Source organism: Rhinolophus sinicus, linkage group LG03 (genome assembly GCF_036562045.2).
Source record: "Rhinolophus sinicus isolate RSC01 linkage group LG03, ASM3656204v1, whole genome shotgun sequence".
Taxonomy (NCBI): domain Eukaryota; kingdom Metazoa; phylum Chordata; class Mammalia; order Chiroptera; family Rhinolophidae; genus Rhinolophus; species Rhinolophus sinicus.
Window position 1 is genome coordinate 154562682 of NC_133753.1, and position 288358 is coordinate 154851039.

Below are 288358 nucleotides of genomic sequence, written 5' to 3' on the forward strand. Positions count from 1 at the left end.
TATCTTCCTCTCAATTTTGCTGTAAACCTAAAACTGCTCTAAAAAAATCGTGTTTAAGTCAAAAAACAAAACATAACTTGGGCACTTTCTGGGGTATGGAAAATTTTCTTAAATAAGAGACAATGTATCTAGGGCCAGCCCAGTGGCTCAGGTGGTTGGAGCTCCATGCTCCTAATGCTGAAGGCTGACAGTTCAATTACCACATGGGCCAGTGGGATCTCAACCACAAGGTTGCCAGTTCGATTCCTCGACTCCTGCAAGGAATGGTGGGCTCCACCCCCTGCAACTAACAACAGCAACTGGACTTGGAACTGAGCTGCGCCCTCCACAATTAAGATTGAAAGAACAACTTGACTTGGAAAAAGTCCTGGAAGTACACACTGTTCCCCAATAAAGTCCTGTTCCCCTTCCCCAATAAAAAAATCTTTAAAAAAGACAAATGTTACCGTAATTTAAAAAAAAGAGACAATGTATCTAAATAATAAAAATATTTACATTAAAGAGGTGGGGAGGATGACTAATTAATTGTTAGGATAGCATAGAGCTTCTTATTGAACAGCAGCCCTAAAGAAAAAAAACGCATTAGCACTCTTGGGGGGGGCGGGGGACACACTCAATAGATTCTGACATCAGAACCCCATCATGTATGCCAATGGAGCCCTGACTCTGGGCCAGGCGCTGAGCAAAGCACCTGACAGGCATCTCTCATTTAAACCGAGAATGAGGAATTATTCTCCCCTTTTCACATTCAGAAAGCTCAGAGAGGTTAAGTAGTCACACAGCTTGTAAGTGGTGAGTCTGAGCCCTTTGCCAGATGGCTCCATCAGTTCTTCCTGACATCATCTCTGTGCTTTTGCACTAAAAGGTCAACAAGAAAGCCAGAAATCCATCATCCACTGTCATGTTGTCCTCCCCCTGCTTCCGTATAGGTCACCACATCATTAGCTGCCCTCGGCCGGTGGCTCTTAAGGCTGATACCTTGAAATAGAACCTGTAGGAGCCATGAAGAGAACAAAGAGCATAAGGGCAAAAGTCTCACGACATTGACTTGCCACCTACTCACAGTGCCCCAGTCACCCACATCCACAGCCTCCGTCACACAGGACACCGATGACTTGGCTTTGAAACATTAATAGTACCCTGCATTAGTCACCACAATTTTACTAAACCTGAAAACGATGCACTTTTTAAAAGCTACTGTTTTTCAAAGCTCTATAGACAGAGCTGAATTTAATGGGTGCCCTTCAAATATAACCTAGCATAGATAGGATAGCAATAACAGTAATAATACTAATAAATTGCTACTGTGTACTGAAGATCTACTATGTGCCAGATACTTTACACAGATAATTCTCTTCAATAGCTGGATCAGGAATAACATACACTAAATGAACACTTTAATAGCGATTAATTTGGTAGTTATTCATAGTATCTTAGTAGTATGAATACACTAGTAAAGTATTTTATTTATCCACTTTAAATCATTTGTAAAAATAACCATTTCATTCTTTCAGACTTTTATAGCAATTACTGTCCCACAGTTAGACAAGTGGTAGAAGCAGGATTGAAGCAGATCTGATCCAAAGCCCACACGCTTTCTTCTCACTACACTGCCTTTCTGGAAGAATATGCTGAGAAAGGATTTCAGTTCTGTTTTCCTATTAAACCTGGAATTTATGTTAAAAGCTATTAATCAAGGGAGGATAAACACACCTAACACTCATACAGTATAACTTACTTGTCACTCTTTGCTCTATTAGTTTTCTATCCTTCATAAATTTCGTATCTCCAGGGTTTTTTTATAAATCATATTGATTATCATTAAAAGGATTGTCTATTTCATTGATTGGTTTTAGTGTGAAATTCTGTGAAGTGTGCTATAAGCTTGGATTCACACTTTGCAGTATTTCTTTTTAGTTTATCATAGACTCTCCCTTTCTCCCTTGTTTTCTAAATGGTTTATTTTAAACCAAAATACATAGCAGTAGAAACCAAGGGGTTTTGTGGGAAACGTATCTGTGGATACTGTTATTAATTTATTGTTTATTCATTGTCTATTCATTGTTAATTCATTGAAATCATGAACCTTACTCCAGGATTCTGGATAAAACATGGCCTACAAAGCAGGCAGGGGAGGGAGGAGGAAAATGGTTAGACATCATCGCAGTTGGGTCACAGACAAAACAAACTGCGTTCCTTCCTTAAAATGCTTTATTTAAAAGCACAATTTGTTTTTCTTTGCCTTTTACCACATTTTGAGGCGAGTTCTAGCCTCCCTTTTGCTTCAGTTGGCTGGCTAACCCTGAGGTCATTCACGATCACTTCCCTGATGTCAGACGCAGACGGAGCAGAAAAGGATAATGGCTGTAAGGTTAGAGACTCAGGCCGCTCCTCCCTAGAACTGACCTACCTGGAGCGGGGAGTCTGGCTGCCCCAGCCCCCCACTAACTCGAAGGAGCAAGGGACCACTTGGAGGGAAGGCCTGCTCTATTCTCTGTTGTCTGTGTGTCTCTCTCTCTCTCAAACTACTTCAGAGCTTAGGACCAGGGATTGGACTGAGCCAAAGCAACGCCCTGAATATTCACAGGCTGAGACTATCCCCCTTCTTCCTCTGCAATCGCACTGAAGTGCTCTTCTTGGGTCCCAAAGAACCATAATGGCGGAGCATTTTCTGGACACTGTGCTGAGCCTCACCTACATTACTCGGTACCTCTAGGGAGTGAGTGCTGATTTGCACCGTTGCCCAGATGAGGAAAAGGAGGCCCAGGCTGGGACTACAAAGCCAGGCACGCTGCCTCCAGAGCCCACTACCAAGGATGCAGCTCTGCCAGTAGAGCACCCCAGGACCCCAGCAGGGATCGGGGCGCATTGGGTAGGATAATGGAGAGTAAGAAGGCCAGGAGGCCCAGAGCAGGGGAAGGAAGACCATGGCAAAGGCTCACAATCTGTACCTGTCCTCTACCCTCCGGGTCTCAAGAGGCAAACATAAGCTCCAGACCCACCTGCAGGGCTGCAATCTGGGTCCTCAGAGGAAATGAACTTTCAAATTGCTTTCTGGGCCTGCCGTAAGCTAAGAAAATTCTGCTTGAGGGCAATGACAGAGTCTGGCCCTGGACACGGACCTTACGGGGAAAGAACAGACAGGCCTCTCTCCTGGGTATTACACTTGCTTCCACCAAACCAGGATGTTCTGCTGATGCCCCAGCCCCACCAGCACGGAAGTCCTCTCTCCTCTTCTCCTGTCTGCCCCTTTCTTTCTCCTTCCCTGAAAGTCTTCACTAATTGGACATTTTGAAATATTCCACCACTTGTCTAAAACTTAGTCACACCATCCAGTAATTCCTTGAGCTCCTTCATATACAGACAATTAAATAGTTCTTGGCTCAGTAATAAGATTTACTCTGTCAGACTGAAAAAAAAAAAAAAGGTCTCAAAATGGCTTGTCCCCACAAATCACTCCTCTTTCAAGCCCGAAACAAATGTCTACAATTAAGTGTCCATTGAATAAATAAAATGTAATTTTTTTTTCTCTAATAAACCCTAATTCTTGGAGCAATAAAAACAGTTCATGTTGACAACACCCTTGTAAATCTTTTCTGTTTTTTCCTATTGGTCTTACACGTATCACATTCAGCTAAATGCTCACAGTGAATTCAGTGATGGAGTGAGGAGACTTTCAATGTGTCCCCAGACAGGCCCCCTGGATGACTGCTGCCTCCCAAAGACAATGTTCATCTCTGGGGAACTTTTCCATTAGCTACGGGTCATCACCATTCTCAGAATTTATTATGTTTGTCTCTACACATGACTCTGTAAGTCAGGGAAGCATAACGCAGTGCTTTGGCATTAAGCAGCCCTGGGTTCTATTCCAACCCAGCACTTCTATCCTCCCACGTGCGCATAACGAGCCATGGACGTGGATAAATAATACAGCATTGTTTTTAATAGGAAAACATAGGAAACAACCTAAATGTCCATTCCCAAGGAAATTCATTGATATGATATAATATTATACAAGAGTTAAATGAAGTGATCTGGATAAACACAATAGCTCCCATTTAAGTGCTTACAATGGAATGAATGGACAAATTTCTGTTCTATAGCTAATAATTTCAAGTCCAGCCCCATGCAGCAATCTTGGGAATGCTTGAGGCACAAGAGGAATTCAGTGGAAATCTGTATCACCCAAAGAAATAAACAATTCAACATCTTTGTCTTAGAGAGGACCAGCCGGTGGCATCTGTAACAACAGCAACAACACAAATAGCAGTTACTGAGCACTTCCTGCGTCAGGTGTTGTTCTAAGTGCTTCACATGTTTCAACCATACAACAACCCAATAAAGTAAAGACTATCTACTAGAGCTCACATTTCACAGATAAAGAAATTAGGACACAGAGAAGACTGGAAATTTGCCAAAGTCACCTAACTAATAATGGCAGGACTGGAATTCAACCCAGGCAGTCTGATTCCAGGTCCTGTAATCCAAACCTCTTAGCTCTGTTTCTCTACAGGAATCAAAATGGATAGATGCCAAAATAAAATCTGAGTGGGAAGGAAAGCAGGACGCAGAACTTTATGTAAGATATAATTTATGGAAACTTTACGAGCACATGTATATTCTAATAATACTATGTATTAGCTACTAATATATAAATGTATTATGTAAAGTTTTTTTAAGTGGACTGGAAGAAGCTACACCTAGTTCCTGAGAATGGTTCATTAGGGAAATAGGGGGAAACAAGACATGGGGAGGGAGAAATGAGAGAAGATTGAATATCTCTAATATTTTAGCTCTTTAAAAAGATGTCCTAAACTTCAATGTACATGAAGTCAATATACTACCTTTTTTAGCTTTCCCAAGACTTTAACAAAATGTACCCATATTTTCCCTTCTACCTCCCCATTTATACTTGCAAAGCCCAGAATCATGTTCCAATTTTAATCCTATCAGTTAACATTTGCCTTATTAGGAGAGTGATGAAATGACATTTACTTTTAAGCAAAGTTTATTAAGCTACGCATTTTAATAGTGTGGAAAGATAGAAGGAAAAAACCAAATAGGTTAAAACAAACAAATTTTACTTCGTTATAAAAGTGATGCAGGTTCATCTTAGAAACTTTAGAAAATTCCAATATGCAAACAGAAGACACTTCACCAGTATGCTACTGTTTATATTCCCATGTATATTATTCCAGGTTTTTTTTTATGATTAAATATACATATATAATTTTATACAAATATTTATATATTATACTGTATATCTATCTCTATAAACTGCTATTTTCCACTAAATATACAGCAAATGCCTTTAAATGTATTTTTGCATTATTTTAAACAGTTGCATATATTTCATTCTATCGATGTACATATTGTTACTTCCCCACACATAATACACATACAAAAAGAAAGTTTTCCATTTTCAGAAAAAGGAAAGCTGGGAGGATAGTGTAGCAGACCTACACTGCAAAAACAATGTTAAAGGAAGTTCTTATGACTCAAGGAAAATCAAACTACACAAAGAAACGAAGATCATCGGATGGTAAATATGTGGACAAATTTTTTGTTGCTTTTTAACATTTCTATAAAAGATAGTTTACAATTTAGAGCAAAAATGAATAACAATGTATTGTGAGTTTTATAAAATGTAAAATTAAAAGGTATGACAATAATAGCACAAATGATGGCGGGGGAAATGAAAGCAAACTGTTGCAAGGTTCTTACACTATTCACGAAGTGGTGTAATATTATTTGAAAGAAAATATGTTAAGATACACATTGTAAACCCTAGAGCAACCACTACATAATTAAAACAAAAGATGAAATAAGACAGTAAACACATGATTCAAACCAACGACTGGTATTTAAAGAAAGGAAGGATGCTTCACTGAGAGATGCAGGCCAACTTCTCCACTATTTTCACTTGCTGCATTCCAGAAATAAAAGTGTCCTCTAACAATTGGACTCTGGTCTAATTCCTTAGTCCCACCTATCAACTCAAAATTTGGAGGCAACTAAATCCACCTGAGCAAACTGCGAAGGAAACTGGATATAAATAGCCAGAGGGGTCCACAGAGAGAATTAAACTAGATGAACTCCAAGCACCCTTGTCATAAGCCAGAGAAGCTTGGGATCTGAAGCCTTGACATTAATCACCCGGATTTCAGTTTTAACAACATTATCAACCAAAGTGGAACTGTGCCGGCATGCTCAATATCGAGGGATCAGTTCTTCTAAGGTTCGGTTCCTTTTTGCATCCACGTGCCCACAGAGACAAAAACACAGTGACTTGGGCTTGAATGAGCCCTCGAGGGAACATTCAGCTTTTGATGCCAAATGCATATCAGAGCTCTGGTGACGGAATCAACCAGACTTTCTGAATCATCCTCTCCTGCTGCCTGGATCCAGGCATAGCTCTGAGCGTCTGAGGGGCAGTGAGGGCCAGCCAGAGGCTGCAGGGCTCTCGCAGCCGGGGGTTTAAATGGTCTGTGAATCTCAAAACTTGTATTTATCACTCCAGACCCATCCTAGACCTCCTTTGTGGCTTTGGGCAAGCCACCTCACCTCCGAAAATCTTGCATTAGTCACCTGGTAATTATTATATTAATATTATCTAACACTTAGGGCTTAGTATTTGCCCTCTATGGACTTTAAGTGATTATACATATATAATCACATATATAATCATATATATACACATATATGTGTCATATACATGTATATATGTATTAATTATACATATGTACAATTATATATAATTATATATGTATAATTGTATAATGTATACACACATATGTATAATTATTCATATATATGTATAATTATTCATATATACATATATGCAAATACAACAATATAATAAATAATATAAATAAATAACATATATTCACTTAATCTTCACAGCAGATAATGAAACTGGGGCAGAGAGAATTTGAGTAACTTGTCCCCAAATTACAACTAACAAGTAATGGGAGCAGCCGGATGGCTCAGTTGGTTAGGGCGCGAGCTCTTAAAAAGGTTTCAAGTTCAATTCCCACATGGGATGGTGGGCTGTACCCCCTGAAACTAAACACTGAAAACAGCAACTGGACTTGGAGCTGAGCTGCGCCCTCCACAACTGGATTGAAGGACGACGACTTGGAGCTGACGGGTCCTGGAGAAACACACCGTTCCCCAATATTCCCCAATAAAATCTTTAAAACAAAAACAAAACTAACAAGTGTGGAGCTACTGGGACTTCAAACCCAAGACTCGGCTCCAAGTTTCCACCTCCATACTCTGGTTAAAAAAATGAATGGTGAGAGATAGACATCACGCAATCAACTCCTAGCAACAATTTCAAGAGGACAATAGACAAACACTTGGACAGAACACAGTAACCTCACTTCTCGCTCATGTCCCTACCAATCTGCTGTCCCCACAGCCTCACCTTGACTGTCCCAAGTGTTCATCTTATGAGCATTTCCCCAAAGGGTGGTTGGGGATAGACAGCTCCCCCAGTCACTCTGGAGAGGCCAATCTGTGCAGCAGATCCTGTTCTAGGTGTTGACTCATTGAGCTAAGCTGCTGTTCGTACCTTTAAGGAAGGCATTTATTTGTACAGTCAACAATTCTTACAGCACCTGCGAGGTGGCAGGCCAGGCAGTGTGCTAAGGACAGTGCTCAGGAAACAGCTATAGTCCTGAGCCTTGCAGACATACACTCAAGTAACGGAGACAGAGAGTGAACTCACTATTATAACTGCGGAAGAAGGAGGGTCAAATTAGGGACAATGTGATAGAAGAGCAAAGGTTTAAGCAGAAATTTGAGGAAAATGTGGGAGTTTGTCAGTCAGACCAGGAGAATAAACTTCCAGGCAGAGAGCAAGCACATGCAAAAATGTGAAAGGAAAAAACAGATTTAAGGGTTCCGTGACTGCTGGATTGTGGACAAATGATGATAAAATACGTAGGAAGTCAGGGGAAAGAGATCAGGCAGGCTTTGACTGAGGAAAGCCAAATAAGCAAGATGTGTCTCCTCACCCTCTTTACACACCAATACAATGAAAGAAAGGAGCACAAAGGGAATAAGCTGGCAACGGAGATATAGACAGGAGGTTATCAGTGGATATAAAAAAGAATTCATCGAGGTCAAAAGCTCTGGAGAGGGTATCGACTCATGAAGCAGAGTAAAGGAAACCACACTATGCAGAGAGTGGCTGCAACCAAGTTCAGAGCTCTTGACAGATGTCTAAATTTGGGGTTTCCCAAAAGTAGACCCTCAGACAAAGACTTAGATACAGGTAGTTTGCTTGGGAGGTGATCAAGCAGCCAGATCCTTTCAGCAGCTCTGTTACCCTCTGTCAGCTTCATCCTCCTACAGCAAGAAGCGCCACAGATCCCCGAGTTACACCTCCACACAACAAGATACAGAAGAAGAAAGAGATCAAATTTTCTGGCCTTTCCTTGGAGCAAACAATAGATATTCTACTACCAGAAGCAAGGGCATCAATTCATTAGAAATGCAGACTCTCAAACCCTACTCCAAACCTACTAGATCAGAATCTGCATGATACTAAGATCCCCAGGTGATTCATATTCACATTCAAGTTTGAGGTATTGCCCTGCAGCATCCTGATATCCGGGCTTCTCTTTAATCTTTCCTGGGACAGGCTAATCCATAACCACACAGCTCGCATTATTAGGAAATTCTTACTAAAGCTTCCCTAATCATTCCACACTTCCCCTCATTCTGCCACCTCAACTTACAAACGACAACCCATCAGATCTTGGAGACACCTATTATATCTACCCATAGTCCTGTCTCTTTAAGCGAAATATCCACTCCCTTCAAAATTTTCCATGTTGTTCATGTCCTCCGTATCAGATGTGCATTAGAATCACTGAAAATATCCAGGGGTGCATCCCAGAAACCTGTGTTTTTTGCATAGTCCCTAAGTATAGCCGTGGCCCACTTCCCGAGCCTTAGAACCACCACCCTGCATGCCCTGCTCTAGTTTGTCAATATTCTTCATGGAATATAGCTTATAGCACTGAAGATGAGAGTCAGCCTAAAAGTATAGGCATTATTATGGCCCATGATCAGGGCATTTTTAAAATTAGTGCAGCCTAGAATGTTATAAGGAGTCTCACCACATTGTTAACCTGTATAGACGTTGTTAATAACCAAAATTCCAGTTTGTTTGTTTTTTTATGTAAACTGCTGCAAAGTCAGGTTTCCCTAATTCTGTACATAAGTATTTATTTTCCTGAATTTAGATTAGGACTTTGTATTTATTACTCTTAAATTTCCTCTTGTTGTTTTGAACCCTTGATTTCACCTCCAAGAGTTCTGAATCTTTATTCCATCCTTACTGGATGGATGTGAGTGCCCTGGGAAAAGTTGGGCTCTAGAATCAGATGTACTTGGGTAAAATCAGATTTATTTGAGACAAATGGCTGCGCAGAAGACTGTAACTTAAGAGGCCAGCTTAGGGCCTGACAAGAAGTGTTTGTGCAATATAACATTTGCTGGATGAGTTAATGAAATAATGACTGATGGCAGTGATAACCAGGGACGTGGGTTAGGAGTCTCTAACACTGATCCAAGTGAGAATAGAGAGCAGTCTGATTGAGGCTAGTTCAGGGATTAAATAAAAAAGGATTTAGGGAGGCATGTGAGAGGTAGAATCAATAAGGTTTGTTGAACAACTGAACGTCAGGGTGAGGAAGAGGAAAGAATCACAGCGACATCCATGCTTCTGGACTGAGCAGCTAGGAAGCTGCGGCTGCTGAGAGCAGGCCTGATGCATACAACCTCCGCCCATCCCAAGGCCGCCTAAAGGCTCCGGGGATAGGAGTGTCTCTGTCACCTGTGTGTTTGTTTAACTGCAATAACATCGACACCTTTATGGACCTAGTTCAAGTGTGACATGGATACATTTGATAAAAAAAAAAAAAAAATCTCTGGATGAAACTTGAAGACATCATGCTAAGTGAAATAAGCCAGACACAAAAAGAACAAATACTGTATGATTCCCTTATACACACAGAATAGGCGAATTCATAGAAAGTAGAATAGGGGTTGGGGAAAGGAAAAAATGGGGAGTTACTGTTTAATGAATACAGAGCTTCAGTTGGGGGTGAGGAAAAAGCTCTAGATGGATGGAGGTGACACTGCCCAACAATGTGAATGTCGCTAATGCCACTGAACTGCACACTTAAAATGGTTAAAATGATACATTTTGTGTTATGTGTATTTTGCCATAATAAAAACGTTTTAAACGTAATTTCCAGTTATCAAGCATCCGTGTTGATGAATATTCTTGTTTTATCTAGTCACGGTTGGTTGGCAGTGAGGAACTGGTAGAGGTCCTCGGAGACTCACGTCCTCATTTTAATCCACTGAGCTGTTGCAACAAAGGCACCAGGGCGTAAAGAAATGACTCAGAGAACAATTCTGTACAAGCGAAATGTCCACTGCCGTTATGCCCCATTATGTAAAAGACTTCTCCTGTTTTTGCTTGTTTTCTTTTTGCTCTGATCTTATTTCTTTCCATCCCCTTGGATAAACCTCATTAGCAACTTTCAGCTATTGGTAACAACTTTTGGTAGTTATCCTGAAATGAGGTACATATAGAAGTCAAAACAAGGCAAACTTTTATCTAGGCTGTTAGTTACACCTAAAAAATGCACACACAATTTAAGATTTTAAATTCATGGAAGTGTCTTGAAATGAGCTCCATTAATTTCAGCTGCTCCATTCTGACATCACCCGATCTGGCCTTACCCAGAGAAGTGCCTCTCAGCTTTGGCTGCACATTGCAATCTTTTGAGGGAGCTTTAAAAACTGATTCCTGCATCTTAACCTGAATCTGATTAAGTTGCATGGAGTCCGGCCTGGGCATCAGGATATTTCATAAGCAAAGTTCCTCAGGTGAATCTAGGGATCAGTGAGGCTGTGAATCACTGACCAAGAAGTTAAGACCAATTCACCCCACGTTGAAAATGGGGAGGAAGGGAAATGTACAGTGACCTAACCCAAACTACACAAGAGTGATAGTATCACCAAGGCAGAAACTGATCTTGGAATCCTAAAATTATAGAGCTAGGAAGGAGCTTCAAGATCACCTGGAGCAGTCAGGGTTTCCCAAAGTGATCCCAGACCGGTAGTATCAGCTGGAAATGTGTTAGAAATGTAGATTCTGGGGCCCACGCCAGACCAACAGTGTCAGAATCTGGGCTGGAGCCCAGCAATCTGTGTTTTAAAAAACCCTCCAGGCAATTCTGAAGCCATCTGAATTTCGAGAATCATTGTTCTAAAGCAGTTATGGGGAACTCTAAAAATATCCCATCACTCCCCGCAAAGATTCTGATTCCAGCGGGGATTGTTTTAAAAACTCAGCTGATTCTAATTTGAAACCAGAGGGAAAAACCACTAATCTAGCCCCACTCCCTTATAAAGAGATAAGGAAAGACTAACCCAAGATAAGACAGCTAGTTATTACCACCATCTAGACAAGAACCAAGTTCTTGATTTAAAACTGAGCTCTCTGTCCAGCAAGTAATTCTCCATCTCTTACCCAGAATGCTAGATCCATTCTGGTATAGATTTAAATTATGCCCCAGTTCAGACTCCATTGTTCCTTTACGTATAGTGTTCAGCTCTAGAAACGTGATCCTTTAGTTACCTTTTCTATAACACTTGTGGTGGAAAGAGGTTAGAAGATAGGCCACACAAAAATCAAGACAAAGTGAAAATAAAAGACACCAATAGCTCCAAAATAAGAACAGGAGCCTCACAAATACTTGCAAACATTCATGTAAAAAAGTGTTCACATGTCAAAAGAGATTATAGACAATCTGTTTACCATTCTTAAAAGACCAGTACTGTGGACTACGGCTCCCCAAAAGGTCCCTTGAGGCTACCTAAGAAGTCACGTAGTTCTACCTTCTGTCTCTTGGTATGGCTGTCTTTAAATTATCCCCAGTGAGAGACTGTCAGATATGTTAGCCAGATTTCCAATTAAGAGTAACTTAAAATCTTGCTCAATGACATATTTCAATGATCATAAAGGTTGCAATAAATCGAGTTTCTCTTGTGGCAGTTTAAACACCCGATCCCTCCTCACTACTGATGGTACTGGGATGGCACATCCTCCTTTGAATGCTCTGTGTATCTGAAGGGCCAATATCCTCAGTTTACTCTTCTGTCTCCATTATCTTTTCAACTTAGTTTCAATGTTCCAGTGGTTTCATTTCTAAAAAGATTTTTTTTAAATGCAGGCACTGAAGCTTTCACCAAGTTTGAAAATATAGAGGAACTTATTTTAACCTTTGACTTGTAGGGCATGCTACCAGTTAGTGTTTGTTGCTACAAGCACAGGAGCCTGACTCCGGCAAAAAAATTTTTTAAAGGATTATTGGAAAAATACAGGATGCCAGGATACCTCAGGCTCACAGAGTCTCAGTAACTAGAGTGCCAGGGAGCCCAGAGCAAGAATGAACAAACAGCCTCTAACAGTCCCCTGGAACAACTCAGGGCCAGTCAGCTTCCATCTTTGTACCTCTGCTCAAGAATCAGACGCTGGAGAAAGTCAGCCTGGCTAAGGCTCAGTGAGGTGTCCAGCTCTCAGCTGGGGACCAGGGCTCTTTGCTTGACACTCCCCTAAACTGCACAAAACAGGAGAGGGATAGCTCCCAAAGGAGAATGAGGGTGAAGTTACCAAAAGCTAGAGGGGTCCTGAGCAGGTGAAAATACTCTCAGCTCACCTGATTCACTGCTGCACGAGGTTAGGCACCAGGTCCTTATCTCTGTATCCCACCTCAAAGCCAGCCACATAGTAGGCTTTCAGTAGATGTTAGTTCATTTGACAAATGAACTTAAACACTGACAAAACTGAAGAAGGCATTATCCTGGTAAACAGTCTCCACCATCAGTCTCACCAAGCCATCTGATACACTATGTGTAGAATTAAAAAAGCTCTTATCACACCCTACTTTTTTTTTTTCTAGCTTCTGACAAGTAATTCTGTCATGTTTTCTCTTCAGTAAGTTTTCTATTAAATCCTCACCTTCTAAAACCCTCCCATTCCTCCAATTCTCAGCCGACTTTCCTCAGTCCTGGTAGAAAGAAACAGGATCCCAGGAAGTGGAAAAAGAAACATGGACATCTGAAAAGAGAAGGAAACAACTGCTAGGTCAGAGAGGCTGATTTTTCCCTTCCCATCTTCCTCAAGTTCACACAACTTTTTAGTAGCAGAAGTAGGGCTGACCTGTTCTTCTCCCAGTCTAGGTTTCTTTCCATGACCATGATGCCTCCCACACATTTGTGCTGGGTCTGCACAATTTGTTATGAATGTGACATTATCATCTAGATACAATATTTAAAAATTAAAGGAAACACTGTTTCCTAAACAATTTAATTCCACTGGAAGTTATTTCAGTATAGGAAAGAACCAGGGTCATCATTATATCCAGCAATAATTGTAGCATAAATGTACATTAATAGAGCAGAATTTAGCAATATGCCTTAAAAAGTCTACATACACTTTGATCAAAAAATTCCACTTCTAGGAATTTGTACTAACAAAATAATCACAGCTATGTAAAGAAACTACAGGATGTTTACTGTAGCATTATTTTGTAATAGTGGGAAACCAGAAATAACCTAAGTGTCCAACAATAGGGGAGTGGCTAAATCAAACTGGGCAACGATACAATGTAATATCATGCAAAACCAAAATTATTGTAGAGGAAATGTTACATAACATGTAAACATGTCTATACATTTACACTACATTGCAGATTATAACTTTTTTGCAAAAAAAAAATTCTTATAGAGAAAAGGGAATAGTACACAACAAAATATTAATAGCAGCTGTTATTTCTGAGTGGTGGGATTATGTAGAATTTTTACTTTATTTTCTTTACTCTCTAATTTTTCTACAAATAACCTTGTTGGGTTTTAAATTATAATTTTAAAACAAGTTAATTATCTTATAGCTATAGAAATGTGATGAATAAAGCTGTGGTTGAAAAATGTCAAACACGGTTTCTACAGAACCCTCTCGATATTAGTTTGAGTACAGTAAGTCCTCATTTAACGTCATTGATAGGTTCTTGGAAACTGTGACTTGAAGGAAATGAAACATCACTAAACTTATAAATTAAAGACCCAAAACACTTGTGAAGTAAATGTGAACTAGACATACATTTAAGAAAGATTAATAAAAACAAGTAAGATAATTATTTTCTTACCTGCTTGTTCCAGTTCAGGGTCACAGGTCACCGGAGCCTATCTTGGCAGCTCAGGGCGTGGGCAAGGGCACATACACACACACATTCTTTCTTTCTATCTATTTATCCATCTATCTATCTATCATTTATCTATCTCTCAGACTGGGACAATTGAGACAACCCAATTCACCTCACCTCACATGCACATCTTTCAGATGTGGGAAGAAACTGGAGTCCTGGGAGAAAACCCATGCAGGCAGTGGCCCTGGCCAGGAATCCATTTTATTTCCCCATCAACGCTGTAACAAAACGACTTCAAACAAAATGATGAACGAAAAGACATGAAATGATATTACTCGAGGAACTGGTGTACTCCAAAATTCTATTTGTTCACTTTTTACAATTAACACTGAACTGCACATTAAAAATATCTTTTTTTTCCAGTTTACTCCTAAGAAGTAGTTCTGGTCACATTTTCTCTTCAGTAAGTTCTCTATTAAATCCCCGTCTTCTAAGACTTTATTCTCCCTCAGACACTTCTCTTCCATAACATAAGGAGCTGCACAAACCTGTGACTTGGGCCAACTTTATGAAAGAAAAAACTGCCAGACATACTGAAATGCTGGGTGCTACAGAAAATAAAATTGCTCCTGCACTATGGTAAACGCTTTTCTTGAGTCAATTAAATGGCTCTTTAGAATGCTAATACATATTATATGTTTGCTATCATACTGAAATCTATAAAAATTACAAAGCAGGCAGGAGGCTTCTAGAAGCTGAAAAATGAATTTTTCCCTTCAAAGCTTCCAGAAGGAATGCAACCCTGCTGATTGAAATGAAAACATTTCATATTCTCTTGATGACCTCCTCCTGCATCCTTCTAAAAATGCAAGTTACCTCTGAATTGAGATCATCTATTAGCACCCAACTCAAAAAACTAAATTAACTTCTAATACACAAATGTAACCTAAATTGAACATCACACAGAAATGTCTGAAATACTAATTTATTAGAAAAGCATTTGATAGTTGTATTAGCTCATATAACCAATCACTTAATTTTAAAATGGCGTGGCCTCAGGATATCAATTAAAATATGGATTTTTTTCATTAATTCAACAAATATTCGAGCACCTACAAGTGCCAAGCACTGGAGATACAGGCTAAACAGGAAGATCCTTGCTCTCATGGAGCTTACATTCTAGCAGGAGGGTAATATTAAAGAAATGTTTATATTTCTTATAAACATGTAAGACAGAGAAGTGACAGGAAGTGGATGGTGCTTTACAAGAGCATAATGTGGGTGACTAACTCAGCCCAGGGAAGTCAGAGACAGAAAGATAAGTGTGTAAGGGAGACTAGAAGAGTTCAGGCAGCAGGGACCTTGCAGACGCTGAGGTGGGAAGGACTTTGTAGGTTCAAGGAACTAGAAAAAGTCTAGAACGGCTGACGCACCAAAGCGTGAAAAGAAGAGTCAAGGAGATGAGACTCGGTGATGATCAAGATCACAGAGGGCACTGGGGGTCTGGCAATCCTACAGGAACCCGTGAAAGCTTTAAGTAAGGGGGTAACATGACCAGATGTGCATGTAGAATGGCCATCCTAATTACAGAGCGATGGAGAGAGTAGACTAGGTAAGGCTGAATGCAGGTAGACCACTTCTAAGACTCAAGTAACTGGGGGAATTTAAGTGAGAGTTAGGAGGCAAAATCAACAGAGCTTGTTGACAATCTGCAGTTCCTCTAAGATAATCAATGCAGATACCCAGGTCTGAAGCTCAGGGGAGAACTGTGTTATGAACTGTCGATGCGGGAATCATCTGCATTTATATGGCAACTGAAGCCATAAGAAGGGTTGAAATGGCCCAGCAAAAGTAAATCAAGCCATGAGAAATACATATGTTTAAGAATAAGATGTGCCAGGGGCTGGGGGGCGGGGGGGGGGCGGAATGAGGAGTTAGTGTTTAATAACAACATTTCAGTTGGGGATGATGAAAAGTTCTAGAGCTGGATGGTGGTGATGGCTGCACAACAGAGTGAATGTACTTAATGCCACAGAACTGTACCCTTACAAGATGATAAAATGGTAAATGTTACGTCATGTATATTTTCCACAATTTAAAAAAGAATGAGGAGATACTTCCGTGTTATTTGTATCTTTCAAAGTAAGACTGTGTCCGTTATTAGTAGTGAAAAATCAGGACAAATGGGTGAAGGGGTGTCAGAATCAGCAAAGGAAGAGTGGCCTGCGAAGCGAACTAAACGAGAATGGCCAAAGAGTTTGGTAGAAAACCTAGAGTGTTAGGAAATGGAAGCCCAGGATAGCATTTCCAGGAGGAAGTATTCAACAGATTTGAATGCTGCACAGAATTAAATCCAATAAAGGCAGAAAAGAACCCACTAGCTTCAGCAACATGGAGCTCAATGGTGGCCTTTGAGAGGGCTGCTGGCCGTGGAGCCAGCGAGGGGTAGTGTGAGGAGAAAATGGGCACAAAACAGTCTCAAGTGCAGTCAGCAAGAAATCTGATTATTATGAGAAGGAGTAGGATAGTGGCAGGAGGAAAAAGTAATAGATGCTTTTAAAAAATAAATGTATTAAAATATCATGCATAATCATAACCAGCAAAGTAATCATTTCGGTGGGAATACAACTTTATATTAATAGTCTCGATAATACCTGGAATTTATAGCTTATAGGACTTTTCATACTACTTGTGCGTTAGAAGAGATAACTGTAAATTAGTCTTTTCATTTTATGGGTGATAAAGCTGAGCCACTGAAAAATCTCTCCAAGAAAATTTACAGGGAATTGAGGTTCATCAAATAAATACCTTCACTGATTTTTTTAAGGTAGAAAAGTACAGTGCACTGTGTTACGAAAACAATTTTACTGTAACAGTCACATGCTGAAAAAGTCTAAAATTTTAATGCTATGAATGTATTAATTTTTGGTACGTGGCCAATAGAAGATGCTTCATATTCCAGTTACATCCTCAAGGTGCCAAAGTCAGTCTTCTGGATCGGTGCATTGAGGGCTGCACTAAGACTGAGACCCAGGACCAGTCTGGTGTCCGCTGGATCAATAATCCCATCATCCCACAGCCTGACAAAAGAACAAAACATGAGTGATTAGGAATCCACCACCAAACTACCACTTACATACTCCCTACCCAGAAATGGCAAGGAGGTTTTTCTTCAGGTAATATATATGGATCTACTGATTCGATCCTGTGAACTCTAATCTCACTGCTGAAACCATGTTTAAGAGAGAGGGAAAAGAGAGAAAGAAAAATGAAATGGCTTTCATCCCACGCCCCCACAGAATGTCAAATCAAGCTTATGGCTTTAGGAACAGCTTGCTACAAGAAACTACAAAATAATCCCTGGTCTAAAAACATTTTTACTTATTTCAGGGAAAACTTTCCTGTCCCTCTTTGGTCCACACAAACATACAAATCAAGGTGATGTATTCCTGTTAATATGAAGAGCCACACAAACCCAGGTAAAGTCTCTACTGGAAAAGGTGTATTCCCCAAAACTCCTCCTTCAGAAACTATGAACATTACTGAACAGACTTCAGTATATTTTATTAATAAAACAATACCTGCATATGTAGTTCTTTATTTTTTGCTATGATAGGAAGAACAAGAAATAGCTTTAAATTGCTTTCAGAAGAAACTTTTAAGTAGAAATTTTAGTTTGCTTTTCAATGACAACCTCAAATTTATAAGAAAATTGAATGAGAAATATTGCTTTTTTTAAAGGTCATTAGTAGGTGGCAGTTTTGCTTTCGTTAAACAAACTGCCTTCAGTATCTGGACATAACATCAATTATTAAACCATACTTACATTGACAGATCATGAATCAAATCTCTGCTTATAAAACATTCATAATAGGGACCCTGCAGTATCAATAGCCAATTTAAAAAAGGCCACTCATGTAATTTGTAAGCAGGTCAATTGATTACACTCCCTCCTGAAGCCTACAGCAGAGTGATGTAGCACGTGATGAGGGGTGGGGTGGGATGGGGGCACTGCTTCATGATGGTCATTAAAAAAACCGCTCCAGATAAGAGGCCTTAGTCAAATGCCTGAAAAGTCAAATGCCTGATTATAAAAACAACTGAGCAGAATAGAACTGGCATGCATGCTGCATATGTAACATGTAAGGATTAAGAAAAACACAGGAGGTTATAGTAGTAGATGAAAAGACAGATGGAGCCATGTGAAAGCCTAAACCTGAGATTTATTAAACCCAAGGAAGGTGCCATAAACTGGCTTGAAAATCCTTTCATCTTTGAAAGAGAGTTGCTGTCTCCATGCCACCAAATGTTTCAACAGAAGGGTTAAACATCTACAAAGTAACAGAAAAACCTACTATCTTTCAATATTTCTTTCCAAAGATAAGTCTATCTGGGCTATTTGTTCTCCTGCCTTGAATATAATCCATTAAAAAAATAATAACGTAAGTATGACAGTAATAAAGGATTTAATCTTTCTCAAAAGATGGCTTAGTCAGGGCTGAAAACAAAGTAATGGCTCACACCAAATATGCTATTTTTCAAAGTTTAATATTTCAACTGTCCTTGTGAATTTCAGTTAAAATCTTAAGCTAAAAAAACTGTAGGTGTGTCTACAATATGTATTTTCTCTTAAACCTTTTATATGGTTTTCTATTTCCTCTTTGCTTCTACTGGCTACGGTATAAAGCAGAACATGTTTAGTTCTCAAATCAAAGACTATAAAACAGTTTGTTCCTAATTCCAAGAATCAGTGACCCACCCCAACAAAATGTACCTGTAAAATTGCTTATAAAATAGGTGTTAACAAAAAGAGAAACAGGCTTTTAAAAAATCCCAAATGGTATTATTTGAAGTCTGAAACTAATTATGCTCTTAAAATAAGTATGTTCAGTCTTTGAACATACATTCAAATGATTGAAATGGATTCTAATTTTTTCTTTTCTTTTCTCCCTCCTCTCCAGTTTCCCTTCACCAGTAAATGGCATAAATCACAGCATAACCTAATTTCAAAAGATACAAATTGTTATTTTCTTTTTTCCATCTGCCCAAGGGATAAAAGGAACCCATGAAGCTTCCTCTTCAGAATGCAAAACATTAGAGTTGTTGGAAAAGCGGTCTGAAAGCATATGCCAGCAAGTCTCCAGCTGGGACAGGCCGTGATAATTTACTACCTTATTAGCTGGGATAAGAACCAAACAGAAAACTAAGAGCTACATAGGTGTATGAGGTAATTATTTGATGCTGACACATGGACCCTGGCTGTGACTGACTAATCACTTTCTGAATACACTGGTTAATAAGTGACAAAAAGTATTCACTCTTGTGCTTAAAATGAGGTAAAAACAAAATAATCAAAGAGAGGGAGGATGATAGAAATCCATGAGTTTAGCAAACATTATAACAGAACTAATTTCTGAAAACGACACAGCCAGGATTATAACTTGACTCCCCAGCCCCAGCGTGGCCCACCTCTGGCTGCACGCACCTGAGCGTCACTCAGATCCCAGACAGCTCAAGGAGAGATGGGATAAAGGAAGAGGAGTGAAGCGTGGCAGCGACAGACCAACAGTGGGAGAGGGGCTGCGTTTCAGCAGGACACATTCCCAGGACAGGGACGACGTACAAAATTGTGTCTAAACATTTTTTGGTTCCCACAAAGGATGGACCATCCCGACTGCCCAAATCTCCAGAAAGCTGCAGCCCTAACTGTCAACATGTGCCTATCAGAGTTAGTTATTCTCTGGCTCCCACCTTGCACTGGAATAGTAAGGGTTTCCTTCCTCTTCGAACCTCTTCAAGATGGGCTCTTTTAAAGCTGCTTCCTCAGCACTGGAGAACTGAAAGCAAAGGAACCACGAGTAAGTCTGCTGTCGTAGAACAGATCCACTCAAGAGACCCTCAAGAGAAAAGGATGACTGTCGTGAATGTTGTTACAACCAACATCTGCACAGTGACGTACGGATTACAAGTGATGCCTTAACATACAGAATCTGAGACATGAGTATCAAATTAACGCACTGCAATAGCTATATACGATGTCAGAGGGGTAGTAGATTGGGGGGCGGGGGGCCGGGGTTTGTCACTTTGTGAGGGGATAATTGTCTAACGTTGCTTTGTACACCTGAAACTAATAAAAAAAAAAATTTAATGCACCATCATATCCCCCTTATGAGAGACAACATCCTGAGGCTGGCTGTTCAATCTAAGGTCAAAACCAAGGTTATCACACAGTCCAGCAGGGCACAACAACGGATGTGAATCATACACTATAACAAAAGGGTTACATTACATTTAGCAGCTTCTGTTTAAGAAGGTGAAGCAGGGAATTTTCATTCAAAATAACCAAAATTTTAAACATTTTAAAGCTTAAACCTTTTCAGTTTCCCAGATAGCTGAGAGATATTTTTCTCTAATTAAAAATTTAGAAACAAGGGATAATTAATTCAGATGTAAAAGTATTTATGCAGATTAATTCTGAAACGCTGAAAAGTAGTTTCAACTTAAAAAGTATTCCACACCAGAAACAAATGACTTATTTCAAATAAATCTAACCTTCTTTTATGTACTTCCATCGTTTAATATCATTTATCGGTCAAGAATTCAGAGGGAGAACCACTAAAATCCTGTACTTTCTTTTCATATATAAAAATAGATGAAGTCATGCATCGGTATATCAAATTAATCAAAGAACAATAATTTAATAAGAGATCACCATGCTGAGCTAGAATTTAAGACTTATCTTCAAAATACTGGAACCTTCACACACACACACACACATAAAGCTTTCCTTTTGCTTGGACACGCGTCGGTGTTAATCTGAAACCTCAGTTTAAGTCTGCAAAGTGCCTGCTGCTTAGAAAACACAACTGGGGATGTGAGGCACAGGTGGGGTGTATCCAGGGAGGCAGGGACCACCCTCCGGCTCTGTTATTATTCCCGTCCCACACACAGACTAGGCGACGGACCAGATGCTTCCCACACGGCAGGACTGAAACAACGCACCTCGCAATTTCAGGAACATGCATTTCAAGGCATGATGCTTATACAAAATAGTTAAAAGCTAAGACTAATAAAAATGAGTGCAAAATTTCAGAAGAATCTCTAACGAAGATACAAACAAAGGAGTTCATTTATCTGCTTCTCATGAAGCTTCCAGTGTCCTTTCCATTTTTCCTCATTTATACTCTCACAGTATAAGAATGTTAATCAACTCTCATTAGATGACTGAGTACTCCCACTCAAGGTATCCTTCATGACAATTAAAAGTAAAATAGAAAAAAACAAAATTCTGCTGCTTTAGGTCATAAAATCCAAGAAGTAAATCAGATTTATTTAAAGCTCACTAACTGCGAATGACGCAGATTCAAAATCTTTACGCCTCAGGCACTCGCAGGCAGTTTCTTGAAGTGTGTTCTTGAGATTCTGAAAAATTTGTAAATTACCACAAGAAGGTACCTCAAATGAAATGGCTCTACAAAGAGAGACAGAGAATGTGTAAGTCCAAACTCCTGAAACAACTTCCACGTCAGCGTCTTCTTAAAAGCTGAACATCGCTGCGCGTTGGACCCCAGATCCACAAACAGGAGGGCGTCTGAGGGCACTGCTGCCTGGCCTCAGAGTGTTCACTGGCGAAAGCCAAACTCTGAGATGGAGGACAAATGGCATTTACCTCTTTCCCTTCCCGTGCTCTTTGGTCTCTTGCTATTGTTGCCAACACGTTGGCTGCCTGCTCTCCTCCCATCACTGAGATACGAGCATTTGGCCACAGGTAAAGAAATCTTGGGCTATGGGGGGAAAAAAGAATGATCAAATTAGTTCACTGTTTAACAGATATTTTCAGAAGTCCATGTTTACCTTTCAAATGAGTGGTTCTTCATTCTAGCTGCACATTACAATCATCTGCGGATTAAAAAATATTACAGCGCCTGGAACCACCTCACACTAACCTCCAGAGGTGGTGCCTGGACCTGGTTAGGACTTGAAGTTTTCCAGGTGATTCTGATATCTGTTAGATAAACTGTATTTTTCCATTTCATGTAAATTTATTTGACATAAAAGTATTCAAAATATCCTCTTCTTATCTATGGTTTTACCTATTTTCCATTCCTGATATTGAGCATATGTGCCTTCTCACTTTATTTTTTAGTGAAAAGTTGGTTAAGCTTTCAAACAAAGCAACTCTGGGCTTTCCTGATTCTTCTGTCTTGTGTTTGTTCTTTACTATGTCCTGTTTCCTATTTTCGTTTTGTTTAAAATGCTGTTCTTCTTTGAACTTCTTGAGCTGGCTACTTGGCTCACTGATTTTCAGCCTTACTTCTTTTCTATAACATACAAGTATATAGAAGTCTACACACCTTTCTCAAAACAAGATGTAGCCACATCACACAAGTTATGTTATATAATATATTCATAATCAGCCATTTCAAAATATTTCTTGATTCCCATTGTGCATTTCTTCCAAGGAGTACTTTTAGCACTAGATTTCATTTCACCCCTCCAGATGATACAAATTATGCTAAAACTGATCAAGATTTGTGAATGCCATTCTATATTTCAAATAAACCTGACCACTTATACTTGAAGTGTGATTCTTTCAGAGAAAATCAAGACAATCACCTACCTATATGCTCTGCCACACATCCCATAGTTTCCAGCCCCATAGGATCCCCCGATGATGAGAGTTATCTTAGGAACATTGGCACAGGCTACAGTGGCCACCATCTTGGCACCATCCTTGGCAATTCCTTCAGCTTCATAGTCTCTACCAACCATAAATCCTAAGAGAAAGAACAGAAAGAGCCTCTGGGTGACAGGATTAATGTGCAGAAGTCAATTCCATCAAGGTATCGGAAGGACAACTTGTCAAATCACATTTCACTACAGTCCTCTCACCCTAACAAAATATGTATATGTGAAATACACCCCCCAAAAAAGTTTGCTTTAAAAGATAAAATAAAATTTTCTCTAATCACTTTAAAACTTTTCTTTGAATGGTTCATTTGGATGCACACAGAGATCTTCGAAAAAGACAAAGATGTAATTTATCTTCAACACATCTCAAAACAGTAGCTTGGTGATGAAAGAGCGACATGGCAAGCTAAGGAAAACGGACTGTGGCCAGCTGAACTGTGAAGAGTGGTAGTATTCACTGACCTGGTTTAAAAAAACAGACTGATCCTTCTGAAATGCTGCTTTAAAACTTGGATGAAATAAAAAGGAATGTTTCAGAGATGTTACAAGTCTCTGTCAGGGACTCGATAGCATTATCATCACACGACCCTTCTACTTGTTCAAGCTCCCAGCTCTGTTGGATGCTCAGAGCTGCACTGGGCCTTCCGGGCCTTGGGCTCCTTCCTCTTCACCTAAGAAACACCCAATCAGGCTTCCTGTGTCTCCCTCCGGACCATACACTCGTTAGCCTACTGGATTGTCACTGCTCTTGCTTTGCACATCTCCAGCATCAGGTCATCCAACTGAATTCAACCAGTTCTTATGGAGCACCTGTACCTGCTGCAGATACAAAAGTGGTGACAGGACAGCCCTGGCCCTCACCAGGCACCACCTATTTCCTCTGCCCATCTGAGCTGGGCCATCAGAATAACTCAGAACTCCTTTATTTACCTTATCTTGACTCCCTGTAATATTCCCACAATAGCTATCTCAAATATCAACTCACCTCCACCCCCACCCACCACCCTGCTGCCCCTCTAAGTCCCTGTAGATAATTTTGCCTTCAGAAATCAAAACCAAAAAAAGATTGAGGCCATCTCACTTGGCTTTTTCTAATCCTTCTCCTTCCCACCTTGAAAAACAGTATAATTATACTCCATTTCTTCTTAGTGTCATCTCTGTGGAAGAAATTAGAGTGACTCCCAGATTGTCCCTCTTCTCTTCCTAGGGTATTCTTATCTCTTCCCACAGCCTTAAATACCATCTCCATATTCTGATGGTACCTACACTTTCACCTTCAGCTCACACACCTCTTCTGTGTTCAAGATTTTTCAATGGCCTATTATATATCTCCAGATGGATGTCACACAGGTCCCTCGAATGCAATGTTATGAAACCAAACTCAGCCTCTGCTCTCTGCCCCCAACCCAGCTAAATTAAATAAATAAATGAATAATATATTTTTTAAATGTAGGAATCTCCCCAGCACACGGTTTAACTTAATGGTGGTTAATAAACTATGCATCATTATTAGAAACAAGGCTGTTGCACTAGTGACACTTCAGAATACTTTATATCTGCCTTTTTATGAGGTTTGACACATAGGGCCCTCTCAGGCTGCCATCTGGATAGAATTCCTCTCAAAACCCATCTAACCAAGTATCTTAAACTTAAATCAATACTATTGAAAGCCTTGTGCCTGTCAAGAGCCAACTTCCTCTTCTCATGAAGGTTTGCCTGATCCCAACAACTGGTTAAGAGCCCCTCCTTCCTTTAAACCTGAGATAACCATGGGTGATTTACACTGAGTCAAAAAAGAAGTTTTCAGCTAGCCTACATATTTAAGTGCCTCCTATATGTCAGGAACCATACAACATACAAAACAAGTATAAATAAGAGAATCATGGAATTCTAGGAAAAAGAATTCTAGAACCATAAGATAAGAGACCTTAGAAAATCATTTCATCCACCATGTTAAGATCATCTATGGAACATGAAATCCAGAGAGTTGACATTGGTCACACCATTCTTTGGAGTCAAAACTCAAATCCCCAGACTGCGGTTCAGGATGTGCATGTACATTTTAAAAAGATGTCGCCTGAGGTAGAATTAACTGCATAATAAAAGATGAGGAAAAGTGAGGACCATAGCAGGTGCTTGAAATCCTTTAAGGGGAACAAAGTACTGAGAAAGGGACTACGGGCCAGACAACATCCTCAGGCAGTGGTGAGAGAGGGTCAAGAAAAAGCTCTGCTGCTCTCTGGGTGTGCGGGTGTGTTCGTGCAGGAGCAAGGGGAGGCCACTCAAATGCCTGCATTACCGTAACTCAGAAACTGCCTCACTTAAAAATGTGGATAAACCCCCCCAAAATATTTAAGATTCATGAGACATTAACCTTTAAAGAGACTCTAGGAAGAGTTTATCCAATAGACCTTTCTGCTTTGATGGAAGTGTTCTATGTCTGCTCTGTCCAATACATGAGCCATCCTGGACAGTGCAGCTCTAGAATCAATGCAGCCAAAATGATTACACTATTTCCTTACCAGTAATGTTCTGAAGGAAGAGCAGAGGGATATTCCTTTGGCAGCATAACTGGATGAAGTGAGCCCCCTATAAGCAAGTAAGATAAAAATCTTTATAAAGGGGGTGAACAAATCTGTAATCATCTTGCAGCCTACAAATACCACACTTGGGTCAAAGAAAAGACCCAAGATTAGCCTTTGCTTGGCTAATCTGACCGTAGAGTAACAGTAACAACAGAACTACCGTGCAGCCCCATTATCAATGGGACATGTGGCTGTGGTTTGTACTGCACGTGTTGGCACAGTCACGTGTGTGACCACTGGCACACGGCTGGAGGACACGTGCTGTATCAGGGATCAAGTCAATCACAAACATTCCGAACAGCAAGTGAAACCCCAATAACACAGAAGAAAGGACTGCTTATCAGTGAGGATTTCTGAGCCTCACTACAATTCCCTAGTTCAACACTTTAAAAAAGATAGAACATAATCTCTTTAGGGAGATCTATGATGACATTTATGTTTTCATGATCATCTGAAATTCTTTCATGCACCAAGATTAGAGTAATATCTTTCTTACCAACACACCCCCAAATAAATGGGATTTTAGATGAGTGCTAGAGACCTTCTAACCTTGAGTTTAGGAAATAAATTATTTAATAACACAAAAATATAACTATTCCTTTCCCTATCTTCTAAAGATTATTTGAGTAAGAAAACCTTTATAAACCATTTCCTTTATATTTTACTCTCTATCTGCAGATCCATTTAACTTTGCAGGAAATGCCCTGGCAAGTACAAAATTGCAAAGGAATTGCTCAACCTCAATACAAGAATAAGGAAATCACACAGACTTTTAGGGCTTACTTCTATAAATGAAAAATCAGATTGAAGCCAAACATAACTACTCCCCAGTTTATTTGTACCAAGCCACCAAACCAAACTAGGTGGATTTTCTTGGCCTCAGTCTGACATTTCCTCTATTGAAATAAGTATATTATATATTCATTAAAAGAGATTATTTCAGGAATATTTAACATTTTAGAAACACTTTATATATTATTAAATGAAAACAAGCAAAACCTCTATATACAGCTGACCCTCTATACCACGGGTTCTACATCCATAGATTCAATCAACAACCATGGATCCAAAATATTTAAAAAAATTTTTTTTTCACTTTGTTGCTGAAGTGTACTATGTAGTTAGGCCTATGGTGGTAGAGTCTGTACTGAATATGTACACTTTTTTCTTGTCATTATTCCTTAAACAATACAGTATAACAACTATCTACAGAGCATTTGTATTCTATTAGGTATTGTAAGTAATGTAGAGGTGATTTAAAGTAATGGGAGGATGTGCACAGATTATATGCAAATACTACGCCATGCTACACAAGGGACTTGAGCAACCAAAGATTTAGGTACCCGTGGGGGAGCGGGGGTTTGTGGAACCAATCCCCTGCAGATACTGAGGGACAACTGCATACGGCAACACCAATTTTGTTTTTAAAAAGGTAGGAGAGAGATAGGAAAAACTAAGGAACCATAATAAAATGTTACTCAAGATTATTTCTGGTATGAGTGTAGGTGATTTTTATTTTCCCTATTTTCACTTGTTTTTGTTTTATAATCACAGTGGGGAAACAATAACCGATAGCAGGATGAAGAAACTGACTTCACTGGTAAAACAAAGACAAATTCTTTGTTTTACCGTAAAACAAATACAAATTCTTCCTCAATTAGGGTCTGAAAGAGCTTAACTGCCTGTTACCTGCATCAATAAGAGACCCTTAACCTTGTTATTTACTCTGTCATTTGAAGAGGAAACACAAGGCTTAACTTTTTTTTTTCCTGAAGAAAACACTACCAAGTAAGTACATGAATTACATTTATTTAAGTTAATTATTTAAGTTTAGGTAAATCTGAGACAATGATGTATGAAACAGAATACTAAACCAAAAGATATTCATGAATTCCCTCATTTAAAACCAGAGCTTCAGTAAGAAGACCCACTATCTTTCCTTTTGCAAAAAGTGAAAACAGTATCAAATTAAAGTGATGATGGGATAGAATAAACAGATCATGTCTCAGAACCATCTGGAAAGTATCTTTGAATCCCTCAAGTACATGAAGCACTAGAGAGTAAAACACTTTCAAGACAAGTATTCCAGCATTCTTAGAATATGTATATATCGCCCACAAAAGTTATAATTCAAGTAGCTTATAAGAACTTTCCCCCCCAAAATTTAAATTTTAACAATGCTCAAGATGGTTCAGCACATTCATGTAAACCTCCACAAAAACTGTTTCAAACACTCCCGTGTTTCCCTGAAAATAAGACTTAGCCAGACAATCAGCTCTAATGTGTCTTCTGGAGCAAAAAGTAATATGACACCCCGTATTATCTTACTATAATATAAGACCGAGTGATATGATATGATATGATATAATATAATATAATACCGGGTCTCATATTAATTTTTGCTCCAAAAGATGCATTAGAGCTGATTGTCTGGCTAGGTCTTATTTGCAGGGAAACGTGGTAACACACGTGCACACACATACATGCTGACTTGCACACACAGTGTTCTTTTTGCTAAGGCATCTGGTTAAATATCTTAAAGCTTTTATGCAATAAATTTTCATGCATTACTTGATCTTGAAAGTTCATTATGTTTTAAAACAGACAATCTTGAAGCATGTTTAACAGTACTTACCTTTTTTGCAGATTCAGAAAAGAGAACTCCGTTATTTCCAATGATACCAACTGGGTATCCAAATATTCTAGCAAATCCTCAAAAGAAAATTGAAAAAAAGATTTATGTATTTCAGAGGACTTTTAATTCACCGCAAACAGATATATTTAACATTCTGTACTTCCAAGTCAAAGTTTAAAATAGAGATTTTGTCTATGGTACGAAACAGCTCATGTCACACTTTGTTTCTAAGGTACTAGAGTCTGGGTGTTTTGCTTTCTTGGAAGGGGTGGGTTATGTATATAGTTATCCACTTGTCTGGCTGGTTGGATTACTGGGTTAGTGTGTCATCCATTCATTCATGTAACATGTATCTGAGTGCCCACTATGCAACAGACATGAAGGATATTCTGAAATAGAACAAATCAAAGATGCAGAGCCTTTTAAAGCTCAACGTTCAGAGCTGTTGGCCAGTTTCAGGTGACTTGCTTGCCTGAAAAAAGCCTGTGATAATGACTGGCCTTTCAAATACTGAGGATACATTCAGCAACGGCAATTTTTAAAAAAGGGAAAAAAAAGCAGGAACACCATCAAGCCTGGTGGTGACCAAGTTTTAAATAAGAAATCCAGTTGAAGCTTAGAAGAATGAATCACTCCACCTTCATCTTCTCTGGGTCTGCATCTTTTTTTCTTTCTCCCTTCCACAAGTTTCACTTATATCTCATCACCACTTCTACTACCACTCCACACACACACAGGTGATTTCAGGAGGCTAATTATTTTGTGAACCTGAAGAACTTCACTAGAGAGACCTTCCCAAGAATGATTTTCAACAAGCCCACTTATGACTATATATAGATGTCAAATACTTGGAACGCAGAATCAACGAGCTGTGCTAGTTAAAGTGGGTCAGAGAAAGCACGCTACCAAACTGGAACCAGACTCTGTCTCCAAGCTTAAGCCGGACAGGCTGCTGCTGAGATACCCACAGAGCGATGCTAAACACACAGCAGGTGCTCAAAAAATTAATGGATAAGAGAATGTCAACCTGTTGATAAGCCAGAATGCTGAATTTTTAAAGATTTGTTTTTAACTTTGGTCTTGTCATGATTTATTTTTTAATTGGTGTGTTTATTTAATGTGGTAAAATGAAACACTGATTTGATGGTCACCCAGATTTCTTTTCATCTTTCAGGCCTAAAGTCTATGCTGCACACCCTAAGTGCAATGCCACTTACAGAGGCAATGCAGAGAGGTGAACTTCCCAGAAGGCCTAGCGATCAACTTAGAGTCCTGCCCCACCCACCAAAGGAGCTGGGAATCTCACCTATCTCTCAGCAGTAAGGTGCTACAGTGAAGGTATACTGCCCTCTAACTGCCCTCGTAGCTATTTAGACTTTCAACCCACCCCTAGCCCTGCCTGAGATCTCCAGGCACAGGACCTGCTGAGTAGGGTGCTATACTAGGCACCCCCATGGAAGAAACACCTTCACCAGCTTCCCATGGACCAAACAGGAAAGCAAAATGTCCAAGAAACTACTAGAGCCAACATATGGCAAGTGTAAACCCCTAAGAGCTGCCAGGGACACCTGATCCTCAGAAAAATCTGTTCTTCCCCCTCCTCATTCGCTCCCCCCCTTATAGCTCCCTCCTCTCATACCCCCCTAATCCTCATCCCCTCTCCCCCTCTCATCCCCTGACCCTCTCATCCCCCAATCCTCATCCCCCTCCCCTTATCTCCGTCCCTCTCTTCCCCCTCATCCCCCCACGCTCTTATCACCCTCCACACCCTCACCTTCCCATCACCCCTCACCCTCTCATCCCCCTCATCCTCATTCCCCTCCCCTTACCTCCCTCCCCTCTCATTCCCCCTTACCCTCTCATCACCCTCCACACCCCCTCACCTTCTCATCCCCCCTCACCCTCTCATCCCTCCTCACCCTCATTTCCCCCACTCTCTCATTGTCCCCTCACACTTTCATCACCCACCTCACCCTCTCAATGCTCCTGCACCCTCTCATTTTCCTCCCTCACCCTCTCACTCCCCTCTTCTTCTCACTCCCCTCCCCTTTCCCCAACCTTATTTGAATTCCAGTACAGTCAAGAAGAGATAGAGGAAACTGGATATATCCCTAGTGTTCCAGTGAGCAAAGGTGCCACAAGACTTTTAGCAAATACAGGACACACACATCAAAATAGATGACAAAGACAGCCATCCATCTGTGAGAAAGCAGCAGTAACAGCTCTGACTTGCTTTAAACTGCTGCACAATGAGGGTTCCATCCTGAACTATTTAGTGACAAATCCTGTCTATATATCAGACAAAAAGCCCTTAATCACTTAAACACCGAAATACAACAACATAAATTCCACTCTCAGTGTGAACCCTTCTCTTGCTCCTAAATCAGACCAGGAGAAAGTGCTGTGACTTATCCTTAAGCCTCAAAGTATGTTTGCAATTTGGAATTTGGCAGTTAGTTGTTTCTTCTACCCTGATATGTTGTCTTCAGACTAACAGCTATATTTTCGAGCTTTTATAAGACCAAATAAAATGCCCACATTTGTTTTGCCATTTGTCCAAAATAGATTATTACGGGTCTAGCATCTATGTTTCAAATATTTTTCTTCAAAGGCCTACAAATTTAACACTTCAGATGAATGAATGAACTTTTATAAACATCCTTATTTTGTTTTTTCAGGCGTGGTATTCTGTCCTGTATTCTTAATCTAGTGTTTGCATAAATCAGCATAAAACCTACACAGAGGCCTGTCAGAAGGCTTAACTCAGGCTACATCCTTTGGAGAAGACTTAAATAGCGTATGAAACTTGCCAGGTAAATTGGAGACTAAAGAATAAAGTAAACAGTGCTCAAATTTTCAAAATAAATACATTTATCCAGAGAAACAAAAAGAGCTACAAACATTTCTGCTCATTTTGCTATGATAAGAAACTTTTTATACAGCTAATGCCACAGAGTCAAAGATAAGGGCCTACACCACAGCATCTAAACATCATCATTTTAAACTCTCTGGATCCATGAAGCTGTTCAGCTACAAATTATCTTTATAAATCAGCTCCTTTGAACACTGACTCACACATTTGTACTGCTCTAAATAACAAAGCTCACGTCAAGTGCATTAAAGCTTTGAGACAAGACATCACTTATTTTCCAAGCATCAGAAAATGTTCACATTTTCAGTTCATCTTTATACCTGTAACTAATGTGTCTCCATATAAGGCTTTGAACTCATTGAATCTGCTTCCATCCACGATTCTAGCAATGACCTAAGAGGAAAAATAACAATGTCCCTGAGAAATTATATTACAAAAGAATTGTTGCATTAAAGTTATTTATAAGGAAAACAAATTCAGAGTGAAGTTGTTACTTTCACAAAATTTCACCCCACACAGAAAATCTCGCTAGTATTTCACTCTGTATGCATGGTTAATGCCCCAAAGTCATTCTGGGCTCAGATTTTACACTTCACCATAAAAGCAACAGCACCATGTTGCATACCAGAGAAGCAGAGAGACTCTGTGGGCTGGTTGCTAGTCGCAAAGCCTCAGTGGCTGTTCAAATGTCTTGGGTGAGGGTCAGGGATTCTATCAGAAAGCAAGGTATGGAGCTTAGACTCAGAAGACTAAAGCTCCAACCTAAGGTAGCGCATGTGATTTGTGTGTCCTGGAGTAAGTCATCTAACCCCTCTGAGTCTCAGCTGTCACTTCTGCAAAGATGGGACAAAGTTGTGAAGTTGTGATGACCTAGTAGTAAAGGAACCGAAGAAACTAATGCTGAGATGAAGAACCATCTCGGACTCCCAGATCTAGCACTGAGAAACAAGACTCACAGGCTGGTTACCTAAAATCCTCTCAGCCTCAGCTTCCTCATCTGTTGCTGTTGTTGTTGTTTTAAATAATAATACTTAAAAAGTGCTAACTACAGCACACTTCCTGGCTGCTACTAAAAGGTAGCTGTTATTATCAAGCCTTTGTAGAGGTTCAGAACAGGCCTACCTGAGATGTCCTACTGTGGCACGCGGATTACTTTGAGCTGAAGGCAACTAAGACCCTGTGGGCTCACGAGAAACTTTTACCTCTCCCTTAAAGAATGTAAATTTGGGGCCTTGCCCATAATAAGAGTCATCACCAGAAATAACTTTTTATGACCGATCTATAAGACAGGGCAAACTTCTAATTACTGAACATATGTTCTTACTGTCCTGCAAATGACCTTCCTCTCCCATGAAGCTCCAAGACACCTTACCTCATTCTTAGCTCAAAATGCCATATATACCTCATTTTGTTTTTTATCCCTGAACCGGTCTCTGATTCTCTCATGTATGTTGGGTTCTCCTACATAATATACAGAAGGTGTCAAAAAAATGTATACACATTTAAGAAAGTAAAAAACTATTAAAATTGTAATACTCAATATATACCGATAACAAAAGATGAATGCAAGTCACGTTTGACTTCTGCAATTACCAGAGGCGCTCAAAGTGGTTACCATCAGCATCCAGACACTTCTGATTATGGCAAACTACTGCTTGAGCAACGTTGACCAAAGTGTCCACTTGTATACATTTTCTGGCACCCCCGTCAGTATAATTAAATTTGGTTATTTTTCTCTTTTTGAATCTCATCTGCCCCATGTAGATTTAATTCTTAGATCAGCCAGAAGAACCTTAATGGGTAGAGGAAAGTTTCTTCCTCTCTCACACCTTCAATAAAAGTTCATTGATTGTGAATCTGATATAACCGAATGATCAACCCACATATACCAGGGTGCCAAAAAAATGTACACACATGACTTGTATTCATCTTTTGTTATTGGTATATATTGAGTACTACAATTTTAATACAGTGTTTTCCTTTCTTAAAATGTATATACATTTTTTTGGCACCCTCTGTATATAACTAATCTAAAAGGAGTAGAAATTACTAAATAATTTATCCTTGGGGTTCATCATTATGCATCAGAGCTATTTCAAAGAGTTCCAAACATAAAGCATATTCCAAATTTCTTCAGAAACTATTTTAGATGATACACGTCATTTTTCTATCTAATTTGAACTTCCTTTTTCCTATTTACCACATCACTCTAATTTGCAAGATGCAAAGGCTGAAAAATGAGTGACTGCTTCCCAGTATCTTTCTTTCCAAAAAGCAAAAGTTTCTTTGAACTATTTTTTAGTTATTTTCCTAAAAGGTCCAATTATATAATGGAAATATTAACAGTTATCTGTTCTAAGTGCTATGTGCCACCAAAATTGCATCTTTTAAAAAACAATCAACACATAACCACCATTCTTCCTGGCAAAGATAAAGCGGCTCAAAGGGCACAGCAACCTAGCACCACGTAGTGTGAAACTACTTTCTAATTGCTTTATGATGAACACCACTCAGCCATATAAAACATAGTAACTCATCTTCACAAAGACTCAAACTTCAGAAAGTAGACACAGTACATATTAGTAGCACAACTATTCCTATATGTAAAAGCTGAAACTGATGCTCAGGGTTTCCATCCCAGTACCACTGACTAGGGAGACGAGGACTGGCGTCTGGGCTTTCTGACTCCTATTCCAGTTCTACCCCACAGATCAATATACTAGAAAGACTTCCATACAAAGCTAATTTGCTATTACAGAAAAATGTAATAAATTGTCATTACAAGGATGCACATGAGCTAGCAGAAGGTGAAAGTCCAGGATACTATTTAAAAAGGCAAGAGACTATCTTTATAAGAAGATCTCCATTAAAATGAAATGGAACTACTTTGAAGGCATGGATTTGCATCTGTTTTTTTGCTCATTTCTGTGCCCCAGGTACATGAAATAATACCTTCATAGAAAAAGTACTTAATAAATACTGTTGAATAAATGAAAAAAAGTGTTTATGCTTAAGAGGATGAATTCTTAGCTATCTAGAAAATTCGGCTATCTGGAACTACTCATTTTTCAGGCACATCAGATTGTAAGTACCATTTTTTTTGTGCCTGTAATCAGTTGGAAAGTCAAACTAAAATCCTAATTCTAAAACTTACAGTTAACTAAGTCATCTTGCCAAACTGAAGCTGCATAAAAATCCAGGATTTAAGACCCTCTAACAATAGTAAGGTATTGCCTAAAATAAGTAACTCTATATATCTGTAAATGGGATATTATAGCTATCAGTTCATTCGAAAAAATATTTACTGAGTGCCTACCATGTTGCCAGGTACTATCATAGGAATTAGGACATAGGCATGGAAAATGTTTCATGAAAAACTTTTAAATAATGGGCAAATATTTATAATTTAAATTGGGAAAAGCAGAATTCATTTATGTGTATACATATATATATATACATATATATATATAATCTCAACTACATAAAAATGTATACACATAAGCCAAAATACCAAAATATTACCAGCGTTCTCTGGATTGTAGAATTATAAGTAATTTTATGTTTTTCTATATTATCTACATTTTTTACAATTAGTACAATAATAGTTTCATTATTGAAAAAGTAACAAAATATGAAGGCAGAATCTGATATTATGGTAATTTTCTAATTTAAAAAATATTCTCCCAGCTCTGGATACTGAACAAAATGAAAGACTACATGCTATTATATATGCAAACACTAAAAATTGTCAATCTAGGCTAGAAAAGACTAGGTCAACTATCTGTAACCATAGCAACATCCACTGGAATCAAAAGTCTAATCTTTGCTAATACAATTATTGATCTAAAAGGATATGTTTATCTTTCAACAACTTACTGACATTTCATCTATTTCCTGAAATAAGAACATTGAAAAGAAATGTTAATAGCGGAAGTTGCCCTCCATCATTCCTAATGTTCACAGGTATTATTTAGGAATAAACCAAGCTGTCATTGTTCAATGAAAACTTCCCAATAATTAAGAATCCCCCCCCCCACTTCATGTGTATCAATGATACCTACACTATAGAAAGATACCTTTCCCTTAAATGTCACTCCTGACCGAATCCACCACAGTTCCTGGGCATGAATATATCTAAACAACCTTTAGTTTTAAAAATGGATACACACATAAAGAGACTGACAGAAAGGTTTACAGCTCAAAGTTTACATGCCTCTCGGACATCAAAGTTCCTCTTAAGGTTAGCACCAACTATTCCGTACAATTCATCAGCAGGAAATAAAGGATCCTCAGAAGGCTCAATGGTAACCTGCAGAAAATAGAAAAATCATATTAACAAATTTAAGACATTATTTCAAGACAACTTAAGCCAAAATGCTTTTCAGGAAAATAAAAGATAAAAGAACATATCCTACTCACATCCAATTTCTTCTGATAATTTAGATTCCTCACAATCTTCCTAGTTAAGTGAAGGGCGTGATTATCATCCAAAGCATAGTAGTCAGTGACTCCAGACTTTCTACAGAGTAAAACACACTAAATAATCAGAAAAGGAAAAGGAAAATAATTAAATATCTTAAACCCCAAATAGCTTCTCTCATCTAAGGATGACATTAATTTTTACTTCCAAAACACTTCAACAAATGTTACCTAATTTGATCTTCATAATGTCCCTGGCAAACATGGTGATGTCCCTGGTGTTATCCTTATTTCACAAACAGGAAAAACTAGGTACGCATAAGAACCTTGCCCTAGGACCACCAGTAGCTGCAGAAGAACCCACGCCTTCTATGTCTCAGTCTTGATCTCCTTCTACTAGACCATGGCCTTGCTGACGAGGACTCCTATTTAATGCTCATGCCAGGCAACTCAAATACAACTCTATGTGACAAAGTTCAACCACAGATGGCGCAACGTTGTGATGCTGTTGTTAACAAAACGTGTTTTTTCCTAACTGAGCTCCTAATGAAGATGCCAGCTATGGCCTCTCGTTTCTGAGAAACTGCTGAGCCCCCTCCTTACAAAGTGATACCCAGTTTTAAGCTGCAGCAGGGTAACAAACACAAAGGCTTCAAAACATTATCCCTCACACCATGGCTAAAAATGCGTATTAATAAAGTGCTTCTGTGATAAAGGGCCATGGACGTTCCAGTTCAATTTCAAATTCAGTGTGAATGAAGCTTGCTCTGGTTATTAGTTCTGTTCTGATTACATGGCTTGTTATTTCAGATGTAGATATGACATGACTTTCTAATAAAGTATAAGAAAACCATAAAGTCGGGCAAAAATAGATACTGAAAAAAATAGAATTTGGCTCATTTTATGAATAAGGACTAAGCAGCTGTGATCTAAATTTTGATGTCTTGGCTAGGGAAAATGCTAAATCCTTGGGAGACATTTCTTAAAATTGGGCTCTCATAGTGGTTTAATGTTACTCTCCACCTCTGAATAAGAGCAGAGACCATATTTACTCCTCATTATGGCCCTCCAATGGCTTTGCAAATGGCAGCCCCTTCCGTTTCTGTAATACAACATTTACAATTGACCACATCTTTTAAATGCTACATACGCAATGCTAGCTACAATTGCTGACTTTTGGCTACACTAGTAATCCAGAATGCAAATAAAAGCAGAAAAAACTGCTTCCAAATCAGTAAGTGTTTAAAATAAAATGCTTTCTTTTAAAAACTGCCTAGTATGAGGCAGCTGGATGGTTCAGTGGGTTAGAGTACGAGTTCTGAACAACAGGGTTGCTGGTTCGATTCTCATATGGACCAGTGAGCTGCACCCTCTACAACTAGATTGAAGACAATGAGCTGCCTTGAGCTGCAGGAGGGGCGGCTGGATGGCTCAGTTGGTTAGAGTGCGAGCTCTCAACAACAAGGTTGCTGGTTCAATTCTGGGATGGTGGGCTGCACCCCCTGCAACTAAGATTGAAAATGGTGACTGGACTTGGAGCTGAGCTGCAACCTCCACAACTAGATTGAAGGACAAGGACTTGGAGCTGATGGGCCCTGGAGAAACACACTGTTCCCCAATGTTTCCCAATTAAAAAGAAGTAAAATTGAAATTAAAAAAATAAAAACTGCCTAGTATTAGGTCACAAAATAAGCCTCAATAAATTAAAAAAGACTGAAATTATATCAAGCATATTTTCTGATCACAATGGCATGAAATTAGAAATGAACTGCAGGAAAAAAAACTGGAGATTAAGCACCAGGCTTCTGAACAACCATTGGATCACAGAGGCAATCAAACAGGAAATCAAAAACTACCTTGAGAAAATGAAAATGAAAACACAACCTTACAAAATCCATGGGATGCAACAAAAGCAGTTTAAGAGGAACGTTTATAGTTATACAGGTCTATCTCAAGAAATAGGAAAACAACACCAAATAAACAATCTAAACTTACACCTAAAGAAACAAGAAAAAGAGGAACAAACAAAACCCAAAGTAAGCAGAAGGAAGGAAATAATAAAGATCAGAGCAGAGATAAATGAAATAGAAAAATAGAAAACATTAATGAACCTAAGATCTGCTTCTTTGAGAGGATAAATAAAACTGACAGGCCTCTAGCAAGACTCATCAAGAAGAGAGATAAAACAAATCAATAAAATCAGAAATGAAAAAGGAGAGATTACAACCGACACCACAGAAATACAAAGGATCATTAAAGAATACTATGAACAATTATATGCCATCAAATTTGACAGTCTAGAAGAAATGGATAAATTCTTAGAAACATACAACCTTTCAAAAATAAAGGAAGAAACAGAGAATCTGAACAGGCCAATTACTAGCGATGAAATTGAAGCAGTAACCAAAACACTCCCAACAAACAAAAACCCAGGACCAGATGGCTTCACAGGTGAATTCTACCAAACATTTAAAGAAAAGTTAGTACCTATCCTTCTCAAACTATTCCAAAAAATTGTAGAGGAAGGAACACTTCCAAACTCATTCTACGAGGCCAGCATCACCCTGATACCAAAACCACACAAAGACTCCACAAAGAAATAATTATAGGCCAATATCCCTGATGAACCCACATGGAAAATTCTCAATAAAATACTAGCAAACGGAATTCAACAGTATAGTAAAAAGATTATACACCATGATCAAATGGGATTTATGAGGGATGTAAGGATGGTTCAAAGTCTGCAAAACAATTAATGTGATTCATCACATCAACAAAACCGAGGATAAAAATCCTATGATTATCTCAATAGATGCAGAAAAACCATTTGACAAAATTCAACACCCATTTATGATTAAAATAAAACTCTCAACAACATGGGTATAGAAGAATCTTACCTCACCTTGTTAAAGGCTATGCTATGTATGACAAACCCACAGCTAACATCATACTCAATGGTGAAAAGCTTTCAGTTCTAAGATCAGTGGCCAACAAACATATGAAAAGATGCACAACATCACTAATCATCAGGGAAATGCAAATCAAAACCACAGTGAGATACCACCTCACACCAGGCAGAATGGCTATTATCAAAAAGTCAACAGATAACAAGTGTTGGTGAGGATGTAGAGAAAAGGGAATCCTTGTGCACTGCTGGTGTTACTGCAAAATGGTGCAGCCCCTATGGAAAACAGTATAGATACACTGTTTTCAAAAAACTAAAAACAAATATGCCCTATGACTCAGCAATTCCACTTCTAGGTATTTATCCCCAAAAAACAAGAACAGTAGTTTGAGAAGATATGTGCATGTCTATGTGCTCTGCAGCATTATTTACAACAGCCAAGATATGGAAGCAACCTAGATGCCCACCGACAGATGAATGGATAAAGAAGATGTGGCATATATACTGTATTTTGCTGTGTATAATGCGCACTTTTATGCCCAAATTTATGAGGAAAAACTAAGGATGTACATTATACATGGGTAGTACTGATTCCATATCTGAATAAATGTTTTTAACTCTTTTATACAGATATGCACAAATGTTTTTAACTCTTTTATTTATGCTTATGAGTTAAAAGTGTAACTTTAGAAATCAATAATGATATCCATGTGCAAAATAATACTCTGGAATACGATAATTGGTTTTGTTGAACTTACGATAAACTTGGAACAATGAAGAGTTCTTGCCCTTCTATGATGCATAAATATCATAAATTTGTTACCGGTACCTAAAATTTCTTATACCTTGTATCTGTTGTTGTGTTTTGTAATTATTTGTTACATAAAATTTCTTGTACCATAACATGTTAGAAAATAATTGCTAAAATTCCTTTATAATACAAAAAACAAGTATCTAAATGTAAACAAATAAAAATTTGAATTAAAAAATTAAAAGAAAAGTTTTTCCCTAAAAGTTTGGGCCAAAAATATGGGTGCAAATTATACACAGGATCACATTATATATGGCAAAATACAGTGTGTGTGTGTGTGTGTACACATATATACATTACATATATGTACACATATATGTATATACAGATGCATATATGTGTATATGCACACATATGTATATACATGTATACATATATGTACATATATGTATATACACACAAACACAATGGAATATTATGTAGCAATAAAAAAAGAATAAAACTTTGCCATTTGCAACAACGTGGATGGATCTAGTGGGTATTATGCTAAGTGAAATAAGTCAGAGAAAGACAAATACTGTATGGTTTCACTTATATGTGGAATCCGAAAACAAAACAAACAAACAAAACAAAAACAGATTCATGGAAACAGAGACCAAAGGGATGGTTACCACAAGGGAGGGGGTGGGGGGATGGGTGAAAAGGGGAAGGGGAATACAGTCAGTAATGTGATTAAGTTCACATGATGACAAATGATTACTAGAATTAGTGGGGTGATCACATTGTAAGGTATAAAAATGTCAAATCAGTATACTATACATGTGAAACTAATATAACCAATGTAAGATTATATACCAACTATACTTAAATAAAAAAATAAAATAAAAATGAAAAAAATGTATTTATTTATTTGGAAAGAAAGAAAGAAAAAGAAAGAAAGAAAAGAAAGAAAGAAAGAAAGAAAGAAAGAAAGAAAGAAAGAAAGAAAGAAAGAAAGAAAGAAAGAAAGAAAGAAAGAAAGAAACTGCCTAGTAGTTAGCAATAGAACAAGAAAGAGAAAGCTTTGATGAGCCACTATATTATGCCTTTGTGTCCAATTAACTCCTACGGATGACTAATCTGAGTTATAAATATGTATTTATAAAGACAGAGAGAACTCAAAGCAATTTGTGACTAGTAAATTGTATGACACTATTCCCCCAAAAAGAGCCACCACCACGTAATCTTTGTCCCATGATTTTAATATTAATAGAGTGTTTAGTATGCACCAGACACTGTGCTATGAGGTAGGAACTATTCCTATCTTCATTTAACACATGAGGAAATAAAACTCAGCAAGGTTAAGCAGTTTGTCTGGTCACAGGGGTAATAAGTGAAGTAAATGAAAGATGAATTCTAGAACCTACACCCTAAATTGATACACTGCCTACAGCTTTCATGGGCACAGATTACTTTTTTTAAACATTCAAAATTTTTAAAAAAAATTAATGCTCCTCAAACATTATCTTTATCTACTTTCCCTGATTAAGCACCTACAAACAATGGCAGTCCACTCTGTCCTGCACCCCACTCACCCTATTCTACCTGTGTCCCCTTTCTGTCCAGGTGAAAACATCCACTCCACTATCTCCCTGTAGCAGTCAGTAAATGACCAGATAAGAGAGTATCACTGCATCTCCACTCACACAGTTGTGCTCACCTAAATGAACAAGTATTCTGTTCAGACTCAGGTAGAAACTCAAGCTCTCCCTCTAAGCTTTTCTGTCTACCTCACCTCCACTCCAGTCATTCCCTTACTCGTTGCTCCTTTTGCCTCCAGTTGTGAAACTAGATCAGTAGTGATCAGTTGTCTCCCCTGCCTCCTAGCACCTGTATGCCTTATGCATCCCTTAGATAAGACCCCCATGGGACTTACCAAAACCCCACTCATTTGGTTTGAACTGACCAATATCTGGCCCTAGCCCAGGGACCCCAAAGCACTCCAACCTGGGACCCTATTAGAAACGTGTGCCCCAGGCTCCCTCTCCCTCTCCCTCTTCCCATGCTGCCTTGACCTTCCTGTGTGACCACTCGAGGCATGCCATGTACTTCCTCCAGGACCTGTGAATAATAAACTTCTCTATTTCAACTTCTCTTGTGGTCTGTTGTAGCACTGTGGCTCCCGATCCAGCACCCTGTGCTCCACTTAACAAATGCTAATTTAACAAAATCATAACAGCTACACACCGCTGGGCCTGATCAACCTTCCATATGCTCTCCCTACATTTCTCCTTAGTAAGCCGTTTCTCATACACACATTTATATAGTTTTTTGGTAATTATTTGTTTATTGCCCACCTTCCTGACTAGAATGCAAACTCCTTAAGGTCAAAGACAATGCATATCTTCTCTCAAATATCTAAAACAGTGCCTGACACATGACAGGTGGTTGAGGGATGTTTGTTAAGTAAGAAACCTACCTCCCCAGTCTTTGTACAATGAAAAAGCTGATGTTCTAGCATAAAAATGCAACTCTACAGTTCAAAGAACTGAACACTAAAACAGCAGATCAACAACAAATAAAAGTGTGGTTTGTCTGGCAAGTTTGACACTTGGAAAAATACTTTAAAGTGTTTTAAAACAAGTGAAAATCAATCCTGGAAAGAAACAACTGCTTCCGTTTCACCTGCAGTGAAGATCAGCACCTCCGAGATCCTCCGCTGACACCTCTTCTCCAGTTGCTGCTTTAACCTACGGCAAGGAGAACAGTCAATGGTGAGTCAGCCCATCCGAGACATAAAAATGCTTTCCTAACATGCACCACCCAACCTGACTATACCTACAACTTTCTTTCACAGAGCTGAAGAACATTTTGTTTTCTAATTCCACCCACCTAGCAAACCTAGATCATATTTTCTCTAGTCTACAGATGAAAAATCTGAACCCAGAGTCACTGAGGAAGTTGCCCCCAGCTCCTGAGCACGTGACGGAATTTGATCTGAACCCAGGCACTTCTGGCCAGAAAGCCTGCCCTCTCCCCTACGTTAGGCTGCCTCCGTGCACGGCACAGCCTTCTTGTCTGGGCACGTGCTGCTGCCACTGCCTAGGCTCCCTTCTCCCTCTCGTTCACCTGGTGAATCCCTGCTTATCCTTCAAGCCCCACCTGCTCTGTGGCTTTCCCTGACCCACCCAGACCTTTTCATCATTAATGATACTGCACAGTATTAATACAGCAATGCTTGTTTATCCATCGTCCAAGAGTATTCCGCTTACACCTCCAACATGGCACTTGCCAGACTGTATCAGTAATTCGCATGTGTCTCTGTCATCTCTATACTGCGAGTTCCTTGGTGGCAGGAACTGTGATTTATTCATCTTTGAACACTCAATAAATGTACTGAAGTAATGACTTTATTTCACCTATGCTGAAAAACTCGTCTTAAAACAAAGTCTTAAAGGTGTAATATCTTTAAGATGGGAAAAAATATCTAAGATTACTCATATCTAAGATTCAGCAGAATATGACCAAAAAGAAAGAAACCTCAAGTAATAAATTAAGAATGACTTAATTACAGCCTGAGAAATTCTAACAGGTAAAAGAAAGAGAAATCATTTAGTTCTAAATGCCAATGTGATCCTGTAGGAATTGCTTATTGATTTCTACTTCTTTGAGTTGATTGATTTGTTTCTTTTTCTTCAAACAGGAAAAACTTTAATTAGAATAATGAACATTAAAATACAGCATAGAAATGACTTATTCACTACATCGAAAGCTCTGTCTTAAATAAAAAATTATTCCATGGGGAGAGGAAATTAAAATTTTTATCTCCAATAATTCCATATGCAGACCTAAATTTCTGGTTCTCTGCTTCCCAAAAAAATTCAGTGTAAAATAGCATTCAGACCAGACAATAACTAATTATAAGAGGTGTCTGGATATTTAAAATTGTTAAAGGAATAAACAACCAATATACTATGTTTATTTTCAGGGATGTGACTAAGAAAATAAAAATTTGTCATTGGTTAATATTTGTTGAACACCCACAACATTTGATACAGTGATAGGTGCAAAAAGAAAATTAAAATAGCTCATTCTATTAAATAACAAGTTCAGAAGATAAACAAAAGACAGGAAAACAAAAAGCTCCTTCAAAAACTTGTCTTATAACTATGCATTTTTTCAATCATTTTAAGCTACTGAAAACTATAGCAACTCAACCCCACATTGTGTGTGAAACCTACAAAGCCTTTTCTCAATTTTCAGTAAAGGCAGTGTCAAAATTTAGAATTCTCAAGAAGATGAGGCTGCTGCTGCTTGACTTACTACCTGCAAACAAGTCTTTTGATGGTAGACTACTGAACAAAGTTCAGTTCTGTGACAGAACTGCAGACTTCTCTGGCTGCTAAGTTGCTTCTTTCTAAGGTACAAGTTAAACCTGAATCCACTGATAATTGCTGACTTTTAGACAAAATCTCTGGGGAAAAATTAGCATTATTCTATGATGCTGCTGCCTATATTCCCAAAAAGATGTTTCAAGTTTTACTCATATCTTTATTCATTCTCTAATAAAAAATAAACAAGAACTACTCATGAAAGTTTGTACCCTTTACCATACAAAGGTAAATTTTCAGTGGCTCTTCCTGTCATTAACTAATGATAGCTATCACATAAAGCTAGAGAAGTATTAAAGAATAATAAACACCACAGGCTTTTTGAATTATGCCTTGAGACTTTTACCACATTTGAAATGGCAGCTCTTCACACTTACTTGATCCTCAAAAGTTATTAAAAATTAACAGGATCATTTGGAAAATACACTTATTTCACATCAAACCATAATCTCTTTTTAACATTCTTTTTAATAAGTGTGTGTTAATATTCCAAAACCAAAGATTCTTTGACAGACTTTTGAAGCAATAAACTTACTTTCTGAGATAGAATTCACATACTGTAAAGCTCACCATTTAAAGTATACAGTTCAGTGCTTTTCAGTATATTCACAAACTGTGCAACCATCACCACTACCCAACTCCAGAACATCTCCTCACTCTGGAAAGACACCCCGTACTCATGAGCAGTCACTCCCCACTCCACCCTCCTCCCAGGACCTCGCAACTACTACGTAATATACTTTCTGTCTCTATGAATGTGCCTATTCTAAATATTTCATACAAGTAGAACTATACAGTATTTGTCACTTTGTTGTCTGGCATAATGTTTTCAAGGTTCATCCATGTTGTACCATGTGTCAGAACTTCATTTCCTTTTATGGATGAATCATACCCCATTGTCTATAGATTGTCTATTATTATAAATAATATTATTATCTATAGTTTATAGTTTTATAATGTGACATTTTTCTTTTTACTGATTTAATATTCTTGGATTTTACTTATATAATGGGACATTTTGTCGTAAGGTGCAGTGATGACCTGTGTCTTCACCTACCCTCTATCCCTTTGAACTCTAAGATCATATTGTGATATAAACACAGCAGAGTGATGACTGCGGAAAATCACTGGAATGGAGCTGACCAAAGGAGAGGTGAGGGAGAGCCAGGATGATATAATCCAGTCTAGTCCTGCATCACAGGCCCGTGACCAGTGAGGTTGCACAGGGTCCCCTCTCGAAAGGGTCCTGTGCTTGGAGTTTAACGCTCAGTAGTCGTCCTACTGAAATTCTAATTTATCTTTGAATTTGTGTTGTGTAAGTGAAGTCTGACAGGGCAATGGGGCATATGTGTTGGGGTTTAGAGCCTCAGCCCTTGGTCAGTCTGCCTCCTATCATCTCCCGGGGATGGGGTCTTGGCTCCCTGCTAACTGATGCCTGCTCTACCTTCTCCTCCCCACCCCTGCCTAGCAACTGTTACATCTGCCCCCAGGGAAGGCCTGGCACGGCGTGGGATCAGGGGTCAGGCATGCACCCCACGGTGTCACAGGGTGGACGACAGCACGTCATCACTGTTCTGGGCTGGCAGTGCTGAGTTATGTTCTCCAGCAGATGACTCGGTGCGGGTATGAGCTAAGGGCTAGCCTTTCACCCATTCCCCATCTAGGTACTAAGCAAATCCTGGCATGGAGGCTGCCTACCCTTGGGGGGTCACGTGTCCACTGGGAGTTGGGATAGTGGGCCCACTGAAAGCAGAGATAACCTGAGAGGGAAAAGATGAGAAAGCTCTGGAGATGGATGATGGTGATGGTTGCACAACAAAGTAAATATACTCAATGCCACAGAAATGTACACTTAAAAACGGTTAAAATGGTAAACTTTATATTATGTATATTTTTATTCAATCAACTGAGATTATGTTCTTACCAAGGGGGGTCCTCCCAAGAAAATGGTACCCTGCTTGCGTATAATGACATTTTCATCAGCCATTGCAGGCACATAGGCACCACCTGCTGTACAGGAACCCATGACCACCGCTATCTGGAATCCAAGCATACAAGAAACCCATGAGGTACAGCTCAAACAGCGAATTATACAGTTTCTGGATCTATAGTCCCATAACCATTGCAGTATCAAGGGATATTGCTAACTGGTCTCTGTACTTCATTTTAAAAATGGAGTCCACTAAACATTTGGAAAAGTTTCTTAACTTATTGTATCAAAGTATTTTGAAGGGCTTATGTCATACCTTCACAAAGTTTATGGACAATCTCCCTGTGAGGAAGAAGACTGGCAAGGTAGACCATTAGCCTAAGCAACTAATGGAGAGAAGAAACTCACAACCTACCCACAGATGAGCAAAACTGTATTAAACGGATAATTTTTAAATCAAATAATAGTAAGTCCTGTAAAAAAATGCCACTTAGTCACAGGAATACTGAAATTTTCCAAACGAGTGTTGTTAATACTTTGTGTTATCCTGAATATGATATAAAAGCTTAAAAAATATTCTTACTTAGAGATTAGTATGACACAAAGAACAACAAATATGGGTTTGACAGATTACCCCTAGATAGGAATAAATAATATCACAAAGAAAATTAAGCGAAGTACGTAATGGATGTTTTCTTAAATTATCATATGAAAGCAGTTTTTGTTACTAATTCCAATATTCCATCATTTTCCCTTATGGTCATACAAATATCTGTTTTGAAAACAAAAGACCACACTAGTATTAATCCAAAAATGGTAGGCAGCACAAGTTCATATTTTTATGTCTAAATGGCTATCACAAGAGCATTTTTTCTTATTTAATGTATGTTATTAAAAAATGGCTGTAATATTTGTCAACATGCTACAGAAATATTTATCACTTATTGTTTCTGCTTATCAATCACCCAGAAGTTTGTTTTCAAAATAGCGATGGCTAGAAAAACTCTTGCCAATGAGCACAAAAAAACATTCATCACAGGAGTGTTCATAACAGAGAAAATATGCAAATAACCAACATGTCCATCGATACAATATTTTGAATGTGTAAATGAATTATTGATAAATTCTTTAAAAATTGGAGGCAAAAATAACAAATAAAATGTTAACACTTCATAAATCCAAGCGGAGGGTACATGACTGCTCTGTTCTATAAGTCTCTGTACTTTCTACATGTCTGAAATATTTTATGGGCTTTTTCTTTAAGATTCTATCAGGAACAAAGGACACGATTTCACCTTCTCAGCTTGTTCTCTCAAAACTACTTCAGTACTAAAAAAAAAAAAAAAAAAAAAAAAAAAATGTCAAGGGAAGTAGAGAACAGTCACAATTAAGTAAGAATCTAGAAGGGGACAATTTTCAAAAGTAAGAAGTAAACAGGCATAGCAGGGTTCCAAGAAAACAACCAGAGAACAAAAGGAAAGAAGAGAACAGCCCTGTCAGCAAGTATTCCGAGACCAAGGATGGGCGTGGAGGTGGGGGGAGATGGAGGAGACCAACAAAGAGGAATCAGTCTGTCAAAATGTAGTAAGACAAAAATAAGGAAGATGTATGTCAACTCTATAGCAATAAAAAAATTTTTAAATGAGAGAAATGAAACTGAATGCCATCATGCCATCTGGGGATGGGGTAAGATATACCAGTTTAGTAGAAAAGTCTCACAAATGAATAGCTGACAAATTATTAGTACATGTATGACAGAGTTTTATCATATTCCAAAGGGCACTTCAGATGCATTTTCTCCACAGTACTTCCGAAACCAAAGAAATCAACAATCTACTTCTCTGCCACCAGCTAATAATGGCCCCCGATAATCCCTGACTCTGGGTATTCAAGTCCCGTGTGCTCTCGTCCCCTTGAGTGTGTGGAAGACATGGTGATGTGCTTCTATCCAATGGCAGTGCTACTTCTGCAATCAAGTTATGAGACTGCTTCTTCCATCCTCCTGGCCCTCTCTCTTACCCACTTGCTTGCTTGCTCCGATACAGCCAGCTGACATGGCAGGTGAGATGCTCTATGGAGAAACCCACATGGGAAGGAACCTGGTGAGGCCTCCAGCTAACAGCTCCTAAGAAACTGAGTGAGGCCTGCAAAGATCTAAATCCCGCCAACAACCACTTGAGCGAGTGAGGAAGAGAATCCTTCCCAGTCAAGCCTTGAGGTGACTGCAGCCATGGGAGAGACCCAGAGCTAGAAGACCCAGCTAGAAGAGTGCTCAGACTCCTGACCCATAGAAACTGCGAGATAATAAATGCTGTTGTTTTAAACTGCTCGATTTTGGGGTAATTTGTTCTGCAGCAATAGATAACTAATACAGAGATCAAAACCGTCTACTTTAAGTGATTGCAATTGAAGCACATCCGAAAACTTGGGACAGTCCGTTTACAGTACTTGGTTGTTGTTGCTCTTCAATGTATCTATCTATAAACCAGGTCCTGTATTCCAGATGGGAGACTGGCCATAGATAGAATTCTGTGCCATCCCAGACAGTGATGAAAACCAAGAGAAGGATATAGGTAAATCTTGAAACCGGTCACAAAAGACCACACATTGTATGATTCCATTATATAAAATGTCCAGAATAGGCAAGTGTATAGAGACAGAAAGTGGATTGGTGGTTGCCAGGGGCTGGAGAGACTAGACAGAAATGGGGAACAGCTACTAATGAATAAGGCATTTCCTTTTGGGGTGATAAAAATGTTCTAAAATTGATGCAACTCTGTGAATATCCTAAAAACCATTAAATTGTATATATTAAATAGGTAAATTGTCTGATATGTGAATTATATCTTAAAAGTTGTTACAATTTTTTTAAAAAAAGCAAAAGCTAGAGTTACTAAGTATACCAAGATCAAAATTCTCAAATTTACCATCAATACGAAAGGCTATTCCACTCAGACATACCTAACAAGAACAAAATTTAATATTGCTAAAGCAAATTCTGATACTAGGAATAAAAATTAAATAAAAGAGCACTGATAAGTCGCCATTTGTCATCATTTCATTCTGAGCCATTAGCTCACTCACAAAATAAAGTGAATGAGGTGTCCCAAGAGCTCTGCCACTGCGTCTGCTGCTGCTTCTCACAAAGCACAGGGACCCCATGGCCAAAACAGCACCGACGACTTCCCAAGTCCCAAAGCATCAGTCTGTGGTACAACAAAGATCTTACACTGGGCCATGCTGGACAAATGATCTGGAACCTCAGGAAGGAAATTCTGTTGTTTCCTCCACTAAAAGGATATAAGATGCTTGACTATAAACTATTACGACGACACTCAGAGGCGTGTGGGGGACACAACACAGCCACTGTACCAGGAGAGACCCTCCCCTGCATCAGGTCAACGGAGAACTCCCAACACCTGGACTAAGAGGCTACAATCCACCCCGTCACCAGTGAGGGGGGTCTGCTCTGTGACACGGACAAACCAAGAGATCCCGCTTGCAGGCTGAGGAAGGCCCTGGTGATTCCATAACTTGAATCAAGAAGACTAAGAATGATGTATACCTGACAGTAACAATATTTGTCATAACCACCACAGAAAGCACAAGCAGAATTTTTGAATAAATGAGATGCTACAAAACAGAGGTAAAAGTCTTTCAAAAACTTTAGACAAAATTTCATTACCCTCCAGGTCTTGTCTGAACAAATAGAGACTGGGTCTCATTGCACCCAAACCAAATTACAAAATGTTTGTCAGCAGTCTGCCCTATGGAAAGGGTCTCTGAAAGGGAGTCAAGAGGTTTTATACCGAATTCTAAAAACTGTGTGAACTCTAAACCTCCATCCTTCCCCTGAAAAATTGCAGAAGACCATCCAGTTCAAAGGCACACAGTGATATAAATGTATTATAACTTGGAGAGGGGGAAAGTCCCAGTTTGTTACTTGATGGAAAAGCCATTAAAAATATAACAATGTTTTTTAAATCTCTCATCTTCTTTTTCAATTCCAAGTAATTGTGGAAAGCAAATACTGCCTGTATCACATTTTTTTTCCTTCCTGTACTTGAAGAGCCGCCGTTAAAAAATAAAAGCCACAAAATACACATGTCCATTCTAGAGCTATCCAGTATTTAAGAACATTATCAACTATAGAGACTGCTCACACCACTGATTCTAGAATGCTCATGCTAATCTGTACTAACTGGATAGGCCGAAATGTACACGGAAAACAAAAAGTCCATCTTACCCAAAACATTGTGTTTCTTCCTCAATCTTTCTATCAGAGACTCAAAGCAATCAAACAGGCCCTATCTGGCTTCATGAACAGGTTGAAATGCATTTTTAAAGTAATATAATATACAGTGCCTGTCCTGACTAACCCCCAACAATCACCAATGTCTGAAGCAAAGAAAATAAATTTCAAAAACAATGAGCTAATGGGGGTGGCCGGTTAGCTCAGTTGGTTAGAGCGTGGTGCTAATAACACCAAGGTTGCCGGTTCCATCCCTGCGTGGGCCACTGTGAGCTGCGCCCTCCTTAAAAAAAAAAAGTGCTAAGCCAAGATGGGGAAGAGGGAAAGGATAAGGAAAGAGGAAAGGAGGAACACCTGAGAATAATTTTAAGTACATCTCCAAAAAGAGAATAGGCAGAAACACAAAGAAAAACAAGCGAAAGGCCTGAGGAGCTGCAACTAAACATGGCTCAGTGAATAATGCCTGTTTCAGAAGAAATAAACTATTAGTAAAAACAAAAACACATTGTTGCTGGTGTAGTAAGGATTACACTGAAACAAGGAAGAGAACTGATGCATCGGAACAAAAATCACTCTAGACTGGACTACCACTAGATCATAAAAATTAACGGTAATGTGAAACCTAAAAAAAATAAATACAAAGATCCCACTTTGGAAGACAAGTGTCTCACATTTAAAAAGCCAGCAACATGGAAACAATCAGGAAAACAGAAGAAGTGTATTTCCAAGGTCATCAGGCATGGATGGATCTGGGGAAGGCCCAGGAAAGGTATCCTCAGGACGTGAGAACCAAATATTAGGACAACCAGACATCAATACGCCATATCTTTAAACTTCAAAAACAAACAAGGCATCCTAAGACCTACCAGAAAGGAAGGAAAGATGGAACTCAAGAGAATACAAAGGTAATACTTCATTTAACTGTCTTTTCTCCTCGAGAGCAAAAACAAAAATTTTAAACATGGAAGACGTGTAGGAATCTGTCCACACTTTTACAACTGCAAAAATATAGAAAATAACAGAGGTCTGATTGTCAAAAGACACAGAACTTAGAAGTAGGATATGTGGATTTACAACAGGCAAGGTTAATAACATTAAATAAAAACCAACCCTGGGAAGGAAAACAGGAAATGGACCAGTAAGGAAGGCTGTGTTCACTATCAAAATGCACACGTAACATAACTGGAGTTATAAGGGACTGTTTATATAATAACATACAGAAATTGTTTTTATCACCCACCTAAAGCTAAGTCTTATATAAATAATAAAACAGTACAGTAAAATATGGGAAATAGAACTACTCAGTATGTCAGATATCACTTTAATAGTTATAAGGAGTTTCACTCTTTTGATAAATATTAAGTACCTTCTCAGGGAAATGTGTGAAGATATAAACATTCACCTAATATTGTCTCTAATCTCTAGTAGCTTAGAGTCTAGTGAGGGAAATTAGTTAGGATATATCTAGATAAAAGGGATAAATGCCATTAATAAGGTATAGCTCAAGAATTACGAGAGATGGGAGAAGGAAAAGATTACTTCCAGTAAGGGATTCTGGGAAGCTTTCCTGAAAAAGGTAACACCTGAGATGAGCCACGGAAAATGGGATGGAGACTTAGACCTCAAGAACCGGGGGAAAGCGGGCATGGCATGGACTCGGGCCGACAGTGATAAGAGGCCACGGTGCACAGGCACACCAGTGAGTGCGTCAGATTCACGGCAGCTTACAGGGGATGAGCAGTAAGGCTAGAAAGTTAGTTTACAACTAGATCACTAGGGGTCTTAAGTACCAGGCTAAGAAGTCTGAAGTTTGCGTTGTAGAAAATAGGGTTTGGAACCAAGGAACTAGACAAAGAATAACCTTGCAGTAATGTGTACAATGGACAGAAAAGGAGAGACTCGGCAGACAGGACACCAGGCCAGCATAGCCCGTGCCACAGGACAGTACCAGGACAGCTGGTAATGAAGGCCTGAACTACCCACGGTGACGAATGGAATGGAGAGGAAAAATCGATAGGACTTCATTCGCCAAAGGGTTTCTATGTGTTAATTATCTGCCCAGCATCAGAAAAGCTCCTGGGGATACAAAAATAAGGAAGATACTATATATATTTTTGACCTACAAGAATTAAGTAGGGGAAAAAGCAGAAAAGAGTCCAGGATGACATCAAAGTTTCAATCCTAAGGAAAAGAGCAAGAAGGAAGTACCATCAATAGAAAACAGGAACACAGGTGACGGAACAAAAACCAGCGGGGAAGCAAACATGCTCAGTGTCTAGTTTGAGCTGATGGTGCCAGCAGGAAATCCATAGAAACAGAAGCCCTAAGTGTAAGCAGAGGTGTGAAGGGAGGGCAGGACTAGAAAAGATCATTGAGGTGGCAGGTATGTCGTGAGATGTTATTAAACCATTAAGGTCAAGTTCTTGGGTGGGGTTGGGAGGATTAAATAGAGAGAGTGGGAGAATAAGGAAACCCCAGTGGCATGAAACCTAAGGAGACTCTCAGGAAAGGGAACAATGACGATACCGTGAGGTTGTGCCGAGTGAGAATCTGGTCTCTAGAAGGTTAGCAAGACCCTCTGTGGGCAGTAAGGCTGTAAGGAGGGCGAGCAGTCAGGAATAAAGATACTGGGCCAATCCTTAAGGAGTCTGGGAAGTCCAGGAAGGAGGGAAGCTTTGAGGACGAGCAGAAGCTAGAAACGGTCCTTTTCTTTTGGCATCATTTTTGGTACTTATTTTTCCTTTAAAAAAAGAGGACATCAACGTTAACTATTGGCTATAAGGAAAAAAGAATAAGTGGATGAGAAAATATTAAAGTAAAAGAGAGAAATGAGGTAAAGCACAAAAGAGGGGTTGATGTTAAGATTATAAGTGACAACTTTAGCCTTGGAGAAGAGGGACAATTCTTTCTGGGATAAAAGACTTCAGAGTAACAGTGTTTTCAATAGAAAGAGCAGCACTCACACATAGCCTGACTTTTTCAGTAAAGTACGTAGCAGTAGCTTCAGTGCAGATGTCACGTTTAGAGTTCATATACTGGGGGAAAGATCAGAACGGGCGCTATGAAGACTAGTATATAATAACAATTATTTTTTTTTTAATTTCAAGAGGTTCATAAGAATATCAAAAGGCAAATCTCAACCATAAACTTCCTATTAGAGAGCAATAGAAAAAATATGCTAAGAGTAGTGGCTCAGTTAAAGAAATACTGATGTGAAAATTTTTAGGGAACAAAAATAAAACAGGCGAAAGGAAGGAATTCAGTCAAATGCCCCTCAGGCATTTTAGATTTATTTTTTTTATCATAGGCAGGTATTGCTTATTCAAAAATATATGGACGCTTTTAATTTTAAAACGAAAAATATATGGATCCTTTTAATTTTAAAACGACCTGTTTTTAAAGCACTTGAAGCTTTAGGTTCCACAGGAGCAGAGACCCTACCTGATTTTATTCACCAGCATAGTACCGGCTTACAGTAGGTTCTCCATAAATAGTATTTGTTAATTGTTGGTTGATGTTTTATATAGTTTCCACAAAAGCTACATGAACAAAAAAAGAACTAAAAATGAAATTGCAAGGTGACAGAGGTCTGCAGTGGGTGGAATAATGGTCCCAACAAAGATATGTCCACACCCAAATCCCCAGAACCTAGGAATGTGACTTTATTTGGAAAGAGCCTGCAGATATAATTAAGGATCTTGAGATGAGATCAGCCAGGATTAGCCGGGTGGGCCCTCCATCTAATGACAAGTGTCCTTATAAGAGAGGGAAGAGGACACACAGACACACAAAGGAGAAGGCGTGTGAAGAGTGAGGCAGAGATGGGGGTCATGAAGCCACAAGGCAAAGGAACACCTGGAGCCACCGGAAGCTGTAAGAGGCAGGAAGAGTCTCCCTTAGAGACTCTCAGGGAGCATGGTCCTGCCACCACCTTGACTTCAGACTTCTAGCCTCCAGAACGTGAGAGAATACATTTTTTTCAGTTAAGCCACTCAGTTGGTAGTAATTCATTATATCAGTCCTAGGAAACTAATGCAAGGTTAGTACAGCTATATAAATTATAATATCAGATTAAATGGGCTAACCTCCCCTATAAAACAAAAGATCACAATAACAATTTCATACCAGATAATGGAAGAGCCATTTATGCAAAATTAAGCAAAGCTGGTTTCTATTTAGATAAATAAAGCATAGAGATATAGGCAAGGTCACTGCACAACAGTAAAATATATAATAATAGTAACAACATACCCTATTGATAGAAAAGAAAAAAGAAGAGATGTAGTCATTGCAAGTGAAGACAAATTAGAAGATTAATAAAAATATTACAAACTTAAGAAATCCAGTAACAACATAAACAAAGGAGTAGCATCAGTATTATGAAATATTTCAAACATGTAAAAACGATTAGAGAAAAATAAAATAAATATCCTTTCACCTAATGCCAAATCTTAATAAATCTTGACAATCGGCCAAATTTAAATGATACTTTTAAGGAATAAAGTATTTCAGATATAACTGAAGCCTCTACATACCTCCTACCTGACCCCTTTTTCCTCCCTCCCACCTCAAAGGTAATCATTGTTTTAAAGCTAAGTGTATCATTCACATGTACATGTTTAGCCATAAATAACACAGTATTATTTGATATATTTAAGCTTTACATATGTAACAATTGGCTGTATATTTATTCCACTATTTTTTTCTCAACATACTTTTGAGACTTATTTACGTTGATGCATGCAATTCTAGTTCATTCACTTTAACAGCTAAAAATTGTATTATTAATCTCCCATTAACGATCATTTAGGTTGCTGTTTAACTTTTGCTGTAACAAACAATACTACAACTTTCTTGTACATATCTCCTCACACATTTCAACAGTGTCCAGCGTTTCAAGAGTCCAGTCCTAAAAAAATGATTACTCAGTGCCCATTCTTTTTAAAAACTCTTTTCCTTTGGTGGATAACCTTTATAACAGTATAAGTGTATTCCCATAATTAACAAAAGTATCTAACTAGAGGTAACCTTAAGATATTTTCTACGGAAAAAAACTAAACCCTGAATTAACTTCTGTTTTAAGTTATCTCAGAGTACCTACTTAGCAAAGTCACTTGGAGCAAAAAGCAATATATCTCATTAATGAGAAATTACCTGTGCAATATTTTTAGAAGACATAATTGCCTGATTATAAAATATACGGCCAAAGTGATCTCGATCTGCAAATTCCTCTGCTTGTCGAGGTAAGTTTGCCCCTCCTGAATCAACTGAAGACAAGAGAAATGACAGAAATAAATACATCTCTATGAACAAAATATGCGACACACAGGAAGACTTGTATCAATGACAGCAGCAGTTCTTAATCTCATTCACAAAAAACTTGCCCTATCATTCTAAACTATCCTGCAGCACCTTTCTCCAATCCCCCAATGCCACCAAAAGGATTCCGTTTTCCTCAAATCCATTTGGCTCTCCTACCCCTGCACAAAACTCCACTTGAAATGTGTAGGCCATTCTCTCCTTTGAGGACCAGCTGAAGCCCCAGAAACACCATATATGCTTAACCAGTTCAGCTAAAAAAAAGTATCTCTCTTTTAAATCAATACAAAAACCTCCTATGCAATTCATGTGACACTTTATCACATACAGCCTTTGGGTATTGTTTTTACTGCAGATTAGAGTAGTGGATAAGAATGTCAGCTGAGTTCAAAACAGAGCTTAGTGACTGTATACAGGCCTGTTTCCTAGACCTTCTATGTCTTGGTTTCCTCATCTGTGAAATGAAGGTACCAACAGTAGCTATCCCATACAGTTGTTACTGGGATAACATGAAATAATGTGTGTAATGCACTTAGTTCAGCACATATTGTGAATGCACACAGTAAAGCTACAAAGTTAGCTAGTCCTATACCGATCACTTTTGGATACAACCGTGAGGCTCTGATTGTTAACAGATACATTATATCCTGACTCCTATCAAGACAGAAACAACATAATACTCTTCCCAGCATCCCCCACAGTGTTTGCACAGCACCTGCAAGCAGCAGGGCCTCATTTGCTGTATTCTACATGTGCAAAGTACTTCACAGTGTAAGTCAACCAGGTAAATTCACTTTCGTAGGGAAAAAAAAATCTCTGCATCAGTACCTATTCAAATACCCACATAAATGAACAACATATATTTGCGTGTTACCAAACTAAACCAATCTCCATCCAGAAGTGGCAATTCCATACTACCTTGCTTTGATATTCTTTTTTGAAACATCCTCAGATTTAAATCTATTTTAATTTTAAACATAAATATATTTTTATTGAAAATTAAATTTCCTTACTAGATTTATTGGGGTGATCACTTTGTAATGTCCAATCAATATTAATGTCTAATCACTATGTTGTATACCTGAAACTAATATGATATTGTATGTCAACTATAATAGAAAAATAAATTTTAAAAAATTAAATTTCTTTAATATCTGCTCAAATTATAAACACACTCAAACATTTAACATAGCATCTGGCACTCAAGAGATCCATAAATATTAGCCACTATTTGTTCATAGTTTGAACCCATTATGGTTAACAGAAAAACAAAATATATAGAAGAAAAGAAAATACACGTGCAGAGAAAAAACTGGCATGCACCAAAATACTGTCAGAGGTTATTCCTCAGTGATGTTATTATGGGTAGTTCTTGTTTACTTTATTTCCCAGCGTTTCCAACACAAAACATGCATTTCTTTTGTAATAATGGGAGAAACGAACAGTTATAAATACTAATTGATAACGTCATATAAATAGCCTTCTAAACAGTCTTATATTTTACCAGCTAAAAATAGTTTATTTTACAACTACTGTGACTTACCCAAGTAGATGCAAGGGAGCCTGTTTTGCATTGCAATTTCTTGTGCCCGTAAATGTTTTTTCACAGTCACTGGGTAATAGGTACCTCCTTTGACGGTGGCATCGTTGGCAACAATCATGCATTCTACTCTGAAAGGCAGAAATTTCATTGGAAAGAGAATGAGAGATTTCTTCAAAGTTAAAGGCCAACGACATCACATTCCATGACACTCCAATGCCACCTTCAACTTCTAGTACATATCACCAATGACAGTCATTATATCATAATCTTGGGATACCAAAGCAAGATTTAATCACAATTCATACATTCATTTATATAATATAAAATGATCACTTTTAACAAGTTTACAAACTCACACTTGATTTTTATAGTCATCAGTCCTATATTAGTAGTGAAAAATTAACACCCTAAGCCACATTTCATAATGCTTATTTGAATAAAAGGGTATTTGAACAAGACAATAAAAATAAAAAAATCCAAGTCTCAAGGGTGAGAAAACCCATCATAATAAACCTTCAAGTTTCCTTTAAGGAAGGTACTTTGCAAAAATGAAAACTAACCCATCACGAGTATTTCTTTTCATGTTTTCAAAAGTTCACCACTACTGCCATATGCTTTTCTATAAAACTAAAAGAAGTTTAAAATACACCATTTATCTTTCTCAAAGTGACAACAGATGCAAACTTTAAAATAGTATATTGGAAACATACACTACAACGTGCCCTTTCTCTGCAAAACCATGCTGTTGGGTACCTCAGCCCACAAGTCACACACTGAGCAGCAGAGTGGGGAACGCGGGCGGTCAGTTAGGGAAAATTGCTTAACCTGTCAGGAAACCTGAAGATCAGAGGTTCACTTGAAACTTGAAAGAACAGTGTGCTCTTTACAAAACTTAATCTTCTTTATATTGATGATGTTTCTGCAATCGCACTTTATAGTCTCTAGAATTCTAAAAACTAACTCATTGAATCTCTGTTGAAAGTAGAGAACAGGAACTGAGCGCACAGCCTGTTGGGCTCATGCTGTGCTTCTGGACTAGGGTACAAGGCCTGCAGAGCTCTCCACAGCGTAACAGGGCTCCTCTCCCTGGAGCATCAATTGTATTCATTAGAACTGTGGACAGGGGAAAAAGGGGCTCTGGAAAGTAACCTCACAGGGGGATCTGATCATAAATTCCTAACTGGGCAAGCCAGAGCAGGCAGTCACACCCCAGGCATAAACTTTTTAGTAAAAAGTTTATCTTTGCCTTAAGCAAGCTCTGTCCATTGTTTCTATGCATCTAGGTGAACACACCTTTGAAATAAACTGTAACCACCCTCCAAAAAAAGCACACAATCTTGTTAGGTATCCTGTAATCAAATCCCCACCTTGCTTTTTCCCACCTCCATGTAATCTTCCTAAATTCCTTCCTTCATTTCAAATGTATTTTTAAAGAGCTGCAAACCTGTCATTCTCTGGAGCATTCGAGATAGTGTTTCCCGGCATATGTTTGTCTCAAACAAACTCTTAGATAAATCCTCTACAAGTTTGGACATTTCTTACCTGGACAGGTCATATAAAGCCTTTTTCCATGACTGGAATGCAAATTTTTAATTACTTTAACATTAAACAAACTAGACTTGGAAGGGAATTTAGGCTTAGGGCTGGCGGCTGGGCCAGGGCCCCATATCTCCAGGACTGTGGTCACACTTCCCTGCCCTGCGGTGCTGCAGGAAAAGCTTAAGAAGCTCTGGTGATGGGCGGAGACCAGGCTGTGAAGTCAATCAAAGCTTGGCTGCAATTCTGGCTCTGCCACTTGCTACGTACATGACCTTGAACAAGTGACACAGCCACTGTTACTCTACTATTAAAAGGTCACAGACACGTTACAGAATGAGAAACAAAATCAGTCCAGAAAAGTACCGTATTGTACATCTATTGGTTTGCCTATCCAGCATTTCTTATTTTGGCAACAGAATGAAACTTTCTTTCAGAAACCGGCTCTTCTCTATTTTTAACCCATGTGGGTGGAACTGACCCCAAAGCCCATCTTCAAAGATGGGCACAGGAACCAGGCCTTCTACTCAGAGTCCACACTGTGACCGGAAATGGGCTCGGAGTCCACCTGCCTAAGGTCAAAGCTGAGCTTTTCCAGTGGCTTGACCTTGGACAAGTTATTTCACACTCTCAACAGTTCCTATATCTGCAGAACGATGATGACAGTAACACTCTTTCTCACAGATCTGTGGTGAGGATGAAAACAACTAATCAGCGGGAAGTGTTTGTCACAGTGCCGGGCATGGTAACTTCACAGAAAACATGAGATCATACACAAATATATACAAATGCATTTAACATCTAGATTCCCTAAGTCCACAGTGGTTTGAGAACACCGACTCCAGGGGCCCACCCCCAGAATGTGACTTAGTGCCTCTTGGGAAGACCTGATAATCTACATTTCTAACAAGTTCTCAGGTGATGCTGATGCCACTTTGGAGAGCTACTCCTTACTTAGAGAGCTACTCCTCTAAGACAGTGGTTTCCTCCCTAGATGTAAAGAGATCACGTGGAGCCTGGAAAACCATACAAGCCAAGCTCACACCTGGAGGTCTGGATTGGGACCCTGGGATCTTTGCTAGTGTTTTTTTCCCCTCAATTTTTGTCTCTAAAGCTCCACAGATGAATCTAATACATGTCTCCATAGAAAGCTTCAGTCCTAAATAACATCAATAGCATAAAATTTGCATGCTAATATGCAAAGCAGTGAGTGGTGAATGCCTGTGCCTTGTCAATCTTCTTCCTGACCCACAAGATTGAGTGTAAGTAGAATACTCACCCTGATACTCTCCCAATGCCTGTAATAATGCCACCTGCAGGGACCTCCTCATTACCATATAACTGGTAACCTGCAAACTGGGATAATTCCAGAAATGGAGACCTGAGGGGAAGAAAGGATATTGTTTGGATTAATGTCATTTTATATATATATATATATATATTATACCTATAAATATATATACACCTATATTTATAGGTATAATATATATATACACATTATATATATATATATATATATATATATATATGTATATAAACGGTTACATGTGGAATAAGAAGATATTTTTCTTTAATGAGTCAATGTTTCAAATATGCATGTTGTATATAAAATCTACAAAAAGAAGAATATCTAAAACAAAATCTAGAGTGAATACTGTGGGGATTTATAAGGTATAGCCATACAACAGAACACTAGGTACTTATTTTAAAAGATGCTGTACAAATGTATTTATTAATACAGAAAAAGAATAGCACCTAAAACTGACGTAGCACTTACCATGTGCCAGGCTCTCTTCCAGGACTGTTAGACACCTAACTCATTTACTCCTAAGAACTATCTCTAAGGCAGATCCTATTATGATCCTTAGTGACTGATAAATACACTGAAACACAAAGATTAAGTGACTTGTCTAAAGTCACACACCTCGCGAAGTGACTGAGCTGGGTTTTAATAGCAATCTAGGACCAGGTTCTTACCTACTATATTATTCTAGCTCGCTCTTACTTAAATGTTCAAGATACAGTAAGTGGGGGGGAAGGTTATAAAACCTCACATTTAGTATGATTACATTTTTCTTTTAAAAAAACAACGTGTCTAATACACATATGAATAAACAGGGTCTAGAAGGACATATGCTGGGTGTTACTAGCAGTGTTTGCCTCTGGGATGGGTGTGTGCATGGATGTCATGAAAAGTACTTTTGGAATCTTCATTTCCTTCTCTCCACCACCACACAAGCCAGTCCTTCAGGAAATCCCACTGGGCCAACTCTCTTGGCAACACACCCAGAACCTGCCATTCTCATCATCTCCACTACTGGTACCCTTGTCCAAGCCACCAACATGTCTCTCTTGAATCACTTCAGTTGCCCTCTAACTGGCCTCAGTGCTCCCACCCTTGCTACCCAGTCTACTCACAACATAGCAGCCAGAATAACCCTTTCCAAACATTAAAAAGCCCACAAAAGCTCCCCATTTCTCTCAGAGTATGAGTGAAAACTCTTACACTGGCCTATACAAGATCTTACGTGCCCCATCTCCTAGGTACCACTCTGTCCTTCCTGTCCCATACCCAACTACGCGGGCCTCCTGGCTCCTTGGGCATATCAGCATATCCAGCACATTCCCACCTCAGGGCCTTGTACTGGCCATTTCCTCTGCCTGCAACATTCTTTCCCCAGTATTTGCAGGGCTCTCTCTCTTCAGTCCTTCAAATCTTTGCTCAAACGTCACCTTCTCAATGAGGCCTACCCTCATCACCCTGTTTAAAATTGCAACTTGACCTTCATCTGTTGATCCCTTACTCTAGTCTACCTTTTCTTCTTCCCATGACATTTACCAGTTTTAACATACTGCATAATTTACGATGTGTATCATTTATTTTCAATGTCCTTCTGCTACAATGTAAACCCCAGTTGGGCAAGAATCTTTGTCTATTTTGTTCATTGAGTATTCCTAGCACCCCACCTGGAACAGTGCCTGACACATAGTAGTCTCTCAATAAACATCTGTTGTTGAATCGGATACTAAGAACCAGAATTTAAAATCACTGATTTATAAAACTGTCTAAGAAAGTACCATGGAATAGACAACACAGAGTTAGGACTTCGGTATATACCAACCCTGGGTCCAAAAGACCATCGACTCTTTCTCTGGGTAACAGTTTTCCTCTTGATATGTGACGTTCTCGGGCTTTCTCACCACCTCCTATGATAAATTAGGATATGATAAAACAGGATTGGATTAGAATGATATAAAAGGTCTCCATTTAACTTAATGCCAGAAAAACATATAACACTCGATCCAAAATATAGAGCTTTTAAAAGTTCAACGTATCCTGTGAGAAATGGCTAATTTTTCAGATCACTCACTTTTACAAGCTGCCAATTTTCTGAAGTAAATAATTAAAGTGGCGTTTTTTAAAAGTCAATCTATTCCTAATTTCACAGCATATCATACACTTTCTGAATTAACTAATAATTACTTAAAGAAATAATATAGTATTTTCTCTGCAACTCACGCATTGCAAACACTGCCTCATCTCCACATTTATTAAATACCTACTCCAAATATCTAACACTGTGCTGCATGACATTTGAAAAATTCCTAACTTCCTCTGTACCAGGTAAACAGCACTATTTTAGAAATGACTTCCATGATAAGCACAGCAAAACTTACCTAGGGGGGCCATTAGTGACCCATAACTTTTTAGACTGTCTCCAAACTGGAGAGAATTTAACACCCTATGCAGCAGTTTAAAAGTCCCCTTTTTTTGTTAGTGTCTTGACTCAGAGACTGTCTTTGGTGCTTTCTGACGTTGTTCCACACAAAGAAAATTACAATAATTTAAGAGTCCGCTGAGGTAGCCTGATGCAGCTGTTTGGTGCGAGAGGTACACCCAACCTCACCCACCTGGGAGCTGTGGGCTCCGGGGCTTGGGAATACCAATAACCCACTCTCAGCAACCAAGGTAACAGATCAGGAGGATCAAACTGTACCTTAAAATGCTTATTTTTCCCTGTTGCCCAAGAAGTTCATCCTAATATACTCTGTCTAACAAAATGTTCAGCTATTTAAGAAAGCTGTTTCTTTGCTTTTTAAGTGAGAAAATAAGTCATATCTATTTCAAATAAGGTTCCAAGTATAACTGTATTTTTCAAACCAGTACTCTTTCCTGTATCTAAGGGGTTTTTTTTTTCCTGAAGAAGTGGATGGCATACTTTTAAGATTAAATCTGCCTTAAAGTTACAAATAATTCTGGAAGGGAAAGATTTAGATATAAAATAGTGTAATCAAGCCAACGCTTTTCTTGTTTCTCCCAACCACAGTTAACTCAGAGTTCCCTACTGAAGTGCATTTAAGGGTACGAGAGGGAGACAGGGAGAGGGTGACAAAGGGGCAGAGGAAATTTCTGGGAGTGAAACGTTCATTGAGCCAATTGCGGTGATGGTTTCATGGGTGCATACATCTGTCAAAACGCAAAGTGCGCTCTTTAAATGATGCAGTTCATCATATGTAAATTACACCTTAACACAGCTGCTTAAAAATAAATAGTAAAAGAAAAATGAACTCAAAGCACTGTAAGGAAGGCCAGGCCCCCTGGTGAGGGTCTTTGGGAGTCAGGTGATGTAAGTGCCCACTAAGGGGCTTAGCAGGGGAAGGGGTCTGAGGGGAGGTGGGATGACAACAAGATGATAAAAAAAATTTAAGTACTTAAGACAACATCATTCTTTCTTAATTCTGCCTAGAGATTGAATTTGCAACTTGGAACATGTAGTGAATTCTGGGTTTATTAAGGAAAAACAGAAAGTGAGTGATCTGGTTATCCTGAGGCAGATTCTCAGAATTAAGGTCTTCTGGCGTTTAAACTTGCCTCCGAGATGTGGACCTGACAAAACAACAGCAAGACACAACATCTTACTTTTCCAAGGATTATTCTCAAAGATTTTGTGTTAATGATCTCCATTCCCACAAACTCAGAGCCAGAAAAGCTAGTTTCCTTCTATCTCATTCACCATACTGCGTCGTTTCTGAGACATACAGTTTGCTCACATTTAAAGATCCCTGAAATGAGAAAGCATTTTACAGTTTGTAGCATCTTTCCATTGCTGTCTCCAGGGGGCAGTCATGACCCAGCTGTCTGCCTCTGCAAGCACAGCACAAACACCTATGGTCACTTCAGCTGTTCACCTGCATTGTTGGAACTACATGCATGGAATTTAACTTCCACTGTAAAATGTCTTCAAAAACTACACATGCCTTACCTTTAGGTCATTAAATACCCCTGTTTCAACCACCAAAACTATTTGTGATTTTTCTATATCAATAAAATTATTACCCAGCTTTATAAAAAATAAGCACTTCTGAATCTATCAAAACACAGCCCTTCAATTAACTTGTGTTAATCAAAGCACTCAGTTCTGAGTATTATGAGTAACAGGGATAGGTAAGTAGGAGGGTTACTTACAGAAACAGGGTTAGTGGACATTTGTTACTCTTTTTGACCAGACAGATCTTGAACCCCTGTTCTAATGTGGGGAAATGGTGTTAAAAAATGACATGAGTTTTGTCTATTGGATATGATTTGAGAGGCAAACTATCCTGCTGGTAAGCTTCTCTGAAAGATAACTGGAATCGTACTCTTGAAGCCATTTTGAACATTCATATGAGCGTGATGCTGTGGCTGAAACAAAACTTTAAGAAGTAATAGTTTAAAAATTGATGAATTTGAATTTCTACTTTCCCCCAAATAGTGGAGGTGCTATGTGAGCAGAAAAACTGGCCAAGTAATAGGAGAAAATGTCTGCATACCAACAAATGCAGTCTTGAGGAGTTAAAAGCTTAATGCTACTAGTTTTTCCTAAAACCAATAACTATGAAGGGACATTTTAATTAAGTGTGAAAAATAATGTAAATGGAGCCACTTCAAAATTGAGTCAGAGCTGCTATTTCAGACAAACTGCCTTGCACGTCTTACTACTCAAATCTTTGGAATGTTAAAAGTAGGCAACATTACCTTTGGACTGGGCCTAAAGCAGCATTATAGGGCAACTATTTGCAAAGCTATCAGAAAAGCAGACATGACTACAGGATTGAAAATTAAAGACATTCTTTTTTTATTGGGCAATACTGGGGAACACTGTGTTTCTCCAGGGCCCATCACCTCCAAGTCGCTGTCCTTCAATCTAGATGGAGAGGGTGCAGCCCAGCTCCAAGTCCAGTTGCCATTTTCAAGCTTTAGTTGCAGGGGGCACAGCCACCATCCCATGCGGGAATCGAACCGGCAGCCTTGCTGTTGAGAGCTCGCGCTCTAACCAACTGAGATATCCGGCCGCCCCTAAAGACATTCTTTAGAATTATCATCACTATGTTAGCTTATCTGTATCTATCTATAGAAAGTCCTTCCTTAGCTTATGAACACCCATCGAAATTCTTTCCTTGTTTCTGTAATTATTCCCCTTAACTTTCTCATAAGTACCCCTTATCTTCACCTCCTATTTGGAACACTATTTGGGTTTCAGCCTGAATCAGTACGTACTTCCAGAATAGCTATTCTTTTCATTTCAAATAAATGCTTGTTGCCTCTCACTTTGGCCTTTTATTTTTAAAAACATAAATTGAAGAATAAATGAATATTTACCTCGTTTTATCTTCTGTGCTCGTTCATGGAGTTCATTTACTAGTGCTTTCATCTGTTCATAGTTTTCCTAAAACAGAAATAAAGAGTGATACTAGAAAGCAAATACCGCAAATACCTTTTTTTTTTTTTTTTTTTTTACCAAAATAAGGGTTAAGGAGAACATCATGTGCCAAGCCCATGTGGTCTCCATGCTGGGCCAATCCACTGTATGGAAAAGATTAGTTCCTGCCTCTCTTCTATCTTTCCTCAGGCTCTTTACGACCAGCACTCCACTCTGGTCCATGTATCCAAATCTCACCCCTCTTTTAAAGCCTAATTCATGTTTCACCTCATCTCCAACACCATTTCTGGCCACTCCTACTCATTTTAATATCTTTCTCCCTTAAATATCTACTGAACTTAATTGATCTCTACTTGTTTTCCTATTTTAACAAAAATAAGCCATGTTTCTTAACTTTTAAGGGTTAGAATGACATCTTATTTTTCTGTCCCATCTTGAGGAAGTTCTACCCAATGCAGAAATACTGGCTTACTGACAAATTACATTTAAAAACAAAGCCCAGGGGAAAAGAAGTGCATCTTATTTCACGTTTAAATAGGAACAAAACTGTTTGCATATGCTTAGAAATTTTCTAGAGTATATACAAGAAAATATAAACGGTGAAAAGTGGAAAATGAGCAGAGGTATTAACTTTTCACCATTCTGTATCATAAATTTTTTCAGTACATTACTTTAGTACAATACTTATGTAGCTAATTATTTTTGAACATTCAGAGTTTATCCTGCTAACACATTTTGCTCCCCACAATGTGATCAACATATCTGGTGCTGTTATTCCCTTTATGTGACACAATACTAAACAGCTTTCCAACTGTTCAAAACTAGATGAATCTACAGTCTTTATAATATATCTCCATTATTTCCTATTTTCTACAGCTCCAAGAGTTCCTGAGGTCAAGAAACATTCCTATTTTGCATGTTTGAAATTGATAAGATAAAGAAAAAAAGGTTTCAGTGACATCGTTTGGGGCTAATTCACCGCAGGTCCATCCAGTCATCATGACATCCTATCTCCAGCTCAGTCCTATTGAGCTCAATAGCACTAGAAAATGAAGGAACAGGCAGGTTACATTACGGCAAATTACAGAGTGGGGGGTTTCACTAACACGTTCAGCCCCCCTTTAGTGTGGTTCATTGCCATTGCTGGTAACTTTCTTTCACGGAAATTTTCAAACATATAAAAATAAAATAAAAAAGAAAAAGTCTAGTATAATGAAATGTACCGACCGCACTTCAACTATTATCCATAAATGGCCAGTTGTTTCCCTTATGCCCCCCACCCTGAATTATTCTGAAGAAAACCCTACATGTAACACTCATCTATAAGTGCTTCCAAATCCCCAAAAGGACCATCGTCACATGTCAATAATCTGTTAATATCATCAAATATCCAATTAGCGAAAACATTTCCCCATTGTCAGACAGATTTTTTTTAAATAGTTTATTTGAATAGGGTCCTATGGAAGGTCTACATACCCACAACTAGCTGATGTATTTCTTAAGCCTTTTATAAAGTATAAATTCTCCATCTTCTTTGTCTTAAAATGTTCTGTTTATCGCACGGATTTTTCCCACAGTGCTAAATACATCCCCAGTGTCCTCTAACAAGTTCTTCTTCCCTTGTAGATCTAGAGGCTGATGGGATTCTGGAGTGCCTTTAATTTTTTTATTCTTTCTCCTCCTGCTCCGCTCCTGCATCCTATCTGCTGATCTGCCAACTTTGCAAACCACAGGCACCAAAGTTTAGAGCTGATGAAAAACAGTTCACATACAGAGAAAAGAAGTAATCCTCTATTAAAGCATAGCCAAACCCCAAAGTACAATCACTGCAAAGTACAATCATTGGCTAATGAGGCTGCCCAGTGTAGAACAGCGCAATGAAAGCTAAAGCTGGTTATGCAAGGGATCTTTACCCTAGCTAAGCCAGCCTCTCATTAAAAAATAAAGGAAACTGTTACTACCTGCCAAGGCTTTCTGAAACACATGGTTATGGGAGAAGTGAGAGCGGGCCGCATGTATTACTGTCCTAATGTGAGTGACTAGGAAAATTAGGCAGAGAGAAACTGGACTGTGGCCAGGGCCCCTATGTGCCATCTCTCATCCAAGGCACGGCTTTATTTTTTGTTCCCCTTTTGTGGGTTGTTTGTATCAAAGTTTACTACTTGTAGCTGGAGGTCCCAGAAGATACGGATGCACCTAAGCGAAATCTTTTAACATCCAACATAACTTACAAAGAACACACCCACTCTCTCCACGCTACTTATTATCTGTGGCAGACAGTATTAGCTGCTTGTCCCTGTCCATTCTTCCAGTCTTCCATGATGCTGGAATCCCAGTTTTATTCCAGGTGGCAACATGCCCAGCTGGAAAAGTACCATATCCTGGCTTCCTTTTGTAGACAGGTATGGTCGTGTGACTAAATTCCAACCAATGAAATATAGACAGAAGTTGTTAGGTATGACTTCTAGAAAGGCTCCTTAAAAAGCAGACAAGCAGAAGATGTCCTTTTGCCTACTCACCTTCCTCCTACTTTGTACCTGGAACTCAGACATAATAGTTGTAGCTTAAGCAACCATCTTAGGTCACGAGGTAAATTGTATTATTTGTTTAAAATTCTTCCTTGCCAAGGCTCACTGGGAGATTATACTTCCCCACCCCACAGTCCATGAGCGTGTCCATATTACTTGCTTTAGTTGGTGGAATGTGGGCAAATGTGACAGTGTACCAATTGCAAGCAGAGGTCACCATGTATAGTGTCAGATAGGTAACTAGACCTACCAGGGGGATCACTGCATAAATTCCACAAATGTCTAACCACTACACTGTACACCTGAAACTAATATAAAATGATATTGAATGTCAACTATAATTTTAAAAAGTCATGGGGATATGTAGTACAGCATAGGGAACATAGTCAATAATCCTGTAATAACTATGTACAGTGTCAGATGGGTAATAGACTTATTGGGGTTATCACTTTGTGAGGTACATAAATGTCTAATCACTATGCTGTTTTTACATCTGAAACTTAAAAAAAAAAAAAAAAAGAAGAGTTACAAAGTGTTTCCATACTCTCCTCTTGTGGCCCAGCCTTCCACTGTGAGAAGAGCATTCCCCCAGTACCCACTGTCCCTTCAGTTTGGGTCCTGGATGAGAGACAAGCAGAGCAGACCTATCTCATGCACTGCCTAGACCAGAACTGCTACAATCAGATCCAAGAGCAAAAACTAAATATTTGTTATTTTGGACACTGAGATCTTGGGATTATTTGCTACACAATATTACTGAAGCAAAAGCTGGCTAAAATACAGATCATGAGATGACTTTGAGGAGAGGAGGAAAAGCATCAAGAACTACTGTTTCTTGAGGGCTCTATCAGATGCCTGAGGCACAGGGAGGCGAAGTAACCAGCCCAAGGTCACTCAGCTAACAAGTAGTATAGTTAGGATTCAAACCAAGGCTCACTAGCTCCAGAACCTTGTTCTTAAACCAACGTGCTACACTGCCTCTCTGCCCACTGACAGGGCCACTGTTAACATTTTAGCGTATTTCCCTCCAGGTATTTTCCCCCCTATGGAAATATGTTGTTTGTTAGTTTTTAATATACATCAAATATAGACTAGTGCTTTTTCCACCACACCACAACTGCTTCCCTGTTTTAATTACTGGTGCAGATTAGAACAGAAGATAAAAACATTTTACATAGAAAAAGAAGTTAAATTCTCAGACCCACATCCGTAACCCCTAGCTACAGCCACCACCAAAACACATCAGCCCAGACCTGATGTCAAAAAGATGGCAGGCCAGGAAGCTACAGGCCCTCATTCTCCAACAGAGACATCAAAAACAACCAAAAACTGGTTAAAAGAACCTTTTAGGGGCTCTGGAAAACAGTAAAAGGCCTACAGCAAACAAGAGAACACCCAGCCAAGAAGCAGCCATATTTATTCAAAATGGCAGGAGATCCAGCCTCCACAATGCCATCACACTGATGATTCTATTTCCACAGGATCATGCCACTTCTCTACTTAAGTATCTTAGCAGACTGCCTGTAAAATGAAATCTAAAGGCGGCTTCTGCATGCAAGGTGTTCCTTTATCTGGCCACATAATCTCATCTACTCCACGAATTTTACACCCCAGGCATGACTTCCAAGTCCTCACACCCACTATATACTTTCACAACTTGGTACCTACGTTCTTTTAACTCCATTAGTTTGTAGTCTTGCCTCCCATCCTCTCCCCTGAACCTGGCCAGCTTTTACCCAGCCATCAAGATCCAATTTGTTCATTATTTCCTATCTGTAGTTTTCTGCAATCACCTTTTCAAGCTTTAGACCCCACTTATCACAATGTATTATCATTAACCTCCTTTCTTGTCCATCTTCCCCACAAAATTATGATTCTATTACTATACATCTATACCTAATACCTAAAATAATACCTACACGAAAGTAAACACTCAATGTTTCTGAATTAAACATTCTCTTGACCCCAGGAAATCTAAGGACTTCTGAAAGCCTCTCACTAGATATGGTTCACATTGTCTTTCAAGTTCCTTGTTTTCCCAGGGGCAGGAATTCTTTAAAATGTCTTCTCTGAAAGTTATTTTCACAATTTAAATGTTGTCTGTAAAAGCTTAGAAACCTTGGCACAGGCTTAAATTTTCCAGCTGTGACATTTCACAAGATGCAAATTGTTTTTTATCTTCTAATATCTCCCAGGTTCCAAGAAAAGCCGCTCAAAGATATCGTAGGGATAAGTATTTTCTGTTAACATTAACAACTATTTAACTTAAGTCTGATAAGCACAATCTCTAAGGTTTGCTGTCCTAGGCCAGTAGTTCCCCAAACTGGCTGCCACCGCGCCCTCAGGACCTTAACCACGCAAACACCAGAACCCCACCCCAAAGACCTAAAAAGGTCCAGGGTGGAGCTTAAGGCAGCTGTATATTTATCAAGCTCCTCAGGTGACAATGCTAAGCCAGGTTTTGAGAACCACCGATTTCAAAGACACAAAGTACAGTGCCGATGCTAAAAGTGAACTAAATGAACTTGATCTGGAATTTTTTTTTTTTTTTAACTTCATGACCCCTTAGTGCGTCCCAGAATCACAACTGGGGCTCCAGAGAAAAGAAAAGCAGCTGTAAAATGTGTGCCCAACCTCCACCTGCTTCCTACTCCGGCCAGCGCCTACTCCCGTGGTTATGGCACTAGCGGACGTGATAGAGAAATCACAGACTCGGCGCGGGGGCTCCAGGCCCAGGCCCCGAACCAGCCTACCTGGTAGATGGCAGAGCCGGAGTCTGGCTGGGTGCCCAGCGTGGCCACCGAGTCGCCGTGATAGGCGCGCCGCCCGAGGGCAGCAGCGCGGGCGCACTGCCACAGAGCTAACCGCCGGGTGGCCCACATGGCAGCGGGCAAAGAGCGAGGGAAGAGCGCAGGAGAGCTACCGCGCCGGCCCGGAGCCGGTGCTTTTACCTCCGGCTTCCCTGCTTCCGGCTAGTGCTCAGCGGACGTTCTAAGTCCCAGCCCGACGCCTGAAACATCCGAGTCCCAGGCCAGGCCCGGCACGGGCCTGTGCATATCTCCCGTGATTGGTCGGCACTACGCACCACGCCCCCCAAACTCAGCCAATAAGGGGCAGATGTGCAGACACGCGAGCCCCTGTTCCTCGCGATTCCACCAGCACTACGAGTCCAGGGGTGGAGCGACCCTTTCCTCGCGGTCCTGACTCCCGGGGCGCTGAATTGATGAGCTACCTTTGAATTTCCTTGGACTCGGTCTCAATTCATTTTCTATTGTGCTTTTTTCTTCCCGTGCTAATAAAAAGGGTATTCCAAGACTTGAAAAAGCGTATCCTTGTATGACAGCAGGAAACTGAACAGATACTAAGTTGCCTTAAGAAATAAAACTCTTTAGAGATACATATTTATTCATCCAACAAATATTTCTTTAATGTCTCCAGTGTAAGGTGCTCTTCTGCGCTGGGGTTACAGTGCAGAACAAAGTGTCTAATTTTATAAAGCGGCAAGATGATCAATAAGTAAGCAAAAAGAATTCTAACAGTGATAAATTACAACTTAGATGTACAATTATTATCCACTTGTAAAACTTTGCCTCTAACAAATCTAGGCTTCCTCACAATCCCTTACCCGCTGGACAATAAGAAAAAATAGATTCAACCAACCACGGATCCAAAATATTCGAAAAATGTTATGTAGTTGCTGGCATGTACTACTACACAGTTAGGTCTACAATGACTGTCTGTATTGAACATGTAGAGATTTTTCCTGTCATTACTCCCTAAACATACAGTATAACAACTGTACATAGCATTTACTATGCATTAAGGATTGTAAGTAATCTAGAGATGATTTAAAGTATACAGGAGGATTGTGTAAATTGTATGCAAATACTATGCCATTTTATAAGGGACTTGAGCATCTTCAGATTTTGGTACCTGTCCAGGGTCTAAAACCAATCCACGCAGATACCAAGAGATGACTGTACTATATTTTCATGGAAGGAAGAAAGTAAGTATAAGCTATAGGTGAAACACTACTAGTTTTGGTTAACTAAACATTAAGAAAAGGACACAACAAAAATAGTATAAAATAACTTTTATTTACATAATTTATATCTATAGAACATAACTGCTTTCTTTAGAACAAGAAAATTTACAAATGACAGATACTGCTTTTTTTGTCTCAGACTTCTTCAAGCAAAATAGTATACATGGTCACTTCTATTTCAAATAACACAGTGGTAAACAATGGATATTTATATTTTTATCTGTGCCTGAATCATTTACCAACAATTAGGGTTTTATATGTTGATCATTTGCTAAGACAGAAATGTTCAGGAGGAAAAGTCACGGAAAAATAAAGACCTAATTTAATCATATCTCCCTTAAGATTTACAAAATACAAATTCTTCCAGACATCATCATCTTTACATGAATTAGATTAAATACATTTGTGAGTGAACAAAGTCTTTTCTACCTTGTAAGGTAAATACACTGATTAAGTTTTCTTTTCCCAAGATTACTTTTAAGTATATAATAGTAGGATAATTTAGCTGGCTGACTTGATTCTCTAATACAATGAATGCCCAAAGATAAAATTACTCTTTACACAGTTAGAAGTTACATCTTTCATAAAAGTAATTCACTCTGGGGGCAACTGAGTGGCTCAGTTGGTTGAGAGTGCAGTGCTGATAACACCCAGGTCACCAGTTCGATTCCCCCATGGGCCAGTGAGCTGCGCCCTCCATAACTAGACTGAAAAACAACAACTTGACTTGGAGCTGATGGGTCCTTGAAAAACACACTGCTCCTCAATATTCCCCAATCTAAAAAAAAAAGTGATTCACTCTGGATGAACAAGAGACAGATATTAACAAAGTTAAAAAATATTACATAAGGGGTAAAATAATGTTTAATTGTGCAACCTAATATCCAAATCAACATTACTCAAATAACAAACCTATTCAGAATATGAGATTTTAAAAAATTTATAAAAACAGGGCATTAAAATAGCAATGTGATTTACTACCATGATTTTTGTGATATATTATTATAATCACATGAAATAAATAAATGCATACCTATAGAGAATTTCTACTCAGATTTATAAATCCTCCTTTATGACAAAAAAGTTAAACTGTAAATTTCACTATAAGGAAATGAAGAACTGCTCTAATATCATCAATTGTTTTAACAAATTAGGATTACTGTTGTACTTCCTCCTCAGCCCTATCCTATTTTACTTATGAACTTGAAAACTGGGGACCATTTTATTTCAATACACAAACACAATTATCTAGACATTAAAATATCTCCCCAATTGAAATACTAATCCTTTCATAATGCAATTAACACAGTTTTAATTGTTAGGCACAATTTATAACTTCAATGACAAATATCTCATAGATAAAGACATCAGCACCTTTAGGTAAGAAAATTACTGTCTCATGTAGGGGTCAAACTAAAAACCCAATCCAGACATGTCTATCATCTTAGTATTGTCTGTGACTGTTTTCAACTGAAATGGCAGAGTTGAGTATTGCCCCAGAGGCCATCTGTCCTAGAAACTTGAAAATATTTTGTGGAAAATGTTTCTGACTCCTAATCTAATGCATTATCAATCCAGGAGGCTTTTCAAATAAAAGAATAAATCTTTCAGAAATTTAATTTTAACCACCAAAGATTTACTCGGGTGAATAACAGAATAACGCTCACACATATATAAATCACAAAATAAAAAATAACCCTTAAATTCATATTGATGATAACTACTGATTTAATAAAGTCTTATTATCTTATTTTCTGTTTTTAATATCACAATTCTGTTCTGTGCTTAAAGGCCTAGTGTTCCTTAAGCAGAAGTTAATGGGGGGAAAACTACCAAGAAACTGGTTTTTAAAAAAAGGAATGTGTACATACATATAAGTGTATGTGTGTGTAAAGGAGATTGAGTTTTGAGTTTTGTATGGAAATTTGCCTCATAAATGAAGTTAAGGGTTTTTTTCCCATACAAATCCTGAGATTATCCAAGAAATAAGAAAAACAAAAAATTCACAGTACAAAGTCAATATACTAAACTATGAGAACAATGTATTCAAAACATATACACTATCCAAACACTTTTAATTATATCACTTTAAATATATTTAAAATTAAAGAGGGAAAGGAGACAAACACAAATTTGTTAATGCCTTCTTTACCCATAATCTGGGGTGAAAATAATTAAAACTGAGTATTCTTTTAAATAAAAAATTTAAAAATAAATAAGCTTTTTGATGTTTCATTTTTATAAATAATAAGTTTAAATACTAGTTCTTCAATTAGGACTAATGTTACATCATGAAATAGAAAAATACACATTTTTCAGTCAGTCAAATAGCTGATAATAGAAAAGTTTTTAACATTTATAAGTGGTGTTTCACAATTTGCTTTCATGTACTTAGTGACAATTGTAAAGACCTTAATCATCAAAAACAAATCCAAACAAACAGAAAAAAACCTTCACAAAAGTAGGTCGATAAATGTTAAATACAATCCACCTCCAAATATGTGGGCACTGTGATTTATAGAGACATTTATCCACGCACGACATTCCAAAATGTCCATGTGTGTTCAGCGCAGGAAGAGTTGAATGTAAACACGAGTTACTATTTCTGTCCGAGAAAGCAGTCATAATTGCTTGGTATTTCCAAAATGCCAAATTAATTAGAATGAAAGGATCCTCAGTAATGTTTTCCACTGATTATAAAAGTTTCAAATCAAGCTCATTAAATATTCAAAATCAACCTAAAGAGAGATACAGTGATGCTTTTTTACTAAATACCATTTTGTTGATATAATTGACTCTGAAAGTCCTAAACTTAAAAAAAGAAAAAAGAAAAAAAAAAAAAAAAGAGCCTTTATTCTGCTTCATCCACTTCAATAAATATATCATTAAAGAAATATTCAGAGACTGTAGCTGGCTCCTCTTCAAGTGCCTGGTTTTGGACACTTTTACATACTTCTTTCGGTAAGGAACGATCACAAGCAGCCTAAAAAGGTAATGAAAATAAGTATGCAATAAAACGTTTATATATTTTGTAATGTTAGTCTAATTAGTATCTGTTTGAAAAGCAATATAACATAAATATTAAGAGTTTTAAATATGCTCATACTGACCAAAAAAATCCATTTCTATGCTATTATATTAAGGAAATAATACTAATATAGAGTTCTATGAATAGGATAACCTTTGTAGCATTCATTATAATAAAATTGGAATCAACAAATATACAACACTAGACATGATTAGGTTAATTATAGTGTACAGTATACATGATCCATTACATCACCCTAATTTCCATGAAAAAATTTTAATATAGAAAAACATAACATTAAGTCTATAATGAAAACATTTTAATAACCAGTATAAATATAGACAGACCCATGAACCAGAAGAGTACCCCAAGAAAACATCACAAATGAAAACAATCTTATCAAAAATTCTCATACTTATAAGTCTATAAAAATTAAGACACCATGGTATAGGCACAGGAAAAGACACATAAATACCAATGAAATAGAAGACTAGCAATATTCCCAACACATATAGATGGAAATTTAGTATCTGATAAAATGACATTTCCAAATAGAAAATGAGAAAAGTTGGATTCTTCAATAAATGATATTGGAAAATTACATAATCTCAGGGAAAAAAGTCAGAACTGTGCCTCACCAAAATAAATCCTATATGGATCAAAAGATTTAAATTTAAAAGTATATTTTTAAAATCTAGTATAAAATACTATGGGAAAACTTTCATAATCCTGGAGTTGGGGAGAGGGAGTGCCTTTAAAATGGCATGAAAGCCAGAAGCCATCAAAGATTGGTATATTCGTCTAAATAAAAATAAAAAACATCTGAATGGCGAAAACCATCATACACAAAATCAAAAGACAAATGACATACAAGGAAAAAAATATTTGTAGCCTATATCACAAAGGGTTTTCTTTAATATAATAAGAGCTTCTACAAATCAATATGAAAAAGACTAATAGCGCAATTTTTTAAAAAGTCAAATTATATGAACAAATGGTTCACAGAAAAAGCGTAAATGATTCAAATACATGAAGAGATGCTCAGTCTCATTCATAGGTGCTCATTAAATCCACGAAGAATGTCAAAAGTGAAAAAAATTGATAACGTGCTATGGTGAGGAAAAAAGCTAATAACAATAGAAACTGTTATATGAGGACAATCAGGCAATATCTGTCATAAGAATAATCATTCCTTTTGATCACCAATTCTATTTCTAGGAATTACTTGTAGATAAATGTTCAAAATGTCCCATTTATAAGTTAGCTATTACCACACTGTTTGAAATAGCAAATAATTAGGAATAACCTAAATGCCTACCAGTGTGAGACCAATATCACTTTATGGTACATCCAAACAATGGAATATTATGTCACCATTAAAAATAAGGAGGGCATGCTGTATATTCATTCCTGAAAAACAAAAATTTATGTCCATACCAATACCTATATACGAATGTCCAAAGAAGTTTTATTCATAACAGGCCATGAATGAAAACAACCCAGATGTCCTTCAATGGGTAAATGGATAAACAAAACTGGTACATCCACACTATGGAATACTATTCAGCAATGAAAAGGAACAAACTATTGATACACAAACCATCTGGATGACTCTCTAGGGAACTATGTTGAGTGAAAAGAAGCCAATTCCAAATGTATGATTCCATTTACACAACTGTATATACAAGTCATTTATATCACTTTCTCGGAATGATAGATTTAATGGAGAACAGGTTGCCAGAGGTTAAGGAGAAAGTAGAGGTGGGAGGGAAGTGGGTGTGTCTATAAAGGGCAACACAAAGGACCCGTGTGGTGACAGAAATGTTCTGTGTCTTTACTGTAGCAATGTCAATATCCTGACCGATACTGTACCACAGGTTTACAGATGCTACCAGTGGGGAAGCTGGATAAAGTGTACATAGGACTATCTCTGTATGGTTTTTACAACTGCATGTGAATCTACAATGACCTCCAAAGAAGATTGAACTTAAATTTTTAAAAACGAGAACAAGAGAGAGAAGGAAGCTCTTTATCTAATGTTTTGCAAAGATCTCCAAGAAATACTGTCAGGTGAAAAACAGCAAGAAACAGAACAGTATGCTATTATTTATATTTAAAAAAAGAATGTTTATATTTGTGTATACATAAAATATCTCTGGAAAAGTAAAACAACAACTGACAATACTATGTACCTGTAGAAAGGGGGAACTGCGAAGCTAATGAACACATGTGGGAAACTTTTTACTGTAAAGTCTTTTTTGTAGATTATAAATTTTAAAACATATATTGGAATATATTACTTACTCAAAAAATAAATAAAATAGCAATTTGTGAATAACATTTAGTTGATCTTGCCCCCCCCGCCATATACTAAATATACCTCACACTATATACCACAGTCAATAACCATGAGTAGAATTATTTTGAAAACTGATTACTGAAAATTTCATACCTCTGGAGAAAAACCTAATCATAAAAGCAATTTAAGAAATTGCAAGGAAAAAAGTAATGTATTTGACTAAACATTTAAAACTTATGTATATCAAAAAACCTCCAAAATTTACAAAAGTAAATAAACTTGGAAAAACTACTTGCAGCAAACAGCTTAAAGGTACATGGCTTTTTTTCACATACATTAAAATCTCACACAAATTGGTAAGAAAACACTAAAATCCCAAATGCTATAAATCAGCAAAAGACGGGAACAAAAAAGAATATCTAGTAAATATATGGAAAAAAACTAAGTCACTAGAAACTTAAAAAATGCAAATTAAACAAATGAAATGACATGTCCACCCCTCTACCATTATATAAGGAAAAAAAATTATTTTGAAGAGTTAATATATAATGCTGGCAAGGATGTGATTACACTGGCACTGCAACACTGCTGGTAATTATAACACTGTTCTCCAAAGTAATTTGGCAATAACAATAAAGACTCATAGAATCTTGGTCTCAGAAGATAATTCTAGGAAATAATATAAAATATTTAATAATTTTTTAAAGATTTTCTTAAACAAAAGTACACTTTCCTTTGAGTCTCAGTACCCAATAGATGGTCAACTGCCTTTTCTTTGTTGAGATCTTAAGTTAGACCAATATTCTTCTGAAGTCTTTGAAACAGGTTCACTGATTTTCCCATCCCAGTACTTACCATATAGACAGCTTCAGAACACATATAAATAAAACATGCAAACAAATTTTAATTTTACCATTTCTTGAATTCATGTGGGTATTGGGACATTTCTCCTAAAGCAAATAAAATGCAAACACTGCTTTGTTTTGCTTCTGGGTCAGAAGGGTCTTTGCTTTAAAGAAATGGCAATTAAGTGTCCATTTATGGCTGGTTCATTCAACGGCTCTGTATTAAGCCAGAAGTAACTTTCTAATTCAACACCTCATCTTCTTCCAGTATAGTGGGGTATGATGGGAGGAGATGGACAGGAGCTGCTCTGCAATAATTTCTGACACCCAAATGAAAATAACAATTGTCATCCATGGTTTTCCTAGTTGATCTGATATCCGACCCATTCTATACAAACAGTAAAATAAGGAGTTATCACATACCTGAGTCGCTGAACTGCTAATGTTCTCAGAATGAGTATTAACAACACCACTTGGAGATGGAAGAAGATCAGAAGGCTCTTGAATTTTTTTCTGACTTTCATTGAGTGGATCAGATCTTTTCAAATTCCGTCTTGATACAGGTATAAGAGGTTTTAGGCGTTTCTTACTATGAACCTGAGTAGGTTCATCAGATTCCAAACTACTCTTTGAACATATTAAAGACAAAAATCCCAGGGGTCTTCTGCCAGGTCTAGAAACGCAAACATAAAGATATTCAAGGATATCTAGGAAGACACATTCTTTTATTTTTTAATTACAGCTGACATTCAGTATTATATTAGTTTCAGGTGTATAGCATAGTGGTTAGACATTTATATATCTTACGAAGTGATCACCCCATAAGTCTAGTACCCACTATTATTGACCATATTCCCTATGCTGTACTTTACATCTCTGTGACTATTTTGTAACTGCCAATTTGTCCCTCAGTTTTTTCACCCAGTCCTCCAGCTCCCCTCTCATCTGGCAACCATCAACTTATTCTCTGTATCTATAAGTCTGTTTCTGTTTTGTTTATTTTGTTTTTTAGATTCCACATATAAGTGAGATCATAGGTATTTGTTTTTCTCAAACTGACTTATTTCACTTAGCATAATACCCTCTAGATCCATCCATGTTGTCTCAAATGGTTAAGATTTCTTTTTTTTTTTTTTTATGGCCAACTAATATCCCATTGTATATATGTACCACATCTTCTTTATCCAATCATCTAGTGATGGGGACTTAGGTTGCTTCCGTATCTTGGCTATTGTAAATAGTGCAGCAGTGAACATACGGATGCATACATCTTTTTGAATTGGTGTTTTGGATTTCTTCAGACAAATACCCAGAAGTGGAATTGCTGACTCATAAGGTAATTCTACTTTTAATTTTTTGAGGACACTCCATACTGATTTCCATAGTGGTTGCACCAATTTGCAATCCCACCAGCAGCGCATGAAGGTTCCGTTTCAGAAAGACATATTCTCAATACTAACTTCTTTCCATTAATCCTAAAATGGTACATGTGATATCTCATTAGTGGTATCAGCACATCTACTAAGTAAGATAAGTACTGATATCACTATGGCATGACATATATTTGTGTCAAAGAGCAAAGCTTACTCAGAGCAGCACTTAAGCTGAAAAGTGCACACAAATCCATGGTAATCGTATTGACAATTCTGACTGAGTTGGTGGGGGCGTGGAGCCTGAGTTCTATATTTCTAGCAAGTTTTCAAATGATGTCCATGCTGCCGGTCCCAGGACCAGACTTTGATTAGCAAGGCTCTAACGCAGATATCAGCCAACTGTGGTCCACAGGCCAAATGCAGTCTACTACCTGATTCTACAAACAAGTTTTACTGGAACACAGCCATGCTCATCTGTTTAAATATGACTGCTTCTGCACTACAAATGCAGGATTGAGTAGTTGCAACAGACATATGGGCCACAAAGCATAAAATATACTATATGACCTTTTACCCCAAAAGTTTGCTGACCCTTGTTCTAGAATACCGCTGCTCAACCGGTTTTAACCCAAACCCCATGATGCTTCCCTCAATCAATTTTCAGCATTTCTCTGAGGCCAGAAAATATATTGCTGAGATTTATTTTCTGTAGTTTATATAACAGAAACAATAGATTCATGAAATATGCCTTTTCAAGCTACACATGCCCTTTCTTCCCTTTTCTTTAGTGGAGGTTAGTGTACGTCTTCCCCACTTTAACTCACCAACACCATGTTACTGATTTGAACGCGACTGACAAGTCAAAAATTATCCATAACCTTGAAGGCTGGCTTCTAGAGTATGAGGAAAATAACGTGGGAGAAGCTGGCTTTGGGCTTAAACTTCACACTTACTTTTATAGGGAGAAAGCCATGGCTTACCTCTTAGGTATGCCACAAGGGAGAAAAATGTACACATTATTTGGAACCTCAATAAAACAACATTCAGAGCTACTTCTGATGTTAGATCTTTATTTCAGACCATCTACATCTGCATTGGCAACTACTATATGGTAGAATAAATAATGATCAAAATTAATAACCATGGACAAGCTGAAAAACAAAGTGTACAATACTAAATTCTACAGATTTTCTATCTAAAAAGTTAGTTTCAGCACTTAAAGTTAAGCTATTATTATATGGATTGTATATTTATCTGGAACAGTCCTACAAAAATGTTTGACATTACCATATTTCCTTCCTTTTACATCAGAGGGACATGTTTCTAAAACATCCTTAGTACTGGACTTAGTCTTTATAGATACATAGGCAGATATAGATACCTATATATCTATAAATATAGACATCAATATAGATATAGATCTATAGATATAGATAGATATCTGCTCCATATAGGTTACATTTATTTACTGAGAGAAAGAAATAGAGAGGAACATTTATTAAAGATTTTCTCATGATACCTGGATAGTGAGGTTTTTGAAGACGATGTGGTGCTATCCATTTGTTCAGCCTTAGGAGCTGCACAAGTTGTTTCTTCCTTATCAGACACAATCATCTCATCCTGAGGTAACTGAGGTGCATTCTTTTCTGTATGTGTATCTATTATTTTATCAGAAGATCTAGATCCTATACTCTGAAAAGTTGGTTCAAGTTGCTCTTTCTGAGGTCCTGGAGTTGTACGTGTGCTTTCTGAGAGAGGGAAGATACCTTGTCCCTTATAAGACTTCCCTTAAACAAAAAAGAAAACAAACGGTAAGCACACATGTTGAAATTAATACATCCAAATGAATTGCAACATTTGAAGGAAAAAACCCATGATGTTCTATCATTAATGTACCCTAATAAGAGTAAGCTAAATTATAAATTAATGGAGTTACCTGGACTCTTAAGAATATTATAATTGGTTAAAAGCCATAGTAACAGCTTCTGCATTCAGATACAAAGTAGTCATATCAATATATTTTCACCTAAAAAAATCTTTCTCTACAAATATTTCTTGAACTAACAACAAGAAAGAGTGATCACTTTCTAATTTCAGGGTACAGCTAAGGACCTATAAAAACTCCTTTATACCCAGTTTTCTAATTCCTAAAATGCAGTTATTGAGCTCTTACAGGAAATCCCATAGACATAGGATTTTCTATTAATTTCAGGAAGAAAGTAGCTTCTTATAGCTACCAAAGTGCCATATCCAAGATCTCAGCAGGGAAGAAAAAGTTCTAATAATAAAAGCATGATTCTTAGCAAAAAGTGAACAAGACTCTGCTTCAATCCCAAATTTGAACAAGATGCCTCAAAAATAACCAAGGGTACTTAGAAAAATATAATCACATTAAAATTTATTTTACTCACCTCCTTCCTCAAAAACCTTTATTAATTCCTTTGAGCACACCTGTTTTAAGAAAAAGTACAAAAAAAATTTGAAATCCATTTATCAAATAAAATTAATTTTATTTCCTTCTTTCTTTTATAAGAAAACATGTATCAACCCAGAAAGCTCTAGGGTCAAACATTTATGAAAAAGACATTGTTACTATTATTTAAACTATTCTAGAGCACAGAAGAGGGAAAGTTTCCAAAAATCCTTTTATAAATCAAGCACAATATTGATACCAACTAACCAGTCTCACATCAGTGCAAAAATATCAAATGAAATATTAAAGGCACAATTTAGCTGTACTCAAAAGACTAATACAGCACGATCAAGTAGAGTTTGTTTCAGAAATGCAAAGATGACTCAATATTACAAAATCTATTAATTTAATTCAACGGATCTTAAAAGAAAATTATCTTCTATTATAGGAAAAGTACCCAATAACATTCTTTAAAAATTTAAAATAGACATTTTCTTAAAACCGTAAAATACAACTACTGTAAACCAACAGTCAACAATCCCACTTCATAAATACTCGAGTCAGGAACATTAAAGTCAGGAAGGAATAAGGACAATTTTCAGACATTTTTTTTAGTTCCATTAGTCAATATAATTAGAAAAGAGAAATTGAAGGTATAAAAAATAAAAGAGAGGAATTACAGTTATATTTGCATATGACATGACTGTTTACCTAGACAAGCTAAGAGAATCATTGAAGAATTAATGCACTCTAAGAAGGGAATTCAGTAAGCTCTCTAGATAGACAACAACTCAATGATAATAACAAAAAACATAAAATTCTTAAGATAACCTAATAAGAAATGCACCAGATTTACATGAAGAGCTTAAAATACCATTAAGACACACAAAAGGAGACAAACAAATGGAAAGACACCATGTTTTTGGATAGAAGATTCAACATCACAATGATGATGTCAATTTCCCCTAAGTTAGTCTGTCAAGTAATACAATACTAACACAAGTACCAATAGTTTGTTTTTTTTAAGTTCTGAACAAGGTAATTCTAAAATTGATCTGAACTTCAGGACATATAAGCAACTAGGAGGAACCTGAAAAAAGAAGAAAATTGTGGGGGGAAGAGGCTATCCCTTTAAGATATTAAAGCACTTAAAAGCTACAATAATTAAAACTGTGATACTGGCCCCAGAACAAATAGATGAGTCAATGTAGAAGAAAAGAAAGTTCAGGAATATACCCAAATACATGTGGGAATTTAATATCAGATAAAAGTGGAATTTTAAATCAGTGGAGAAAAGATGAATTATTCAATAAATGGTGCTGAGACAACTACATAGGCATCTGTGGAAAATTAAGTTGGTTCTACTCTTCCTAACACCAAAATAAATTCTAAGCAAATCAATATTAACTAGAAGAATTTATTTCAAAACTCAAGGTAGATTTTCAATGTATAACATAATCATCAGAAGCCATACATACAGAGACTGACAAATTTGATCACAGAAAGATAGAAACTGTTTGCATGTCTATCTGAACGCAGTAGATGTGCATTCTAGAATTTAAAATTATAACTCTGATTTTCACAAGCAGTTTTTTATTGTTAAAACTTGGAAACAAGGTTTAGAAAATAAAAATCACAAAGAAGCCCAACAGACATTGTACTTTTCATATATATATTTAGTCGCACCAATGTACATCTATCATTTTTAAATGGCATATTAAAAACCAATGTCCTAGTTTTGCATACAGTAAAGTACGGAGATCCACCCCCCCACCCCCATCATTAAATATACTTTTAAAACAAATGAAACAATGTCTGCATGGAATGCTAATAAATTGTTAAATTTGAGTGACTGGTACATAGGGATACACTGTACTATTCTGTCTACCTCTTTAAATGTTTGAAATGTACATATTAAAAAGTTAACCAAACTAAGTCTGCATGAGAAAAATCAGTCAAATAACCAACTGGGAAAAAATATTTGCAACTCATATCACAGACATACATAACAGAGTTCCTCTGAATCTGTAAGAAAAAGCTCAACAACCCAACTGAAAAAAATGGTAAAGAATATAGAGTCATTTCACAGAAAAGGAACTAAATATGGCTCTTAAGCGTATGGAAAGATGCTCAACCTTACTCATAATAAGAGAAATTACAACTATTCTGGGATACCATTTTTCACCTATGTGATATACGAGGATACACTACCTCTGCTGCCTACTGTCATGTAAGGACAACAGGTCTTCAACTGTCCCTTTGAGAATAAAGATTCTAAATTAACTTTTCCATAGTGCCGTTACATAATGTAGTACCAGAAACAAACACCAGAAGGTGCTAAGAAACCTACAACGTGGTGGCTGCTAACAGAATCGGTCTAGTATCATCAGGCTTCCCCAAGGTAGTGACAATTGAGCTAAAGTAATTTGTATGTTTTTCAAGGAAATGCTTCAGAAGAGAGACAGCAAAAGAAATGCCCTAGGATATGAAAGAGTACAGTGCTTTTGAGAAACTGAAAGATGGCCAATGTGATAGAGAGGGAGGGAGAGATGAGACTAGAAACAGAAATGAGCCACATATATAGAGGGCCTTAGAGGTTCTGGTTTTATTCCTAATCGCAACAAGGAGCTTTAAGCATTGTGATAATGGTGGTGGTGATATCACTATCACCATTTTACACAACAGGAAACTCAATCTGAGGTATCTTGCCCAAGGTCTCACAGCTGTTAAGTGGTACAGCCAAGATCCAGATCTGCATGATGCTTTCAGCTTTATTTTTAGCTAATGGCACAGAGCTGGGCATGGATTTCCTGATTAAAGTCCATCAATTTTCACCTAAAACAGGTTGAAAGTGAAAATATAAAACCAGTTTTACCTGATTTATGGTGAAAAGTATTAGAACTACCTTTATAGAAAGAATTAAAGGAAAAAACAGGAATTTATTTGTTGTAATATGGCCATCTTACTTGCTTAATTAAGCTTCTCTTACCTCAGAGGTAAATTTTTGACAATCATCTCTTGAAGTGAACAAACTTTTTTTGGCAGGAGGAACATGGTCGCTTTCATTAAGCCTACAATGAAGTCTCTTCCTAGATATAAGATCCAAATTAGCAGGAGGCTTTTCAGAATCATCTCTTCCAGAATTAGATAAACACATGGCATCCTGACCAACTGAAGTTACTGGAAAACTCATACTGCATAGAAAATACATACATATTAAATCAGTGAATTAGAAGTTACTTAATGAGGTTAAAGGCTGAACTATTCCAATGCAAACTGCTAAAAAACCTTCAAAGTAACTAACATATACACGGCCATAGCCACAAGAATGTTAGTTTCGAGCTCCATTCATACTTAAAGGCTCACAACTTAAAATAAAGTAATACTGAATTAAATCTGACGTATAAAAAATGTTTTCCTTGTCTGTAAAGTTAAATTTTAATCTAAAATGTCTCTTCCTAATATAAAAGGCTTCAATTTCTAAAGCTACTTAAATGACAATTAAGCATCTTAACCAATGACTATAAAAATAAGAATTCTAAAAAATTATCAAAAATAAACAGAAATGTTAGCTCTCTGTACTATTTTTGCAACCTTTTGTGAATATATATTCAATTCAGAATTTAATATATATAAATGTTTACAACATAACCATACCTTTCATACATGCCATTTTATGATCCAGATTGCTAAATGTTTTTAGCTTTCAAAATACTGAAATTACCAAACAAGTTTCATATAGAAATATTATATAATACATTTAAATGGCATATTTTTCAGATATAAAATAAACGATTTCTTCTCTAATTTACCATATAATTACTAAGCTCTCCAGGACAATTACAAATATTGTCGGTGAATGACTCGTTCAATCAGTATTATTCGATTCATAAAGCACCTTTCCTACTAGCAAAAACAGCTTAGCTCATTCATTACCTCATGTCACCCTTTTCTTCTGTATTCACTGATTTGACCAATATGGGTGCTGGCAGTAAAGGGTTTGGCATTAACTGTGTAGCAGTATCAGTAAATTCTTCCACTGCATTGGTTGGAATTTCCACCAGAGTTAAAATGAATGCTTGTTCATCCTCACCATCGTGGTGTACGTTAGCAACTAGATTCACTATCAAAGTTTAAAAGTTAGTAATGAAAAGCTGAACCATGAAAGAACAAAAAATCATTTATTTCATTTCTAAAAGAGTCTCACAACAACTTATCACCAAGAATAAAAAACTGAATTACATCAAAAAAAGTAATTTCATAAAGAATAAAGATGATTCACTATGGAGATTTATAACTTTGAGCAAAGAAGCTTTATACACAAAATACTTCAAGTTGTTTTTCTTTAATTCAAGGCCATTATAAACAAACAAACAAAAAAACAGAACTGTTTTGTTTTTCCAAATAGGGGTGGAGGATTAAAACCACACTGTTAGGTTCTGAGACACTTTATTGAAGCAAATTATCATACCTGTTAAATCTTGAGGATTGATTACACTCTCTTGTTGAACTTCTGGAATACTAGTTGGTATACACTGCCATAAAAATTAAAATGAGAAAGTGAGGTTGACCAAATCTAAATTTTGAAAAGGATTCCTAACAATCTGATACAGTGAACAGTTACTGTTTCAAAATTCAACAACTTATCTAACCATATGCAATTTTTCAAGTGTTTTGAAAATTTTAGTTGTACCAATAAACTTCTGATTAATTTAAATATACATATAAATACACACACACACATCCCGAAGGAATTCAAACTAAGTTGTACAATATGTATGTATAATTTATGAAATGATTTTTGAAGTAACAGGAAAGGGAGATCCAAACCCCTCAACCTTCTCTCTATTCTCATCATAGTAGCCGTTGTAATATTAGTCGGTGATACCTGAATAGAGACAAACTGGTCTGCCTTCAGCATGGCTCCCTCCAATCTGTTTTCCACAAAATTGCATTCTTTTCTCTAAAATGCAATTCTGATTATAATTCTCTATTGTTTAAAATCTTAAAACTTTCATTTCGCAACTATGATTGAATCAAGCAAAAATAATTAATAAATACTAAAACCACTGGGTAACAAGGCTGCTAGGTCTCATTTGACAAATTACTTATTAAGTGGAAAAAATGCTGTTATAATGGAGAAATCTGGCAGGCACCATTCTAGCCAAGTGATCTGTCAGCATCACCAATAATGGAACAAACTGCTATTGTACGTCTCCTGATGTGATACAAAAGGAAGAAATACCATCACCTATGTAGTAATCTTGCCAAAAAGTGTTTAACCTGAATCTAATAATGAGGAAGCATTAAAAAAAAAAAATCCATATTGTGGACTAGCCTAGACTATTTTAAAATATCAAGTTCACAAAAGATCACACACTTCTCCCAAGAAGACATACAAATGGCCAACCAATATATGAAAAAATACTCTACTAGGTATTAGGGAAATGCAAATCAAAACCACAATGAGATACCACCTCACTCCTGTTAGAATGGCTATTATCAACAAGTCAAGTCATAACAAGTATTGGAGAGGTTGTGGAGAAAAAGGAATGAACCCTCATATACTGTTGGTGGGAATGTAAATTGGTATAGCCACTCTGGAAAACAGTATGGAGTTTCCTCAAAAAATTAAGAATAGAATTACCATATGACCCAGCAGTCTCTCTTCTGGGTATCTACCCAAAAAAATCTGAAAACATTTATCTGTAAAGATATATGTACCCCTATGTTCACTGCAGCATTCTTCATTGCAGCCAAGAAATCGAAACAACCAAAGTGTCCTTCAATAAATAGATGACTGGATAAAGATGTGGTATATATTTATATGTATTGTGTTTATATATACATATATATGGATATATATATGGATATATATTATACATATACAACTCAGCCATAAGATGAAATACTGCCATTTGCAACAACATGGATGGATCTTGCAGTTATCATGCTAAGTGAAATAAGTCAGACAGAAAAAGTCGAGAACCATATGACTTCACTCATATGTAGAATATAAAAGTGAAAGCAACAAACAAGACAAACAAACAAAAACTCATAGACACAGACAACAGTTTAGTGGTTACCAGAGGTTAAAGGGGGGAGGAGGATGGTAGAAGAGGGTAAAGGAGGTCAAATACGTACATGGTGATGGAAGGAAAATTGACACACCATGCAATATATAAATGATGATGATGTATTACAGAATTATACACTTAAAACCTATGTAATTTTACTAATCAATGTCACCCCCAAAATTTAATGATTTTTTAAAAAGCTCTGTAAAATAAACAGATGACATCCATTAAAAAAGTCAAGTTCACAAAAGAGGAAAAAGGGCAAGACAACTACTCTAGATTAAAAGAGCAAAAAGAAATGACAAATGCAATGTACGCATAAAAGTCTTGACTGGAATTACATATTACAAAATATTAAATCAATGTTAGATAGTACAGTAACATTAAGTGGGACAAGAGTACTGTCATTTCACTGTATGAGAATGTCCTTGTTCTTATCAGCTACAAGCTAGAGTATTTTGGGGTGAAGGCTCATGTCTACAACTTGACTTTCAAATGGTTCAATTTTTGAAAAGTATTTAACTACAGAGATGGAGAGTGAGACAGACAGAGATGCGGAGTGGGGAAAGCAAATGAGGCAAAATGTTAACAATGAATGAATCCAAGTGAAAGATATATGAGAGTTCTATGTAAGATTCTTGCAGCTTTTCCCCAAGTTTGAAATTATATCAAAATAAAATATAGAAGGTGGGGGGTGAGGGGAAATCCCATAAACTTTGGATGTAGTCCAAACGCCTCAGCAAGTCATAAAAATTCCTTTTACAATATGTCCCCAAGCTACCTATTTCTTCATCTCTAACCACTTTCTTCATTTATATCCCACTCATAACTACTTGTAGTCACTGAACATGTCATATGCCATTCCTCTCCCTTTAAAAAAAAAAGTGCTAATGCCTGGGCCCTATTCCCCCCAGAGACTGATTTCACTGGACTGGGTTGCGAACCTCTCCTCCAGTCTTGTGCAACTCTTTCACAGCACCTACCAGACTGAGTTTAATCATTCATTCACTCATCTGTTTCTCATAACTCTTTACCCCCATATCTCACATAGTGTTGGACATGCGGTAATAACATCTCAATAAACACTTGCTCTATGAATAAAGTTCACAGATCCAGGGCCTAAGAAGCAAGAGGTGAATTTTCTGTGTACAAAGCTTTTACAACAAAGCTAGGTATGGGTTAGGTTATCTCTGCTCCAAAGCCTAAAAACACACTTAATAAAAATTCTACCACAGGACATTCTTGCAAAGACAAATATAGGGGGGAAAAACAGCTCAGGGGCCGGCCTGGTAGCTCAGGAGGTTGGAGCCCCATGCTCTTAACTCTGAAGGCTGCCGGTTTGATTCCCACATGGGCCAGTGGACTCTCAACCACAAGGTTGCCGGTTCGATTCCTCGAGTCCCACAAGGGATGGTGGGCAGCGCCCCCTGCAACTAAGATTGAACACAGCACCTTGAGCTGAGCTGCCGCTGAGCTCCCGGATGGCTGTTGGTTGGAGCGGGTGCTCCCAACCACAAGGTTGCCGGTTCGACTCCCGCAAGGGATGGTGGGCTGTGCCCCCTGCAACTAGAAATGGCAACTGGACCTGGAGCTGAGATGTGCCCTCCACAACTAAGACTGAAAGGACAACTTGAAGCTGAGCTGCACCCTCCACAACTAAGATTGAAAGGACAACTTGACTTGGAAAAAAGGCCTGGAAGTACACACTGTCCCCCAATAAAGTCCTGTTCCCCTTCCCCAATAAAATCTTTAGGGAAAAATAAAATAAAATAAAAAACAGATCAGTGGTTGCCAGGAGCTGGGGTGGGGGGAGGGGGTGACGAAAAAAAGTGCACTGGAGAATTTGGGTGGTGATGGAACTGTTCATGTGCTGGTTACAGGACTGTACATGTTTGTCAAAACTTACAAAACTGCACACTAAAGAGGGTGAAGTTTACTGTACTTATATCTAATTTTTTAAAAAAGAGCAACAAACAGCTAGCCACCACTTGTTATATTTGACATTCTTTTACCTCTGGAACATAAAGTGTAAGCACACTGTCTCCATCAGAGTCCTTTCTCAGGGGCTCTCCAACAGAACTCTCACCAAGACCGCTACCCAAACCAAGTGTGTTGGGTCTCGTCTCGGAGGAAACAATTGGAGCAACTGACAGTATCTGAAGCTCTTGAGATCCCTCTTCTCGATCTTCCTTTCTGAAAAGAGAAATTAGTATGTATTAAGAGTTTTAGTATGTATTTGACACCAATGGACAACCACACAATAATGTTTCGAGTTAGGAATGTCAAATTCATCTAATTTTATGTTTTTTAACTTTGTTATATTTAAAGCAACAGAACCCATTTTTCTATCAAATTCTTACAGCTTATGGCTATAGTTGAAACAGAACAGAAACCAAATCCCAGAATTCTTTCCTTTTACCTTTCAGTTAGGCTTGTTTCCTGCAAAATACAGGTCTCTTCAATACCACGTACATGTGCCAATCTGCTCTGCTCCTCACTCTCTGCTGCTGTAACTGATCCAAGGTTTTTATCTTCTATTGCTTTAGAAGCATTTTTCTCTGTTTCTTAAATAAAAAAACATATTTAAGATATAGTCCAAAATAATACAGCTAAAATCTCCATATTAGAAACATATTCTTGCTTCAAAGGCAGATCACTATATAGTTAGTGGCTCTTCCAAATTTCTCTTAATCCAAAAAACAAGCTTATTCACAAGACAGACGGTGGTCCTGGCTAACAAAATTTCTGGACAGTAAAACAGATGATTAACAAATCCCACACTGCACATAATTCACTTCCAGCTGCCACAATAATTGTATCCCCACTTTATGGTAATAGCAATATAATTAGCAACACACATAAAAGAGAGGTTTAGAGGTTGGTACACATGTGGTCTGGCTAGTTCCACCTTAAGAAGAGTGTTGGAGAGGGAGCTATTCTACAAAAACAAAAGTCACAAAGGAAAAGAAAAGGGCTTCTATATAGACAAGGAAACTTGATTCTACATAATGAGAGAGCTTCTGGGTACTACTCAAGCCTGAGTAAGTAATGAATTAACTAACTGAACCACAGGGATTGCTGGTTGAAAGAGAAATCCCGGAAATCAGGAATCCCAAAATAGAGAAAAGATGATGCTAATTATCCAGATCTTCTACATATGGAGTTTAATTCAATCTTGGTGAATACACTAACCACCACTGAATTGTACAGTTTAAATGGGCAAATTATGATATATGAATTATCTCAATAAAACTGTTATTTAAACAAGTGCTGAACAATATACAGTAGTGCATATATTTTTGTCCTTTCTGAAATGAATATACATGTATATGTGTATATATACATATATATGCATGTATATACATGGATGTATGGTATACACACACACACCTTCATTTAGATGCTTATGTGTATCAACTATTTCTAGAAGTCTACAACAAAATCTGTTAAGAGCAACTTAACACTAGAACTGGGATTAGAGAATTGGACAGGGGGAAGGAAGGACTTTTTAAATTTTATGCCTTTTGGGCACTGTCTTATTTTTTGCCACATGCATGTATGCCTTTCTAAGAGATGCATGCTTGAGTTTTCATGTTTACACATACACACACACACACACACACACACACACACACACACACAGAAAAAAATACATACGAAGAAAAAGTCTGATCAATATATCAAAATGATAGTAATTACTGAAACTAATAAGAGGATTTTCTTGGGTGTTTATTTTATAGCTCATTTTACTTTTTATATGTTTGAAACTTTTAATAGTAAGTTAAAGTAAGTTTAACAACTGAATATTCCATTTGAAATGCTACTGTAATTTCTTGTGTCAAAGTAATTTTATAACTTGCAAGGGAACAATAAAATTTACCTCTTTGAATTTCTACTTCTTCTCCTTTAGTTACAAACAAACTGGGAACTTCCTGATGAGCACCAAATTTGTTGGTCCCTAAAATCTTCCTAAGAATTGGCTTAGCCTTGGCAAATCGATTTCTTGAATTATTGGTCACTTCAGAAGTTGTATTCCTAGAAAAAGAGAAGAGAAAAATAAAGAGAAATTTGTCAACCACGTAAGAATACTCTCTCACATTGATACATTCCGTCTAGCATTGATAAAATTATGTGCCACCTTCTCAGGTGCCACATTGTTTATAAGTGTTCATTTCTTACTGGTAAAATTACATGGTACTAATTTTACTAAAAGTCTTGAGAAGGGAAGAGAATTGGACCATATTTGTAAAACAGACTATATTTATATAAAACTATTTCATTAAAGTTTCAGACACACATATTACAGTAATTTTAATATGCAAACCATTCAACTAAAATCAAAATCAGCCAATCATTACTTTAAAGAGGGAGAAATTAGTATTGCCTACTTCACATTTATACAAGTGTTATTCAAGCTATTAATTAAATTGATGGTTTAATTATATTTATTAATTGAATACTGTAATTTAGTTTTTAATAAAACTCAAAAGAAATACTAGTTTAATAAAGCAAAATAAACCTGGTTGTTAAAGTGTTTTCCTTTATTTTCTCCATTAAACCAATTTCTTCATTAGTACTTTGTTCCTCCAATACAATCTTGTTTTCTTCTATCGGTGAAGGAGATGTACTACTGACAGGTGAAGGAAGCTCCTGACATTCACGAACAATGTTGTGGTTTACATTATCTGGGCTAAAAGGAATATGGCTTTTATCCTTTGAATGAACATCAGGAAGTACACATACTCCTACTGCAGAAAAAAATAAAAAATCAAAATTGACCCAATACAAATAGATGTCCAAATAAAATAAATCCTTCAACACTGAGCAATTATAAAATTCTATATTGTTTTTAAAGTTTGCTCTTTTTGGCTCCAAATTTAAATTTATGATCTCATATTTCATGCCAGAGATTTGACTTACTCTAAAGCTTAGTAATTCTTACAGACTGAAATTTTGGTACCATTATAAGTAACAATGAATCTTTTTGTTACTTTCAGTAACCACATAACCTCAAGTGAATTTCAAGATAGGATTACCTTCCTTTACAACTTTTTAAAACTTATATTTATGTTCTAGAGAATTGTAACAGGGTCTAAAGCAATATTCTGCCATTGAGAAATAAGCCCTATAGGGAACATAAATCAGAGTGTTTCCTGATAAATATATAGTTATGGGCCTAAAAGTCTAACATCTAAAATAAATGTCAGGCCACTCATCAACAGTGAAAATAATTAACAGGAATATAATTAACATGATTATCCATTTAACATACTTAAAGTAGAACATACTTAGATAGTAAAGACTATAGCTTCTCTAGAAGGTCAGACTAAAATATTCAAAATCTGGGTTGACATATCTTTTGGCTCAGTCTAAACTAAAACAACAGTCTAAACCAAATGCTCTCAATGACCGCTATTGCCCATTCATAGTGGATTTGACTGTCACGTAATTGTGAAGACTATCTGAAGAGGCAGCTCCTTTGCTGAAGAAACATGTATAAAGTAATCAGTGATCTATGAGCTCAGTTAACCAATGATGTTTATAATGACAAAGGTAGAGGATTCACTAGATTACTATTCCACAAATGCAAATTATTCTTTATAAACCAAGTACACTATCTCGAAATGGTGGCCACTACATCCAAAGGGGCTAAGATGGATAAATCGATACACACATATTGCCTTTTCTGGAAAAACAACAAAGTGATGCCAACTTCAAATGTAAAAGGCAAGTATTCACTTATTACTGAAATGTGGGTATAATTTCTTAAAAATTGCAACTTAAAAGTTTCTTTGTTGAGAACTTGTTTTTCATTCTTACCATCACTCTGTTCTGTACTGATCTCTGATTGTAACACTAGATCTCCCATTGTAAGTAAAGTTATGGCAGCTTCGGTGCTTCCATCATTGGTACCTTGTGAGAAAATATACCAACATTAAAACAGAAGAATGAATCTTGAAAATTTTGTTTACATATAAAAGTGTTAATTCAGATGTTTATCCTCTAGTAACAAGCTTCAATATCCTCTGTACACTAATGTTTTTGTTCAGCTTATACCCTACAAATAAAGAAATCAACTGATGGCTTTTACTCACTGAAAATGCCTCCCTCTCAATTAAATAACTTAATACCTTCAAAGAAAATGCATCTGTGCAGATCAGAGGCAATAAATACTTCTTTATTAAACATTTAACTCTTAATTCACATTCTAAAATAACATTCCAAGAATCCACATTTCTCCAAAAGATAACAAATTCAACAGCTGAATCTTTTTGTTCAACTCTCCATCAAAATGACTCATTTACTAACTACCACCACTACTAAATCATCATGCTAGCGTTAATCAAGTAGTTTTAACAGTTTCCTCATTGATAGTTACCTGTTTCATCTTGGGTATGTTCACCTGTGGTCATCTCCTAAAAAAGGAATAATAATAATATGTTACGTATTTTCCCAAATATATGTTCTATATCTCAAAAAAGCACTATTTTACAGGTCTTTCTATGTTTCGATTATGACTGAGTGGAAATTGGTGTTTCCCCCTTACTTTATAATTATTCATAACATTTCATAAAGAAAAACCCAATTCTTTTGTATCTTGGTTCTTGTTTTACCTTTTCCTTGTATTATATGCAAAAGTTAAGTCTGATCATATTGTAATGTGCATCTACCATTCTTACTTTACTCCTGCACTTTCAAAATCCTTTAACTTCAGGCATATCTGCCACTAGTTCCAACCCAATGGAAACCAAGGTCTTAAGAATACTGCCAATTTTTACATTATTAAGAGGTTTAAAACTTAAATGAATTTTAATAAATTAAGAGGTTATAGCATCAATGTCCAGCATGAGAGCATGAGGAGTTCTGCTGACCCTCTCCCATTGGCACTGGTGAAATTTATTAAAAAACAACCATTAAAGCCTCTGGAAATGGACCTATGGGAATAAGAGGGAGAAACAGCTGTTCAAGAAACTAATGAAAATTCAGTAACAAAGGTGAAAGTCTGAGGTATGTGAACTATGTCTGCTCTCTCCTTCCTCCACCCCAGCTCAGCAAGGCAGATACTCCACCTCAAACTTCTGCAGCCAAGAAAACAGGGCCCTTTCTCCCTGCAGGTCCCAGCTGGATGGTTTTCTTCCTAGAAGGAGCAGGGCTTCAACTTCTAACACAATAATCTGGTGTCAGACTCATAATAGATAATAAACCAATATCTATTATGAATATGGGCACAAAAATACTAGTAAACCAAATCCAGCAACATACAAAAATTACACATCATGACCAAGTAGGATTTATCCCAGGGATACAATTTTTGGTTTAACATCCAAAAGTCAATCTATGCAATACATCATATCAATACAATAAAAAACTAAAATCATATGATCATCTCAAAAGATGCAGAAAAAGCATACGACAAATTCCAACACCCTTTCATGATCAAATACTCACACAAACTAGGAATAGAATGGAACTTCCTCAATTGATAAAGGGCATCTATGAAAAAAACCACAGCTAACATCGAACTTAACAGTGAAAGACTAAACACTTTCCCCTAAGACCAGGAACAAGACAAGAAGGTCCACTCTTGCCACTTGTATGCAGCACTAGCCAGGGTAATTAGGCAAGCAAAAGAAATACAGGACATCCAGCTTGGAAGTGTTGTAAATCGAATTGTGTCCTCCAGAAGATATGTTGAAGTCTTAATCCCCAGGACCATGAACATGAAAAGGGGTTTTTGTAAATGCAATCAAGTAGAGGTCATACAGGATTCGGGTTGGCCCTAATCCAGTATAACTGGTGTCCTTATAAGAGGAGAACAAACACAGACATACAAACGGGGAGAATGCTATGTGGCAATGGAGGCACAGGCTGGAATTGCGCTGCCATAGCCAAGGAATGACAAGGACTGCCGGCAACTGCCAGAAGGTAAGAGAAAGGCCGGGATGGTTTCTTCCTCAGAGCCTCTGGAAGGAGCCATCACTGACAGCACCTTGATCTTAGAATTCTGGCCTCCAGAACTGAGAGAATAACTTTCTGTAGTTTTAAGCCACCCAGTTTGTAGTAGTTTGTTATCGCAGACCTAGGAAACTAATACAGAAAGGCAGAAATAAAACTCTCTCCGTTCACATATGCCATGATCTTGTATGTAGATAATCCTAAGGAATCCATTAAAAAATTATTAGAATAACTCAATTCATCAAAGGTGCAGGATACAATACCAATATACACAAATCAATTGTATTTCTATACACTTGCCATAAATAATCCAAAAATGAAATTAAGAAAACAGTTCCATTCATAGTAGCATTAAAAATAACATTCTTGAAAATAAACTTAACAAAGGAAGTGCAAAGCTTATACTCTGAAAACTACAAAACACTGTTGAAAGAAATCAAGGACAATCTAAATAATATCCGATGCTCATGGACTGGAAGACTCGACATTATTAAGATGGCAATAGACGTACCCCCTAACCCCCCAACACACACACAAAAACTGATCTACAGATTCAGTGCAATCCCAATCAGAATCCTAGCTGACATCTTTGTAGAAATTGACAGGATGATTTTAAAATTCATATGGAATTGTAAGGGATCCACAATACCCAAAACAATCCTGAAAAAAAAGAATGAAGTAAGATGATTTACACTTCCTAATTCCAAAACTCACTACAAAGCAACAGTAATCAATAGAACTTCACCTGCACAGAGACATATAAATCAATGCAACAGAATTGAGTCCAGAAATAAATCCACACATCTACAGCCAACTGATTTTCAACAAGAATGCAAGACCACTCAATGGGGAAAGAATAGTCTTTTCAAAGAAGGTGTGACACTGGATAGTCATATGCAAAAGAATGAAGTAAGACTCTAACCTCACAACATATACAAAAATTTACTCAAAATGGATTAAAGACTTAAATATAAAGCTATAGTTAAAACCATGTAACTTTTAGGGGCTGCCAATTGGCTCAATTGGTTCCCACATGGGCCAGTGAGCTGCGCCCTCCACAACTAGATTAAAAACAATGACTTGACTTGGAGCTGAGCTGTGCCCTCCACAACTATGTAGATTGAAAAACAACTTGGAGCTGACGGGTCCTGGAAAAACACACTGTTCCCCAATATTCCCCAATTAAAAAAAGTAAGTAAAAAATTAAAAAATAGATAAAAAAATAAAAAACAAAACATAACTTTTAGAAGAAATATAGGAGTAAATCTTCAGGATCTGGGCTTTGGCAAAGGATACTTGGATACAACAAAATCGTGAGCAACAACAAAAAAACAGATACACTGAAGTTCATAAAAATTAAAAACTTTTGTGTTATAAAGGGAACCTTCCAGAAAATGAGAAGACAACCCACAGGATGGGAAAAAATATTTGCAAATCATATTATCTGATAAGGGACTTGTATCCAGAATACAGTAGTCCCCCCTTATCCACGGTTTCGCTTTCCATGGTTTCAGTTACCCATGATCAACTGTGGTCTGAAAATATTAAATGGAAAATTAGACAAATAAATAATTCATAAGTTTTAAATTGCATGCCATTTGTGTAGCGTGATGAAATCTCCAGCTGTCCTGCTCCAGCCCACCCAGCATGTGAATCATTCCTTTGTCCAGCATATTCATGCTGTGTATATAGTACAATAAAATATTTTGAAAGAGAAACAGATCACATTCACACTAACTTTTATTACAGAATTATTGTCATAATTGTCCTAGTTTATTATTGTTGTTATCTCTTTCTGTGCCTAATTTATAAGTCAAACTTTACTACAGGTTTTTTGTTTGTTTGTTTTGTTTTTTAAATTGGGGAATATTGGGGAACATGTGTTTCTCCAGAGCCCATTAGTTCCAAGTCGTTGTCCTTCAACCTAGTTGTGGAGGGTGCAGCTCAGCTCCAAGTCCGGTCTCTGTATTCAATTTTAGTTGCCAGGGAACAGTCCACCATCCCATGCGGGAATTGAACCGGCAGCCTTGTCTTTGAGAGCTCAGGCTCTAACCAACTGAGCCATCTGGCCACCCTACTATAGGTATTTATGTATAGAAAAAATATAGAATTAGGTTGGTGTAAAAGTAATTGAGGTTTAAAATGTTAAAAATAATTGCAAAAACCACAATTACTTGTGCACTATCCTAATATGTATAGGATTTAGTACTATCAGTGGTTTCAGGGATCCACTGGCGGTCTTGGAATGCATCCCCTGTGGAGAAGAGGGACTACTGTATATAAAAAAATTCTTACAACTCAGTAATAAAAAGACAAACAGACCAATAATAAAAAAATGGGCAACGGCTCTGAACAGACATTTCTCCAAAGATTATTCTAAAATGGCCAATAAGTACATGAAAAGATGCTCAACATCATTAACGATTAGGGAATGCAAATCAAAACCATAATGAGGTAACATTTCACACCCACTAGGATGGTTAGATCAAAACAGTCAAACAACAAATGCTGGCAAGCACATAAAGAAACTGGAACCCTCATAACTGCTGGTGGGAATAAAATGGTGCAGCAGCTTTGGAAAAGTTTTGCTGGTTCCTCAAATGATTAAATATAGTCATCATATGACAAAGCACTCCTAGGACTGTACCCAAGAGTAATGAAAATATATGTAGACAAATGTTTATAGCAACATTATGTATAATAGCCAAAAGATGGAAACAACCTAAATGTCCATGAACAGATGAATGGATAAACAAAATGTGGTATATCCATCTGTACTATTATTTGACCACAAATGGAATGAAGTACTGATACATGCTACAACATGACGAACCTTGAAAACATTATGCTAAGTAAAAGAAGCCAGACACACAAGACCATATTATGAGTCCATTTATATGAAATGTTCAGAACAGACAAATCATCAGAGACAGAAAGCAGATTATTGGTTGGCTACGCCTGAGGAGGGTTGGGGGGAAATGGGGTGCAACTGCCCATGGGCATGGGGTTTCTTTTTGAGTTATGAAAATGTTCTAAAATTAACTGTGATGTTTGCACATATTTGTAAATATACTAAAAACCATTGAATTGTACACTTTAAATGTGTGAATTGTAAGGTGTGTTAATTGTATCTTAATAAAGCTGTTTTTAAAGAGTTGTGATTCCAAGTCTTCATTTGCAAAAATAAGATAAATACCAACCAAATAAGGAAGAATGCTAAACAAAATGCAACTAAATATATTCCAAATAATTTATATTTAGTATAGACTTAATGCAACAGAATTTTAACGTCTCTGATGATATTAAGAGTTATACACAAACACACACACACGCGCACACACAAATCACTGCTTTTCAAGTCAAATATAATACTAGTGAATGGATTATTCACTAGTTTCTATTGTTCATACTTACAGCTCCCTACATGCTAGAAATTAGCTAAGAACTGCTTGTAAACAAACCAAAAGCTTCTAAAATAAACTTTCAGTCTTTTGAAAGTAAACAAAGAATTAAAACATGTTAAAATGGATGCTTACAGCTGGTAATGCATTCAAATTTTCTTGTTTCATTTCTTGCGCGGTCACATCTGTGTTTGAGAATTGATGTTCATCAACAGTTATGAATCCTATGTCTGGAACATTCACGGTTATTTCAAGCTGTCAAAATGAAAAGTCTCATTAATTCATTTTGGAATACTAAACACAGCAAAACAAGCAAAATAAAATGTTAAACTGAAGAAATAATCCACATTCATACATGATTAAACAATTGAAATATAGTCATTCTTAAAACTGATTTGACATCAACTTGGCAAAAGTAAAACATTTAAGATTTCTGAGGGGTCTGTGATTTTTATAACCAATAAACAAAATTTCCAAGGCTAATCTTCCTACCTAGTATCTAGCATTTCACTTTGCATTATCCCCACTGTGTCCTTACTTTCACATAATTTCTCTCATCAGTTTGTTGACATTTATGGAGTGCTTCTGCAGGTACAAGGATACAAAACTGAAGAAGACAAGTTTGGCCCTGCCCTTGAGGAACTCACAATCTAAGAAAAACAGATATGTAATCAACTAACTATATACTGTCCTAAATACTCTGAGATGAGTTGAAAACACTTAAAAAGATTTATTCCCTCCCCACCAAGGCAACTACCCTCTCCCATGTTCCAAAACCTGCATCACTCTTGATAGCCATGTCAACAGCTGTGTAAAATAATGGGTTCACTTGCATTTACTTACTATTCATTTAGCAGTCTTACTGGTCAAAGATCCCTATAGTCTGAAGACAAAAAAGACTCAGATTTATCTCCTGGACTATATACAAGACAGTCTGGCTCCTATTCCCTTATTAACAGATAAGTATAAAAGACTGATTCAGTAAAACTGAGTAAAGACTCAAGTTTGAAAATCTGCCTTCAAGACATGTTTATTATATAGTTAATACTTGTGTTCGGGTTTGTTTTCTCAGATGCAAACATTAGGGAAAAATCTTTGCTAAGATCCTATATCCCTGGGAAGATTAAAAAGTTCAAGTGATTTGAAAAGATAAAATATTCTGAGAAGTTGGGTGGAAAATGGAAATATTCCAGATAATTGTAAGTTGGTTGATTGAGCACCACACATTTTCAAAGCTCTACTTTTTTTTAACAACTTTATTGAGGTACAATTTACATACCATAAAATCCACCCATTTAAAGTGTATAATTCAATGTTTTTTGGATTGTGCACAAATAGGTACAACCATCACCAGTTACTTTCAGAACATTTCATCACTTTAAAAAAGAAACCCATACCCATTAGTTATACCTCCCTTAACCCTCATCCCCAAATCCCTAAACAACCAACCACTAATCTACTTTCTGTCTCTCTGGATTTTCCAATTTGGGACATTTCATATGAATGGAATCATATAATATGTAATTTTTTAAACTGGCATCTTTCACTTAGCACAATGCTTTCAAGGTTTCAAGGTTCATGTTGTAGTGTATATCAATACTTTATATCCCTTCATGATTTAATAATATGCCAGTGTTAAATGCTTTTTAAAGGAAACATTTTTTAACATATAAATGATTTAACTGCCTTCATAATCTGGCTATAAGAAATATACTTTAAGCTTTCCTTACTCAATTATTATGATTAATGTTTTTTGTTTGTTTTTAGCAAAGAGAACCATCCAAATTTTATTCTTTATACTACTGACATGACTTTGGTACATGGTATTAGTATTTTTCCTAGGAGCAAAAGTAGCAAGTTCTACTTTTCTCAAGGCCTTTCTCCCAACTTTCCTGGAAGTAAACATTATTTCCAACCTTCAAATTAAAATATTACCCTCATAAATATTGTAACAGGTTGGTATATTCACATATATCCTTTCCAATTTCAGGCTAAGCAAAGACATGCATTTAGAGCTATACTAACATCATTAAAGCAAAAGACAATCCAACTTAATGTCAAGAGAAAATGTGACCTTCCATGCAGTATTTGATATGGAAAATATTGATTTTGACACATTCAAATACCAGTCTGATCACCCATGGTCCAAGAACACTCAAATAATAAACTAAAAAGAAACAGATGTTAACGATTCGTCTTCAAACATTATGATTTCGCCCACATAAAACCACATCCACACCTCAGTGGCTGCCAAACCATTCAGCGGAGCTTCCTTAACTGTGAGCTGTTTGAAGCTATCAGTTTGAACACTACAGACTGTTTTTTTCAAGCTCTGAGTAGCCATAGGGATCTCAGCAGGTTGGAGGAACCAGCTCAACTTTGGCATAGTGCCAAAATGTGGCCAATCAAGGCTTTGAGTAAGTCACAGCAGCGTTTACCAGCACCGGGGCCTTCTCTGCGAGGTTACGGACAAACTGGGCCATGGTTCTAGGATGGAAAGTCCGTGGCCTCGAACAGACAACTGAATGTCACCCCCTGGAAAGACCCCTGATTAATGTTATTTAAGAAGGCATTCTGCATTAATTGAGGGATAAATCCTAGAACCTGATTTTCAGAAAATTCTGATATTAGTTTTCACTAGCAATTTTTCTTTCACACAAAATACAAAACATACAGCTAAATGAATTCACTTACATGACGTACCTAAAATAAAGTCACAGAGACAAAAGGAGAATGGTGGTTAGCACAGACTAGAGGGGTGGGGGTAATGGGGAATTACTTTTTAATGGGTACAGAGTTTTAGCTTTGCAAGATGAAAAAAGTTTTGTGGGTGGATGGTGATGATGGCATAGCACAACAATATGAATGTACTTAATGCCACTAAACTACACACTTAAAAATGGTCAAGATGGTAAATTTTATGTGTATTTTACCATAATTTTTTTAAAAATGTCCCTACCTTCTGTACCAATCAGAGCTCAGCCTGATCCTACCACAGTTAACAGAAAACACCTGCCAAATTGTTTTTTCATTGATCAGAAAGTAGAACAGATATAAATGCAATCGTCAGATTTCTATCATTATTGGTATACTGATTACCTTGTGGTGGGCCTGGGCTGTAGGGGCTGAGTAATCACAGGAGATCCCATAAGCCTACTACTGATTCCTTAGGCTTATCCACTAGGTCCCAGACAAATTATATTTGGTAGAGGTCATTTAAGAGAATGAACTCTACAAATCCTAGTAATCACTAAGAGAAGAAAAAATGATCCACTAAAAGAAAAATACAAGTAAGATAAAGTTCCAAGCATTCAAAGAAAAAAACTACCTCTTCCATCGTTTCCTCGATCTGAGCAGAAACAGGTTCAGGAGATCTGAGACCAATAGGCACAAACACTGGAGCTTTGTTTACTTCTTCTGGAGCAAGATGATAGCTTTCTTCTTCATAGTCAGACTCTAAATCTTCAGCATCATCTTCGTCCTCTTCCTGGGAAGCCCGAAGAGTCACCAGCATGGCCTTGGAAGCTCTAGGTTCCTTCTTAGAGGTCTTACTCCGAATTCGTTTGGATCCACGCCCTTTGGTAACATTTGGTTTGATCTTTCGATGCCTTCTCCTTTCAGTATGATCTATCTCACACCCAGGGGCAGAAGAGATAGTTGTTCTTCGATTCAGAGCAATTTTAGAGTAATTTGATTTTTTTAGCAGTTGTGAACAGCTGGATGTTTAATCAAAACAACAATATAGTCACTATAGGCACAAGGTTAATTTTGATAACCAAACTTTTAGAGTGAAATCCCAGTTCAAGCCATTAAATGAAAACTCCCAGAAGAAAGGAACTTACTATTAGTTTCTCATTCAGAGTTAATTCTTAGTTATCTACCTACAAATTTTCCATAGTAAGTTTTTATTTCTGGGCTATTTTTCCCTTTGCTATTTAGGTGGAGATGAAATACAAGGCTGGCAAGTATCAGAAGAATAAAGTACAATGGGCCAATACATGCAGAATATGGGGTCAAAAAGTGATAACGGTTTATATTACTGAGTAAACATATTAGGATATAAGGAAAAAGAAGAGGCAGAAAAATCCATCAGAACAATGTTGTTTTTCAGAACATAGGTTCCCTTCCACTTTCCTTGAAAATCATGGAAGAAGGGTACCCTTCACTGTGTTTGTGACCCCAATTCAATTATCACTCAAATTATTTAGGCACTACTCTTTGGTCAGGCTTCTGTTCACGTCTAATATACTGAACACCTACAAAATTTTAAATGTAGGAAAATCTTCCTAAGATCAGAAAAAAGTTAATTTTAGTAAATAAAAATCAAAAAAGGAAAACAGACCTGTCAATTAAAAAAACAATCTATACAAGCCATATTTTACTCTATCAATAAATTAAGGTAGGGGGCGGCCAGTTAGCTCAGTTGTTTAGAGCGCGGTGCTCTTAACAAAGTTAATGGTTCAATCCCCACATGGGCCACTGTGAGCTGCACCCTCCACAACTAGATTAAAACAACTACTTGACTTGGAGCTGATGGGTCCTGGAAAAACACACTTAAAATAAAAGTTTAAATAAATAAACAAACAAATAAAAATAAATAAAGGTAGGACATACATAAAGAGTAAGTTTCTATTTCCTATTCTGAAAGTATATGTTAAATAAAACTTTACCTTGCTAGTTTACTGAGATACTGCTCTTCAACGACTGAAGACATAGAATTATCCCCTACAGTTTTCTGTCCAACGCTTGCTGATGGTCCAACTTCTGACTGAGCATCTTTTTTGACCAAACCAATCTCTTTGGAACCTACACAATCTTTTCTTGCTGAAACTCCAAGGGATGTCAGAAGCTCAGCTTTTTCCTTAAATTTAAGAGGAAACAGCAAGTAATATTACCATGGAAATAATCTTTATGGTAATTTGGTTTGACAGTTTGGCCTAATCTTACACACACACACACACACACACACACACACACACACACACACACACAAATGGTTTCTAAAGTTTTATAACACTAGAAAGTCACTCAATTTTCATGAAAATAGTTAAAATACAAAAGGCAGGGCCGGCCCGGTGGCTCAGGCGGTTAGAGCTCCATGCTCCTAACTCCGAAGGCTGCCGGTTCGATTCCCACATGGGCCAGTGGGCTCTCAACCACAAGGTTGCCAGTTCAACTCCTCGAGTCCCGCAGGGGATGCTGGGCTCCGCCCCCTGCAACTAACGTTGAACACGGCACCTTGAGCTGAGCTGCCTCCCGGATGGCTCAGTTGGTTGGAGCGCGGGCTCTCAACCACAAGGTTGCCGTTGGACTCCCGCAAGGAATGGTGGGCTGTGCCCCCCGAAACTGGCAACTGGCAACTGGACCTGGAGCTGAGCTGTGCCCTCCACAACTAAGACTGAAAGAACAACAACTTGAAGCTGAACAGCACCCTCCACAACGAAGATTGAAAGGACAACAACTTGACTTGGAAAAAAAAAGGCCTGGAAGTACACACTGTTCCCCAATAAAGTCCTGTTCCCCTTCCCCAATAAAAAAATCATAAAAAGAAAAATACAAAAGGCAAACTATGTATGCTTTTAAGGCTTTCCCTCACAATCAGCCCACTGATAAAAATTATGTTTTTCAAACTTACTTTTTGAAGGAGCTGGGTGTCAGAATCTCCTTGCTGCAGCAAATTATCTTCTGGCTTCTGTGACTCACTCGGATCTGCTCTGGTTTTTTCTATACCTGATTCCTCTTTCTTACTGTGTGTTCTTCCCAAATTTGGCTTGGCCTTTTGGAATTGCCTTCTTATCGATTGTGCTGGACTGGGAACATACGTTTCATGTTCATGTCTAGAATGAAATACAAATCACGTGAAAGAAGAAAAATCAGAATTCCTTCTTAATGTAACAGCTGTTAAATCAAACAATTTTTCACACAAACCAATTCAATGTTCAAAGGACTACATATAAATTGGCTATAAAACGAAGCATGTAACATGAAACTACACATGCTGATATAAAAGGAAGAACATAAAAGCTTTTATAACTTCCACTTTCTGTACAGCCTGGGAAAGTTTTACAATAATCTTTTTTACTTTCATTCCCTGATTCTGGTTTGTGGTTTCATTCTACCATAAAACTCATAGAAAAAAAGTCCAATTGTGGTTGCCAATAAGTGAAAGAAGTAGGGAATGGGGAGTTATTGTTTTATGGCAGGTTTTCAGACAAAAATTCTGGAGATGGATGGCGGTGATGGTTGCACAACAGTGTGAATGTACTTAATGCCACTGGACTGTACTTAAAAAATGGTTAAAATGGTAAATTTTATATGTATTTTAACACAATTTTTAAAAGGCAAATAATACATATCTTATATACATATATTTTTAATTACACTGCTTTGTGTAAGATCTTAAGCAGCGAACAGTGAATATGAGCAGGGAAGCATTAAAAGGTGTTGAACTCAATCTGACTTTAAATTTTAGGCAGTCTGCCATATGAATAAAAATAAACCAAGTACAATACTCTTTATATTCACTTTTAAAATACATTAACACATCTTAATAAAAATGAAGAAGTATTTGAAAGAACTCTCTTATTTTAGATTTTCAAAGGACTATCACTGTTTACCCTGTAGAAACAACTAATTCCTTTTTCTGGACTTGTGCAGACTGAGACTTCTCTTTAGGTTCACAAGAACTTGAAGGCGAAAGGTCCTTTTCAGTCTGTATACATGGTAATATCATAGCCTCATTCTCCCCGTGACCTGACTTGTCTTTTTCTTTTGATGTCATTAGGGAAGCCACATCCTAGAAGGCAGATAAAATAAACTTTGTTGAGGGTTGGTAGAAGTATAGGGAAATAGGAACTTACATATGTTAGTAGAAGAATAAATTATTATAGTTTTTGTGGAGGACAATGGGGCAGGTCTATTAAAATTTTAATTCCCAGAGATTCCACTTCTAGACATGTGTCATAAGAATACTCAAATAAGTATCTAGAAAATAATATACAAGGATATTTATTATAGCAATATTTTTGCCCCAGAAAAAGAAAAACAAAGAAAAAATTGGTAACAGGACAAATCTATCAGGAGGGGATTAAAAAAATAAATTCAAATTTCTTTATAATGCAACAGTACAGAGCCATTTAAAAGAAGATAAATTTCTATTTACGGATCCAAAAAGATGTTCACAATATTGTGTTAAGTAAAAAACCCAGAAGGCAAGTTATGACGTCATTTTTGTAAAACAATGAAAATACCCTCACATTTTATTATTTATATAAATAAGTATCTATACAGAAAAGTCTAGGTGGATATATTCAAAATTGCTACATGATTAACTTGGGCGGGAGAGATGGGACATTATAAACAACTTTTGCTTTTTAGATTATATATTTTTTCCAATGTGAAATATGTATAATCAGAAAAAAATAGGAAAAAGTGATTTATCTTTTTAAATACAAGGAGAAAAAAGTACAAATATTCAAGCATAGTAAGAACTATGCTTTTTTAAGATGTAAAATACGAATTTTAATTCAAAGAAATACATGTTTACAACAATTTATGACTGCTAACACTGTATTTCAAAGTTTTTGATGCTACATCATACAATCTTACTCTGTTATGGACCAAGTAAATAAAATATCTCCTTTCACTCATATCAAGCTTTAACTTTTTACCTTCACAACAGAATGAAAAATGATTGTCATTCCCATCTTTCCCATGAAGAAACAACCTGCATCATTTGGCTATGGTCACATAGCAAATAAAGGTCACAACTTGAACTAGAACCCAGGCCTCTTAAATTCCTTCCCATGACACACTTGCCCATCATCAGAGATTTGAGATTCTTACACAAACCATGTGGAACAATGAGGCACATTAAGTATAGCTATAACAACACCACATGCAGTAAAAATTATATGAGGAAATATGGTGTTTTACCTAAACATAATAAGTAAAACAAAAACCTCCATCTTAAAATATCACTCACATGTTGAGAAGGGAGAGTATTCATTTGTTCATCATCCTGTTGTACCATAATAGTCTCCGTCTTATCTGTTTCCAATTTCTTCCCAGATACATATTTTTCTGCTCCCGTAGTCTCTCTCTTTAAAGCTGCTCTTGATAAGTTTGGTTTTGGTTTTTTGAATCGAATTCTCACAAAAGGTGCTGGCTTGACTTCAGATGGCTTCTGTTCTTGAGGAAGCGATTTGCTTTTGGAACAAGGATTATCAAGCTTTAGAATGAACTGAAGGGCAGTGGGAGCAGAGTCTTAAGACAACTTTAGAGATTGGCAATAAACATTTAATTCTAATTCCTAACAGCAAAACAGATCAGACTATTTAGTAGATCCTGAAAAACATGAGTGGTACAATCCAGATATAAGCCTAGGAATTATCCTTGCACAAAGAAAATACAGGTTTGTCACACTCATATTGACTTACGAGTGTGTATTACATACAATTCTGTATGTTATTAATTCTCACAACCAACTGTCAGAATGACTTCAATCTTCACTCCCACTCTTCTCAAAACCATCTTCAAATATCTAACACTATATTATAGATATTATGTCTTAAAACCTCACTTAACATAATCTGCAAATATAACTTTATATACTCTTTCTTTAAAAACACACAGATCTATATACTTGTACCTTAAATTCATATCTGAAAACTTCTCAGAAATATCTGGAGATTGCATCCCATGGTCTTCTGTTTTATCATGTTCAGAAGTCTGTGAAGAAGTCTTCAAATGACTCAACTGACTTGATACTTCCTTTTCAGAATTTCTTTTTTCTTCTACAGATGTATGGACCATGGATGGTACTTCACTGTTAATGTTCTGGAAAAATAGTCACAGTAAATCAGCACATATACAAAATTCCTTAAGAATTTCAAACAAAAGCCTACTACATTCTCACCACTTTTCTTTAAAAATCCAGAAGTTTGTTTTTTTTCAATTTTTAAATAAAATTTAATTTACAAATGTTAAAACATAAAATTCAGGAAGAAAACTTTTTATATTGTGTATTATGATTTTTCCAAACCACAAATGCCATTATTACCTACCCAACAAAACAAGTTAGAAAAAAAGAGCCCTCGAAAACGTTAGAATGGCATGAACGTCAAGTAACTAAAACCTTTAATGAAAGAAACTTTAAAAAATGGAGTAAAGTAGGGTAGGGCAGGAAAAAAAGAGAAAAAGTGATAGATGGCCAAAAGAAATAATTCCAGTGTATGTTTATACTAGAGTTAGCAAATTCAGTCCAATTTCCTATATTCCTTTTATTTAAAGATTAACTTCAAACTGACATTAAGAATAGTAACTTTTCTACAATTAAAATTTTTAAAAACATTTTTTAAAAAAGAATGTATAGTTTCTTCATGGTCCTGAAACACAGAATTTAGGGCTGGGAAAAACTTTAGGCTCTTGAGATTTTAAACATTGTTAACTTAAGGGTAATAATCATGAAATTATTTTGATAATGTTTCTCTGAAAGAGTATTCAAATAAATTTTAAAGGACAGAAAAATACATACTGTTATATTCAGTGGAGGCAAAGTGCCACAGTCCCCACTGCTGCTCTGCATTGAATCTGTCTCAGTTTGTCTTGAGGTCCCAGTCTCCTCTGGTTCATTTTTCCTTAGAGAAATGTCTATTTTTCCAGTTTTTTCCAAATCTGCCATTTCCTCCGTAGCACTGATCTCTTCTGATCCACTTTCCCTCAAGGAAATTTTTCTTTCAGTTTCTTTCAAAACTGCCTCTGTTTCCTCAATGACAGTCATCTTTCCGGATAACTTTTCCATCAGGGAAATGTCTCTTTTTCTAGTTTCTTTCACATTAATCTCCATTTCCCCTATAACACTGATCCCCACTAGCACTTTTTCCCTTGGGGAAATTTCTTTTTCAATTTCTTTCAAATCTGTCTCCATTTCACCTACAGTTTTGACCTCTGGGGCCTTTGCTGGTGTGGATATTTCTCTTCTTTCAGTTTCTTCCAAATCTGTCTCTCTTTCCTCAGTGACATCAGTCACCTCTGGTATCTTCTCCCTTGGGGATATCTCCCTTCCAGTTTCTTTCAAACCCGTCTCCCCTTCACCTATAGTGTGGACCTCTTCTGGGGCATTTTCCTGTAGGGATATTTCTCTTCTTCCAGTTTCTTCCAAATCCATCTCTCTTTCCTCAGTGACATCAGTCACCTCTGGTATCTTCTCCCTTGGGGATATCTCCCTTCCAGTTTCTTTCAAACCCGTCTCCCCTTCACCTATAGCGTGGACCTCTTCTGGGGCATTTTCCTGTAGGGATATTTCTCTTCTTCCAGTTTCTTCCAAATCTGTCTCTCTTTCCTCAGTGGTATCAGTCATCTCTGGTATCTTCTCTCTTGGGGACATCTCCCTTCCAGTTTCTTTCAAATCTGTCTCCATTTCTACATTGATGTCAACCATTTCTGGCATCTTCTCCCTAGGAGAGATGTCTCTTCTTCCAGTTTCTTCTAACTCTGACTCCATTTCCTTAGTAGTGTTAGCCTCCACTGGTACCTTCCCCTTTGGTGAGGTTTCCAGTCTTGCTGCTGTCTTTTCCCCAGAAGCAAGAATATCCTCTGATACCTCTTCCTTTGATAAAATGTCTCTTCTTCCAGGTCTCCTTCCTATATTTGGCTTTGGTTTCTGAAATCGATTCTTTGTAACTGGAATTTGTTTGAGTATATTTCCTTTATTATTCTCTTGAATACTATTTAAGAAAAAAAAAAGACACACAATCAAATTTTAAAACAGACTGCCTGTTGGAAAGATAATGTTAGGAAATGACTACTAAAATACCAGGAACTATCCAAAAAAAAAAAAAAATTAAGGAAGCACCAAAAATATCTGGGTAAAATTTAAAAATTAAAAGGGAAAAAACAAATTCCATCTTTTGAAATTATGGTAAAATTTTGAAATAATTAAACATATCTAGTTATATAGAAATGTAAAGAGAAGTCCATCAATAAGGTCAATTAGAGTAGCTGCCAACTGGCCCTCAGTAGTTTCTTCCTAATTGTCATCCACACCAACCTTTGCAAATACTGGTGAGAAAGACTCTCCAGTTCTTTACATCGGAGCTAGGCCAATTTGTGTCTGCTACTTTCACATCTTGCCCCCACTATCCTTTACACAGATATATGCCTTTCCATAAGAGTTAAGAACCTCATTTATATGGCCAGACTTGACTAGCATCTTAGACAGCTGGATGGAGGCATGATTTGAATAAGATACAACCTTATGATTAAGAACTAGGTCTGTGACTCCTCACTTTCTAAAATTAATTAAAAATGAGATTTCCTGTATAGACATTTCTCTAAGAGCTGTGATTTCATAATACACATTGGGAATATAAGCAAAGATTAAATAAACAATATTTTGCGGTTTGCTGAATGCTACTGGGCATAAAACAATCACTATGTAGAACAAGCACCTCGTTCTCCAGAAAAGCAGCAGCACCTTGGTTTGCATTTTATCATAATACTAGATGGAAAAACCAATAAAAATATATAAATGAATGAAGAGCTCTTAGCGACTGGTTAAGAAAGGTCATTAAATCTCAGGCAAAAGCTAGTTCAAATGAAACACTAGATTTATTCAGCAATGTTCGTCTGAATAATTGTATACACTTAACAGCTTTTAGAAAAAGATTTAAAACAATATTATTGCTGTTTGAACTCGTCTAGGTCCTAACCTATCTTTCTTCATTGAAACAACAGTTTTTCATAATGCAATTTTTGATAACACAAGGATGTTAGGAAAAAGACTGCTTTTCAAATTGTACTTATTTATATAATTGAGGTGCTTTATATCTATCAACTTCAGTAACTGATAACGTTCAGTGCAAAAATCAATAAAGGAAATTTAATTTGATTAGTCCTCAGTGGATTTCATTCTGTTTTCTGACTTAACGATACTTTTCATCTCCATCCAGAAATATCTAACTTTTAGTGAGGTTCCTGTGCAAGCAATCTTGGTTTGGTCATCATGGGAAAAGATAGTGTCTTTATAAAGTCGTATTTTAAATACTAGCATATTCTTAAAACACATAAATGCTTTGTAAGCAAACGCTTTATTAATAATTTTATTACTTCAATATCAATTCAGATTTTAAGATACAAATATGGAATGATTACATTCTATCTGCTTAGATTGTCTCTAAGTAATAAAAGAACTTTGATAAGCTTAACTTTTATCAATAATAAATATCATATTACTTAGAATTCATGAACAATCAATAAACATATAGTTCCAAGCACCTATTACATGCCAGAAAGGCATGTGCTAGGAACTGGGAATACAATGGTGAACACTACAGAACTTCTTTCATAGAGCTCATATCAGCTGCACAATTAACTGAAGGGCAGTAACTCAACTACATTATTTCCCAACTTAAAACATGCAATGCATACACTCTCTCTCCTCAGATCACAGAATTTAAGGAAAAAAGCAAAGAAAGAAAGAGGATCACAATTGGAGAAAGTAGGAGAAGGCATGTGCACGAAAACTATAAATCTGTTCCACGGTCCACATATGCGTTTTTCTCAAATAAGAGTTTAAGAATCTACAAAATATTTATAAACCTCCATAAGATAACTCACCAATCATGACTTTAACCCCAAAACATTTACATGAAGTATACAGGATACAAAATTAGCCTAGAGGAATAAGCTTCAAAAATATATTTGCTAATTTATCTAATCAAGTAGAATTTTTAATGCATTCTTCATCTCAGAGTCTCTTCATTTTCTCCTTTTCTTACACAACATCTTGAACAGTCTAAGTGTTTGGGGAGGGGGAACAACTGCGTGTTAGATACCGTATTTCTCCGAAAATAAGACCTAACTGGGAAACAAGCCCTAGCATGATTTTTCAGGATGCTCATAATATAAGCCCTACTCCAAAAATAAGCCCCAGTTAAGATCATCAGCCCGACGGACGCATTTAGTACATCTGTTGCAACACATGACAGACATACTGAATTATAAAATAAATGATAAATTATAATTAAGTATTTGTAAATACCCAAGAGGGCACCTTTGGACGAAAGGTAAACGCCTATGCAAACAGATGAACTCGAGACTTATTGCCAAATGACCAATCGGAGCACAGACACAACACACGAATAACGTGCGCACTTAATAATGAATGGATGCGGTTGTGTCTTACATGAACCTTCATAATTCAGTATGTCGTGTGTTGTAACAGACATACGTAATACCCTCGTGTGAAATAAAGAAACGTTTTCTGAATTTTAGTGCCTGCGATTTCTCGTCGTTTTTGTGTGGACCATCATTCTTAACTGTCATCATTTTTGTTGCCATTCCTGTCTCGTAAGTCTTCAATTAACACTTGATTTAATGGTAGATTTAAAGGGAATACTATTTTGACCCCCAGACAAGATGAGCGCAAAAAGAAAGCTATTCGGTGGAGTACAAGAAAGGAATCGTGGAGGACTCCTGGGGCAAGAATCTTATGGCTTTCTGCAAAGAGAAGAAGGTGGATCTCCGAATGGTCCAAAAATGGTGAGCAGAGTATGATAACCTCAGTCAACAGGTGGATGAGGGAAACACTAAGAAGAGTAAGTGTGGCTCAGGTCGGCAATCATTATTTCCTGAGCTAGAAGACATCATCTGTGAATGGATTGCCGACAGGAGAGCAAAGGCTTTGGTTGTGCGCAGGGCTGATATTCAAGCATTTGCCCTTGCAATGGCACCACACTCAGAAATATCCCCAGAAGAATTCAAAGCATCACAACACTGGCTGGATGGCTTCCTTCAGCGATATGAACTGTCTGTAAGATCGACAACACTGTTCAAGCAGGAAGATACTGAAGTTATTAAATGTGCACTTGCATTCAAGTCCTTTGTTGATGGCATCAACTTTTCTAAATCCCAACTCTCCAACATGATTGCTATGGATGAAACTGCAGTGTTTATGGGCCAAGGATCTCAAACGACAATCGATCAGAGGGGTGCCTCGTCAATCTACATTCCTTCCACTGGTTACGAAACTGCACGTGTTACCTGTATTTTGGCAATTCGCCTGGATGGAAAGAAAGCCCCACCTCTAATCATCACTAAAGGCAAGAAAGATAAGGTTGAACGTGTCTTAGGCATTTATGTTCTTGAAACCGAAAAAGCCTGGTACACACAAGCCTGGTACACACATAACTATAAAGAAGTGAGTTGATTTAACGCTGCCACTTGTTTTGTGAGGTGGCCAAAGAGGTCTGCTAGTCTGAGAATCAGCCAGCACTCACCGCGCTAAAGACATGAACTTCCTTGCAGAGAGAAGAATAGCTCAAATAATGATTCCCGCAGGAATGACTGCCTATCTCCAGACTCTTGATATTGCAATAAACAAGCCATTCAAGGAGCATTTGCACATGGAAATCAATGACTACATTGAAAATAGAATGGAGAGAAATCAGCGTGGAAACTTTGTGAAGCCTAGCCTGCGAGAGGTCGTGACTTGGGCAAAGAATTCATGGGATAAAATCACTGACAGCTGTGTTGTCAATGCACTACGAGCAGGTTACATGGACGAGAAGTGCTCATTTAAGGAGAGCTCTACTGCTGGACATGAGAGACTAGGGGCAATGGTTCTACAGGAAATGGAGTCGCAAGAAATTCAAGCCGGAATTTGGGGTTTGGAGAGTTATGACGATGCTCTAGAAGATGACATGACTGTATTTGAATAATTATAGATTTTTGTACGTGAATAAATGGATAAATGTAGATTGTTGTACATGAATAAATGTAAATTGTTGTACATGAAAAAATAAGACATCCCCTGAAAATAAGCCCTAATGCGTCTTTTGGAGCAAAAATTAATATAAGACCAGCTCTTATTTTCAGGGAAATGTGGTATAAAGAGGCATATGATTTGATAAAACACAGAATCTTAGAATTGTTTTTAAGGACGTGGGAGATTCAAAGACCATAAAGATCACATGATAAAACAGAAAGGACACTTGGAAAGGAAAGTTGTTGCCATCAGACTGGATAGCAGTTATAAACAATATGCATCAGGGTTCTAAAAGCCAAAGACCACTAAGGGAAAAACTTAATTTTCTACTAAACCACATGAACTATTAAATAGAGTCCAGTAAAGTGAAAAAAATATAAACAAAAAATCCAAACTGTCAGATATCTGTAACTAATATCTGTATCCGAGATATATAACAAGTAATGCTATTGTAGAGAGATTCTGTGGCAGAATAGTAAAACAGTTTGGGAGTGGAGGAAAGGGAAGGAAGTAAGAAGCAAAAGAGAAGAGGAAGAAGTGAGGAATAAAGGAATTTTTCTGTCTTCTAATAAAAATCTTTAAAACAGTTCAGGAAGCCTAGCTTTCACACTCAGGTTAGGTATTATTTAAACAGCCTAATGCAGCTAGTATAAGAAAGTAGAGGATAGGCCAGACTTTAAATGTAAAGACTGGAAAAATATTAATAATGGTAGAAACTACACAATAGGTACATGGGAATCCATTTTCCTGTTTAATGTGCTTTTGTACACATTAAATATTCCCAAAAGGAAAAAAAAAATTTAAGTATACTAATAATTCCATCAATCTAGTTTGCTGCTCTCCAGAGGGGAAATAACAAATATAAAAAGCTTTGGCTATGAGAAGTATGGATTTTTACATAAAATTTATGTAAACCTTAAATAAAGACAATATGTGATCCATCTAATCCAAAAAAAAACAATAAGAAAATTAGTCGTTTCACATTTGGACATAGACATCTAATTTAATATGCATGTTAAGTGATAATGCGACCCATATTAACTCAAGGTCTATTTTGTGATAAGTAGCTCTCTTCAAATCACTCATAACTAGAAATCAACATGAAGGTTATGATATAAATTGCCTTGAAAAATGAAGTTATATTTATACATATTATATAACTTGATATACAGAAAACAAATCAGTCTGATTTGCTTTTGTTTTTAAAAACTAACAATTTTTAAAACTTTATACAAAATTCAAAAGTTAAATAAACAGTAAGATGAGCCTTACCTTAGACATTCATCAAGAGCCTTGGGCTCATCCAGTTGCACACTTTGAAAAGAAGTATCTTTTTTTTCAGATTGTGATGTGATGTCTTCACACTCAAAATTTTTACATAACTGATCTTCTATTTGTTCAGGAGTCTTAATAACAAACACATTTTAAAACAGTTTTAGGTTTCAAATGAAACAACCATTTATAAAAGAGTTCATTTTGTCTAATTTGAGTACAAGGAAAATGGTAAACATTTCAAAATTATAAAATGATATTCAAGAGACACTTTTTAATGTTTTATTTTAAGATATCTTAGAAAATTTCATAAGCCACAACTTTTACCTCATCTCAAAGCCCCCATTTTCCTCCCAGTCAGAAAGCAAGTTACTGCTTCAGTCTTATCTGTAAAAATTATTCCCTGGGGTCTCTTTCTGAAGCATTCTTATTATTATAACCACATTATAGACCTTGGGAACTATAACAAAAGAAATTAAAATCTCAAATTATGCCACCTGTTACCCTTATCACGAAGACTAGTTATATAAATAATCTAAACTCCATAATCTTTATTCTTAGAATTATATTTTAGAAGCATGCTTTTAACACTTTATTTTGTTTAAGCCAGAGTAAAAATTCATATATCTAGCTATTATTTTCAAAAGGAAAGAATAATTCAAACACCTACTGAGTAATGGGGAAAAAAAATCCAAATATGCAGAAAGAGGGAAGGTTAAAGCCAATGATGCATCACATAAGTGATCAAAATTCAGAAAGCTGGGAGTTAAATGGCTTTACAATTAGTAAAGCTTCTGGCTATGAGATTTTGGCCTTGTATTTAATGAACAATGTACATAATTATATAGTATTGCTGTTTTTAAAAGGGAGTGAAAGGAGGCTTACATACTTAAAAAAAACTGGGAGAAATCAGAGTACTTACATCTCTATCAATACACGATTCATTTTCATTCTTTTCTACATTGGCTCCAATTTCTTCCTGTGATGCAAGAATTTCTTTTCTTTCAGCAGCTTTACCTACATTTGGCTTTGGCCTCTGAAATCGGCCCCTAATTAGTCGTGCAGGTCTGAAAGCCTTTGGTTGATCATCTTCCTGCAGACATATTTTTTCACTCAAACTAGAACAATTACAAAGGAATAAAATCAATGGTTATTCTGAAGTCACATGCTTGCTTTTCAGTATTCCCTTCTTCCAGATATGAAGTAAACCATTTGTAATATAAAATAATTCGCAAGTGTACTCAAGAACATCTTCAAAGATATTTCATACTTATCCACCTTAACTCTTTGGAACAGACACAGTCCTGGAAGCCTGAATATAAAAAGCATTTTAAAATCAACTTTTTCAGGGCCGGCCCGGTGGCTCAGGCGGTTGGAGCTCCATGCTCCTGACGCCGAAGGCTTCCGGTTGGACTCCCACATGGGCCAGTAGGCTCGTAACCACAAGACTGCCGGTTCCACTCCTCGACTCCCACAAGGGATGGTGGGCTCCACCCCTGCAGCTAAGATTGAACACAGCACCTTGAGCTGAGCTGCCATTGAGCTCCCGGATGGCTCTATGGTTAGAGCACATCCTCTCAACCACACGGTTGCCCATTCGACTCCTGCAAGGGATGGTGGGCTGTGCCCCCTACAACTAACAATGGCAACCGGACCTGGAGCTGAACTGCGCCCTCCACAGCTAAGATTGAAAGGACAACAACCTGACCTGGAAAAAGTCCTGGAAATACGCAGTGTTCCCCAATAAAGTCCTATTCCCCTTCCCCCGCCCCCGCAAAAAAAAAAATCAACTTTTCATCACAAAATTTGAAAAAATCTACACCTAATAAGCATGTAATACTATTTCCCGCTCAGGATACTACTGTGTAATGTACACCTCCAGAGCACTGGAAACAGATTATGGCATAAGTATATAGTCATATCCACTGGTTCAGATTCATCCTGGAGCAAGGCCTATTCTGGATGTCCACTGCAAGTTAAATATTCCCATTTGAAACCCCTTGATATAAACAAAATTATTCAGGACTATATATCTTAACCATTAATTTATCTAACAAGACTGTTAATAATCTTGTTAATAAGTTGAGGGAGAAACGTAATTGCTAATTCAATGGATCCATATCATAATTTATTTCTATAGTATTAAGTATAGCATCATTAAAATATTTCAACACCTATAGTTAAAAATGGACTTAGAGTACGTTAGCTAAAATTAAATTCTGACATTATCAAGTAAAAAACTAGTTGTTACAATCATTTCTAAGAGTTACTATTTTTATTCTACTTTCTAAGTACTTACTTAGATACAGTAGCAGCCTCTGAGTTCTCTCTCTCTGTTTTCTCCATTCCAGAAATGTCAGATGTTTTCATTTTATCCTTTTCCATGTGAGTCTATGAATTCAATTTTTTACATTTAATCTACTTAACATAAAGTTCAAATTTTGTAATTAAATAAGTGGAAATTAAAACAGTAAAATTTCCTTTGTACTTCTAATTAGAAGAGTTTTAAAATCATACATACAAATATAAGTATTATAAAACATAATCTCATACATTATGGACAGAAGTACAAATTGGTATATCTTTTCTGGAAAGCCTTTTGCCAATATTAATCAAGACCCTTACAAATGTTCATACTGTTTGACCCAGTAATACAGTTTCTAAGCCTCCATTCTAAGAAAATATTTAGACAAAGATTTAAGTACAAGGGTGTTCACTGGAAAATTATGTAAAATAGCAAACACTATAAACAGACAAAATATTCAACAATGAGTAAAGGGTTAAATAAATTCAATTACACCCATTGACAGAATATTATAAAGTCACTAAAAACCTGTTTTCAAAAGACGTTTAATGATATGGAAAAATATTTATGAAATGTTAAATACCAAAGAAGGATACAAAACTGAATTAATACTAAATTTTGTTTGGGGAAAAAAAAAAGCTGTAAGGATTATATGTTGAAAGGTTGGTTGCATCTGGATAATGAAATTACAAGTAGTTTTCGTTTTTTTACATGAATCTGTATTTCTCCAATTTCCTAGAATATAAAAATGTCTTGTAAGATAAAAATTAACTATATTACTAAAAGTATGATGAAAAATATTTCATATAAGAGGGGAAAAGGCAGACTAACATTTTTAAAAGTATTTTAGCCAAAATAAAAAGTTTATAACAATATCATGCTGGCAGGACTATAAGGAAACAGGAACATTCATTTAATGCTTGTAGTAATGTAAATAGATTCATTTATTTGACTGTCAGTTTGACAATGCTTATTAAGAGCCATAAAAGTATGAAAAATAATATTTTGACCCATTTAATCCCACCATTCCTGGAAATTTATCCTTTGCCTTATCCTTAAGAAAGCCCTATTTACAAAATTGTTTGCTTTTATTTCAAGAGTTAAAAAATATGGAAATAACCTAACCATCCACCATTAAAGAAATGGTTAAATTAATAATACATTAACCTGATGCAACTATTTAAAAGATCAATTAACCCCAAAAATGTATAAATGGTTTCAGAGAGAAAAGTTTTAAATTTTATGTATGTTATGATTAAAAACTACATAAATGTTTACATACATAAAAAGAAAGATAAAGTTTATAACTGACAAACAGGAATGTATGTGTGTTTAAATGAAAGGGTTGTGGGAATTTTATGTATAGCTGGTTTAAAAAATATTTTGAATAAAAATTTTATATATTTAAAGAAAAGACAGATTTGTCATTACTGAGGATGTCTGAAGTTTGCCCTTGATTCTAAAAAAAATGCATAGACTAGAAAATCATAGATTAGTAAGACAAATTTAATACTCATGTGTAAGTTCATGTGTCTTTGTTTTAGTATCAGTAACATCACTTGGTAATTACAGCTACATATTTTTAGTCTCACGATTTAGGGAAAATTTTTATAATTTTAATTTCCATAAAGTCTCTTACTCCATACCTTTTCAACTGAAGTTTCTGGATGTAAACTCTTGCTCTCTGCATCTGTTTTACCTTGTGAAAGAATTAATTTCTTCCCCACTGCCCTTGACAAATTGGGTTTAGGTCTCCGGAGTCGTCCTCTAGCCATCGGTTTAACATTTTCTATTTGATCAGTTTCCCTAAAAAATTAACATTATTTAAATTGCACCATCATGCAGGCATATTAAATTCTGAAAAATTCTTTAGAAGTCCACTCAAAGTCAGAAAAGAACTCCTTTAAGCTAACTTATGATAAGAGTGGCAAAGAAATTGAGAAAGAGCAATAAAGAGGAAATAACTTGTTCTATCGGATGTTAAAAATATACTATTAAGCATCAATAATTAAAACACTATGGTACTGATATATGAATAAACAGGTAAATGAAACAAAAAAGAAAACTGAGATGACTCCAAAATATACATGATTTCAGTATACAATAAAGGCAGCATTTCAAACCAGGATTAGATGAAATACCAAATAATATATCCTTAAAAATAAATATTAAATTAAATGATGATAGAAAAATGGGGAATAAAATAAAATTATCTCCATTCCGTGCACTGTACTCACAATACATTCCAAATGGATCAAATATTTAAATAAAGAAAACATGGATGTATTCTTTTATAACCTTGAGGTGGGATAAGACCTTTTAAAATCTGATTGAAAACTCAGGAGCCATAAAAGAATAAAAAAATTCAAAAAAACTAACAACTTAAAAATCAAAACTTTGGGGGCAACAGGAGGGCAGAGTAAAAAAAAAGTCAAAAATTTTACATGGCCAAAACATGGCTAAGTCAGAAGTCAAACAAAAAACCAAGAAAGCATGTTTTGCAACTCATATCACAAGGCTAACCTCCACAAAATATAAAGAACTTCTACAAAACAATATCATCAATAGCTCAGTAAAAAAACTAGACAAAAGGTATGCACAATTCAAAAATAAATGAACAAAATAAAAACAGGTTTAAATGTAAAGAGATGCCCAACTTCATTCCCAATAAGAAAAACACAAACTAAGAGTAGAAAGAGAGACAAACAGACAGCACAAGTAAGCACAAACGAAAAAAGACATTATGAATCAGAGAATCTAAGTGGAATTATATAGATGTTCACTGTTCTATTCTTTTAACTTTTCTTTATGTTAGAAAATATTAAAATAAAAAACTGAAGGAAACAAAAGAATTACATACTCCTGCCAAAAAAAGGAGGAGTGGGGTATTGATACTATACTGAGATGTTATTTTAAAATCTATCAAACCAGCAAAAACCCAAGTTTGATAACCCTGTTTGGTGATATGGGAGACAGGTGCTTTGTTACACAGCTAGTGGAAATATAAACTAGCATAACGACTATGGAAAGCACTTTGGCAGTATCTATCAAGATCATAAATGTGTAACTGTACACACATACACATACATGTATACATCCTTGGAACAAGCATTTTTACTTTTAGGAACTACCGTACAAATACACTTGTATATAGATGAAAGGATGGAGATGTAAGATTACAAGCATTCTTTGTAAAAACAACCTATATACCCATCAATAGGGCACTGATAATATACACTGTGCTTCTTCCAAACAACAGAATACCACGCAGTTACAAAATGAATAAGGAAGGTTTTTATATAAAGGTATAAAGATATAAGACCAAAAAATTGCAAAATTATATGGCTAGTACACTACAATTAGGTTTTTAAAAAAGTATACAAGAATATATATTTGTATTAGCTTTAGTATACTTTAAAAAATCTGAGAATATTAAAAATAACACTGGTTACTAGTTAGAGTGGATGGAGACATGGTAGGAGGGATACTTCACTTGATACCTTTTTATACTTTTAGACACATGAACCACAACATATTGCCTATTCCAAAGACTAATTTGAATTTGTATTTAAAAAATAAGGTTGATTCTCAATGTGATTTTGCTTTACTGAGAATAAATAATAATTCATAAACTGAATAATTTTTAAGCCCATACGAGGAATTATGAGGGAGACAAAAAGGAAGTCTGAATTGTTTAGATTGCTCTTCAAAGAGAAATTCTTGTGGTGCTTTTATTCTGTTTTTAGTGAAGGTATTAATTTGCATACGAGAAAACATAATAATCTCTTTAAAGTCATCAATATCAAAATCTACTACTTTGACAACAGGCATGAAAAATAACTCAAACCAAGTAAAAGTAAATCTCATAGAAAATATTTAGGCTTCTAAATTATTTTAGAATCTCATAGTTACCACTTTGCTAAAACTCCTATCACTATAATACACCATATATGAAAGAGACTCACTCTGTAATGAAATATAAAGTGAAAAGTACAATTACATATTAAATGGTCTACAGTTCCCTTCTAAGACCTAAAGGAAGCAATGTTATAAATTCTTACATGATAAGAAATTATTGAAATTTTGAAAATAAACTTTAAAATCCTACCATGTAAAATACTCACAGTGATTTGTTTTTTAAGTTAGTATTTCTTTCTTCTGTACAACTAGTTTCAGCATTATTCACCTCACACAATGTTCTAATTCCAACTTCCAATGAATCCAAATCTGAAATGCTTGATTCTGAAGTCTCAGTTGCTACAGACATGGCATCATTTTGACTACTAAGAAAATGGAAACATCAGGAGGAGAAAAATTCTTAGTAATGCATAGTTTATACTAATTATTTAAAATATTTTTTAAATATTGTATATGAAACCAACATTTTGGAAGATAATCCTTCATATTATGAATAATCGAAATGGATATTTTGGTTTTTCTATGATCCTACTTGTACCATGTCATTCAAAAACCATTCCTTCAAAGAAAAGTAGCCAACACAAATTAACATGCTTGGGAAAGTGCTCAAAAAGTCACAAAAGGAAAACCTCTTAATTATATGGGGTTCACAAATCAAATCTATGTTTAAAATCATAATAATTTTTAGGAATTATCTTTTGTTAAAATTTTATATAAACAGTCCTTGCTTTGCACAGATTTATACTGTTAACCAAAGTCGAGTAAACCGAGGACATAGTTCCAATATTCCCAAGTTGCAGTTAACACAGTACTATGCAAAGAGAGGACTGTTGTATTATTATTTCAATTAACAATAATATAAACTATGGCCATGTACTAACTAGCACTCAGATTCAACACATATTCACATTTAGCCATACTTCTTTTTTTTCCGCTCATTTTTTTCTATTGATGTTCTCCAACTAATTAGCCGGAGCTCTTTGTTCTTTTTTAATTAGAAGTTACATATAAAACCTCCCAATAAGTAGCTAGCCTTTTACTTTCTTTACAGAGCCGTTTGTCAACAGAAATATTTAATTTTACTATAAATTTATTCATTTCAATTTTTAAAGTTTGTGTTTTTTATGTCTTAAAAACTCCTTGACATCAGAAAGATATTTTCCTATATTTTCTTGTAAAAGTTTAAAGATTTGCTTTATACATGTAGTCTTTATCCAGAAATTAGTGTATAGGGTGAACCAGGGATCTAATATTATATTTTTCATATCTCAGCACCATCTAATGAATGGTTAGTTTACTCTTCACCCACAAATTTCTAATGCTACTACCTCTGCCAAATGTCAAATTCCTACATCTCTTCTTAGACTCTACATTCAGTTCCTCTGAGTCAATTTGTCTCTGTACCAGTACTATACTGCTTTAATTACTCTAGCTTTAGAAGTCTTAATACATTTCCTCTCCAGAGCTGTTTCTCAAAATGGTCTTTAATACTAACGACCCTTTGCTTTTGTGTATATAACAACTTTAGAGTCAGCTTGCTGTTTTATTAAACCTGTTGAGATTTTAAGTCATTACGAGGTTCTTTTCCCCCTATATTAGAAAAACCAGTATTGTTTTGTGCATAGTTTATGAAATTAGTTGTATCTCTGACGTCATAATTTAGAAGTCTGTCACCTAGCAATCAGACGTCCATGGCTCATCTTCAAAGAAACTATTAACATTCTGAGCTGTATGAATAAATTGGCGTACATGCATATGTGTATTTTTCTACATGAGATAAATAACTTCCACCAAATTTTTCAGAAATCAGACATGCAGACCGATAGAACACAATAGACAACCCAGAAATAAACCCACGCATATAGGGTCAAATGGGTGCCAAACTACACAAGAGGGAAAGGATAGTCTTCAACAAATGATATTGGGAAAGCTGGATATCCACATGCAAAAAAATGAAATTGGACCTTTCTTTGTCTTATACCATAAACAAAAATCAACTCAAAATGGATTAAAGACTTAAAGGTAACACCTTAAACTATAAAACTCCTAGAATAAAACATAGGAGAAAAGCTTCATAACATTGGTATAGGCAATGATTTTTTGGCTATAACACCAAAAGCACAGGAAACAAAAGCAAAAGTAGACAAGTGGAACTGTATCAAACTCAATAGCTTCTGCACAGCAAAGGAAATAATCTAACAGAGTCAAAACGCAAACTATGGAATGGGATAAAATATTTGCAAACCATGTATCTGATAAGGACTTAATATTGAGAATATTAAAGGAACTCCTACAATTCATGGCCAAAAAACCAAATAACTCAAATAAGATGGGAAAAGAACTTGAATAGATCCAAAGCACACATCAAATGGCCAACAGTTACATGTAAAGATGCTCAACATCACTAATCGTCAGAGAAATACCAATCAAAACCACAGTGAGGTATTATCTCACATCTGGTAGGATGTGCATTATTTTAAAAAATAATAATAATAATTAATAACAAGTGTTGGCGAGGATGTAAAGAAACTGGAATCCTTGTGCACTATTGGAGGGAATATAAAATGGTGCAGCCACTATGGAAAATAGTATGGAAGTTCCTTAAAAAATTAAAAATAGAACTACCATATGATCCACTAGTCCCTCTTCCGTGTATTCATTCAGAAGACTTGAAAACAGGATCTCAAAAAGACACTGCACTCCCATGTTTATTGAAGCATTATTCACAATAGCCAAGAGATGGAAACAACCTAAATGTCCATTGACAGGTGAATGAATGAAGACAATATGATGTATACATACAACGGAATATTATTCGTCCATTAAAAAAAGAAGGAAATCTTCTCATATAACATGGATGAACCTTCAAAACATTATGCTAGTGAAATAAACCAGTCACAGAAGGAGAAACATTGCATGATTCCACTTATGTGAGGTGTCTAAAGTAATCAAACTCATAGAAACAGAAAGTAGACTGGTGGTTGCCAAGGACTAAAAGTTAAGAAGGAAATACGGAGTTGCTGTTCAATGGATATAGAATTTCAGTCACACAATAAGAAAAAGTTCCAGAGATGTGTGCTGTACAACATTATGCTTATAGTTAACAATACTGTAGATACACTTTAAAAATATGTTAGAAGAGATCTCTCGTTTTGTGTTTTTTACCACAATTTTAAAAAGAACAACAAAAAAACTTACCAGGATACATCACATTCAAACTCCTAAAAACCAAAACTAAAGAGAAAATCTTTATAGAAAATGATAAATCCATGCAAACACTATCACAAGAAAGCTATAGTGGCATAGTAAGCACCAGAACAAAGTGCAATATCAGAATATCATGATAAAAGGGCAATTTCTCCAAGATACAACAAATCTAGATATGTATACACCTAATAACAGAGCTTAAAAATACATAAAGAAAAACAAATATAACTGAAACGAGAAATTGGCCAATTCACAATTACAGTTGGAGACTTTACACTCCTCTCTCAGTAACTGACGAAAGATGCAAACAAAGTCAGGAAAAAATTTAAAATACCTTGATGAATGGATAGGGCCAGTTTTCTTCTCCACTTTGTCACTGGAGGATAAATCCGCAGTGTCATCTGTGTTCTGTATACTGGAGAGCTTCTGTTCCTTATAGCCTTCATCTTCATTTATCTCAGGCCTTAAAGACTGACATTCATCTATGAATGCAAAATGCATGTTAGTCTAAAAATGATAGCAAAAAATCTATATTTTAAAGTTCAAAGGACAACAACATACATGGTGTTGTAAAGTTTACATACAACACCATCTTTTATAAATCATTCATCCATTCAACATTCTAGTTCCTATATGCAAGGAATGGATTATATTTTTAGAGTTATCAATAAAAAATCAATCACTCATAACTGTTGGTGTTTTGAGGATCAGCCCAAATTTCCTGAGCAGTTTGTAGCATCTTCCTTTACCATGCTTAAATTTTAAATGGTTAAATTGACTTCTTTTGTATGTGTCTAGTTAGGAAACTTAAAGTGGAGTTGGCTATTCTGCTCCTTCAGAAGCGTTGTAATTAGTAACACAATAATAGTGATCACTTATTGAGTACTCACTAAGTGACAGAAACTCTAAATCCATCAGATGAATATCGCATTTAACATTCAAAACAATCCTATTAAGACATATTAATATGAACACCATCACAAAGAAAAAGAACCTGAGTTTAAAGATCGTAAGTGACTTGACCAAGGTCACAGTTGGCAAAAAAAGAGCTAGACTCTAAACTCTGCTTGATTTCCGAAGTCCAATTTCTTAATGATTGAGCAAATTTGCTTTATATGTAATGTCTTTAATAGTAAGTCAGCTACAAAAGAACATAGTATTTTGATGTCTATAAATAACACTATGCTACCTACCAGGACTCATTTATTAAAATCGTATTGATGAGGCTGAACTACATAAAATTTAAATTCTATAAAAAGGTTATTCTGGTCTGCTAGTATCTTTCTCTCCTCTTTACTTGAGTATCTGCTTTAAGTAATCTATACATGAACTCGCAAGGAAAGAGGCCAAGACTTGCCTAAATTCTTAGGCCTCATTCCCTAGCAACTCATAAGTATCAATACATCTATATTCTAAGGAAGTTAAAAAAAAAAAAGAAAAGTGGGAGGAATACGTATTCCAGTAGCTCTTTTACAGAAATTAAACAACTTATTGTGGGTTCACAGAGGTGCTCTGAAGGTAACATGAAAACCTGTCATTTATTACCAAGACACAAGCAATACATATTTAACTACAGTAAGTCCTCACTTAACATCGTCAACAGGTTCTTAAAACTAAGGTGAAATGATATAGAACAAAATCAACTTTACCATAGGCTAACTGATGTAAACAAGAGTTAAATTCCCACAGCACCTCACCACGTTGTAACAAAATGTTGAATGAAATGAAGTTATTCGAGGACCTGCATTATATCTCTGTGACTTCTAATTATTGTTAATGGGAGTACACAGCAGGTAATACACCTTAGAAACAAACTTCAGGAAAAAATATCTCCCAATTTCACTTTGTTTGTTTTTTTTACAACAATAAACACTTTTTTCTATGAAATTAAAAATAAAAGGGTTTAACATGGTACATTAATTCAGAACAAATTAATAAGCATTATTAATCGCTACTATCCAGAAGGAAGGCATTTAAGTTGTATACCATATATACATAATTATACATATGTTCTCCAGTAATACAGGGGCTATTAAAATATGTAAGAAACTCACTTTTCTGTTTTTCTCCTTTAGAACAGCCTGGCTGAACAGTGGCATTTCCTGAAAAATTTTTTACTTCTTGTTTACCAACTTCACCCTGATTCTTCCTTCTCCTTTGCTTTTGATTTAGGTCTGGTTCTAATGCAATCTGATCTGAATCCTGTCCTGATAAAGTCAGAGACTGTTGTTCTTCAACTGTCTGAGCATCGTTTTGAGATTCTTCTGTGTCTGAAATTTTAGCGTTCATAGACTCATCTGGATCATCACTCACTCCTTCACTGGTAACTTTTTTCACTGACAATTAAGAGAAATGGTTATTAACAAATAAAAAACAAACAGAAAAATTCTTAAAGACTAAGAAGGTAAATACTCAAAGATAGCCTCTGCAGTATTATCCGCATGAGCAGAATTTTGAAGACAACATAAAATATCCAACAGAAAAAAACTAAGTAAGTTATAGTATTACATTTATGCTATAAAAATCCATGCAGTAAATAATAATGAGGTAGGCTTATATGTAGTGATGTAAAAGATTTCAAAAAATATTGTTGCATAAGAAAAGAATCAAGTTGCAGAACAATATACAGTATAATTTCATTTTTATTAAACAAAAACAATTATATATACTGTAAGATACACACACACACACACAAACACACACACACAGAGAAAGGAATTTAGTTAATAGTTATCCTCAGAAAATCTGAAGAATTTGATTTGAAGGCAGAGTAACAAAGGGAGTTCAAGAACTGTATTTCCTGTATCATTTGTTTTTCAATAAATAATCTTTTCATCAATATTTAAAACAATTTTTGTTTAAAGGCACATTAATAGTCAACTGTATCAAAACATAAAAACAATGTTACTTAAATTTTTAAAATCAAAAATAGAGATCACCATGGAATAGCATCCAAACAACAACAAAAAAACTTAACTTCACAACCATGGTTGATCAGACATCTCTAAAAATATCTAATCTTAAAATATACTAAAACTCAATGTCATTACTTTTGTTTAAAAAAAAAGGCAAAACAAGATTTTTAAACTGAGAAAATAACACTTGATTTATTCTCTAGCAGAATAATCAGCAATTTTTAAATTCTAAGTCTTGTAATAATATAACTGAAAATATAACTGTAATTAAATAAGATACAGTGATATAAAGCAACTAATTTAATAAAATCACTATTTGAGGACTTAAAAAAGAGATAGTAAGTTACTGTAATATCACCTATAAAATGATAATCACAAGATTAATGTATCTACTTTAACCTCCCAGGATTATATATAGTAAGTAAAAATAATTGACTAAAGAATGAAATAACTTCGGGGTACTGGGATGGCCCAGTGGTTAGAGCACAGTGCTCATAACACCAAGGTCAAAGGTTCAATTCCCACATGGGCCAGTGAGCTGCACCCTCCACAACTAGACTGAAAACAGCGACTTGACTGGGAGCTGAGCTGTGCCGTCCACAACTGGACGCTGATGGGTCCTGGAAAAACACACTGTTCCCCAATATTCCCCAATAAAAAAAAATTTTAAAGGAAAAACAAAAGAAGAATGAAATAACTGCATTTACCAATACTACTTTTAAAAAGACATAGGCACCATACACCAGTAAAGGAAACTCTAGATTGGCTCTGTGCATAAGAGAGTTAACATAGCAGGCCATTCTTCGAAAGTTCTACTTTAAAAGGTTGGCCCTTTGGCTGTGCCTGGGAACTCAGGTTTAGAGAGCGTTCCCATCAGCCTAACTGACAAACACGGCTCACTATACCTAAATTGTACAAACAATGTGGTTTATGTTAACAACTGCTTTCCTTCTGGGAGTCTTAAAATCTAGTACATGCTAGGCACAGGGTGTCTATATGACCAACCTCCAATAAAAATCTTGGGTACTGAGCTTCTAACAAGCTTCCTCAGTAGATGTTTTTCGTATTTCGTCACAATTGGTAATGGGGGAATCAAGCACATCCTGTGTGACTCCACTGGGAGAGAATTCCTGGAAGCTTGTAAGTGGGTTCCCCTAGACTTATACCCATGCGCCTTTTCCCTTTACAGATTTTGCTCTGTATCCTTTTACTGTAATAAACCTCAGCTGTTAGTATAATTACAAGCTGAATCCTATGAGTCCTCCTAGCAAATAATCAAACCTGGAGGTGTTCTTGGGAACCCCCAACACAGGCTCTCACAGTCCTAGGTTTGAGTCCTGCCTCAGCCACTACTAACACTGTGACCCTAGAAAAAAGTGGCTTTGGATCTGCCGGGCTATTTCTGGGTGATTAAAACAAACAGAAAGGGACTGGGATGTGGAATAGCTCACAAACAAGGTTCCCTGTAGCTCCAAGGTTCTTTACATTATGTGATTACAGCTAAACATTGTCCTCAAAGATCAGAGTTCAAATAATTAAGAAAATACAAGCTTAAAATAGAAATATGTACACATAAACAATTTTCTATCTGGTACAAGTCAACATTAACCCTCAGAAATAAGTTATGCTCACACAATACAATTTACAACCTTAGTTACAACCTTGAAATATTAGAGTTCCATTTTTTTAAAACTAGAATTTTGTGCCAGATTTATTTTACCGATGAAAATGGTAACAAGTAACCAAACATGACATTCAAAAATTCTGATGCTCTTTTCTTAGCTACAACGATGCTCTAGAATCAAAACAGATGTCAAATAGCTCAGCCATGCCAATTAAAAAATTTAAAAGGAATCTGCTGTTTTGAACCAGATAACTGGAAGACTGAAGAAAAATCAATTCCCTCCGAATGGATGCCTCAATGATCTCAACTACCTGAACTACATCTGAATGCTTGAAGACTTGAGGGACAACATTGCAAGTATATTAAGTAAAATAACACACTTTCTTTTAAAATAAATACCTTTTATACTCTTCCGTGGTTTGGAGGATTTCTTCTCCTTTAAACTCTGATTTTTAATAGATTTTTGTTTTCTTTTCTCTTCTTCAGCAAGAACTTTCTGAAGCAAATGAGCAAAAAAATCGAAGTCAAAAGGGCGCTTTTCCTCTGTTTAAAAAAAAAAAGACAAAGTTGTTTTATTCAAGTTTTTATTTTAAAAAACAAATGAACTTTCAAGTTTTTTTTAAAGTATAACATCAAAAGCAAATGGGCTTATCAGGAGGAGAATGGATAAACAACTCTAGTCACTATAGTAGCCACACACTGAGCAATAAAAAGGAACAAATTCTTTTCGTTTAAAAAAAAAAAAAGGAACTATTAATACAAACAATAAACAAGTGAATCTCAAAAGATGTTGAAAGAAGCCAGACACAAAAGAGTACATACTGTATGATTCCATGGTAAGACATTCTAGAATAAGCTAAAATAATTTATGATTCAAATGAAAATAGTGGTGGTCCTGGGTCAGGACAGCAGCAAAGATTGACTAGAAAGGAAAACAAGAGGCCTTTCTGGAGTGATGGGTTATAGACGATTTATATCAAATAAAGTATAATTTACATGATTACAAAGTTTCGATTTCCACAGATTATTCCACCTAAACAATTTCCCAGTCATGTCAAGTGATTGTATCTTCTCACATTGCAAATGAAATGCTGATGGTCTAAAAACTAGACAAGAAGCTAAGGTATCATCGGCAAGTTCTTTCAAGCTGTCAAAGATCACAAGTTCCTATTTTTCTTGTTTGTGATCCCAAGCCGCCACCATTTTCATCTCATCCACTCTGTTCTTATGGATTTGAAAAGCAGGTGTAATCCACCTACCACAGGAGAATTGCTCACTGCACCAATTCAAAGAACCCAACTTGGCACTGCATTTGGGGCAAACAAGCTGTCCATCCATCACCCCCAACAAGGTGATTCCATCCACTGTACAGGTACAATGAAATAGGACATACACTGGGTCAGACTCCCTGTGACAGGCATGAGGGGTGGTGCCATCCTCTTGTGGGGAAAGGCTATAGGACCACTTCCCTCACTATGATCCAAAAGCCTACGACTTCGAAATAAAGATCACCTGCATTTTCTACATTTGTGGAGAATTTCAATCCTTGTGAAACAGTGGTTGGGTCAACAGCCAAGAGCTCTTGAGGTAAGTTCTGCAGTACTACATGACAATTAAAATGTATCCATTGGTTGGAATCAACTCTGAATAGTTCTCTGTAAGCTTCTGTAAATGATCTGCTTATAAACTGCACCAGAGGTGTCTACTTCATATCCCATGGTCTCGTATAATTTCAGTTGCCACGCAAACCCCTCATTCATCTTAGCCTCTGGTTTGATAGTCTGGAGGTTTTCATAGGTTTTTTCAAAGGTAAGTTGGTCAGTCTTCATGACAAAAGCAGTCATGACTGCCACACTTTGACTCACTCTTGCGTGACACTGCACCAGCATCGTGCGGCCCTCAGCACGGACCTGGCCCACGAAGGCCACGTATTGGTTCAGGTGGCTCAGGAGGTCAGTCTTGGGCTTGTCCAGCGCGGGCACGAAGAGCCTCCACAGGCCCTCGACCTGGAAGTCGGGCTTCTCTGAGTTCACCGTCAACACGGCCGTGATGCCCACCCGCTGCAGGTGGCCCGGCTCCAAGACAACCACGACTCTGCCCAGGTACAGCATCTCCGGCAGCGGGCCAGGCGCTCACAGCCCCCAGAATGCAACATGGCAGCACCCAGGGGACGGGGGCCAAGGCCCTGTTTTATTGTAGACCCTACCTTTATTTGTTCTGACCATCCACAGCAGTAACTGTGAAAAATACAGCACTAAAATCCACAAAGGTTCCTAGACGCATTTAAAATTTAAGGGCCAAAAAACACCATTTAGGTTTTAATTTTTTTTTCACTACAAAGCACCAAAATCAGTGAATTTTAAAGGTTATCTACTATAATGGCTTTAACAATGATTCTGCACCCCTCGAAGACTGTTTATAGATTTATGAATTCTTTTCTGATTTTAATAAGTAATGAAAAATTTCAGGATCCATTTTCTAAAACGGAGAGGATTCAGGACCACAATCTTCCAGCTCTTCCAAGAGCCATTCCTGGAAGTGGTTTCCCTGAGGACCCAAAAGAACACTGGGTATAGGGTACACTCATCTACCTTAGTGTTTACTCATAAAATAAATGTACATGCTACACAACCTAAGTCCTACCTTTAGATTTTTTTTCCTAAGGTTAGCACTTCAGCAAATAGGTACTGAAAACATACATTAATCATTAGACATTGATAATTATCTCTCAAACAAATAATATAGGAACTACTTTAAACAGTACATTTAATTCTGTTTTTCTTTACAGATCCCTGATGTGTTACTCTGGACTTAAGAAGAAAAAAAATGTTAGTTTTAACGAGGCTATTAGAAGCCAAAAGGTATATACATAATTCCTTCAACTCAGGTCTAAATTCAAATGTCATCTCTTCAGATAGAACTTCCCTGAACACATAATCTAAATATCCACCCTATAACTCCCTTTATTCTTCTTCTTAGAAATTAATCACTATGTGAAATTATCATGCTTACAAACTATATCCTTTCCCCCTCCCTATTAGACTCAAGGCTCTAAAAGCAGGATTCACATCTGTCCTGTTCACCGTTATGTCCTCAATGCCTAAACAGTGATTAGCACACAGCTGGTGGTCAGTATGGTTGATTGAATGACTGACTGACCACTGGAAGGAATCATCTATAGTATAGTATCTTCCAGAAACAACTCCTTCTTGAACACAGTTCTCTCAGAATAAAGAGCACTTAGAAATTATATCTTCAGTCCATTTGTAACCTCCTGGACTCAGAACTCTACTTACTTGGTTCTTGATATTTTAGCTATCCCTTGCCTATAGATCTGTATTAGCTGCCAGACCCACACTGCTAAAGAGAAAATTTCCAGTCTTACTTTTCTTGTGACAATATAAGGAAAAAACAAATCTAAAACACAGACAAAATCTGAACCAAAGACAAAAGATCGGTCACTTTTTAGGATCTCCAAATGATATGTTGTAAAAAAGGACTTAATACTTACGGAATGCTTTGTCTATTCTCCATCCATTTGTTTTCTCTTCCCGTTTAAATTTATTCTGTTAACAAAACAAAAAACCCTATAAATAAGTGAGGATTAAATAAGTGAGGATTATGTTTTTTAAAAAAGCATTAAAACGGAACTCTTGCAGTAACATTTGATTCCCAATAAATAAAAAGTCTTTGGCAATAGGCAAGTTGCTTTAATCTTTCGCTTTTTAAAAATAGAGATGAAAGATTTTTACTAAGCGTCCTGATCCTCATTATGATCAACAGTATGAATTAGTAACAGAAGCTAGATTTACAGAAAATAGAAAAAAACAAAGTCCGCTAGCACACAGACAGACCAAACCTACAATCATTTAAGCTAACCAGTATTATCTCTTTAAAAACTAATATATTCGTATTAAGTTAAACCTCTTATATTATTATTCTAATATGTTTTTAATGGCATGGAGGGAAGACTGTAAAGAAACAACTAAGCAAAATTTTGAAGCTGGCCAAGTTTATCTTTGGAAACTTCTTTACATTAAGGCACATTTCCTCATACCCCATTCCCAGTTCTACTCCAAGTTAACTCCATTACGATGGAGATGGTTATGGTTTAAGGCACAATCAATCCGAAGGTCATTAGGACATCTGAGAGCATAAGTTTGTGTCTGAGAATGTCTAATCATGTACATACATCCCAGGAGAGGGAACAATTAGCTAATCTCTCCCTTGTACAGATCAGTGGTCTAAAGCTTTTATTGGAAATATAAAAATAAAACTTTTTATTGAAAAAAATAGAGAAAAGCACACAAAACAAAGGAACTACTTTATGGCCCATGTCTTCCCTCCGCCAAGAATCTAACCTGACTTTTAGAGCAATTATTTTCTTGCATTTCCTTACTGTTTATCATTCAAGGCTACATTCTTAGACTCTATAGTTTATTCTTGCCCATTTTTTTTTTTAATTTCATGACTTTAACATCTTTTAATCTAGATTACCCCTCCTTTCCATTCTTTATTTTTCTTCATAAAACTTATTACCAAGTAATATAAAAGTTTTCAAGGATGATCATCTTTCTCCCTTAAAAGATATTATACTTTAGACATCTCAAAAGTTAACAAAAGTGACAGGCTATAATCACTAAATTAAACATTCTGAGAGAAATGCCAAGACTTTAGGCATCATTCAATTCTAAAGTATTGCTACATCATTTTTTACCTAATTGCGAATATAATTCAGAACAATTTAAAAGTTTTTTGAAGAATGTACTGGTATTAGTCATTGATTTCTGACAGGAACAAACAATACATCAAATTTTATGATCATAAAATAAGTCCCTTAATTTCCACCTGTGGCCCTGACAAAGTAACTTGTTATAGGCTTGTTCCACATATCCAACCACACTGTAAATAACTTTAACAATGAACAAAATGAACTTACCAACTATTTTCAAGCACTGGACAATATAAAGAACAAGAAAGACTAAATCCCATAATCACGGAGAAAAAGGAAATATACAAGATGTACCAATGTTTACCCTGGCTCTGTTCCTGAGTTAAATTTCCTAACCAACGAAAGGGAGATAAAGGCCAAACAAAAGCACAGAGATACCACTGAGCTGAGGAGGTAGACAATCTTTAGGCGCAGGGTTCTAGAGAAAAAGAGAGCTAATTAAAAGGGAGCTTCACAAGCCTGGTGGAAGCAACCCCCGTCTTGGTCTATATCTGGGTTGCATATGTCCAGAGCATAAGGCCTAGTAGAGAATAGCTGCTACAGGAATGAGAAGAGAAAGAAGGTACTAGAAGTTATATAACACAATGAGATGACAGAATTCTAGCCCACATGAATGGAAAGACTTCATTAACACCCAGACATTTACTTCAAACACCAGAAAAGCCACCACTTAAGAGATAGGGATGGCACTTTAGAGCTACTTTTCTCAATCAAGGTTCTAGCATGAGAATTAAGCCCTAATGCCCTAAAGCACCCACCACATGCAATGAATTACCTTCTCTCCTATACATTTGAATAGTACTATTATGACCATCCTTGGAGAACTTGGAAAACAGTAACTCAAATTGTTTTCTGTTGTTCAGATGGAAAACCTAGAGGACCAGTTTAGAGGACCAGTTTAGATCTGCCTTAATGAAGCCTAAAACCAAGCCTTGAGAGGAACAAGCAGAGTTATATTAACTGCCTTCCAAAAACAAAATTCAAACACTTTTTAAAGGAAAAAACAAACAAACATAATCCAGACACTGTACACATATCATCCACAACAGCCAGCATACAATTTTAAAAAACCCACAAGCATGAGAAAAGATAGGAAAATGTGATGCACTGTCAAGGAAATAAAAAGAATGTCAATAGAAACAGATTCCCAACATGACCCAGATGTTGAAATTAATGGATGAGAAAGTTAAAGTACCTGTTATGACTATGTTCAAAGATTTAGAGGAAAATATGGAATGAACAGATAAGTAAATCTCAGTAGAGAAATGGAAACTAAGAAAAATAACCAAGTAGGAATTATAGAAATGAAAAATATATTGTATCAAAAAATATAATATCAAAATGAAACATTAACTGAATGGGCTTAACAGCGAATTGAGGATAGCAGAAAACAGGTTCAGTGAATTTATAACATGGTAATAGAAATTAACCAAATTGAAATAGAGAAGAAAATTGGGAAAAAAAATGAACAGAGCTTTAGCAACCTGTAGTACAATTTCATGCAGAGAAACACAAGTAAGCAGAGTCCCAGAAGGAGAGAACAAAGCAGGAAATATTAAATATTAAAAGACACTATCCCCAGGTAAATCATAATTACACTGTTGAACATCAAAGTTAAAGAATAAAATCTCGAAACAACCACAGAAAAAACAATTCATTACATACAGGGGAAGAATGATATCAATGATGGTTGACTTTTCATTGGAAACACTGGAGGCCAGTGGACAATGGAATGACATTTTTGTAACACCAAAAAGGAAAAACTGTCCAACCAGACTTGTATACCCAGCAAAAATATCCATCAGAAATGAGGCCGAAATGAAGATTTTCAGATAATGAAAACGGAGAATTTTTCAACAGCAGATCTGCCATTCAGACAGATTTGAAATGAAAAGCATAAAAAATGCTAAGTAACTAAATATTAAAGACTAGTTTATTTTTTCAACTCAATTTTCTCTAAAGACAAAAGACTTTAAGCTAAAATATGTAAAGTGATGTTTATATGGTAGGTAGAAGCAAAATATGTAATAGCACAAAAGATAGAGGGTAAATGGAATTATACTTAGAAAGAGTTTATCATTTGTGAAGTATGAAAAGTAAAATGGTACAACAGAGGACATAAAAATACTAAAATAAATTTGATTAACCCAAAAGGCAGCAGGAAAAGAGGAATAAAATACAGATGAAATAAATGGAATATAGTGAGATGGTAGGCTTAAACACAGCCATACCAACTATTACATTAACTATAAATGAACTAAATTACTACACAGAAATCTAAAACAGACATTTTGTTTTATTTTTATCAAGGGTCAACGTAAGAATACAATGATCATTTTCTCATCTCTTACAGAAATGCATTATATAAAAAAATTAAATTAAAAGGCAGAATGTCAGACTGGATAAAAAAGCATGACCCAAATGTAAATCTAAACCACAATGAGGCATCACTTCATACCTGTTAGAATACCTATTATCAAAAAGATAAAAAATAAGTATTGGCAAGGATATGAAAAAAAGGGAACGCTTGTGACTGTTAGTGAAAATGTAAACTGGTGCAGCCACTATGGAAAACAGTATGGAGGGTCCTCAAAAAATTGAAAATAAAATTACTATATGGTCCAGCAATTCCACTTATATTTATCTGAATGAAATGAAAACACTAACTGAAAAAAGGTAACTGTACCCCATGTTCATTACCACATTATGTACAATAGCCAACACATGAAAACAACCTACGTATAAGTGTCCATTAATGGATGAATGGACAAAGAAATTGTGTATATACCTACACAATGGAATTATTATTCAGCCATAAAAAAGAATGACATCTTGCCATTTGCAACAACATGAATGAACCCTGAGGGTATTAGCTAAGTGAAATAAATCAGACAGAGAAAGACAAATACTGTATGATCTCTCTTATATTGGAATCTAAAAACAAACAAACAACCCAAGAGCTTGAATACATAGAGAAGATTGGTGGTTGCCAGACTTGGAGGTAAATGCATGATGGAATCATAAGGTAAAAAAATTAAAAAAAAAAATCCTAACCCCCATTGTGATGGTATTAGGAGGAGGTGGGGCATTTGGGAGGTAATTAGGTCATGAGGATAGAGACCTCATGAATGGGATCAGTGCCCTTATAAAAGGGGCCTCAGAGAGCTCTGGCCCTCTTTCCTGCACGTTAGTGTACAATAAGAAATCCTCAATCCAGAAGACAGCCCTCACCAGAATCTGACTATGCTGGCACACTGGTCTTGAACTTCCAGCCCCAGAGCTATGAGAAATAACTGTGTTGTTTATTAAAATGAAAAAAAAAATTACAAAGCAATATCCCTCATAAACAAAGATGTGTACCAAAAACATAATAGTGAAAATGGGCAGAATGATATTTAAACCAAAGGTTAAAAAAAATATATTAGTAACTGAAATTAATATAAAATAATATTGAATGTCAAAAATAATATTAGTAATTTTTAGTCTCTTTCCATTAAATAAATGTAATGGGTTTACTTTACCTTAATTTCTATCCTTGCTCTGTGAGGAAAAAGCTGTCCAATCATAGAAAAGTCAGTTCCTACCATGCTGATGGCTAGAAAAAACATATCTGTTTCTGTAAAAATAAATATTTAGAATGATTGAAAATTAATCTTCTCAATAATGCAGAGAGAAAAAAAATCTTACCACAGTATATATTTTGAGTTAAAAATATATTTGACAGTATTCAACAGTTTTTTTATTATAGTCCAGTAAATCTTCAGTCATAGAACTATGTCTATATACAAAACCATACATATTTCAATTTTATTGCAAAGAACTGCATGGATCTAAAAACATCCTCTTTAAACTTTTATACAGAAACATGGTATAAGAAATTTGCATGCTCATACCTAACAGCTAGAATTAAAAAAAGAGAGACATTCTGCCTATCTGGTCTCAAAATCAGTCATAGCCAGTACAATTATTACCGCTATATACGCAACTAAGATGTGTTTAGTGCAGAGGTGTCCAAACTGCGGCCCACGGGCCAACTGCAGCCCGAAATCCATTTTTAATTAGCCCGCAGCAAATTCCAAAAATATATTTAGTGTACTTAAATAAACCAGGTGAGGCAATACATACTTCACCTCGAGTGAGTGGCCCGGCTGTTTGTGTATTTTACCGCATATGGCCCTTGGTAAAAAACGTTGAAAAAAGTTTGGATATACCTGGTTTAGCAGTATGTGAAAGAAAGTAGCTAGAAAAATACATAAGAAACTGTTAACAGAAGTAAACTCAAGAAAATAGGATTGGGGAAGTCAGAGAAGTATAAAATCTTCTTTTTTGCTCTATATTATTCTGTTGTGTGTGAATTTTTTCCCAAAATAAACTGTATTATGTCTACAATAAAAACAAATAAGCAACAGCATGTAATAGTTATATACTTTTTTAACAGCATAATTTTTACTTTTAGAAACTTTACTGTGCATTACTATTGGAGGTAGAACATTATTATAAGCATTAGAAATACTGTTAATTCTTTATTAAAACAGTATTTGTTGTACAGGGACTTGACAGAGAGAAATACTCTGGCCAAAATGACCATAATGCTAATTCCTAAAAAGATTTCTAAGATAAAGTCAGAGATATAGTTCATGGTTCGGAGCAGAAGGGAGGTGCTAATAAAATTAGCTAGAGAGAAACAACATGGTTGTTTGCATTTTATTTACTTAGGTGAAACCTGGTTTGATTCAGAAACAGAAAAAATAATTCACTTCACTTCAAATAAATGACCTACACAATTTAAAATGAAAATTAATTACCTTTATTTGACCATGGTTTAGAGTAATAGTTTTTCCTAAAACTGGAATATGTAGTTGTAGAACCACGCTCAAATATGGGGTCATTTTCCTCAACAACACAGGGACCTTTTGTCCTTAAAACTTCTACAGTTAAACTGAAAGAAACACATTTTTTAGTAAGTCCACACTAAAAACAAAGAAACAAATAGTAAATGATATTTTAATAGTAATATTTTGAAATTTACCATAGCAATGTCATACATTTTCTAAGAATCCACTCATTTTCACTTAAATTGTGATTGCCAGGGAGTCAACTTTTTTTTAATCCTTAAAAGCAATATAAAATTTAGAAACTATCTTTGGGCAACCTAAAAAATTATTTATTTTACTGACTTCTGCATGCCTCCTATATTTAATATATATTATTTTATGCTAGACTCAAGAGATATTGAGAAATAAAAACATTTTATATTTATGTTTTACATTCCTGCACACAAAGCAGTTAAGTATGCCTTTAACTATTTAATGACCAGTAAAATCATCATCACAAAACAATGTACAAAAACTATTACTGACAATATTACATTTACTGACAACATTACATTACTAATAATATTACATTTACAGAACATAGAATTTGTGTTCTGACTTTTTTACAAATTAAAACTCTCAGAAGACTTTCCATCCCTCTTTCTTATTTACTTAACAAATTATCTTCTTTTAAAAATACACTTTGGACAAACAACTAAATTCCACAATACCAAATTTGAGAAATGAAACATTTTAACTGAGAAATTGAACCAAAAAGAGAATTAAACCTCACCATAACAAAAGCCAGGAAATGTTAAATCTGTTTCATTACAGTTGCATTAGTTACCACCATACACCAAAATATGGTATTTGTTAATAATATGAAAATTTGAATATTGACTTCAAGACTGAATCAGTATTTGAAATCTATCCTCAGTAGAAGACAGCATGTGATTAGCTCAATAGCTCCTTCCAATTACCAGTAAACTTGGTTAAACAATGTTAGTAGGTTAATGGATCAAGTCAGCAGTGCCCACATACAAAAACATACAAAATCTTCTTATACAAAATGCAGAATTACAAAAATTGCTAAAAATTAAAATTGAATACAGCACACAATTCTATTTACGATATCCATTATGCAAATATAAATGTTAGAGACTAAGTTACCATGACAGGTACAGAAACTCAATCTCTCTCATTAGACAAAGCAATTTAGTTCTCATGAAACCACAATCTCTCTCGCTTTTTTTTTTTAACTTACCTTTCTTCATCCAAAATTATAGAACCATCTTCTGCCACTTTCACTCGGGGAACCAGCAATGGCCCTTCATCCATTTCTTCTTCTACTTCTTCATTATCTTCAGCATCAGGAGTACTCTTATCTTCTTGCCTACCAAAGACAGATTAATTCATATATCCGTGAGAAAAAGTGTCTCCAACTACTAGTATGAACTTCTAAAATAAATTATTGCAAATTCAACTTTGTAGATATTCCCAACTTTCCCTATAACCTAATTGAAAATACTTAGGTTGTTAAGGACATAGTTATAAGATTTTCTCAAATTTTATCTGGTAGCATTTAATAAGAATTCTTTACTCTCTTTGAAGATAAAGAGAAATAAATGCTCATCTTTTCTATCTCAACAGAGTATGAGAGTAAACCATCCAGGTATTACAGAATTAACAAAAATAACCATTACATTTATATAGCAACAGTTTCTAGATCATTTTATTAACTCTTCAAAACAATCCTTGGGGATGAGTATTTTCATACTCTTTTGAGGCTTGGAGAAGATAAGTACCTTTTGCTCTAGATAACACAACAGTAAGGGTAGATCAAGAAGCCAAACACAGTTTTCCAAGTAATGACTCCAAATTCCATATACTTTCCAATTAATTACATTGTCCCCCTTAAGGTTTTACTGAAGCAAACATAACTTATAAATCTATAAAACCATAACAGATTTGTAGCTTGACAGTACAGTTTTAAAACAATATGGAGTCTAAGCAAAACAGTAATCATTACTTAATAAGCCCTGAAGCACCTAACAACCACAAAATCCCAATATGTCTGCTAATTTTCCACAATCCCTCACCTTGAATTATAAGGCTACCATAACTTCCTAAGAGGTCTCTTGGAGGGCTTTTTTGGAGTAAACTAACATGACAAGGCAACAGGAGCTTGTACAAAAAATGAGACTCTCTAGTGACACCAAAACTGTACCTACTGCTGGACAGCACACACGGGATGCTAAAACAACAACAACAACAACAAAAAAACACTAAAAACAAAACAAAGGGGAAAGGGAAAGAGAGAAAAATGGAAAGGAAAAATAAAAATACTATATACATGCTTGCTTAAATAAACATAGAATGATATTTCAAAAAATTGGTAACATTTGTTGCTTCCAGGGAGAGGAACAAGATGGCAGAAAAACAGAGTTGGAAGACTTCACAGTATACTTGTTACTTTTGAATTTTGTACCATGTGAATATATTATTATTCTAAAGCAAAACAAAACCTCTTTAAATTCTAAAAGCTTTAATTTAAAAGCATATGATCCTCAACAAAATATTAGCAAACCTAATTCAGCAATAATTTAAAAAGATTATACACCACAACCAAGTGGGATTCATTCCTGGTATGCAATGTTGGTGCAATACCTGCAAGTCAGTTAACATGATATACCACATTAGCAAAATGAAAAATAGAAATCATATGGTCATATCAACAGATGCAGAAAAAGCATCTGACGAAATCCAGCATCCATTTATGATAAAAACTCTGAGCAAAGTGGTAACAGAGGGATCATATCTCAACATAATAAAGGCCATATATAATAAACCCACACTTAACATCATACTCAATGGGGAAAAGCTAAAAGCATTTTAGCTTTAAGATCAGGAACAAGACAAGGTTGCCCACTTTCACCACTTTTATTCAATATAGTTCTGGAATTTCTAGCCACAGCAATCAGACAAGAAAAAGAAATAAAAGGCATCCAAGTTGGAAAGGAGAAATAAAACTGTCATTATACACATATGACATGGTACTGTATACAGAGAATCCCGAAGACTCCACCAAAAAACTATCAGAGCTGATAAATGAATTTAGAAAAGTAGCAAGATACAAAATTAATATTCAGAAATCAGTTGCATTTGTATACACCATAACAAACAATCAGAAGGAGAAATTAAGAAAACAATCCCATTTACAATTGCTTCAAAAACAATAAAATACTTAGGAATAAATTTAACCAAGGAATTAAAACACATGCACTTAAAAAACTGTAAGACATTGAAGAGAGAAATTAAAGAACATACAAATAAATGGAAACATACCATGCTCATGGATAGAAAGAATTAATATAGTTAAAATGTCCATACTTCCTAAGGCAATATATAGAGTCAATGCAATCCCTATCAAATTACCAATGACATTTTTGACAGAACTAGAACATATAATCCTAAAATTGATATGGAACCATAAAAGACCCTGAATAACCACAACAATCTTGAGAAATAAAAACAAAGTGGGAGGTTATCATGCTACCTGACATCAAATCATATACTACAAGGTGATAGTAATCAAAACAGTATGGTACTGGCATAAAAACAGACACATAGATGAATGGAACAGAATAGAGAGCCCAGAAATAAATCCATGCCTATATGGTCATTTAATCTAAGACAATGAAAGCAAGAATTTACATTAGGGTAAAGACAGTCTGTTTAATAAATGGTACTGGGAAAATTGGACAGACATGCAAAAAAATGAAGCTGAACTGCCTTCTTACACCATATACAAGAATAAATTCAAAATCGGCTAAAGACTTAAATGTAAGATCTGAAACCACAAAACTCCTAGAAGAAAATATAGGAAGTAAATTTGTAGACATTACCCTTAGTAATATTTTTATTGATATATCCCCTTAGACAAAGGAAGCAAAAGGAAAAATAAACATGTGGGATTACATCAAACTAAAAAGTTTTTTTTTCACAGAAAGGAAACCATAAATAAAACAAAAAAGCATCCTACTGAACGGGAGAAGACATTTGCCAATGATACATCAGATAAAGGGTTAATGTCCAAAATTTATAAAAAACTCATACAACTCTACACCAAAAAAACAAATAACCCAATTACAAAATGGGCAGAGGACACAAAGAAACATTTTTCTAAAGAGGACATACATATGGCCAACAGACATATGAAAAAATGCTCAACATCACTAAAGAGAGAAATGCAAATGAAAACCACAATGAGATACCACCTTGCCCCACTCAGAATGGCTATCATCAATAAACCAACAAAAAAACAAGAGCTGGCGAGGATGTGGAGAAAAGGGAACCCTCGTGCAGTGTTGGTGGGATTGCAGATTGGTGCAGCCACTAGGGAAATAAGCATGGAGGTACCTCAAAAAATTGAAAATGGAACTACTTTATGACCCAGCAATTCCACTCGTGGGTATCTATCCAAAGAAATCCAAAACACTAATTTAAAAAATATATGCACCCCTATGTTTACTGCAGCGCTATTCACAATAGCCAAGATATTGAAGCAAACAAAATGCCCATCAATAGATGATTGGATAAAGAAACTGTGGTACATTTATACAATGGAGTATTACTCAGCCATAAAGAAGAATAAAATCTTACCATTTGCCACGACATGGATGGACCTAGAAAATATCATGCTAAGTGAACTAAGCGAGATGGAGAAAGACAAATACCATATGATCTCACTTATATGTAGAATCTAAAGAATATAACAAATGAGCGAACAAAAAATAGACTCAGAGATATACAGAAAAAAACAAGTGACGGTTGCTAGATGGGACGAGGTGGGGATGGGAGAGAAGGTAAAGGGATTAGAAAGTACAAATCAGTAGTCACAATAGTTCCACAAGGATATGAAAGACAGTTTGGGGAATATAATCAATAATGTTATAAAGATTATGTAGGGTGCCAGATGGGCACTGGACTTATTAGGGAGACCACATGCAGATGCCTGACCACTGCGCTATACGCCTGAAGCTGAAGTCGAATGTCAACTATAATTAAACATATATACACACACACACACACACACACACATACATGTGTGTGTACACACACACGCACACACACACATACACATACAAATAGTCACGGGATGTGGGTACAACACAGGGAATACAGTCAATGGAATTCTAACAGCTATATTCAATGTCAGAGGGGTAGTAGATTGGGGGGGGTTATCACTTTTTGAGGGGTGCAAATGTCTAACTATTACATTGTTTTGTACACCTGAAACTAAACAAAATAAAAATAAATTTTAAAAATCATAACATTAGCCATTTATGTATGTAATACACAAATAGCTTGAGGCTTTCTTATTGATTTAAATCAGGCAGGAACTTTTATTCTTGTTAGTGATTCTATTTAAAAATTCCTATCCCATGTAATTTGACTACAACAGGAAGTATCATTTGATTTCTTTTTTTTTTAAATGTACACATACCAGAATATATTCAAAACAGAGTAAGATAAGATGCTTACACTCTTGTCTGGACTGGTGTCAATGATTTTTCAGTTTTCTTTTCTTGCTCCAGTGAAGAACTATTAAACACAAACAACAGAATACTTTTTAATAATTTACATCTTGCCAATTCTATCTGTAGGCAAGAAGGAAATCATTTTAATTTGCATTTTTTAAATGATATACCGTAACATTAGTATTGATAGTAATGTGTCTCAACAAGATAGTGTGTCTTAACAGACAATTTTTCAGTCAAAAATTTTTGTCATCAAGTATAAATAATTTGTTTGGCCCAAAGTGGGGAACTCTCTTACCCTCTGATTCCTCAGTGAAGGGAGGCTCCCAGTCCCAAGGCATGAAACAACCTAGTGGCTCGTCAAACACTCAAAACCTAGGTTTCTGGCCCTTCCCTCAACTAGGCCAAAGACCTAGTGAACCTGAAAAAATCTATACTGAAAATATGCCACTACTCCTACATCCACTGGCTAAACCATCAACAACACAACACTGAAGAGATTTATCATAAACCCTCTGCTTCCCCAGGCTAACTTTGATCAAAGAAACTTTGTTCTTGGATTTGTTAATCAAATGCCACTGTCTTTAATTAAGAGACAAGGCATAAAAAGTAGATCACACCTTTCAGTCAGGTTACATATAGTATGCAAGAAATAGAAATTGCAATCATGATAAAGCTTAGTTAATTTTACTATATCTTAGTGATATAACAAAGGAAACTTATTTTTAATCTCAGAGGTGAAGGGCCTTACCATTCCAAGAATGCAGTTACTTGAAATATCACTAATTTTTGTTGTCAAATTCTATTTAAAAGGACATCAGATGTGCTATAAATTTTGTCAACATGTTTTTGGAAAACATGACACTGTACTCTAAAAATTATACTTAAATCATTACATACTGAAACAAAATAAAACAAAAATAAAGTTTACTTACATCATTGGATTCTTATCTGGAAGGTAATATATGAAGTCTCTCATAGTCATTTTTGAACGATCTGGTGGCCTCTGACTTTCATTTACGGCATATTTGTTTTTCCATTGCTTCTAGATACACACACACACACACACACACACACAATAAAAAATCCACTTTTATTTTATAAATACAGAATTTCAAATGTACTATATTCAAGTATACAGCCAAGTGTTGCAATCACTGCAAGTGCTTAATATCACTCCTACCACAATTATGCCTAATTTTAGGAAATATTTTATAAACTGAGTATTAAAGAGTTATAGCACATTAAGCAATTTTAAAAACTAAAGTGACTGGGACTTGATAAAAGCCCAATGTTTAAAAGCATGCTTACTGATGCCTTTTATCTACAATAGTTTACCAAAAATTTATAAATGCATAGCTTGTTTACCCTGCAGTGAACTGGAATTCTCTGTATTTTATAAAATTCTTGAAGCAAATGTTTAATTTTCAATTGCCCAAAATAAACCTAATTAATCAGATTCTACACAACAGAACACTTTTAGAAGCCTAGATTTTAGAGGATATGGATTCAAATCCCTTATCCTCCACTGATATTTGACAAAAGAAATAACCTGTTTGAGCTTGTTTTCTAATGTATAAAATAGTAATATCTACTTCACACAGAGAGAATTAAATAACAAGTATAAAGCACCAAGCTAAGTGTCTTCCTCTTAATTAAAATAATTCTATAATTAATAATAAGAGCTGACATTTGTTGGGCTCTTATTATTTGCCAGACACTAGTCTAAATAGTTTTGCATGTATTAACTCATTGAATCTTCACAAACCTCCAATGAGGTAGATACTATCATTAGTTCTATTTTAAACATGAGGAAATAGACATAGAAAGATTAAAATGCCTAAAGTAACAGTCAGTAACCGATGATTCAAACTTTAAGTATCTAACACCAAAGCTTGCATGCTTCACTATTGTTACATAATACTCTCAGAAAAATAATTTTCAAGATTAAAAAGAACATGGACTCTATGCAAACATGCAAATTTTTCCCATTTGCAATTTTCCATATTGTCTGTGTTTTCTTGCATCTCGTTGAGTTTTTTAAGAACTGCAATCTTGAATTCTCTGTCATTTAAGTCACATATTTCCATATCTTTAAGTTCCTTTTCTGGAGACTTTTCACTTTCTTTCTGAACTGTCTTGTTGCCTTGGTTATTCGTGGCAATTATTGATTTATTATTTCTCTTCCTAGACATCTACAGGAGTGGCTTCTGCAACAGGTTGATAGGAAGAGGTCTTTCGTTTTCCAGTACTTGTTGGTAGAATGTTTTATTTTCTCTCCGACTGCAGCCTTTTTCTCTCTCTCTCTCTCTCTCACACACACACACACACACACACACACACACACACACACACAGTAGTGCTATATTTTCTCTGCACTATTCCAGCTTCTCACACAATGGTGGGATTCCCTGGGAGACGGGCTTCTCCTCTGTTAATAGTTCGCCTGGGTCACAGGGCACACTGTCCAGGTGGGTATGCGGAGAGCTTTTGAAGTTCCAAAGCTCTTCCTGCACCAGATTCAGAGCCCGTATGTTTCAGCAGTTCTGTTTACTCCTGCAGGGATCCGCCCAGATAGGTGGGGCAGGGGCGGGGTGAGTTGTGAGAGGTGGCCCAGAGCAATGGCGGCGACCACCACCACAGCTGGTCCTGCTTCCACAGCTCCCTCCCCTTTGCCAGAACTAGTTGGGCTGCGAATTTGTGTCTGTGGTCCACAGTTCTCAGAACAGCAAATATTTTGTTCTTTTGCTCTGACACTGCTACTGTTCTGTTTCTAGCACTGGGCAGGTGGGGGCGGGGTGAGCTCTGGGAGGGTAGGGAGGGGGCGGCTAGTCTCAGTGCCTAAGGCTTCCATTCTCTGCTTGGCAGTGAGGGCTTAAACCACCGTTTTCAGCCTTCTTCCCTCAGTCTTTTCTCCGAGGTCTCTCCCGTGAGCGTTGGGTTCAGCCGTGTTATATGCTGCCCCTCAGCCCTGTGGGCCATGAGCAGAGCCCTAGCAGTCCGAGTTCTTCCCTCTCCCGCAGCTGCGGTAGTTCTGGGAAGCAGCGAGCTCGGAGCACTGAGCTAGGTCTGCGTCCTGCGCCCAAGCGGCTCCGTCTCCGCACTTCTCCCCTTCCTCCTTCCCCCGCTCACGCGATTCCCGCACCTTTAGGTGATTTCAGTAGTGGGCCTCTTCGTCTTGCCTGTCTGCTGTGCAGGGAGTCCTTTGTGGAGTTATTGTTGTTCGATTAGTTGTAAATTCCAGGGGAGATTTACAGAGGCTCACCTCATGCCGCCATTTTGATGACATCTCCAATAATTTTCCATATTGTCAATTTAGAAAATAGTACCAATTCATTTTCAGTCAACTATATCTGTCTTAAACCAAACGAATATAACTCATGTCACTTGGACACCCTCACAAAAAAATCTGATTGAAAGCTTATTTTATAAATATGCTTGTGTGTTTGTGTGTGTGTATGTGTGTGTGTGAAAGAGAAACTTCTATTTAGGCCTTCACCAAAAACAATAAAAAATATAGATGAAATACATAAAAATTAGTATCATGGAAAAAAATAGCGTAAATCCATAGCGCTTCTTAACCATTTTGTTAATAAAAGGGGATACTCTACTAACATGAGGGATGTTATTTGGTTTTATTCCCCCATAAAAATGCTACACATGCTTATTTTTCCTCCAAATGATGCCTGACTGACATAACAACAGAAATCTAACAGGCAACAGTTAAAATTCGAATTTTTCTCTCTTACCTTCTCTTTTCTTAATTCTTCTTTTAACATTTCTCTCAGTTTCTGGGCTTTATATATTCGGTACCTGTCTGAGCATGGCTGTTTCTCTTCAGTTGGAATGGGGTTTGGCTGTGAGGTTTCTTGATTAACTGTAGATAAGGGATGAGGTTCTGAAGGAACACTGACACTAGGCTTAACCAGGGTAGGAATACTTGGTATCCGTTTTCTCCTCTGTGAAACAGTAGAGGAAGATTTACCGGATTCTTCAACATCATTCTCACCATCAGTCTTTTCATCACTGTTGTAATTCAGAAAGAAAAAAAGGACATCATGGATCTTCTTTTAAATACTCTAATTTTAAAAACTAGTCGGGTAAAAATCCAAAACTGTAAAGTCTCATTATTTAAAAAATCAATGACTTGAGATACATGTTAATTGAGACAGAGCTTGCAATAAAAATTTGTAGTAAATCTTAACAGACATGTAAATTCTAATGAAAACTGTTAATCATTTTACAAAATTCAAGTCCCTAAGCACATTAGAGCACATAATTTTATGCTCATGCCAGGTCCCTCAAAAAAGAAAAAAAAAAAACTGACAAAAACAAAGCTTGATTAGCCTAATTTGAATCACTAGATAACTAAGAGTTGTTTCTTTAAACTTTAACTTTATAATGTATATATATAATTTAAAATTTCTAATCCATATTGCCATTCCCCTAAAGTGATCTAAATTACTGGCATTTCATTTTATCAACCTGGGATCAGTCAAACCAAAACATGTAAAACTTCAAGCCTCTGAAATCCTGGTATGGCAATATTTGAAGATACACATTTAGTTACATTAATCAAACTAAATTCTGTTTGAGGCAGCAATAATTTGTCTTTTGTCAAGCACACCTTTACAGCGATCAAACTCTTCAGTCAAAAAAGCGCTCAGTCATTCCATATATTAGATATAGTTCAGATTGGATACAAATTTCAGGAATGGTCTGAAAGCCAGTTAAGTCAAGAAAACAAGAGGTGTTAAGTCAAGAAGTGTCCAATTAGGCCCGCCCGGTGGCTCAGGTGGTTGGAGCGCATCCTCTCAACCACAAGGTTGCCGGTTCGACTCCCGGCAACTAGCAAAGGCAACTGGACCTGGAGCTGAGCTGTGCCCTCCACAACTAGGACTGAAAGAACAACTTGAAGCTGAACAGCACCCTCCACAACTGAGATTGAAAGGACAACAACTTGACTTGGAAAAAAGGCCTGGAAGTACACACTGTTCCCCAATAAAGTCCTGTTCCCCTTCCCCAATAAAATCTTTAAAAACAACAAAAAAAGGGCCCAATTAGCTCAGCTGGTTAGAGCATGGTGCTAATAACACCAAGGTTGCAGGCGCGATTCCCACATGGGCCACTCTGAGCTGCCCACTCCTTAAAAACAAAACCAAAAAAAGCTGTTTCAAACATTTTTAAACTACTTATCCCTGCAAAGCACTACAGAAGAATGAAAACGATAGTAACCTGTAAATTCTCTAATGAACAGTATCACATGCAGATATTCTTCACTTCAAGACAGTTACACCTGGATTCCTCCCACGACCACTTGAAGACAGGGTCCCCTCCTTGAGAATCTATAGATCATTAAAACATCCACATGTGCCACACCCTGTGGTCAGAGGCACAAACTGTAGTTTGGAGTGGGTTCATCCGGCCTCAATTATAACACTTAGTGCAAGCGAGGGAGTTACTCCAACGGTCAAGTTCATCTGCTCAGCTTCCACCTGACAGGACCGTGGAGGCGGAGCAGATGAAGATGCTCCCCTCTTCAAGCATTTACCTGCTCCTGGGAGCCTCTTCTTGGAGCTCCGCTCCTCCGAAATCCACCGGGGGCTCATCTGTGGGCTCCGCTGGCTTCGGGGCAGAGGCGGCTGCAGGTTCCGGCGGCCTGGGAGCTTCTTGTCCACGCTGGGGATTGGAGGCGGTGGAGCCCCTGGCGCCTACACCAGGCCTGACATTCGGCTTCACGCTAAGGCGTGCCCTGCGGAACATGGCGGAGCCAGGGGGCCCGGGGAGGCGGCCCCAAGGCCGCTCTCAGCCCCGAGCCCCGGTTGCTGCCCGGGGAGGGGGTTAGGAACTACGCCCTCCCCACAAAGCCACAAACCAGGCCAGCAGGCAGCTACCGCAGTTTCACGCCCCCGCCGCCTCCTCCTGCCTCCCGCCGCCGCCTCTTCTTCATGACCCTGCTACTACACTGAGAGCTAAGTTTCCCCTACACCTTGCTCCCGCCCTCAGAAGGCGCCTGAACTAATTGCGTCATCAGCGAGCGCCTCGGAATTACATAAGACGCACTCCGCCCGTAGCCATGGTAACTGTCAAACTACAGAGTCTAGGTTACTTGTGAACCGGAAATAGCAACGCAAGGCGTGTGCTCTCCCCTCTCCAGGGGTCCTTAGGAGTTGATGAAAAGAGGGGAAGGAAGTAGTCAATCCCTCAGCCCAAAATTTTACAGGAACTATTATAATCTCTGGCCGATTTTGTTTTCAGAGGGTCCTGCAGAGCAGTGTCTGTTCACCAGCACATCCCCAGGGCTTAGAAATTCTAAATTGAGTAGAACAAAGATTAGAAATTCAGGTGTGAAGAAATTGATAATAGTCACCTCCTAGGAGGGGAACTGGGTTTTGGGGGAACATGTCATGGGAGGAAGACCATTCACTGTATATGCTTGTGTACTTTTTTACTGTGAATGTATTACCTGTTCAAGAAGTATTATAGTTAAAACTTTGTAAATTAATGTATTTTTTCTAAAGGAGGGTGCAGCTCATAGTGGCCCACACGGGGATCAAACTGGGAATCAAACCAGCAACCTTGGTGTTATCAGCACCAATCTCTAACCAACTAAGCTAACCGGCCATCCCCAATGTGAGTATTCTTAATCTGCTTCAGGAAATATCAGTAGAGCAATAAATGACATTCTGGTTGGGAAGAAAAATACAACAAACAAATGAGCAAGATAACTTAAGAATGCATTACTGTGTACAGAGTCAGATGGGTGCTAGACTTATTGGGGGGATCACTTCATAAATTATATAAATGCCTAACCACTGCACTGTATGTACACATGAAACTAATATAAAATAATATTGAATGCCAACTACAATTAAATATATATATATATATATATATATATATATATATATATATAGTCACGGGATATAAAGCACAGCATAGGGAATATAGTCAGTGGTATTGTAATAGCTATGTACAGTGTTACATGGGTAGTAGGTTTGTTGGGGATAACTTTGTAAAATCCGTAAATGTCTAATCACTGCGTTGTTTTGTACCCTGAAACTAATTTAAAAAATAATTAATAAAAGAATGCATTAAATGCCATAAAAGAAATATAAAGGGTAATATGACAGATTAATAGGAGACTGGCTTACTTTAGGTAGGATGGTTAGGGAAGGCCTCTATGATAGAGGAAAATTGGCCAGAGACAAGGTTGGCTCTACAGAGTGTGGGCCGTGTTTGAACCTGCAATACAAATCCCCTGACTCATGGAAACACAAAGGCTTAACTTCCTTCTTGAAAAGAGAAAATGAACATCCTGCTACATTAATAACAAAATGTCAAAGGAATAAAGTCCTGAATTGACTGAGGAGATTACTAGGTCAACCAGAGGGAGAAAAAGAGACAAGTGCTTTTGAGAGTAGAAAGGCAAGGCTGAGGCACAGAAAAGAGATTCCTCCAAGACTGGGAAGAAGATAGAGGCCTGTGGGTTCTGTGGGCTCCCTCCCGTATTCTGGGGAAGGAACAGAACCTCAGATAAACCTAAAAGAGCTCAAGAACGCTACAAAGAAACCCCTGCTGAAGATGTGTCAGGAATCTTGGAAGCCACTGCCGCCGGGACCATATAGCTTTGGACAGCAAATTATGGTATAAACTGAAGACACAAGGACCTTCCCCAAATGTTCTGCTCCACATAAGAGTCTAGGGTTAACCACAATTTCGTAGTTAAAGAATCAATAATTTTTGGGGCCGGCCTGGTGGCTCAGGTGGTTGGAGCTCCGTGCTCCTAACTCCAAAGGCTGCCGGTTCGATTCCCACATGGGCCAGTGGGTTCTCAACCACAAGGTTGCCAGTTCAATTCCTCGAGTCCCACAAGGGATGGTGGGCAGTGCCCCTGCAACTAAAATTGAACACGGCACCTTGAGCTGAGCTGCCTCCCGGATGGCTCAGTTGGTTGGAGCACAGGCTCTCAACCACAAGGTTGCCAGTTTCAATTCCTCGACTCCCTCAAGGGATGGTGGGCAGTGCCCCCTGCAACTAAAATTCAACACAGCACCTTGAGCTGAGGGGCTGCTGAGCTCCTGGATGGCTCAGTTGGTTGGAGTGCACCCTCTCAACCACAAGGTTGCCGGTTCGACTCCCGCAAGGGATAGTGGGCTGTGCCCCCTGCAACTACCAACGGCAACTGGACCTGGAGCTGAGCTGCGCCCTCCACAACTAAGACTAAAAGAACAACAACTTGAAGCTGAACGGCACCCTACACAACTAAGATTGAGGGGCAACAACTTGACTTGGAAAAAAGTTCTGGCAGTACATGCTGTTCCCCAAGAATCAATAATTTCACATTAGTAAAGGGATGTGAACAGTCAGATTTAATTTTATTATTAAATATAAAGTTGTAAGATATCTGTTACACACCCAAATTTGTGAACTAAATTCTTAATGGCATCACTGTAATTTTAAGTCTCCAGTTTTCTCTGCAGACACACCCAACATTCCTGATGTACATAGTGTACATCATGTGTATCCCTACAACTCAAAAACTATATTCAGCTGCAAAGAAAAAGCTCAATTAGACTGTACATTAAGACCACACACAGAAACAAGATCTCTACCACTTACTTACCTTCCAATCCCAAATTCCTTCCCTCCTTTCCTCTATAAACAATCTCTTTGTCTCTATAAAAAGCCTGGCCAGAAAGTCAGTCTTTTCCCCTTACTCAAGTTACTCCAGAAGAGGTTCACCAAGTGTAAACAAATACCTGGCCTGTAAAACATATTGAGGAGGAGGAGTGGCGTGTGGAGAGAGTTATAAGCATGCAAGGCTCTCAGAAACTGAAAAAATCATCATGGGCAACCTGTTAGCTCAGGTGGTTAGAGTGCAATGCTCATAACACCAAGGTTGCCGGTTCAATCCCCACATGGGCCACTGAACTGTGCCCTCCACAACTAGATTGAAACAATTGCTTGACTTGGAGCTGATGGGTCCTGGAAAAATAGACTTAAAAATAAAAAATAAATAAAAAATAATCACAACAATAGCTAACATATTGAGTGCCACCATAGGCTGAGCACTTAGTAGTTCACATATATTAGTTCAATTAATGAAAGAGGTACAATTACCTCCCCGTTTTGCTGGCAAGGAAGCTTTAATGCAATGAAATATCGTACCCAGTTTCACACAGCTCCTCATTGGTGGAGCCGAGCTTTCAACCCAGAAATTCCATCTCCAGAGCCCTCAGTCTTCATTTTCTCCTGCCTTCCCTAAAATAGGCGATTTTTATGAAGGGTAAAAAAAATTATTGAAGCTTGGTCATGTATACTTGGGGTCCATTAAAGTATTTTCTATACTTTTGTATATGTTTGAATTTTTCCAAAATAAAAGCCTTAAAAAAAACAGGGTAATTTTAGGGTGTCCAGACTAACTCTACATATTTCTATTTGTAATAATTGACGGAATAAAGAAAATAGGAAGCAACCAAATGAACCATCAAGCATCTGTACACGTCTGTTTCTAGCAATGGCAGATGCTCCACAGCTTTTACATAGGTTCCAAGGTTATTCTGGGCTATTCTGAATGCGTGGTAAGGCGCCATGCCCTGCCATCCTCTCCTATCACACGACCCAAGCACAGAGCCATTATTAACCTAAAACTCCTACTAAAGTACCTTCGACCGTAACAAGGGCACTGGGATAAAATGGGAAATGAACAAACTGTAGAGTCCGTCTTAAATTTGAATCTCACTTCTACCCCCTACCTGTTGGGTCAGTAGTTTCTGGTCTGGAGTCTCAGGTCTCCTCTTGAATAAAGTGAGAACAATGAAGCCTGCCTGCCTTGCATGGTCGGTGCGAGAATAAAGAAGGAAATTAAGTAAAGGGCAGAACACCTGCAGTCTGTGCTGTCCCATTCTTCCCCTTCCCGCCGCTGCAAGGAGATGAAGAAAGCTGATGTTCTTTGTCGGAAAGTTAGATATTGTAGAGTTTATTGTCGTTTTTGTCATTACCAAAAACGGGGCTGGCCAAGCACCGGTGCCCGGCACACGGCGGGGAAAATCCACACATGCCTATCCCTCTCTAAGACACAGCACCTGTTTTCTGGACTCTACCAAACTCGCGTGACAGAAGGGCCTCAGGCGCGGACTGGTCTCCTGGTGCTGCGGCCCGGGAGTCCCAGTCGCGCTCGGCCCCGCCCGCCCAGCGGCGCACGCGCAGTCGCTCGTCGGCCGAGCCGGCCGCTCAGGTCTGGTCTCGGTGGGCGGGGCGGTGGACAGAGCAGAGGCGTCGCCCTGCGCACGGCCCGCGCCGGCTCAGCCTTCCAGATCCACCGGTGGGGTCGGTCGCTGAGCTTGCGAGGAAGCCGTTGTTTTTCCGAGTCGCTCCTTTCCAGGCTCGGTCCGGTTGTTGGCATGGCCCGTGAGTGTGCGGACGGGTGTGGGAAGCGGCGGGGAGCGTCCGGCGAGGAACCTAATGGATCACTGAGAAAGAAGGCGGTTGGCGGGGAGGTGGGGGGCTGGCTGGTGAATCCCCATGGCTCCGGCGGGGTGGGGGACCCTGTCTTCAGTCAGCAGAGAGAGAAGGACCTTTGGCTCCGGTCCGGCCTGAAAGGTCAGGCAGGTGCCTGCCCTTCAGGTGCGAGTTTACACAGTAAAGGAACACCTCCCCGGAGGTGAGGTGTGTGGATCCGGTGTGTGGAGATGGGAGCCTCGGGAGGGGTCCGGGTCTGGAGGTGGTTTATAGCTGGTACTTAAAATTGTAAGGCCTAATAAAAACCGGGAGTTCCGAATGCGTCTCGGCCCTAGTTCTTTTGTTTGGCCCTCGCAGGTAATGTTTTACAAGCATCTGCATTTGCTTGCTTAACAGTTGGATTGTGATGGGCCAACTTGTGCGAGGTGTGATCTCTGTGTATCTCGCTTTCTCTTTCTACCCACACCCCTCAAAAGCCACAACTTATTTTGGAATACTGGCCCACATGTATAGATTATTGGAACGCCCGTTTTAAGAGATCTGGTGTGTACAGCCAGTGAACACCTTGATTGGTATGATAATACTCTTAAGACCTTAAGTGTTTACCTTTCAGCTTCCTCCTTGTGGTCTGACCTGGGAACACCATTGAGTGCAGTATACTCTGATGGCTTATCTTATTAAAAAGTAAACTTAAGATGCTCTTAAATAAGAGTCTTATAATGGAACTAATAATTTTGGAGATGGGAAAAGAGCATGACTGTTTCTCTTTATAGGTGGAAATCAACGAGAACTAGCCCGCCAGAAAAATATGAAGAAATCCCAGGAAATTAGCAAAGGAAAAAGAAAAGATGATAGCTTGACTGCCTCTCAGAGAAAGCAGAGGTCAGTGATATTCATGGAATTCTCAAGTCACCGAAGTTTTCATTTTAGAGAATCCTTGGTAGAACCAGGCAGAAAGAGGTAATGGTTGAATATCTGTTGTGTGCTAGGCATACTAAAACTACATGGGGTAGTTGTCTTCCCAACCCATGGATGAAGAATTTAAAGCTCTCAAGCTGTAGTCTGTCTTGCAGAGAATCTCATGCAACTCCACCACAACCATGAGAACTTCATTTAGCAAAATAATTGAACATCTTCCATATGCTCACTGTTAGGGTTAGGTGTTAAAGGATACAACATTTTCAAAGCAGACATTCTACTCAAACTTGTCTGGATGACAAGTGACTCGATTATAGTAATAACTGTTTTGAAAGACACAAAAAAAGTACATGTAGCTATATTGACTTCTGAAGATCCATTGGGCTGGAGAGAATGCAAGTACACAGCTTTGATATACGACTATGTGACATATAAAACAAAACTACAGAAATACTTTGAGCTTAAGTGAAAAAACGCATTCGTGTTTAAAAAAAAGTTAAAGTTTAATTTTATTCTAAAATCAAATTTTGTTGTCCATATGGAACTTGTAGGTCAGTGACTCATTGACTAACATGCTACAGCATGGTTTCTCTATGGTCTTTGAGCCTGGCTGAACATTAGAACCATCTAGGAAACCTTGCTGTCAACCCAAACCTATGCCCTCCACAGGTCTAGGGTTGGGCATTAAAAGGTGCTCTAGGTAAGTTGTATTGTACGTAAGTTAAACCTGACTTTTAAAAAGCTCCCCAGGTGATTCTGATGTGCAGCCAGAGTTAAAAATCATTGTTTAATGAGGTGGAAGACCTTAAATATCACTTCATGCTTTCTTTCTATGACATTTATTATTAAAATGATAAGCTTTGCCTTAAATTTCTGTTTACTGACATTGGAATAAAAGTGAAAGTAGTACAGATCAGTGACCCTAATTAGAGAACCTAGTCTAGCTTGGTTCAGTAATAGCCACTATATAATGAATTCCAACTTGTTATAAAGCTCTGTGCTAGGTGGTCTATATGTATTATCTCTATTCGTCACAGCCCTGAAAACTGGTATTAGGCCCAATGCATAGAATAGGAAACTGAAGCTCTGAACTTCCATTGCAATACTAAGGTCATACAGCAAACACAACAGAGCTTGGTTTTAAACAGAAAACTATCACTATTCTTTTCTACAGTACCTCGTTTCTTTGTAGCTGTCTTATTTTTCCTTATTTTTCCATCCTTGTTTTTGCTATTGTCTTTGCAGAAATGTCTTACTGTCCTGAACAGAGATACTTATCCTGAATTAAAATATAATATTAAATCTATGCAATAACAAGATAGGAAAGAGCCTGGACCTTGAAATTGGGCAAACCTTGGTTTTTATTTATTTTGGAGAAAATTATTTAGCTCTCAGCCTTTAATTTTTTTTATTACTTTTTTTAATCTGAAACATGGCAATAATAACTCAGAGTTGTTGTGAGATTTAATCAAGAGCCAGTAAAGTACCTGGCACGTAGTAAGTGTTGACTACATAGCCATTTAATTTGGTAGATGGTCTTCTGGACCATCTACCCTAGGTAGTCTGGTTGTAGCTCACACTTAGTATGGCATCTGGAGTTCAGCCAGAGGCACAAAAGGTTAAGAAAATCCCTGAATATCCTGCTTTTCTTTAGTGTAATCCATTTTTAATCACTAGCTATTGGGCTTTTGGACTTGTAAGAAACTGAATTGCTTCATAACATCTGTGTTCTAATCCTAGGTACCACTTAGGATATCTAGGAGACTTCATAAATCCCCCTTTTTTCAGGAAGAAATATAGAGTGAATTAATTTTGTTGACAACAAAGAGTGTCATTTCTGCATAAAGCTAGCTAATGTCACATGCCTTTATATATATATATATATATATATGTATATATGTATATATATTCATAGCTATTCCTGAGAACAATGTTGATATGTACTGCTCTGATTTTGAAAGGGCTTTGAGGTTATTTGCCAAGGTCACAATAACAGTAAGGGTGGAATTCAAAATAATATCTGACTTCAATTCAAGCCTTTCCATTCTTTGCCTTCTCATTCTGTCTCCATCCATGAAAATGGAACACATGAATGTTTATATCGTCTTTTAAATTATCTTCTAGTATACTGAATGGGTTGTAGATAGAAAACAAGTGAGAACATAATCAGCTTTTCTGTAACAACTTACAGCCTTTTCTCCCATTATAGGGACTCTGAGATCATGCAACAAAAGCAGAAAGCAGCTAATGAGAAGAAATCTATGCAGACAAGACAAAAATGATGACTGACTATTTGGAACACTTGGGTGCTATTGCCAACTAGGTGTATCATAAGCTCTATGATCAAGATTTTGTAGAGTGAACAGTCATTACGTATGTTATAACATATCCTTATAAAACTGTTTTAAACTTTACCTTCAGCCTGACTTAGTGTAATATCTCAGAACCATTCTTCAAAGAATAAAACACACCATGCATGTGATATATTGGTGAACATTATTTTTTATCAACAGTGAGCATGTATATAATTTATTAAAGAAGTAATGTGATCAGATAATAGGATCTCATATAACTCTAGAATCTTTGCCATAAATTTTTATTGTATAGAATTTAAGATAATGGTTATCTATTAGTAATTTTGCTTTGTAATCAATGGGTTTGCTAGAAGAATTTACAATAGATACATAGTACAAATGACCTGGAATAGCAACTAAATGAACATAAACTAAATGAGATCTCAGTAAGAGTTCTACTTAGAGCTTTAACATTTTTTGAATAAGTGCCTTTTTTTTAATAGACTATTTTTCAGAGCAGAATTAGTTTTACAACGAAATTGAGATTTCCCACATACCCCTGTCCTTCTCATGCAGAGCCATCCCCACTGTGAACATCCCCCACCAGAGTGGTATGTTTGTTATCATTGATGAACCTACATTGACACGTCATTATCACACAAAGTACATTGTTTCATTAGGATTCACCTTTGTGTTGTTAAGAGTGACATTTTTTAGTCTGTTCTGAGACTCTTCAAAAACTTAGGACTTAATGATGGTTATAACTTTGGAAATATGTTAACCTAGAGAAGCTAAGGTTTGAGACCTTTTGCTATTCTGAAGTAAATATGCATAATTATTGCAAAGAGAATTAAAATACCATTGAAAAAAATAAAAATAAATAAAAAATACCATTGAAGTAGTAAATAACATAACTTTAAAGTATTATTCAAGTACTTGATTTTTTACTTAATGCAATTAAAATTTTTACTGATCATCTAATATGTCTACCAATATGTTAATGGACAAATCTTCAAGAGTTCACCTAATATCTTAATGAAGGTTCTGGTAATCTTGTGATAAGTCGCTTACCACTGGTATCACCCATAAATAGGATAGAATTCTAAATGTCTCTAATACTAAATGAGGCAAACAAGAAATTTTCTAGCTTGAGTTTTTATCTTCATAGTAGGACTGATTTTCATTTAAATTAAAGCTTTGTTCTAATTCTTGGGTTAACTTCAGTCTTCAAAACTTTATATGATAGTAGTCACAGGGTAAAAGGATTACAACAGCTTAAGTTACATTGTGATAAAAGGGATAATGAAGAAGTCTGATTGCACTACCAAGGTTCTTTATGGATCTGATTTCTGTAATTCTATCTCTAGAATTTCTACACCAAATGATAAGCCATAATACAAAGAACTTTTTATGCTTTAAGCCATATCTTTTATTTGCTTTTTTTAATGAATAATTTCCAAGTTTAAAATATCCTATGTAATGGAATAACTTGAGACTTTTTAATAAGTTAAATAATTCTTATAAATCTAGGGAAAACTACAGTTCCAAAAGAACATGAATATTAGGATAAAGAAGCTCTCTAGGTTGTAATTAATCATTAAGACTTAAATCCAAACTGAATGTTATTAATTTTTTATGGTATTTTGAAGAAATTCATTAAGATAAGGGTTTGATTTTTAACTTCAACATTACCAGACATTTCCTCCAGATGGACAGCAAAGTTATCTAAGAAGAAGAAAAGTGTGATTGCTGAAATATATTGACATTTCAGTTTTTTTTTCATGTAGTATATTTAAGCAAGGTAACTAAAATAGCTAAACTTCTAAAGAGGGAAACTGGTTAGTTATAAGATAGGGGAAAATACAGGTTAATAATTGTAATCAGTTGGTAAAGTTAATTCATGTATCAACTTTAGATATTTCTTTGATTTGTTGCCAAAGCAAGATAAAATTATTTAGAAGAAGTAGAACCAACTTTACAGTGTCCTTTGGAAAATACCAAACTCCATGGAACACCCTTATTATAGACATTAAAAATACTGTCTTGCATCATCCTTAACAGGAGGTAGTGCGTTATTATTAGCAATCTTGCTAAGTCCTGCTGGAAATAAGAGGGAGCAGCTGCTACTATCCAAGGTGATATACAGAGGTCAGTTTCATCAGTTACTTGATTCCCTTTGAATGCCTTTTCTATTAATGGCAGAGTAAGAAATTGTTACCCGCTTATCAAACTAGCCTGTTTTTGAAAATTGGTCTAAAAGGGAATATTGATTACTGACATTATTTTCCCTACTTTAACAAAATATATTTTTATCTTTTTTCCCCCCATGTTTTTATAGATGAGAAGAGTTTACCCACTTCTAGAAACTGACAATCTATTTTTGTATAATATTTTCAAGTTCTACCTTGTAAAAAGAGCTTTCCTCTTTAAAACAGGTGTACTACTGCTGTTAGCTTTGTACACCTCAAATATATTCAATATTTGTCAATCATACCTCAACAAAGCTGGGGAAAAAAACATATCCCTAAAGTGAAACCTAATATAAAATTGACTTTAACTATCAGATTATGAGATTTGTACATTTTACCATCTGTGTCGGGGTTTTAACAGTGATATAAACTAAGCAGGGAGCATGTCAACTTCTTTAGGTAAATTCCTAATTGCCTTTGGTGATAAAGACCTATAAACACCAAAATTTAATTTAAAAATTGAATTATTTTTATGAAATTGTCATTCGTTGTTTTCCATTAGATCAAAACTGAATAAGAACACTTATTAAACTGCTTCTTACAGCTTCATCTGCTAAAGTACTTGCTATATAATAATGTACTGGAATATGTTGTCTTTCCAGATGGCCGAGTTATGAAAATATCACTGAGATAAGAACAATGACTACAAGTTGCTCAAATGCACTTCCCTATAAATTCCAGAAAGATTTAAAACTTATTACAGACTTTTCCTTACAACCTTGCTTCTTAAAAACAAAAACCTGTTACATAGTGCTAATTAGCTAATACATATTAGGTAATAGCATTTGCCCAGGAAAATTTAGCTTTTAAAATTTCATTATAACATTTATAGAAATATTTTCCATGTCACATATTACTCTTGCTACTTTATCAGTTGGACATGACTTTGCTTACAGGTATATCAGTGCAGGAACAATTCCTTGCATTATAGTTTGGTAGAGCCTTTCTCTACACTTGTCAGTTTACAAGAAATGGTTTACCAATCTCTCTGAAATCGAGACACAATCCTATTGAATATTTTCCTTTTATAAACATATTGCATGTCAAGAACTTTTTTGCAGGCGGATGTCAAAGGTTCATTTGGCCTTGTACCACTCAAGATGATTGTTAGGGTGGCTTATGAATGGATATTTAATATAGTTATGAATTTTAATGTATGCTTGAGGAAATATAACCACATCAAAACTTCATGATAGATTGGAATTTTTGGTTACAAACAGAATAATTTATTAATAACCACAACCATTATTTAAAAGGATGAGAGACTCCAGGGTCCAAAAGTTGAAGACTCAAGGCTTTGGAAAGGTTAAGAGTTGAAACCTCCAGGTATCATGAAGACATTTTTTTCCCCACAGTGCTGCTATCAGGTTGAAATCCTGACAACCATTTTCAGTCTTTATGTCACTTAGAGTGCCTCCAGATGGACTTGTTTGGGTTATGTGCCTTCCCCTCGGCAAGAAGAGGACAGTTCATCAGAGTTCATGGTATAAGCAAAACTATATCCAGTGAGGAATAGGTGGTCCCCCAAACAAATCTGGGGTTTAGTTGCCAGAGGAAGTAGGGATGGATGGTGGGCAGACTAAAATGAAATAAGAGTCCAATACTCTAATTGTAAGGCTAAGACTAAGTTTTAAAATTACAGATAAATGATAATGCAAATCATGAAGGTGGTAAGGGAATGTCTGAAGTGTGAGAAGCAACAATGAAGCTTATACCATTTGTATCTCTACCAGCTTTCAAAGTCCAAAAATGCAATGCCTGCTCATTATAGAAAAATTGGGAAAATGCAACAAAGGGGCTAAAAGAAATTTGGCAATAAATTAGGCAGTTACTTAGAAAACTAAACATACCCTTACTGTGTGTCCCAGTAATTGCTCTCCTCGGTATATATTCCAGTGAAATGATAATAAAGAGACTACAGCTTAAATGTACATTTCAATTGACTTTTACATAAAAATACTCCACCCAGATCAAGATACATAGACATTTGCAGCACCCTAGCAAGCTCTCTTGTTACTACTTTTATATAATGCCCCCATCTATCACCATGGATTAGTTCTTTGTTGTTATTTTTGGATTTTTATGTAAGTAGAATCATTCAGTATGTACTTTTGTGAGTCTGGCTTCATTTGCTCAACATTGCGTCTGTGACACTCCTCTATCTTATGTGTAGCAGTTTATGCTTTCTCATTGCTGTGTAGCTTTCTGTTATATGAGTATACCATAATTTAGTTATCCACATTACTCTTCATGGACATTTGGATTGCTCTTAGTTTGGGGCTATTATGAATATATGTATCTTTTGGTGGTCATTAGCACTTATTTCTATTGAGTGTATTCCAGAGACTGGAATTGCTGGGACATAGGGTATATAAAAGAGTTGTATATTCCTCTCAATGCTTATGCACACATTTAAACATACATATACTCGTAACTAAGGGATGTGGGGAGTTTCCTAGGGCTGCCATAACAAATTACCACACATTTGGTGGCTTACAACAACAGAATTTATTCTCACAATTCTAGAAGCCAGAAGTCTAAACACAAGGTGTCAGCAGGGCCAATCTTGGGGAAAGAGTCTAGGGGAAACCTTGCTTTCCTCTTCCAGCTTCTAGTGGCTCCTGGCATTACCTGAGTTGTGGCAGCATAGCTTCTATTTCAGCCTTTGTCTTCACATGGCCTTCTTTTCTGTCTTCCTGTCTTCTAAGGATTTTGTCATTGGATTTAGGGTCCACTCTAATCCACAATGATCTCGTCCTGAGAGCCTTAATTATATCAGCAAAAACCTTTTCCCAAATAAGGTCACATTCACAAGTATCTGGTGGACTATTTTGGGGCCACCATTCAACCCACTACAAGGAATTTTGTTTTGTTTTCCTACAAAAATGGGAAACTTAGCTGTAACTTGATATTTTTGTTTTTAATAGGCCTACAGGTCAGTACATATAGATCTGACCAGAGTATAGATGTACAATAATTTCTCCAGTCATTTCCTTACTCAAGGACAATCAAGACGTTTGTAAGCTTTTGCCATGACAAATTCTATAATACTCATATACATATATTGGCATACACCCCATGTAGGGGTGCTTTTATGTATATAAGAATGGATTTTTTTTTTTAATCTATGAGGCATTTTCTTTTCTTTTTTAAAATTAATTTATTTATTTAAGTCAAGTTGTTGTCCTTTCAATCTTAGTTGTGGAGGGTGCTGTTCAGCTTCAAGTTGTCCTTTCAGTCTTAGTTGTGGAGGGCGCAGCTCAGCTCCAGGTCCAGTTGCCGTTGCTAGTTACAGGGGGCACAGCCCACCATCCCTTGCGGGAGTTGAACCGGCAACCTTGTGGTTCAGAGGACATGTTCCAACCAACAACTGAGCCATCCGGGAGGCAGCTCAGCTCAAGGTGCCGTGTTCAATCTTAGTTGCAGGGGGCAGAGCCCACCATCCCTTGGGAATTGAACTGGCAACCTGTGGTTGAGAGCCCACTGGCCCATGTGGGAATCAAACCGGCAGCCTTCGGAGTTAGGAGCACGGAGCTCTAACCACCTGAGCCACCAGGCCGGCCCCAAGAATGGATTCTTAAAGGTAGGATTCATAGGGCAAAGGTATATGTGTTTGTAATTTTAAACATGTTTTCCAATAAGAGGGTAGCACTTCGTAGCTCCATGCCCTTGATAACATCAGATATTATTAATCTCTAATAATTTTGCCAACCTGAGTGAGAAATGGTTCTTAGTTTTTAATTTGCAATTCCCTGTCTATAGATCTTAAGCATATTTTCATGTTTATTGGACATTTGTAATTTTTTTTTGTGAACTCCCCATGTTTTCTGTCTGCTTTATGCTTTTTGTTTTATTTGGTCTTCACATGTAGGTACTACAGTGATGGCCGTATTTATAAAGATATGGGATTTGGGTAAAGGAATTTCCCCCAAGGTCACCAGCTAATAAGTGGCTGGTTAAGGATATGAACCCAGGCAGACTGAGTACAGAGCTTCCAGAGTTGAGGCTTATTTTTATACTTATTGGACATTTTTTTCCTCTATGACTAATTTATTTTATCTTTGCCTGTTTTGCTGTTTTTACTTTTAATTTGACAAAGCTCTTTTTAAATATGTAAGGAATATTAGTATTTTCTTACATGTTACAAATATTTTCCAAACTATTGTTTGTCCTTTGATTTTATGTTGCTTTTGCCATAATTTAAAATCACATAATAAAACGTATAGTTTCTTTATGAGTAAGGATATCAACTGATAGACTTGCCCTGTGTAACATGTTACAAATTTTTAATGTGAACTCAAATGCCTTTATTTGGGTGGAGTAGGTGGAGTGAGTGGGGTGTGGTGGAGGGATAGCCTCAAATTTACTGATTACAGTACCCACTACCCCTTACTGCTAACTCTTCCTTAACTCATTTATATTACCTGCCTGACCCTCAAAAGGTATTTGAGTTTTCAATCCTTGTGTGGTTTCTTGTTTCTATCTTAAGATCTCACCTATCCCAAGTTTATAAAAATCACCTAGAATGTATTTGTGGTATATGATGTATATATATATATATATATATATATATATATATATATATATATATATATATATATATATATATATATGTAGGGAGTCCAAACCTCATGTACTGGACGACTAATTATATCTTTAGTTTATGAATTATACTACCATTTGCCCATTCTATAATTCAAATATTCTTCCAAAACATCATTTGGAATTTTCAGTTTTCTGCTGTTCTAACAGTTTGGTGTGCACTCTATGCAAATCACTGACATATCTCTGATCTCCTGACCCGAAAGCCTAAAGTAACGTAGGGGTAAGGAATTAATTGGTTTTGGCCTTGTCCTTCGCATATTCACCATTCCACTTCACAATTCCAATATACGTTATTCAAATTGGAAATCTGATTACTAATCACTTGAATTCTTTATTTGAGTAGGGGCAACTTCAAAAGTGACTAAATGTAGGTTTTTGGTCTGAAAATTCCACATGCACCAAGATTGGTTCCAGTTCATGAAGAAATTTAATGTTTACATAAGTGCCTTCAAATCTGATGAAAGGGTTTCCTTTGGAAATTCACTATGTTATGCTTTGAGTGCTTTGTCTATCATATGAAATAACTTTGTAAAATACAATAATTCAAATCTGGATGTCACCACCAGGAAAAACGTCATAATTTCTTTGAGGACAGAAATATCAGAGGTTAATTTTTGTTGAGCCAGATTCTGATAAGTAGAAATACTTTTTCAACAAAGAACCTGCCATTGAGTGGCCTGATGGCTCAGTTAGTTAGAGCATAAGCTCTGAACAACAGGGTTGCTGGTTTCTATTTCCACATGGGCCAGTGAGCTGCGCCCTTCACAACTAGATTGAAGACAATGAGCTGTAGCTGAGTTGCTAGAGGGGCGGCCAGATGGCTCAGTTGGTTAGAGCACAAGCTCTTAACAACAAGGTTTAACAAACAAGGTTTGTAGGTTCAGTTCCCTCCATGGGATGGTGGGCTACGCTCCCTTGAATATAGAGACCGGACTTGGAGCTGAGTTGCATCCTCCACAACTAGATTGAAGGACAACTTGGAGGGCCCTTGGTAGGGCCCTGGAGAAACACACTGTCCCTCAATATTACCCCCCCTCAAAAAAAAATTACTCGGAAGTTAATTTGATTTAAAAAAAAACAACAAACCTACCTACCTACCTACCTACCTACCTACCTACCTACCTACCTACCTACCAGTCGGGCTGTCAAACACAATGTTGCCAGTTCAATTCCTGGAGTCCCACCAAAAGACAGTGGGCAGCGCCCCCTACAACTAAGATTGAACACAGCACCTTGAGCAGAGCTGCCACTGAGCTCCTGGATGGCTCAGTTGATTGGAGCATGTCCTCTCAACCACAAGGTTGCCTGTTCGGTTAGACTCCCGTAAAGGATGGTGGACTGCGCCCCCTGGACCTAGCAACGGCAACTGGACTTGGAGCTGAGCTGCGCCCTCCACAACTAAGATTGAAAGGACAACAACTTGACATGGAAAAAAAAGTCCTGGAAATACACACTGTTCCCCAATGTCCTGTTCCCCTTCCCTAATAAAATCTTTAAAAAAAAACCTGTCATTTAAAATTCATTAAAACATTCCTCCTTGAAAACATGCAAAGTGAAAAGAGCCAGACACAAAAAGCCACATATTATATGATTCCATTTACATGAAATGTTCCAGAATAAGTAAATCAATACAGAATGGTTGTGAGGGGCTAGAGGGAGGAAAGAATGGGAGTGACTGCTGATGGATACAAGGTTTCTTTTTGCAGTGATGAGGTAGTGGTAGTGGCTGCACAGCCTTGTGAATATACTAAAAACCATTACATTGTATGCTTTAAAATGGTGAAAAATCTAATTGAGCTTTAAAAATATATATATTTCTTATATCTATAGAAGCTAAAAGGGGAGGCCTCAAACTTCCTTGGATGGACCAAGGAAGTTTGTAGTAAATTATAATATATACATGGAAGTCATATGGCAATACTAAATGTCTAACAAAGAATACTGGAAAAATAAATGGTAAGAACTAAGAACAGCACTTGATCCCATTTTTTTTCTTTTTTGAGTTCAAAAATTTACTGAAAAAGATTTGGAAGAATGGCCATTAAACTAAATGTTAGGGTTAGGAAGTGACTAAGGGTATGAACTCTGCTGCCTGGATTCTAGGCTGCTGTGTAAACACTCTGTACCTCAGTTTCCTCGTCTTTAAAATAGGAATACGAGTCCCTACCTCGTAGCGTTGTGAAAATAAAATTTAGAAAAACTCTCCGGTGTACTTTTAAAATAGTTATTTTGGTTACTTCTGGACTGATTGTTATTGTATTGCTTTACACATATTTTGTAAATTATCTGCAACGAACACTATTTTCTAAGAAAATTTATTGTTCAAAACAAAAACACCCTGGCAGAATCATTCTACAAATATACGAAAAAGTGAAATCAAAGAATTGAGAGAACACAGAAAAGAAAAACCAACGCGACCAACGACGCAAGACGGCGACCATCCGTAAACAGCGCGCAGACACCCGCTCGCTCTCGGGCCACCGTACTCTTCCGCTCCCAGAGGCCCGGGGCAGCGGAAGTCGTTATTCTCGGTGGCCCGGAGCCCACGCCGCGAGCCCCGTAGTACCCTCGCCATGGCGACGGGGGGAGGAGGCGGCGGTGGCGGTGTTCCGGAGCAGGAGGACTCGGTGCTGTTCCGACGCGGCACAGGCCAGGTGAGGTCGCGGCCGGCTGCGCCGCCCGATGCGCGCCCCGTGCGGGCCCCGAGCGCCCACTTCCCGACCCCGCGATCCTTCCCCGGCCACGGGGCGGGATCTTCCAGTCCGTTCACGGCAGGACTGTGGTCCTCGTGATTCTACGTCTTTCCCGATTTGGTAGCCTTAGCCGCAAGCTCTTTCCTCGCGTAGTTTGGGTGCCTGATGGCTGTGAGCCGAGGTCCTACCACAACTTGATCGTATCTTGCTTTGTACACTCCGACTGGGGAGGGGGGGGCCTGGGGGGCAGGCCAGGGTGAAGCAGGGAAATCAGGTGTCTGTTGAAATGACCTAGACTTAAAGCGAGGTGTAAGCAAAGGAGAATAAAGTACTTGGATTCTTGATATATTTTGAAATCAGAGGCAACACGTGTTGCACATGGATTTGATAATGCAGGTTTGTGAGAGGAAAGTCAAGGATAACTTCAAGACTCTTCAACAGTTGAAAAGATGAAGTTGCCTTTTACGGATGTACTGAGATGGGGAAGACTGCAAGTAGAGTAGGTTTATAAAGGAGAAGATCAGAAGCTTAATTTGGGGTGGAATAGTGGGGGTGAAATCTGATTGGAGTTCGAGAGTGGAAGAGGAGAAATTCAAGGCAACATTTGTAAACAAATAGTTCCAGGAGTTTTATTATAAATAGAAAGTACAGAGATTGGCCAATAGATGGAGGGGGAAGTGAGATAAAAAGGATTCTTAATTTTTTTTAAGATGAGAGAAACATGTTTCAGCATGTTAGTGGGCTGATAGGAAAGATCCAGTAAGAATGGAAAAATTGATGATGCAGGAGAGAGAATTGCTGAAGCCTGTTCTAGAGAAGGTAAGAGGGGATGGATTTGACCTTTGATAGGAACATTGACAGTTAACCTGGTGGTTGTATGGTACAGAGGAGTCTGTGTGGATGGGCAGATATGGTAGTGGGAGATTGTGAACGTGGTCTTTTCTTTTGATTGTTTCTGTTCTCTAAGTAAAAGAAATAAGGTCATCAATCCAGGAATGAGGATGTGGCAGGTGTTGGAGTTTTGAGCAGAAAGAAAGTAGGAAGTAGACCTCTAGGATAGGGAAATGTAGTGGAAATTCTGCTAGGCAACATTAAAGGCCTACTTGAGATTTGTGATCATGAGTTTAAAGGAGGTTAGACAGCATGATTGTGTTCTTCGCTACCTAAGTTCAATTCAGGTGTGTGAGGGCAGGCGCAGAGTAAACCAACAGTGGAAATTACAGTGGTCCCTCGATTTTCAAACATAATCCGTTCCGGAAGACTGTTCGAGTTCTGAAACATTAGAAAACCGACGCACGGTTTCCCCATAGAAAGTAATGCAGAATGGATTAATCCATTCCAGACCTTTAAAATCAACCCCTAAAACTGCAAATTTAGCATGAATTTTACTATCTAATGATACCACAGATCCATAAAATTTACAACGTTTGTAACTGAAATGTTCATCAACAGAGACATTCGAAAACCGAGGTACTACTTACTACTGTAGTGGGTTGTACAGGACTACCTCATTTTATTGCGCTTCAGCTTATTGCGCCCCACAGGTGTTGCATTTTTAACAAACTGAATGCAAGACCCTCCACCACCAAAAAGATTACAACTTGAGGGGGGTGACAGGTTAGCTCAGTTGGTTAGAGCGTGGTGCTAATAACACCAAGGTTGCCAGTTTGATCCCTGCATGGGCCACTGTGAGCTGCGCCCCTCTTAAGAAAAAAAAAATTACAACTTGCTTTATTTTAATTAAAACATTGTTTATACTTCACATTTTGATATTTGATGATACTTGTTTTCCATTTTTTGTTTGTTTTGTGTGACAATATGTCTTAAAACCCTTATTAGACCATCTCTTGTGAGCAGGTAGCATGATTTCATGAGCCTCTCAATGATGAGTACTTAGTAGATACATGGATAGTGGGTGCTCAAGATTTTATTGGGGAAGGGGAGCAGGACTTTATTGGGGAACAGTGTGTACTTCCAGGATTTTTTTCCAAGTCAAGTTGTTGTCCTTTCAATCGTAGTTGTGGAGGGCGCAGCTCAGCTCCAGGTCCAGTTGCCATTGTTAGTTGCAGGGGGCGCAGCCCACCATCCCTTGTGGGGGTTGAACTGGCAACCTTGTGGTTGAGAGGACAATGACCCATGTGGGAATTGAACTGGCAGCCTTCGGAGTTAGGAACACAGAGCTCCAACCGGGCCGGCACAAAAAAATATATATTTTTTTAAATAAATTTAAATCCTACTAAACACTCATTAAACTTAAATTGAAAAATAGAAATGATATTTAGGTTTTTTCCAGATTACTTAATATCAGATGTTTTCCCACTAAAACTAAACCCTTTATCTTATCCTTGGTTTGCCAAATTAAACCCTTTATCTGCTCTTAGCAAAGACTGAAATGTGAGTTACCCTTGAACAAATCCACTTATGGTCAGTGGATAGGGATTAAATTGTGAAGCATTCACTTCATGGCATACCTCTTAGAACATTTACGTGTGTCTAGTTTGGGGGTAGTGACACATAATTTATAAGCAAGTTAGGTTTCTTGTGGTTATAATTAGGATTTTAAATACCCATTTTTAGTTTAAACTTATTATGTTTGAATTAAGATGTCTCTTAGCAGTAACATACTTTTTTTGATGCTATCTATCCAAACTTGAATTGTTTTTATTCTTCACCCTTCCCAGAGTGATGATTCTGACATTTGGGATGATACAGCATTGATAAAAGCTTACGATAAAGCTGTGGCTTCGTTTAAGGTATAAAATGTTTACTCTTTTCCTTGTTTCCTCATGTTATTCACTTGGGAAAAAAAAATCAATAACATATTTACAGTAAAGTGTACATATTATTCAGTTCTAATTTTGAAGATTAAAAGATGACATGGGTTATTTAAATTAGATATCCTTCCTTAGAAGTTGGTAGGTAGCCTGCCTATATGTCATCCCTTTAACAGAGACAGTTTACTCGTAACTAGAATTTTAAACATTGTTGATTTTAATATGTTTACATTGCATCACACTATGGAAGGCTTCTAATTCAGAATAGTAGAAAGACAGTCTGAATTATAATTTTTAAACATTTAGCAAACCTTTATCGAAATAAAGATGATAAATAGCAATAGTATAGTAATTAATACATAGAGTATTTACAATGTTCTAGGCACTGTTCTAAGTGCTTTACATATTATGTTACATTAACTTAATCTTCCCCAAGTCCAGTGAGTTGGGTATCAAGTTGGGTGTTCCTGAAGGTATGAATGAATATACAGTACTTTTAGGGGGTGTAGTATGTTTTTTTTAGCCCAAACAAGAACTTAACACAGTTGCTCAACATCACTTTACTCACTGTCTGAGATACTTGGTCTCACTGAGCACCTTGTGTAAACCATCAGTGGTCCAGGCAGAGCGCATCCACACATACCGAGTACTAAGCAGAGTCCAGTTCATTCCTATAGTCGTTCCTGTAGCGTGAGGTAAAGAGATCAAACTTGTATGTCATCTTTGAAGCTAAATTCTAAATTTGTCAATAACATGCTTTCCAGTATACATTTAGACTAGACCTGCACTAATTCAGAGTTACCAAGAGAGTTCTATAAAATGCAGGTTAAAGGGAGGCTCAGTGTGGAATGGGGTTGGTGACATTGTAGGAGGCAATAATTTGAATAGAGGAAAAGAACTGATTTGAGAACAAAATAGTTTGCTTTCACTTGTGTTGAGTTTGAGGTAAATGGGAAGATATGAAATTGGTAATTGGAAATGTTGGATTGAACTAAGGAGAAAAGTCAGAGCTGGATAATAGCTTTGGAAGTCTGTTTGCATAGAGGTTATAAATGAAGTATAGATAGGAATAGATGATCGTAATCAGGTAAAGCCAAATTTTGTTCAGAATGCCCATGTTTAAGAGTTGATCAGAGAAGTAGTAAAAGCATTGGGGCCCTGTGTGGCTGTGTCATCCAAAATGTGAATATCAAGAAGAAAGATGATTATCAGAGGCTAATGTTACACAAAGGTTGAGAGTGAGGAGGTTTGATTCAAGGGGTCTTGAAAGCCAATAATCAGCTATATGATGCCTTTCAGAGCAGTTTCTGTATCACATGGGATAATGAAAAGCCGAAATAGAGGCTATCTAGTTGGTAGGGCCTTAAGACTAGCTTATAATGACTGAGTTATATTGTGAGTTTTTCTGTATCATTCTGTAACATGGACATTTCTGTTTGTATTTTCATAGCATGCTCTAAAGAATGGTCACATTTCTGAAACATCAGATAAACCAAAAAGTACACCTAAAAGAAAACCTGCTAAGAAGAATAAAAGCCAAAAAAAGAATACCACAACTCCCTTGAAGCAGGTATTTTAAGACATTGAGATTTAACTTCAAAGAATTTCTTAATACTGTTGTTACTAAGTAGTGTAAAATATCTTTTACTTAAATGGTTAGTAGTGTTTTCCATTGACATGTAATAAAATTTCTAAAACAACTATTAAACTTTCTATTGTTCAGGAACATGCATGTCAATAAAAGTATAAGGAATTAGGTAGGAATGATGAATACTAAATTCAAGACAGTGTTTACTTTGTGTGGGGGGAGACAATGCTATTTGGGAGGAATATCGTAGGGCCTTAAACTGAACTGGCAGTGTTTTACTTCTTAAACGAGAGATGGGTACCCTTATTTTCCCTTCAAAACCCCTAAAACCATTAATACCGGGAAACCAAAAATTCTGGGTAGACTCATTTCTGCCATTTAAAACTAGACCAGGAAGCTAAATATTTTGGTGTCTCATTAGTTACTTTACTTTCATCATTACCAAGGAGGAAGAGAGCTAATATTTGTTAAGCATCTGCTATGCTCCAGTCCAGTCTTTACCACATTCCCTCCTTTCTATTCTTCACAACAAGTAAGTGAGGTGGATGGATTATATTATATCCACTTACTAGATAAGGAAAATAAGACTCAAAGAGATTAAGAAACTTATCCATGATTATAAAAATGGCAGAATTTATATTATATGCATGATTATATAAACAGCAGAATCGTATTTATATTAGAATTCAAATGTATGTGTTTTTGGTCTCAAGTCTTTTTCGCTGTTTCATTCTGCCTTCCAGATAAGCTAACTGGAGACTGTCCCACTCTATCCCACCTAAACAAGATTATGGTTTACCCTCTTTAAAAGAAATTTGTGTGTGTATCTTTGGGTTTTTTTTTTATAGTGGAAAGTTGGTGACAAATGTTCTGCCGTTTGGTCAGAAGATGGATGCATTTACCCAGCTACCATTGCTTCAATTGATTTTAAGAGAGAAACCTGTGTTGTGGTTTACACTGGATATGGAAATAGAGAGGAGCAAAATCTGTTCGATCTACTTTCCCCAACATCTGAAGTAGCTAATAATACAGAACAGAGTGCTCAGGAGGTAAGGATACCAAAGTGAAAAAAAAACAAAAACAAGAATTCTTGAAAGCAGAGACTAGATGAGAAACTAAATAGTATAACTAGTTGTCAGTTTGATCCACTGAGTCATTACATTCTTTTTTAAAGACATCTATATAACAAAAATGCATATATTTTTTCTTTTTAAAGAATGAAAATGAAAGTCAAATTTCAACAGATGAAAGTGAGAATTCTTCCAGGTCTCCTGGAAATAAACCAAATAATATCAAGTCAAAAGCTGCTCCATGGAACTCTTTTCTCCCTCCACCACCCCCCATGCCAGGATCAGGACTGGGACCAGGAAAGGTAATTTCTGCACAGAAAAAGTTTCCCAGGATATAGTTAATAATACTGGAACATTCTACCCCTGCATTAAGAGAATTGTAGCTTTTCCCTTGAAACTTTTGTAGCTTTCTGTAGATGTTATAAACACAAACTGAGAATTTTTTGAAAAGGAAATAACATAGTAATGCAGAATAGTTTATAATGAAAGGCTTTTCCAACTACTTATATGGAGTATTAAATATTAGACTAATAATATAGTGAACTTAAGTTAGGAAATAATGATATTTTATCATTATGCTGTAGTCCCTAGTCACTTGTGTAAGACTAAAAATTAGAAGAGAATACAGTATTTGCATCTAATACAGGTAAAATCCTAAGGAGCTCCCAGATTGTTTTATAGACTAAAATGTAAATACTGTTTTCAGTTATGGTTCTTTTGGTTATAAGTAATAAATCAGCTTTAAAAATATTTATATTTTAGGTTATATCATGGAACCCAAGTAGGTATGTCCCTGTCTGATTGTTTTGTATAAAGCAGTGATTTCTTCACTGGAGGTTATGGTATTCAGGCAATAATAATTTTTAAAAAATAAAAAAATTAAACATGACTTAATAAAACTTTTCCTAAGATTATCTGTGAGAGCCTTCTTTTTTTTTTTTTTTTTTTAAGATTTTATTGGGGAAGGGGAACAGGACTTTTATTGGGGAACAGTGTGTACTTCTAGGCCTTTTTTCCAAGTCAAGTTGTTGTCCTTTCAGTCTTAGTTGTGGAGGGTGCATCTCAGCTCCAGGTCCAGTCGCCATTTCTAGTTGCAGGGGGCACAGCCCACCATCCCTTGCGGGAGTCGAGGAATTGAACTGGCAACCCTGTGGTCGAGAGCCCATGCTCCAACCAACTGAGCCATCCGCGAGGCAGCTCAGCTCAAGGTGCCATGTTCAATCTTAGTTGCAGGGGGCAGAGCCCACCATCCCTTGTGGGACTTGAGGAATCGAACTGGCAACCTTGTGGTTGAGAGCCCACTGGCCCATATGGGAATTGAACCAGCAGCTTTCAGAGTTAGGAGCATGGAGCTCTAACCACCTGAGCCACCGGGCCGGCCCTGTGAGATCCTTCTTGAGGTTTACATTATACTAGTTCTAGAATGATCAAAACTTAATTTACATATACATATCATGCTTCATTGGTCTCGGCTAATTTTTCTTAAGTGAGAGATTTACTGATTTTTTATAATATATGCTTTAAGCATATGTAACTACTAAAAGGACATCCATAAAAAGATTACACAATTTAGTTAATGAAATTGTGAGGGATATAGTCTTTTATGATTGAAATATCTTGCTAAATACACTATCTCTTGATTTATTAGGTATTGATAATTAAAAATCTTTACTTTGTTTTTACTCCCTGAATGTGTATAGAAAGGAAATGAGAAACATCTAGATTTATGAGTCTGTTTGACTTCAGCATTTGGTACATGCAATTCTATTTAATCTTTTTGATACGTATAATATAGATATTCTGGGCAGTGATTTTAATTCTTTTGACATTGAATCTTTTCTACCTTTCATATTGAAATTGGTAAATTAGTCTTTCTTTGAAATACTTTTTACAGCCAGGTCTAAAATTCAATGGCCCACCACCACCACCACCACCACCACCACCACCTTTCCTATCATGCTGGTTGCCTCCGTTTCCTTCTGGACCACCAGTAAGTGCAAAAGAATTCAGATTAAGCTTTTCTTTCATACATAGTTTGAGGTTTAGCAGAACATAAGTCATTAGGAATTGTCATTTTAGACCATCCCCAGGGCCAGGTTCTAATGGATAAAATTTGAACTAAACCTCAGGTATTTTGTTTTAATGCCCTTCTGCTACACAGACTCATTTCTCTTATAACCCCACCACTTAGCCCTATATTGCCTTCTTCGTTCCTGGCAGAGGTTGTATCTTATTCTATAGCCAGGTAACTCCTATTTGAAAGGATTTAATTATATTGCACATAAGGATTTATGTTTTGCCCTTCTAGATATGCTTGAATGTTAGCTTCTAATCTCACAGACTATGCAGATATCGATGGTAGACTAATAAGCTAGATATAAAGACACTCTTGGCAAACTGTGTATTGGTATCGGGGCAGTGCAGATGTTTTACCCAGACCTTATTTGAAATGCTGTTGTGTTTTTTGAGGAAAACCATCAAAATATTTATGCTTGGTCTTTTACCCATAACTTCTAATGGAACAGAAAAATCGTTTTGATCAAAGCAAAATGTTTAAACATTTTACGTGACATATTGTCTTTTGATGCTTGTTCAGTTTAATTTTGTTGGTCTTCAAATGTCAGATTTTTTTTTTCTATAAATTACATAGAATGTAGAGAAAGATACAGCTAACATCCAGCATTCCCTCCATAAAATGAATCTCCACACTTCACATTTTTGTTTACTGACTTTAAAGTATATTTTTTTCCATCTCCAGATAATTCCCCCACCACCTCCCATATGTCCAGATTCTCTTGATGATGCTGATGCTTTGGGAAGCATGTTAATCTCTTGGTACATGAGTGGCTATCATACTGGTTACTATATGGTAAGTGATCACTCAGTATCTTTCCCTGACAATCACTTTTGTGGTTCTGTGTTTGTGACTAAAGGGTGGTTTGTTATGTTAGGCAGATCCTAAGGGTTAAAAACTATCTTAAAGTTTAAAAAATACAACTATTTGTCTAAGGCTTAAGTTACTCTTGTATTGTTTCCATTAATTGCAGTGCATTTAAGAATCTTTCATATTATTAATTTTGATTATACATCTTCTAATTTAATGACACTCTAAGTTATTTTCCAATCTCATTAGTCTTTCTGTTTTGGAATAAAATGGATTGTGGGAGACGAAAAAAAAAAAAAGGATAATATCTTTCCCCCAAAAAGAAGAAAGACAAAAAGATTAGATTCTTTTTGTACATAAAGGAAAGTCTGGGGTGATAAATGCCAAACTGGACCTTAGGGACTGAAGCTTCAGACTTGTCATTTGATATATCAATCTGTTGCAGACATGTCCTATTGTAGTTCAGGAAATTTTAAAAATTTTTAAAAAGGAAACTATTATTCCATACTAAGATTATGATGTTTTATTGTAGGCACTTAAATTTTTAGTTAATTAATATACGTAAGAAAATAACTCACTTGAAAGTGTAATTTTTTAAAGTGTGTCAGCTGTCCCTGTCCCCATTAATAATTCTTATTTAAAAGTTACTCTTCCACTGTGGTATAACCATGATAAATTTGTACTATATCATGAAATTTGCCTTTTAATGACCAAAACAGTAATGAAAAGTGACAAATTAACAGTTTGTAATTTGTCTTGAGACCAGTCATCTGACTGACTTCCTAAGTTTCCTTCTTCTGCACTTCAAATTTCTCTGCATGCTTTTAAATTACGAAATATTCTGAAAAATCATGTATAATACATACAAAGTTTTGACGTAATTTATGTTTACTTTTAAATTTTTAGAGAAAAGGGGAAAATTCATCCATAGCTCTGTTACCCAGATGCACTGAATTTTTATTTATTTTCAGGGTCATGTTATGTATAGGTTCGTGGTTTTGTTTGTTAATGTAAACTTTTGAATGAAATATGCATGTAGAAAAGCGCACACAGATGTGAACAGCTTGATGAATTTTCATTAAGTAGTAACATTTGTGTAATCAGCACCAATATCAAGAAAAAGAACATTATCACAATCCCAAAACTCTTTGTCCCCTTCTAGTCATTACCAGTCCCTTTCCCAAGGGTAACCACTTTCCTGACTTCCAACACCATAGATTAGTTTTGCCCTATTTTGAACTTTAATGGATAGACTTATACATGTACTCCTTTGTGGCTGGCTTATTTTGCTCAGTACTTTGTGAGGCTAATCTACATTATTTTGTGTAGTTGTATCTGTATTGCATTCCATTGTATGATTATACCATAATCTGTTTTAACCATTGATGGACATTTGGGTTGTTTCTAATTTGGGGTTATTAAAAATAGTGTTGCTATAAATTTTTTCTTAATTAAGCTTTATTGACATATAATTCACATAGCATACATTTCATTTTTTTGAAGTATAGAAGTCAACGGTTTTGATTTTAGTATATTCACAATTATGTAGCCATCACTACAATCAATTTTAGAATAGTTTCATTACTTAGCCCCTGCATCCCTCAATCCCAGCCTCCACCCCCTATAAACAACCCCACATATTCCATTTTCTCCAATCTTTCTAGCCTTTGACAGTGACTAGCCTACTTTCTCTATGGATTTGCCTATTCTGGACAGTTTTAACAAATAGAGTCGTACTATATGTGATCTTTTGTGTCTGACTTGTTTCACTTAGCATAATGTTTTTGAGATTCATCCATGTTGTGGCATGTATCAGTACTTCATTTTTTATTGATAAAAAATATTTAATTGTGCACACCACATTTTATCCATTTACGAGGTGTGATCAAAATATACGGTGAATGTTTAAATAAAAGAAAATTTATTACAGTAAGACATTGCCATTAATCCCCCTCAAAATACTCCCCCTCACTTAGAACACACTTATCGCATCGTTCTTGCCGCTTCCTGAAGCAGTTCTGGAGGTCCTCGTTAATGAGTGTCTTTTGTTGCGCTGTTGTGGCTGCCCTGATGTCCTGAATTGATTCAAACCATTTACCTTTCATGGTCATTTTGAATTTGGGAAAGAGCCAGAAGTCGCATGGTGCCAGATCTAGTGAGTAAAGTGGATGAGGACACACCGTAATGTTTATTTGACAGAAATTGCCGTACCAGAGCAATGTGTGACATGGAGCCTTTGTGTAAAATGTGTGATCACTGTGTGATCAAAACATACAATGAGGGGGCCGGCCTGGTGGCTCAGGCGGTTGGAGCTCCATGCTCCTAACTCTGAAGGCTGCCAGTTCAATTCCTACATGGGCCAGTTCAACTCCTCCAGTCCCGCAAGGGCAGTGCCCCCTGCAACTAAGATTGAACACAGCACTTTGAGCTGAGCTGCCTCCCGGATGGCTCAGTTGGTTGGAGCGCGGGCTCTCAAACACAAGGTTGCCGGTTTGACTCCCACAAGGGATGGTGGGCAGTGCCCCTGCAACTAAGATTGAACATGGCACCTTGAGCAGAGCTGCCGCTGAGCTCCCAGATGGCTCGGTTGGAGCGCGTCCTCTCAACCACAAGGTTGCCAGTTCGACTCCCGCAAGGGATGGTGGGCTGCACCCCTACAATTAGCAACGGCAACTGGACCTGGAGCTGAGCAGCGCCCTCCACAGCTAAGACTGAAAGGACAACAACTTGACTTGGAAAAAAGTCCTGGAAGTACACACTGTTCCCCAATAAAGTCCTGTTCCCCTTCCCCAATAAAATCTTTAAAAAAAAAACCATACAATGAATGCTGCTGCTGAGTGCCGTCAAACGGAACAGCGGCGCATTGAACCTTAGTAACAGTGTGTGACAAGTTTCAACTTGTTCGGTGTAGGTGGGTGTGAGCTACGGTTGAGCAAAGGTGTGTTTTCAAGTGTGCCGTAAATCATCCTCCATCATGACAGTGCTCCATGTCACATATCGCTTCTGGTATCGCAATTTTTGTCAAATAAAAACATTATGGTGTGTCCTCATCCACCTGACTCACCAGATCTGGCACCATGTGACATCTGGCTCTTCCCCAAAGTCAAAATGATTCAGGACATCGAGGCAGTAGCTATCACAGTGCAACTAAAGTCATTCAGGAAAGAGGATGTCCAGAACTCTTCAGAAAGTGGCAAGAATAATGGGATATGTGTGTTCCAAGTGAGGGGGGGAGTATTTTGAGGGGGGTTAATGGCAATGTGTCTTTTACGGTGATAAGTTTTTTTTATTTAAACATTCACCGTATTGTGTGATCACACCTCGTAGGTTGTTTCCACTTTTTGACTACAATGCAGAATGCTGCTATGAACATTTGTGTACACGTTTTTGTGTTTGTTTTCATTTCATACCTGGGAGTGAAATCTCTGGGTCATATGGTATGTGAAACTTCAGCTTTGGTAGATAGTCAAACCAAAGTACAAGTGTTATTTTTTTTAACTCTTGTTTTTAAAAATAAATTCAGACTTACAGAAAAGTTGTGAAAATAGTGCAAGAATTTCCATGTATTCTTCACCTAGATTCCCGAAATGTCAGCTTTTTGCCACTTCAGTTTCTCATTTCTTACTCATCTCTCCTCCTCCTTCTGTAGCTATCACATCATTTATCTTCTCCCCTTCACAGCCAAACTTTTTAAAAGAGTTCTCTCTATTTCTTCCTTACCTCACATTGTCTCTGCAGGCCTATCAGGTGGAACTTGTGTTTTCCCTACTTTACTAAGATTTTACCTCCAGACTCCTAACTCAGTGGTCATTTTCTGCTTCTACCCCTCAACAACATTTTTATATATTTGACTACACTTTTGAAACATATTTTTCTCTTGCTTCCTGTGTCACCATATAATCTAGTTTTATGCCATCCTCCTTGGCTGCTCCTTTTACACTTCTTTAACAACTTTTCCTCCTCCTCCCAATCAATATAGTAGTCTTCTTTTATCCACAGTTGCACTTTTTGCTGTTTCAGTTACTCGTAGTCAACTGCAGTCCAAAAATATTAAATGGAAAATTCCAGAAATAGTTCATAAGTTTTAAATTGCACATCCGTTCTGAGTAGCATGATAAAGTCTTCCAGCTTCCTGCCAAGACATAAATCATCTCTTTGTGTAGTGTCTCCACACTGTAGGTGCTCCCTGCCAGTCAGTCACTTAGTAGCCCTCTGTGTTATCAGATCAACTTTCTCAGTATCACGGTGCTTGTGTCCAGGTAACCTGTTTTACTTAACAATGCCACAGTCACATAACTTTTATTACAGTATATTTTTATAATTGTTCTGTTTTATTATTAGTCATTGTTTAACTCTTACTGTGCCTAATTAATAAATTAAACTTTATCATAGGTATATATGTATAGGAAAAAACATAGTAAGGTTTGGTACTATCTACAGTTTCCATCCACTGCGGGTCTTGGAACGTATCCCCTGCGGATAAGGGGGGACTACTGTATCTGAGTGAAATTCCTTATTTCCACCTCATATCCTCCTGTCTTCTCTAACTATAAACTCTCACAAGGTGACTTTATCTACTCCATAGCTTACACTGGTATGTTTGTACTGATAGTTCTCAGATCTGTCTAGCTCTGAATTTCAAACTTGTTTATCGAAATGCCTATTTTCCCTCACCACATGGATGTCCATTTAGGTACATCTCAAACTAAATGCAGCCAAAACAAAACTGAGTGTCATCCCACACAACCCTTTTCATCTCAGTAAGCAAAAACGTTGGTGCACTAGTAGCACCAATTTCTCAAGCCACAAACCTGCAATTAGTACTTTCTTTCCACTGCTACCACCCCATTCATGATATTATCTTTTTTAATTGTGATGTAATTCACCTCTTTAAAGTGTACAATTCAGTGGTTTTTAAATTACATTCAGTTATGCAGTTGCTATCTAATACCAGAATATTTTCATCACCCAAAAGGAAACCCCTTTAGCAGTCACTTTCCAATACCCCCTACTCCCAGACTCTGGCAACCACTAAGCTACTTTTCTATTTCTATGGATTTGCCTATCCTGCACATTTTATATAAATGGAATGATACAGTACGTGGCCTTTTGTGCCTGGCTTCTTTCACTTAGCCTCAGTTTCTCAAGTTTCCTCCATGTTGTAGCATGTATCAGTACTTCAGTTTTATTGTTGAATAATATTCTATTATGTGAATATACTACATTTTGTTTATCTACTTATCAGTTGATGGACATGGGGTTGTTTTCTCTTTTTGGCCTATCATGAGTAATTCTATTATAAACATTAGTGTGTAAAGTTTTATATGGACATGAATCTAGGTTTTTCTTGGGTATATATCTAGGAGTAGAATTGCTGGCTCAAAAGGTTACTGTAGAGGACTGCCAAACTATTTCTAGAGTGGCTGCATCATTTTACATTTTTACCAGCAGTGTCTGAGGATCCCTATTTCTCCACATCTTCGCAAACACTTATGATCTCCCTGCTAGATTATAGCCATCCTGGGGGTATGAAGTGATACCTTGTGGTTTTCATGTGCATTTCCTAATGACTAATGATGTTGAGCATCTTTTCATGTGCTTGTTGGCCATTCGTATATATTCTTTGGAGAAATGTCTGTTCACATCCTTTGCCTGTTTTTTAAATTGGGCTGTTTGTCTTTTTATTGATAGGTTGTAATAGATCATATATTCTGGCTTATAAGGCATCATCATCTCTTAACCTTACTGCAACAGATTCCAACTGTTATTTTTGCTTATAAAATCTCCCATCCCACTCGGCCAAGTCCATTCTCCATACAGCAGCTAGAATGATATTTTAAAATGTAAAGCATATCATATTTGTCCCTTCAAGACTCTGATAGCTTCCAGTCACACTTAGGTTAAAATCCAAAATTCTTGTCCTGGTGTGTAAAGTATTACATGATGTATATCTTGCCAACTTTTTTATCCACATCTTATTCCACATTCTGCCTTACTCCACTCCTGCAACACCGGCCTCTTTTCTTCCTTATATATATACCTGGTTTATAGCTTCTTCTGGGCCTTTGCACTAGCTGTTCTTTAGTCTGGAAAGTTCTTCCAGATTTCACTTGTCTGTTGTCATTCAGCTATCTACTGAAGTTTCACCTTCCTTGTTTAATCTAGAAGTGATATGCCCTCACTCTCTGTTTTATCACCCCACTTAAATTCTCTATGAGGCATTTATCATTCCTGGTATGATTTTCCATACCTGTTTATCTGTATGCCTCCTGTAGAATGTAGACCTCATAAGAGCAGGGACCTCGTCTGTCTTGTAACTCTTGGATCTCTAGTATCTGGAATGGTGCCTGGTTCATAATAAGCTGGGTTCAGAATAAATTCATTCTGAATGTTGAACCTTAGGTAGCAAGAGTTAAAAAATGTGAATGTACTAATGTGTTAGAATAGATTTGATTTGAAGGATGTCATGGATGAAAATTAGAGTTGGCTAAATTGTATTTAAAAACATTCTTATTTCATGTACTTGCTTATACTGTGTTATTAAAATCTAGCAGATTTTCAGTGGACTTTTAACTCTGGTCCTGACCAACAAAATATAGGTGCTTCTGTTTCTCTCATGAGTTTAAGCACCAATTCTTAGGAAAGCAGCCTTGCCCAGAATATTTGCCACAAATTCAGGGCCAACCTATCACAGACTTGTTCCAGAGAAATGATCTTTACTTTTAGGAGTTTTATTTGTATCCTGCATAAATGAAAATATAAATAAACATATGCTTATATTCCAAAGTATGAGGAAATTGCAGTTTCCTAGATCTTGTATTTTTGTCTCTTTGAAATTTTTACCACTAAAAAGCCACTACTCACTGTCAAGTTTTCTAACACTTTAAAAAATGTAAAGTGTTTTTTAAACACCCTTAACCTCAGCTAATGATTCTTACCCATTGCCCCACAGAAGCACACATAACTGACAGCTTGTTCCCTGTTCCCATAAGAGCAGCAAGATAGAGTTTGGGTTTAGCTCTTACTCTCTGCCTTTTTCTCTCTCTAGAGACCCAAGCAGAATGCAAATGACCAAGAGTAATGTTATTGGAATAACATTAGATAGACTATAACTTTGGTACTCGTTAGTAACAAATCTCTCTTAATAAATCTTACGGACCTCTAAGGCATAGATTAGCAGTGAAGTGTAAAACTAGTATATATGTAGGGAAAGATAGGAAGCATTGAGGGCAGAAGAGAGAGAGAGAGGACATTTGGGCTAGGTCTGACCAGAAAAACAGTACATATTTTAGTATTGATTTTTGTTTTAAAAAACTTCTAAAATGTTTTTGTTTAGTGAGCACTGGTCTTTAACAGTTTTATCTTAATAAATGAGTACGACAATTATATATTTTATTTGATGGAAATAAGGTATAAGTGGGCTCATGAACATCATTGGACTTAGTGAAGGAAGGAAATTTCTTAATTACAGCCTAATTATTTACTGTGGGATCACTTTTAAAGCATTGGACCCCGATAAATTTAATAAAATAAAATTAAAAAAAAAAATAAAGCATTGGAAGACTGTAAACTTTTTTTCCGATGATATTTTTTTAAATAGAATTAGTAAAATGTCTTATGTGAAACAAAATGTTTATTCACGGCTGTATAAAATGTGTATACTATTTTCAATTTCTTTATTTTTCTTACAGGGTTTCAAACAAAATCAGAAAGAAGGAAGATGCTCACATTTTAATTAAGGAGTAAGTCTGCCATCATAAAAGTGAATCTTTTGTATAAATTTTACAGTTTGTGGAAAACATTTTAAAAATTGAAATGTTAAAAAGTAGAAAAGTTAATATAAAACAATATTAAAGACTTTGGTAAAAGGTTTATATGCCCTCTAGAATTCTCATGACATCACAGTATCATCTCACCAAATACTTGTTGGTTGGTAGTGTGGAAAGTAAAACATACTTTTCAATAAAGAGATCTTTAGAATCAGTGTTGAAACTTTTCATCACTGTGATCAGACAGCCAGACTTGCTTTTTGATTCATGATACAGTATGGAATACACTGTGTTACCTGTGAAGTGTTTTGGTCAAAAAAGTGTAATTGGAATTTAATAAAGCCTTTAAGATCTACTTTCCATTTACCAGAAATACTGGGGATAGAGCAACAAGTTAAATGACACCACGAAAGAAATGATCAGACAGCTCCACAATGTGGTAGAATATGGTAGAAGATTACTGACCTCGTTTCTTCAAAAAGTCAGTGTTATGAAAGAAAAAATGGCATGGAGTGGGTAACTATTCTAGATTAAAAATTACTTAAGAGACACCACAGCCAAATACAGTGTGGCATCCTTGATTGGACCCTGGTTTGAAAAGACTTGGGGATTGAGGAAATTGGAATATGGACTGGATTTTAAATGATATTAGATAATTATGGATAATTTTATGAGATGTGATAAGGATGTTGTAGTTTGTAAAAGAATGTTCTTAAATTTGCATACTAAAGGATTTAGAAGTATTAAAATGTCTCAATATATTTTTTAATGATTAGCAAAATATGTGTTTGTGTGTGTATGAGGCATACATGGCTATTGAATCTAAGTGGTGTGTGCATGGATGTTCATTGTACTTTTTTTTTTCTATTTTCTGTATGTTTGCAAAGTACATAATAAAAATGTTCGATACTTTTAAACTAAATTAGTAAAAGCTATGTGTCTATCATTGTATTCCTTTTTCACATATTACATTACACTTTTAGTTCATACTCATCTATATTTTGATATGATGTCATAGCATTTTTAATGCTTTTACATATTCTTTCTGCAAGATTGTTTGTCTATATGTTATGCTACTTCTGTAGTTCAGTAGTTTTGGGCAATCTGGATAACATTACAATAAATACCATCCATCTGTAGTGATTTGATTCTATTCTGTCAGCTTTAGAGTGAATTTCTGTGTTGTGACTACTTGATTAAAGATTGTGGATATTACTACGATTCTTGGTAGATGTGTCCATGTTGCCTTGAAAAGCAAACTTTGAAAAACATTATTTTTTGCCTTTTAGAATGGGAGATGCACTCATGGGAGGGTTATTTTTTAAATTATATAGATCATCACATTTGAAAGTATATTAACCTACATTTCATTCTTTGATTGAAGTCATTTTCATTCAGTTGAAGTTTTTCAGCTAGGTTATTCAACCAAGTCTAAAAAGGTGAATAGAAAAATTAGGCAGGGGATGAAATGGGTTGAAGTGTTCTAGACAGAGAATATACAAAGCCAGAAGAATTAGGACAGTGTGTTTCAAGGCCCAAGGGAGCTCAAATGTCTATCACTGTTCCTAATGCCACTCAGCCTTCTTATCCCCCCATTCATACAATTTCCCCTCTTTGAATCTCCTCTTTACTTACGTCTATGACGTAGTGTTTCACATTATATTATCTTTTTTGTTCATATATCTGTCTTTCCTCTGTCATTAGAGGCAAGGCACTACATCTCATTCTTAATCATGTCTACAATATTTGGCACAGTTTTTAAAGTATAGGATGGGCTTAGAGCATAGAATGCAGGGAATGTCAGAGAAGAGAGAAAATGGTAAATGGAAGATAGATTTCAGAGTTATTTTCAGATTAGATCTTTCACCCATCATGAAAAGTTAGGCATCAGCTCTATTTCCTGCCAGTTTTAAAGACTCCTTTATAACAAGTCCTACAATTAGATGAATGGTTTTAAAAGTTAATTAAAAGGGAATATATGTAACATTTTGAAGATATCAAGTAATATGGTTGGAGAAGCTTTCAGAGAAACTTACTTTTGAGATTTGAAATTCTGATTTTTTCATTAGTATTTATTGTGACCCATAAAATTGGCCTTTTACTTTTTAAAATGACATATAGAGTTGAGCCATATTTCACTTTAAATAAAATCAGTTCTTGGTTTCCAGGCAGAAGAAGCAGTTTCCCTTAGCATTAATAATGAGTCTTTGTGTTTACATAGATTTCCGGTTAAGAGTAAAAAAATCTTTGTAAATCTTGGATTCAGTAGACTCTTAGGTACATGTTAGTTTGAGTTTATATTGTGAAGGAAACTAGAAACTGCCACGTGAAGTTTTTCTTCCCTTTATAAGTAATACTAGCTATTTTTTGAGTGATTACTGTGTATGCTAGGTATAGTTATTTCATTTAATCTTTGTAACACTATCAAATTAGATACTATTATTTCCATTTTACAGATGAGAAAGCAGGCCCACAGAGTTGAAATGACTTAGTTTGGGCCACGTCTATAGTAAATGATGAAAATCTGTACATACAAGCTCAGAATTCTCTCTTCAGCTCTCAGCACTCCTCCTGCCCTCCTCCTCCCACTGAACAATTGCTTCTTCCAGGCTTTGTGTTTTGTCCTACATGCAAAATTTAGGATTTGGACAAGAACCTACGTGGAAATCCTATGCAAATTTCTGGAACTTGTTCTCTTCAAATTCCTCCCTAGACCCTACTTCTTCAAATTCCAGCTGCCTAATTCCAAGGCCCAAACTCCGATCTGTTTCTTCTACCCAGAAAGAACAGTACTCTCTGCTCAGGCTCCACCTTCCATGCTGCAGTTTGGGAATTGTGTCCAGCCGAAAACGGTGGAAAGCGAAGCTCACCTGACGTGTTTCTTTTCTCAAGGATCTCAGCCTTATGCTATCTGTTGCCCAATGTCTGAGAACAGTTGTATCATATATTGTGCCCACTATATTTATAATCTATGGCAGGAAAACAATTACACCAGCTAGCTAGCTATTCCCCCTATTTTTAAACAAACATTTTATCATTTTCCTCATGGATACTTGGTAGGATGATACAGTTCATTGTATCACCTTTCCCATTTTGGAACAATTTTCAGTTGTTGCATGTTTTCTGAAAGATTAGTCTATTGTATGTGATGGTTAAAACAAAATGTACTAAACAATGATATTACACTATATCTGACAAGTACATCAGATTAATATGTCAAATTTGGGATTCTTATATATTTCTACATGGCAATAATAAATCTATTTTGGGCTTTTTTGTTTAACATAGTTCTGTAGAATTATTTTTTGTGCATTGATGATTAATTTTATATATTGGGCTTCAGATCCTAAATAGTTCTGTAGATCATCATATGAGTATGTTGTCCTATTGCTTCCCCAGAATACACTAGTTAATGATGTCCCCATTCTTAACTAATTTTTAGAGTATCCTCTTGTTATAATTTATTTATTTAAGAGTTATTTTTTATTGTTACTTTTATATAAACAAATTCTAAAATTTAAACTAATTCACTTTACTCTTGCTTCTTTTTTGTTGTTTTTTTTAAACTACATTGTTGCTTGTTATGTGTAGCATTTTAATAGGAAGATATATTTAAATGAAAATAAAATGCAGAGCTGTGTATATTATGCTACCTGCTATTTGTATAAATATATATTCACATACAAGTACATGTATGTATTGCATTGATGATCATCTCGGCCATACTCAAGTTACCCCTGAAGAGAGACTAGAAGACAAAGGCATGTGAGGGATAGATACTTCACAGTATATACACTTTTTTATATTTTTTATATTTTGTGCTATGTACATTTACTGACAATAAACAATATGTAATTAAAATTAGTAAGATATCTATTGTTATTTTAAACTTTTAATTTTTTGTTTTTATAGGTATTTCATACAGTATTCTTTAACAGGTAAGTGCTTTTTATTTCTTATATTGAAATATGTACTCCATATCAGCGTAAAAAACTTAAACAGTTGCAGGATATTCTTATATATAAGTGTATACCATACTTATTTAATTGAGCTCTTATGGATGGAAATTTAGGTCGTTTGCTATTTGTAGGTATATGAATCCATCTCTAGGATTATCTCAATAAATAGAATAAGAATCTAGAATTCTAATCTAGAATTAGATTCTAGAAATAAAACTGCTGGATTGAAGAGGATATGCTTTTATAATTTTAATAGGTTTTTGCTGAATTGCTCTCAGTAGATATTGTATTAATTTATATTCCCACTAACACTGACTTCCTGTTTCCCAGTCTAGCCAATAATTTATCAAACCTTTGGATATTTGTCAATCTAATAGTTGAAAATGGTCTCATTGTATTTTTAATTACCTTAGCGTGAAGTTCAGTACCTTTTCATGCGTTTAAGAGCTATGTATGTATCTTTTCTGAAAACTTTATGAATATCATTTTCGCCCACTTTCAGCTGGGATATATGTTTTTCCTTTTTGACTTGCAAGAATTCTTTATATGTTAATGGAAACCATCCGTATGTGATATGAGTTGTAGATATTTTCTAGTATGTCATTTTTTGTGACTTTGCTAATAGTGGTAGCAGTTGTTATCATTTTGACAGAAATCTTTGTTTTTTATGTAGTCATATAGCTTAATTTTCATATCGTCAGATTCATCCCTTTTTTTATAGCTTTTGGGTTTTCTTCTGCCTTTATTTTTTCATTTAGTTGTTTTCCTATATCTACATGGTTATTTCCCCATTATCATTTTACATATTTGTGTTTGCTCTCTTAAATTTTGGCTGCTAAAATTTTATCTACAGTAGATCTTCCTCATTCATAGATTCTGTATTTGCAAATTTACCTACTTGCTAAAATTTATCCGTAACCCCAGAATCAGTATTCATGGCACTTTCCCTGTCATTCACGCACACGTGCAGAGAGATGAAAAATTTCAGTCACCTGACAGATGTTCCCAGTTGAGGTTGAGCTTTGCTGTTTCCTTGTTTCAGCTCTCTTACTATAAACAAGTCTCTTTTTCACAATCTTAGTGGTACATTTTTCATGTTTTTGTGCCTTTTGATGTCACTCTTTAAAATGGCCGTCAAGCATTGTGCTGAAGTGTTGTCTAGTGTTCCCAAGTACTATAAGGCTGTGATGTGCCTTACAGAGAAAATACATGTGTTAGATACACCTCATTGAGGCATGAGTTATAGAGCTGTTGGTTTAGTTCAATGTTAATGAATCAACAATACATATTAAATAACATGTCTTTCAACAGAAACACACGTAAAACAAGGTTATGTATGTATCAGCTGATAAAACTGTGACTAGGCTTGCAGGAACTTAGCCCTTTATTTCTTCTGGGAGCAATGGCTTACTACTAATAAATGCAGCATTTGTGGTGACTCTTTAGAACATAACTGCCATGAATAATGAGAATTATTATTAGCTGTATTTCTTTTTAAGTCATTTTACAAACAGTACACAAAAGAATAAAGAGTGCAAATGACTTTTGTTAGCAATTTTAATAATTTAAATATAGCAAACCCAAATGTTTATATCTTATTTTCCCAGTTTTGAATGTATAGGGGTGTGTGTGTGTGTGTGTGTGTGTGTGTGTGTGTGTATCCACCCACAATGTATAACATTCTTTGAATGCAGCTAACTGTTCACTAGCTGTAATGTGTGGACCTGGAATATATTTGCCTTACAAATACTGACTCTAGATTTCAAATGTATGTCTACTGTATTCTAGATTTATAATTTCTTTGTTTATTCATGCACTTGCTTCATCAAAATGCACTGATTTTGAAAACTTAATGGCTTATAATTTAGTTGAGTAGACAGATGATAACTTTATTGCATAACAGCAAAACATTTCATTTTTACATTTATAAACACCAATTAGAATGATCAGTCCAATTACTGTTTTTCATTTGTACATCATCTGTTACCTTCCAATTACTTCATATATGCATCTGTCTTCCACATTTGTTCACTTACAAACTGTTATCAAGTAAATTTTGATGCACAAGCATCACAAAAGATGAAAGAATACTGTCACATGTCCTTTTAGGAAAATGGGATGGGTCAGGTTTTTATCACAAAATATTATATAAAATCCTGTTGAATAACTGGATGATTCTACCATAGTTCCTTTTTTGTGCTCAGAAATATATTAATTCTTGAGTTTGAAAATATTCATCTAAGTAGAATATGCCATGTACTATGAAGACACATCAGTGGAGACGTTGCTTATATGAACAATTTTTATATGAACAGTCACGATTAGTATAGAGTAGGGATCAAAAATTTATTCTTAAAGGATTAGATAGTAAATATTTTGGGCCATAGTTTTCCAGTCACTGGTCTAGATGTTGGCTACTTGTCTATTTACATTCATCTTCTAATTGGTTTAATAATTGTGAAGTAACTTCCTCTGTCAATTTTCCTGGTTGTTAAGGACAGAAAATTAAAAAGTCTGAATTCTCAACTGTATTCAAGGAAAGCTTGGGTTGGGGCGGGGGCAAAGACTACAAGGATGGAGTCTCCCGACTTCCATTCAAACTTCTTGAAAGATAATCTAATACTTTGGGCAATAGAATAAGAGAACTGAAGGATGATATAATTGTGAGGATTTATTTCACGACGGATAGTTTATTTCATCATCCTTTTAGGTGACTCCTATCTCTAGTTTCTGTGGGTCAGAAATCCAGGAGCTGCTCACTAGGTGGTTCTCATGAGGCTGTAGTCATCAGCCTCAAGACTGCAGTCCTCTCAGGGTTCTACTGGGCTAGAGGATCTGCTCCCAAGCTCACTCACATGGTTGTAAGGAGGCCACAATACCTTGCTACTTGGGCCTCTCCATAGGCAGCCTGAGAATCCACAACATGGCAGCTGGCTTCCCCAGAGTGAGTGATCCAATAGAAAATGAGCAACACCCTACCCACTTGTATAACTTAGTCTCTAAATCACACATCATCACTCACCTTTATTATTCTTTAGAAGTCCATCCCAATCAACTGGAGGGTATTACAACAGGGCGTGAATACCAGGAGGCGGGAATTATTGGGAACCATCTTGAAGGCTGGCTGCCACAATGAGTTAAAATAAGTCCTAGGATGAAGAATAACAAAATGTTTCAAAATAAGGAATAATACAATCATGAAGATTCTATATTTTCAATTTATAAAAGGCCGGTAGAGTTGTAGCATAATTATAAGACAGGCGTTTCATTAATTTTTTTTTAATAAGTAAATTTTCTTTGCTCTTTAGCAGACCCCTAGGAAACAGTGAGTTATGTATCCTTACAAATAGGACTGCTTGAAAAAGAAACTCAAAAACTAAAATTGGGTCCCATGGACCCAGATGATATACCAGGAATTAATTTCTTCTTTCTGCTTTCAAGTTTTTTAAAAAATTCCTTAACTATTATTTATTAAAATGGATATTTTAACACCATAAATTTTCCTCTGACAATGCTTTAGTTGTATTCTGTAGATTCTATTATGTAGAATTCTTATAATTTTCTAGATATTCTAAAAGTTTAGGTTTGTTTCCAACTCTGGAAATGTTTAATAAATGTTCTAATTCCTGGGTAGTTAGAAACACTTTTTAGTTTTATATTGTAGTTGGAGAATGTTTGCATTGTTGTAATCAGTATTGTTTTTAACACGATTTTGATCATTGTTTTGTAATATGTTTTAAATTCTATTAAAACAGATCAAATACCAGTGTTCCTCAAAAATTTAAAAAATACTCGTCCATTTACTCTTCCAAATGAATTTCACAATTTGTGTCTATTTAATGTATCCAATAAAGACTGAAATTAGTATTACATTAAGTTTTTGTATTCCCAGATTTTTATTCTAGTTTTACTTACCTTGATGAGTGCATTGCTTTCCATTTTCTTTATGATTTTGTAAGAAAATAGATTTTTAAATTGCATAATTGTATCTAGACTTTTTTTCTTTCAAATTCAGATGCAGCTGTCTCCCAAGGAGAAGGGTATAGATGTGCCCGGGTTGATGGTGAACAAAATTTTCATCATTTTCTTCATGAACACTTGGTTGAGTGGCACAGTCATTTGAATTTCCCTTTGTCACATGTGACTCATGTTTAAATAATCAGCCAGGTATTTCTATTTCTAGGGAATAATCAGTGTGAATAACTGAACAATGGAAATGTGAGTGATTAAAAGAAACTCAAGGTCACATAAAGTGCAGAAAAGTCAGTCTGTCAATATCGCGATTGAGCGGTATGTGTATATTGTAACTTTCTTAGTATGTTAAGCTTTTTATTAATGTCTTTAAAAATAAATGATAAATTTTTTTAAAGTCTTGACTATCTGTGTATTCTTTGAAATACATATGGGGAGGTGGAGTCTGTAAAAAGTAAGCTACTTAGGCTTATTTGGGCAGTGGGTAGTACTATAAAGATACAAGCAATTGTAAAATAATGTTGCTGATAATCCAAGGTTAGGAAACAAAGCCTAGCTGAAGCTGAATGTCCCAAGGACTGGAGCTGGCCAGTCAGGAACCAAGGTATGTTGTTTTCTGGAAGTCCTATTGTCACTCTCCTCCCTGTACCTTCTCTTGTCTGGCTGCCTTGCTCTCCTGGACTCCATATGCTCATTGTACACACTGCCTAACACGGTTGCTGTCATGCAGGTTCTCTGGTTCCGTTCCCCGCTTAAGAACGCAGGATATGGTGAGGCCAAAAAGGAACACCCACGGAGCCATAGATAGGGGAGTCATACCACTACATTCTCGCTGGCAGCCGGGCGAGACACACAAAGCAGGATCCACACGATCCACAATCCGCCGTCCACTTCTCTTCCTGCCAACCAGCCAGCCAACCAACGCAATCATGGCAGTTATATCAGCAGCCAATTGACCAACCAGCTACAGCCAACGGCCAAACACCACCCGAGCCAGCATCCCCCCATGCGAGGCCGACAGCCTGGAAACTGCTGTCTGGGACTCTGTCCCCACACTCCACCCCTCCAGGGTCTCGCCTCACAATCTGTGCAACAAGCGTCTTCCACAAGGGCCCGTGTGTCAGGAACCCAGCTCACGAAAAGAAAAGGTCCAGTCCAGTTCAAGTAATGTCCCAGTTCAAGTAGGTGTCCCTCGATGTCCACCTACTTTCTGGGCACAGCCAGAGCTCCTAGGGCACCGCCAGTCTTTCTGCGCACAGCCAGACCTCCTGGGCACAGCCAGGGTTTCTCATAAATAAGACTGCAATCTGTGCCGGTGTCAACTAGGGCCAAGACCCTCTGCACATTAGAATGGGGCCAATGTATGGACAGTTCCACGTGGGGCCTCCTGTCCCATCCCCGTTCGTCTCCTCTGACTGGGTACCTTGTCCCCACCCCAATCGAGCTGAAAGGAGTTGGCCTCAAGCGGCTGCATGAAGTCCTGCAGGGACACAGGTCGCGCTTTCCCAGACTTCTTTAGGCTTTGCTGAAATTGTTGTTCCAGACACAACTGTTTCCAAAGTTCCAACATGAGTGCCATTGGGTTGTCGGTCTATTTTTTCCCCCCATCAACCCCTGCTGCCACGAGATCACGCCACATCTGTGCACCTGTTACTCTGAGGCCCACGACCTCGCCCCCTTACTTTTGATTTGGCCTTCCAGGTCTCGACTTCTCGGATCTCCTGTCTGAACTTCCTTTGCCACCTGCTTTTTTTTTATTTTTTTTTTTAAGATTTTATTGGGGAAGGGGAATAGGACTTTACTGGGGAACAGTGTGTACTTCCAGGACTTTTTTTTTTTTTTTTCCAAGTCAAGTTGTTGTCCTTTTAATCTTAGTTGTGGAGGGTGCTGTTCAGCTTCAAGTTGTTGTCCTTTCAGTCTTAGTTGTGGAGGGCACAGCTCAGCTCCAGGTCCAGTTGCCGTTGCTAATTGCAGGGGGCGCAGCCCACCATCCCTTGCGGGAGTCAAACCGGGAACCTTGTGGTTGAGAGGACGCGCTCCTACCAACTGAGCCATCCGGGAGCTCAGCGGCAGCTCAGCTCAAGGTGCCGTGTTCAATTTTAGTTGCAGGGGGCGGAGCCCACCATCTCTTGCGGGACTCGAGGGATTGAACTGGCAACCTTGTGGTTGAGAGCCCACTGGCCCATGTGGGAATCGAACCGGCAGCCTTCGGAGTTAGGAGCATGGAGCTCTAACCGCCTGCACCACAGGGCTGGCCCCACCTGCTTTCAACATCCCCTAGGGTGGCCATGGCAATGGCCAGGCTGGCAGCTCGCCAGCCTGTCCCCATACTGTGCGTACCACAGCAGTGAGCCACTCCATTAGAGTGTGGTTGCCCTGGTCTTGGGCCAACCTATGGCAGTTCTGTAACCTTTGTCGCAGGGACAGATGCCCCGTCACAAAGGCTACCTTTTCCATTTCGCCTGGGGAGCAGAGACCACTGTCTGCCCCCTCATCCTATAAACGTAGTAGCCAAGCCGAGACTGGCTCTCCAGGGCGCTGTTCGTACCACCTCCCCAGCTCCTGCAACTCAGTGGGAGTGTACGGGGTATAGGATGTGAACTCAAGTCACATCTGGGTTACTGGCAGCAACACCCCCAGGGCCCAAAGGTTGCTCATGCTTTACCTTTTGCTTCAAGATGGGCCGGGCTTGGGGGTTGGGAGCCACATTGTCTCCACTCGCTTCCTCCGCTTCTGCCTCAGTCTTCACTGTGGGGCTCCTCCTCTAACAGGTGACCCGCGCTTCCGACGCCTCCCACCGGGACACCTGGTCCCGCACCTGGGCTATTCCAGCAAGCGTTTCCTCTGAGTTGTGATGCAGCGCAATGAGAACCTCCTCCAACCAGCAGTCCCGAGCTTCTAGCGCCTCCCCCCCGGGGCTGCTGGTCCTGTACCTGGGTCATTTCATTAAGCGCACTTTCCTTGTTGAGACTCAAGGCCGTGAGGAACATCCAGCCCACACGGCCGGCTATACACTTTGCCTCCTCCGGCAACCGCTCAGCCAGAACCTGCAGGGCCCTCTCCACACTGGCTGGAGAGCCATCCATGTCCTCCCACCCCTCCTCGGACCAACGCAGTCACACCAACTCCTGAGAACAGTGGCCACCGGGCACCACACAGTGTGGGGGCCACATGTCCTCCTGCCCAGAGTCAGATGCCATTTCTACCTGACTGGAATCCTGCTCGCCATGCCAGGCATCGATTGGGTGGAGGCCTCAGTGCAAGATGCCCGCAACCCTCAGAGCCTACAGCAGCAGCAGACTACCAAAAAGAAGGCGATGCCTTCTACCGCCAAGAGGGTGGTGTGCCATCTGGAGGCTCGAGTCTCCCAGGCCGACCACGCCTCCCGTTCCCAGTGCAGCTCCTCACAAGCCTTCTGAAACTGAGCTTTCATACATATAAACTGCTCCATTACCTTACAGAGAGTTTCGGCCTACACCAAACCCTGCTCGCTGTGCCATGTCACACAAGGTCTCTGGTTCCGCTTCCCACATAAGAACGCAGGACATGGTGAGGCCAAAAAGGCACACCCACGGAGCCATAGGTAGGGGAGTCATACCACTATACTCTGCTGGCAGCCAGGCGAGACACACGAAGTAGGATCCACACGATCCGCAGTCTGCCATCCACTTCTCTGCCTGCCAACCAGCCAGCCAACCAACGCAGTCATGCCAGTTATATCAGCAGCCATTGGCCAACAGGCTACAGCTAACGGTCAACCACCACCCAAACCAGCATCCCACCATGTGAGGCCGAGAGCCTGGGAACTGCTCTCTGGGACTCTGTTCCCACAGTTCCCAAGCCATTCTCTCTTTATCACTACCTTGCAGTTCCAGCTATCACCCATTTGACTGTATTTATATCTCTCAGTTCACATTCTCAGGAGAGGTAGGAGGTCATACGTTTCAGTTTAGTCTGAGGTTTGGTGTCCAGGGCACCTAGGATTCTTTCTGGTCCATTTAGTTGCCGGAGAAGAGGTTAACAGGCTAAATGCTATTTCTTTCAGAGGTTTTGTGAGGGAAAACCAAATGTGCCTAGCATATCAGGAGCTGCCCAGTACATCTTTGCTGAGTAAATGAATGTTCAGTGTGTGGTAAGTAAGCTTTGCAGAATGGATGCTCTATGACTTAAGCTCTCTTGTACAGATAAGTGGAGTTTTACCATTTTTCTTGACAATCAGCCAATATTTTATATATTTAGCATATTTTAATTGCCTGAGTATATGCCTGGTTAAATTTAGTTATGAAGGCAGTTTATTTGCTTTCTAAGATATTTTTGGATGTTACCTCCCTTAATATCTATAATAACAGTTGGAGAGAGATTGTAGGTTCAGGAAAATCATTTCAGCAAATCTTACTAACTATTGTAGATGCTTGGGAGACAGCAGTGAACAAAACAGATGAAAGTTCCTGCTTAGAATGGTGGGAACCAGCTAGTAGCAAGCAAGTGAACTTTTTAAAAAAAATTAGTTCGAGGTGTACAAAACAATGTAATAGTTCGAAATTTACATCCCTTACAAAGTGATAACCCCTCTCCCCCAGTCTACCACCCCTCTTGACAACGTATATAGCTGTTACAATTCCACTGACTCTATTCCTTATGCTGTACTCCACATCCTGTGACTATATATATATTACAGTTGATATTCAGTAGTATTCAGCTTCAGCTTCAGTTGTACAGTGCAGTAGTCAGGCATCTACACCGTACATGAAGTGGTCTCCCTAATAAGACAAGTATCCATCTGACACCCCCCAGAATCTTTACATTTTTTCCCCCCTGCCCCCCCACTCTGATTCAAGCCATTGTTTTCAGTCTAGTTGTGTAGGACACAGTTCAACAGACCATGTTGGTATTATGAGCCTTGCTCTCCACACGGCTAAGGCAGTTGGTCACTGGTCAGCTGCTCACAGCGGCTTGGCTGCTGGCCACTCATGCCAGCCACCGGCCACTCACAGTAGCTCACAGCAGCCCAGCTCCAGGGAGAGCTGTTGTTCACAATCTTAGCTGTACAGGGCCCGCCAGCTCACTGGCCCATGTGGGAATTGAACTGGCGACCCCGCTGCTAGGAGCACGGCACTCCAACCACCTGAGCCACTGAGCTGCCCTACAACATTATTGATTATATTCCCCATACTTTCATATCCCCGTGGCAATATTGAGGCTCCCAATTTGTGCTTTCTAATCCCCTCACCTTCTCCCTCATCCCCATCCCCTCCCATCTAGCAGCCATCAGTTTTTTCTCTGTATCTCTGAGACATTTCTGTTTAGTTTGCTCATTTATTCTATTCTTTAGATTCTACACATAAGTGAGATCATATGGTATTTGTCTTTCTCCGTCTGACTTATTTCACTTAGCATAATACTCTCTAGGTCCATCCTTGCCATTGCAAATGGTAAGATTTCATTCATCTCTATGGCCAAGTAATACTCCACTGTATAAATGTACCACAGTTTCTTAATCTAGTCATCTACCAATGGGCATTTCAATTGTTTCCATGTCTTGGCTATTGTGAATAGCGCTACAATAAACAGGGGTGAATACATTTTTTTTCAAATTAGCGTTTTGGATTTCTCCAGATAGATACCTAAGAGTGGAATTGCTGGGTCATAAGGTAGTTCCATTTTCAGTTTTTTGAGATACCGCCATACTAATTTCCATAGTTGCTGCACCAATCTGCAATTCCACCAACAGTGCACGAAGGTTCCCTTTTCTCCACATCTGCGCCAGCACTTGTTGTTTGTTGATTTATTGATGCTAGCCATTCTGACCTGAGTGAGGTGGTATCTCATTGTGGTTTTTATTTCCATTTCTCCAATGATTAGTGAGGTTGAGCATTTTTTCGTATGTCTGTTGGCCATCTGTGTGCCCTCTAGAAAAATGTCTCTTCATGTTCTCTGCCCATTTTTTAATTGGGTTTTTTTGGTGTTGAGTTAAATGAGTTTTTTAAATAAATTTTGGATATTAATCCCTTATCAGATGTATCATTGACAAATATCTTCTCCCATTCAGTAGGATGCCTTTTTGTTTTATTGGTTTTCTTTGCTGTGAAAAAACTTGTCAGTGGAGTGAAAGACAACACTGCTCATCACTGTTCCTCTGCTGGACCATGTTACCATTGTATGCAAGTCAACCTACATCCTTACATACTGCAAAGAAAAGTGAAGCAGGGAAAGGGGTTAGGCAGAGTGAGATTGTTGGAAGTGGGGATGCTTTTTTTTTTTTTTTTTAGTTTCAGGTGCACAAAACAATGTAATAGATATTTATATCCCTCACAAAGTGATTACCGCCCTCCCCCCATCTACTACCTTTCTGACATCACACAGCCATTATATTTCCACTGTCTCTATTCCTTATGCTGTATTCTACTTCCTGTGACTATATATATATAATTATAATTGACATTCATTATTATTCAGCTTCAGGTGTACACTGCAGTGGTCGGGGATGCTTTTTTAAAAAAGAAAGGTCAGTAAACTCATTGAGGTGACATTTGAGCAGTGATCTGAAGGAAATGAGAGCCATTCACATAAGTAGAGGGAGAACCTACTAGAGGCAAAGGAAATGACAAATGCAAAGGCCCTAAGACAAAAGTATGTTTAGCATGTTCAGGAAACAGCAAAGAAACCATGGCTGAGAGGAAGTGAGCAAGGAGAGGTTAAGGATTTGAGATGGAGGTAAGAGAGGTAGCCTGGGGTCAGATCTTTTGTAGACCACTGTAAGGTTTTCAGCATTTACTTTGAGCTGGGAATCCATTGGAGGATTTTGAACCAAAGATATAGCATGATGTGATTTATAAAAAGAGACTTCTGGCTGCTATGTTGAAAATAGATAATAAGTTTCAAGGGAGGAAACAGGCCAACTAGTTACGACAAGTGGGTAGTAGTAGTGGTTAGATCTGACTGTATTTTGCAAATGGAGCTCAGAATTTGCCAATAGATTACATGCGAATTGTGAAAGAAAGAAGAGGGGTTAAGATGATGCCCAAGGTTTTTAACCTAGCAAGTGCAGAATAAAGTTGGCATTTAGTGAGATGGAGAAGTCTGAATAAAGATCACTTTGGTGGAAAGCCATTCAGAAAATTCTGCTGCTTAACTGGTAGGAGTGAAATTCTGGACACGCAGATGTAGACATTCACATTAAATGTAATACCTTAAGCTGTATGAAGTTACTAAAGAGAAATATGTTCTGCCTAAGCAGAGTGGAAAAATAAGAAAATTCTAAGGCATTATAGCATATGTTAAACTCTCAAACATGGTAATCTAAAAAAGCATTGCTATTCAATTTTCTAGAAAGCACAAATTTAGCTAATCTTCAGTAATGCTAAATTCTATTCTGCATTTTTTTTGTGTGTGCTTATATAGCAATGTTGAATCAAAAGCCTCTAGAATAAAAGCATTTTCCCTTAAATCCTATTTCTTCACAATGGCAATGGATAAAGGGAAAGGTATACGTAAACTCTATTACACCAAAGGTAAATACAAAAAAAGTCCCACAGGATTGAGGAATATCTCTAGACCCACAAAAGATTCATCTGACATGAACTCTTATTTCACCTGTGTGTGAAACTGAGTCAGTCCTTAAGGTTAGTCATTTCACATGTAACTTGAATACTTTTTCCATATTGTGGCGTTAAGATAGATCAGTGTACCTTCCCCAACCCACTCTCTGTGGCTTTGTTACTCTTTACCATAGTTAGCCTGAAAACCTGATGCTGACTCTAAATATGGAGGGTTAGATGTATAAACTTGATTGAAGGGCTGCTCTTTAGTTGGGGAGGATCATTCAAGGACTTCACAGATACTGGTAATCTATTTCTTAAGCTCTGTGATGGGCAAGCAGGATTGGTTTTTTTTTTTTTTTTTTTTTTTTTTTACATATGCCTTACATATTTTACAGATATTCTTCTGTATGTAATATTTAATGTTTTTGAATAATTACGTTTTTAGAATTGTTGACAAAAATTTTCTTGAATCACCAGTTTCTGGCTCAATCTATTTCTCAATGATTGGAGAGAATGGCAGTGCCCATTTCCAGAAAATAGTTAAGAGTTTAGACTGAGGATGTCTTTCTTTCGTAGAAGTAAGCAGTGTGATGTCTTCTGCGTCCAGGAGCCAGCTTAACATGTTCAGTCTGATGAGCCTCGGCAGCCGTAACATACATTGACTCAAAGACTTGATTGTTGTGGCCTGAACTTTGATACAGTGCGTGAAATGCCTGGAAATAGTCAACTCTTGCAAGTTTGGCAGGTTGTCTAGTGCTTGAAAGAAATTTCTATATCCTTCCTCTGTAATCTTGTGATTGAAAGATTTAAGTTCTCAAGTTTCTGGAAACCTCCATTGATTGCTACCTTGGCTATAAAAGCAAAATATTTATGAAAATAGAATCGTAAGGACTTTTATTTCAATAATGATAGACTAGATTATTTCAACCAACCTCCTCTCCCATCATCACTACCACCACCACTGAGAGTAAAAAATGCCCGATAGAATCTCCTTAAAAGTCCCAAAGAGCTGACAAGTTAATAAAGAACTGTCTGGCCAAAACCCAAGGCAAAAGCAGAAACAAGAGAAGTAAAGCTAAGCCCTAGAGCCCTGAAACTACTTTTGATATGCGAGTTTTGTCATTCTGTGCAAATTTGGACTTCTCTTTTGTTCTCATAGGAGGACAAATGTCAGAGCACAGCATGGCTAAGAAACAGGCTAAGTTACAAGGGATAATAGAGATTGTGGCAACGACATCTCCCCTTTTACAGAGAATAGGATGTGACATTCCTCAAACCATGTCTTCTCACTGTCTACTACTAGACACTACACTTGTTGCCCAGAAGGCACCCCAGTTATTGAGGGTTCTGAAGGATATGGGATCCTGGCACACAGGAAGTTCTCAATTAGTTAATATATGTTGACTTTACTTTGGAAGTGGATACCTAACAAAGTTTTTGTTTTGTTTTTCATTGGTAAATCTCTTTTCCTTATTTTGGGCTAAGATTAGGTTTGTTTTCACTCTACAATCCATGATTGTAGCAAGACTAACTTTAGAGACTGAGGTACTGAGAAAATGAAAACATTGATCTGTACATTTACGATTTGTGTACTTTTCTGTATGTGTATTAATATTCCATTTTTTAAAATACTGTAGAAAGAAGAACATGGAAGGTATGTGGCCAGGAGTCTGAAATGCTAGGTGTCAAGAACACAGCCTTTAGGGCTTGTATAGCTTCAAATGGGAGGCCGTCTTTTACTTCTATCTCTGGCCAAAATGAACCTAATCCACAGAACACAAGAGAAAACAAAAAGATAGCAAAAATGAGGAAGTGTCTTGAACATTTTTAGAGAGAAAAAAGTATGGACATTTTGCAGCAGAAAACAAGAAATATCACTGGCTTTCATGCAAGCTGAAACATTTTATTTGAGGGTAACTCACCAATTTCCATTATACTGTCATCGTTCAAAGTTTGGAAAAATGAGAGAACTCGGAGATATTGAAGATGCTGACACTGCTGGATGATCTGTTTGGCCACTTGATGAATCCCATCCCCAGTAGGAAGGATCAATTCTTCCAGGTTATTAAGAGAACCTAAAGTGTAGGCTATCAGAAGAGACCCGAAAATTATTTTCCACACTGTGTTCCCAAACGATAGTAATCTACAGCCTCAAAATCATGCACCATACAGGACACCCCATGTAGCATAGAGGCTATTCCTCTTCCACTCCAAGAGCAAGGGAAAGGGGTCAGCCTATACCTTGATCTCCATTGCTCCCTCCAGACAACCATTCCTCTACTCTCCCCCCAATGAATCTGTTCTGCACTGGAGTCCAGAATGCCTATCATATATCCATTTCCTCTTTTAGAATGAAGCTTCTACTGGCCTCCAGGATACTCTCCTAGCTCAATGCCTTCAGCACCCTTCTTTTCAATCCATCCTCCTGCTATTACCTCAGTGATTTCTACCTCTGCCCCTTTCCCGCTCCCCACCCCCACTAGCATTAAAGTGTCACAATCCACCACTCTCATAGCTTTCCTTTTCACTTAGGTCCCTCCTTAGCATGGTACATTATGGATCATTTGATCCCTAGAAACTTCTCTACTTCTGAGGCCTCATACCTGGAAATGTTTCAAACACTTTCTAGCATGAAACGATGTTCTAGGTTTATCTTTTACTTTCCCTGTCCCAGTTAATATCTGCCATTTCTCCAAGAACCTTGGTTCCTTTTAGGGAAGCCAGTGTTGAGAAGTCAAGATCTGGGTATTTGGTGTGCTCATTGCTATTAAGGTGCTCTCTAGCCTCTCACTTGACTGAGCTGAGAAATATGTATATTAATTAGTGTGTGTATATAAATGGATATCTATATGTATACACTGATCTGTTTATTTGTGTGAATAGGTTAAAAACATGAGCCCACACCAATATTTCCAATTCTAATTTAATACTACCTCAAAGTTCTTTCTAGCCTCCCCTTTCAATATTTATAAATTCTTCTCTAACAGTGAGGAAACTTGGCCCTCGTTATACTCAGTGTATCTGCTTAATCAACCGTTTGTACATGCCAGCCACCTCCTTGGCCCCTGATCCTGCCTCTGCTATCTCAGGCCTCGTGTTCCACCCCCACCAACAAAGCTACCTCCAAAGGAAGAAAACAGGAAGAGGAAGAGATCCAAGTGATCCTTAAGCATGCTAAAGTTTGAGAAGCACTACTGCTCAACACTCCCTGTCTCCACTTATATTTTCCTGTGGTAACAATGAGACAACACGCGCAAAATGGAGTTGCTTATGCTAAGCCCCAAGTCACCAAACCAAGACTTAGAGTTTTGGCTCCCCCAGAAATGGAATCTTAAACCAGTCAATCAGGAATCGCCTGAGCAGCACTAGTGAGATAATCTGCCTGATAGACCCCTGCCATTCCCTGAAGGAAAGTAACCTTGCAACAACCAACCCACTTTTTTACCTAGTATAACTTCCTTATTACTGCTGTCTTCTGCCAATAAAAGCCTTTCATTCTGTACAGCTCCTCAGAACTCTCTTCTATCTGCTAGACTGGATGCTGCCCAATTCAAATCCATTTTTGTTCAAATAAATGCTTAAAATTTGTAATATGCTTCAGTTTAACACCTGTTAGAATTTTTTTCCATGAGCATACATTACTTTTGTAATCATAAAAAAATTAAAAAGTATTTAAGCTCTTTCTATAGTTAATCATATTGTTAAAGCCAGATTTTCACATACTGCATTTTCTTAACCTTAAAAGATGGCTTCATCTATACCCCAGTAATCTTTGAAACAACAGACTTAACATGTTTGGAATGGGTACCTGACAATGAAATTGCATAATGCTATAATGTTCAAATATGTATTCTAAGAAATAAGGCACTCTGAGGATATTGCTTTGAATGAGATCGAGTGAGATGAAGGCATTTGGGAGGTAAAAGTTGAGCAGCACTCTCTCTCCTAATTAGCGATGGCAGCTAATAACGGTGATTTGTTGTAGCTAATGTGAAACAGGAAATGGATTTTTTTTCTTTAAGTGTGTTTTTCCAGGACCCATCAGCTCCAAGTCAAGTAGTTGTTTCAATCTAGTTGCGGAGGGTGCAGCTCACAGTGGCCCACGTGGGGATCGAAATGGCAACCTTGTTAAGAGCACTGCGCTCTAACCAACTGAGCTAACCAGCTGCCCCAGGAGATGGATTTTGTAGGGAAGAGAATAATAAGCAAAAGGCACTGTTTTGTAAACATACCAAAATTTTCAGATGTTTCCTTATCAGGAAATTGTTGTAATTCAAGATTTAATATCTTCAGAGAAGTAAAATTTGGCAAAGTGACGACTATAAAAGGGAAAATAAAAATCTAGTTATTATGTCAGCTATATCTCTTATGCCAAAAAGTAATACATTTAAAGAATATTTTTTAAGTGACAAAAAGTAATACAGTAATTCAGATTGAACTAATTAGTATGACTAAAATAAAACAAATCTTGGCTCAGGAAATAATTCTGATAACTAGAAATAGTTAAACTTCTAGAAACAAATACAACTTATTTGATAACTTCATTTAAGATCAGATACCTATTACAATCGTTCTTTGACATCAATTACATTTTAAAATTTGACTATTTTTTTAAAAGTGCTTAGAATGACTGTTCACAGAAGCGTCTTAAACCAAAATTTTATGATCACAGCTCTTACCAAATGGGATGGCTTTAAAAAATGCTCCAGAAAGCTTAATTTCTTTGAGTTTCTTGCAGGAAGCAAGTACAGTCATGAGAGACTCAAAATCCGAAAAGAAATTACATTTCAGATGGAAAACATGAAGGTTTGGAGAATTCTGAATTAATTTAACTGTAAAATATCAATGATTTAAGAAATTAGAGAAGATTGCAAATTTCTATCAGGATTAGCCACATAATTTATTGTTTTGGTTCAACAATACTGAATTAAAACAAAGCACCATGATGTAATGATCCAACAATCAGGCCACTTGGGGCTTCAGTTCAGGTTCTACAACTAACAAGCAAGCTATGTTGAATTTGGACACATAGTTATTGACCCTCCCTGGTGACCAGTTTTCTCTTCTGTAAAACAAGGGCATTGACTCAGTAAAGTCACCTTTAGCTTTAACATAACATCCTAATGTCTCTAAGTTGGACATTTACACAATAGGAATACTATATAAAGAAACACAAAAGCAAAGAAATAAAAAGCAATTCTGAAACAAAACCTAAATTTGAAGTGAAAATTGCTGACAAATATAATAAAACTACCATTTCCAGCTTCAGCTTCAGGTAATTCTTTTGAATGCAACTCTGCATGTCAGTTCCATAGAGATTTACATTTCCTTAGTCCTTAGTGTTCAGTCTTTATTAAACTAAGGAACTGCTGCTGATGCCTAAATCATTTTGCTAAATGATGTATTTACAAAAGATGGCTGTACAAGTAAGTGGTCCATCAACCATGAGAAAAACAGGGACGTGCTTCTGATTGCTACCAATCAGAATATTTCCTTCTGGCAGATCTGTAAGTTGCACTGAAAGAACAACTTAAAATAAAAGAACTCTACAAATTATTTTGGAAAGGCAGTATACCAGTGGTTAAGAGCTCAGACTTAGTACCGTGTTTCCCTGAAAATAAGACCTAGCCAGACCATCAGCTCTAATGCGTCTTTTAGAGCAAAAATTAATATAAGACTATGTTGATAAGACCCAGTCTCATATTATAGTAAAATAAGACCTGGTATTATATTAAGTTTTGCTCCAAAAGATGCATTAGAGCTGATGGTTCGGCTAGGTCTTATTTTGGGGGAAACATGGTAGTAGTTAGGATTCCTGTGTTTGAATCACTGATCTATCATTTCCTTAGCTGGGTGACCTTGAGCAAATTACTTAACCTCTTTATACCTCAATTTCCCCAGCTGTAAAATGAGAATAATTATAGTACCTTACCTCATAGAATGGGTATGGAGGTTAAATGAGTTAGATTTGTAAAGTGCTTGGAACAATTCCCAGCATGCAGTAAAGGCTCCTTACAAATAATTACAAATAGCTCTATGCTTTCGTAATGAGAGGTGCTATTCCTACAATTTACCATGGATACAGGCCACATCCATACAAGCTTTTAACTCTTAAATGAATTACTGGTCAAGCTTTTCCAAGTGATATAAAAATAAGTAAATCAAAGTGCCACCCTTACCTAGTTTGGAAGGACTATCCTCCCCTGAAATTTGGATTAGTAATTTTTCCATATGGTGGAGATTTAGGAATTCTTCAGAAATGACTGAGAAAACGTTTTCTTTATCCAGATTCACAGACAATTCTTTCAGGCATGGGAACTTGTCCAGATTAGAAAAGAGTTGATCTAGAAAGCAGCACACAATTTTCCATTATTAATCTAAACAGTTCCAAATGGAAAACTTGAAATTCATTTTGATTCATCAAGCTTTTTTCATATTTTCAAATGAAAACCTTTCACATACCATAACACATTATTTTCTAGAAAATATATCTGTGAAGATACTGCTTTATGCAGCATTTGCTGAACGTCTACTATGTGGGAAGCATTGTGCTACTCTGGATTTGCAAAAATAAGACCTCGCCTCAACAAATGGTGCTGGGACAACTGGATTACCACGTACAAAAGAATGAAGTTGGACCCCTACCACCCAGCACTATATACAAAATTAACTCAAAATGGATCAACAACCTAAATATAAGAGCTAAATCATGCAACTCTAAGAAAACATAGGAGTAAAATCTTCATGACCTTGGATTTATCAATGAATTCTTAGATATACTACCAAAAGCATTAGCAAAAAAGAAAAAAATAGATTGGACTTTATCAAAATTTAAAACTTACATGCATCAAAGACATTGAAAAGACATTCTATAGGAGAAAATAGCTTCAAACCACATGTTCAATAAGGATTTAATATCTAGAATATACAAAGACAACTCAAAAAGACAACACAATTTGAACGTGTCTCAAAGACACAGACAGCTAATAAGCACATGAAAAGATGCTCAACATTATTAGTCATTAGGGAAAAGCAAATGAAAACCATAATGAAATACCACTTCACACCTACTAGGATGACTTTATGATTAAAAAAGACAATAAGCATTGATGAGGATGTGGAGAAATTGAAGCCCCCCCGTCCAATGTTCTTGGAAATGTAAAATGGTGCAGCCACTGTGGAATACAGTTTGGAGGTTCCTCAAAAATTGAACAGAATTACTATTAATATGATCCAGCAATTCAACTTCTGGGTATATATCTACAACAAAAGCAGGGTCTCAAAGAGATATTTGCACAGCCATGTTACTAGCAGCATTACTTAACAGTAGCCAGAAGGAACAATGCAATACACACACAGTGGAATATTACTCAGCTAAAAAAGAAATGAAGTTCTGATTCATGCTACGACATGGAAGAATCTTGAAAACATGCTAAGCTAAACAGGGCCAGACACAAAAGGACAAGATATTGTACAATTCCCCTTATATGAACTAGAATAGACAAATTCATAGGGACAGAAAGTAGAACAGACACCAGCAACTGGGGAGAGGAAGGAGTTACTGTTCAGTGAGTACAGAGTTTCTCTTTGGGATGATGAAAAGTTTCTGGAAATACTGGTGATGGTTGCACATCATTGTAAAAGTACTTAATGCCACTGAATTGTACACTTAAGTAATTAAAATAGTACATTTTATGTATATTCTACCATTAAAAGTATTAAAAATAGCAAGCAAAATTTTTATAAATTTGATGATAAATAACCGACAGATCCAAAAAACATTCAGTGACCCTCAAGCAAGATATATACAAAGCAAAGCACACCTAGTCATATAACAACCTGTTGAAAAACCAAAGCCATAACTATCAACAATTAGAAAATGATAAAATATATATTTACACAAGTATCAAAAAACAAAAGTACCTAGGAATAAATCTAATGAAAAGAAATATAAAACCCACATGAAAAACTCTCAAACATTATTTAGGAAAGTGAAAGGAGACACAAATAAATTGGAGATACTATTTCCCAGAGAGTATAAGCCCTTCTTTCCATTAAGAAGGTCGGGGGAGGGTGATTCTCATGCATCATTTTTACATATAGATCATTCTTTTACTAATAACACGTAATTTGGGTCTGTTTATTAAGAGCCTTCATTAGTTAATATTTTATTAATTTTTATCCGAGTTGTTTGAAAATCATTATTTAGAGGACTTTCACTAATTCATACTACTGACAAAAATAAAGAAGTGAAGGTTTATTTTATATCTATTCTATCAGCAAGAATTTATGGTCCCATGCTTTCAGAAGCTTTATCTACCTAAAACTCAGAGTGAGCAAATAAAATTACCATCAGAATAGTTGGCTAAAATATATTCAGGTATACCTTGTACATGGGTTGTCCCTGAAACTTCAAGAGATTCCAGGGAAGACAGGTTGAGAAGCAATTCCTGTTCTACCTCAGTCAGCTCAAATTTGCTTATGGAGCACTTGGTAAAAGAGGCCTTATACTGTTCAAGAGCCGGGCGGAGGCTTTCAATAAAGCCCCTGCAGTTCATTAAAAGAAGCTCAATGTGCTGTGAAGCTGAGAAGACTGCCATTAGAACCCTGAGCATCTCCTGGTCCAAACCGTCACTGTCGGTTACGTGGACTTCCAGCGTGGGAATCTTGTAACGCTTTGGAGAAAGTAACCAGTAGCCAGTGTTGATGTCTGGTGGTGCGTTGCGCTGCATATCCAGAAACCTCATCACGTTTTCTTCCTTTTCAGCTAAATTCCGCTCCCATTCATTCATAGGTTCAAAGGCAGAAGTATAGTCCTGATCTATAGTTGGTGCCTGTGATTTGTCTAAACATGTTTCCAGGACTGAATAATCTACTCTAGGTAACCTTTTTTTCCCTCTTATGGAGACCTGGATGCTCCTCAACAGTAACAGGCTTTCTGGGTGGTCAAAAAAATAGTGTAACTTAAGCACATCCAAAGCCAGGGTTCTCCCTTGGAGGAATTGCAAAATAAATGGAGAACATGCAGCGACACTATTGCTTTGATATGCAATTTTTAAGGCAAGAACCAGTAAATGTTTTGAAACCACTGAAAAGTAACCTTCTGGAGATGATTGGCAGAGCAGCTGCCTTAGTAACAGCTCCCTCTCCAAAATTTCTGGATGGTGCTTCAGGTTGTCATAATTTTCAGATATATTCTCCAGTGATTCTTTATTATCCACCAAATGAAGCAAGTGAGATACTATTTTTGGTGCTGCTTTTGTTGAAGGGTAGCAGGAGACATACTTCAAAAAGTGGCTACAGGAACTTACAGTCATCATGGATGAGTTAATTTGTTTCAAATAATAAAGCCCCAAATCTTGATCTTCTTGCCTATCCGAATCCAAGAGTAAAATCAGCTTCATCCCAGCAAGAAATTCTTGGAATGCAGGGTCTAAAAACTGATAGACTGGCCTCAGTCTCTGGGCCGTGAATTTACTCATCAGGTACATGGTTAGATCTTCAGCTTCATCGACCCCTGCTTCTATAAGGTCATCGTCACTAAACTCAAAGCGAGATGAAAAGAACCCTTTTAAAGCCAGCTCACCACAGGAGGACAGAACTGCTTTGAGAAGTTCACCTGAAGTTTTGTGCTTTAAGAAAAGGCATTCTATATAGGACCTGAAAACAGCCACATCATCAAAGGATTGGCCAAAAGGATACGGAAACCAATAAGCACTGATTGCTTCTACAAAAAGAGGAGTTTTCTGAATTCCCTGCAAACTTGAATTTAGGCTGAAGTGAATTATAAACTTTTGCAGGAGGGATATATTGTGTGGAAAGAACTTCCGTAATATACAGATAGTATTAAAGAAGGGAAACACTTTGATCTCAAGAATAGTATCTAGGTATTGGCGGATGTCCCTGGCCCTGTTTGTATGGACAGCAATCAATAAACAGGTCCTTGACGAGTAGTTTTTTTGAATCAGTTTTTGTAAGACTTGAGGGACTGAGCACATTTCTTTGTAGTCATCCAAAAGGAATAACACCTGATTCTTTAACTGCTGGATGATACTCCTCAGGCACATTTCAGTAACAGATCCTTCTGTCTCTAGGAGTTGGTCACAAATGATGTTGGCCAGCCCCTGGTCTGGTCTGGTGGAGCTAAGGGAGAGATAGAAGACCAGCCGGAACCTGTTTAACAAGGGACAGCATCCTGATGCCCACAGAAGAGCTATTTTCTTCAGGAAGACCGTCTTTCCACTACCAGCTTCACCCTCCACACACATGACAGAGTTCAAGTTGGCAAAGACCTCAGGCAACATCACAGGCTCTTGCACAGGAGTGCTGATGTGCTTTAAAGCAAGGGACAGATCACAACCCAGCAAATGGTCAGTGGCTAGACCAGAAGACACCTCAAGCAAAGACATGCGGCGGAAACTGGCATTGGTGTAGGCTTTTCTCAGTTGCTCACTCAGACTCTTTGCCTCCTGAAACCACTGGGCTATCTCTGTGGAGAGAAGAAAGGCACAATTACAAATACTCTTTTAAAATCCCCTACATACGAGTATATGTACACATACATACAATCCCATGTGCTATTTACCTGGCACGATAGAACTAACTGCTGCTGAATCTTCAAGATTGCTTTCACTTGTGGTTTCCTTTGAAAAATAATCCTCTATTAATAATCAAAGTTTGTATAAGAGGGTGGGGTTTCACGTTACAGTTGAGGACCAATCATCTAAACACAGTTCACCCTTAAATATGTATGTCAATTGAAGGGAAGAGAGCTACAGATATGGAGTAATAAATGATATGCAAACATCTGTAAGTGTGGCTCCTAGATGGTACATGTACAGTACATTCCATGCATTAGTCAAGCAGCTATTACCATCCATCCAGACAATCTGAATCATAGCATCTAAAGCAAGAAAGCCCTCCAAAAATCATTAGATACAGCTTTGACCTTAGCTATTAACATTTTTAATATTACATATCCAGGATCCAGGCAGGGATCCTTTAAAAATAAGCTACTTATATATCCCCAAGTTTGTTTTTTTTAATTTCGTTTTTCAGTTCACAATTATAAAATTTGAATCAAATAAATAGCAAATTACTTTGTTTTATTTCTGTGGAATGACGAATGTAATATACCTAACATACAACCTCTAATAAGGGGTGGTGTGTGTGTGTGTGTGTGTGTGTGTGTGTGTAATTGATAGTGGCTTATATCCCAGAGAACTAAAAAGGATTTCTCAGTTTAAAGGGGTCAGCCTATTATTTGGGTTTATGATTTGGTCATTTGCTTTTGTAAAAGAAACATAACAACTTTCCAGCTCCGAGAGCAGCCAAGCAGCAAGTCAGACCTTACGGTCCTACAAATGAAGATCATAGATAGAATCCAGACAGCCTGGATACTAGTCACCTCTAAGTCTAAAAGAGTCTGAGCCCCAAAGTAGAAGGGATTGAGTCTACATTTCATGAAGTTAGATATTATGTCTTGTTTATTGTACTATCCCCATGTGCACCTAGCTCATCACAGGTGCTTAATAGATATTTGTAGGATTTATTTACATATTGATGATGAGCAATTCCTGTTCAAAAATAGTTTTCAATGACGTACTGCTAAAATAAACAAGATGGTATTGTTCATTACCGTTAATTCAGAAAGTTCACCATGGCTCTGAAGGTCTGGAATCACTTCTGCAGAGGCCTTTATATTTTGGAGAAATTGACAACTAAGCACAAAAGTTAAAAGTTATAAAAATAGTTGTAGGCAAGTAAGCATATGCATTAGGTTTTTAAAAACACTGTTGGGGTTTTAATAACAAAAATTAAATTTAAAGTTAACGTTTCTAGTGATTTGCTCTTTCAGTGTTATCAAACAAGACATTTATACTGTTGCTCTTAGCAATAGAAATGTAAATGGTTTATAAAGTAATAATGGGGATAACCAGTGAATTTGGTGGAATGAGTACATATTGAACATTTATCCATGAAGCCAACTAAAATGAACCCAAAGAATCAAAAATAGAGAAGGAAACTCCATCTGTGGATTCTGGAACACACAAAAGAAGACAGCAAAATCCAAATAAAGTCTGGAATTGATAATAATGTACCAATGTTGGTTTCTTAATTTTGACAAGTGTACCATGGTAATGCAAAAGATGTTAGTATCAGGAATCTGGGTGTGGGAATATAAGAACTTTGAATTATATTTGTATTATTTCTCTAAATCTAAAATTATTCCCAAATAAAATCTTTATTAAAAAAACAAAAAAAAACCCTCTATCAATATGAAGACTAAAGAATGGCCACAAACATACTCTCTAAAAACCATTTGCCAGACTTCATGAAACTGGGACGTAAATGTCCTCTAAACTCAGACATGATGTCTACCTGAAAAACAGGGAGAAAATTCCAAAGAGCTCTTCCCAAAATGATTAACTTGGATAGGTGAGATCTATAAATGTGAGTAGGTGAATGGGAAGACTAAGACCAACCAACCTACTTGGGCTCATTTTCATGCTGCAGAATCACAGGAAAGCAGGAGATAAAGCAAGAGGACACTCATTTTTATTTTCCTGCATGGCTTGGAGATGAGTCTGGGAAGAGAAGGGTAGCTGCAGGAAAATGGCAAGTAGGACTTTTAATATTTCTGCCCAAGGTCGCTATGCAGATAGACCCATCAAGGAAAAGGACTCTGAAGGAAAGTGAAATAGAGGCTTTTTCATACAAATGAAGCCAATACAGTTATTTGCCAGCAGTCCTGCACCATAAGAAATGTTCTTTAGTTGAAAGGAAAATGATAACAAATGGAACTCCACTTGGTTCTAACCAAAGGAATGAAGAGTGCCAGGGATGGTAACTAAGTGGGTAAATATAAAAGACATTTTTTTCTCTTTTTTAAATGTATTTAAAAGATAATCTAAAGCAAAAATATAACACTATATGGTGATATTTATACTATATATGGAAATAAAATAATAAGACAATAGCACAAAGGATAGGAGGGGAGAAATAGAAGTATACTGTTACAGAGTTCATACATTGTATATTAAGTGTTATAATATTTGAACATGACTGTGATATGTTAAACATGCACCTTGTAAACTGTAGAGCACGCAGCACTTAAAAGACAAAGATGTACAGCTAATAAACCAATAATAGAGATAAAATGGAATACTAAAAACTAAAGAAGTCAGGAAAAGAGAAAAAAAAGAAGATATGGAATAAACAGCAAATAGCAAAATAGATTTAAATCCAAGTATATCAATAAGTACATTAAATGTACATGTTATAAACTCCCATTACAAAGCAGATATTGTCAGACTTAAAAGAGCAAGATCCGACTATGTTGCCTACAAGAAACTCACTTTAAATATGAAGTCATAGATTAAAATGATTTCAAAAAAGATATGTAAAAACTGCAGAATAGCAGGAGTGGCTATATTAATATCAGATAAAGACAAGAATAAGGAATACTATGAGGGATAAAGAGGGACATTTCATACATTCTATGAATATGAAAGAGCAAAGAACAATTGAGACGCAATTCTGAAGAAAAATAGTAGAGAAATTGTAAGGGAAAATATGCAAATAGGCTCAATATTATTAGTAATTAGATTGTCAAAAATTAAAATTTAGTCAATACTAAGTTAGTGAGGAAGCAGACCAAAGGAAACTCATCTGTGCTAGTGGGAATGTAAATCAGTACAAGCAATTTTGTAAAAAGTTTTGCACAATCTAGTAAAGTGGAATGTGTGCAAACCCTGTGACTCCAATTCCATGTTTTGTTACGTATCCTAGAGAAATACATGCGCAAAGAGAAATAATGTGTTTCCCAAAAAATAAGTCCTAGCCAGACAATCAGCTCTAAGGCGTCTTTTGGAGCAAAAATTAATATAAGACCCGATCTTATTTTACTGTACATAAAATATTAAGTAAATAATATTAAAATTAAGTAAAAATTTTATTTATAGTAAAATAAGACTGGGTAGGATAGGATAGGATAGGATAGGATAGGATAGGATAGGATAGGATAGGATAGGATACTGGGTCTTATATTCATTTTTGCTCCAAAAGATGCATTAGAGCTGACTGTCCAGCTAGGTCTTATTTTCAGGGAAATACGGTATGCACAAGAATGTTAGCATTATTTGTAGCATTATTTGAATTTGCAACTCTGAAAACAACTCAGATGTTGAATCAAGAATAGGATGGATAAATTACTATATATTCATAAAATAATACACTATATAGCAGTGAAAACAAGTGAACTACAACTCTACACACAATTACGAATGAATCTCAAAAACAACGTGGAGCAAATTTGTCACTCACAGAGGAATCATGCAGTATGCTTCTACTTATTTATACTTCCAGAACAGACAAAGTTCAATGTTTAAGGATACACATGTAGTTTGAAAAACCATAAAGTGAAGCAAAAGAATAATTAACCCAAAATTCAGGTTCATGTTTACCTCTGGGTTGGAGGGACAGGATATAACTGAAATTGGGGAAGGTGTGCACACACTGGTTTTCTAAGGCATTGGTAATATTCAATTTCTTAATTTTAGTGGTGAGTTTATTGGTTTCTTTTATTATTGGCCTTCAAATCATAATAAGTATTCTAGGTACTCCTTTGGAGGCATCCTAGTTTTTTATTTTAAAAAATGGCAGAGGAAGAGTAAAAAGTCATACAAAAAGGGAGCTGATAAGATTCTAGAAAAAAATTCTAAATAAAATTAGACTGCAAAATTAGATACTGTATCCAAACCTATCTTTCCAAGAATTAAGAAGGAAGTCCCCACTGTTCTCAATAATTTATTACATACTAAATTGAAATTAAAAAAGCAACTACTTCTGTCAAAACTCCTTCAAAGCAATATTCTCTTTAGAATCTTAGAATTAGATCGAAGTATTTATTTTAAGATCTACATGTATTAATATTTACTTCTGAAAAACTCTTACAAATTACAAAGGGAAAACGACAAATTTATTCTTGCAATTGAACATTTCTGAAGATTTTGGTGGGTGAAAAATAAATAAACCAAACATGTTTAAAGATCCACTGAAAAAAATATTAAATAGCCATTTCTTCATGAAATTTGAGAACACTGGAAACAAACAAAATCCTAAAAGCTTCCAGGAGGGGAGAAAGTAGTTTGCAATTAAAGGATTAAGAATCAGAAAGGCATGGAACTGTTCAACAGCAACACTGGAAGCTATAAGAAAATGTAGCAATGCCTCTACAATCTAAAATTAGAATGACTTCCAACCTAGAACTTATACCCAGCTAAACTACCAAACAAATGTGAGAGAGTGTGTGAAGATAGACAGATAAGCATTATACTCATATACAAGCTAGAAACATGGAGCTCTTGTGCAATCTTTCCCAGGGAAATGTGGAGGAGTGTTCCACCAAAATGAGTGAATAAACAAAGGAAATATTAGGTTGGTGCAAAACTAATTGCGGTTTTTGCACTTTTTAACCTTTTAAGCCACAATTACTTTTGCACCAGCTTAATAACATTAGATCCAGGACACAGGACCTACAACACAGGAGAGAGACAATAGGAATCCCTAGGATGACCATGAAGAATGATCCCAGCATTGTAAGATGACTACAGGATAAAGAATTCATATTGGAGACTCCTTCAAGAAAATGAAAATGATGGGATATCTTATCAGTCCGAATGACTGGAGAGGAGATTTAAACATTTGGGAGAATTTGAACTAGTGCTAAAGACATTTAAAAAAAAAAAACGTAAGCAAATGGCTATAGTTTTTTTAAAAAAACAAATATTAATGAGAAGATGGAGAAATTGAAATATATATATTTAATAAGTTGAAATACATATTAATATATTAAATATATATTATAGAATATAGACTATATTTTATATATATTGAATATATATATAAATTGAAATATATATATATATATATATATATATATATATATATTACTCAGCTATTTAAAAAGAATAAAATACTTATACATGTTACTACATGGATGAACCTCAAAACATTATGCTAAGTGAAAGAAGCCAGATACAAAAAGTCATGTTGTATGCTTCTATTTATATGAAATATCCAGAATAGGTAAATCTATAGAGATAGAAAGCAGACTGGTAGCTCTAAGAAGCAAGAGTGGGGTGGGCAGTGACTACTTAATGGGTACAGTTTTCTTTTAGGGTAATGAAACTGTTTGGAATTAGTTGGGGTGGTTGTACAACATTGTGAATGTACTAAATGCCACTGGATTGTGCACTTTAATATGGTTAATGTACGAATTTCATTTCAAAAAACTAAGCAAACGTACTAAGAAGACAATAATTAGTTTCTACAAAAATTAAAACTTGTACAGGGAGGGGAAAATAAGTCATAATTTACTACAGGTTCAGCTCTGCATAGTATTTATATAGTCATAGTAAACATATAATGTAAAAATACTGATCTTACCAAAACTATACTATAACTATAATGAGAGGAAGGCTAAATGGAAAGGGTGTCATGAGAGCAAGGGGATAAAAGATAAAGACTCATTCTTCATAGTATGATTCAGAGGGGTGGGCAAGATTTAATCAGAAGATCAAATGAGGAAGAAAATGAGGGAAAAACTGTTAAAGTACATCCAAACTTACAGACACTAAACATTCATTCTACTCACTTAGGAAAATGTTTGGTGTGATCTTCTAATGGGTCATCACCTTCCTCCCACTTTTCCGAACATCCTCTACAGAGAAAACCCTGGATGATGTCCTTTATACCTAGAAGTAAAGAAATCTGATCAGTGCCATTGGTATGTGTATTTATCAAGTGATGTGGGTAATAATCGCCAGGCCTTTATTAGCAAAACCCTACTTGCATTTCCAATCAGATTTTGTGACACAGTCACAAGTTGCGTCATCAGTGAGGCGATATTATATACAGGACCAGTGGTATAATGAGAAATAGCCATAAATGCTCCTATGTATCATGCACTTTGATGAACCTTCTCCCTGTCCCATACTCCTATGGAGCAAGAGATTTGCAAATCAGAGTGTGGAATTAAAGGTCCAGGAAGGAAGAGATTTTTGTCGGTTTTGCTCACCAATGAATCTCATGGACCTAAAAGAGTGCCTAGCACTTATTAGGTACTCAGTAAGTATTTTTTTAATGAAATCAGAAAGAATATATTTGGAGCTCAGGAAAAAAATAGAAGCAAATACAGCAGCGCATATGTAAGTTAATGAGGAATCAAATGCCTCTTACTACATTATTGCCAGGTTTATTCCACTAGAAGTAGGATCAAGTCTCCTTGTGAAACTGTATTTCTTTGGAAGGAAATTAGCATTTGGATCTACCAAAGGACTGAACTAGAAATGGAGTGTCCATCATCTTCCTTCCACTCTTGGAGCCCTGTGAGCACTGCAAAGGTAGGGCAGAGGAAAACCTCCCTTTGTGTCTGGACAAAAATATGAGGTACTAGAGCTTGCCCTAAAAGGGTCAGATGACTAGGATCTGTGGGGAAAGGTGGAGGTCCGAAAAGGAAGAGGGTGAGGACACTGGGCAGAAGGTCTTTGAGGGAGGCTGGCAAAAGGCCAAAATAGAGAGAGTAGGGAGAACGTGTAGACACTGCCTTTCCATATGCTTAAGGCTATGAAGCATTAAGATTTTTTTGTAACCAATAGAATATTCCCGTTAAAGTGATCACTACATTCCCCTATTCTGTGCTGCTCTGTGGTATCTACTTGACCACTCAGTAAAAGATCTGCATGGACCTCCACTGTAACTCAGTTTGTGTGTTTGGTCTGAAGGTCAGCAAGGTACCAAGGAAGGACACAATTTCCTTTCCCTGATCACCTTCCTGTACCCCAGGCAGACACTTAGCTGAGGGGAACCTACTCTTCGTATTACAGAGTGGTACTTCCTGATGACCAACAGCCAAAGAGAATACTATGAACTGGTGGAAGATTCTACATGCTTAGGCCTCATTAAAAAAGTATTTCTGGTTTTGTCTTCCAAGGATGTGTCAAAGACTGCTTATCCACACTCCCAGTATCTTTCATTCTTTCATAGAATCAGAAACTCCAATTTTTAGCTAGGTACATTGACAGCCAGGAAATAGAATGAATGTCCGAGCTTCTCTTATAACTAACTAGGTATGGGCACCTGACTGCTAAGTTCTCGTTAAAGAGATAGAAGCAGAAAGGTCGTGACAGTTTCCAGGGGATGGGGTGGTGGAGGGCAGGAGACTAATGTATAGGAAGACATGATAATTATCCTAACCACAATACAGGTTTCTCCTGCTATCCGAACGTACAGCATTCCTATGAAGTCTTTCATAAGCTGAGAGGGCAGAAAGTGAAGAAGCAATTACCTTAGGACACATCTTGCTAATGGATGCACAAAATAAGTCGAGATAAAGCACAGGTGCTCATAGAGACAGTTCAAAGCTATGGAGGTTTGATGCTGAGATGCTGAGTATAGTTCCCAGGGAAGCTTGGCAGCACCCCTCTCACTGCTTGGGGGTGCGCACTGCGTCTATAAGGGCTCACTGCAAAACAAATGCTGAACACTATTTTTGTTATTCGCCTTTTTTTGTAAAAGCAAAAATCCTCTTCGGATTTCTTTTGGTTAGTGAAAATAGGTACAGGCATATCTTGTTTTATTGCACTTTGCTTTACTGCGCTTCACAGATGTTGCATCTCTTACAAATGGCAGGCAAAACCCTCCACCAGCAAAAAGATTATGACATGCTTATTGCAATAGTTGCTTTATTGCAGTGGTTTGGAACTGAACCCGCACTATATCCAAGGTCTGCCTGTACTAATGTATGTCTTAAATAAAAATGAAGGCGCTGGCCCGGTGGCTCAGGCAGTTGGAGCTCCGTGCTCCTAACACAGAAGGCCGCCAGTTCGATTCCAACAGGCCAGTGGGCTCGCAACCACAAGGTTACCGGTTGGACTTCTTGACTCCTGCAAGGGATGGTGGGCTCCGCCCCCTGCAACTAAGATTGAACACAGCACCTTGAACTGAGCTGCCACTGAGCTCCCAGATGGCTCAGTTGGTTGGAGTGAGACCTTTCAACCACAAGGTTGCCGGTTCGACTCCCGCAAGGGATGATGGGCTGTGCCCCCTGCAACTAGAAAACGGCAACTGGACCTGGAGCTGAGCTGCGCCCTCCACAACTACGATTGAAAGGACAACTTGACTTGGAAAAATCCTGGAAGTACATACACACTGTTTCCCAATAAAGTCCTGTTCCCCTTCCCCAATAAAAAAAACCTTAAACAAAATAAAAATAAATAAAAATAAAAGTAAATAAAAATGAAGTGGTGTAAAGCAGACTTTTGAAAACTCAGGATATCTAAACTTGTATTTACTGTTAGTCCAGACTGTAAGGTTTCAAGACTGTAAGGTTTCAAGTATGAAGCTTCTCTACCCAAGGGAGGTGTGGAAAACTGGGAGAGGATTTCTGATATAGCAAGGAAAAGGGATATACAAAGAAAGATTGAAAGAGTGGAGGTTGTTGAGACTAGAAAATACAAGCCCAGGATCATGAAGTGCATGTGCTATTTAAACGAGCAGCAAGGCAAGAGTTTGGTAGAAACTACTGGCTCACCTGTGTAAAGGACCTGCTTTGGCCAGAGCTGCAACTCCCATAGGGGGTGCCTGGGGCCAGTTCTTAAAAGAGGTCCTAGTTCTTCATTAGCAAAGATGCTGTCATTGCAATAAGCTTAAATAAAAGGCGTACAGTGAGACCAACAAGTTTTCATATTGCAAGTATAAGTGCTCAAGTTATCCTTTCACATTTACAGATAGAATGATACAATGTTTGGGCTATACTTCAATAAAATTGGAGAAGTAAAAAAGAAGAAAGGAGGTTGGCAGATGGCTCAGCTGGTTAGAGCACTAGCTCTGAACAACAAAGTCAAGGGTTGCTGGTTCAATTCCCACATGGGCAGTCAGCTGTGCCCTCCACAACTAGATTGAAGACAACGAGCTGCCGCTGAGCTTCCAGAGGGGCGGCCGGATGGCTCAGCTGCTTAGAACGCGAGCTCTTAACAACAAGGTGACTGGTTCAATTCCCACATGGGATGGTGGGCTGTGCCCCCAGCAACTAAAGATTGAAAACGGCAACTGGACTTGGAGCTGAGCTGCGCCTTCCACAACTAGATTGAAGGACAACAACTAGGAGCTGATGGGCCCTGGAGAAAAACACTGTTCCCCAATATTCCCCAATTTAAAAAAAAGAAGAAGAAGAAAGGGGTTTAGATGAAGCAAGACTGACCACAAGTTAAATTGTTGAAGCAGAGTGGTGGGTATGTACATACTATTGTCTTATTTCTGTATATGTTGAAAATTTTCTATAATAAAACCTTTAAAAATTATTTCTTCATCATCTAACATCAGAATAAAATTAAAAACAGCTAGAGGAGACTCACTTCTTACCCAAGATTTGAAAGAGGCAAATTTTCCTCATAAATCCCTTAAGACCAGGCAGATTTATTTCTTGCCCTTTGAGGTGTCCACTCTATGGACTGGTCTCCATTAGACTTCCCACCTTAGGTGGGTCCTGGGATTTGGTTCCTGTTGTCTGTGCCCTATAAGGACTTTAAAATTAAACTTCTGTTAACTTGTTTCTGCAAATTTTCTAAAGATGAGTTAGTTTCAGAGTTCCACTTAATCCCAGGATTTCTGCCGTCACTTCATTTTTAATCTGCATATACTTAATATATTGGAAAATCCTCAATCTTTTCCTCCTGTGTGTCTCCTTGACTCTCACACTACACCTCTGACACCAGATGTGTGGGGGTTTTCCTCCATCAAGCAATTCTCTGACACCAGCTAGGTGTCCTACAGTTTTACTCCATTCTGACACTCTACCTAGGCAGTGTCAGCTCCCTCAGGTTAAGTGCTCAGTCCCACAGGCCTGCTCCCACTCCACTTCACTTACTGGAGTGACTCACAGAGCTCAGGGTGACACTTATGTTTAAAGGATATGATGAAAGATACACCCAGATAAAGAGATACATACGCTGAGACCTGGGAGGGTCCCAAGAGCAGGAGCTTCTGTCTCCATGGAGTTGAGGTGCATCACCCTCTCAAAGTGGATATATTAACTCACCTGGAAACCCCACAAACCCTGTACTACTGGGGTTTTTATGGAGGCTTCATCACATTGATCACTAACCCCATTTCCAGCCCCTCTCCCCTCTCTGGAGAATGGGGAAGCAAGACTGAAAAGTCCAAGCTTCTAATCATGCCTTGGTCTTTCTAGTGACCAGGCCCCATTCAGGAGCCCACCCAGAGTCGCCTCGTTAGAACAAAAGATGTTCTTATCACTTAGGAATTTACAAGGGTTTTAGGAGCTCTGTGCCAGGAATTGGGGGCAGAAACCAATATATACCATATATATTTTCTATTATCTCACACTTAGTTTCTTAACAGACATGGATCCATTTAAGAATGCTTTCAAAATCTTTTTATCCAGAAATTGTAATTGTTTTAGGAGAAGTGTCAGTCAAGGACCCAATCCTGCCATATTTCCCTATGCTCATTTATGCTAAAAAACTAAGTCACTCCAGAAGACCAGAAATCTTATGAAAATAAATTTTTTTTAAATGACTATGGCACCATAAAATGGAGAAGAAAATGGAAGGATTTTTATAAAAAGGATGAGGACAAAAGAAAAGCAAATGAAGAAATAAATAAGCAAAGACTTTGGACTATGTCTGAATGTTTACCTGATGCCATAGGTAAATCTCTCTTGATCCAGGAATTCACAAAATGTTCCCCCTGAAGGAAATTAAAATTCAAGTTATCAACTTTGAGTTAGAGTATACACCAATCTATGAATAAAAATGGAAAGAACCCCTCCCCCAATGGAGAGTTTCATTGGATTGAGTGGCAGGGTTGTTGGAGATCATGCCTTTAATTTTTATTTCTATTAATGTTGGAATTTTTTATATAGTGCAAAAAAGAAAAGAACCCATGAATGTTTATTTATACCTAACAGAGGAAGCCTTCTGGGGTCACTGCTTCTAGAGATCCAGATCCAAAGTGGATTTACATGTAGATATCACACAGGTACTTTAGCTAATAAGGAAGTATGAAATATTGGAAAGAAAACTGGATTCAGAAGGGCATTGGGTATTGGGGTGCAGCTGATATTTCTCTGATAATTGCACCAGATTTCTTTCTAAGGAAACACCTCTCCCCCACTTTCAGGCCATGTTCTCTCTTTAGGGTTCTGATCTGAGTCATATTAGCCAATAAATTCATTTTTTAAGCTTAAACCAATTTGGGTTGGTTTTTCCACCATCTGCCACTAGGGAATCCTTATTAATAAAATAACCAGCTAGGAGGCAGCAACTCAGAGGCCCTCACTATGGATGACGGTGCCAAGTTCCCAATATTCAGATGGGGGAGCCAAGGAAAGCTAAGTGAGGAGGCCTCAAAGAGGGGAAGACTGTCAGGAAGGCAGACAGACCAATCGAAAGCCAGTCCAGGAAAAAGGAATTGTAAGGGCTCTAGTTCAGCAAGAGAATGTGATTTTCTTCACTCTGCCAGATGAGAGGTAAGGGAAGGAAAGAAGGAATAAGAAAGAAGTACAGCCCATGACAAAAAAAAGAATGCCCATCCCCTTCTAATTCAGATATTATTAGGTAATCAAAAGGAAACTTGAGGGGGAAAAATGCTGCTGTAAATTACCGTGACGCCAACAAATCCCTTGTAGCTTTGAATATACTGAGTAATTTCCTCTGAGGATTTCTTACTTCGAAGAAATTCACATCTATAATTAATAAACATAATTAAAATTTACCCCAAAACTATGATAGAGATGTCCTATATCTCTATTATTGTGGTGATGGTTACACAATGAATATTTGTTAAAACTTACTGAATTGTATACTTAAAATTAGTGAATTTTATTAAACTTCAAATAAAACTGTCAAAAGATGTATCTCAAAATTTATTTACACAATGGAAATACTACTCTGCCATAAGAAAAGATGAAATACTGCCATTTGTGACAAAATGGATAGCTCTTGAGATGATCATGCTAAGCAAAATAAGTCAGAAAAAGTCGAGAACCATATGATTTTACTGATATGTGGGATATAAAACTGAAAGCAAAAAGGAACAAGACAAACAAAGAAACAAAAACTCATAGACACAGACAACAGTTTAGTGGTTACCAGAGGGTAAGGGGGAAGGGGGGTGTAGATGAGGGTAAATATATGGTGATAGAAGGAGACCTGACTCTGGGTGGTGAACACACAATGTGATATACAGATGATGTATTACAGAATTGTACACTTGAAGCCTATGTAATTTTACTAACAATTGTCACCCCAATTTAAAAAAAATTTTTTTATGAGAATCACCATTCTCATATAAACTATTCTTTATTTCTATTAGTGACAACATGAATAATTTATAATTAAATCTTCAGATTATCTTTTTTCTTGAAACAATATATAATACAATCAAAAAGACTGCTTTATAGTAATACATAGGCTGGGGGTTCTTTTTGTTTATTAAATTACGGTGACTAAATCTAGTTCCTGTGGTTATATGAAGGATACTGTCAGTAAGGGGAATTATATAAAACAATATATTTCATCTATTGAACAAAATACACCGTGTTTACCTGAAAATAAGACCTAGCCAGACAATCAGCTCTAATGCGTCTTTTGGAGCAAAAGTTAATATAAGACCCGGTCTTATTTTACTATAAGACCGGGTCTTTTATAATATAATATATATAATATGATATACATAATATAATACAAGACCGGGTCTTATATAAGACCAGGTATAATATAATATAATATAATATAATATAATATAATATAATATAATATAATAATACTGGGCCTTATATTAATTTTTGCTCCAAAAGACACATTAGAGCTGATTGTCTGGCTAGGTCTTATTTTCAGGGAAACATAGCATCACCAAGGATCCTTAAACAATGAAAGTTAATAAACTTTGAATTAAAAAGAGCATACTGAATACCATTTAAAAGCACATTCCTTTCCACAAAAGAGAAGCAATGTTTAAATTAACTTGAAAAAAAAATCCCTCTAATTCAAATTTAAGGTATCTTCCTAGTAGTGCTGTAATAAGTGGGCTGGGAATCAAGAGGCCAGAATGTCAGCCCCGGTTATGCCATTAACGGGGATGTGACCAATCTTGCCACTGTTCTTTTGTAATCACATGAGAAAATGAACTCCTTTAGATGATTCATATGTATTCCAGGGCCACCATTCTATGGGTAGCCAGGGTGTGGAGGGGAGACTTTTCCATGGAACCCCTGTCTGTCCTGCAAGTTGCACCTGGGCCAGAACAGAAGTTGGGTTCCACAGACCCCGCTTAGAGACTCTCTGATCGTAACTGATGTTTATACTGACTGACGTAAACCAGCACTCCTCCCCTGCCTCCTGCAACGTGCTGGTTCCTGGAACAGGTTGTTGTCCTGACCTGGTCAAACATATAAAGTAATTTCCATACCCGGTAGCATCACATACTAGTATCTATATAATTCTCTGGCACCTGCCAAGCACCGTGGGGATCCATTTCATCTTGTAGCTGCCCATGACGTGCCACACATACAAGTTTTCCTTAATAAACTCTATTAATTACTAGACTGCAGTGGCAAGCCTTTCTTCAGTCTTACCCTGCCCCTCACTTACAGGGAGCAGATTTTCAACCAAGAGGCTTTCCCCTGCTGTGTGTGTACCAACACAGGGCCCCCATTCTGCAGGTGTACAAGTCCTCTGAGAAATTGCCTCAAGTCTGCACATAACCCATTTAGCACACAATGGATGGGGCGGTGACCTTACTATGAACTGAGGAGGCCCTCAATACATGGTACTTTCTTTAAAAATTACAATAAAATCCAGTTACATTTATTGAGTATTGCATTTTAAAAAGCGTAAGAATACTCAGACATTTTGTCCATAGTATATAAAATAAGCAACAAAGCCAGTCTACAAAATTGAAGACCAAGCAGCTAAGAGATAGAGTAACCAACAAGAAACTTGGGGATTCTTAGTTCTCATTCTAGCTCTGAAATTTATTGGCTGACCATGTGCTCACAATGACAAACAGAAAAGGTGAAACAGTTGGTTATCTTCACATAATACATGGTAGTTTTTACAAGGCATTTGCTCCATATAACTTTATATAACTTATGATGACTCTACAAGCTACATATTATCATCTGCATTTTTATATATGAGACTCAGAGTAACTTGTCTACTGTCTGATAGGAAGTGGCTTTGCATTATCTCCTGAGCTTCTGAACTCTGCCCTGCCTATGTTTGTATCAGCAGGCCTTAGCTCCTTCCCTTTGAGGCTGGTTACTGGACTGGTTGGTGTCTTCTCTCCTGTGCTTCTACCTTTCCTTCAGCCCTATGTCAGAGAAGGCATACCAGGGCCATTCCAGACAGGATGTGCCTCTCTAGTTGGTACTAATCACATGATGCTCTGTGTGAATAGTGTCACTGGGAGTTGCCCAGTGTATAACCCAATGACATTAAATATGGTGGCCCTGAGTATAAGTGAAGAGTGAACTGAGGCCAGAGCTGAGACAGGTGCCCAAGAACCATGAACACTAAGCCAGAGCTGACACTCATCCGGTATCTACCTGTAAGGTACATGTCAACATTGAGTATGATTGGGCTGATTCTAATTGGTCAAGGAGCCACAGTAACATTCAAAATACTTAACAATCTGGTTTTATGCATCCCTACAATTGTCTTATCTGCTTGTCAGGAAGCGCTTTCCCCTCCTGACTCCCTCTCTCGCCATCTCTCTCTCTCTCTCTCTTTCTCCTCTCCTTCTTTGTTCTCTTTCTCCCACCCACCCCTCTCACTATTCCTTTTCAACTATAAAGTACACATTTGTTTCCACAAATTTAAACAGATAGAAGTGAACAAAGTAAAATATGAAAATCCCTTTCCATCTCATCTCACAACAAATCCAAATCCAGATACTACATATCTATTGTTTATTTTTGTATCTTTTCATAAATTTTCCTATGTATTTTCAAACAAGTCCATATATAGGTTGAGTGCCTTTACACATTTTTAAGGGCTTACACTACATATATTATTTTGCATTTTTCTTTTTTCATTTAACACATCATAGACATCCTTTTTTGTGAGCATGGCTGTCCATGCACAAGATGACTTATAAACGTAACTGCCCAGCTTTTTTGGGGGTTGACCTAAGATCCAACCAACAACTTCTTTGCATGTAGGTGTATGACAAATGTTTGTTAAAGAAATAGAATATGAGCCTGATCGCACTGCTAGATCCAAGTATTAGGTTAGAGGAAATACAGGAAGTAGAGAAACATGTTAACACCTCAGAAACACATTCAGCCAAACCTAGAGTACAGGGAATTACACAGATTGCATGGCTTCTTTAACAAGCAAATGACAAGACAAAGATGGGAAAGGGGGAAATCTATAAATTAAAACTCTTACGAGACCTATTGACTAAATGTAATATATGGACTGTGTTTGAATGTTCATGCAAGTTATCCAACAGTAAAGAGAGAGGGAGATGGGAGGATGTAGACATTTGAACACTAATTCAGATATTTGATAATATGTATTAAGGAAATACTGTTAATCCTTTTTAGGAGAGATAATGATATTGTGGTTATGTTTCTTAAAGATAATCATATATTTTAGATTTATATACTAATATATCAACAAATGACATTACATGATATCTGGGATTGACATTAATATAATCTGGTTATTATTATTTCTGGATGAAATGTGATTTGGCCATGTGTTGATAATTGTTTACTCACTATACTGTTCTCTCCACTTTTGTATGAAATTTTCCATAATGAAAGTTTTAAAAATTGTTAAGGGAATGAATCTACTTGGTAGGTACAAAGTCACGTACAACATACTAGTAAACATAGGATTAAAAATAATTAAAATACACTTCGTTTTCTCAGCAGGGAACTAAAGACCATTCCCAATAATGAAAATTGTGTTTTTAAAATACAATATTTTCATTTGGTATATAATCAGCAGTACATGAAACCATTTGTAATGACATCTTAAACATTGTTTTACTTTCCAACTCCCTCTGTATATAATTTCACATCATCCCTATGCAAATTATTCTTGTTTGTTAATTAAGGCAGATCCTGAAACTTCTACTTAGCAAAACATGTCTTTGCATTTGGGATAATAAAACATTTAAGAAATTATTTTAAAATTATGTAATTCAAAATTTTCATGATGTAATCAGGCCTTTCTTGCTTAAGTGCTTGAATAAGTTCTGGAATGTCCCAACTTTGGATAGGAAAAAAATAAAAACTGAAGATGCTATTCCAGATAAGTGACTTTCTTTAGTTTGTTTTGTCTAAAAAAAAAAAAAAGGGTATTTATCTACTTACTTAGGGAACCATTTGGCATGTTCCTTCCAAGGATCATCTCCTTCTTCCCAATTTCCTAAACAGCCATCACAGGAAAAACACTGTACAGTGTCCCGTTTACCTGTATATAAAGGAAAACATTTAGATTGCCCCACAATGCCACCTGCGGATAGTCCAGAAGGCATATGTCTGGGAGCTGACTGCTCTGCGCATGAGTAAGACGTGCTCCTGCCTGTCTTTCCACTCACACTCTCATCTGGCTGAATCTCCATTCACAGCCCTGCTGCCCTAACTGACCATTTTCTAAGCCCTGGACCCCACCCCTCAGCCATGGCCATACTTCACATGCAGACCACTAAGCTGTTTGACTCAACACACCTGCAAGGTGTTCCCAGAGTTGGTGTTTTGCTGTTTGAGCTCTCAGAGCAGTAGTGGGGAAGCAGAGAAACCCCAGCACTCATGAAGTACAGCAGTTAGAAAACCTTAGTTTTGCCATGAAATTTCTTTGGAAACTAAGGCACGTTTCTTAAACTCTTTGAGCCTCAATAAATTCAACTGTGAACTTGGGGAAAATGGCAAGTTTCTTGGATCAGAATTAGTGCTTAATCCATGTCCAGCTGGTACTTAGTAAATGATAGCTGTTACTGTTATTACAATTCTCATTCACATCTGTCGTACATTTATGGCATGGCTAGGACAATTCAAACAAGTACAATTTTCTAAAATGCAGTCTGCCCTATACATTAGAGTTTGCCCTAAGATTAAAACCAACCAACCAACCAAAAAACCCCTCCAATATTGCAGCAATTAAAAGAATCAAAGAAAGATCATGCAAGAGCAGCAAAAGGAACATGTGTGAGAAGGAGACTGGAGGCAGGCTGCCCTCGTGATTTACTTTCAGGACCTTACAAATGCAGTCAGTATTGTCTAGGGTCCAAACTTAAGTGTGTGTGTGTCTCTCTCTTTCTCTCATATATCAAATTAACCCACTGTATGAAACATAAAATAAAGCTAGAGTAAAATTACTTAAGTTGAATTTTAATAAAATAGACCTTGTTCCTACTATGACACATTTAACAAGTGAGGAAAGATTCACTAATATTGCAACTGAAATATCGAATCGAATCTTAAAACTCCAGAGAAATACTTCAGAAAATGATTTCAAATTACCTGTAAAGGCAAAGCCAGCCGCTGAAAGCTCCCTTGGGGATATCCTGTGGACATAAAATGGCCAGTCCTTGAAGGACTCGAGTCTGGCCTTCTCTTCTTGGTACCTTGCTTTGTCTCCTCTTAGTGTCTCTGGATTCTTAACTCTCACGTCATACTTGGCAATGTTACCAACATCTTTGCCCAAAAGGAACTCACAATCTGGATGAAACTTCTTGTGGTCTTCTATGGGGAGTCTCCGGAGGCTAGTACAAAATAGAATTAAGCTACAGCAAAAGCACTGAATCCCAGATTTTACGCCAGTGAAATAAAATCCGGCTGCTGCCATCTCCTGTGGTGTCCACGAGCGGTCGGACTCATATGTCACGAAAGTTTTTAACCGTTTTGCTTCACTGCGCATTTCTGAGTTAAAGCCTTTCTGCATTTGTCCTCGATCTTTCTGCTCCTGTTTTTCTGCTTCCTTTGCATATTGAACTGCATCTATGCCCAGAAGAGCAGACAGCTCCGGGAGCAAAGCATAATCATACTGGGAAATCCTCTCTTCAGCTGCCTCCTCCTGAGTGGCCATTTTCTGAAAAGGGAAAAGAGAAAGTTAATGAACATTTCCACTTGCTTTACTAGCCCTGAGATTTTTTTCAACCCTTTTGTTCTTACTGTGTCTTGTCTTCTGAACAATACTGATTTTCTGTTCATCATTCTGCCCAATTCAGAGCAAATATGCTAGTAGATGTGTGATAACGTCTCTCACTGCAACCTTCCCTCAGTAAGGTCATGTGGAGTCCAAGTAGTTGGAGGCCCTCCTATCACAGCATCAGTCATTACTTAAGTCAAAGGTATAAAATAGGGGAGATCTTGGTATCATCATATAACAAGTCCAAAGATGCTTGCTTGCATCCTCAACATTTCAGGAACCTCAGGGGTATTCCGTTTAATACTCACAGGTGGAGTTGGATGGCTCCACTTTACAAGGTGTGTTTTATGTGCCCCCGCCTTTATCCAGTTCAACTGATTTGCAATTTGCCCATCTACCCACATTTCAGCAAAAGTGGCAGCTAATAGGAGATCGTGACCAAGCATGCCCTTCATTTGGCAGTACCTAATGACAGGAAAAGAGCTCCTACATCAATGTGTTAAATCCATTTCAGCAGTGTTCCCTCAAGAAGCTCTATCAGTCCACAGGACTACTTAGCTTTTTGACTGAACAGCTCCTTTGCCTCTGTTTTCTTGATGTCCTCTCCCTGTAGAGTCTCTTTAGTGGTTATCTATCAGATAAGGGTCTCATTCTGACCAGAAGAAATATCTGCCCACCTCTCCTGTGGCCTCATGTTCCTTCCCTTCACAGAAAGAACCAGCCAAAGCTTGGGGGTCTTGGCAGCCTAGGACTCTTTCCTAGTTACTTTCATTTTTGCCAAAGCAGCAAACACCAGCCAAGGTACATTATTTTTGACCGACTTCCCCGCTACCTGAATTTCTTTTTTAATCCATTTAGCTATTTCCTCTGGCTCTGGACTGACCACCTTTAAATTCTATTGCTGTGTTTTCCCTGCTATCAACAGTCATAGTACTTGAGTGAATTCAAACCAGGAATTCCTCAGCAGCCAGCCTCCATCAGTGGTTCTAAATCTTCTCCCAACAAAGCTTTAGCTGTGATTTAAATTATAAAGACAAAAACTGTTTGAATTATCCCATTCACAGTACTATATCTTTAGCAATTACACAGGGTTGGATAATTGAAAAAACTCAGAGGACTCTACGTAGTATACTTACATAGGACTTTGATAAAGATAAAATACAAAAATAAAAATAAGAAACAGGCAACCAGCAGAGAGGTCTTAGTTTCCAGGCCCAGTTCCCAGGGGGCCTTTTTCAGTTGCATAGGTTGTGCTGCATTTTAGGTAATGAACCACCTAGATGTGTGCAAGATACCTTGGTCTCGGGGAAACCACAATCTCTTCCGAGAAGGGGTCTTTTATACCCCTCTGGTCATATGGCCAAAACTAGGATGCATGACAAATCTCAAAATCAGAAACAAGCTGGTATAGGCTGCCCCAGTCTGTCTCAGACCTTAGCATAGGACTACATTAATCACTAGTTAGCACATTCTTTCAGGTTTGGCCAAGAGACAGCACCATGGCTCCAGCCCTCCTGGAGATAATTAAGCACACGATTGCAACAGACCAGCTGGGATCTATTTTGTCAGTTTTGCTAATCCCGAGGCCATTTCTGGGGAGGACAGAGGATTCTGGGGAGGACAGAGGATCTCCGAGGCCCTCTCCAGATTCCTTGGTCTTTGACTACGAGTGGTGAGTGCCAGTGTGACTACGTCGTGGAGCTGGGATTGAAACCAAGTCTGTGTGAGGCTGGTGACTGTCCTCTTGCCTCCAAAGAGAGAAACCACAATAAGAGAAATAAGAGGGCCATAAGTTTAGGTGTGGAAGAAAAGCACCTTGGCCAGAGGAAGTAATTCACTTACCTAGAGGTTTATCCAGAGTACCAGTCAAATGGAAGGAGAATGTGTACCCTGAGTACAAATGCTCTGTGTTTGTCCTTTAATAGAAGCAATGCAAAAATATTTGAGGAAGTAAAACTCAAAACAAATTGCAGTTCATTGGGAAATTACCAGTAAATGCTCTAAGATATTGAGTCAAAAGGGCTTAGTCAGGACCCAAAAGGAACAACAAAACCTACCAAGTTCCACAACAGAAGTATTTTATTCTAAACAGTTAAGATTGGTTAATTGTTACAGAGCTAGTGTCTTATTTTCCTGACGATGACAGTTTCTATCTTTCTGGTATCTTGTAGGATTTTTCTTTTTTATCCTTGGGGTTATAAAACTTCAAAATATTGTGTCTAGATGTGGGTCTTTCTACATTCATTGCATTGGGTGGACACTCATTGGGCCTTTTCAGTCTGAACATGTGTGTGTCCCCCATCAGCCCTGCAAATTATCTTCGATAATTTCTTTGACAATTTCCTACTGTTATTCTTGTTTCACTCTTTCTGGTATTCTCATTATTTAGATAGGGATTTAATTGATTACCTAAATTCTTATCGTTCCCCCCCATATATTCTTAGTGCTTTTGCTCTACTTTCTGAGAGACTACCTATTAGTAATTCTTAATTTCAGCAATCCTGCTTTTAATTTCTCACAGCTTTCTTGTTGTGTTCCTTATTCTCATGACATCTAATTTTTTTTAACCAACGCAATCTCTCTGGATCTCTTTTATGATACTGACAAATGATAAAACTAAAATAATTTAGTAACGCATTTGATGTCCTTGATTCAAGGGAAAATAACCCATGGGTTGGGGGAAGAGCAGTGTCTCACAAGCACTGTTCCCCAGCGATTTGGGGCAAAAGCGAGTTTTATAAACAGGCAACATGGAAACAGGGTATGATTGGCTAGAAGGGCAGGGATTTCCATATAAGGCCATAGTCCTGTTATCTAGGGGAAGGTAAACTAGCTACTAAAGCTGAGTTGGGGGGCGAGCCCGGTGGCTCAGGTAGTTGGAGATCCATGCTCCTAACTCCGAAGGCTGCCGGTTCGATTCCCACATGGGCCAGTGGGCTCTCAACCACAAAGCTGCCAGTTCAACTCCTCGAGTCCCGCAAGGGATGGTGGGCAGCGCCCCCTGCAACTAAGATTGAACACGGAACCTTGAGCTGAGCTGCCGCTGAGCTCCCAGATGGCTTAGTTGGTTGGAGTGAGACCTCTCAACCACAAGGTTGCCAGTTTGACTCCCGCAAGGGATGGTGGGCTGTGCCCCCTGCAACTACCAACGGCAGCTAGACCTGGAGCTGAGCTGTGCCCTCCACAACTAAGACTGAAAGGACAACAACTTGAAGCTGAGCAGCACCCTCCACAACTAAGATTGAGGGGCAACAACTTGACTTGGAAAAAAAAAAGTCCTGGAAGTACACACTGTTCCCCAATAAAGTCCTGTTCCCTTCCCCAATTAAAAAAAAAAAAAGCTGAGTTGGAAGATTGTGATTGGTGTATGTTAGGTTTCCATGACAGGTGTTTTCGTCAGCACAAGCTGACTTGGGTTTAGATTTGTGACTTGGGGTGGGCCACTGGAGTGGCCTCCATTTTGTGGGTTCTCATAAATAAATTAACTTTATCAATACTAATGTTTAGTTCCTCTGTCTCCTGAATTATATGTTTGTTTCCTCCAAGGCTATTGCCATGTACCCTGGTACAGTAGTACCTCAGTTTTTGAACATAATCTGTTCTGGAAGACCAAGTTCTGAAATATTCGAAAACCGAGGCACGGTTTTCCCATAGAAAGTAATGCAAAATGGATTAATCCATTCCAGACCTTTAAAATCAACCCCTAAAACTGCAAATTTAGCATTAATTTTACTATCTAATGAACCATAGATCCGTAAAATTTACGACATTCGTAAACCAAAATGTTCGTCATTGGAGATGTTCGAAAACCGAGGTATCACTGTATTTATTTTTCACATTGCCATCTTTCCTCAAATGAATCCTGATCCTTGGTTTTCAATGTATGTTTAAGAATTAGGCAACTTAAAAGTTGACTGGGAAAAATTATAGTTAAAATCTAATTGAAAGCCATATGAGTGTGACTTGAACCTAAGCCCTTTACTTCATGCAGACCAGAATGGGGAGCCAAGATTTACCCTGAAGAAGCCCTAGATGTCAGGGAACTCCTCAGAAAATGACTGCCAGTTACCTGTAAAGACAGAGCTAGCAGATGAAAGCTCACTTGGAATGTTCCTTGAGCATAAAATGCCCAGTTCTCGAAGGATTCTTTGTTTTGGGGCGCTAGTGCCCACACTGGCTCCTCTAAGTCAGCTGAAACAGTTTATTCAATTTTTTTTAAAAAAAGAATCATCTAATTTTTTGCCTTAGGGTTAACACCTGTCTATCATGTAATCTGATGGTGGGAGACTGGGGAGAAGTAGAAGAGGGTAAAAGCAGTCAAATATATGGTGATGGAAGGAGACTTGACTTTGGGTGGTGAACACACAATGCAAGTGATTATAAAATTGTACACTTGAAACTTATATGATCTTATTAACCAGTGTCACCCAATAAATTAAAAATAAAATTTTTAAATCTTTTTTTAAACTAGGTAACAAATGCACATATATAAAATTCAAAATGTACAAGAGGCTGTACAGTGAAGACTACATCTCTCTACTACCCGAGTCTAGCATCTAGAGGCTGCCTCTTTTATAACGAACAAGTGCTTTCCAGACGCCACCACTTTGCAGTAACCAGGCCCCTTTTCACTTACTTGCATTGTCTGTCTGGCCCTTGTCATTTGAGTTTGCATCCAAGCCCATTTTACAGCTCCTCTTCCGCCTTCCCATAGCACTTGGCATAGTATTCACATTTTCACAGACTTCTTTATAGGTCTGCCTTCTAGGCTGGGAGGTTCACAGACCCATGAGGTTAGGGTTTGTGTCCTCTTTTTGGTGTTTATATCCTACTGCCTAAGATACTATTAGATAGATAGCAGATATTCAAGGTTTGTTAAGTGAGTTAATAAATAAATGAACAAGTTGTGTATTATTACGACGATAATAATACACTCAGGGTCCTGGCCTGAGGTGTAACTCAAATAGCAATTTAGTCAAGTGAAATCAAGAATTTAAATCCCGGGGCGGCAGTTTGGCTCAGTTGATTAGAGCGCAGTGCTCATAACACCAAGGTCGCTGGTTCGATTCCCACATGGGCCAGTGAGCTGTGCCCTCAATAACTAGATTGAAAATAGTGAATTGACTTGGAGCTGGGCTGCGCCCTCCCCAACCACATTGAAAATGACTTGACTTGGAGCTGATGAATCCTGGAAAAACACACTGTTCCCCAATATTCCCCAATAAAAATTAAAAAAAAAAAGGAATTTAAATCCCTTAAGAACCGCATCAGAACTCCCAGTCCACCTTGTAACCAGTCCACCTTGTAATAGGTCCCCCCAGAACAGAATTAGAATAGAGAACATTGGTAGAAAATAATGAATCTTTAATTCTTAAAGAACAGGACCAAAAAGGGGTCTTAAGACACTCCTAGGGCTGCTTCCCAGAAGCGTGACAGTCTCCTATGCCCTTTTCTTCCTTACGACAGGCCCCATGGACTCAAACTTCTTGCCATTTCTCCTAAACTCTGCGACCCACTAAAGGCCTTGCAATTCTACCACCCCACTTCCAGAGGACCGGCTGTATGTATCCTTTCTTTCTCACCACTCATGAAATCACTTCATGTTATGAATTTGGCAATCACTAGAGAGCTACGGACAGCTGAACATCGATGACCATGAACATGAGGATTTAAAAAGTATTGAGAAATCTTACAAAATGTTTGTGGTTCTTCTGAGCAGAAGTCCTGCTGTCCCCTCACTGTTTTGACATGTTAGTGTTTTGATTATAATATGCATTCAGGTATACAGTGGGTCACAGTTGGTCCTTAAATACAGGACTTTTATGCTTTTAATCTAAACACTTTTCTTCAGCCTTGTAGAGGAGAGACTGTTCCAAGACATGATGGCTGCCTGACCCACGAGCTGGCCCCGGGCCAGAAGGGAGTGATTGCTTCCCACTAAACACATTTGAAGAACTGTCTGATTGTAATTGATGCTCGTTCTTCTTGTCTGTTTGTAAGATTTTTATTTTTTTTAATTGGACATGAATATTCATTACATATTTACATCTTAAAATACCACCCAATTTAGTGAAAACAAGGCATTTGATGGCAGCAGAAGCAGCTTATTAACTACTCATTGTTATGAAGTCATACCTATATAAACACTAAAGTGAATAGATTTAAGTTAATAAGACACAAGTATAGTTATAAATAATACTAGATTTTAAACAGGCATCTGTAAATGTTTTACTACATAAGGATTTCAAAGTAGACAAAATACAGTTATCTCAAACTTGGAGGATATCAAGTTCACAGATTTCCTCTTAGTTGAATCCTATCCAACCTCAGTAACATTTCTGGATGAAGCATAAAGTTACTGCTATACATTTTTAAAGGATTGGTCCAGTTGTGTTTTCTGTTTTTAATTCCTGCTCTTCATTTACAATATTGGCAGCAGCAGCAGCATGTGGATTGTCTAGAATGTCTTTGTTAAATCCATCTGACTCCTTCTCTTTTTGATCCTCAGCCGTATTAACATCTTTAGCTGTCTGTGCCCTGGGTGTGTTTGTTAACAAGTTATTTCCTAGGGACTATTACTCAGTAGCTTTGCCTGGCTTCTTTCCAAGACCAGTTGTTTATTTCTCTCCATTCTCTGTTGTTGCTTTTCGGTTAGTCTTCTATTTGTCTCAGAAGCAAACTTCTCACTTTCAGATGAATTTGTCAGAAAGGGATCTGATTCAATAGCAGTTACATCACGGCCATTATTTTACCCTACTTCATCATTATTGCTAATCAAATCTGCATGTAAATTAGGGAGATCAAGTTGAATTTGTTTTAAACAGGTTTGAACTTCCTTTTTTATTTCTCAGGTATTCAAGTCTGTCAATAAAATCCTCAAATTGCAGTTTAGGGAATAGCCTATGTGCCCAGTGCTCCATGTGTCTGATTAGCATCTTCAAGTCTTCAGCCTCCTGACTTTAACCTCTGAATTTTGCCTTATCAAACACATGCCTTAATGCGGGAGGCCCTCTCTGAAATAAATCTCTGAGTATCGAGCTTGGGTAGATTTCTTTTACCTGTTCTCTTTGGAGGTACAGGAAGAGGAGCTTTCCTTCCTGACCCTTCATCAGGTTCGGCTCCTTTACCATCTTCTCTCTCTGGAGAAGCTGGAGGTGGGAAAGAATCTGGAAAACTTTCATCTTCTACATGCTCATTATCTGGCTCATAGGTCAATCAAGCCATTCTCCTATGACTCCAGCATCTTTTCTTCTGGTTTCCTCCCATTTTAGACACTCCTCCTGGATCTTCTTTGATTCATATTCCTCTACCCCCCTGCTCAGTCAGACTCCATCCTAGGCCCTCTTTACTCATTTACTCATGTGCCTGAGCACATGGCTCACGCAGACTGCAGTGGCCACAGTACATCTGATGCTCGTTCCGACATAAACTGCTCCCACTTGTTGCTGGAACAAGCCATTGTCCTGACCTGGTCAAGCATGTAAAGCACTTACCCATACCTGGAACTAGTCATGTACTACTGGTGACTATCCTGCCTTGTTGTAATTCTTTGGCACCTTCCAAGCGACAGGACCATTTCGCCTTGCAGCTGCCCAAGATGTGCCTGGTTTGTAAGTTTCCCTTAACAAACTTTACTATTTACCAAACCGGAGTAGCCAGTCTCTTCCCTGCTTCCGTGTCCTTTGCTTATAGAGATAGATTTTCAGTCCCAGGACCTTTCCCTGAGTCTGCATGTACTAAGCCTCCAAATAGTACTGCCATCTTCATCTTGTACAGATAGTTATTCTCAGGGGAAAAGAGGTCACAACAAAATAGAAATGGTGCACATATTGATACGTATCAGTGGAAAATGCATTGTTGAACCATGACCCAAATAAATGAAAAGGAAATTTTATTACAGATCCCCTCCAACCTCCAGCTCCATACTTACTACCTTCTTTGATGATCATGATTGCTTTTGTGTTTATTATTCAGGCCCTCAACTAACAACTAACATTTGTTACATTACTTTTTTCTTTTTTTTTTTAAACAGGACTTTATTGTTTTCCTTTCAATCTTAGTTGTGGAGGGTGCCGTTCAGCTTCAAGTTGTTGTCCTTTCAGTCTTAGTTGTGGAGGGCGCAGCTCAGCTCCAGGTCCAGTTGACATTGCTAGTTGCAGGGGGTGCTGCCCACCGTCCCTTGCAGGAGTCGAGGAATCGAACTGGCAACATTGTGGTTGAGAGACCACTGGCCCATGTGGGAATCAAACCGGCTGCCTTCGGAGTTAGGAGCACAGAGCTCCAATAGCCTGAGTCACCAGGCCGGCCCCACATTACTTTATTTTCATTTGTTTCACTGCAATTTCCCAGGATTCCATAAATTTTGTTTTTGAATACTTAATTTGTTTACATGGCTCAAAAATTTAAGCTATATAAAAATATTTAAAAATAATTCTTACTCTCCTCCCTGACTTCATCTACTCTTCTATACCCCCATCCCAGGCAACCACTTTTATTAGTTCACTGTGTATTCTCCCAGTGTTTCATTTTTTAAAAGACAACTTGAGATATACATCACATACCATAAAACTTACCCATTTAAAGTGCGTAATTCAATGGTTTTTAGTATGTTCCGAGTTCAACAATCGTCACAATCAAGTTTAGAACGTTTTCATTATACCCGTTAACGTTCACTCAGTTCTTCATAGTTTTCCCTTACAACCTTTATTTTGGTCAAGTCCACAGTAATGGCTCCTTTCATTCCCGATAGTGATTTGAATTCTCGCTTTTTTTTCCTTCTAGCTACAGATTTTTCAGTTTTGTTGAACTAAGTTTTCGTTTCACTGATTTTTTTCTCTATTATTTTCCAGTATTTCTTTTCATTAACACAAATACATATTCTTATTTTTCCTTCGTCCTTACATAACAGGTAACATATTATATACCTTCAACACTAGCGTATTCTGAAGAATGTACTTCAGTTGAAGGAAAATGATCTTAAATAGATCTGAGATGTAAGAAGAAATGAAGACACAAAAGTGGTTAATATGTGAATAAATCTTAATAAACATTGACTAATTAAAACAAGTATTAATGTCTTGTGAAACAGAAATAATTAAATATACAACAATAATAATAGATAAGTGAGAAAGGAGATAAATGAGGTGAAACGTATTATCTGTATTAACTTTAGATTTTGGTATTGTGTATATGGACACATGAGCATTGGACACAAACTCCTAATGCCTCCTCAGATTCCCTTGGCCGCTTTCTTCTTTCCAAGGTGTTGCCTGTCTCCTGCTCCACACTACTGCTGCTTTTGCTCAGCTTCCTCAGCTAGCTGGAGTCCAAACTTATGCACACCAAGCCTATCTGATCTGAGTTGCCCCTCTGCCTTTCAGAGTTGGCTGCAATGCCACACCGCTGAGCATGAGACCTGGCTTCCTGAGCAGTTACCAAAGGACCAGATGACACAGCCCTGTGTGGCAAACCTTGGCCAATGGGAAACAGAAGGAGTCAGGAAATTATATTACCTCTTCCTTCCTCCCTTCAATAGACTGCTCAGTGGGGCAGTTTCTCCTATAAGCCTTCTGGAGAAGTCCCACACTCAAAATGAACGTACTTGCTGAGAGACTTCCACAAGTCTTCATAGCTTGTCACCAAGCCTGGCCACTGTGGTAACACACTGCATCAATTTTTTTCTTGACTAACTTTCCTTTTTTTCCCTACCCTCGCTTCCCTGGATCTGCACCTCCGAAATAAAGGAACAATCCTTTCATCTTTGCCTCAGGTTCTACTTTGTAGAGGACCCACGTTAAGAAAGTATGTGTATTATAATTTCTAGGGTAACACTAAAAGAATAAAAAATAGAGTATGTAATTTCCAAACTAGTTGAGGAAAAATAAAGAATAATAGAAAACAATCAATCCAAAAATGGCAATAAAGAACAGAAAAAATAAAGATATGGGGCGGTCGATTTGCTCAGTGGTTAGAGTGCAGTGCTCATAACACCAAGGTCACTGGTTTGATTCCCACATGGGCCAGTGAGCTGCACCCTTCACAACTAGACTGAAAATAATGACTTGACCTGGAGCTGAGCTGCGCCCCCCACTAGATTGAAAAAAAAACAACTTGACATGGAGCTGATGGGTCCTTGAAAAACACACTGTTCCCCATATTCCCCAATAAAAATTTTTAAAATTAAATAAATAAATATGGAATAGTTGAAACAGCATAAAGTGAGACAATAGATTTAAACCCAAATATATCAGTAGGCACATTAAATATAAAGGGACTAAATGCTTCAGTGAAAAGATAAAGATTGTCAGGCCAAATAAAATAAAACATGAAGTAAAATGCATGTACTTAAGAGTATTTGAAATTAATTTTCATAATGAACTTTGAGATTTAAGAAGTTTTCTAATTAATCAAACAGCAGAACTCAGAAAGACATACTATTCAGAAAGATCTCTAATGTTAAAGAGTTTCCTTCACATTATACTAACTGTGGAGTTCCAAAAAGAAAATTAAAGGCCAGAGCTAACAGTCTGAGATCACCATTTCTATTTCTATAATCTTAAACAAGCCAGGATTTTCTTTATAATTGTGAAAAAGAAAATTCCCCCTTAAGTCTAACTAAAATATTCACCTTTACCTCATCAAGTATGCAGATGAAACGCAAAACTACAGGAGATAAGCAGCCAAAATCAGGCACTGACTATTTCTTTGATATACAGTAGTGAGATGGTGTCTCTAATATATTTCTAATAACTTTTCAAGGGGTGACCACTCATGGCCTTTCTTCTACTAAGTCAGGTAGAATACTCTGATCATGTTAAAGGTATCTCCTATAAGCTACTGATACCTCTGTTGACAGGGCAGAAGGAAGAAGACAGTCATTACCTCGTTATCTAGAGCTGAAATCTGTTTCCACATAAAGAACCATTTGGGTCTAGGTTCAGAGTATGACACCTGGGAGAAAGATCTGCTACTTCGGTCACATTATATTTTGCGTGTGTGTGCATGTGCATACATGCAGTTAAAAATACATATTCGTGGGCTCCATCCAAGACTTAATGAATAGACTCTCCAACGTGTCTTTACTGATAATGTATTTTGCTAAAAACTGTTATTTATAAAATCATGAATATCATAGTGAAACTCAATCTAGAGTGACTAAAGTTTATAGATTTAAAATAAACATACCTTTGCTATGGAAACCTGATTCACTCTAAACAGGATAAACCTTGAAGAGTTTTGCCTATAATAGTAAAACTGTATTGAACCTGAAACAAAACTCATCATACTTTCTCATCTAAATTTTTCTGATGATCTAGAGTGGGAAAGTTGAAGAGGATTAAGTTAAATAATCCCTGGCTATGAACCTGAGTGAGGCTGAGAAGGATACACAGACACTACAACTTCCATTAGCTTAAACTATAAGGTAAACCAGTCTCAGATACCAAACAATCAAAATGGTCGTATTAAATATAGTACTCCATTAAGTAAAACATTTTACCAGTTATTAAAGAGGAAGGTTGAAAGCAACAGGTTTAGCATATGAGAATGAAAAGATTAACAAGGCCTTTGCCTTTACTACATGTGAATCTCACCTTCAGTTAAGATTTCTAGTTCTGTTATCATGGTAACTGATAAAGGTAGGAATGTCAACTACATTTTTAGGATACTTTGCTTATGGTAAAAATTTCTTTCTTTCTTTCTTTTTTTTTTTTTAAGGAGGGCGCAGCTCACAGTGGCCTATGTGGAGACAGAACCAGCAACCTTGGTATTATTAGCACCACACTCTAACCAACCGAGCTAACCGGCCACTCCAAAAATGACTCTTGATTACTAAATTGGACCTGGACTGGATGTACTATAAATAATCTGATGGGAACCTCATGCTTCAGGCTTTCCTCAGTGTGGTGACTCTTGAAACTGACATGTCCCTTATGGGATACCTGGAAGTTGGGCGTACGGAATTGTGATAAGAGGCCCGTGGAAGGTCTCATCGTTGTGCACCTACAATGTACTGGCTGAACTGCTACAAGAACTTTCACTACTAATGAGAACTGACGCTGCTCTACTGGCAGCCTGATGTTCCTGTTTAATATCCTTCTGAGTAAACTGGTACCATGTATGACCATGGTAACTTTGTGAGTTTGAATGTTTAAGTTGAAAAAGACCCCTATCAGTCACAGCCACAAATAATTTCAGATGCATTAATTTTATAATTATATTCTGATGGTTTAGTTAAGCCAAAGAAAGATCCTTTGAATGGGTGTAGCAGTATATAATTTCATATGTATTAATTTCATAACTAGTGACTAATTTTCATCCTACACTGAATTTATACTTACACTTACTTTCCTTTTTACACTAAAAATGAATAAATATAAATCACTGAAGTTCTGTATTTTAATTATAAAACAGTGACATTATCACATCAATTTAATCATGTAAGTAACTTAAATATTATAATGTATAATGACTTTGAAAACATTACAACTCAAAATTACAGAAAACAAAATTAACTGAAAGATACTATTGAATTCCAGGTATTTCTGTGACAGGATACAAATTTTAAAATTTAATAAAATACTACATTTTCTTAGCAAAAAGTTTTTCCTTTTGAACTACTTTTCAGGTTTTAACTGAAGCGTCTTCTAAAGAATCATTTTATTTACAGTTGCAAATTTCTTTTTAACACATACAATATGTACTATTTACTGGAATCAAATACCTGAAGGGGTTGGAATATTATGAATACAGCCAGGACAACAATGGAGAGAATCATGAACAAAAACATCACAGTCCACACAGAAAACATTTCGGCACACAGTGCAAACATAGACCTGCAATAAAGAGAAGAAAAGTAAATTTAAATAGTAGTTTCCAAAAAACAAAAAGTAGTTTCCAAAAGTTAAGCAGACCATAGCTAGAAGACACTCAAGTTGCTTTGCTCTTTTATATCTCTATCAAATTTTCCCCACCCACCTACCTACTTTATTATCTCCAATGTACGATTTTTTCCAAAAAAAAGTATTCCTTAAAAATGAGGAAATAACTTTGTTTTGGAGGCCTTAAAAGTCTCTTGTATTATAAGACACTCTTACTTCATTTGGGAAGACACATAAGCTTGAAATTAGCTCAAGTTCTGAAGGCTTAGAGAGGACATCTGACTGATTCAATTAAAAAGAGAAACACAAAAATGTATGTAATTACTTAATTATTCCTGGGGAATGACCTCACAATTGCAAAAGTTATATTCCCTTTTTAATTAAACCACGAAAGAATAAGGCAAAAGACACATAAAAAAGAAAAAACTCATTATCCTATTAGTATTAATTAGTATATGGACACTTGTGCCTGGGATAAAATTTCCAGGGCTGAGCATTGTACCCAGAGATTTAAAAATCATTAAATCTCAAACAGCATAGAAGTAAAGATGATGTGTTCTTAAAACCTGTCAAATCAAAAAATGGTTCTAGTGAGAATGAAGCTACTGATAATCAGAGGCATATAAAACTTAATAAAATTGTTTTATGAAATATGAGAGTAGAATAAACAAGCAATCCAACTAATATTCTATATAGTTTATATAGTTTTAAACATGGACATGTAACTAAATTAATAAAAAATTAAAACTAGATAGTGATCTATCTTATTTCCGCCTTTATATAAGTTTATACATTCAAGTTGGCCCCCTTCAAAATTTTTAAAAATATTTCCTCATTGGCAAAATGGGGGCATAACGTTTGGTCTGTGGCCACCTTAAATGGTAACTTCAAAATGGGTTATAACAGACCCTAAAGTACCATATAGAGAAATAACTTTGAACACTTCCAAACTAAATGCAGTTTAGCTTGCAAATTGAAGACAGTTTAAAACTACTAAAATATCTTTGTAGCAAAATTGGAATGCGGAATTACAAAACAACTATTTAAACTACTGTGTTCCCATGTTATCTCTACCTACTGTTATTACACTTCTAAGGAATAACCTGATATTAGCCTGGTCTTCAGAAATCTACTGAAAGCTTATAACACTATTTCCCCAATATTTCTTATACATTACTTCATATTTAGAAAGCACATGAACTTACATGTTGGTCTTTCAATTGCCCCTGACATCCATAACAAAATCTGGAAAAGTTTAAGAATCATTTTGTTTAGAATTCATTCCTTAAAATAGCTCTGCAAAATCTCATTAACAAAAATCCTTTAATTAATAAGTAATCTTACTTACAATTAAGTAACACATGACTTTTAGGAGCAAGAGTTAAGAATACTAGTAATTTAAGAAAATTCCACAGTATATCCCAAGGTCATCTAACAGTTGGTCCAAAATCTTACTTTAAAAATAATTTAATTTTCATCAAGGTTAAATATGAGCATGTGCTCTCAACTGGGATTCTGAGAGGGAATTAAACCCTACAAAAAATTATTTGAGGGACAATTTTTCAACTCTCCCAGAGATAACAGACAGCTGGTACAACTCTACATGAACAGGAAAGAAGTTAACTTATTGCATATAATGGATGCCTATGGGCTTAATTTTCATGGAATGGTTTAAACAGTTAGAAGTTCTCAAAACTTGTTACTAAAAAATGCAGTTCCCTGCCTACCCACCCCCTACTTCATTTCTGTTCCCCACAGCGCTTTTGAAAACTGTTTGATAGCTACCTATACTTAGAGTGCTACCTCTTGGTTTTTTCACAGGCATTGGCTGTGAACTTCCCACTACAGATGATGAGAATTTAATTCGTTTTCAACCCTCTTGAACTAATAGCATGTATGTGCATAACTAATATCATTCTTTTTTTTTCCTGTTTAATATCATTCTCAATACTATGTAGTTAAATCATTTTGCACAGAATAGTAAATGTTTAGTTTATTATGACTCTATAAACATACTCAACTGAGCCATGTGATATAACTTTTCCTCTCTTTAAAACATTTCTTCCTAGAGTCAATAACTATAGTTATTCAGAAGCTTAGTTTTCCATTTAATTTCCATTAACTCAGTCCCAATTTTTCCCTGAGAAGTCTCAATTTCCTCGCTATGTTCAACTACATCAGAAATTCTATAGTTTCATCCTCTTGGTGACATCTCTCCTAGAGCATTCTGACCTCCAACTGAACTGTTCTCCATTTTTGACACACAAGCATCATTCTGGGATTTCCCCTTATCATCATTCTATGGCCTTCTTTAGCCACTTTTGAATTAGATAGATATTCCTCTTCTCTTTCATTCATTCTCTTTCTCAGTTCCTTTGAAGCATCTCTTCCACAGCTTCCCCAGAAAGTCTCTTTTTGAGACCTTTCAAGTCTGCAAATGTCTTTATTCTACCTACATTTAATTGATAGCTTGGCTGGGCATATAATTTAGGTAAGTAATAGTTTTCACTCCAAATTTTGAAAGAAAATGTTCCCTGTCAGTATCTAGTGTTGCTGATGAGAAACCAAACAACTTGAATTCCAAGTTATGTCACCTAATTTTCCCTTTCCAGAAATATTCAGGGTTAGTATTCTGCTGCATATTCTGGAATTTCACAATGATATCATTTCACAATGATACTTTAGTGTGGGTCTGCTTTCCTTCAATATGTCAGGCACCTGAGAGTCCCTTTTATCCTTTAAGTTCTCTACTTTAATAGTAGAAAATGTTCTTGAACTATTTCTCTTCTACTCTTCTTTTGATTTTTTCTTTATTTCTCTGATTTCTTTTCTTTATTACTCTGATAGTAAACCTTCTGGATAAATCCTCTAGTTTTACACCATATAAAGCAACCAATGCTAAAAATATGAGCTTTCTTTTTTGTTTCTTTTTGGAGAACTAATTTACTAGTATACCACCGCTCTTACTATACATAGGTGAATTTATGGAAATTAATAGATTTCTGGAGATCCAGATCTGTTTGACAATGAGTCATTTTAGTCATAACCAAGGCATTCTATATCTCATTTTCTATATAGAAGTAATCTTGACCAAGTTAATGTAACTATCTTTTTAAAAGTAGTAACAATGTATTCAAACACTACCACTTAGAACAGATATAGGTTAATCAAAACTCACATACCTTTCTCCATTATGTTCTTCTAGGGGAATTTCTTGAAAAGCATCCAAAGGAAATAAATGATGGTAAGATCGTGCCAAATGGGGAGCAGACACTAGAGTAAGACCTAACACATAAAGCAAAGAGACATACTTAATAGCCCAAACCTCATAAGGACAATAACTGAAATGTCTAATGATAGAACTTAGTCTAAATATTTTCAAGTTTTATTTTTTTAGGATTGCAGGTATTCATTACTTCAGTTTACCTGTGGCTATAAAAGGCGAGTCCAGGATGGAGTCTTAGTTCTGTCACTAAGTATGTGACTTGTATTTGCCTATTTGCTTACTTACAAATAAAATAAAATTCTACAATCCTATAATTTCATTCCTCTTCCTCCTTATAGATATTTATTTTATGTAGTTAAAGAGCTGCAAAAATGTCTACTAGATCTGGTGCATTGTCTTTAAAGAACATACTTTTTTCAGAAAGAGAATGAGGAAACTCTTCTAGATGCCATGTTTATTCTTAGAAATGGAGTACTGGGTACTCAGTGAAAAAAAATAATCTATTTTTTTCCTCACATTAAATCCAGAAACATAGGCAGAGCTTAATATTTACATTTATTTTCATAGCAACATAGGTAAGTTATTCAAGATTAGTTTACCGAATAGAAAACAGTTGGTTTCTTACCACAGATTTTACATTCAACGGGAAGCTCACAGTACTTTGCCCGACACTGTGGGCAGAAATAGCCTCCTAATGTAAGTCCTGGCTCAGTGTTGCTATCCAGGTGCCTGTGGGGAGAAAAACATTTCTTTAAAAATGTGATACATAAAGATGGGAACAGTTAGAGCAAAAGAAAGTACACTACCTTGATTTCAAAATCTTGGAGTTGTTTCATAGCTCACTTATGTTAATTTTTTTTGTTTTTTTCCCCTCTGCATTTTTGTTTTGAATAGTTTCCATTAATGTCTGTGAATTTACTAATCTTTGCTTCTTCAGTGACTAATCTGCTGTTAGTTTTTCATCTCAGACATTGTATTCTTCATCTCTGGAAATTTCATTTGGAACTTTTTTCTGTCTTCCATATCTCTTATCATGCTCATGTTCTCTACTTTCATGAACATATGGAGTATAAATATAATAGTTGTCTTAACATCTTGTCTACTAATTCTATCAACTGGGTTATTTCTGGATATATTTCCATTCTATGATTTTTCTCCTTGTTATAGATCTTTTCTGATTTCTTTGCATGCCTGGCAATTTTTGACTGATTGCCAGATACTGTGAATTTTGCTGTTTTAGGTGGATTTTTTGTATTCCATTAAATATGTTGGAGGTTTTTCTGGAATATACTTAAGTAACTTGGAAATAGTTTGATCTGTTCAAGACTTGACTTTGTTAGGCTGTCCAGAGCAACTATTAGTCTAGGGTTAACCTGGTTCCATTACCCTATTCTATTGGATTCCATTCAAGGTCTGTTGTGTTAAGAGGTCTTTCCAAACTGACTGGTGGGAACATGAACTATTCCTTGCCCTATGTAAGGTCTAGGGATTGTTCTGCCTGCTCCTCTCCACACGTTCTTTCCCTGGCCCCTGGTAGTTCCCTCACAGGAATGTGTTGATCAATACTCAGCTAATGACTCATGGGGAAGTCTCTGCATATCTCAAGAGCTCTGTGTGTAGCTCTTTATTCTCTAGTACTCTGCCCTGCAAAATAATAGCGATTTCAGCCTCCCCAAATGCTGAACTTTGTTTCTTCAACTAAGGAAGAGCTTTCAGGCTGTGTGTGGGTTTTCTTGCACTGCAGCCTGGAAATTCTCTCTAGGCAGTAAGCTCATGTGTTTCCCTTTTTTCAGGGATTATTATCTGCACTACCTGTTGTCCAATGTCTGAAAATGTTGTTTTATATATTTTGTCTGGTTTTCTGGCAGGAGGCAGGAGGGTAAATCCAGTCCCTAATATACCTTTATAGCTGGAGGCAGTAGTCTGATCTGTGATTTTTTAAGAATTACTTTCTTAAATTTAGTTTTGTTTTCTAATTATGTAAAATGTAAAGCTCCAAAGTTAAAACAAGATATATTCAGAGGGGTGGTTCATTGGCTCAGTTGGTTAGAGCGTATTTCTCATAACACCAAGGTGGTCGGTTCAATTCCCACATGGGCCACTCAGTGAGCTGTGCCTTCCACAACTAGACTGAAAACGACGCCTTGACTTGTTGCTGAGCTGCACCCTCCACAACTAGATTGAAAACAACGACTTGGAGTTGATGGGTCCTGGAAAAACACACTGTTCCCCAATAAAAATTAAAAAAAAGATACAGTATTCAGAAAACTCTAAGATCGGGCCGGCCCGGTGGCTCAGGCAGTTAGAGCTCCATGATCCTAACTCTGAAGGCTGCTGGTTTGATTCCCACATGGGCCAGTGGGCTCTCAACCACAAGGTTGCCAGTTCAATTCCTCGAGTCCCGCAAGGGATGGTGGCCAGCGCCCCTGCAACTAAAATTGAACATGCCACCTTGAGCTGAGCTGCCACTGAGCTCCCAGATGGCTCAGTTGGTTGGAGCGTGTCCTCTCAACCACAAGGTTGCCGGTTTCGACTCCCGCAAGGGATGGTGGGCTGTGCCCCCTGCAACTAGTCACGGCAACTGGACCTGGAGCTGAGCTGCACCCTCCACAACTAAGACTGAAAGAACAACAACTTGAAGCTGAATCGCACCCTCCACAACTAAGATTGAAAGGACAACAATTTGACTTGGAAAAAAGTCCTGGAAGTACACACTGTTCCCCAATAAAGTCCTGTTCCCCTTCCCCAATAAAATCTTTAAAAAAAAAAAAAAAAAGAAAACTCTAAGGTCTACCCCTTTGCCTTTCTCCACACACCACCTAGGTCAAATTTTTTTCAGTTTTCACTTTTTATTTCCATTACTATTTTTATTAATATAAACAAGTATAGCTATCTACTAAAATCTCTACCTTCTTCTTAGATGATTGGTAGCATACTACACACTTTTCTCTACCATGTTTTACTTAGTAATATCTACTAAAGATTCCTCATAGGAGTATATATAGCCCTTGCTCCTTTTTACAGTTATATAGAAGGTAATCTTTTACAAAAGCCATTACATTTCAAGCCCATCTTCTTAATTTATAACTTATAGAAGGGAGTTAAAAATATAAAAACATCATCACTGACAGTTTCAACATTTATACTTACGCCATGCTGAAAGAGGGTTTTGCATCTTGATCAGACAGAGAAGCAACGGTATGCTGAGGAAATCCTTTATAAAAGAAAACGTTTTACTTTCTTTTTCTAAGCAAATTAACAAAATTCTAGGGCTAAGATCCTAAAAATGTTCCCACCACAAAGCCCATGAAATTGTACAAAAGTTCTCTTTCCTGCTTTTTAGATATGTTTATTATAGCATGGTCAGACTGACAGTAATTGCAAGTTACAAAAAAAATTAAAAATAGAGGAAATGGGGAAAGATCTGTCCATAAATATGGCCTCAGATTCTAAAGATCGTATCTATGTTTTCTAATAACAATTAACATATACTGGTTTTTAAAAAGAAAATGTTTGTAAGTTTTAAATAGTTTCTGACACAATAAAGGAGTCTATTACATATACTACTTTCACTTTATATAAAAACATACACCTCTGTTTAAAATTCTGGAATGCCCAAACCTAGGTAGTTTGTTTTTCATATATATATATACTTTTTCTTATTTTTTGTTTGTCTTTGTTCTTTGTCATATATTTTTAAATTTGAAGGCAAGTCCAAGAAAAGCAAAAAACATAAACAAAGAGAGATTTCATTACATAAAAATTTTAAATCTATCTACGTATCAAAACAAATAAAAGGTAAATGACCAACTGAAAAAATATTTATATCATGTGATAGAAATGAGTTGATATTCCTAAATAGTTTTAACAAATCAATTTGAAGAATAAATTATTATGTTTAAATAACTTTAAAATGGGCTAAGGAAATATATCAGTAAATCAAAAAAACTAGCCAACGTAATATTTAAAATGTATTGAGTGTTTATGTCAAGCACTATTCTAAATGTTTCATCTGTAGCAACTCAATCCTGGCAACACATAACGAGATAGATACTAATATCATTTTACAGATGAGGAAATAGGAAAGGGAGGTTGACCAATACTATAAATGGCCTAAAAGAAGGCAGAAAAGCATTCTATTTCACTGACAAAAAATTCATATTAAACAAAGAGATTCTTTTTATATTTAAGCAGTATGTCTTTTTCAATTATAAATTTAATAAATGCTCATTACAAAATTTTTAGAAAATAGAGGGAAACAAAAAATTTTTTTAAATGATGCGAAACCCATCATTCGCCCTCTCCTGAAAAAGATCACCTTGAACAATTTGATTGTTCAACCTTCTGTCTCTGCAGTATGTATTACACAACTTTGATCAAACAGTACAGAGGATTTTATAGCTCAGTTTTTAAATTTCCTAACACAAGGGTTTTTCTATAAATGTAGTATCTTTATATATTTCTAGTCTTAACAGTAAAAGAAAGCCAGTAGTGTTCTCTGAGTGATAGGATTACATGTGGATTTAATTTTTTTACTTCTCTAATTTTCTAAAATTGCTTAAACAGCATAATTTTCTCTAACTATAAAACATTTAAGTTAAAAAATTCTTAAATGTTAAAATGATAACTTGTGCAAATGAAAATAGAAAGTGGGGGGTAGCCGGATGGCTCAGTAGGTTAGAGCACAAGCTCTCAACAACAAGTCTGCTGATTCAATTCCCGCATGGGATGGTGGGCTACGCCCCCTACAACTAAGATTGAAAACGGCAACTGGACTTGGAGCTGAGCTGTGCCCGCCACAACTAGATTGAAGGACAATGACTTGTAGCTGATGAGCCCTGGAGAAACATACTGTTCTCGAATCATCTCCAATAAAATTAGGAAAAAAAAAAGAAAATCAAAAGTGAAGTTTGAGCCAAAATATATTTTTTAAATGTCTATTTTAAAATACCACAAATTAACACTTACCCATACGAATAAGTGAGCATTCAGAACTTGAGCTAGCCGGAGGAGGACTAACATGATGTGTTAGCAATTCTTTGTAATGGCTTTCATCTAAAATAACGTGGTATGTGCCTAACAAGATGAAAAGTAAAACAAAATAAAATCAATTTTCTAAACGTAAGAATGAATAATAATTTTGATGTAATTCTGTAAACGTTTTACTATCTGAAAATGTACATTTTCAATATAAATATTTAAGTTAAATTATCATTTTTCAAAAACCTTATTTAAATAACACCTTTAAATTAACTTCTCTACAAATCACTATAATTACAATTTAATGAAAGCCAAGTTATAAGATCTTTACAAAGTAATTCATATAGTGAAATTACTAGCTTTTCAAGAGTTATAAATGATTCCTCTGAACACCGACATAACTACTGAAAATTCCTTGTATTTTGAGATGATATCTTATAGCACCAAATGACGTATTTAAGAAGGCTACCCATATTTTGGACTTTAGCACATGAACTGATTTAAGTTTAATAGCTTAAAAACAGATGAAAACATTCTAATTTAATTAATAAATTGTTACTTCTTACATAGAAATTATGAGCAAATATTGAAGATTCTAGATATATACCACCAGTTTCACGAGCAAGGACAGTGCAAACCCGAACCTCTGCAGACAATCCGATAATAGACACTCTAATTTTAGCTGCCTTTAGGGTCTTCATAAAATCCAAGTAAATGGAGGGTTTTGGAGGAAGACAAAAAAAAGCATTGAACAATCAATATGTCTGAAAAATAAATGTTCTGAAAACTAGTAATAAATGCACTACAAAATTTTCTTTAGCGTTGTAAATTTGGTTTTGATTATAAAATTGGTTCTACCTTGATTAGATCATAGATATTAGATGGATCACAAGTTGTGAGGCTGCTAAAGATGATTAGGACTTCTCTACTTGTATGTCCAGGCATGTGTCTAAAGAAAGATAAAATATTCTCCAATTAAGCGTAACAAATTATGCTAATAAAAAATTTACCTAAAATGAATAGTACACTTCGTTTATATATTTAGACTATAGAATATATCTCATTTGTTTCAACATTACAAAGGAATGAATTATATTTCTAAACACCTTAATGTAAATTTTTCTAAAATTAGCTACACAGTTAAAAAAATTCACTGATTCATGTATTCATTCAATAAATATTTATTGAATACTCTTAAGTTGTGGGGATAGAGTGATAAACAACACTGCCAAGGTTCCTGACACCATGAAGGTGAGAATGGTTCCTGACACCATTCTCGATTTGTTTCATACAAAGTCTAAAGTGTACATTGGAAAGTATGACAATACAGGAATAATGTACCTCTTTTTTAAAGACTGCAATTTAACCTCAGGGTGATTCAGAGTCATAACAATCATAAACATTAATTTTGCTACCATTTAATTAAATGATGGCTTATGGGATTTTAAGATGTGATAAGCTGTTTTCCTCTATACTAAATAGAAATTTTCTATGCTTTTAGGAACAATTTTATCAGTTATTTATAGCTTTCCTGTATAACTTCATTGTTAGGCTCCCAGCTTTCACTTGTGGATGCTGCTATTGTGCCTAACTTTAATACTTATGTTGCCTTCTTCTCATCTATTTTAAAACTATTAAAATATCTATTATATAAAGGTGTAAAAATCTGAGTCAGAACAGATCCCTAACCAGGGACAAAATATATGAGCTTTAACTATACTGAATACTTCCTCTCAGATCTTAGTTATATTCCACATAGTTGAACTTGATGGAAAAGAATGCTGTTAATTTACAGATTACAAAATAAGCTAATGAAAGTCAATAAATGTACAACAAACTCACAATTATTATATAACATTAAATTTCACATACAATCAATTCTCAATAAAATATTTTTTCATCAACATATTTCTTTTGTACTACTACTAATGATACAATTTTTTTTTATAATGATACAATTTTAATTACATTTTTCTAAAACCTTTAAGGATATACCTCACCAATTAAAATGTAAAATAAAAATTACTAACACCACACTAAACATCCTAAATGACATTACATGTCTCTTAGTAACGATTTCATTATAGTTGGGTTTATATTATAATTTTAACTTAAATGATAAATCATTTGAATGATAAATCATTTGATTAAGTCAATCAAAAAACTTTGAAATCAATTATAAATAATAAATGTAAAACACTAACTTTAGAGTTTGCATAGCCATGCTTAAGGAGTTATAAAGAGATGGCTCTCCATGGCAGGTCATATCTACAGCTTTCTTCAAAGATGTTATGTGTTTCCTAGAGTTTCCTAAAATAGAAATGAAAAAATTCACTTTTAATAAAATTCTACATATATATTATGGAAATTTATGTCTCTCCCAAAATTAACGTATCTATGATGTTAAAGAACAGAATCCCTTCAAGAGATGTTTGTTACATAACGTCTCACTTCATACTAGAAAGTAGAATACAGTTAGTCCTCACTTAACATCGTGGATAGGTTCTGTGACTTTTAAGTGAAATCATGTATAGCAAGGCCAATTTTACCACAGGCTAATAGATATAAAGAAGAGTTAAGTTCCTACAGTATCTAATCATTATAATGAAATGACATTGAACTCAACTTGACATTGAACTTGATAGTTGTACAAATCTCCTTTGATCTATTAGCACACATTAGAGTGCATAACTTTTTACTTTCAATATTTCCTTATCTTATCATTTTTAAGACTCATATATTTTCACATTTTAACATCTGTGAAATCATGATGTGTCTTACTATCACTGGCAGCCAGGCAGCATTTGTGACACAGCTGTCATCACCTACCCATGTGAGAACCTCTGAATGACTACAGATGTGTTGTTGCTTAAACTGTATTATGTACAATGTGCTATTTATGTTGCGTTTAACTGCAATTGAAAGTGTTTTTACAAAGGTTATAAAGGTTAAATCTTTATGTAGAAAGGCATGGAACAGAGCAGTGAGATGTACATTTGTTATCAGTGAAGCAAAAATTCATTGACAGAAGAATGCCTGCAATTACATATTTTTCTTCAAGGGAATAACACAAGAACTTTATAAGACCTAAGATAGGAGGATTTCCACAAATAGACAAAGTTGTGTTATCTTCTGTTACAGAAATAACATCTGAAAAGGTTATCTCTGTATCTCCAGTCAAGCAATACAAACAAAGGGAAGAGAAACTGCCAAATTTCTTTAAAATAGTTGACAAACATATTAAATCACCAAGAAGCTAGTGTGAACAATTCGCATATCATTTGACATTGTGTCAAAGTTTAAGTGCTAGAGTTTCCTTCTTGATGGCTCATAAACTAAAGGTATCTCATAAATGATGGAATCTGAGATTCAATGATATATGGTATTCTTTGGACATTTTCTCCTATTTCAACTCTGTCTTCATATTAACAATAATCAAAACATTAAATTGATTTTATCATATAGTATAATTCATCAAGCTACCTACATACTGTTGAACATTTATTTTCAATTTGTTACTACTACACTTACCGTTGCAGAGTATATTTATAGTGAGGTTTTTTCTCTCCTTTCATATCATTTCCTAAGTATAATTCCAATGAACAACCATTTATATGGCTCTTTCCCCAAAAAATGCTAAACTAATTAACCAGACTATCATCACTATAAGTAACCAGTTTCTCCATGGTTCAGCAAGCAATATATTACTTCTGAAACTTCATTTTGCTAATTTAAAATAGATAAAATAATAAAATGTTGTTGAGTGGCTTGTTTATTTTTGATCACTTGTTCAGCTTTTTTTTTTTTTCTTTTTTTTTTTCCTTCTTTTTTAAAGGAGGGCACAGCTCACAGTAGCCCATGCAGGAATCAAACCGGCAACCTGGTGGTATTAGCGGCATGCTCTAACCAACTGAGCTAACTGGCTACCCCTGGCTAACCTTTCTCTTTAAATACTGTGTCTCCCCAAAAATAAAACCTAGCCAGACAATCAGCTCTAGTGTATCTTTTGGAGCAAAAATTAATATAAGATTTGGTCATATATTATATTATATTGTATTATATTATGTTATATTATATATCGCTTCTCGGCCTTTTGGCTAAGATCAAATGTTATATTATATCATATTATATCATATCATATCATATCATATCATATCATATCATATCATATCATATCATAGACCCCGTCTTATAGCAAAATATGACTAGGTTGTACATTAATTTTTGCTCCAAAAGATGCATTAGAGCTGACTGTCCGGCCAGGTCTTATTTTTGGGGAAACACGGTAGTTATTTAGTTTCTCTTTTTATCCTCATATGAAATTACTAGTCTTCTTTATCCATTTATCCACTTGGAGCTTCTTGGTGTTTTCATTTGTCTGAATAAGTTTTAAAATGTTAACCAGTTGCCATATGTAATATACATTGCTAGTATTTATTCTTGGAATCATTTAGTCATAGAAATGAAAAGTACCTCACTAAGTCCAAATGCTTTGTTTCATGAGTAGGAAACAATTCTATCAAGTTAAATATTTTGCCTAAGGACATATACCTACCCAATGGCAAGACCAGCACTCAAACCTAGATCTCCCGGCTCTCTACCCACTTCTCTTTCTACTCTACCATACACATATTTTTCCATCTCCCATTGCGTTGTGAGTATGGGGAAAAGAAGCGTATTACATTACTGTCAGTGTGGTTTATAGCGGTGATTCTGATCGGAGGGAGACAGGGTGCTTTGAAGAGGCCTATCAGAATCTACAGAGGATTTTTCATCTCTATACACGACTTCACTGGCACCCATAGAAAACTATTATTAATTTGGAGGTAGGGGGCAGGAGGATTGGCCCTACATCCTTTCCTTGGGGGAACGAACCATCCTTCTCCCATTGTATGATAATCCAGCTTAGACCAAGTGGTTCAGGTGAAGCTTACCCTGCTCCCACCCTGCTCCAGGCACAGGCATGTAATCCAGGCCTACCAACAAAATACTTCGTACCCCTGGCCACTCTTGACTGCTCATGGATGGGTGGATCATAAGCAGATTCAGTATTCTCTCTGGGACTTGTGCTAAAGCTACAGACTACAAAGGTTATACAGACTTGGGACTATTAATAGATATCTTTTCATCTCACAGAAAACCTATCAAAGAATAAAGCCAGACAGAGCTAGGACACCTGAAAATGACTATATATGAAATCAGCCCACCTCTGAACAGTAGCCAATAATTTCCCTTTTGTGCCTAAGCTACTTTGAGTTTTTCTGGTTACTTGCAACTGAGCTTCTTGGATTACTTCAGTCTAACACACATTTCACTCCTTACTGTCATCGTGAAAAACTACAGATGATGAAAGTATGTCAGTTCCCTCATGTGTATTGGTGAGGATGAAAGATTTGAGAATGACATTTAAGTGATAATGTATTTCATAAAATATAAAATAGAATTAGTGATGTAAATTTGTAACAATACATATACTAAAGCAAATAAAACCTGCCATTATCTTTTAAGAGAATAAAATTCAGTTAGACATGCCATATAAACAGGAAAATTGGATCATTAACAATAACTACAATTCACTTTCTTAAATTCTTTGCTCTTTAGAAGTTTAACTATTTAAAAATTAATTTTAAGATTAAGTGGATTTTCTGAATGATTATAATAATTTTATCTCAATATTTTCAAGACTGTACAGATCTTAAATAAACACATTTGCTTTCATTGTAATACTATATTCACCACTGTGCAGAAATCTATTTAAAACAGTTCATCTTAGACACTGAGAGTTTAATGGAGGGTTTTCTAGGGGTTTCACCTAGACAGCATACAGGAAGGCTTCTTTTTACTTACTAGACAACCTTATGAACAGGGTTACAAGGTTTGGTCAATAAAGCCAAGTACTTGAATTCTGTAAAGGTAATTTTATGCATACCTGATAGTTCTGTCAGTTTTTCAGCTCTTTTACTCTTTGTTACAATTATTCCAATCTCGAAATAAAAACAAAAATGATTATTAATTTAATAAGTTATTTCTTTTCGGTGAGAATGTACTAAAATAAATTAGTAATTACAAAAGGAATAAGTAACATGTGAGAAACTTTTTCTCATGATGGTTTTGACATAAATTTAGCTGAGTTCACTATACATAATTTAACTTTTAGAGTTATCTTGCTTTTCATTGACAAGTGTACCAAAAACTGCTACACAATCTGAATCACTTAATTCACAGAATATATGCCCAATGTTTTAAAAATAAATATTTTGCAATAATATCAGAAATCTAATTCTTAATTCCATCAATTATCTACATACCTGACTAATAGGATTTTGATCAAAATATTCCTCTACGAAATACTCCAACAACTGTTTAAAGAAAACAATAAGGAAATACTAGATTAGAGTAAAATAACCATAGATAAAATGTTTTGGGAAACCTATTTGTCAAGCATCACTTATGATTTTTAAGCTTATAGATTTTCAAAAAATGTTTAGCAGTAAAAATATTAAATTAAAAAATGATAAATTTAAAACTGTTAAGTAAACAAAAATTAAAATATTAAATAAACCTGAATTTGAAATTGTAAGTGATGAGCTAGGTTTAAGCTAGACCTTAAAAGATGGAACCATTTGGACATGTAAGACAGACACAATCTAAATAAGGAAAAGATCCAATGAAAACAGAAAAAGAGAAGAAGCAGAATTGAGGATAGGTTTTGATAAATTATGAATAATCTGAATGTGTTTATAAACTGAGGTGACTCAGTAATTCAAAGGAGAATGAGATTCAATAAAGAAAAGGAATAACTGACTTGGGGTGGGAGGGTAGAAATTAAAGGAATAAATATAGTAGTCTCCCCTTATCTTCAAGGGATACATTCCAAGACCTCCCCCCATGGATGTCTGAATCCATGGATAGTACTCAATCGTATATACATACTATTTTTTTCATATATATACATACCTATGATAAAGTTTAACTTATAAATTAGGCACATAAGACAGTAACAAAAATAACTACTATTAATATAGAACAATTATAACAATATACTGTAATAAAAGTTATATGAATGTGGTCTCTCTCTCTCTCTAATACCTTATTGTACTGTATTTACAGAGTACATACACTAAACAAAGGGATTATTCACATCCCAGGTAGGATGGGGCAGGACAGAGCAGGACAGCATAAAATTTCATCATGCTACTCAGAATGGCATGCAATTTAAAACTTATGAATTACTTATGTCTGGAATTCCCCATTTAATATTTTTGGATCACGGTTAACTGCTGGTAACTGAAACTGCAGATATGAGGGAAATGCTCTAATTAGCTATTTTGGTGTATCAGTTCCCTAAATAATCTGGTAGCACTTCTAGTTAGCTGTAGTTTGTATTTAAAAAAAAAAAAAGAGTGAGATTGTATTCTTTTAAAATTTTCCTTTTACCTTTAAAGTACATGTCAGTCTATTCGGCTTTAAATCTTGGTCTTCCATTGTTCTTGATCCATCTACCACCACATAAAGATGGCGCATCTACAAGAAAAAAAATACAAATAAGGACAATTTTCATATACACTGTTCACCAAGAAGTAAAAATGCAATTAGTATTCAGATATTTTATACATATATTTTTAATATATTGTTTTAAAATGTTTGTTGTTTTACTATTGTTTATTCGATCGTGCCAGAAGTTTTCTCCACCCCAGAATAGTTCTGTACCAGTAAAGGAAAAAAAATAACATACCATTCCAAGTCGAACTTGTCCATGGTGCTCAAATACTCTGTTAAAATTATGCAAACATTTTAATGGAATACCATATACTACCCAAAAAAATCAATATAACTTTTCAACTAACCTGCATTTTTTAGTGAAGGAAATTATTAACTTATGGGTTCCACATAATTATAGGCATTTTGGATAGTCTCTGAAGACCCATTTCCCTGCTGAGGTGCTATGTTGCTGGTTCCTTCCCCCCATTCAGAAGATTACAGTCAGTTTCCCTGAAACACAGCTGAAATTAAGTACTGAAGAGTGGGTATAGGTGGACAGAAAGGCTTAAAGGAATATATTTTTACCTGTTGTAACACACAAAAAATTTACATACCTTTTTCTCTTTGCTTTGAAGAGAATGTCTTCTATTGTAGCTTTAAGCGATCCTGATTCATCTTCTTTAAGAATCTCCCTATGAGCAGTAATTACTTGTTTAAAAAGATAAGCTAAAAATTTATTAGCCTATGCAAAATAAAAGCATATGTCCACACAAGGATTTGCATGTAAGTGTTCAAAGGTGCATTATTCTTAACAGCCAAAAGTTGCAAATAATCTAAATGTCCATCAACTGATGGATGAATAAATCATGGTTTAACCATATTAATAAAATACTCTTCAGCAATAAAAATGAATTCCTGATACATGCTACAACATGGATGAACTTGAAAACAGAATGTTAAATGAAAGAAGCCAGACACAACTGACAATGTATTATATGATTACATTTACATGAAATGTCCAGAAAGGGCAAGTGTATAGAGACAGAAAGTACATGAGTGGTTGCCTCAGGATAGAGACAGAGATGTAATTAATTGTAAATGGGCATGAGAGATCTTACTGGAGTGGTGAAAATGTTCTAAAACTGATTTATGGTGATGAATGCACAACTCAGTAAGTTTTCTAAAAATCACTGAATTATGCACTGGAAACAGGTGAAATTTTAAAATGTGTAAAATATACTTCAATAGTTATTAAAAAAATGTCTAAAAGAGAGTAATAATTCCCTACTTACCATGTTCTTTCATAGCCTCCTTCCCATCGCTTAGTTCTCTCAGGTTCTTCATCCATTTTTTTCTTAAACGTATTTATATTACTCAATGTCCTATAAAAAGCATTAGATTGTGAATTTCTAAAGATGTTTGTCACCAAATGCATACAATTAAATTTAAAAGTAGAGAGGGACGTAAATATACAAAGTAAAACAAAACAAAACTTAGAATGCAATGTCATCTTATTCCTTTATTTATTTAACAATTGTTGTTTGGTGAAAATACTTGACAAAATTCTCATGGAACTTTTTTCCATCCCCAAGAAAAAACGGAAATATTTATGCACATATTTGGCACCAATAGAAGCATCTTTTACAATTTAAAAAATAATATAAATGCATTATAAATGTTTCATAGGACAGGCCCACAGAATCATTGGAAATAGGTATGTGTGTAGATGAAACAAGATTAGCCCCAACTGAGATTATTATAGCTGAGTGATGGATACATGGTGATTCATTGTACTACCTCTCCACCTTTGTGTATGTGTGAATCTTCTCATAATCAAAAGTTTCTAAATGAAATTTATTATTTATAAATAGTAAATGCTTATGGCTCGTAATTCAAAAAAAGGGCACAATATTAAACCTACACTATAATCTCAACTATTGGAAGAAAAAGATATATTTAGTAATTCAATAAATACAATTTCAATAAGTAGGGCAAATTCAATAAATAGGTTTTATCTAGATGATAGAATTAAGGGTGATTGGTTTTTCTGCTTCTTTATTCTTTTTGTACTTTTCATATTTTCAATATGAGCATGTTCTTTAATAATCCGGGATAAAATTGGTGATGGGGAGAACCTATTAACCATAACCAAGTAATAAACATCCCCATCATATCCACACTTTCCACCGTCCTCAATGGAATCTCCTTCTGTATCCCACTCATTTTCAGCTTCCTTTTTGCATAAATGAAGGCTCAAAGGAATCCTAAGTGCCAAGACATTAAAGACAAAACAGGTCCCATCACTGACAGAGGCAAAGATTAATTTTTGTGATGACGACAACCAAGACCTTACCGTCCCTTTGTATCATTGTTCCTATAGAAAAATACATATAAAAATCTAAAGAATTGACCTATAAATAGACTTCTAGAATTACAATCTATTGACAAGTTGGAGACTGCTTTTATGGCACCAGTTTTCAGGGGCACCTGCTATAATCAGATATTATTTACTAAACTTCTGTTTCTCACTGAATTAACCACTCCCTGGCATTGGATTCTCCTTTCAATAAATCTGGTGATCCACTTTAATATCCTGAAGTAAGGATGAAATTCTAACATCTGTGCTATTTCACTATATTACCTATGTTAATGCCTTGTAAGCTTAATGATTGTAGTAACGTAGTGTAGTGACTAAATTGAACAATTTGATCCTCCATGCAAGTGTTTTTGTATTTATTGTGAATGTTAAAGATCAAAAACTTACGTTTTCAATGTTTTTAAACCCAAATTCTTAAAAACGTGGCTACTGCCTCCATCACATCAATATTTAAATTGTTTTATTTTTAGTTTATTACTTTGAATTCTCTGAAAGTTCATAAACAAATTGCAAACTAATGAGTAGAAACTGCAAGCGGGAACACTTCTGGTTCATTGTATACGAGGACTTAGCGCTGCCTGCAACGGGAAATGAAAAGGATAGACGTTCGGCCGGGAAGATAGAGGTTTACAATGCATGCTGTTAATAGAGAAGGGATTTATTTATGCATCCTAGAGAAAGATGTACTTGGTGACCTCTTAGGTCAGTGTCTCCAACGGCCTATGACTTCCTTCCATTGTCTTACAAATATCGCTGATCTGTTTCCTTGGAATCCAACCCCAGAAAAGCTACCTGGCCCAGCGTAAGCCTGTCGGTGTGATTCCTGTCACGTGAGCTCAGAATACTACCTGAAAACAAATAAGATCGGCACCAAACACCGCGATTTATGAGGCTTTCCTCAAACCTTATCCTGCCAAGCGCTGAGAGAAAGACAAGGGTGACTACTGTCCTGTTTTTCAGGTGTGGAAGTCGAGGCTCCAAGGTTGGGAACTCTCTCGAGGCTACATAACTAGAGGGAGGTCACAAACTCGAACCCAATATCACAATTCCCAAAACTCGCACTCTGCCTCAGGGAAGGAAGTAGAGCCATCCCCAGACTTCACACGCTTCCACGCAGCTCCCCAGACGGAAACTGCCCTTCTTCTCCACACGCTCCCACACAGCCTTATTCCCTCTGAGGCTGGTCGGGGCCATTCAGCCTACGCCCGGGGCAATGAAGGCTCTTTCTTGCCACCGTGCTCTCCAGGTAGCCATTCAACGCCTGGGATCCGCTCCGATCGGTACCCGCAGACTCACCAGTCCCGCCCGACGCCGCTCCGCCCGGAAGCCGCTCTGTCCGGAAGCTCCGCCCAATCCGCTCTAATGGCGACTTTGAAGTTCTTCCTCCGTGCGCAGTGACGACGGAGAACCGTTCCGGTTGCTTTGAGTGGAGTTTGTAGCAGCAGAACGTTTCGGGGTCGCGGCATTCCGGGAATTGATTTTGAGTGAGAGAAGGGACCGCCTACACCCCCGTTCAGCTCAGAGGCGGGGAAAGTGCCATCATTCGCTCTTGGATGTTCGGAGGGCCGGTAGCTGTCGACCTGAGATCTGAGGAGCTGATTTATTTCTAAAAGGTTGGCATGAAGAACTCTGACCGCAGCAGCAGCAACAGCAGCTGGGCCAGCAGCACCTTGCTGTGCAACGTTTTCCAGGATGCCCTTGCTGTTCGTGCAAGAAATATTTATTGAGCACCTACTTTGGGCCTGATTCAGTTCTAGGCACTGAGGAAATAGCAATGAAAAACTGCCAAAAATCCTTGGCCTTACCGAATTGCTTCTGCTGTGAAGATCGTTATCAAGAGATAGTGCCATAGAGAAAATTTAAGCATGGAAGGGGAAAGGGTTACAGTTTGAAATAGTGTGATCAGAGGAGTCCACACTAAGACAGTTGAGCCATGACCAGAATGAGGGAATTAACCACGCTGATACTAGGAAGCAACAGGAGCTGCTGCAAGTGCAGCTCCAGGGGTGGAAACGCGTTGGTGTGTGTGAGGGAATGCATGAGAAAGGGTGAAAAATGAGTGGTAGCAGCTGAAATCAGAAGTGGAGGCCTCTGAGCACTGAGAACTTTGGAGGGACGATGATGGCTTCAACTAGTGTAGTATGGCAGTGCAGCTAGTGAGCAGCGGTTGGATTCTCATCTTGTTGATAGACTGGATGTGTGTTATGAACAAGGAACCAGTGACTCCAGAAGTTTTCAGTTGAGCAACTGAAAGGTTGAAGTTGCAATTACTGAGAGGGTGGAGGGTGAGTCCTATCAGTTCAATTTTGGAAAAATTGTTTGAAATGCGAGCTATACATAGGGAATTAAATACTAGCATTCGCCCCACATTCAAGAAATGGAGAGGCCAGTCACCCCCAGAACACGGGGAGAAAAGGTTAGGCCCAGGAAAAGAACAGAAAGGACATGCGGGAGATGGAGCCTCTGTTTCCCCATCAGCATATGCTTCCCGTGTTGCTTTATTATACCAAAGTCTTCTCATGCTTCGCATAAACAGAAGCCATCCTGCACAGTAGTGGAAAGAACAGACCTGTATTTAAAATCATGATCTGCCACACTAGCTGGGTGACCTCAAGCAAGTCACAACCCAAGTCTGACCTATAAAATGGGGATACCTCCACCTACCTTACAGTGTTTATACATCACATAGTGACAGCTCCACGACCAGCTCCTTTTATCTCCCACCAGAAGACAAGGCCTTATTATTTACTTTTGGTGCCGTCTTTAAAAAGGAGAGGAGGGGAAATTAGCTTTGCTGCTTCTTTCCCAGTGCCACTCAGCCTTCCATCTTTGCCTCCCTGACAAACTCCACTTTCTCCTTTTTCTTTCCTTCTGTTCTGATTGGCCATCCTATTCCAAGATGGAGTGCATTCCTATAGGACAGCCCCAAGCCCAAGCTCCAAGTTTCTCACTTACGTTTACTACCCATCAGTCTGCGAACTTTTAACGGAAAAGCAGGAAAAGGGCAGAGGACTCCCAAATAAATTTAAATTAAAGCATATTTGTGGAGAGGAGGCTGAATCATTCCGGCTTTTCCAACTGTAAAGTTTACTATCCTCTATATAGCTTTTAGTCATAGATCTTAACTAGGAATGGTACTAGGCAAAACAATATACATAAATCCATGGTAATCCCTTGCCATAATTATGACTCAATATTCTAATTGTGTACAAAGTGGTAGAAAAAATTATCTAACCCCGCCAAAGGTTTCAACTGGTAAAACTAAGGGACAACTATAAAGAGTGGAACAGTTTGTTCTTTGCCCATGGGTGGCTGGACACAATCTACGGAATTAGGAAATTCATGAACAGCTCAGCCAATGGAATCAAGCTGAAATTCAAAGTGTCCAACTTCAAAGACTGGTAGAGGTGAACCTGCCTATTCTAATATCTTCAGATGGAACTTAAATCATTCGAAAAGAGACTCGTTAAAAAGCCTCTAGAATTGCTTATAACAGTAACTAAGAATCCTTATCTTGACATGTAAACTCTATTCTCTTTTAAAGCATTTGTTCATCATCTATGAATCATCACAATGCCAGGCCTAATGCAGTTCTGTCTAAAATTCAGAATTTACACCCTAAAGCTGCACTCCAGCAGAAAGGAAGAATATGGGGACTGGGATGATACATAAACTTTTAAGACACAATTTGCTTTTTAAAAAGTTGTTTAAAGTTTCACCTCCTGGCTTTGGGCAATAGGTGTAACTAGCCATATTTATTATTTACTTTCTGACAAGGACTGGTTTAAGTCACACATTAACCACCTTCATAAAACTATTAGGTACAAATGTCTCTCTTACAAATAAGCAACCGGAGAATACAGGAAGACTAAGTAATTTGTCCAAGGTCACACAGCAAATAATTGCTGCAGGGCAAAGCAAGGATAAACAAACATGCAGGGAAGAACTAGCAGGTCTTATGACACTAATTAGAATTTTGGGGGCACACACACTTCCACATTTTGTTACACACACAAATATCGTAGTTATGTGTATGTGTTTTTTTCTAACTCCAAAGTGGCATTATTTTAAGAGTGTTTTCTAAAAACCACCAGTGACTTGGGCATTTTTATTCCTGAAAATTATTCCCATTAGAAGACATATAAACAATATAAAACACAGCAGGAAGGAAGAGACATTACTTCACCTAATCAGTGCTTTCAAACAAGAGAGGTTACATGGTGAGTACAGAACCATGAGCTGCCAACATGAGATTGAACTGATTCTTCCAGCTGAGTCTTTAAAAATGTCCACTTGAGATACTTCCAATCCTGATGGTGAAGACTGGAGAATGTGTTTGCATTAGGAACTCCCATACCCCCAAACTAAAGCTAAAATCCCTGGAGCCAGGATTAAAGAACTCTTCTGTCCTGACCTTGCTTTACACATACTTGTACATACCCCCATTCAGGTAGTTACAGATACCTCAGTATTTCATATGAAGCATTTCATGTTATTAAACATACTTAAAATAGGATTATTTTATTAACATCATACAGAGCAATTGTACCTTATCCAACCCATTAATTTATTAACAAAGTCAAGCTAGAATGGGAGTATGGAACGTAATATTCACACTAAGATTCCTAGTTTAGTTACTTGCTATATGTGACAATGGACCAGTTAATCCACCAGATCATTGGTTACCTTATCTATAAAATGAGAATCATTGAAATGGTTCCATGTCAATAGACTGTTGTAAGAATTAAGTGATATTTCATGTATGTATCTGTATATACAATGTAACTTATACTCTAAATACTAATAGACTTAAATTTATTTCCAAAAATACAAAGCATATATGACAAAACTAACACTTATTTCTGGATGGTAGGTACATACATGTATGTTTATAGTTTTTTGTATTTCTTTAAAATTTTCATAATAAAATATTGATCTTATCTACTTTTAATACAGAATCACACATTAACAAAATCACTTTGTACAGTGAACCTTTATCTCATGGACCACATTCTTTCACAACAAAATCTTGGAACAATGATATACACAGCAGAAAGCACAATGCAGGCATAAGAATCACAGATCAGAGATGAAGAGACCTCTGAAATCCCATCTAAATCTCTTATTTTCTAGACTAGGAAACTGCTTGAGTGGCTTTTCAGCTACATCCAGCTAGTAATGCCAACCCCAACAGAAACACCTTGATTCTGGCTCCTGAGGTGGTCTTTAGTAAGTACCACATTTGAAAAATGATTCCTATTTTTTTTTTTTTTTCGAAGTCCAATTTTATGGCACAATTTTACAACGCAAACTTATGCTATTTGATCTTCTGCATTCAGCTGAATAGTCTCGTTTCGTCGGAACACTGGCAAGCTTGCCTTCATAAACTAAGTACATTGACTTCTAAGAACAAAGACTTAAAATTTTAACATACACAAAAATCAGTTAAGTTGCTCAAGAGTGTCCTTACCATTTGGTGTGAACCCAAAAGATATGAAAAGCACAGACTATTACCTTTTGTCATAAGTATGTACAGCACATAGAAAATTAGTAATTTCTTCAATTTGAAGAAATGAATCAGTGTTATAATAGAAACATTATTTAAAAGTTTATCTTTGGAAAATGATTCAGACTTGTATATAAAAAATTATATACTTAGGATGAAAAAGGTGCTCTGTAATAAATCTGACAACTCCAGTACTGATCATAAATTCCTAACTAGGCAGGTCAAGGTGGATAGTCACACCCCAGGTATACAACTTCTTGAGTAAAAGGCTTATCTTTGCCTTAAGCAAGCCCTGTCTATTGTTTCTGTGCATTTAGGTTAACACACCTTTGAAAAGCCAGAATAATCCTTTTTCAGACCCCTCAGAAGGAGCACCCTCAAGGGAGCACATAATCCATTAACATGTCCTGGAATTCAGTCCCCACCATGCTTTCTCCCACCATCATTTAATTTTCCTTATGTTCTCTCCCTAATTCCAAACGCAAAAAAGAAACTGTAAAACTGTCATTCTTGAGGCAGTTGAGATCTTGCTTCCTGGCATGCTGTCAGTTTGGCTCAAATAAATTCAAAAATCTCTACAGGTTTGGATGTTTCTTACGTTGACATACTTAAGTGTCTGAATTGCATACTAATGATTAAAGATTATTCTTCAAAACATTTTATAAAAAACAGAATTATAAGCTTGAGTGGATAATCACAATCAACTTGGCTAGTGATATACCCAGTATTATCAGCTTTTACTTTTCTAATAAAAATACGCATTTTTTAAAAAGTGCTGAAATTTAAGGGCACAATTTGAAATAATTTGGGGTTTTGTGGTATTGCATTTTACTTTCAGATAAATAGGCCTTCTTATAACTAAGGGATTGGGAAACAAGCAACCAGCACAGCACCCAAAATAGTTTAAAACAATTTAACAGACACAACTGCCGAGTGTAGTTTTGCACAGCTTAAAATTAACAGCACTAATAACATCAAACAGGTATATTATAGAAAGAAAACAACTGGTTTAATACCTTATAAAGTATGTACAGAACTTGAACTCTTGTAAGATACATTTCAAGTCACAATTAAATTATAACTGTAATTGGATGCTCTGATATAATGAAAAGGCCTAGTTGGTTAAAAAAAAAGACACGTAAACCATAAAAGATTAAAAAGTATTTTAAAATACACAAAATTCTAACCAATAGGTTTAAATTTTGATTTTTAAAAAGTAAATATATATTTACAATCTTTAAATTTCAATTTGTTACTTTTACATGATCTTTATTACCAAGATAATATAAAACAACAAAAAGTTCTTTAACCATTTATACACAGAAAAAAAATTAATAGGGAGTTTGGTAGAAAGTGACATCCTTAGTAGCTAAGATATGAAAAGGCCAAGAATTTTATTAATGGAGTCATAAAACAGACTTAACCAAAACTGCAAGCTAGGAAACAAGCAGTTTCACGTCATTGCAGGACCCAGTTTCCTTGGGACCCAGATTCCTTATCAGAAAGGGTATGATTATGAGTAAGGGTTACCTGAAGGGAGAATTCTGAGAGGATTAATAAACAAGATCACCTATTCGAACTAATGAAGCATTAAGATATGACTGCCTCGGGTGTGAAAGTTCACAGCACAATCCATTCATGGACCTTCCTTAAAGGCTAAAAAACCCCAAACAATCCTTAGTTCTTAAAACAAGAACCGGTGTTTAAAGCATAAAATCCTTAATTGGAGTGTTCAGCCCAGTTGATTACCAAAAGCTATTTATAAAATGCTTCAATACTGATGATAATAAACTGATGATATTAAAGCTACCAAAACTTTGTAATGATCACAAAGGTCTGGCTCCTGGGTTAGAGTCGAAAGTCATTTTGCCTTCTGACAACATTGCAGAGACGTCAGATACGTCTTAATCTCTCAAACAATGTGGAATCTGCCTTCTATGTTTTCCGTTTATCATAATCTCCAACCATCTTCTTAATGTGTGACAATTTACTCTTCAACTGCTTGCAATAATTCCTCTTACTTTTGTAATCTGCCGACTAAAAAGAAAAAAAAGGAACCAAGTAAATTTAACAAAATAAAGACAAGCTATGTGTTAGCTGCTAGGAAGGCAGAGGTGAATGAAAAAAAGTGGAACAGAAATCACAGCGTTGTTGGGAGTGTTAAATGAAGTAACATAGATAAGGCAGTATCTCAAACCAAATAGGCAGATGATTCTCTGCTCAATTATATCTTTGAAACTGAGTTTCACAAAGTATACACTACTTTCTAATAATCTGTAAAGTGACCCAAAAAACTTATTGACCTTTTTACTAACACATCATCTGAAAAGAATCAGTAAAACAACAAACTGATGGTATCAGTTAACTTGGGAAAGGGGAACTGGGTAAATGTGGAATGAGACAGGAAACTTTATACTCATTTAAAGTCTTGTATTTAAAAAGATGTTCTGTAATTTTTAAAAAACTTAATACAAAATATTTTAAAAACAAAACATGTTTTAAGTCAAGAAAGACTATAACAGCAAGTGTTGGTTAAGGATATGGACCAATAGGAATCTACAATGCTCGGTAGAAATCTAAGCTGGCACACACCAGAGAAGCTGTTTGACAGTACCTAGTCAAGGCTGGATTATATTTACCCAACGACCCTGCAATTTCACTCCTAAGTATACGCCTGACAAACGTGTGCACACATGCAGAGACACTTACAAAAATGTTTGAAGCTGCATTATTTGTAAAAACCCTAACTTGGAAAAAACCCAAATAAATGCTCATTAGCAATAGTATAATAAGTTGTGTTTTATTCACAAAATAAATAAAAAATAAATGAACCACAGCCACATGCCAAAATATGAATGGATCTCACAAAGTACTGAGCAAAAGAAATCATATACTTGTATATGATTCCATTTATATAAAGTTCAAAATACGCAAAATTAATCTATGATGTTAGAAGTTAGGATGGTGGTTACCTCTGGAGAGAGTGTAAAAACTGGAAAAGAGTACAAGAGAGCACTGTCAGGGGTACAAGGAAATCTATTTCTTGATTTGGGTGCTGGTAAAAAGATATATGGTTACTTTGTGAAAATTTACCAAGCTATACACTTAGGATTTGTACACCTTTCTATATGTATATTTCAACCTTTAAAAAGTTTTTAAAAAATCAGTATTGGTTGTTGCTGCAAACAACTGAAATTAACGTTCCAACTTCTTACGTAGTTCTAGTTTATCTTGCAATTATTGGGCCTTTTGTCTATCGTCAGTGCATACATAACAAGATATTCATAGTCACTAAAGGTTAAAGGAAAATACGTAATAGAAAAGTTCCTCCTAAAAGAATCTTACAATCTAGGATACTTACTCCTTTAACTTGCTTCAGTCTATTGTATTCATCTGCAGCAGCCTATTAAGAGAAACACAGGGAAATTTGTTTAATGGGGCACTTTCTCTTGCAAAAATAACACTATTGATGCTACACTTTGAAGCTAAGACTGCCAAAATTACTGGAAATTAAAATAACAAAGTCTTAAAGCTCTTAAAACTATTATGGTCAACAGGAGGCCTGAAGGAATCCAGTGAAAAGAAACTGATGACCTATTTCTTAGGTTCCATTCACATAGGCAGGTAACTATTTGCTCTACTGCCTCTCATTTCTCCCCATGCTAGTCCAAGTGCCATGCTGATACCAGAGATCTTTTTGTGAAGCACAGCTCTGATCAGGTTCTATTCCATTCTAAAATCGGTCAGAGCTCCCCATTAACTCCTCTACTAATCTACTTTCTCACCTATCCAGTCTTAGCATCCATCACGTGCAAGTCCTTAAAAAAAAATTAAGCACATTAATGCTTCCAGACTTCTGTCATGGTCTCCTTATGGCTATACACATGTTACCCCTCCCCCATTTTGTCTGGAGAGACTGTAATGGTTACTTCTCAGTTAAGCCTCTCCTCAACTCTTCAGGCCTTCAGCAGATCTTATCCCTTCTCTGAGCAATTACAGTACTTTCTACACATAATGTGAATACAGCATTAGTCACATTGTCTAAGTTGTTTAGATGTCAGTTTCTCTCTTAGAATATGAGCTTTTTGAGGGCTACACCGGATTTTATTTATCTTTCTAACTTCAGCACTGCCATATCATCAAGGCACATTAACGATCAATAAAAGTTCACTGAATTGAGAAAGGCTTATGACAACACCATACAAAAGCCATAAAAGAAAACAATAGTTAAATCAAACTATGTAAGAAGCAAATTCTTCAAAACTGAAAAACCAGATCACCCAATTAAAAATGGCAAAGGGTAGTTCATAAAATGAATATGAAATTCCAATAAATATGTGATATGATTTTAAAAGTTTAATTACTAGTATGTAAGACAGAAGGCAGTAATTTTTCAGGCACTAAATATTAGTGAGACATGGGTCAAATGAGCCCTCTAGAGCAACATTAGCAGGAATGCAGTTGATATAATCTTTCTAGAGCAGTTCTTCAAGAAAAACTTAAATGTACATAACCTCTGATTGAGCAATTTCCAATTTCACATTCTGGAATTTGTTCTAGCTAGATAAGCAGACAAGTGTGCAAAGATGGAGAGGTTCACCAGCATATTACTGGTACTACTAGGGGTGGGGGGGTGGGGGAGGTAGGGAGGTGGGGTGGTGGTGGTGGTGGTGGTGGTGTGTGCGCATCAAGGAGTAGACATACCTAAAGTCTAGTCACAGACAAAGACTCTTAATTGTGGTACAACCCCAGAATAGAAAATTGTGGGGCTAACTTTAACACATAAAAATATTATTTTTTCCATAAGTAAATCTTTATTATTTACATGAAACAATAAACATAAGCAACTGTTGAGTAGAAAATCAGGATATAAGCTGTGCCAGAAAGCATTTAAAAAGAAAAAGAAAAACCCCCAATGATGGAGGTACATCAAAAAGACAAAGAAGGCAACTGAAAGAGTTCCCAATGGTCAAAGCTATAACAATTCTAGCAACAAAATAAAGTAGCATTGGATTATAGCCCAAAGTATAATATAGATATCCCTAAGTCTATACTGATATGAATGAATGAATAAAAAAGAGGAAGTGACACGTTTACCACGCAGAAGAATTCCAAATAATTTGTGTCGGTACACCACCTTTAGAGATCTGGAGTACAATTCCCCACTCCTTAAGTGTGACCTATGTACAGTGACTTCCTTCCAAAGAGTAAGGAAGGGGGATTAAAAAGGAAAGAGTAACTTTACACGGACAACCACTACTTCAGTCAGAGGATCAAGGGAAAAAAACCAGACCATGACTATTTTTGAGTGAAAAAAGGAAAGATGTAAGTAAAACACATAAAATGATTCCTTATTGAAGACTGTGTGTGTCTAGGTGCCCTTGCGCACACAGAAGATATTTTAACAACTAATATTTTGGTGACAACCAGGTGGAGGACTTTAAGGCAATTTATCTTTCTGCATGCAATTCTGGATTGTTTGAATTTTTTACAGAAAGAATGAACTGTGTATATAAATAGAAAAAGTAATACAGCTACTTCCTCTTAAATAGGAAGGGATATGTGTACATAGTTTGCCTTATAATTCTTAACTACATTAGTACACTCTTCAATTTGGAAAGGCTTTTATCCAAGACTCAATTTCAATTATTCTTCAATGAAATCATTTTGATAATTACTAGCAAAATTTGTATCAACATTAGTATAAAGGATATTGTATCCCCATAGATCAGAATAAAATTTTGTGTAATATATAATTATCAGGTTTTAATTTACCATGTACTCTTCACTTTCTTCTCTATAGTCGTCCAATTCTTTGTCCAGACGAGAGAGTTCTTTATTGACCTCATCAAGTTCTGCTTGTAAGAGCTTGTATTCCTGCAGGCCAGTGTCAAAATTTCTCTTATAAAGTTGTCTTTGTTGATCTGAAGTGATAGGTGGATATTCCCTAAAAATTGAGAAAATGACTACTTAAGTATCCATAGGAGACATAAAACCCAGTGTTTCTTCCTCAAAAATAATAAAGCTGGTGGGATGTAGAGAATGACATGCTCTTATTATTTTTGTAGCTTATGGGGAGAGGAAGGTGGGGTGCAGTAAGTTCTTTTAAGAAAAATTATGCTTGGGGCGACTGGATGGCTCAGCTGGTTAGAGCACGAGCACTGAACGACATGGTTGCCGGTTCAATTCCCACATAGGATGGTGGGCTGCGCCCCCTGCAACTAAAGATTGAAAACGGTGACTGGACTTGGAGCTGAACTGCGCCCTCCACAACTAGATTGAAGGACAACAACTTGGAGCTGATGGGTCCTGGAGAAACACACTGTTCCCCAATATCCAATATTCCCCCCCAAAAAATTAAAATATACACATATACGTGTATGTGTATGTATATATATATATATATTTCTTAAAAATAAAAAAAAGAATTATGCTTTATACATCAAATAAACCATTCCTCCATAATTTTTAGAAATAATGTTAAAAATCTCTTATGAAATTTAAGGTTCAAGTCATAGGAACTCATTCTGAATACACAACATGTAATGTCTTAAAACTGGAATTCTGGAACACAAAGTACTCGTATGTTGTCATCACTGCAATCGGAGACTGACAGCTGGCTATTTTCTTATTTTCTGCTCTCCCCTATAGTCGTCAGACTGTTTTGAGGGTCATGGTGTTTTTTTTGGTCTTGTTTTGTTTTTCCAAAATGGAAATAGCTTATTTTAAGTCCTTTGATTATAAAAGTAGATATTAAAATGTATATGTATAAAAATGCATACTCTGGGGTGGCTGGATGGCTCAGACGGTTAGAGTGTGAGCTCCCAACAAGGTTGCTAGTTCAATTCCCTCATGGGATGGTGGGCTGCGCCCCCTGCAACTGAAGACTGAAAAACGGTGACTGGACTTAGAGCTGTGCTCAGCCCTCCACAACTAGATTGAAGGACAACGACTTGGAGCTGATGGGCCCTGGAGAGGCACACTGTTCCCCAATATTCCCCAATAAAATTTATTTTTTTTTAAAAAAAAGCATGCTCAGTGTACAAATAATCTGGCAATGCATTCAACCATGAAAAAAGCTCTGAAACTCTGTATCACTTGTTATCTCTCAATATACCTAAGCTATCCTTTACATATGAAGGGAATGCTATTCACCCATAATCCACTAAGGAATTACTCTGAATTGTTTCACAGAACTCAGGAACTTCATAGCAATACGGAATTTCAAAGTTTAGATCTAAGTCTAATATCCTCATTTTACAAAAGGGAGGAATTAAAGGATTTGCTCAAAAGTGAAACAAGAATTCAGGATTGTTCAGAGTTTTCATTTAAATCTTCCATGATATAAGTTAGGCAAATGTATTTTACAGACAAATGGCTGAATTGGGCCAACAACTCTAGGAGGGAGAGAGGAATACGATGTATGAGTAGGGGATTTCAAGCTACACTTGCCCCACCCCACCGTCCTACACCTCCAGAAGCAATGTTTTGATTAATCACTATTCGCACTATAAACGTTTCTGATTTACATGCCATTCCTCAGAATACTTGGGTATAAAAAGGCTACACATCAAACTCGAGTATAGCTGGTGATGTCGGACTATAACAAAACCACTGACACACACACAAAGGAACTTAACCACAACCCTGGCAAGCACACTAAATTGTTAACTCAGTTGTTTACGGAACTGTTTGCCAAAGTCCTTTGGATTAAACTTTTGAAAGAATCTCTGGTCTCATCATGAAAGCTTAACTTCAAAATAAATGCCAAAGGAAAGCCATAGTACCAGTCTAGGAATTTTAAAATAAGGTAAAATGAAGTTCCTCTGTGTTTGTATTTTATTTCTTTGAAAGACCTTTCTTGGGTGACTATTGGTAAAAGTAAGAGCGCTGGTGAGGTTTATCAGCCAACTTGTAGGGGACGTTGAAAATATTTTTAAGACATGGTTACAGCCAAACATATCCCTTCCACACCTATTTTTATTACAAGAGTACTAACCAAAAAAAAGGAACAAAAATCCATCTTCAGTCCTGACTGGCAAAGAATGGAATGATACCCTCCACCCCAGTTTAGGAGGCAACACCTCCAAAACCTGGTTGGCCCACGCTAGTATCAGACACGCAAGTGGTTCCAGCAAAAGGGGCGACTCGGTACCTGATCCAGTCCTCCTCCAGTTCATCGCAGGACTCGCCGCCCGTCGTGTAGTCTGTTTCATAGTGGTCTTGCTCTGGTCTCTTTGACTTTCCCGCTCTTCGCTTTGTGGGAGCCCTTTTTGAAGGTGTCTCCAAGTTACCACTGCTGCTGTAATGAGGCAGCCTGAACTCATCCACAGGTGAAGTCACTGGAAGCTCCTGAACCACTTCAGGCACCCTAATAAAAGAGGAATTGTCTTTCAGTGATCATGGGGTACACGCCAAGCCTTTGCCAGGGCACTGTAACCACAAAGAGCAGCAGCAGGGAGCTGGGAGACGTCCACATGGAGGTGTGTGCGCTCCAGCAGTCCCTTTGCTCAGCCCCGAGCAGACCCCTAGTTCCTGCATTCAGGAAAGCAGCAGCTCAGATCCTCTAACACGCACAAGTAGCTGTAAGGGTCCTATGGAAGGGGAGCCCATTAGCAAACCTTCTAGTACGGAAAATGGACCTAAGATTTCACATTAGGAAGTTCAGGCTGTGTGGAAGGTGTGTTTACCTGACCTGTGCCAGGGACACACCCTACCGAAGGCTGTCAAGAAAATAATGGTCATGACTGTTCTACAGGTTCTTCCCGTTCCATGGACATAACTACCTTTGGAAGCAGACTCTCAGAGACAAGCTCTTTGTTATATTAATTTTAGACTCCAATAGAGCAATTATCTTTTCAAAATATCACAAGAAACTAAAAAAGCTAAAAATTTAAAATCCAAAACACTAAGAAGCTTTATATTGTAATAGATGAAAGAGCTCATTAAGATTTTTTCAGTTGCTCCATCAATCCTGAAGCCACACAGAATGAACGGAATGGAAGGATTACCATTACACTTATTTATCTAATGTAATTATTCAATATTGCATCAGATTTTTAACTGCTTATAATGTTTCTGCCACAAGTTTAAAAACGAAGCCTATCACGGAATAAAATACCAAGAGCTGTGGCAACTGTACACTACTTCTGAGTAACAGAAATGCAACGATTAACTTTCCTCTGTAGCAGAGCTGGAGAAGGGCAAGAAGAGAAAGGAAAGGAAGACAGAGTACCTGAGACTTTCCAACATCAGTCCTGCTATTCAAATCAACTACTAACGACCTCTGAAGATTTTTTTTCTTACTCTTTTCAACTCACCAAAACTGTAATCTTGAGCTTTATTTATGAGATTTACTTTCTCTTCTATGTGACTAGAACTGCTCAATTCTAACTGCTGTCAGTTTTAGATTTCTAATCACACTTAATTTCTTGTGGATTCCTAAAGCTTTGCGAGAGAGTGTGTGTGTAGTTGGTGGTGGTGGTAATTATTTCTTCTTTCTTTATTTATTCAGGTTAACGTAGCTTTGTGCACTATGTAAATGCTACTTCTAAAGGAGGGAAAATGTGACTTTCTCTGCAAGTCAATAATTAAACAAGTTCCTAGACACTCTGCCAAAATTGCCAGGTACTATGAAAGCTTCTTGCTCTTTGGCGACAAACAAAAACCTTTAGAATGCAGTGGGTTTGTTTGAGGGGGGAGAGACCAGAGGAGGAGGAAGCTAAAGGGTAAAAGAAATTAGAAGAAAAAAAAACATTGAAGCAGGCTGCCTCTCATAATTTTTTATTATATATTGATATTATAAATCTTTACCATGGAAGTTTTCCACCTCCCCTCTTCCTATGCCCTTTGAAACACTAAACAGTAATACACTTGATATAGCATAAAAGCTAAAAACAAAATGCTTAGCAAGAAAAGTACATATAAATATAAAAGCTAGGGAACATGCGTACTCTCAATAATCTTCGAACCTACTTTTTAGATACACATCCTATTAGATCAAAATCCGTACAACCCAGAAGAGGTAGCCAGCCGTCTACTTTCCTCAGTATCCGACCTAGTCTCCCAGGTCTGGAATTTCATCCTCTTGTAGCTTTTGGATTCCTTCTTTTTTATTCATTTGTTTTATTCTAACACACACACCTTCACATGCCTTTGCTGCCTTATCTTGCCCCAACTCTCTGTAGAGTTACTGTACACCTTCTGCCCTTGTTAGTTTGCAACATCCATGACATCCATGGACTTTGTATTCCCAGGGTACCTGGACAAGGAATGTGTACATGGCAGGTGTTCAAGGTAATGACTGAATTGAAAACACAGTCACAAGCATCGTCCTTCCTGATGACAGCCAGTTATCAGTGAAGGAAGAGAAACAACATCCGATCAACATCAGTGTTGACTGATCAGAATGACTGTCAGAATGATGTCCATTACACATGTGCTATTCTAGAACTGCCACAGTTACTGGGGGAAATAACTAAGTCTTGCCAATCAGACAACTCCATCTTCCTGGCCCCGAGGATGACAGTGACCTAACATAGGCCAAGGTTTGATATATAACCTTTGGGAAGGGAAATTCCATTTTCTGAATCCTGGACTGGAAGATGAGTGTAGCTTGGGACATGTGGGTGCTCACCCTGTTACGACGAGAATAAAGAAAACATAGCCACAAGAGCCCTGATATCCTCTGAGTCCTTGGATCACGCTATGCCTGAAGCTCGACCCACCCCTGGGCCCTATGTGAACCAGTGAATTTCTACAACTTGCACAAAAGTCCTAACAGATTACCCTGCCAGCTTATCTGCTACAACCAAGCAATGGTCTCATTTGACATTCAAAGATATCATCCTGCCTTGAAAGATCTCTGCAGTGTCAACGCTCAACTTCCTTGATTTATTAAGGTTAATTCACCCTGGGTGTAGACAGGATAGTAAGGAGCATACCTAAGAGGGCTCTCCCAAATTCGCTTAAAGGGTAAAGAAGCAACCATCTTCAGCTAAATTCTGCTGTCTTCTAATCCAGGGTTAACTCTACCTGCCTTGAAATTCTAAGGTATAGGACAGAATGATGAGCAAAAGGAGCCAGACACGAGAGTAATTACCATATGATTCCATTTTATAAGAACTCTAATAACAAGCTAAACTAATAAAGGGTGATAGGCATCGAAATAATGGTGGTGGGGTGGGAGGGGTAGCGATGACGAAAGGGCACAAGAGGACCTTTTGGAGTGCTTGAAATGTCTCTCTCGATGTGGTGGAGGTTACTTCAGTGTTCACACGTGTGAAAACTCATCAGGCTGTCAGTCAAGATGAGTGCTGTTTACTGAATGTAAGTTACGCCTTGGGGAGGAGGGGGGGGAATCTTAGTATTGAGGTACCTTGTCCTCAAATGGACCTCAGACACAATGTTCCCATTCTAATTCCTTCTCTGTCTATTACAATAGCAAGGAGGAGAGGTGCTGGGTTATGGACCCTCCAAGAAGCCTGAGGAACGACAGGCTGCCTCGTTGGGAATCCTGCACAGCACTTGACAATGTCTATTACTCCCCAGAGGCTGCAAGTTCCTTCTATCACTACCGCACACGTCAGGTGCTGTGGGAGATACTGTCACATTTGAATCCCTCAGCACCCCCTCCTCCCCTTCTGGGTTCTAAAATTAAGCATCACACTTACATTTTCAAGACCTTCGAAAAAGTTCTGGGGTGCAGGCTGGGAGTGTGAACTGGTACAAACATTATGGAGTATAGTTTGACCACATCTATCAAAGTGAAATAATCAATTTTCTTTAGCCCAGCAATTCTACTTTTAATGTTTCCTCCAGATACATTCACATATATGCAAAGTGATAAATATGCAAGTTTATTTTCCCTGCAGTGGTTGTAATTATAAAACATTGGGAAAAACTGTGCATCAATATGAGATTAATAAATTACTGATGGAATATTATGCAGCTATAAAACAGATCAGTCAGCTCTTTGTACAGCAATAGGAACAATCTCCAAGATATACTGCTAACAATACATTTAATATGCCAGTATTTTTTTAAAGAAAAAAATAACCAATATACACATTTGGCCAGCATATTTAAAAAAAAAAACCTCCGGAAGGATGTAAAAGAAAGTGGTAACACTAGCTGCCTCTGGGAGAGGAACTAGTACTTGGGGACATAAGGTACCCTTTTGTCCCTTTTAATTTTACATTATGAATGTATTGGCTTGCTCAAGAATAAGTAAGATTTTTAAATTGTTCCACATAAATTTGTGAAAATATCTTGGCTTTCATGAAAAGGGACAGCATGTGGGAATGCTGTGTAACCATACAGATCTCAGAATTGATTCAGAGGCGTAGCTGGTCACAAGGTGCATTATAGATATTTATTTCGCATACGTGCAAGTCCTGTAAATCGCAGCTTGACACTTTCCCAAGGATGGCATCTCTCCTGTGTACCTTTGCCCTTAATAGCCTCAAGTGCTGTGGTTTTTGTCAAAATCCAAAGAGAAGGAGGAAAATAGAGAAAATGCTCTTCCTCCAAATATTCACAACTGAACTGAATGGCAAGGTCAATTCTGAAGACCAAAGCAAAATAAATGGAGGGTAAGACTGCCAATCTGTTTCCAAATTCCATTCCAGGGTAATATTAAAACCTATTGTCTTCAAACTGCTTTCCCAATTGACTCAGCTGCGGGTGTCATCTTATGGGGTTCCAGGCACCCACTGTGCACTCACTGTGGATCTCTATATACCTCAGCCACTAAATGACAGTTGAGGGGTTGGAGACAAAACTTTGAAGGAACAAAAAGTTGTCCAGCAGATATACCTTTAACTAAGAACAATGAAACTAGCTGAAGGGAAGGTTTCTTTTGTGTGGTCTATAAAGAAATTTGGAGTTGTAGAATTATATATAGCAACACTAATTTATCATGCTTAGGCAAAAAGTACATCCCCGTCCTTACGTCCAACACCTCCAACATACTTCCCTCACTAGTCATTCAGTTGAATTAGAACTAGGCTTTAGGGTAAACTGAAAACACAACAGGGACACCATTCCAATAACCATAATGGCTCGTCCTCTAGGACAGAAACTCACTCTGAGGTTTTTACTACATGTGAAACGAATCTATAGGCTTTATCAGCAATATGAAGGATCTAGCACAGCAAAGGAGACCTCAGAATTCCTGAATTCAAATGAAGTCTACTAGATCAATACAAATGTATGTACACAGGGGGTGATCAACAAGCAATCTCCTCTTTCTAGTGAGGAAAGAGTGACGATGGGGAAAATACAAAATGGAGTCATTTTAACAAAGCTGCTAAATTATTTAACATCATGAAGGTTGAGGCATGAAGAAATGATTATTTTTCTTGTCTTAACTACCCTAGGAACTTAAACTTTTGAACTTTCCAGTCCTGGGTCACTACCGCAATAATACTATACCAGTTGGCGGTGCTTCAATTTCCAGACATACACCAAACATGTAGATAACCCTCTGACTACCCCCCAAAGACTCGGGACACGACCAGACCTCCTGACATCTGACTGAGACCGGTAACTGTTCTGGACTAATTCGAGGGCAGGACTAATTATTCTCAAGGATGTGACTTTTACTATAAAAACTCTTAATTTTTCTTTCCCTTTTGGAACATTTCTAGGTTTCTGCCTAGTATTTCCAGTTTACAAACTCTAAGACCCTTGAGTAAATTTTCATCATTTATTAGGTTGGTGCAAAAGTAATTGTGGTTTTTGCAATTATTTTTAACCTTTTAAACTGCAATTACTTTTTGCACCAACCTAGTGTTTCTCACCAAAGCCTCCCAACTCTTTGTGCTTAGTCAACACTATTAATGAGATCTAATAATTATAGGCAAAAGGAGAGATTATTGAGAAATGCACTTAGATATGCTATCAATCCTTTCATCTGCACCTATCTATACCGAAAACCAGAAGTAGGAAAGAGATCCACATGTCTAGAGTGAAAGAACCTAACTTACCCTTCATCTGTTAAATCATGAGAAACGCATTTTCAGCTTAAAAGGGGAAGAGCACCCCACCAACTCACAGCCCCCTTCCTTATCTTCCAAGGGACCCTAGGCATCCCCCTACAATGCAAAGATCAGTCTCCAGACTTTATGCAAACTCTTGGAAATTTTTTAAGGCGAACAGCACAAAACAGCAACTAATTTATAAACACGGCAAATACTCATTCTTTAGACTCATTCTATAAGAAGGTGCTACTTACGGTGTTGATTTATAGGACAACTCTGGATACATCCGCTTGTCATTCACTTTACCGTTGGAAGAGTAGGCCGTGGGACTATACACTCTCTCCACATAGTCAGAAGGCGGAGGAGGCATGTCTTGTGTGCCAGCAGAAACGTTTTTAACCTAAAGAAACAGCCCCAAGAGACACAAGTATTATTTAGCCTGTAATTTAAAAGGGGAAGAAATGGAAGAAAAATATCACATATAAAGGGATCTAATATTTATTGAGTTCATGAACTACTATTAACCTGTAATGACTGCCTTGTTATTATTACTGTTAACAGCCAATCAGTATTTTTACAAACATATAAAGGGTGTTACTGTTAGTTTAACAAGTCCAGAAAGAATTACAAAGAAGAAAAAAAACTCACAATTACCTAATTCTCTTTCGAATTTGATTAGGTGGAATAAGTATCCGTGGTAATTGCTCCTCTCGCTATCAGGAAGACTAATCTCATTTTATCTAGGCTAGGTCTGTGCTAGGGTGAGAATTTTAGTAATGCTGTCTGACCACCACACCTGAAATACCACTTAGCTAGGACAAGGGACAGAGGACAGTCACCCTAAATATGGAATGTTAAAACCACAGAAGAAGCTCAAACTGATTCTGCCACAGTTCTTTAGTGAGATTTGTAAATTCTCCCTTAACATACATTCCCTATGGCTCTATTATTTAGTAGCCTGTGGAGTACAATCACATCATTGCCTGCCTCTCTGCTTTCCCTCTTCCCTTCTGACATGTAAGAATCCGTCCTAAAGAGGAATATGTATTAGAGATTATGCTTTGCTAACATGGAAGGCTCCCCACAGAACCTTTGGGAGAAAAATTCAAATACAATAAACACAGTCAATTAGATTCCCGACATTGAGTTCATGAAGTAGAGTTCACTCTAAATTTTACCTAAAAATCTTTACATTATCACATGTTACTCTGCAACTGATTAAAAAAAAAAATTACTAAACCCAGATAACTCATTAAGTTGTTTCAAAGGAATAAAGTGTGTGGGAGGCAGGGGGAGGGGGGGAGAGGAAGGAGGCAGGGATTAAAAATAACTCCACAAATTATTTCTGTGAAAAAGAGCAACGTTTCAAAAATAGGGAGGTGGGACGACTGGTGTAGCTTGGTGATGAGAACAATGGCAGCAGATCACCTGGGCTTACACCAGATCTGCCAACTGTGAAGTCCAGACAGCCTCAGTCTGCTCCTCTGTAAGAAACGGGGCAGCTACCTACTTTATAAAGCTTTTAACAATTAAGTGAGGTGACAAGGTATCTCCTTTAGCACACTGCCTTTGTGAACATAGTAACATCTCAGAAGATGCTGGATTCTGGAATTGAAGCCATTGGATCTAAACAAAGAATGTTTATAAGTATTTAAATGTGACAGCAGACATTTAATTGGATGATTCTGCTATTATGAATCCTTGCAATTAGGTTCAGCATCAACACAGTGTATTTCCCTGCAACGCACACACTTGACATCTTGTTTTCCGTTAAGCATAGCATTATAACACGTCCTGCTCCCTTTCCTATCTCTGCAGTATCACATACCAAAGATATTTATTTACCCACCCCTGTAAGTACACACAGAGGCCTTCTTGATTGTTGAATATTCCCATGAGTCAGAAAGGAATGGAGTCATTTCCTCCTGAAAGTAGAGATTGGCAGGAACTGGGAAACCAGTGGGTGGGTTGCCAGGGAGTGTGCTTAGATCCCACCACAGGGGATCCCACCACGCGTGGCTCCCACTGAATTCCTTAGGACTTGACACTGTCACCAGCAGTACAGACAAATGCGCTGCCAAGCACAAGACCTATTCTTATGCTCGAGACTTCATCCGAGTTTAAAAAGACGTCCTTTTCTTTAAAAAACCACTTAATACTTCTCCAGGTTCTTTCCCTTTCCCAACAACCTTTAGCAGAGGTTGCAAAGCGCGTAGATTTCCTATGACTCTGGCAAACCAGAAACTAAAACCTTACAAAAAAGGTGCTGTGTGTCCTTGTACAGACTTCTTACTACCTGGAATGGAATGTCCTTCCCCCTTTCTTTGCCAACTAATCCTTAATTAGGCTTCAAGTCTTGGCTCGCTGCCAAGTAGTATTAGTGCCACTACGTCCTGGAGGTGTTCCCCACGTGTCCCTGCTGGGTGAGGCACCTACGTGTCCGCCTATCTCCCCCAAGCACCTGTGCATACAAACCTCCCACCAGAGCACTCACGGGCTGAGGGACAATTGTTTACATACAGTATAATGACTTGCTCCCACCTCTCTTAACTTCAGTAAGTAGTGGACTGTTCTTAAAGCCACCACTGTCGGCCTGCTTACAATGTGCCAAATACTGAACTAATAGATCATTTAGGAGGCACACCCTTACAGGTAAATACTATGACTCCCTTTTCAGAAATGAAGAAGCTACGGCTCAGAGAATTAGACAACTTTCCTGAGGACATACACCTAGTAAACGGAAATGTGGGTTTTGAATAGAGGCGTCACTTGAAGGAAAGACTCTCTGCTCCATACCATCCACCACCTTTCCCTGGGCCGTCTCCTACCTTCCTCTTTGGGTCTCCCAGCCCAGCACAGTACCTGGCACAAGTCACCCAGAGTTTGCTGTCTAAAGGTTACCTCATTTATTACGGTTCTATTTCTACACTGTGTATATCTGAACATCTTATCAAATGAGCTGCTCTGAGCCGACCTTTATCTCTTAGCGTCAGCAGGACTGGCCGAGCCTGTGCACTGACTTCACCCACCAGCACACGTCTTTTGTTACTTAAGCTTTTTTTCATACACACAAAAAATTCCAAGGCAGTGCTTGCTTTGGCAGAACATATACTAAAAGTGGGACAATACAGGGAAGATTAATTATTAGCATGACCCTTGCAAAAGAATGATGTGCACATTTGTGATGGTTTCACATTTGTTAAAAAAAAAAATCCCCAGACAGACTCAAAGATGAATAAGCAGCAGCCTATGTCCTTAAGAGGAGTTTAAGAGTCTAGAGGCAGAGGCAAAACATATTTTTATGTTTCACTTTTCCCGAAAAAAGCTGAAATATTACTTTTTCTCATGGCACCAATGCAAAATGAGGATAAACCTGCTGCTTTGGAAAAGAGTGGAAGAATGGGGGAAGCCCCAGTGGAGTGACCAGATACTAGTAATTCATACAAGGAGTCCTCGACCTGGGCTTTCTATTATGAGAAAAGGGATTGCTGAGCTTTACTGTTATTATTGACAGGATCCCCAGCCACCCACAGAACTCAATGATGTAGTTAAAGTTCTTTTAAAAACATACAAACAAAACCTCCACCATTTTATAACATATAATATAACATAATATAATATAACATAATATAATATAATGTAATATAACATAATATATAATAATAAATAAAACTTGTTTAAAGATTTAGAACCTGAGAAAAACCAGGCTTAATTCTAAACAGTAAATGGTGAACAATTTTCTTCAAGTAACTTGAGAACAGCTCTAAGAAACTAGGGGAAGAAGTGAAAACACAAATTAAGAAAGCTATGTCTTCCACTAAATACTGTGGGGAAAGAAAAGTTTAAGAGTCACTCATTCCAGATCCAAATGCTGGAATTGTCCTGAAGCAGAGAGGAGCCTGGGTGGCTGTGCCAGCGCTCACACCCCCGGGCCGTCCTGTGGGGAGGAGACCCAAGAGGGAAGGGCGCTGTAGCAGCAGGAATCCATGCAGCAGGGCCCACCCAACCTGCTCCTCTTATCTGCAATCTGCTCTAGGAATTCCTAGTCTACACTCCACATCTATACTATTAAAGGGAAAGATAAGACGGTGGAGGGAAAGACACATGTCCAGGAGAAGGACATCGAAGCAACCAAAGAAAGACTCCGACTCACTCGAGACTAAATTCAAAAAGGACAAGCACTCACACAGACCTTGTTTAAGGAAGACACAGGAGAAGTTTTACTCAGATTCATATTCCAATCAAGAAACATGTTTCCAAAATGTCAAAATGAAATAAATTCAAATGAAATAATTTCAAAAAGATCTTCACAAGAGGTTATTATGAGGATAAAATTTTATTCAAAATTAAATTATACTCCCAAGTGTTCTGATTATGTCAATTGTGAAAAAAATCTTTGTAACAACATCTAACATTCCTTGGAGAGTTAATGAAAACATTCCAAATCCCTGTGGGGTGCCAACAAGAGAACAAAGAGGGTGGCTTTAGAGCAGCTCTTCTCCAAACACCTGTCATCATTGTAACTCCCTCATCTGGGACCAAAATGCATGTACACAATCGTGTGTGGCTGCTGCTGCCTCTGAGCCACCTTCCCTGACTTCTGTAGGTCAGAGATGGAATAAAGAGGTCAACAATGTTTCAGGTCCCTTTGGAAAAAAAATCTTCTTCCCCCCAAAACAAAGTTTAGGGAAAACAATTTCACATGTCATTTGGAATTAGTACAAAATGGAGCGATGAAAGCCATTCCCCATTTTTCTCTTGGTTCTGTCTTCATTCTTAGGTCATACAAGGGAGAAAGAGTCAGGACAGACCTGCATCCAACTGGTGTAGAAATCTGACAAAAAGTTATCTACCTCTGAGAAGGAAAGAAAAGTTCCTGTGTTGATTGATGAGATAGGGGGATTGTCAATGGTGGCACTAAATCTTCTATTTAGAGATTTGGATCTCTGCATAATTTGATTTAAAAAGTGTAATTTAATTTGGGACTTTTTGAAAGCTTTTCTTTCTCCACTTCCTTTCCGTCCGGACTTAATGATTCTGCTTCCTGTACATTTACTATGCAGACCAGTTTCAGTGTTTCTATTTACTTCGGCCCAGTGCTGGCCCTGTGACTTGGGAGAGATTTTGCATCTGTATGAGATCCACTCCTGGCTCCACCTTAAATATATGTAACATAAGCAAAGGTTGCAATAACCAACTTAACTGTACCTTCCCCCACCCCAATGAACAAGCCGAACTCAGTAGAAAAGTCCACTATAGGCTGAAGAAATTTACATCCTGGTTAGAAAAAATAAAACTTGAGACTAAAGAAAGAGTCGAAGCAGTAGTTTCCAGCAGACACTGCCCAGCCGACCCTCCTCTTATTTCTTTCACGACCCGTGAGCAAGCAGCCACAACACTGTGTATCCATCATGGGCCAGGTAAAACTGGACCTTGTTTATTCCTCACCACTGCCTGGGTGCATACAATTATCTCCATTTTCAGATGAGAAAACTGAGCCTCTACAATTAAATTAATTTGCTCAAGGTCACACAGAAGGTGATGTGGCAGCCAGGGGATTTGAACCCTGGCCCCCATGGCTCCAAAGCCCAGCTGTTTCTCACATAACAAACTGCCAACTCAGTAATGTAAATATGGCTTGAGGTACCCATCTCATCTGGGTACTGACTAGTCCCGGTAACAAAAGGAATCACTCTCATTGTGTTAACTCCTCACCACACCCTAATGAGATGTGACATGAATAAGAGTTTTATTTGCCTATTAGACTAATGTTGTAAGAGCAGCTTTTGACACAAAATTACTATGAATATGTGCTTCAGTCACCAGGTGCTTTTGTTTAGGTGAGAGTGTAGAAACACCAGCCTCAAAAGGGAAAGAGAAGGGTTTTTCCTGCTTGGTAATTAAAGTGAAGAAAGACATCAGACATCAGAGAGAGGAGCACCTTGATCTCAAAGTACAATCTCCAGTTTTACAACCTGCCATCCACCTTCACTACACGTTCTCAGAACAGTAAGTGGTCCAACTCGTTTTTCCCGTTTTCTGGTATTTTACACCCACAGATACTCCTCCAACAAGAGCCTTCAAATTGCCTCTGGAAAGTTCCCTCAGACTTTTCTCTACTCCTAGTCACTTGAAGGCAGAGGCTCCCAAATAGACCAGTCCCACTAATGAAGAGAACACAGACTAGTTTGAGCAAGTCTGATGAACTTACTGTTGATTAGATGATGGCACAAGGACTTAGCAATCACAACGTCCCCACCCCGATGCACGTCGCCCGATGCACGTCGCCCCTAGGAAAATATTGCCATATACCAACGAAGATGAATTCTGAAGCTCCCTAAGAATCAATGAGCTGTTAGAGCTTGGGGGCGTGTGTGCTGGAGAACTTTATACTCAGTGAGCGCTCTCATTCAAGGTCTCCTTGCTCTGGAAACAGTAATCCTGGAGCAGACTGTTAATACTCATGTATCTTAGGCCCACGCTCCCCAGCAGGTGTGCCACAGACACGGAACACGTTAGTCCTCAGAGTCCCCGGTCAGTCACCATCTGGGGTCCCGAATCTCCTTCCATTTACTCCACCACTCATACAACGTTATCTGTTCCTAAATATGCCATGACGTGGAAAAAGCCTTATGCACACCTTAACTCACTGGGCTTGCAGTGTTACAACTGCAGCTCGGCTCTACACAACAGTGGTTCTCAAATGGTGGTGCCCAGACCACCAGCACCAATGTTCCCTGGGAATGCATTAGAAATGCAAATTCTCAGGCCCCATGCCTGGGCTACTGAATGAGAACCTCTGCGAGTGGGGCCTAGAAAGCTGTTTTAACCAGTCCTCCAGGTGATTCTGATGTTTGCTAAGAACCAGGTCTGAGAACCAGGGACCCAGGCAGACAACTGCCCGTTTGTACCATTGTACTTATCACCTATCATTAAGTTAGTGTTCATTTTATTTAGCGCTGGAAATCTAGGAATTGCTGCCTTCAGAGAGCCACAGAGACACTCACCAGCTCCAGTACATTCTCTACCTCCTTCGATACCTCCCATGACAGCTCTCTAAAATGGCTCTCCAGGATGCCCAGGCCTGTCTGCCCAGCCCTTGTCATTCGCTGGTGCTGGAACACACAGGGCCTGCTATACTCCATGCTGGTCTCTTCTAAGTCGAGACGGACAGGCCACTTTCACTTTTGTTCCATTTTGCCCTACTTCAGGCCACAGGCAACAGTGAATTTCTTCCCAGGGTGAGAGTCTAGTATACCAACACTCAGAGGCCCACAGGACTGCTTTAACATTTACAAATGCGTGTACTGGTTGAAAATAAAAAAGTTATTCAAATTTCGTCAGGTATCTACTGTTAATTACCACCAATGCCCTGTCCCCATGCATATCTGTCTCCACCATCCTGGGTGCAAGGAGATAACACGCAGGGCCTACACCTTTCAGAAAATATTTGTTCTCATCAGAACTTGTAGCAAGCTGATAAGCTTACGAATAACAGGAAAATTAAGTTAAATTGCAAACAACATTAAATGCACTGACATTTTGGGTACTTGTACCCCAGCTCCCTTATTCAAGCTCATCATTGCAAATACTAACAATTATTACTCTAGCTAAACACGTATTGGGTGTTAAATTACGTGCAGGCCCTGACTGACCTAAGCCCTTTAATCATTGCAGCATCAGCGTATCTGAATGGAACTTTTATTTTCCCCATTTATATATGAGGAAACTATTTAATAAACAGACAAAGTAATTATACTCATCAGAGTCCAAGGAAACCAAAAGCTACCCAAGGCGGACCACAAAGGATAATCAGGGACCCTGTCGCTTCTCTACACCCAGCCAGCTCATCCTCACTAGCTCCTACCTTGGCAGGTAAGTGCTGGGAACAATGCTACATAAATGTTGCATCACAATGTCAAAGCTTTAGAAACTTCTAGAAATAAAACTGCTTACATAACATACTACTTAGATAGGCATGAGGACACCCTGGAAACTGGAATGTTGTATATTTTGATCTGGGTGATGGTTACATGGCCATTTATGTATAACAATTCATCAAGCCATACAATTAAATTAGCGCACTTAATGCACTTTACTCTGTGTGCAGATATATACATTATATTTCAATGACATTTTAACAATATTAAAGATGTTTTCGAGGGCCCGCCCGGTGGCTCAGGCGGTTAGAGCTCCATGCTCCAAACTCCGAAGGCTGCTGGTTGGATTCCCACATGGGCCAGTGGACTCTCAACCACAAGGTTGCCAGTTCTATTCCTCGAGTCCCGCAAGGGATGGTGGGCTTTGCCCCCTGCAACTAAGATTGAACACAGCACCTTGAGCTGAGCTGCCTCCCGGATGGCTCAGTTGGTTGGAGCGCAGGCTCTCAACCACAAGGTTGCCGGTTCGACTCCCGCAAGGGATGGTGGGCTGTGCCCCCTGCAACTAGAAAACGGCAACTGGACCTGGAGCTGAGCTGTGCCCTCCACAACTAAGACTGAAAGGACAACAACTTGACTTGGAAAAAAGGCCTGGAAGTACGAATAAAGTCCTGTTCCCCTTCCCCAATAAAATCTTCAAAAAAAAAAAAAAAATGTTTTTGAGGAATACTTAATGATGTAATTTTAAAAAGCCTACAACATATAATGTTCAATCCAAAAAGGTAGGATTTTATATTGCTAGGGAACATAATCGTACATCAAATTTAAAATAAGAAGTAAGAGGGGGTAAAGGATTAAAGAAAATACTGAAATGGTAACTCAGGATAGTAGAATTTTCTTTATACTTCACTGTATTTTCAAAATCCTCTGTAGTTACAAATCAGGTTGAGTGATTGATAGAATAAATACACATACGTGTGTACACACACACACACACACACACACACACAGTCACGTGCTGCATAACAATGCTATAGTCAACAAGGGATCACATCTACAACAGTGGTCCTGTAGATGGCAATGAAACTGAAATTTTTCTATTGCCTAGTGACTGGTAACCTTTGTAACGCTGTAGCAAACACACTACTAACATGATTTGGTAATGTTGGTGTAAACAAACCTACCACACTGCCAGTCGTATAAAAGTACAACACATACAATTATGTACAGTACATAATACTTGATAATGATAATAAATGACTGACTATGTTACTGGTTTATGTATTTACTATACTATACTTTTTATCATTATTTTACAGTATATTCTTTCTACTTATAAAAAATGTTCACTGTAAAAAAGTATGCTGTGTTATGCAGGCCGCAACCTCGTATACCTTTACCACATCACATGATTGCACCATTTTCTGTTGGACTTGAGTTAATTTCGTGTTGTTTTGTACAGTAACCTGTGTACAGGCTTGTCGCCTAGCAGGAGTAGACTGTACTATATTCCTTGGTTGTGTACTAGGCAATATCATAGGTTTGAGTAAGTGCGCTCTCAGATGAGCACAACGATGAAATCACCTAAGGATGCATTTCTGAGAACGTATCCTTGTTGTGCAGCAATGCATGATTGTATTTTAATTCAGAAAAAGTACCAATTAGATCTGGGGTTTAAGGACATAACAGAAAAAACAAAAACCTGTAAACTTAATTAAAAGAACTTTAAAACATTTAAAATACAACAATTGTTGGTACAAACTTAAGTGAGTGACTACAAAGGATGAGAGTAACACAAAGTGTGCAAACATGGCCTGTTTATTTTACAAAGTACAAGATAACGCACATAGGTCAGAGCAAAAACAACCCTAGAAATCACTACGAAGGCAGAGAAACCATTGTGCTGAAGATTCAGAGACAGGAAATTCGAAAGCTGCATGTTTTCTGAGAAGGTCCCCGATGGCAGCAGCACAGGAGGATGCTGAACTTGCCCCTCCCAAGAGCACATTGAAATATACACCCATAGAGAGAGAAAAATACTCCTGAGAGACAACGGAGGAATGAACAGTTTCTGAACAACAAAAGAGAGAAAGGGACCAAACAAGGAAGGCTGGGAAACCACAGCTTCCCAGGTGCTGTGGGAACACTCGGCAGCTGCAGGAACCCTCCAGATCGGAGATGCTGGTGAGCGCCATTGTGTACGACCCCTTCCACCTCGCTAGGGAAGGCACGAGCTCTATTTGGAGGTTTGACGTGTGTGCAGATTCACATGCAGA

General features: G+C 37.2%; 7 protein-coding genes and 4 pseudogenes across 22 annotated transcripts in view; 3 read left to right on the top strand and 8 right to left on the bottom strand.

The window, feature by feature from the left end:
• Positions 1-15206: 15206 nt before the first annotated feature.
• Positions 15207-70316, bottom strand: MCCC2 (methylcrotonyl-CoA carboxylase subunit 2). The gene is made up of 17 exons (XM_019728086.2): positions 70028-70316; positions 64686-64752; positions 61168-61252; positions 59325-59426; positions 56510-56637; positions 54802-54914; positions 45390-45503; positions 41760-41824; positions 35440-35539; positions 35234-35329; positions 31341-31413; positions 28149-28225; positions 25451-25517; positions 22858-23014; positions 21907-22021; positions 19989-20074; positions 15207-17317 (listed from the first exon to the last, which is right to left on the bottom strand). Exons 1-17 carry the CDS (start codon positions 70154-70156, stop codon positions 17200-17202), a joined length of 1692 nt encoding a protein of 563 aa, XP_019583645.1. The 5' UTR covers positions 70157-70316; the 3' UTR covers positions 15207-17199.
• Positions 70317-71352: 1036 nt separating this feature from the next.
• BDP1 (BDP1 general transcription factor IIIB subunit) lies at positions 71353-149918 on the bottom strand. Of its 4 annotated transcripts, XR_012495098.1 has the most exons (38): positions 149357-149916; positions 147555-147831; positions 144741-144850; positions 143810-143869; positions 139530-139658; positions 138257-138390; positions 136973-137067; positions 132231-132285; positions 129119-129262; positions 126235-126516; positions 124515-124662; positions 121180-121338; positions 118702-118861; positions 117050-117141; positions 115673-115868; positions 114751-114884; positions 108247-109438; positions 107362-107549; positions 106696-106918; positions 105329-105507; positions 104347-104548; positions 103382-103572; positions 102040-102427; positions 98847-98966; positions 93734-93770; positions 93175-93267; positions 91874-92102; positions 91235-91389; positions 89774-89918; positions 89367-89547; positions 85749-85812; positions 85214-85400; positions 84267-84471; positions 81276-81315; positions 80384-80651; positions 77915-78164; positions 75666-75757; positions 74169-74302 (listed from the first exon to the last, which is right to left on the bottom strand). XR_012495098.1 is itself a non-coding variant. In XM_074328854.1 (37 exons), exons 1-37 carry the CDS (start codon positions 149566-149568, stop codon positions 74171-74173), a joined length of 7053 nt encoding a protein of 2350 aa, XP_074184955.1. In that variant the 5' UTR covers positions 149569-149918; the 3' UTR covers positions 71353-74170. The 4 variants fall into 4 exon arrangements, 3 of the variants coding, with proteins under 3 accessions (XP_074184955.1, XP_074184954.1, XP_019583644.2); XM_074328854.1 differs by lacking the exon at positions 75666-75757 and having other exon boundaries at positions 71353-74302; positions 144741-144847; positions 149357-149918; XM_074328853.1 differs by lacking the exon at positions 75666-75757 and having other exon boundaries at positions 71353-74302; positions 121180-121335; positions 149357-149918.
• Positions 98978-102030, bottom strand: LOC141570696 (ATP synthase F(0) complex subunit g, mitochondrial pseudogene; annotated as a pseudogene).
• LOC109445666 (dual specificity protein phosphatase 12) lies at positions 129723-131278 on the bottom strand (annotated as a pseudogene).
• Positions 149919-153740: 3822 nt separating the features above from the next.
• On the top strand, positions 153741-157669 carry LOC109445594 (uncharacterized). Its single transcript, XM_019728083.2, has 3 exons — positions 153741-154218; positions 155043-155229; positions 157397-157669. Exons 1-3 carry the CDS (start codon positions 153741-153743, stop codon positions 157467-157469), a joined length of 738 nt encoding a protein of 245 aa, XP_019583642.2. The 3' UTR covers positions 157470-157669.
• A 9145-nt stretch (positions 157670-166814) lies between these two features.
• LOC109445593 (survival motor neuron protein) lies at positions 166815-191441 on the top strand. Of its 7 annotated transcripts, none has more exons than XM_019728079.2 (10): positions 166829-166989; positions 169710-169781; positions 171253-171372; positions 172239-172439; positions 172607-172762; positions 174355-174450; positions 175219-175329; positions 183036-183086; positions 187026-187051; positions 191088-191441. In XM_019728079.2, exons 1-8 carry the CDS (start codon positions 166909-166911, stop codon positions 183081-183083), a joined length of 885 nt encoding a protein of 294 aa, XP_019583638.2. In that variant the 5' UTR covers positions 166829-166908; the 3' UTR covers positions 183084-183086; positions 187026-187051; positions 191088-191441. The 7 variants fall into 7 exon arrangements, with proteins under 7 accessions (XP_074184963.1, XP_019583638.2, XP_074184960.1 ...); XM_074328859.1 differs by lacking the exon at positions 191088-191441 and adding an exon at positions 190111-191066; XM_019728081.2 differs by lacking the exon at positions 166829-166989 and adding an exon at positions 167687-167847.
• A 5834-nt stretch (positions 191442-197275) lies between these two features.
• On the bottom strand, positions 197276-232982 carry NAIP (NLR family apoptosis inhibitory protein). Its single transcript, XM_019728072.2, is given in 16 exon segments — positions 197276-199392; positions 199395-199436; positions 200508-200672; positions 202818-202904; positions 203265-203417; positions 204765-204929; positions 206972-209074; positions 209171-209228; positions 210224-210305; positions 215243-215342; positions 220305-220356; positions 221272-221353; positions 225995-226094; positions 227144-227711; positions 227795-227961; positions 229614-232982. Coding segments are annotated over 15 exon segments (4116 nt in total). The 5' UTR covers positions 227837-227961; positions 229614-232982; the 3' UTR covers positions 197276-199075.
• Positions 232983-233118: 136 nt separating this feature from the next.
• Positions 233119-240020, bottom strand: LOC109445678 (TIMELESS-interacting protein; annotated as a pseudogene).
• A 133-nt stretch (positions 240021-240153) lies between these two features.
• On the bottom strand, positions 240154-260648 carry LOC109445591 (general transcription factor IIH subunit 2). Of its 2 annotated transcripts, XM_019728069.2 has the most exons (16): positions 260011-260648; positions 257630-257719; positions 256952-257029; positions 256591-256627; positions 256293-256379; positions 255164-255214; positions 254785-254839; positions 251060-251165; positions 249714-249804; positions 249463-249550; positions 248844-248951; positions 247026-247089; positions 244501-244604; positions 243832-243934; positions 241855-241894; positions 240154-240604 (listed from the first exon to the last, which is right to left on the bottom strand). In XM_019728069.2, the coding sequence occupies exons 1-16, from the start codon at positions 260562-260564 to the stop codon at positions 240485-240487; spliced, it is 1776 nt and encodes a 591-aa protein (XP_019583628.2). In that variant the 5' UTR covers positions 260565-260648; the 3' UTR covers positions 240154-240484. The 2 variants fall into 2 exon arrangements, with proteins under 2 accessions (XP_019583628.2, XP_074184956.1); XM_074328855.1 differs by lacking the exons at positions 256591-256627; positions 256952-257029; positions 257630-257719; positions 260011-260648 and adding an exon at positions 256703-256827.
• A 2571-nt stretch (positions 260649-263219) lies between these two features.
• OCLN (occludin) overlaps positions 263220-288358 on the bottom strand; it is a 49299-nt gene continuing 24160 nt past the window's right edge. For all 6 annotated transcript variants that reach the window (XM_019728064.2, XM_074328857.1, XM_019728065.2 and 3 more), the window contains exons 5-9: positions 278457-278602; positions 272376-272591; positions 269996-270167; positions 267582-267623; positions 263220-266257 (exon numbers count right to left, since the gene is read on the bottom strand). In XM_019728064.2, coding sequence (XP_019583623.1) covers positions 266156-266257; positions 267582-267623; positions 269996-270167; positions 272376-272591; positions 278457-278602 — 678 coding nt within the window. In that variant the 3' untranslated portion in view covers positions 263220-266155. The remainder of the gene's footprint in view (positions 266258-267581; positions 267624-269995; positions 270168-272375; positions 272592-278456; positions 278603-288358) is intronic.
• On the top strand, positions 281290-281403 carry LOC141570841 (U6 spliceosomal RNA; annotated as a pseudogene).

Bases quoted from the DNA above. Each gene is read 5' to 3' on its own strand.
- MCCC2 (XM_019728086.2), bottom strand. From the start codon at position 70,156: ATGTGGGCCACCCGGCGGTTAGCTCTGTGGCAGTGCGCCCGCGCTGCT. The intron at 54,915-56,509 runs GTAAGTCACAGT...TCTTGTCTTCAG, and splicing joins GCTCCCTTGCATCTACTTGG to TTGATTCAGGAGGGGCAAAC. The intron at 31,414-35,233 runs GCATGTAAACTT...TTTTCCTCTTAG, and splicing joins GGAACTTTGATGTCCGAGAG to GTCATTGCTAGAATCGTGGA.
- BDP1 (XM_019728085.2), bottom strand. From the start codon at position 149,568: ATGTTCCGCAGGGCACGCCTTAGCGTGAAGCCGAATGTCAGGCCTGGT. The intron at 107,550-108,246 runs GTATGTATTTTT...CTATTTTTCCAG, and splicing joins TGCCTCCACTGAATATAACA to AACATTAACAGTGAAGTACC. The intron at 104,549-105,328 runs GTAAACAGTGAT...ATTTCATTCTAG, and splicing joins GAATTAGTTGTTTCTACAGG to ACATGAACATGAAACGTATG.
- LOC109445594 (XM_019728083.2), top strand. From the start codon at position 153,741: ATGAAGAAAGCTGATGTTCTTTGTCGGAAAGTTAGATATTGTAGAGTT. The intron at 154,219-155,042 runs GTGAGTGTGCGG...TTCTCTTTATAG, and splicing joins TCCGGTTGTTGGCATGGCCC to GTGGAAATCAACGAGAACTA. The intron at 155,230-157,396 runs GTAATGGTTGAA...CTCCCATTATAG, and splicing joins GTAGAACCAGGCAGAAAGAG to GGACTCTGAGATCATGCAAC.
- LOC109445593 (XM_019728079.2), top strand. From the start codon at position 166,909: ATGGCGACGGGGGGAGGAGGCGGCGGTGGCGGTGTTCCGGAGCAGGAG. The intron at 169,782-171,252 runs GTATAAAATGTT...GTATTTTCATAG, and splicing joins AAGCTGTGGCTTCGTTTAAG to CATGCTCTAAAGAATGGTCA. The intron at 172,440-172,606 runs GTAAGGATACCA...TTCTTTTTAAAG, and splicing joins CAGAACAGAGTGCTCAGGAG to AATGAAAATGAAAGTCAAAT.
- LOC109445591 (XM_019728069.2), bottom strand. From the start codon at position 260,564: ATGGCACTATCTCTTGATAACGATCTTCACAGCAGAAGCAATTCGGTA. The intron at 248,952-249,462 runs GTATATATCTAG...TCATCTTGTTAG, and splicing joins CCTTGCTCGTGAAACTGGTG to GCACATACCACGTTATTTTA. The intron at 247,090-248,843 runs GTAAGTGTTAAT...TCTTTTATAAAG, and splicing joins ATGCTCACTTATTCGTATGG to GATTTCCTCAGCATACCGTT.